Below are 250,393 nucleotides of genomic sequence, written 5' to 3'. Positions count from 1 at the left end.
TTAAGCTTATTTAGTTGCAAAGATATTTTGAAATGCATACATCCTTTCCATGGGCTTTTTGAAGAAGCCGGGAGGTTGTGGAGGTTCTGTTACCAGGAGAAGAGAGAATTGAGTGTATGTGGCCTTTGGGAGAGGGGAGGTAGGTAATTACGATGCCCACGAAAACGTGCTGCAAAATAGGTGAATGTTTATGATGGACAACCAACCTGAGGCACAGGGGCTTAGCACCTGGGCGTTACTAGTGTGTACACACGGATCACCTGTGCACACGACCTGTGCGTCTAGATTGGCTGTTCACGCCGCCCGTGGGCTGTGTGTACAGAGGTAGGAGCAGGCTCACAGAGCAGGGCTGGGGTGTGGCCGGCTTTGTAGCAGGGGATAGAGGCCGAGTCGGCCAGATGCTGGTCCTCCTGCTTCTGCCCCAAGGTGGTGCATGTCACTGCTCCAACACGGCCGAGAGTAAGCCATCTGGTCACCCCCGGGACCAGCCGCCAAGCAGGGGAACCCTCCTGCAGGAGGGCACTCCAGGAGGGGCAACACATATTTCCAACAGCAGCGCAATCTACCGGGAAGATGGCCGCGTCCCTCAGCCACTCCTGGCTTCAATAGGGTGGGTCCTACACACCTGTGGCTCCGCACTGCATTCATGGAAGATGGCAACAGTGTTTTAATGGCAGCATTTCCTGTTGCCATTAATAAGGGGTGGGTGTTTGGCCTAGGAGTTAAAACACTGCTTAGGACACCCGTATGCCGTCCCAATCGGCCTGGGTTTGAGTCCTGACCCTAACAGCCGGTGACAGCCCAAGCGGTTCAGTCTCTACCTCCCGCAGATGTGGGTTGAGTTCCCGGCTCCTGCCCTACCCTCAGCTGTTGTGAGATCTGGGCAGTGACCCAGCAGATAGAAGCTCTCCCTCTCTGCCTATCTCCGTCTCTGCCTCTCAAATAAAATTTCAAAAAGAAAAAGCACAGACAGCAGCCCTCGCCATTTATGCCCCGACAGCAGCACATGGAGTCCGTGCACGAGGGCATTTGCCGTCTTCCTCTCCTACGGAAAACTCCCCATAGCAACTCTAAAACCGACTCAGAACCCCAGTAATGAGAGCCCGCTGCCTGGGCCTCCCTTCCTGTCCCTTCCCCTCTTCCGTCTAGAGACAGGCCAGTCCTCACACAACCCGTGTATGTAGCCTGCGCAGCTCAGCTGTGGCCTCCTTGGGCAAAGCACACTGGTGGTGGAGGTGACGGCAAACCGCACACCTGCTAATGCTCTCCTCTGGAGGCCTCCCCTCCACCACAGCCTGGCCGTGACCCTGCAAAGCAGCCCTCCCGCGGCTCCCACGGCTTGCTGCCTGCCCATGCGGCTCCTGCGGCCTTGGGAGGAGAAACAAGGCGATGCGGTAACGCTGCCATCTCCCTGCAGCCATCGTGGTGGAAACTGCTTCCCCTGCTGCCCAGGGCTTTTGCAGAAACACTGAGGCAAGCTTTCTACACTTACAGCACATTTTAATTACTTTTCTGATCATCAAAATTTTATGGCACCATATTAAACAGAAATCACAGACGAATTATGTGAAAGCTAATAAACATTTTCCTCTTCTTAAAAGATGTATTCATTTATTAGAAAGGGTGACAGAGATGGACAGAAAGGAGAGAAGGGAGAGGGGGAGAGGGGGAGAAGGGGAGAGGGGGAGAGAGGGAGAGAGGGGGAGAGGGGGAGGGGGGAGAGAGGGAGAGGGGGAGAGAGGGAGAGAGGGAGAGGGGGAGGGGGAAGAGAGGGAGAGAGGGGGAAAGGGGGAGAGGGGGAGAGAGGGGGAGAGAGGGAGAGAGGGGAAGAGGGACAGGGGGGAGAGAGGGGGGAGAGGGGGGGAGAGGGACAGGGGGGAGAGAGGGGGGGAGAGGGGGGGAGAGGGACAGGGGGGAGAGAGGGGGGGAGAGGGGGGGAGAGTCTTCCATCTGCTGGTTGATTCCCCAAATTCCGGCAACAGCCAGGGCTGCGCCGAGCTGAAGCCTGGAACCAGGAGCTCCATCTGGGTCTCCCACACTGGGGGCAGGGGCCCAAGGGCTTCGAGCTGCTAGACCCTCGGAGTGAGGATGCTAACACGTCGAGAGGCACACCCCAAAGACTCAGAGTCCAGACCTGCTGATGCAAAAGCAAGAGGATTTATTCGGCATCTGCGCAAGACGGGCCTCCTGAACTCGGGAGTCCAGAGAGCACCCCCAGCACAAACACGGAGCCGTTCTCCGTCCCCGCAGTGTGCCTTTTCCAGAAGGTCACGGAAACGGAATCATAGAGTGTTAACCCTTTGGGAGTAGCTTCTTACACTCAGCATAGGTATCCAGGCAGCAGCTGAAACACGCTTGGGTTGTATCCATTGGTGATACAACATGCACAGTGCATATCCACGGTACAGGTTCCTGTGCCAGCATCTTTCTCATTGCTCCAGCACCAATGACTAGGAATCAGAATGCTAAGTTATATGGCACCGGTGTGCTTACTAGAAACTGCCGAATTGTTTTCCAGACTGGCACCTTTGCACTGCCACTAGCGAGAGGTTCAGCTGCTCCATAGCTTCTCCAGCACTGGCCTTGTCAGTGTGTGTGTGTGTGTGTGTGTGAGCGCTGATCACACACCAGGTGTGGGATGGTTTCTCATGGTCCCCATTTGCAGTTAGCTACTAACTAATATCCTGGGCATCTTTTCCCGTGGTGTGTGTGTGTGTGTGTGTGCGATTCACCTATCTTCTCTGGAGAAGTGTCTGCTCAGATCTGCTGCCCATTCTTTGATTCAGTTGTTTGTTTCCTGGTTACTGAGTTTTCAGAGTTCTTTATATATTATGGCTGTTAAGTCCTTAGCTAGATAGGATACTGGAAAATACTTTTCCCAGTCCATAACTGATATATTCATCCTTCTAACAGTGTATTTTGTAGGTTGAAATATTTTTTGATGACTAACATCTTTCTTTTTAATAGATTATATTTGGTACCATATGTAAAAGCTCTAATACCAAGTCATGAAGATTTTCTCCTGTTTTCTTCCTAGTAATGTTATAGTTTCTCATTGTACATATAGGTCTACAGTCTTTTTTGAGCCAATTTTTTTAGTATTTTTTTAACTTTTATTTAATGAATATAAATTTCCAAAGTACAGCTTATGGGTTACAATGGCTTCCCCCCACCATAACTTCCCTCCCACCCGCAACCCTCCCCTTTCCCGCTCCCTCTCCCCTTCCATTCACATCAAGATTCATTTTCAATTCTCTTAATGTTTTCCAAATTCCTAACAGGGATCACTTTTCAGTTAAAATTTAAACACCTAAGAATAATTGTGTGTTAATTACAGAGTTCAACCAACAGTATTAGAAGAAAAAAAATACTAAAATGGATAAAGTATTACATTGTACATCAACAGTCAGGACAAGAGCTGATCAAGTCATTATTTCTCATAGCGTCCATTTCACTTCAATAGGTTTTCCCTTTGGTGCTCAGTTAGTTGTCGCCGATCAGGGAGAACATATGATATTTGTCCCTTTGGGACTGGCTTACTTCACTCAGCATAATGTTTTCCAAATTCCTCCATCTTGTTGCAAATGACCGGGTTTCATTGTTTTTGACTGCTGTATAGTATTCTATAGAGTACATGTCCCATAGTTTCTTTATCCAGTCTACTGTTGATGGGCATTTGGGTTGGTTCCAGGTCTTAGCTATTGTGAATTGAGCTGCAATAAACATTAATGTGCAGACAGCTTTTTTGTTTGCCAATTTAAATTCCAAGGAGTGGGATGGCTGGGTTGTATGGTAGGGTTATATTCAGGTTTCTGAGGAATCTCCAAACTGACTTCCATAGTGGAAGTCATATTTATTTACTAATTGAAAAGCAGAATTACAGAGAGAGCAGGCCAAACAGAAAAAGATCTTCCACTTACTGGTTCACTCCCCAAACAGCTGCAATGGCTAGGGCTGTGCCAGGCCAAAGCCAGGAGCCCAGAAATGCATCTGGGTCTCCCACGTGGGTGCAGGGGCCCAACTACTTGAGCCATCATACACTGCCTTCCCAAGCACATTAGCAGGGAGCTGGATCAGAAGAGGAGCAGCCAGGTCTTGAACCTGTGTTCCAATAGGGGATGCTGGCGTCAAAAGCTGCAGCTTAGCCCTCTGTGCTACCACATTGGCCCCTGGAACCAAGTTTTGCTCAAGGAGTGAGGTGTGGCTCCAGGTTTTGTTTTTTTTTTTTTTTTTTTTTTTTGCATATGATGTACGGTCACTCCACGATCATTTACTGAAAAGCCTGCTCAGTCTCTAAAGAACTCACTTTGCTTTGCCAAAAATCAATTGACTGCATTTCTATGAGTTGACTTCTGGGCTCTGTTTTATTCCATTGATCTATGACTCAGGGGCAGGGAACTGTGTGGGCTGCACAAGACTGGCAAAATTATTCGGTCTGGCCCTGCCAAGGCAACCACAGGCAGCACTCAAAATTCGATGAATCTATAGCAGGCTAACTTTTAAGCTGATGATTTTGCATGGCCTGTGGATGATGTTATACATACCCGAATGGCCTTTGGCAGAGAAATGCTTCCCCAGTCCTGAGTGTAGTTACCTCTGTTCCCACGTCCCACTATCTTGAGCATCATATCTTTATAGCAACTTTACTTAAAATCAAGTAAAGTGGTGCTGGTGCTGTGGCATAGCAGGTAAAGCTGCCACCTGCAGTGCCAGCATCCCATATGGGCGCTGGTTCGAGTCCCTGCTGCTCCTCTTCCAATCCAGCTCTCTGCTGTGGCCTGAGAAAGCAGTAGAAGATGGTCCAAGTCCTTGGTCCTCTGCACCTACGTGAGAGACCCAGAAGAAGCTCCTGGCTCCTGGCTTCAGCTCAGCACATCTGCAGCCATTGTGGCCATTTGGGGAGTGAAGCAGCAGATGGAAGACCTCTCTCTCTCTCTCTTTCTCTCTCTCTCTCTCTCTCTTCTCTCTCTCTCTCTCTCTCTCTCTGTGTTTAACTCTGACTTTCAAATAAATAAATCTTCAAAAATAATCAAGTAAAGTTTGTAACTTTTTATAAATAGCTTTGTTTTTTCAACCACCTTTTAAAAGTTTATTTATTTATTTGAAAGTCAGAGTTACATATATAGAGTAATCTCCCATCTGCTGGTTCACTCCCTAGATGGCCACAATCAGGGCTAGGCCAAGCCTAAGCCAGAAGCCAGGAGTTTCATCCTGGTCTCCCACAGGCGTGCAGGGGCCCAAACACTTGGGCCATCCTCCACTGCTTTCCCAGGCACATTAGCAGGGAGCTGGATAGGAAGTGGAGCAGTGGGGACTGGAACAGGCACCCATATGGAATGCTGGCCCAGCAGACGGCGGCTTCACCCGCTATGCCACAATGCCAGCCCCTTCACATACATTTTAAAACAATCTTGTCTGTATCTACAAGAAAATCCTTGCTGAGATTTGGGTTAGAATTAGTTTTCAAAATATAACTTGAGTAGATGTTTGTAGAATCTTCTGGATTTCCTCCACAGAGGACCATCTTATCTGTGAACAGAGAAAGTCTTGCTCTCTCATTCTCAGGCTGTGCAGGACTTCCTGTGTGAAATCAAACAGCAGTGCTGCACTAGCCCAGTGTCAGGCTGGAGTGCTGGGAGCAGACGTCTGTGCCTGCTCTGCTGTCCTAGGGGAGAGCCCGGTGTCCTTCCCGGTGGAGGAGGCTCCCCGCTGTCAGTGTTTTGGACTTGCCCTTTAACAAGCCGCGACGTTCTCTTACCTTCTTAGTGTGCATCTGCCGCTTTGGTCACGTTGTTTTTATGCTTTGGTCTGTTAATATTTAATACGGTGGATTACCCTGATGGTTTTTCCGAGGGAGAACAGCCTCGCACTCCCGGGGGGAAACCCCATGTGGTCTTAATGCATTTTTCTATTTATGCTTTGCTCCGACTCCATTTGCTAATATTGTGTTGATGATTTTTATGTGTTCAAGACATTGGTCTTGTCTTTGAAATGCCTTTGATGTTGGTAGTGAGTAAAGCGGCTCTAAGTGAGTTAAGGGCAAGAAGGCAAGCTGAGGGCTGAGTAAGATGCTCTGCAGACCACTCTCCACCCTCCCAGCCCTGGAGACACCAATTCATGTCCCCTTCCCGAGAGCCACAAAAGCCGGCTCAGAGACCACAGTGCCTAGTTTGGGTGTACTGATAAGGAAAAGGGCCACAGCTGTGGCACAGCAGGCTAAGCTGCGGCTTGGGACACCGGCATCCCACGTCACAGTGCCAGTTCAAGTCCTGGCGGCTCTGCTTCTGATCCTGCTTCCTGCCGATGCACACTCTGGATGCAGCAGATGGCAACTCAAGCGCCTGGACCCCTGCTAACCATGTGGGAGACGCAGATGGGTTTCCCGACTCCTGGTGTCAGCCTGGCCCAGCCTTGCATGTCGTGGGCATTTGGGGAGTGAACCAGCAGATGGAAGCTCTTTGTCTCTGTCTGTCTCTCTGCCTTTCAAGTAGATTAAAATAAGCAATCACTAAAAGAAAAGAAAAAAGTCACACTGAAGAAAGCAAGAAAGATAGAGTTGTCTACGTCCTCTCTCCCCATCTCCAAGGAGCATGGTGTGGAAGAGAGGCCGGCCTCCCACCTGGGACAGGAAGGGTGAACTGAATCCCAGTGCCAGGCCCACAGCGAAAGAATTCAGCTAGACTTAGCTGCCAGGCCCACACCTGTGGCCTGAGTATTTGGAGCCGCCGCAGCCAGGTGGTTCTGCCACCCTTCCCACCACCTGCAGAAAGTGGAACTGAGCCTTGTGCAGAGGCCAGGAAAGGGAGTTTAGGACCCCACCTTGGAGCTCGGAGGCCAGCGGGCCACACTAGACCCATCCCTTGATAAAGGCCAAAGGCCCCTCCCCCCAGGCAGGGTCTCACAGCCTGAGTCGCTAGTCTTATCCTGCAGCACGCAGAGACCTGTGCTCAGGGGTGGGACTCATTTTGGTGTATTTCCACTGGCCTCGGGCAGATCTGGACGTCATGGGACCCAGTGACTGTGGGACCCAGGTGTGACAAGCCTACGGCAGGATAGGAGGTGCAGGGGGCTGCCTTTATCACCTTCCTCTAACCTTGGACAGAGAGCAAGAAGCCACAGGACTGTGTAAAGCCCAACACTGGGAAGATCCTAATGGTCTCTGTCCCTAGGAAGTCTCTGGCCTTGCCCCAGCATGACAGCTGCAGCCTGGTAAGATGTGTTGGTGTGTATTGCCAAAAGCACCTCAAGACTGCACAGGGCCTGGCTGCTGTGAGACCCAGATGTGGCCCATCTAGTGCTTGTATAGCTGCAAGGCTCCCTCCATCAGCCCCGCTACAACCCTGGGAAGACAGCAGGGACCACAGGGCTATTTTAGGATCCAGTGTCAGGCTGATGAAACCCAGCACTGAGCATATCCCAACAATTCTGTCCCTACCAAGTGATGGCAGATGCAGACTGACCTGCTTCGGGGCCACAGGGAGTTACGTGGTCCTGGCTGAGCAGTCTTAGACCCCTCTCAGCATCACCTGGGGCTGGAAGATGCGACACTGGGCAGTGGCCACACCTCAGTAGCCGACAGACCACAGCAGGGTGAGTGCTGGTGCTATCCCTGGGCAGCAACCTTGTAGGAATTGAAACATCCAAATGCTCATACGAAGATTTCAAAGTAGATGTTTAAAGACACTCTGTGAAAATCAAGAGAATGCAGAAAGAATGGTGAGAGACAGAAGTAATTAAACTAAATCAAGCAGAAAATCTTCCATTGAAAAGTGCACTAAGTGACATTAAAACTTCAACAGAAGGCATACATAGCAGAAGAGAACAAACAGAAGAATCAGTGAATTTGAAGACAGGCTGGTTGAAAATACACAACTGGAAGAGAAAAAAAAGAAAAGGAATCGAGAGGAATGAAGAAAGCTTATGGGAACTACAGGGTAGTATGAAACGAGCAAATATTCAGGATATTGGGATTCAAGAGGGACTTGAGACTGTGAAAGGGACAGAAGCATATTCAAAGAGATAATGACAGAAGACTCCCCAAACCTAGACAAAGAACCAACTCTCCCAAGTACAGGAAGGTCAAAGGTCACCAATCAGATTCAGCTCAATCAAGTCTACCCCAAGATATAATCAAGCTCTCCAAGGTTAAAGATAAGGGTTCTCAAAGCTGCAAGAGGGAAGATGCTAATAACATATAAAGAGGCTGCAACTCACCAAGCTGTAGAAACTTACAAGTTAGGAAGGAGCAGGACCTTTTATCTCGCTAACCTGCCAGCCAAGAACACTGTACTTGGCAAAGCTTCCTTCAGATATGAGAGACATAAAGACATTCCCAGACCAAGAGAAGCTGAGACAATGTATCACCACTAGAAATGCTAAAGGGAGTCCTCAAACTGAAAAAAAGGCCTTCACTCCAGCGGCTTCCCAGGAAACCACTGCTATTGAAGGGACGGCCTGGAGTGAGTGACAGTGCAGACAGCACCATAAATTTCCTTGTCAAGACACCGCCTATTTTGTATTTTTTTTTTGAAGATTTATTTTATTTATTTGAAAGAGAGCTACAGAGAGAGGTAGAGACAGAGAGAGAGGTCGTCCATCCACTGGTTTACTCCCCAGATGGCCGCAACGGCCAGCACTGCACCAATCCGAAGCCAGGAGCCAGGTGCTTCTTCCTGGTCTCCCGTGTGGGTGCAGGGCCCTAGCACTTGGGCAATCCTCCACTGCCTCTCCAGGCCACAGCAGAGCTGGACTGGAAGAGGAGCAACCAGGACTAGAACCCGGCATCCATATGGGATGCCGGTGCCACAGGCAGAGGATCAACCAAGTGAGCCACAGCGCTGGCCCCTGGCCCATGTATCTTTACTGCTGCCATGGTTTTGTCTCTAACAGAACACAAGCCAGCCAGCTCCGGATGGTTGTGACACAGGGCTTCTGGCCTATCCCTTCGGAGGGTATGACCAGTCCTCCAGGCCACCTCTGAACAGCACGGGGCAGACGGCAGGAGAGGAATAACCCAAGAGTAACCCCTGTCAGTTCTGACCTTCATGCACTTCACCCCACAGGATTACGTTTACTTCTCTTGAGGGGACTACGTTAAGGCAGCTGGGAGACATAAGCCTATCTGTGCGTGAGGGGCAGAAGAAAAAAGAGAATTTCTGTGTGATGGGACAAGAAGCAAGCCTTGGAAGCAAATCAGCGTTTACGAATCAGATGTCTTGCCACTGTTCAATAATGGGGTTGGGTGGATCCCAGCCCTCTCCCTGGGGGCAGCTTAGGGGAACCCCATCTGCCTTCCACTAAGGGTGCTATTATGAAGTTTGGGAAGGGATTCCACACCCAGCAATATTCCAGAATATTCCAGAATGTATGGAGAGGAAAAAGAGGCCCACATCCAGCATCATTAAAATGCCCACTCTGAATGCAGACTGGGCTCTCGCTTGGTTACGGAGAGGCCCACCTGGTCCATCAGGTGTACTCTATTCTGCTAGCCTGCTTACCAGTGGGGGGGGGGGGAAGAGGAGCCAGTGTTGTGGCACAGTGGGTGAAGCTGCCACCTGCGACACTGGCACCCCCTATATGCACTGGTTCAAGTCCCGGCTGCTCCACTTCCCATCCAGCTCCCTGATATGCACCTGGGAATGCAGTGAAGGATGGCCCAAGCGCTTGGGCCCCTGCACCCACATCGTAGCCCAGGGTGAACTCCTGGCACCAGCTCAGACCAGCTGTGGCCACTGAGGCCATTTGGGGAGTGAACCAGCCATTTGGGGAGTGAACCAGTCGAGAGAGGATCGACTCTCTTTCTCTAACTCTGCCTTTAAATTAAATAAATAAGGAGAGGGAGAGAGATGGCAATGAGTAACAAGAAAATACCAGAAGGTAGAAAACTCAGTGATACGAGTAACTACATAGACAAATTCAGAATGCTCTAACAGTATAAACACAGTGTGTAAACTCTCTGTGCCTTTTGTATAAAGACTAAAAAGATGTAATTACTACATTAAAGTATTGAGACAGGCAATATAGATATAGGCAAAATCTAACATCAAACATTGAAAATGTGATGAAGAATAAATGTACGGTTCTTTAGTATTTATCTTTCTTATTTTATCTTCCTTTATCTCTGGTTTTTGTTGTTCCCCTGACCTATCTCTATAACCATTTCAAGATAGCCTGATACAGCCTGTGAGCCTCCTGGTAACCACAAACCACAAAGCAAAAGCCTATAGTACTTACCAAAAATAATCATCAGGGAATCAAAGGACACCACTTACCCACTAAAGAAGATTGTGTGATAGAGAAATAAAGGAACTACAATTAAAAAAACAAGAAAGTATTAAAATGGCAGTTTTAAGATCTTTTCTACCAATAATTACCTTATATGTCAATCAATATGCCTTCAGTGGGCTGTGGTTTTAATGACATTTCTTCTCTTTTTTTTTAAGATTTATTTATTTATTTGAAAGGCGGAATTATATATACAGAGAGAGGGAGAGACAGAGACAGAGAGATCTTCCATCTACTACTGGCTCACTTCCCAGATGGCCACAATGGCCAGGGCTGGGCCAGGTCAAAGCCAAGAGCCAGGAATTTCATCCGGGTCTCCCACGTGGGTGCAGGGGCCCAAGTCCTTGGGCCAATCCCTGCTGCCTTCCCAGGAACATCAGCAAGGAGCTGGATTGGAAGTGGAGTAGCTGGGACATGAACCAGCACCCACACGGATGCCAGCAGTGTAGGTGGCAGCCTAACCTGCTACGCCACAATGCTCTGTGACCCTTCAGCTTTTAAAACCTTGCAGTGGGGCTGGCGCTGTGGTGCAGCAGGTTAAAGCCTTGACCTGCGATGCCGCCATCCCATATGGGTGCTGCTTCGAGTCCCAGCTGCTCCACTCCCAATCCAGCTCTCTGCTATGGCCTGGGAAAGCAGCAGAAGATGGCCCAAGTGCTTGGGCCCCTGCACCCACGTGGGAGACCCGAAGGAGGCTCCTGGCTCCTGGCTTCGGATCAGCTCAACTCCAGCGGTTGCGGCCAGTTGGGGAGTGAACCAGCGAATGGAAGACCTCTCTCTCTCTGCCTCTCCTCTCTCTCTGTGTAACTCTGACTTTCAAATAAATAAATAAATCTTAAAAAAAAAAAAAAGGACTATTGTCTTCCAATTTCTCTTACAAACAACAACAACAACAACAACAAAACCTCTGCAGCGTGAGTTGCATCCGCCACCTCCATGTACCAGGCCATGTGGTCGGCTGGGGGTGGTTCACGCTGCAGCTACTCCTCAAAGACTCTGCCACGCTGTGCTGGGCCAGGTCCACACGTGAGCAGCTTTCGGCTGAGACAACGACTTTATGCAGAGTTGTACAGGACCTTTTCTTCAAACTCCCTCGTTTCTGTCATTTCCCCACACACTCCTGCTGCCAATAGCCTTGTTTTCTGGCTGTCTGGCTAAAAATGTGCAAATCCAGGTCTCATCCCCCTTGCACTGTGGTGCACACTGCTAAAAGAACAGAGCAGAAATAAGTCAACAGTGGTGCCCATGGGCAGGGGAGAGGGGTCTTCCGCACGGGGCTTTAGGTGCCCGTGCGTCTGCTGGCACCTCTGCCACCCTACTGGCTGTGCCACTGCAAGAGGGCAGGTGCAGGACCGGGAGACGGCGCCCTCGTGGGCCTGGGAGGAGGGGTCCTCTCGAGGCTTTGTGCCCACCCCCACGGTACAGATTGGAACAGGCCAGGAGGGATGGGAGGAAGAAAACAAAAACAAAACAAATACAAACCTCAGCGCTGTGTCAGTCCTACCCACAGCTCTAATCCTCTCCAGTCTGCCCACGGTTATTGGCTTTCTGGGGCCCCTGGATGTTTGCTTTCTTCCCAGGTTGTTGGCTGCCAGCACTGAGCTTCTTCCGTCTCAGAAGAGGCTGAACTCCCTTCTTATTGTAAGTGACTCGACAGTTTTCCTCCGTCAGGGAGACGGGACAGTTGGGAAAGCAAGAGGGTGGTCGGACGTACTCCTCATGTTGGAGTTCCTGCTCTGTTTTAGGTCATCAGAGACTGCTGTACCCCCCCCCCCACCTCATTTTTGACTCATATAAAATTACTACCTGCACAACAAGTGTACATCAGAGTCTGAACAAAACAAAACAGTCATTAGGACGTGGGAGACCACGGTAATTAGTTGCGTGTTCTACAAAATGAAACAGCTCTGCGTGTCGCTGCGCCAGGCAAGGAGCAGTCACACAGGGATGGTAGAAGGACGGCCCAGGGACACCAGAACAAAGGCTCCTCCTGAACACAGCTTCCAGCCCCCAGAAAACACGGCAGTTGGCACCCAGTGAGGGAATTCACCAGCAGGCACAGTCATCCGCTATTTATTTTTTAAAAATCAGCTGATCCCCAAAAGGTGACTAAGATTATGCCCCAGAGTCGTCATTTTTAAGCAGAGCTGAACCCCGAGAAGGCACTGTCCCCAGTGAAATGAGGGTGGTCACAACGCGATCGCACAGGCCTGGGAAACACCTGTCAGATACAGCGCAGCTGGGACCACGACGCTGCAGAGGGATGGTGACATCTGACAGACGTCCGGTCTCGTCTGAGGCAGAAGATGGGCGCAGGGAGGGAAGCAGAGGGCGCGGGAGCCCTGTCCACGGAGCCTGTGTGGGGCCCGGTCAGGGTGGGGCAGGGAGGGAAGCAGAGGGCGTGGGAGCCCTGTCCATGGAGCTGGCCCACGTGGGGCCCAGTCAGGGTGGGGCAGGGAGGGAGGTGGAGGACGTGGGAGTCCTGTCCACAGAGCCTGTGTGGGGCCCGGTCAGGGTGGGGCAGGGAGGGAGGCGGAGGGCGTGGGAGTCCTGTCCACAGAGCCTGTGTGGGGCCCGGTCAGGGTGGGGCAGGGAGGGAGGTGGAGGGCGTGGGAGTCTGTCCACGGAGCCGGCCCATGTGGGGCCCGGTCAGGGTGTGGCAGGGCTGGCAGGCGCAGCAGGGCTGCGGGATGACCTGTCAGCATCTTCTCTATCAGAACTGTCTGCTTGCCGTAGGATACATGTGCACATGGGCAGGAAGCCTGCACCTGTGCCACCTGGTGTCACCTCAGGAAAAGCAGCAGCGCCTGTGTCACAGATGGCCACCCCTCCTGCAGCGAGGGAGGCCTGCTGCTGCACAGGCCGCTCTGTGTCGCTGCGCATTTGACGTACCTGCAGTCCTACTCGTAGGGCTGTATCCGTAGGCTGCATCATTCTACCTCCCCGCTCTGGTTTCCAACCTGAGTGAGGCCTGGAGATGAGCAGCAGAGGGAACCAGCTTGTTACAGAGCAGAGACGACCAAACAGAAAGAAACGAGACTGGACCTTTTAGACAAACGGCCACTGAGCCCCAGGACATCACCCTGTCCTGCAGTCTGAAGGGAAGCAGCCATGAGAAGCTGGGGGTGTTGCCTCCTCTCCTCCCCACGCTGGAGTGGAGAAGAGCAAACATGCCAGTGCTTGGGAAGCAAACGTACGTGAGGCATGTATGTACCTCCCCTGAAAGTAACAGACAGGTGCAAAACAATTCTGAGAGAAAACAAAGGCAGAAAATTAATATTCACTTTCACTACGCAGAGCAAACAGGTCTATGTAGAACTGACCCGTTCCAAGACAAGAAAAGATCAAAGGCTGGAAGTCACCAATGAAAAAGTAATTTTTATAATAAAGAAAAGGGCCATAGTGTAAAAGTGGTAAACACAGGACAGTTCCTCCCAGGTGCTGACACCTCCGGGGGAACATGTGCCCTCACGCCATCCTTGGGTCCGCAGAGAACGCACGGGAAGAGAAAGCGGCCGCAATGCAGGGTGAGAATCTCACAGCTGAAGCTGCAGAGAGAGAGAGTCGCTACTAAAAATTCCCAGGCAGAGCCCAAAGAAAGTCAACACGCGGCAACACTTTTCTAAAGAGAATGGAGCCAAAATTGTGCTCAAATGCACAGCAGAAGATTTCTCTCTATAAAAGGAAAGCTAAAATAAGATCGAAAGAGCTCACCACGCTTCAAGGAAAATTAACATGCTCATTAATGAAGCAGTTGAATATCTACGCATAGGAAAACATCACAAAGGGAGCTAAGTCAGACGGCCCTCAGATTTCTTACCAGCAACACGGATGCCAAAGGGCACAAACCAACCTTCATAGCGCCCGAGTGAAACAAGACCCCAGAGCACGCTTCCTCTCATATGCACATGCAGAAGACAGCCATGGTTGGGAGGGCATCTGACCTGGTAACTAAGATGCTGGTTAAGGCTCTCACCCTGTATCCGGGCACCAGGGCTCACAGTCAACGCTGGCTCCTGCCTCCAGCTTCTTTCCCGCTAACACGGACCCTCAGGGGCAGCAGTGATGGCTCAAGTAACTGGGTTTCTGACTCCCAGAGGGAAGACCTGGGCTGAGTTCCCAGCTGCCAGCTTCAGCCGTGGCTTAGTACCAGCTACGGAGGGCCTCTGGGGAGTGAACCACTGGGTGGACGCCCTCCCTCTCTGTCTCTCAAATAAACACAACAAAGAAAGTCATGTTCATATATGCTAGACTTCGGGAGATGCAACAGCTGTGTACAGTTTCTAAAAACCTAACTGAAGATGTGGTCTAGTTCCACGGACACATGGCAATGAAGAACTCACAGGAATGTTTTGAGTGGGAAAAGCTGGAGACGAAGCACCATGTCCAGTCAGGCAGGGAAGAAAAGACACACACATGTGATAAGTATCACACAGCACACAGCTGCAGCATACGTTTGAAGGAAACCTAAATAATGTTATTACAGAAAATTCTAGATAACACCAACCAAAAAGGAGGCCAAGGAGATTGAGGGAAGAGAAGGGTAGCATAGGAGAACCAGGGCCAATTATTTCTTCTGTACCGTTTTCAAAAATTATTTGAAAGGCAGAGTGACAGAGAGAGGGAGAGGGAGAGATCTCTTCCCTTTGCTGGTTCACTCCCCCAAAGCCTGCAACAGCTAGGGATGGGTCAGAAACTGCGTCTTGGTCTCCCGTGTGGTGGCAGGGGCCGAAGTACTTAGCCAGCACCTGCTGCCTCACAGGCACACTGGCAAGAAGCTGGGTTAGAAGCTGAGTAGCTGGGATCAAAAAAGGCACTTCAAGATGGGATGTGGGCATCCTGAGAGGAGGCTCAGCCGCTGCACCACAACGCCCACCCTTTTCTGTAGTACTGGACTGAAAAATAAATATTTAAACATATTATTCCTAATTATAAAGAACTAATTATTTTAGTTATAACAGAACTAATAGGATGATGGGCAAAGCAAAAAGGGAACTAGAGAGAAAAATGAAAAAAAAAACCAAAGATAGGTAAAGGAAGTAAAACACTAAGACGTCAGAAGATCAAATATATTGGTTATGTCAGCTGATATATAAAGGATAAACTCACTTATTATTAAAGAAAGAAGAGGAGGGAGCAAAGAACCCAGCAACTATCTGCTGTCTTCAAGAGACACACTTAAATCATTAAGACTCCTAAAAAAAAAGGACTGCTATGGATAGAGCAGACATATGTAGATCAAGACAGTGGGTCTCAGCCGGCGCCGCGGCTCACTAGGCTAATCCTCTGCCTGCAGCGCTGGCACACCAGGTTCTAGACCCGGTCGGGGCGCCGGATTCTGTCCCGGTTGCTCCTCTTCCAGTCCAGCTCTGCTGTGGCCCGGGAGTGCAGTGGAAGATGGCCCAAGTGCTTGGGCCCTACACCTGCATAGGAGAACAGGAGAAGCACCTGGCTCCTGGCTTTGGATCGGCGCAGTGCACCGGCTGTAATGACCATTTTGGGGGTGAACCAATGGAAAGAAGACCTTTCTCTCTGTCTCTCTCTCTGTCTAGCTCTGCCTGTCAAAAAAAAAAAAAAAGATGGTGGGTCTCATCTTGTTAATATTGGGCAAAGCTGAATTCCAGGCAAGAGGCATTAAATAGAACCAAGTGACTACTGTAGAATGAGGAACAGAATCTATAAGATACACAACAGTCATTAGCTTTTACATGACAGATAACACAGTATCTAAATACATCAAGCAAAAGGAAGTAACAGGTTTAAGATGCTCCTCAATTCTGGACAACCGGAACAAATTTGAAGAGAAATTATATAGAGAATCTGCAAAGTAGACTATGACTAAAATGATACAACAGGACACAGAGGATGTGATTAGTATGACGAATGTGTGAGGATCTAACGCAAGGGTCAACCAAAGAGTAAAGTTTTGGGCTTTGCAGACCATATGGTCTCTGTCGCACTACTCGGTTCAGCGGCTTTTAGGAAAAACCGCCACACACCACACACTGTCAACAAACGGTCACGGCTGTGTTCCAGCTCAACACTATTCACAAAAACAGTGCGCCAGCTTTGGTCCATGCACAGTCTGCTTTTACGTCCAGCCCACCAGTATACAAACGTAGGTGCCTGTGCACGACTTGATAGCTTGAGAACAGAAAACACACCTTTACTCAGGTATTCATGGAACGCTTTTTAAAAGGGAATCTGTTATACAATTTCAAGACAGGAGACTGGGATAGCTATTTTCTGACCACTATGAAACAATGCTTGGCAACAGAAGTAGAGATAACACAAAGTAGAGACAACAAAAATTAGATAGAAAATGACTTGTGTGGCAGAGACTGGAGACTGGCTCGGTCAACAGGACTCCACACATTGGTAGCATTCCTTCCTGTAGACAAGGCCAAAGCCCACATTTCTCCCAGCCCCTGGGAGCTCAGGCTCTGAGCGGGGCTGCCTTTCACCAGGACACACCTGCGGGAGACCAGGAAGCAGAACTCAGCTTTGTAGGGCGAAGACCACATGGCTGGTCAGGCAGGTTTCATGCCGGAGTTTGGTTTCTCTGCAAGACGTCTGTGTGGCCACCATCTCGTGATGATGATGCGGGCAGAGCAGCAACGGGCTCCCTCCTGGCACAGTGCAGCAGGACAGTGGGATGCTTGTCCTGGCCACGCTGCCTGGATTCCCTAGGGCTCTCTGAAATGCTAAAAGATACATACACCCTACAGGGAATCCTTTTCTTCATAAACTAGCAAGAGTCTGTTACCTAAAACTAAAGGCTTGGTCAAAACAACCCAAAAATATCCAAACTGTCTTAACTTTATATCAAGGAAGATATGATTCTTCCTTGATTCTCATGAAAATAAACAACGGCAGGGTCAGTGCCAGAAGTGGTTTGCACCAAACCGTGCAGCTCCACTAAGTGCACCTCCTACGCTGCGTCACTTCTAGTTCAACGAACGGCCTCGATGACTCCTGGGAGAAGAAACGGAGGCTGCGTAGGGCCATCACCACTGTCGCAGGAATCACGAACTACGTGAACAATTTTTCTTTTCTCTTACTATGTTGGGAAAATGATGGCATTTCTGGTTTCCATTTGGGTCCTCCTTTTAGTAAAATGAAACTCAGATTTAAAAACACACACATATGGTGCCCAGTGCTGTGGCAAAGCCAGTTAAGCTGCCACCTGCAGCACTGGCATCCCATATGGGTGCCAGTTCAAGTCCTGGCCGCTCCACTTCCTATCCAGCTCTCTGCTAAGGCACCTGGGGAAGCAATGGGAGATGGTGCAAATCCTTGGGCCCCTGAACCCGTGTGGGAGACCCAGAAAAAGCTCCTAGTTCCTGGCTCTGGCCTGGCCCAGCCCTGGCCGTTGTGGCCATTTGGGGAGTGAACCAGCAGATGGAAGACTCTAACTGCCTTTCAAATAAATAAAATAAATATTTTAAAAAAAGACACATATATGCACACATAGGTGTGCAAACACACACACCAAGACAACCAGTTCAGGGACTGCTATGGTTTAAGGGGCTCATGTTTTGGAAGCGTGGTGCTCAGTGTGGCAGTGCTGGGACTGTGGAACCTCTCAGATGTGTGATAAAGGATGAGGTGATGAGGCCACGGGGGACGCTGCTCTTGGAAAGGATGTCTTGTGCAATTAGTCCTCGTGAGCTGTCACAGAAGAGCGAGCTGGCTCCCGACTCTCTCTGGCTTCCTGTCTTGCTATGATCTTTTCTACATGCTCCTGCCACCTACCCTGAACCGTCAACAGAACCTGAGCCAATGGGATCGCCTCATCTTAGACTTTCAGCCTCCAAAACTGTGACTTACATAAGCCTCTGTGCTTTGTAAGCTATTACAGCAACTGGACTCCAAGATCCCTCTGTCGTCCATCCATCCTTCCTTCCCTCTCTCTCTCCTTTCATGATTCATTCATTTGATAGGCACAGAAACACAAAGAGGAAGGCAAAGACAGACAGACAGACAGACAGTCTTTCATCCACTGGCTCACTTCTCAAATGCCTGCAACAGCCAGTGCTGGGCAAGGCTGAAGCCAGGAGCCTAGAAGTCAACCTGGGTCTCCCACATGGAGGGCATGGGCCCAAGTACTTGAGCCAGGGAGCACACTGGCATAAAGTTTCCACCAGAAGCAGAGCCAGGACTCAAACCCAGGTACTCTGACGTGGGAGGCAGGCATCCCTGCCGAGCCAAACACCTGCCCTGGGGTCCTCTTCCAACCCCAAAGCTGTAAGGTGCATGGCGATTTCAGAGTCAGTAGGGAGCCAGGAGAAAGACACTCTAGAGGTGGTCACACATTTCATATAGAGCATGTATAAAAAAGAGACAGCAAGAAAAGACAGAGGGAGGGTGACATCTGAGTTGTTCACCAAGAGACAGAAGGGGAAGCAGCCTGGGAAGTGGAGAAAAAAGCCGTGGACGCATCTGGTTGCTTGGACGCATTCCTCACTGATTCACAAGGCCATAGGCACACACACAAATCTTGATTCAATAACTCTGGTTATCCAGAGTCAAGCTCACTGTCTGTCACGTTAGGGGAATACGAACACCAGCACTCGCTTCCAAGCCTACGACATGGATATGTTCTTCTGACAACTAGTCACAGGTTCAAGGATAACCTGTTCAAGCTCTAAAATGTAGTCAATGGACAAAGTAAATGCCAACTTTTTAAAAGACTTTATTTATTTGAAAGGCAGAGTTACAGAGCGAGACAGGGAGAAACAGAGAGAGAGAGGGGGAGAGAGAGAGAGAGAGATCTACCTATCTTCCAACTGCTGGATCACTCCCCAGTGGCTGCAATGGCTAGGGCTAGGCCAGCCTGAAACCAGGAGCCAGGAGATTCTTCTAGGTCTATCATGTGGACAGCAGGGGCCCAGACACTTGGGCCATCTTCCACTGCTTTCCCAGGTACATGAACAGGGAACTGGATTAAGAGTGGAGTAGCCAGTTCTTGAATAGGTGCCCATTTGGGATGTCAGTGACGGAGGTGGTGGTCCAACCTGCTGCGCCACAGGACCAGCCCCAATGCCAACTCTTCTAGATGAACTCGTGTATCCACGTTTTAACAAGGGAACTGAGAAGTCAGCCAAGAATCAAAACGTACTGAACCCACTGCAGTACTTCCCTGGCTATCTATATCCTGAAGTACCTCCTGCCTGCCTGCTGTAGAACTGGGCTTTGAGAGGACTTTCATTTACTAAGAAGAGAAGTTTCTTATTTGTACTCAACAGGATTTCTTTCTATGAAAACCCAACAGAAATATAATCTGAAATATTTTAAGAACTGTCATTACCTTGATTACCTTTATTCTCCATAGTATCTAGTCTTATTCCATTCTCCAAGAATTGTAGAAAGTTTTTCCGTGTCATTTTTCATGTCCTTATAGTTCTTTTTTAAAAAAGATTTATTTATTTATTTGAAAGGTAGAGTTAGAGAGAGAGAAAGAGGGGAAGAGACAGAGAGAGTGAGGTCTGCCATTCACTGACCCACTCCCCAAGTGGCTGCACTGGTCACAGCTGGGCTGATTCAAATCCAGGAGCCAAGAACATCTCTGGGTCTCCCAGGTGGGTGGCAGGGGCCCAAGCACTTGGGCCATGTCCTACTGCTTTCCCAGGAGCATGAGCAGGGAGCTGGATTGGAAGTGGAACAGCTAGGAGTTAAACGGGTACCCGTCAGGATGCCAGTGCTGCAGATGGCGGCTCTACCCACTACTCCACAGCACCCTGCCCCTCCACACCACTCTACACAATCATTTCAACATTAAATTAAGTTTGGATTCATCATTTAAAAACCTTAATTGTTCATGGAAATACTAGGAGTTCAAGTTTATATTACGGTAATGAGAAAGCACTTCTTGAATTTCTCATGGAAATGGAACTGTTATCCTTACTCTGGTCACAGACTCCTTTTCAGTGTTAAGGTGTTGTTGAGCCTGTGCACAGATCGTGGAAAATGTCCTGTAATGCAGACAAAGCTGAGCCCGTCTAGGGGTGGAACCAGCGAGGTGTCCTTGTTTCTGGAGGCTGCTTCCCCACTGCATTCATTCGCTGCACACAGCTCCATGGTCAATACCAAGCGCATGGCTCTCAGAGTGAAGGGAACCTGCCATCAGGACAAAGCTGACCGCTTCCGATGGCGGCACCTCCCCCCGAGGCTAGCCAGTGGCCGCGACGCAGCCCAGGACAAAAACTGCCCACCAGGAAAAACTGCGACTGGCTGAACCCATCAGGTCTCCTTCTTAAACGGACAAAGGACAGAGGAAGAACTTGGTAGTGGGGGCAGGAACAGGGACGTGGAAGAGAAGCAAACAGCTCTAAGTCATGGGAAAGCTCGAAGCCGCGGAACAGAGAGAAAACAGCAGCGCCAGTGGCGGCAGAGCAGCAAAAACCAAGACGGAGCGAAGCCGATCCACTGGTGTGGGGGAGAAGACTCAGTAGACGTACGAAACGGAAGCTGGGGCACAGGCAGTGCACACACACTTGGGACCACGCCGCGTGCTGAAAACGAGTCCCAGCTCTCTTCTGCGAGCCCAGGTTACGCCACGGTTTCTGTTTTCCTTTTCAACATATCCGCTGGTGTCTTTCTGTCCTTACAAGCTACTTTTAGAGAATTTAAATAGTTATCTGAGAGGCAGAGACAGAAGGCAGATGGAACGCACTTCCATCTACTGGTTCAGTCCCCAAGTCCCCATGATGACCAGGACTGCGCCAGGCTGAAGGTGGGAACCAGGGATTCAGTCCACGTCTCCCACGTGGTGATGGGGACCCCCGTGCTGGGGTCACCACTACTGCCTTCCAGGGTCTGCATCAGCAGGAGGCTGCAAGTCAGAAGCATTCTTGCAACTGGAAAGATTTAACTAAGTTTGCCATTTCTCACTGAAATACAGATCAATGAATCTATGATCAACTGACATTCTAAAAGAATCATTTTCGTTTCACAAGGCCTTGGCTATGGTTGGGCATTTCTATAACATGTACTACAGCTTTACAGATGGTCAGAAATTGCCTGGACAGAATTAGGTGCCTTGCAGGTTTCCATCTGACACAAAAGTGACTGTTCTTGCAGCATCTACTTCTACAGGATTAATTAACCCACTGCTTATCAGCATTCACTTTGAGAGTTATCAGCCTGGCGCTTACAGAGTAGGAGTTGATTCTGGGTCCGTCAGTTCCTGTTCTGAGTCTATCATGCGTCTGTACCCACACCGAAAAAAATTTCTAGAGAACTGGCTTGTGTCCTAATACCACCGCTCTTGGATGTTGAAGGACTGTACCTAATGCTCAGGTGACGACCCCGAGGTAGTGCTTAGGGGTGTTTCTGTCAGTTCGTTTTCTGATAAGGCTATATACTGACAATTATTTATCACCAAAGGCCACTAGGCAGAGCTGGCGAATGATCTGAGGCACCATACATGCTCTTTATACGGACTCTTTTAAATCTCACAACACCAAATACCACATCGAATGTTTGCCTTTGCCTGATATTCTTTTAAAAAGAAATCTCAAACGTTTGCAGAAATTAAAGGCCCACTGTGAGCTGCAGAAATGGCTTCTGATGAGGAAGAATGGGAAGGCATTTTGGGCAAGAGTCTGCCTGCTTCTCTAACCACCGACCTGCTGACCGCTTCAGATACGCAGCTTTAAGATAAAGTGTCCTCCCTGTCATGGCCGTTCGATCCTCCTGAAAACCCCAAACTGCTCTAAAAGGAGGCGCTATGAAAAAAGAATCCACAGTCCAGATATGATCACCACGAAAATGAACTCAAAATAAATCTCTATAAAATGCAAGTTATGAAATTGCTAGAACGAGGAAAAAATGTAGATGACCTCGGGAGTGGGAATGACTTTTCTGATACAATGTTAAAGGCATAATCCATGAAAGAACTGATAAGCTGGATTTCATTAAAATTAAAAAACTTCTGCTCTGTGAAAGACAGTTACGAGAATGGAAAGGGGGCCGGCGTCATGGCTCACTTGGCTAATCCTCCGCCTGCGGTGCTGGCATCCCATATGGGCGCTGGTTCTAGTCTCGGCTGCTCCTTTTCCAATCCAGCTCTCTGCTGTGGCCTGGGATAGCAGTAGAAGCCACAGCTGGGAAAAAATTTTGGCAAAAGATGTATCTGGTAAAGGGGTGTTATCTGAGATACACAAAGAACACTTCAAGGTCAACAGTAAGAAAACAGGGCAGTGTGTGGCCAGCAGCTAAGACACCCATGGCTTGCGTCAGGGAGCCTGAGTTCATGTCCTAGCTCTAGCTCCTGACTCCAGCTTCCTGTCAATTCAGACTTTGGGAAGTGGCAATGATGGCCCAAGGAGTCAAGTTCCTACCGCATGTGTGAGAGCTGCACTGAGCTCCTGGCTCCCAGCCTGTGTGGGCACCTGAGGAGCGAACCTGTGGCCAGGAAAGCTCTCCCTCTATTTGCGTGTCTCTTTCTGCCTCTCAAAACAAAACATCAATCAAGTAAAAAATGAACCAGAGACCTTACCCTTTTAGCAATTTCTAACAAATTAAGTACAGCCTTACCATCTACCCTATGATCTGGCAATCAGTCTCCTTGCATTTACCCAAAGGAGTTGAAACCTCACCTCTCCGGGGACAGCGCTCTGGCGCAACGGGTTAGTGCCCTGGCGTGAAGTGCTGGCATCCCATATGGGCGCCAGTTCGAGACCCAGCTGCTCCACTTCCCATCCAGCTCTCTGCTATGGCCTGGGAAAGCAGCAGAAGATGGCCCAAGTCCTTGGGCCCCTGCACCCGTGTAGGAGACCCAGAGGAAGCTCCTGGCTCCTGGCTTCGGATTGGCACAGCTCTAGCCATTGCAGCCCATTGGGGAGTGAACCAGAGGATGTAAGACCTCTCTCTCTCTCTCTCTCTGCCTCTCCTCTCTTTGTGTAACTCTGACTTTGAAATAAATAAATAAATCTTAAAAAAAAAAAAGAAACCTTACCTCTCCATAAAATCCCATACATGGATGCTTATTCCAGATTTATTCCTCATTGTCAAAACTTGGAAGCAACCAGGATGTCCTTCAGTAGGTAAATGGATGAACTGTGCTACGTCCAGACAAGGGAATATTATGTGGCACTCAGGAGAAATCTGGGAACACCATTGTGGTATAGTGGGTGAAGCCACAGCCCACAACGTTGGCATCCCATATGGACACCGGTTCATGTCCTGGCTGCTCCACTTTCAATCTAGCTCCCTAGTAATGCGCCTGGGAAAGCAGTGGCAGATGGCCAAGTCCTTGGTCCCTGCACCACGTGGGGGATTAGGAAGAGGCTCCTGGGTCCTGGCTTTGGTCTCGCCCAGTCCTCGCTGCTGCAGACACTTGGGAAATGAAGCAGCAGACGCAAGGTCTCTCTTTTTCTGTCTCTGCTTCTCTGTGTTTCTCCCTCTTTCTAACTCTACCTTTCAAATAAGTGAATACACCTTAAAAACAAAACAAAACAAACAAACAAAAAAACAAAAACAAAAAGGAAGAAGATATGAACTAGCAAGCCATGAAAAGACATGGAGGGACCTCAAATGCCTATTACTAAATAAAAGAAGCCGATGTGAAAAGGCTCCGCATTGTGTAATTCAACCATATGACATTCTGGAAAAGACAAAACCATGGAGACAGTGAAAGGGTCAGTGGTTGTGATGGGAACTGGGGAGAGGAAGGGATGAACAGGTGGGGCACGGAGATTTAGGGCAGGGAAACTACCCTGCAGGACATGCAGCGCTGGGCACAGGTCATCAATAAACCAGCGGGAGGTATACCAGCAAGAGTGAACCCTCGTGTAAGCCAGGGTGATAATGACGTGTCAGCATAGGTTCATCGACTGTTAACCAATGGGCCACTGTGGGGGCAGGACGGCCACGGTGGGGGAGGCTGTGTGTGGGCACAGAGCACCCGGGAACACTCAGTTCTCTTCCCCTTGATTTTTCTGTGAATCTAAAATTGCTCTAAGAAGTAGTCTATTTAAACAAATAATAGTGAGCCCTCTCAGCTCCACGGCAGACCTAGTCGATGAGAGAGGATCCTGAAGGGAGGTCACAAACTCTGTTTTCTTTGGAGACAAGATCACTCACTGAGCATACAGGGTGAGGGAGAGAAAGGAAACGAGAAAGAGGGAAACAGAGTGATGGAGCGATGAGCACAGAAATGAACCTTGACTGACACTTCTGTGTCCAACCTCAGAGATTCAGGTTAGAGCGTGGGACGTTGGAATATGCAATCAGAAGTCTCCATAGGTGGTTCTGACACAGGGAGGACGTTCCTACATCCAGTGGGGAGGCTTCATGGAGGCAGTGCTCTACACAAAGTGAGCTGGGGCTGAAAGGGTAGCAATGGCGCACAGTATCTGTGATGCAGACACAGCGTTCTGAATGCAAACCAACAACATCCCAAGCCAGAAACAGCCAGAGGAAATGCAGGCAGGATTTCTGGGCAAAGGACAAAGAACCAGAGGCAGATTAACCCCTCCAGAGCTCAGCGATTACTTCTCCAAGACGACGGCCCTCGTCTCAGGAAGCCAGCAGGTACCCATCCTCCACCGCAATTTCACGCAAGCAGAGCAGACAGTAAGTTATCTTCAAGGACTGAGTCTCAAAACAGATTAGGTAAGCAAGCTCCAACGTCCCAATTAACAGAGTTACAGCTTCTAAATGCCACAAGACAAAGCACTTATTGACAAAAGGCAAAAAAAAAAAAAAAAAAAAAAAAAAGGAAAGGGCAGATCTTTGGGAATGAAAATTCATCCTTCAATGGATTAAAAAAGAAAAGTAGATTTTTTTTTATTTTTATTTTTGACAGGCAGAGTGGACAGTGAGAGAGACAGAGAGAAAGGTCTTCCTTTTGCCGTTGGTTCACCCTCCAATGGCCACCGCGGCTAGCACGCTGCAGCCGGCGCACTGCGCTGATCCGATGGCAGGAGCCAGGTACTTCTCCTGGTCTCCCATGGGGTGCAGGGCCCAAGGACTTGGGCCATCCTCCACTGCACTCCCTGGCCACAGCAGAGAGCTGGCCTGGAAGAGGGGCAACCAGGACAGAATCCCGGTGTGCCAGTGCCACAAGGTGGAGGATTAGCCTAGTGAGCCGCGGCGCCGGCCAGAAAAGTAGATTTTTAAAGAAGACATTCAGGATCCATCAAATCAGTAATTGTGTCCAAGGAACAGCATCTATAATTTGGGTTAACTATGGCACTTATTACCCCAAACTGGGCACTCAAAAAATTTTTTTTTTCTATTTGAAAGGCAGAGAGACAGAGAGACATGGAGAGGAGTCCCACCTACTAGTTCACTCCCCAACTGCCTACAACAGACAGGCTGATCAGAGTGAAGTCAGGAGCTAGAAACTTGGTCCAGGTCTCCTACGTGAATGGCAGGGACCCTGGCTGCTGCCCAGGGTAGGCATTAGCAGGAAAATGGACTCAGAAGCAGAGCTGGGATGCAAACCCAGGCAATCCAATATGGAGTGAGGGCATCCCAAGTCCCATCTAATGCCCACCACTCAAAACAGGACACTTTATTAAATATTCCACAAGAAGAGGTGTTGACCAAGACTGTTCCTGGCAAACCAGGAATCTCCCTAACTCTAGTACTCTCCTGGAAGTTACAAACCTAACAACAATCCTATCAGCTAATGACAATGCGCCACAGAGGAGCTGGGCTGAATGGCAAAGTCAGAAACCACAGATGGTGTTAATACAAGTTTCTTTTTCTTTCCAGCCCTATCCATGGTGTGAAAGATCACACAACACTTCTATAATTACACAGCACAGTGGTCATGAATATTGATCTCGGAACCTAGTAAAGGTCAACGTTACTTTGCAGAGCACGGTGGGCTAATCAAGTCTTTCCTCTGGAATGCACATCAGCCCCATTTCTCTACCATCACGCCGCCAGGCTGAGATGTGCACATGTTTTTCTTCTTAGGATACGCCAGACTTCTAGATGGGTCTTGAACTCCTAGTGAAATGGTGCCTTGATTAGGGAAAGGTGATGTTTCCACTAGGTCTCTAGCCTGAAAGGATTTTTCCTTTTCTGTTTTAACAAGCAGTTCTTAGGGTCCTTAGCATGGCACGCTCTGTCCTAAGCGCCAGCAAGATGGATCACACAATTATAAACATCTTAGTCTTTTGTATCCACTGAGACAAGTGGTTCACAAACCTGCTGCACATCCCAATTACAAGGACTGCTTAAAAGAAAATCTTATGCTTTGTCACCTAAAAACCTGTATGATCCATGAATGCTCAGAGCAGTTATTCACAACAGCCAAAAATGGAAGCAACTCAAACACACGCCAACTGATGAGTGGGTGAGAAGTGGTAATCCACCAAATGAACTCATTTTCAGAAATGAAGAGGAATGAAGTACGGATGGACCTTGGAGGACGCTGGGCTAAATAAAAGGAGCACACAGAATTCAGGATCTGCCTGGTCTGCAGCTTGGCTCTCTGTGGGTTTGGATGCCCATGGCCAAACATGATCCTACAGACATCGAATGGAAAATCAGTTCTCACTGCAGCTGCCCTGAGCAGTGTGACAAAGTCTTACACTGTCCTGCCCCATGCTCCATGTGGGTCACCCACACCCAGGTGGTCACACAGTTTATGTTCCCTGCCCACGGATGACTAAAGTTAGGTCCTGTCTTGGTTACCAGATCAACTATTGTGGGATCAAAGGGCTTGTGTTCAAGTAACTTTTATTTCCCTTAATTATGGTCCCAAAGTACAGGAGTGAGGCTGACACTCGATATACGTGAAGAACAAGCCATTAAGTGCTTCCTTAAGTGAAAAAGTGAGAGCTCTTGACTTAATAAGAAAAAAAAAAGTATGCTAAGGTTCCAAGATCTGCGGTTAAGTCATTTTTACTCTCTTACTTGCCTAATTTACTAATTAAACCATCACTGGTATGGACACATAGGAAAAAGACAATGTCATAGGAATGCTATGGCATGTGCCTCAGGCACCCACTGAGGGATCTTGCAATGCACCCCCCCCCCCAGGAAAGGGGGGGGCACTGCATGACAAGCTGCGTGATCCCACTCATGGGAAATGTCCACAGCAGGCAGATCCACAGACAGAAAGCAAATTGATGGTTATAGAGGGCACAGGATCTTGGGGAGGAATGCTGATAGATAAGGAGTTTCTACTTTTTTTTTTTTTTTTAAGATTTATTTATTTATTTGAAAGTCAGAGTTACAGAGAGAGAAGGAAAGGCAGAGAGAGAGAGAGGTCTTCTATCCGCAGGTTCACACCCCAGATGGCCGCGATGGCCAGAGCTGTGCCGATCCAAAGCCAGGAGCCAGGAGCTTCTTCCGGGTCTCCCACGTGGGTGCAGGGGCCCAGGGAGTGGGACCACCTTTTACTGCTTTCCAGGCCATAGTAGAGAGCTGGATGGGAAGTGGAGCAGCTGGGTCTCGAACTGGCGCCCATATGGGATGCTGGTGCTTGAGGCCAGGGCGTTAACCCACTGTGCCACAGCGCCACCCCAAGAGTGTCTACTTTTAAAGTTATTTATTTATTTGAAAGGCAAAGAGACAGAGATCTCCCATCTGTTGGTCTACTCTGCAGATACCTGCAACAGCCAGGACTGGGCCAGGCCAAAGCCAGGAGCCTGGAATGCCGTCTGGGTCTCAAGTAGCTGAGCCATCACCTGCGTCTGGGTCTCCATTGCAAGAAGCAGGACTTGGGAGCAGGGCCAGAACTCAAACCCGGGTACTCCGACCGGGGAGGCAGGTGCCTCAGGGCATCCCAACTGCTGTATCGAACGTCCGCCCCCAGAGTTTCTGTTCTAAGGGAATGAGAATGTTCTAAAATTGATGTGCTGACAGTTGTACAACTTTCTGAATTTATGAAAATACACAGAATCGTGCATTCAAAATGGGTAAGCTGTACACTATGTAAATTCTATGTCAATAAACCTGTTAAGAAATACTAGGCTTGGGTCTCATCCCAACCACTATGATTCAATGGGTTTAGGTAATGCCTAAGAATCATATCATTTTAGCACTCGGGGCGTCATGTTGTCTTCCTTATTCTTGTTTCTTAAACTGCTACATTTTTTATTAGGCATTTTTTTTTCCCTGTGACAGCTTTTATCTTTGAACTATACCTCTGTGGCTTAGCAGACTGTCCACTCTTTCAGTGAATACCGAGGCGTGAGCTGGGTGTGGTCAGGGAGCTCTGTTCAGCGCTTTGGAGTGTCTGAGGTGATACCCAAGACTGGCGTGGTAAATCTCCTCTTTTTTTTTTTTTTTACATCAGAGGGGGGTTTGTTCATATCTGTCGGCATAGTCTGGCACTCACCTCCTCTCCACAAAGGAGACCAGTTCCTGGGTGCTAGCCCCAGTGGGTACAGTTTTCATCCACACTGCCACCAGAACCACACAAAGGATCCATGCAGTCATCGGTGTGAACACAGATCCTGCAGCAGTGACCCTCACCAGGGAATCAGGGAACCCGAGCACTGGAGCCGCCCACGGTGACTGCCCAAAGTCCCAGCCTCACCCTGTGCCCTCCCATGTGGCCACAGCGTTTTCACAGTCCCGGCACACTCGGGGCCAAGAACTAGTGATAGGTTGAGTAGCTCAAATGCTTATGTTTCTACATTTTTCTTTTCTAACTTTTTTAAATCATACAATTTACAGACATTTTTCCTCTTTTCAAAATGTTATACTCCTGTGGATTTTAAAATATTCTTATATCACAGTAGCTGTGTTGTTATATAAGAATACTTCAAAAACGGCACAGAATGTGGAAAGGGGTATCTAGCCGAGCAGTTAAGAATTCACGTCTCCCATTGGAATACCTGGGTTCCAATTCCCGCTCTGGCTCCTGACCCTAACTTTCTACAGATGTGGGCCCTGGGAGTGGTGATAGCCAAGTAATTGGGGTATGGAATAAACAGCGCTGCTAAGAGCTGAAGCAGCAAGGAGGAAGGATCAAAGTTGAAACTGGGGGGCTGGTGCTGGGTGCAGCAGGTAAAGCTGCTGCCTACAGTGCTGGCATCCCACATGGGCACCAGTTCATGTCCTGGCTGCTCTACTTCCGATCCAACTCTCTGCTATGGCCTGCGAAAGCAGTAGAAGATGGTCCAAGGCCTTGGGCCCCTGCACACTCATGGGAGACCTGGAGGAGGCTCCTGGCTCCTGGCTTCGGATCAGCGCAGCTCTGGCCGTTGCAGCCAACTGGGCAGTGAACCAGCAGATGGAGGTCCTCTCTCTTTCCCTCTCTGCCCCTCCTTCACTCTGACTTTCAAAAAATTCAATAAATCTTTTCAAAAAAAAAGTTGAATCTGGTTAAAATACATTTAGAAGTTTTTGGAGGACTAGGGGGTTGTTACTTTATAATCACCAGTTCTTATTCTGTAGTTCTATAGCTAAAAATAGGTCACTTGAAGGAATATGTCACATTTCAAAGCCCCTTCCTTTTCTTACTGGCCACCAGTCAGGCCTGCCTCCCTGCAGAAGAGGGAAGGGCTCAGGCCCACCTGTTAATTGAGAGAACCTAGAAAGCCACAGCAGCCCTGTTCTCACCTAATTGTGGAGCTGCAGCCCTGGGTTGGGCGAATCCACTGCACCCTTCCTGCCCGTCTCCATAGCACTCGTGCAGCGTTTACAGCCGGGATTCAGTGTACTTTCCCTCGCCTCCTCTATAATCAGACTGGGAATGAGCCTCACGCAGAAATGCAGGTCAGCGGTGCTGGTCTCCTGCCCTGCTGGGAGCCGGCTTCTGCCTGCAAGCCGCTGGCTGACACTCACCTCATGCTGGATGGAGAACCTACTCCACGCTGTCCTGCCATGGCCAGGCAGCCTCTGGACGCCCTACCTGCTTGAATGGTGACCCTGGCCTCGGCCAAGGTGGAGGCGGTCTGGAATGCCCATGCAGACAGCACCAGTGATCGATGGTCCCTGCGGTTCCCTCCGGTGTGGGTGTGGGTGTGGGTGTGGGTGTGGGTGTGGGTGTGGGTGTGGGTGTGGGCGTGGGCATGGCATGCCTGGATTCATCTCCTTTCCCCCTGACTGCCAGTTAGGTTATCACTCTCTCTCTGAAATCTTGTTAGAAAGAATATAAAACACGTACAGGCATTTAGTCTTGAAACAACTTCATTCTTTTTAAAGAGTACATTCTAACTCTATTTTGAGATCGTTTTGAGGCTTTCACCATGCACTGAAGGGAGATGAAATCAATCAAACTACATCAACCCCCAACCCAAAAAGGCTGCTGCAACAGGAAGCGGCAAATCCCTCTTCATCTGCCTAGGGAAATCTGGGGTTGCCTCTGGGGCCACTGCAGACAATAACCTCGAAGAAGGGATTCAAAATATGCGCCTTGCACGTGGGGCAGATATTTAACTGAGCGGTAATATAAAAGTGTGCGAAATGAGGCAGAGATCCTTGTGCAAGATCCTGATTTAGAAACAACATGAACACATGGGTACGAGGAGCCAGATTGTAAGTGCTGTAAAAATCCCAGGGACACAATTGAGCATGTGTCACCCTAAACTTGCACGCAGGCAGCACTGCTACAAACCAACAAAGCTATGGCAGCATCTGCCATCTCGGGTCACGGAAAGTCCCAGATGAACAAGTTCAGGTCTGTGAACTTCTCTGGTAGGAGCAGAACCTTGGCTCCATAATTAAACCCAAAAGTTGACAGGTATTTGAAAAGATTAAAATTCAGCAGGACATCCCATAATTTATAGCAAACATTCATTAAATATTTTATTATCTGAATGAATGATGATTTCATCCAACAATCTTTCAGTGACTTAAAACTGCGATAGTATTTACTCTTCAAACTTCAGATGGCCCTATTCCTTCTGTGCTCTTGGTTTCTAAAGGCTTGGTAACTATTTCTGTTTCCTACAAAAAAAAATCCCATGTTCCTGGTAAATAAGCTGGTGGCACTATAAAATTCTGTTAGTTCAAGTGGAAAGGTAGATTCCTGCCAGCTTCACCCAGCTGGTAATTATTTGAACCGAAATCAAAAAGAACTAACTTTCTACATCACTCCCCAAAAGTTCATGAATTGCTTTCTGCCACTTTAGGCTTTATTCAGAAGGTTTTGATTTCACGTGAAATTTACTGTCGGTGGAATTTTCGGTCACATAATGGAAGTCTTACTATTCACAAGGCACTATATCTAAAACATCAGGAGCGCGGGAACCTGAGAAAGAAATCTCTTCACAGGAGGCCAGGTTCCAACAGGAATATGCCAGCGTCATACGCTACGCTCACGTGTTGCACAGACGGGCTGCCACTGCAGAGCTATTCCATACACTCGGTCTTTTTAATTCTCCATACTTTGTTCAGTAATGCAGTCTTCAGTTTAACCGGGAAAAGAAGTCTATAGTCCTTCCTCTTCGCACTCGGCTGTCCAGTTTCGCAGATCTTCTGCACTGTGTATTGTCCATACTTTTGTAAAATACTTTAGCCTTTTCCTGGAGGAAAAAGAAGACACAACTTGTTTTAGAACTGAAATTGTTGGGGACAATCCATCGTGTGGAAAGCTACGCGAAGTCTCTGCCCTGGGAACACCAGGCAGGGACTGTGGCTAGGAAGTGGTGGCAGCATCGCCCTTCTGGGAGACTCAGGGGCCTTTGCAGTTGCTGCTACCATTGAGGGACCACGGTTACTGAGACCACTGTCCCCTCTGCTCCTCTAAAATCCCTCTCCCCAGGGAGGGGAGACCCTGACCTCCCCCTTCTAACTCTGCCAGAGGCTGTGTGTGTGTACATCCAAACTTGTGAAGACAAAACACCTCGTGCTGAGTGTCCCCAGGGTGAAAGGTAAAACTGATGAAAGAAACTAAAACGAGCTAATGAAATGGCAAACTGCCAGGTTTAACACAGGCCTGCTTTGCCTGCAGAACTGTCAAGGTCAAGGGTCTGGAGCCGGAGTGTCTGAGGGCTAACGGCTGCCCTGCCCACTGGCTGTGTGGCCCTGGGTCAGCTTCTTTCCCTTGTTGAGCCTCATTTTCAAAGCTAGCACACAGGGATGACAATGTTGTCTAACTCACTGGGACGTCCTAGGGACTGAGTTAATGCATGTAACACAGTAGGAACCGGCACAATGTCTGGACTGTTGCAAATGACTGTATAGATTCATTTCTGTGCACACCAAGTATCCAACAGACATGAACTGTTACAACAAATGGACATGGACCTATACAACACACCCACAGCAAGGCACAAGGCTGGGTTAGATTTCTTCTGTCTGGCAAACATAATTGTGATTAAATGAATTCTAGCAAAAAGGTCAAAAAAAAAAAAAAAAAAAAAAAAAAACAAATACAGCATCCCGCTAAATTACCGGATTCCATTCCAACGCCGCCTTCTGCGGTAACTCGGTCATCAGGGTAATTTCTGAGACCTCAGTATGCTACCCTGCAGTTGGAAGTTAAAACACGAACCGCCTGTGATTTTCTTGCTCTGGCTCTGCAGCAGCAGGGCGGCCTGAAGAACCACCTGTCCCACTTAGTTACCACGTGCACACCTCTCCTTCGCAGTGAGGCTTTATTCTAGTTTCACCGGGAAAAACAGTCATAAGACAACCAAAGACTTAAGTTTACCTCTGGACTCTGCAGCAGACTCTGGGCTGGGCTTTTTTTTTTTTTTTTTTTTTTTTTTTTTTTGACAGGCAGAGTGGACAGTGAGAGAGAGAGACAGAGAGAAAGGTCTTCCTTTGCTGTTGGTTCACCCTCCAATGGCCGCTGCGGCCGGCGCACCGCGCTGATCCGAAGCCAGGAGCCAGGTGCTTCTCCTGGTCTCCCATGGGGTGCAGGGCCCAAGTACTTGGGCCATCCTCCACTGCACTCCCGGGCCACAGCAGAGAGCTGGCCTGGAAGAGGGGCAACCGGGACAGAATCCGGCGCCCCGACTGGGACTAGAACCCGGTGTGCCGGCGCCGCAAGGTGGAGGATTAGCCTATTAAGCCGCGGCGCCGGCCCTGGGCTGGGCTTTTTTAAAGTCTCAGAGAAAACCCCCTCTCTCTGGAAACACCTGCTAAATTGCCTTGTAGCAGAAACAGACTGAAAACGGTGCTGCTCCTCTGCCTGGTATTTGGCACAGGAAACAATCCAGGGTGGGTCTCAGAGGGGGCTCTGTGTCAGCTGCCTTTCCCAGCACCCGGGACCACGCACTGCTGCAAGGTGCGGAGTGCAGGGCACAGCCGTGGGAGAAGGGGAGAAGCAGAAGTTGGTGGCACACGGCATCCGGGTTAGCAGCTACTTCGTGAACTATCACAGGCACCAACGTTTCAGCAGTGAAATCCGGTCAGGACTCCCAGCACTAAATAATATTCTTCGCGTATGAGCCAGGGACCACTGATTGGCAAGATCTTCTAGCTGAGGGGCATCTGTTCACTCAGGGCCACGCGGCTGCTGACCACGCTGTAACCTCCCGCCCTCCAGGGAGGGCAGGGCTGGGCGCAGGTGGAAGGGGAGCTTACGTGGCTTGGCAGCTTCCTGCCTATCAGCTGGCTTTTTCCAGCTTCATTCCCACACTGGCTGGCCACAGGCTGTTCTATGGGAAGCACTCACAGAGCACTCCACGTGACGGGGGAAGTCAGGTTAGGATGACAAACTCGAGACAAACAATCCCCAGAAGTGGCGTGTGGACAGCGACGGATTACGCGGGGCCTGAGCACGGCCCCACTCCTTTGTGGTCTGAGTCCTTCACCTCCGCCTGTGGTCACTGCACATCCAAGGCAGTCTCTGCACAAAATGTCCTCAGTAGTGCTCTGAGTAGTTTTCGTATGATCAAGTGTTTTAAGCGACTAATGTATTTGGGCACACATTAAGAAGTTAACTATTTCTTTACAAAAATGACCGAAGAAACAATTTATCAAGTTACTAAAGATCTGGTGGCCCCAGAAACATACATGTAGGGTGTGCTACACTGGGCGGGGCCGGAGCGTCCTGGCATGAGCGTGGTCAGTGCACTAGGGGCCCACCTGCATCCCTGGGCGGGGCCCGAGCGTCCTGGCATGAGCGTCGTCAGTGCACTAGGGGCACGCCTGCTGCCCTGGGTGGGGCCGGAGCGTCCTGGCATTAGCCTGGTCAGTGCACTAGGGGCCCAGCTGCATCCCTGGGCAGGGCCGGAGCGTCCTGGCATGAGCCTGGTCAGTGCACTAGGGGCACGCCTGCTGCCCTGGGCGGGGCCGGAGCGTCCTGGCGTGAGCATGCTCAGTGCACTAGGGGGCACGCCTGCTGCCCTGGGCGGGGCTGGAGCATCCTGGCATGAGCCTGGTCAGTGCACTAGGGGCACGCCTGCTGCCCTGGGCGGGGCCAGAGCATCCTGGCATTAGCCTGGTCAGTGCACTAGGGGCACGCCTGCTGCCCTGGGTGGGGCCCGAGCGTCCTGGCGTGAGCGTGGTCAGTGCACTAGGGGGCACGCCTGCTGCCCTGGGCGGGGCCCGAGCGTCCTGGCGTGAGCGTGGTCAGTGCACTAGGGGGCACGCCTGCTGCCCTGGGCGGGGCCCGAGCATCCTGGCATTAGCCTGGTCAGTGCACTAGGGGCACGCCTGCTGCCCTGGGTGGGGCCCGAGCGTCCTGGCGTGAGCGTGGTCAGTGCACTAGGGGCACGCCTGCTGCCCTGGGTGGGGCCCGAGCGTCCTGGCATTAGCCTGGTCAGTGCACTAGGGGCACGCCTGCTGCCCTGGGCGGGGCCCGAGCATCCTGGCATTAGCCTGGTCAGTGCACTAGGGGCACGCCTGCTGCCCTGGGCGGGGCCAGAGCATCCTGGCATTAGCCTGGTCAGTGCACTAGGGGCACGCCTGCTGCCCTGGGTGGGGCCCGAGCGTCCTGGCGTGAGCGTGGTCAGTGCACTAGGGGGCACGCCTGCTGCCCTGGGCGGGGCCGGAGCATCCTGGCGTGAGCGTGGTCAGTGCACTAGGGGGCACGCCTGCTGCCCTGGGCGGGGCCCGAGCGTCCTGGCGTGAGCGTGGTCAGTGCACTAGGGGGCACGCCTGCTGCCCTGGGCGGGGCCCGAGTATCCTGGCGTGAGCGTGGTCAGTGCACTAGGGGCACGCCTGCTGCCCTGGGCGGGGCCCGAGCATCCTGGCGTGAACATGGTCAGTGCACTAGGGGCACGCCTGCTGCCCTGGGCGGGGCCCGAGCGTCCTGGCGTGAGCCTGGTCAGTGCACTAGGGGGCACGCCTGCATCCCTGGGCGGGGCTGGAGCGTCCTGGCGTGAGCCTGGTCAGTGCACTAGGGGCCCGCCTGCTGCCCTGGGCCACAGCGCATCTTCCTTGGACAGCTGGAAAGGTGTCGTCACAACCCAGAAGCAGGCGCCCAGCCTGACCTTTTCGCGTTCACCAGCCCTTCCAGCTCCTGTGACTTGCGGGCTGCTTTCCGTAAGACCTCGCCAGGAACGTCTGCCAGCTTGGCCACATTCAGCCCGTAACTCCTGGCGGCAACGCCTTGGGTGATTTGGTAAAGAAACGTGACAAAATCAGGGACTGGTTCCTCTCCACCTAGGAAACAAGAGGAAACGATATCAGGGTTCTCACACACTCTGAGTAACTAAGGGCCAGGCCTACAGAGTGGGTGGCGCTCGGCACAGCGGGGCAACGGGGCGCTAAGCCTTGAAGTGAGGGGGTGGGGGATTTGCTGCACACTGCTAACAGAGAACTGACACAGGGCATAAAGGCCGGGCCTCTCCCCTCAGGCTGAGCTGACTGCAGGCCCACCACAGCACACGCTCTCTGAGGGCTGACTGCACCTTGTATGTGCCACACAGCCCCCTTACCACCCAGCGAGCCTCAGGTGGCCCCAGCATACCTCCTGAATGCCAATCTTAGAACCCGCTTCCTGGGAGAGACAGCCTGCCACACGCGTGCAGACACATGGAACACAAGGATGCGGGGCAAGGCTGCACAGTGTAACCTGTTGTAACCTCTGGATTACGCTGCCTTCATTATGAAATGCAGTATCACCGCACGGTGTTGCAAAAGCGACTGACATACACCGGATTCACAATGACTTTGGCAACTCCAGTACTTAAATGGTAAGAGTTTTTTCATGCATTATTTCATTTGATAAATCTGCATGCTTTTATTCTTCTATCAGCTACAAACGAGAAAGTCAAAGCCTGAACACAGCAGTGAAACAGCACAATGGAATTTTCCTTGCACTTCTGTGGGAATTCAGCAGCAAACGGCTTTCTAAGGGTGGGTGCTGCAAGTGGGAGGAGGCTTCCAACCTCCATTATAGAGCACTAAGAATGCCTCCCGCCTCCAAAGCAAACTGAGGGGGCACACAGAGCAGGTACGTGGGTGAGGAGAGAACAGGGCGCGCATGTGTGTGGGGAATCCGGTCCTGTGGGCCTGGGCCTCCGCTGAGTCCTCAACACTCACCAAGCGGCGGGCCGAGCCCAGCAGCCAGCAAACCTTTCCCGTCCCTGAGACAGGAGCGCCTATCCTTTCACCTGGGCTCCGCTGGGCTCGCCCCTACCCCCTCCAGGCTGCCCCGGACAGCTGAAACCCCACGCTGGTCTCCATCCATCAGTCCAGAGCCTACTTGTTAAGACAACAGTTTGGTTGCCCTCCAAGGGCCCATGTATTGAGGAGTTGATCCCTGAAGTCTCATGTTACTGGTTTTCAATTTTTTTCTTTAACATTTACTACTTATTTGAAAGAGGAATAAAGATCTTGCATCCAATAATTCACTCCCCAAATGGCTGCAACAGCCAGGGCTAGGCCAAGCCAAAGGAAGGAGCCTGGAACTCCATCTGAGACTCCCACCTTGGGTGGCAGGGGCCCAAGTACCTGGACCATGTTCTGCTGCTTTCCCAGGCACATTAGCAGAGAGCTGGATCAGAAGTGGAGCAGCTGGGACTTGAACCAGCACTCATATGGGATGCCAGGGTCAAGGCAGTGGCTTAACGCACTGCCCTACAAAGCTGGCCCCTCATGCTAATGAATTAAAGGTGGTGGCTTGATTTAATTATGGTGTCCAGGAGGAAGACCTCGTAGGAGGGCCTGAGGCCACAGGTTTTTTTTTTTTTTTTTTAAGATTTTATTTATTTATTTGATAGAGTTACAGAGAGAGGTCTTCATTCACGGGTTCATTCACCAAACGGCCACAACAGCTGGAGCTGTGCTGATCCAAAACCAGGATCCAGGAACTTCCTCCAGTCTCACAACACGGGTGCAAGGGCCCAAGGACTTGAACCATCATCCACTGCTTTCCCAGGCCACAGCAGAGAGCTGGATTGGAATAGGAGCAGACAAGACTAGAACCGGTGCCCATATGGGATGTCGGTGCCGCAGGCGGAGGATTAACCTACTGTACCACCGTGCCAGCCCCGAGAGGCAGTTCTTAAGAGAGGGTTGCTTATATAAGCTGCTTGGCCCAACTGTTCTCTCTGCTTCCTGGCTTGCCATGGGATCCTCCTTCTACCCGCATCCCCACCCATCATCCTTATCGGATGAAAGACCAACGGGGCCACCCAGTTTTGGACTGTGACCTTTTAAAACCATGAGCAAAATAAACCTTTTCCTGTATTAGATTTTTTGCCCCCAAATAAACTTATTTTTAACTCCATTTTCCATGGACTTTTTGAAATACCCTCCTAGATGGAGATAGCTGTAACAACACTTTTTATATATAGTCGTAAAACAGAGCTACATTACATAACATGTGACACTGCTCTGAACACCTCGTTAACACATCTCAGTACAAACAGTTGTGAGTCCCTCACCATATGCTGGTTCCCACTCTGTACCAGTTAAGGTAGTCCTCACATCTAAGGTGGCAATGCCAGTCGTCCCTCCCCTGCCCTGGAAGGGTCCTCCCCAGGAGGCCAGTTAAGTCCTGCTGCAAGACCCCTCGCCCTTGTGGTGGGGAAGTGGGTGTGTAAAGGCCAGAATCACGCAGGCGGAGAGAGCCAGCAAGGGGAGACAATGAATAAACAACTCATGTCTGCACGACCTTACCCAATCACTTAGAAGCTAAGATTATTCTAAGTGGGTACTACTGGAAAGTTGACCTGGCACTGCTTGGAGGAAATGAGGGTAATACTTTATGCTTCTGCTCGGTACAGGGAAGCTGAGTACAATTCACTTTACAGCCCCACTTCTCTAGGCAACCACTGCGGGTTCAGTGTCCCTCAAAGGTCTGCTGGGCTGAGCTTGGTTGCCAGGCAGGTGGTACTGGGAAGTGCAGGGGATCTCAAAGAGGTGGGGCCCACGGCTGGTGTGGAAGCTCCCTGACCTCAGGAGGTCAAGTTCTCAGGAGTGTCCTGGCAGTTCTCTCCAGAGGACTGTCACGAGAGCCTGAACCTGGCCCCTCCTCTCTCTCTCTGTCCTGGTTCCAGGCACGACTGAGTGCTTCTGCGTGTGTTCCCACCATCATTATCCACATCTTGAGGTAATGCCACAGAGCCTGGGCTTTGCCATTTGGACTCTGAACCTCCAAAACTGTAAGCTAAATAACCTCTTCTTTCTAAAAGCCAGGGTCAGCTATTTTGTTGCAGCAATGCAAAACTGATTATCATGGCAATTATTAAAAGGATGCATGCTGATCAAATAATTTCGAATCACTTTTTGGATAGATTCATAAAAAATTAGAGGTGGGTTAAGAATAGAGTGACTTGGCCGGCACTGTGGTGTAGAGGGTAAAGCCATCGCCACCTGCAGTGTTGGCACCCCATGTGGGCGCCCGTTCAAGACCCGGCTGCTCCACTTCCGATCAGCATTCTGTTAAGGCCTGGGAAAGCAGTAGAAGATGGCCCAAGTCCTTGGGACCCTAACCCCACATGGGAGACATGGGGGAAGCTCCTGGCTCCTGGCTTCAGATCGGCACAGCTCCAGCTCTTGCAGCCAACTGGGGAGTGAACCAGCGGATGGAAGACCTCTCTCTCTCTCTCTGCCTCTCCTTCTCTCTCCGTGTAACTCTGCCTTTCAAATAAATAAATAAATAAATAAATCTTTTTTTTTTTTTAAAAAGAATAGAGTGACTTATCCAAGATTTTAGACTTTAATGGACTAAAACATGGTTTCCTGACCTCTGACCTATTACTTTATCTACCTGACCGTGGGAAACAGACAAGCAGAGCATACTCTAGACACAGAGTATCCTGGAAGCCACCCAAAACGCTTTCGGGACTTTTGCTGGTGACCTACGTGATGGCTTCTAACTCAGCAGAAGAGGAGTGGGGTCAGGGGTCACGTATGATGAGGGCTTCAACCAGGAACAATCCTGGAAGTGAACGAGTAACAAAGCAAGGCTGCAACATCCTGAATGGAATGCCTTTCAACCCAGGAGTCTAGCCCTGCATGAACCACACATCAAATATGAAGGTGTGACAGAGAATTTTCATTCGTGCAAAGCCTCAAAAATTTTACCAACTCCTTAGTTGATATTCATGGTTGTCTATCTTATAATACTCCTAAGAAAACCCTGGTAGCATAAGGAATTAACTCAAGGGGTGGTGTCTCATGTCCAGCTCCAAAAGCTGGCCTGACTGACCACGAAAGCCACCCTTGCTTCTAAGGATTGGTTTAAGAACGACCATGAGACTGACTCGATTCTGAAAATGAGATGGGTCCATCATTAGATGCTAAAAAGCATCGGAGAAAGTGTTCCCTTGTTCTTAAGAAAGTCACAGGAGCCGGCACTATGGCTCACTAGGCTAATCCTCCACCTGCGGCGCCAGCACCCCAGGTTCTAGTCCCGTTTGGGGCGCTGGATTCTGTCCCGGTTGCTCCTCTTCCAGTCCAGCTCTCTGCTGTGGCCCGGGAAGGCAGTGGAGGATGGCCCAAGTCCTTGGGCCCTGCACCCCATGGGAGACCAGGAGAAGCACCTGGCTCCTGGCTTCAGATCAGCACAGCGCCAGCTGAAGCAGCCATTCGGGGGGTGAACCAACGGAAAGGAAGACCTTTCTCTCTGTCTCTCTCTCTCTTTGTCTAGCTCTGCCTGTCAAAAAAAAAAAAAAAAAAAAAAGAAAATTAAAAAAAGTAAAAAAAGATTTTCTCTGTCTCTGTAATTCTGACTTTCAAATAAATCAATCAATCTTAAAAAAAAAAAAAAAGAAAGAAACAGTCACAGGAGATGCTGGTCCCTTTTCTCCTTTTGGACATCATCCATTCTGCACGTGAAGCCTGAGAGCTGCAGGTATCCTGCCACCACCGCGAAGCAGACCCCAGCCCTGCAGGAAGACACAGTCTGGAGACTTGCAAAGTGAAGAGCTAAGCCCATTGCTCCTTGCATCAACTCCTCGTTTGAGCCAGGGTCTGAGGTTTTACTCGCAATCAAGCGCACAGGAGAGCAAGCCAGAGACTTGCCAGGAAACCTGCAGCGGCAGGCCTCAGGACGGCGACTGGCAGCAGGCGGAAAGAGCAGGCAGCTCAGAGCAGCAGGGGGCCAACGGGTTACGGGAAGAAGGCCCCTAGTGGGAACAAGCTGAAACCAACAGGTTCAATCACACGGAAGAACATTTAAAGTGGCATTTTACAAAGTTGCTGGAGGACAGGGAAGATTCAGCCACAGTCTCAAAAAAAAGGGAGGCAAAATTATAATTCTTATCTTTAGGAAAGCAGCAGAACATGTAAAGAAATGAAATGTGCTTGTCTCCACACTCGGCTCATCAGCAGGAAAGACATCGCAATAGTGAAAGCAATGACATTGCATGAGATAGAAACAAATGTGAGAAACTTTGTCGGGAGGACAGAGGAAGCGAAGGCTAAAAAGACCCCCACCCAGCGCTGGAGAACTGCAGTGACCTGCAAGCGGAAGCACCCGGAGAGAGGAAGTGTCCACACTACTGGGATGCACGACAGAAATGGGGCCAAGAGGTCCCAGTCGCTGCCTTGGGACCAGGATGGGCAGGAGCACGGAGTCAAAGGGCAGAGGCTTTCAGCGTGAGCCTTTTGGCATCATTTAATTTAAAAGTTACGTTCATGGACACAGTTTTAAATCAATAAAATCAAGAGGCAGAACACTTCAAAGAGAGGTTAGCCGCCAGCTCACAGCCCAGCGCTTGGCGCTCCTGGCCGTGCCCTTCCCCGCCAGGGAACGGCGTGTCTGTCCCACGAGGTTTAGCTTACAAGCCTCCTTCTGCCAGTCTGGAAGCAGATTAATGGATACAAAACTGCTTCCATGAGAGGATCTGCAGTGTGTCTGCAAGACTGTGGTGGTGAAAGGCAGAACTTGCCAACGTTAAACCGATCTAGGGCCAATGCTTTGTTTTATCTGGACCAATCGCTAATTTCTTTTTCATGTCGATCCTTATTACTTTTCCAAAATAAAATGTGGATACTCTGGAGTATCTTGGCTAACGGATTTTCCATTGTAGTGCACAACTGTGCAAATCACCACAGGCTTAAGCTTAAAAAAATTACTACCCAACAGGAGCCAAATACGCTGAGGTCCACTGGATTACTTATGGCACTTGAACTTCTCTCTCCTGGCATATGGGTGTTCTTTTGCATGAAATGTTCGTTTCTGTAACACCATTAAGAACCGGGAAAGCCAGGGCAGACACTATAGATCCCCACTGCGGCTCGAGCAGCATGAAGGAGGAGAGAATGGAAGGCAGATGTGGATTCTCTGCTCAGTTTAGCCTCCACTCGAGTGGGGCCTCGGGCAAGCCACTCCACCTGCCCGAGATGCAATTCCCTTGTAACGCTGAGATACAACGTATGTCCAGTGTGGGACACGGCCCTCAGTAGATAATCAAGGTTAAATGGCATGTTGGGGGAGATACTGGGCATTCTAGGACACGATTAGTAACACTCTGCAAAGACTGTCATGATGACTTGTGGAAGGGGTAAGGTGCCACGAGGAGAACTAAGTGTCCCTCACCCCACCCTCTTCTTGTAGGGAAGGGGATCAATGGAAATCCTAGTTGAGCCAAAGTTTAGAGGAAATGTATCTGGACAAATGCTATTTATAACTGAAATGGCAGCTTTCCTTATTAACAAGCAGTAAGTTGATGCTCCTGTAAATCCGTCACTGGTTATGAATGCCACTGCTGCTCTCCTTGTCCCGACTGCAGGGATGTTCATACCTGGGTCCTGTTTGCTTTCATCTTCGGTCACCAAGAAGCCCATGTGGTAATTGCCCACCTGCTGTGAGTAATGTTTCTCCAGTTCACAAACTGGTGGATAATGGGTGACAAACAGGGTTAGAGACTGCACCTAAAGCAATGAGATATACAACAAGTGTTATTTTAAAATTTAATGTGAATGGAAGGGGAGAGGGAGTGGGAAAGGGGAGGGTTGTGGGTGGGAGGGACGGTATGGGGGGGGAAGCCATTGTAACACATGAGTCGTACTTTGGAAATTTATATTCATTAAATAAAAGATAAAAAAAAACAATAAAATTTTATTATAATGAATAATTTCCTTTCTGAAGAAAATCTGAAATTTCAAAAGTTGCAAGCAAAGGACAAAGGACATCATATCCTGTTCATCTAGACACCGAACTGCGAATATTCTGCTGCACTACCCTCTCCTCCTCTTCCCGACTCCATACGTACTTTTCCCTGAGCCACATGAGAACTGTAGACATCATGACACTTCATCCCTACATACTTAAGGTTCTAAGCACAATAACATTCTCCTACATGATCAGAAAAAAATCATCACACTCAAGAAATACACTACTATAGAACATAGCTGATAAATTTCCTTAATTGTCCAAATAGTGTTTCTTTTTCCTCTCCTCCTCTTTTTGTCTGTTATAACATCATCATTTCTGAAATATCAAGGAAGATTGCTCTTCATGCTGTCTTTCAACTTGGATTGGTCACTCCCTGGAGTCAGATTAAACATTACTGCCGGGATCATTCCATCCATGAAAGTCAGGCACCCCTTCCAGCACGTCACACAAGAATGCGCAGGAATCGGCCCTTACTGGAGATGCTAAATTTGTATAGTGTAAATGAGACCCACCAGATTCCATCACTGTGCAGGTCATTTCCGCTTTTTAATTAATAAATAACCTGTGAGACTGCACGAATAAAACCATGGAAATATTATTTTCTCCAATTATCATTCATTTAAAGGTTTCTGCTATCTATTGGTCATCTTTGCCTAAATCAATCATTATTACAATGTACTAAGTGTGGATTTTTTGAAAAAATTCTCTCTTCATTTATTAGTTCTCCCTTCTTCCCACCTACCCTCAGTAACATTAAAATTAATTTTTGTTTTGGTGGTATCTATATGGATTCATGGGTTCTTTAACACACATAATTTTAAGGCATCTGTCATGTATTTGAGAAACCCCTACCTTGGGAAAAGTTAACTCTAATTTTGGTCCAAAACTTAGCAGAAAGGGGTAACAAGAATCAAAGAGTCCCAGTTTTGATTCACCTGCCACCCAACTATATGCTGTCTCTTCATAATAGCCACAAGTGAGCCAACTGAAGCAAGATTTCTCTAAAAGCTGCCTTAAACCTGCTCTGAAGGATCCAGGACCTACTGTGTCCGTGGCTCAGCATCTCTCGGCAGAGCCCAGGGCCTGGGCCAAAGCACTGCTGTACTCGTGGCTGCGGCTCAGTGTACGGCTGCAGTGCCCGATTCCCTCCTTCCTCCTCTTGGACTGCTCTCCCCATGCAGTGAGCACGATGTACCGTGGAAATAAAGACTTCCATCTATAAAACTGAATGGGGAATTTACGGTGTCCAGTCCAGTGCAGAAGATGCTGGGACATCGCCACTCCAGCAGCACATGTAAAAAGGGAAACTGAAAACTCAGCAGCCTTTCTTAGATCTACTAGAAAGTGAGGTCACAGCGAACCACGGCCTCCAAAGTCAGGGTCGGACGGGCAGATGCGAACAAGCTCAGCTTCTGTAGCAGAAGTCAGGAGCAGAAACCTCCCGGGAAACCATGGCCAGGCTAGAAAACTCTGAATTGGAAATGACAAATTGCTGGAGGCTCAGGGGGACAGGTCTGCGAGTTAAAAACTCCAGGAGAACCCAGTCATGGTAGTGGCTGTTGGGGCGGGGAGCACAGTTTTATGTTTTCCCTCCAGGAGTCTGACCTGGTTCTCACAGTCAATACTGGGAAAAATTTCCCTGGGCCTCCAACAGCAGAAGAAAGAAAAGGAACTGCAGGAAATATGCCAGAGCAGTCGGTTTTTAGCAAGATCCACCCGCAGGAGAAACACTTACCAAAGCGGCTGGGGCTTTATCAGAGCCTAACTGACGCTGTGGAAGAGAAAGACCCAACTCCAGCCCTCCTAGTCCTCCTTCATACCCCAGGGGAGAAGGAGGGCCCCTGAGAAGCAGCGTGAACCACACAGCCCCGAGGCACAGGCTCGCCGAGACTAAAAGACACCAAGACTGGAGACACTTCTGCTCCCTAACTCCTGACCACTACCTTACTAAAGGCCATGGACAGCAGTTCCTTTTACCCAATACACCATAGACAGCTACCCTGAAAAAAAATTAAAAGCATATTAAAAAGCAAAAAAAAAAAAAAAAATCACAATCTCAAAGAGACAGCAAACATCAGAACCAGATGTAGATATGGCAGACGTTGGAACTATCAGACTGGGACGTGGAAGCGACCATGACTAATATGCTAAGGGCTCTTCTGGATAAAGTAGATGGCACGCACGAACACATGGGTTACATCAACAGAGAGACGGAAATTCCGAGAGGGCTGAAGAGAAATGCAAGCTCAAAGACACCGTCAGAGAAATGAACACCTTTGATGGGTTTCCTGGTAGACTGTGTGCTGATGGAAGACCTCTCTCTCTGTATCTCTGCCTCTGTCGCTCTGCCTTTCAAATAAATAATAAGATAAATTTAAAAAACCACAAAGATTGTCAGAGTGGACCAAAAATCAAGACTCAACCATATGTTACCTACAAGAAACCCACCTTAAATATAAAGATACTTATATGTTAAAAAATAAATGGAGAGGGGCTGGTGCTGTGGCGTAGCAGGTTAAACTGCTGCCTGCAGCACTGGCTTCCCACATGGATGCTGGTTTGAGTCTTGGCTGCTCCGCTTCCAATCCAGCTCCCTGCTAATACACCCGGGAAAACTGTGGAAGATGGCCCAAGCCCTTGGACCCCTCACCTGTGTGGGAGACCTGGATGAAGCTCCTAGCTCTTGGTTTTAGTCTGGACCAACCCCAGCCAATGAGCCATCTGGGCAGTGAACCAGTGGACAGAGACACCTTTCTGTCTCTTCCTCACTTTCTGCCTTTCAAATAAACAAATATTTTTGTAAAATGGAGTAAGAAACGTCATGTTAGTACTGATTAAAAGAAAGCTGGACTTGCTATACTGATTTTAGATACAGCAGACTTCCGAGCAAAGAATTCTGTCATGGATAAGTAGGGGCATGACGTAATGATAATGAAAAATTCTCTAAGAAGACATAACAATCCTTAACATGTATGTATATAACAGGAGAATGTCAAACTACACGAGGCAAAAGCTGAAAGATCTGCAATAAACAGCAGATGAACGCGCAATTACAGTTGGCAATGTTAATATCCCTCTATGAGAAATGGAGGTGAGCCACTGCCTACAATGTCAGCATTCCACATGGGTGCTGGTTCATGTCCCAGCTGCCCCACTTCTGGGCTAGCTCTGGGTGGCCAAAGTGTTTGAGCCCCTGCCAGCCAATGTGGGAAACCAAGATGAAGCTCCTGGCTCCTGCTTTCAGCCTGGCTCATGGCTGGCTGTTGTGGCCATCTGGAAAGTGAACCAGTGGAGGGAAGACTTCTCTCTCTCTCTCTCTCTGAACCAGTGGAGGGAAGACTTTCTCTCTCTCTCTCTCTCTCTGTCTTTCCCTCTCTCTAGAACTCTTTCAAATAATTAATCTTTTTTTTTTTTTTTAAGAAATGGACAGATCAATCACACAGCAAACTCAGTAGCACATAACTGAACTCAACATCATCATCAACCAACTAGACACACTGACATCTGCAGACTGCATCATCCAACAACTGCCTGACACACGTGCACTTCAAGCTAACATGGAACACCCACCCAGACAGACCACATCCTAAGCCACAGAACACACCTTAACAACTTTAGTAAGAGAATAAAAACCGTATGACGTCTGCCCTCTGACCTCAACGGAAGTAAGCTAGAAATCAATCACAGAAAGATATCTCAGAAACTTCAAAAACATGTGGAGAATAGAAAATATATTTCTAAATAACATATGGGTCCAAAAACTAAATATCAACAGAGATTTAAAAAAAATTTGACTCAAATGACGGATCTTATCAAAATTTGTGAGATACAGCAAAAGCAATGTTTGAAGGAAAATGTGTAGCACTGAAAACATACGATAAAAAAGAAAGGTCTGATTAATCATCTCATCTTCCACATTAGAACTCTAGAAGAGCAAGCTAAGCCCACTTTAAGTGGAAAAACAAAAATATAAAAACAAAAAGATAAATAGATGAAATTAAAGTAAGAAAACTATGCAGAAAATTAATGGAATCAAAAGGAGGTTCTTTGAAAAGGCCAAAAAAATTGAAAAGCCTCCAGCAAGGTAAGAAGAAAGAAGACACAAATGACTAATATCAGAAATGCAAGTAGACAAACCACTACAGATAACATAGCTAACATAAGGATAATAAAGAAATAATGTGGATAACTCTATGCTCACAGATTTGATAACCTAAGTGAAAATTCTCTAAAACGCAAGACCTTAATAGATACAATCTGTCAAAATTCACACAAAGAAAAACAGAAAATCTGAACAGGCCTGTATCTATTAAAGACATCAAATCAGTAATTAAAATCCTTCCCAAACAGAGAGCATCAGACCCAGATGTCTTCCCTGGTGACTGCTATCAAACACTTAATTCTAACAATTGTGTTCAAGCACATTCAGAAGGCAGCAACAGAGGGAACACGTTGGAAATCACTCTGTGACGCCAGCGTTGCTCTATGCCAGACTAGACAAACACATCATGAGAAAACTACAGGACAGTGTCTCTCATGAATACACATGCAAAAACCTCAACAAAATATTAGCAAACAGAATCCAATAGAGAATAATGGACTGCAACCAAGTGGGACTTGGGCCATCTTCCGCTGCCTTCCCAGGCATGTTTTCAGGGAGCTAGATTGGAAGTGGAGCAGCTGGGACGCAAACAGGCACCATGTGGGACGCCAGTATCCCATACAGGTGCCAGTTGAGAGAGATTGAGAGAGAGGTCTTCCACCTGCTGGGTCACTCCCCAAATGACTACAATGGCCAGAGTTGTGCCAATCCAAAGCCAGCAGCCAGGAGCTTCTTCTGGTTCTCCCACACAGGTGAAGCGGCCCAAGGACTCTGGCCATCTTCTACTGCTTTCCCAGGCCACAGCAGAGAGCTGGATTGGAAGTGAAGCAGCCTGGACTTGAACTAGTGTCCATATGGGATGCCGGCACTGTAGGCTGCGGCTTTACCTGCAACACCGCAGCGCCGGCCCCCTGCTCCACTTCTGATTCAGCTCCCTGCTAATGGCCTAGGAAAGTAGCAGGCAACAGCCCAAGTGCTTGGGCCCCTGCCACCCACATGGAGACCTGGAAGAAGCTCCTGTTTCCCGGCTTCAGCCTGGCTCAGTCCTGGCCGTTGCGGTCATTCAGGGAGTGAACCAGTGGATGGAAGATCTCTCTGTCTCTCCCTCTTGCTGTAACTCTGACTTTTAAATCAATCAATCAATCTTTTTTTAAAAAAAGGAGGAGCAGCCCGTCACTGGAACTAGGAGAGGCTGTAGCCTTCAGCAAGCTTTCCAGAGTGTCTTCCACCCCGCGTGCTTCCCAAGCTCGTGTCAACCTAGATGTCTGCCTGCGCTGCAGCGTTCCCAGCAGGGTCCTCAGGAACCACTCTTAGGAGGCCCAGAAGGACCAGCAGCCTCACCCAGCTTAGACCAAAGACCCTTAAGGAGCTGAGCCCTCAGGACTCAAGAAAGACTATCTTCCGAGGAAAAACAAGATGGCGGTCACACTTCAGAAGCAGGACAAAGAGCCAAACACTGAGAGGCACAGAAGTTGTGGCTTTTGGAAAGAAATATGAGTAAGAAAACATGTTTTTTTCTATGGGCTGTTTGAAGAAGACAGGAAAACGTGAAAATGCGAAGACAGAGATGAACAAAAGAGTAAGAAAATGGGGAATAAAACAGAAAAAGAAAACCTGAAGAGACACAGCTAAGGGGCAGGTGCTATGAGGGAGAGACAGAAGGGCAGAGACCAAAATGAACAGAGACTAAAGCACACGGGTGGGCGGTAACGAGACACGGTGACGGGAAGCCCGACACAGCACAGGTTCACACTGAGAGGATCCGAGGAGAGCTGTGCCACAGAGGCGCAAGGAGGTGAGGGCCAAGGTCTCACACTGAGGTCCTTCGGGGTACTGGAGAGAAAACGCATCTCCCAGAGCAGGAGTGCACTGGCTCCTGGTCTGTTCTCCAGGAACTGGGCTGCAGGTGTACGGACCCTGCTCTTGACTGAGATTCTGTCCAGGACAGTAAGACACAGTTCTGGAAGGAAATCTTGCCAAAGAGGCTTATTTTACTTCAGCAAAAGAAAGGCAAACTTGATTTTGGGTTAACGTATCTGAGTTCAGTGTGCAGCATTCTAATGACAAGCGACAAGGTTAGGGTCCACTACAACGAAGGTGACTCCGAGTATCTGAATCTGGGGTCAGGAAAACAACTCGCACAGTGCACACATTCAAGTACTGCATGGAGGTGGAGTGAGTACAGTCGATAATGAAGCATGGCATATTTCTAAATAATTAGGAGAATAAATTCCAAATGTCTCAACACAAAGAACGGTGAGGTTATGGGTCTATTGATCATGGAGCGCACTGTTTACATGTACCAAAACACCATATTGTGCCAATTATCACACCGTATACAATTATGACTGTCAATTAAAAATGATACTAATTTAAAAATTATTTCTTTAAAAGGCAGGCAGGGCAGGGCACTTACATCTCTAATAAAATACTCCAGAGTAGCATAAGCAATGGCGATTCCATCGTGAGTGCTGGTCCCTCTTCCCAGCTCATCCAGGATGACCAAGGACTGCGGTGTTGCTTGGCGGATAATTTCCGCTGTGTCTGTCAGTTCTTCCATAAATGTGCTCCGTCCTTTATATATGTTGTCTGCAGCACCCATTCTACAAATACAATGAAAACACCTTGGTTTTGCTCTCAACTATTTTATTAGCAAGCTAACTATTATTTTATCATCAATAAATATAAAAGATCAGTATCTTTCAAGCCAAAAATATCTGAAATTTTATTAAACCAAAGAAAACATGCTCGAAATAAACAGTAATCAACATCAACCTGTACCTTGTAGGGACATTCTTGGTAAAACAGAAGGTATTAAAGGAAAGTATCAGAGCTGGACTGTTTCTCACCAACAATCCCAACCAAAGTTTTGTCACTCCTGGGACCAAGCAATGCTTCTCTGTATTGCTGTGCTTAAAAGTCCATGAGTTGCTGGCATGGTGGCACAGTGAGTAAAGCCACTGCTTTTGATGCCAACATCCCATATGAGCACTGGCTTGGGTCCTGGCTGTCCACTTCCGATCCACCTTCCTGCTAAGGGCCTGGGAAAAGCAGTGGAAGACAGCCCAAGTGCTTGGGCCCCTGTCACTCACATGGGAAACCTGGAAGAAGTTCCTGGTTCCTAGCTTTGGCCTGGTCCAGCTCCAGCCATTGTGACCAAGTAGGGAGTGAAGATCTCTGTTTGTCTCTTCCCGGCTCCCTCTCTGTTACTCTAACTTCCAAAAAAAAAAAAAAAAAAAAAGTCTGCGAGTACCAAAATACTAGACAGTTAATGTGGTGGTTTTTTTTTTCAGTGTTTCCTTAAGAAGATTCCACACTGACACTGACACTGTGCATTAAAGTACCATGCATAAAATCACTTATTTATAAAAAGCTGTTTACTAGAATTACAATGTTTGTGACCTTGGAGAGCAGCGAATCCAGTTTCCCAAAGTGGATTTCATCAGTCAAGCACAGATGTCAAGACTTGGGCCCAAGACACTGACGGGCGTCTCTGGACTTTCTGGACCACACCACTGGTTTTGTCAGAGAAGGAAGAAACGAGCTCTCACTCCTTCCTTAACTGACTTAGCTGTGGATCCCAACCCTCCTTCCAGAGCTCCCTGTAATAACGTCCTACAGAACACATTCGGGAAGCATCTATTTAGTCAAAAGAACCTGAAAAAAAGAAAAGCAACCAGACAATACTGACTCCAGGTCATGCAGTTCATCGCAAACTCCAGGTTTAGGGTCCATTCACTGGTCACCTGGATGCCAGTAAGCACTTTCTCAGCGAAATGCCATCATCAACTTAGTTTTGCTACACTAGTTCACAAAGTGGGCACCTACATCACACTTGACCTCGGGCACCATAATTTACCTTTCATTCATGGAAAAGTCCTGGTAAAATGCAGCCTCACCCCAGTGTGTTGGCTGGAGCCCTGTGGCGGGGGAGACAGTGTGGGAGGCCCCAGATGGGGGTAGCTTTACACTGTTCTGGCGACCAGGGCATTCAGAAACTAATTAACTGCAAAGTTCTGACTCCAAGTGCTGTCAATTTTTTTTTTTTTTAAGATTTATTTTATCTATTTGAAAGAGTTACAGAGAGAAGTAGAGACAGAGAGAGAGGTCTTCCATCTGCTGGTTCACTTCCCAGATGTCTGCAACAGCTGGAGTTGCGCTGATTCGAAGCCAGAAGCCAGGAGCTTCCTCTGGGTCTCCCACGTGGGTGCAGGGGCCCAAGGACTTGGGCCATCTTCCACTGCTTTCCCAGGCCACAGCAGAGAGCTGAATCGGAAGTGGAGCAGTCAGGACTAGAACCAACGCCCATGTGTGATGCCGGTGCTTCAGGCCAGGGCTTTAACCCACTGTGCCACAGCGCTGGCTCCTGTCAATTTTATCCATTTAAAAATCAATAGGGCTGTCACTGTGGCATAGTGAGTAAAGTTGCTGCCTGTAGTGCTGGCATCCCATATGGGCGCTGGTTCGACTCCCGGCTACTCCACTTCCGATCCAGCATTCTGCTATGGCCTGGGAAAGCACCAGAAGATGGCCCAAGTCCTTGGCCCCTGCACCTGTGTGGGAGACAGGGAAAAAACTCCTGGCTCTTGGCCTTGAATCAGGTTAGTTCTGGCCATTGTGGCCATCAGGGGAGTGGAACAGAGGATGAAAGACCTCTCCCTCTCTCTTTTTCTCTGCCTCTCTGTAACCTTGCCTTTCAAATAAATAAATAAATCTATTTTTTAAAAAATCAATAAACACAAAACACAATTTCTGAAATGTTGCTCATTTAGAAGCATCCTAGCTACTCTAAGTTCAAACACTGCTTTTTTTCATCTCAATGTCCAATGTTTACTTTACTAATATTTTCCTTCCCCTCCCCCCAACCTCAGAGCAAGAAGATTAAACTTTCCTATCTCTAAAACCGTTCTGATCATCAGAATCCTAATGTTGGGCTCTCATTTACCATTTTTTTAAAATGGCTGTGAGGATCAGGGCGGGGCCAGGCCAAAGCCAGGATCCAGGAACCCCATTCTGGTCTCCCATGGGGTGCAGGGCCCAACCACTTGGGCCACCGTCCACTGCTTTCCCTGGTGCATTACAGGGAGCTGGACCTGAAACAGAGCAGCCAGGACTTGAACCATCGTCCCAGTATGGGATACTAGTACTGCAGGTGGGAGCAGCTTAACCAACTGTGTCACGATGCCAGACCCACCATTTTTAGGGGGACTTTATTCTCGACAGGTTGTGATCAAATTAACAAAAAGAAAACTTTGGCTGAGAATAAAACTCCCTGATGAGGGAACTATTTGGGCATCTGCTGGGGGAGAGACATATCCAACTGTGGAGGAAGTTCATAGCAGTGACAGTGATGGCAGTCAGAATAACTAATTCAGGTAGTGTGGCAGCTGGATATACATCAGCACCCAGAATTAAATGAAAACCTCAGAATGGCTGGGGAAAACGCATACGCATAGAGTGAAGGACAGGCAGTGGGAAAACTACAAAACCACCACCACAGAGTAAAGAGATAGAGATAAAAATCACTGAACAGAGCTAAACCAAGCAAAAGCTTACTTGGTATATTTGGATATTTGGTCCCCTTGGAGGGATTAAAACATTACAACCTTTACACAAGAAATGTTGTTCCAAAGAGGAACAAATGAAGAACAAAAAATACTGGAAATTAAAATATAGAAATCATTGTACAGTGAAATTAGCGTCAGATGCAGTGGAGGATCAAGTTTTTATTCTGGAAGACAAATTCAAAACTCTGAGCATGGTAAACAGAAAAGTCAAGGAATGCAAATTACACACAAATAATTTTTTTTTTTTTTGACAGGCAGAGTGGACAGTGAGAGAGAGAGAGAGACAGAGAGAAAGGTCTTCCTTTGCCGTTGGTTCACCCTCCAATGGCCACCGCGGCCGGCGCACCACACTGATCCGATGGCAGGAGCCAGGTGCTTCTCCTGGTCTCCCATGGGGTGCAGGGCCCAAGCACTTGGGCCATCCTCCACTGCACTCCCGGGCCACAGCAGAGAGCTGGCCTGGAAGAGGGGCAACCAGGACAGAATCCGCGCCCCGACCGGGACTAGAACCCGGGGTGCCGGCGCCGCAAGGCGGAGGATTAGCCTAGTGAGCCACGGCGCCGGCCCACACAAATAATTTTACAACACAGAGCCTAGGTCCTGAATGTTACATTTAATGGGAAGCACAGAAGACAAAAATAATGAAGGTAGAGAAATAAATGAAGAAAATACTCCAGAAGTGAAAAAAAGACAGCTTTCAACAGGAAGGTTCTATAAAATGATGATTAAGACTAAGCAGAAAAGACATCCATCTAGGGGCCGGCGGTGTGGTTTATCAGTGAAAGACACTGCCTGCAGTGCTGGCATCCCATGTGGGTGCTGGTTCGAGACCCGGCTGCTCCACCTCTGATCCAGCTCTCTGCTATGGCCTGGGAAAGCAGTGGAAGATGGCCCAAGTCCTTGGGCCCCTGCACCCATGTGGGAGACCTGGAGGAAGCTCAGTTGCAGCCAACTGGGGAGTGAACCAACAGATGGAAGACCTTTCTCTCTCTCTCTTTCTTTCCTTCTCTCTCTGTGTAACTCTGACTTTCAAACAAATAAATGAATAAATCTTTAAAAAAAAGAGACACCCATTTAAATACACTGATGAAATTTTACAGTGACAAGGGTTTTTCTTTTTTTAATCTTAAACAATTCAGAGAGAGAAAGGTCACTGCTGACAAAGGGATGAGACTCAGACCCTGGTGTCACTTTTCTTTCCTTTTTTTTATACGTTTTATTTATTTATTTTAGAGACAGAGTTACAGAGAGAGCTGGTCTTCGTTATATTTTTATTATGGAATTGTTCTGACTCTACTAATACGCCAGTGGTTTTCAAATATCGCCTTAGCTGTTAAGTCCTTTACTCACAGAAATTTTACTAGGAAACTCACTCTGCCAGTGAGATAAAATGAACAACAGCTTGGTCAAGGCCCCATGGACTCTCGGGTCCCTTCTCGCCACCCAGAGGTGCTCTGGGGGAACAGAGCATTAGGAGCCAATGCATTTTCCACTCGAACTCCAATTTCCATAGCATCGGTTGAATGAGCCATGTCCCCGGCAGAATGAAGGAACGCTGGCTCCTCGGGCAGGCGCCGCGGCTGCTGGGGGAGTACGTATCTGTGACTGTTTACTGACAAAAATGCTTCCCTAAGAAATGCGCGGTTCATTCTAGCTCAGCTACTCGGAACAGCTGAGTAGCACCTTATGATATGACTTTATCTTAAGTTTCTATCCTCATTTTCTCTTTGATCCAATGTGTTGGATGCCATTCTCCTCTCTTTTTATTCTGCTATATTATATACATTTCAGTAAATTTCCTAAAATTACTTTTTTAGAGTAAGACAGGATATGAACTAATTAGCAACAAAAAAGTTTATTTATCTCTAGATCAAACTAACAATCTTTTATAAGCCACATTACAGGACAAAGATTCTAAAATTTTTCTTAGGTTAGAATTTTTAAAGATTTAAGGAATTCCACATCTGTAATTATTTTATTCATATTCAAATGCAGTAAACAATGGAAAAGAATTCTTTAGGTTTCATCTTAGAGCTCTTTGCTCTGAGTAGACAGAAGGTCACAGTTATGTGATTAAGAAAAAAATCACTGGTATTTTTAGGAGTGGCGGCTGACTAATCTATCTAATCCCCTTTCTCCTCGCCTATAGCCCTCATATAGGTCAACTGAGCTTAAAAAAGCATCCGTGGAGACAAGAAATTATTACTCTTTTGAGTAACTTTCTAAAATCAAGAATATGCTGACAAAAAATTTGATGAAGAATTTGGTTTCATGAAATCCTGAGATAATACTCTAGATGTCTCTCACTTCTAGCAAGGAAGCTGCTCCTCTGTCCTTCCGAATCACAATCTCTGGGCCTTCTGCATGCAAGAGGCGAGTGTGAGGGAGGAAACTGCCATTAGCAGGGGGGACTTTTTTTTTCTTTTTCTTTTTTTTTTTTTTTTGACAGGCAGAGTGGACAGCGAGAGAGAGAGACAGAGAGAAAGGTCTTCCTTTTGCCATTGGTTCACCCTCCAATGGCCGCCGCGGTTGGCACACTGCGGCCAGCACACCGCGCTGATCCGATGGCAGGAGCCAGGTGCTTCTCCTGGTCTCCCATGGGGTGCAGGGCCCAAGCACTTGGGCCATCCTCCACTGCACTCCCTGGCCACAGCAGAGAGCTGGCCTGGAAGAGGGGCAACCGGGACAGAACCCGGCGCCCCGACCGGGACTAGAACCTGGTGTGCCGGCACCGCAAGGCAGAGGATTAGCCTAGTGAACCGCGGCGTTGGCCGGAATTTTTTCATATTGAGTAATAAACACTTGTAGCTTAAACACTAAAATTATTAAATAAAGGTAAAGATAAGTTACACTAGGATTCTACAATATATTTTGTGTGCCCTTAAAAAAATTTGTGATAATTGGGGCCGGTGCCGTGGCTCACTTTGTTAATCCTCCGCCTGCGGCGCGCTGGCAACCCATATGGGCACCGGTTCTAGTCCCGGTTACTCCTCTTCCAGTCCAGCTCTCTGCTGTGGCCCGGGAGTGGAGTGGAGGATGGCCCAAGTGCTTGGGCCCTGCACCCCATGGGAGACCAGGAGGAAGCACCTGACTCCCGGCTTCGGATCGGCGCAGCGCTGGCCACAGCGGCCATTTGGGGAGTGAAGCAATGGAAGGAAGACCTTTCTCTCTGTCTCTCTGTCTATAACTCTACCTGTCAAATAAAAAAATTTTTTTTGTGATAAAACATATACAAGGGTACTTCAAAAGGCTCATGGAAAATTGGAATTAAAAGAGAAGTTTATGGGGCGGGTATCTGACACAGGAGTTAAGATTCCGCTTGGGATAGCCACACCGCATACTGGTGTGCTTGGATTCAAGCTGCAGCTCCATTTCTGATCCTGCTTCCTGCTAACACGTACCCTAGGAGGCAGCAGAGAAGGGCTCAGGAGGTGGGCCCACCACCCATGTGGGAGGCCTGGACTGAGCTCCTGGCTCCTGGCTAGAACCTTTTCATTGTCCTGCCTATAAACTCTACCCTGTTTTCCACCTCGTGAACTTGCTTATCCTAAAGATCTCATGTAAACAGAATCACAAGAGATTTTTCTCTTCAGTGCTTTACTGTATAGAAGAATTTTAAGTTAGCTTATTTTGCCTTCTTTCTAAAACTGACGATGGTTCCCATTTACTTCACTTACTGTGAACATTTGCAGAATTTGTCTGGTATTAGTCATTTCTGCCTAAGTTTCTTTTTTTTGTATCTTCTGTAAATTTTACAAAAGAAAAATAATCTACTAAATAAATAAGTATTTTAATCTCTGTAAAAAATGGTAGAACAAGAAAAAAAAATTAAAGTCCAAGAAGAAGAAAAGCTACAGAAGAACACCAGCGACTGGGAGATGTTTAGTCACCCATGGCATTTCAAAGGCATAACAAACACTAAGCAGTAAATTGCTTTTACATTTTGTTCAGCAAAAGTACCAACCCAGAAAGGGAATGAAGTCACCATGATTTACTACTAGATGAGAGCCATTCTGAAAAGCCTGGAAGGCCATATGTAGACAACAGCACTGCCCAGGTGGGGGAATTACAGACGATTTAAGGTTTTCTTTTTTGAGCTTTTCTAAAGCAGTTTTAAATTTTGCAGAATGAATCAACACCTGTGTAACCAGAAAAACAGCTTTTTAAAAATAAATGATGCATTTAAAAACAGTTTATAATATATTGTATCATGACAAGGCAGAATGAACAGTAAATACCAGCTTTCTTCTAGCAATGTCAAACATTTTATTAGCATTGATTTAATTACTCCAATAGTCGAGAAAAATGTTTCTTTCTCTAGTATAGTCCTTTTACTAAGTTTCAACCAGAACACACTAAAGTGTTTAAAGTTAATTTATAAAGTTAAAATAACGAACTGCAAATATAACCAATATTTCAGTTTCAATGAAGAGGCTGTTGAGAACTCAGACAGTTACCTCGGAAAATGTTAAACTTGTGTTGGCACACATGCCGCCCTGTTCACAGGAGCTGTCTACAAAGCAGGTACAAGCTACAAGAAGGAACGGGTGTTCGCCTGTCCAAGGGACTCCGCTGTGTCGACGGGGCCACTCCCTGAGGATGTCCCAAGAACAGCAAAGGAGAAAACAGAACCAATCCTCTCACCCAAACTTAGCTATGCATGTGAAAAACACAGATAATTAGGGCTGCAAGGGAAGATAAGATCATGCAGTCAACAGGACTAAAATTAATCAGTTAATTAATAAGATCAATAGCACGTAACCCAAGGTGACCACAGGATGTATACATAATGACCCTAGGCAAAGCACCGTATCTCTGATCCTCGGTCCTTCTTCTTGTTGGGAGTTGACATTGAAACAAGGGATCACAGTCACTTGCAGAGATTCTTTTCATTTAGGTTTTCATTTATTTAAAGATGTATTTAATTGATTTGAAAGACACAGTTACAGAGAGAGGGAGACACAAAGAGAGAGGTCTTCCATCTACTGGTTCATTCCTCAAATGGCCACAATAGCTGGGGCTGGGCCACACTTAAGTCATGAGTCAGGAGCTTCTTCTGGGCTCCCACAGGAGTTCAGAGGCCCAAGCACCTGGGCCATCCTCCACTGCCTTCCCAGGTGCATTAGCAAGGAGCTGGACTGGAAGTGGAGCAGCTGGGACTCAAACCAGCGCCCATACTGGATGTTGGCAATGTAGGTGGCGGCTTAACCCGCTACACCACAATGCTGGCCCCAGAGTTTCTTAAAAACAAAGTTCAAGAGGAAAATAGAAAAAAGAGAGTATGTTAAATCCATAATATAAAAAAAAAAGAATGATAATATCAGGACAGAAATGAATGAAACTAAAAACTGGAAAGCAGAAAAAAAAGTCAACAGGACCAAAGAAAGCTAGTTGTTTGAAAAGATCCATAAAACTGACGAACCTCTAGCAAGGCAGCTGAGAAGAAACGAGAGAAGGCACAAATCGCTAGTGTCAAAAGTTAAAGAGAAGACACCACTACTGATACAGTGGACATTAAAAAGATAGTAAAGGAATATTATGAATAAAGTCATGTCTACAAATATGGTAGAATGAAACAGACCAATTCCTTAAAAGATTCACCTCCCAAAACTCATATAAGAAACAGAAAATTTCAATAGGCCTGTATCTATTATATAAATTGAATTAATAATTAATAACCTTCCCAAACGGAACAAATGGCTTCACTGGTGAATTCTACCAAATTAATTCAGAAGTGAAGTAGAGAGAAAATTTCATATCTGTTTTTATCGGGCCAGAATTCCTCTCATGCCAGGGCAGACAAAGGTAGAGTAAGAGAACAGCAGATCAGCATCTCCCATAAATAGAGATGCAGATATCCTAAACAAACAACTAGCGAACAGAATGCAACAATTTATAAAAAAATTACACGTCACGACCAAGTGGGATTTATCTCAAATATGTAAAGCTGGTTTAGCATCTGGAACATAAATGAAATGAATGTATACTGAAATGAATGTAATCCATCACATTAACAGGTTAAAGAACAAGCACATGATCGTATCAACAGATGCAGAGAACGCACTTGCAAAATCCAACACCCATTCATAATCCAACACCCATTCATAACAACAGGAATAGAGGGGAATGTCTTCTACCTGACCAAGTGTATCTACAGTGAACATGATGAGGGTGAGAGGCTCAAAGCACTCCCAGCAGGATTAGGAACAAGCAAAAGTATCTACTCTTACTACAACCTTTCACCATCACATCAGAAGTTTCAACTAATGCAATAATGTAACATGAGAAAGCAAAGTAATATGGACTGTGGAGAAAGAAAAGAGGGTCCTTATTCTCAAATGACATCGCCATTATGTTGAAAACAAAACAAAACAAAAAACTGACAAAAGAAAAAAAAAACTCCTGGAATAAGTGACCAGAACAAAGATTTAGGAAACAAAATTAACACAGAAAAATCAACTGCTTCCCTATATGCCACAAATGAAGAAGCAGAATTTGGAATTTAAAATGCAATACTATTTACATTAGCAACCCAAGATAAAACAAAAAACCCACTTAGGTATTCCTACAAAATATGTAAAAGATCTATACAAGAAAAACTACAAAAGCTGATGAAAGGCAATTTTAAAAAGGGTCAAATAAATAGGAAGATACTTCATACTCATGGATTCAAAGACTCAATACTGTCAAGATGGCAGTCCTTCCCAAGTTGAGTATACATCCAATGCAATACCAAAAAAAATCCCACCACAGCATCCTGAGGAATCAGCAAACTGATTCTAAAGTCTATATGGAGAGGCGCAAGACCCAGCATATCAACACAACACTGAAGGGAAGAAAGTCGCAGCACTGACGTGTCTGACTTCAAGACTACCATGTGACTGGTGATCAAGATCACGTGCTGTTGGCAGAAGAATACACAGATAAACAGACCAGAATAAAAAGCTCAGAAACAGAAACACATTAGTAGAGTCAACTGATCTTTGACAAAGGGGCCACGACAATGCAATGGAGCAAAGACAGTCTTTTCCGCCATTGATACTGGAACAACTGGTCGTCCACGAGCAGGAAAGAATCCAGATAGATGCTACACACTTCCTAAGAATGAGTTCAAAATGAATCGTGGATCTAAACCTAAAATGCTCGACTATGAAACTCCTAAAACATAGTAGAAGCCCTCAAGCATGGTGACAATTTCACGATCCATGAATGAAAGAGGGAAAAGCTAGACTTTATTAAAGTATTCTGCTTTGCAAGAGACAAGCTGAGGACAATAAGAAGATAGGCCCAGAGATTAAAATATTTTCAAAAGACACTTCTGAAAACTGTTATCCAAATATACAAAAAAAAACCTTAAAACTCAATAATAAGAAAATAAAGAGATTTAAAAATGGACCAGACACCTTAACAGACACCTCAGGAAGCAAGATACAAAGACGGCAAATAAACTTATGAAAACAAGATGTATCATCAGGGAAATGAAAACTGCAACTATAAACACTCTTTATAACCCAGCAATCAGGATCCTTGACATTTACCTAAACGAGTGAAAAACATACATCCACACAAAAACCCTCACACAGCAGCTTCATTTCTGACTGTCAAAGCTTAGAAGCAGGGGCCAGTGTTGTGGTGCTGCAGGTTAAACCACCACATGTCATGGCAGTATCCCATATCCGAGTGTTTGTTCGAGACCCATTGGCTGCACTGCAGATGCAGCTTCCCGTCAATGTGCCTGGGAAGGCAGCAGACGATGACCCAAGTATTTGGGTCCCTGCCATCCATTTGGGAGACCTGCACAGCGATCCTTGCTCTTGGCTGCAGCCAGACCAACCGCTGGCTGTTGTAATCATTCAGGGAGCAAAGCCACAAATGGAAGATCCCACCATTCTCTCCCCTGCCAACCTGGTCTCTCCCTCTTTCTCTGTTGCTCTGCCTTTCAAATAAATAAAACTTCAAAAAAAAAAAAAAAAAAAAAAAAACAACCTTAGGTGCCACTAAGATGTATTTTAGTGGGTGAAGGGATAAACTGTGGTATAACCAGACAATGGAATATAATTAAATGCTAAAAAGAAATGAGATACCAAGCCCCCAAAAGAAGTGGAGGAAACTTAAATTACTAAGTGAAGTAAATGAATTAATGAAGTGAAATGAGTGATTACTAAGTGAAGGAAATCTAAATCCTGCATGATTCCAACTACGCAACAGTCTCAGAAGGCAAAACCACAGAGACGGTAAAAAGATGGGTGGCTGTCAGCAGCTGTGCAGGGAGAGGGAGGGTTGAACAGGTGAAACACAGAGATCTGTAGGGCTATGAAATACTTCTACGACAGAATAGTGGATACACGTCACACATTTGTCTGAACCCTAGAATGTTCAAAAGCAACAGTGAGCCCTTATGAGAACTATGGGCTTTGGGTAATAGTAATGTGTCCATGTAGGATCATCAATTACAACAAACCAACCACTTTAGTGGGGGATGTTGATTAAGAGGGAATAAACAGAGGCAGCGGTATGTGGGAAACCTCTGTACTGTTCTCTTAATTTTGATACGTACCTAAAAGTGCTCTAAAAAAAATTTTTAAAAACTAGAGTTCAAGGGCCATTTCATCAATGCTCACTACAACAACGTCTCTAGGGAAACCACATTTAAGAGATTTGACTGAGACACCAGATGGAAGCAAACTTTCAGATGACTTTGAGGCAGCTGATCAAAGAGCAGGTGTACAATTCATTTCCTATCACAAAGATGAAGAGAACCTGCCATCTCTAGACACAGCGACAGCAGCTAAATGAATCAGCAGCCATCCACAAGGCAACATTTCTGATGCCAACAAACTGTAACTTATTCATGCAGTAAAAGGCCACTTATGTAGTTTTTAGAGATGCTATTTACCACCCATTAGAGGATGTACACCAATTTAAGATGTTTTTCCTTTAGTCTTTGAAGAATGTACTTTGCTTAGAGTACAATATTCCACAGTAGGTGCTTACTAAATATTTTCTGAACCGAACTAAATTGAGCAAACAAATCAGTTACCATCCACACCATCAAAAGCAAACAAACATTCAAAATAATTTAAGAACTTGAATGCCTACTGTCTCCTAAGTCTCTTTTGGAAAAACCTCAGGGTGCCCTGAGCACATGGCGCCTCTGATACTGAATACCAGTTGGGGGCTATTGCGGGCAGCGTGGCTCAGAAACTAAACGGGGACCAGTCACTGTGAACATCCATTTCCACCCAATATTTAGCTGGTATAAATAGAAGTAAATGATGCCAGCAGTAGAGGTCTAGTGGTTTGCTTTCTTCAAACTACTCTCTAACCAGACTTAATAACTGACTGTTTTTTGAAAGCTTAATTATTGAATCTAAAAGCTGAATGAGCTTTAAGTTTACATTCATCAGGATAACAAATGACAAATCTTATCTCAGAGATGCACTCTAGGATGATAACGCATGCATCACAATACAAATATACCAATTAATACTCTGGTTTCTCTTCTGATCATATAAATCTTTCACCTTTTAAATATACCAATTAAAGTCAATTGTATAAGGATACTTCAGTGTTTATGGGAAAAGGATGTTATGAAAAACTACACATGGATTCCAATTTTTTTAATATCAAACCAAACATCTTTTAATTCTGTTTTTCTATAAACTTTAGAAGTATGCTGCTATGTTTGCCGAAACTCTCTTGAAAAAATAAATGTTGGTGGTAGGTATTTATTTTAATGGTTAAAACTCCATGGTGGTGGTGGGGGGTGCCAGTGCTGTAGCACAGTGGGTTAAAGCCCTGGCTTGAAGCACTTGCATCCCATATAGGCACCGGTTCTAGTCCCAGCTGTTCCTCTTCCAATCCAGCTCTCTGCCATGGCCTGGGAAAGCAGTGGAAGATGGCCCAAGTCCTTGGGCCCCTGCACCCACGTGGAAGACCCAGAAGCTGCTGGCTCCCAGCTCCTAGCTCCGGATCGGCGCAGCTCTGGCCGTTGTGGCCATCTGGGGAGTGAACCAGCGGATGGAAGACCTCTCTCTCTGTCTCTACCTCTCTCTGTAACTCTTTCAAATAAATAAAATAAATCTTTAAAACAAACAAACAAAAACTCCAACAAACAAACAAAAACTCCATGGAGGCCAGCATCATGGCATAGCGGTTTAAGACACCACCTGTGATGCCGGCAACTAATATAAGCTCTGGTTCAAGTCCCAGCTGCTCCACTTCCAATCCAGCTCCCTGCTAATGCACGTGAGAAAACAGAGGAGGATGGCCCAAATGCTTGGGTCCCTGCACCCACATGGAAGACTGGGAAGAAGTTTCTGGTTCTTGGTTTCAGCATGGTCCAGCCTAAGCTGCTGTAACCATTTGGGGAATGAAACAACAAGTCTAAGATCTCTTTTTTGTCCCTCCCTCTAACTCTTCAAAAATTATATGTGTGTGTGTGTGTGTGCATGCGCGTGTGTGTGTATGTATGTATCTATATATATAATAAAATAAAAAAACCTCTCCTATCACAGAGTGCAGTGCCCTGGGTTCAAGATCTGACTCTGCTGCTGACTCCAGCTTCCTGCAAATGCAGGTTTTGAGAGGCAGCAGGGACGGCTCAAGTACTTGGGTTTCTGCCATTGCATGGGAAGACCCGACTGAGTTCCCAGCTCCTGCTTTGGTCTGGCCCAGTTCTTGCTGGTCACTGCAGACATGTGGAGAAAGAGCCAGCAACGGGAGCTCTGACTCTATCCATCTGCCTCTCTGCCTCTAAAATAAACAAGCAGGTAAACCTGCTTGAAATCTGCTTGTTACTCAGGGAAAGGTTCCTGTGAGGTTACAATATTCAGAAAAAAGGTTCCTGACCTCCTGTGTATTTACAGCTTTGCATCCACTTAATTACTCTAGCACACTGCAGGCCTTCAGGGACCATTCATGGAAGATACAAATTTAAACAGGGTCGTTTAAATGATTATCTTAGCATACCAAAATAACCAATTTAAAGACAACATTTGGAGTCAAATATTATGCAAATATCTCATTCTGCTGGATTGCAATTTTCTTTCTTCGGGCACAAAAAGGGTTTGAAGTGACTTAGAATAAAAATGTGTTTTTAATAGAAGAATTACAATGAATATGAAGCTAAGACTACAAGCCATATAGTAGATGCTCAAATTTGGGACAGCAAATTAAGTATGAGTTCTTAAAATGCCAATTCTTGGGAATCAAACTAGAAATTCCAATTAAAAAAGATGTGAGATACAGCTTTGAAAACAGCATTTTTAACAAGCAGCTGCCCTAAGAATCATGCTAAAGAAATACTGTGAGAAGAGAAACCACATTGGTTTCCATACCTGAGCCTTGGCTTTAGCTCTTGCTGCCTTGGCAGCCAAGGCAAAAATGAATTAAACAGGAAGCAGAAATTGGCCGATACTGGAACCTGGCAGTTTGTCAGAGAAGAACAATAAATTGCCTCAAATCTTTTTTTTTTTTTTTTTTTTTTTTTTTGTAAATAGGCAAAGACATGGAGAGAAAACTATTCCCGAGCACTGATAAAAAAATAATTTACCAGATGGCACTTGTATGAAGGACACTGAGTAACAGAAATGGCAACACGCTCATGAGCAGTTCTGGGGAATACACAGAAACAGCACCAACGGGTACTTATTTTTCCAGTAGAATTCTAGGCACCAGGACAGAGTTTTACACACTGCTGGTGGGATTCTAAGCTGGTAAAGCCTCCTCAGAGACCATAAAGGCGCATGTACCCCACAATCCAGCAATTCCCCTCTGAGATACAGAAAAATTCAACCAGGCATGCTAGGACAAGTGTGTGACACGAGTGACCAGTACTGCCTGTACCTGCAAAAATGAGGGAAAATGTGTGAACCGTGGTGCGTGCACACGACGGGAGGTCGTAATCAGGGAAAGGAAGACACTAGAAACGTCTGTACTCATAGGAATCTCACAAAGGTAACACTGAGGGGGAAATCACTCGCAGAGAACAGACCCTGCAGCGCCCTGCACAGAAAGTTTAAAGCACACCAAATGATTCTGTGCATTGCTTCAGAAACGCCCATACAGAAAAATGCACGGGATGAACAGCAAAGTCAAGGACAAGCCTTTGCTCTGGATGGCGCGGTGAGCCGTGAGACGGGAGGATCAGGGGTCCAACCGCACTGGTTAGCGGAGTGGTCGGTATGTGGACCACTGTTACACATCTGAATCGTGTGATAGTAAACAAATGGACCGCATGAAGGCACGCTGTCAAGCTATATCCTGGTAGATCCAGGGATACAACTGAACGTGGTCCACACGGTGCTGACAGGGAGACAGGGAGGACAGGGGAAAGGGCCTGCACGGGCTGGGGGAAGTGCTTTCCACCCTGACCATGTTTTAAAATGATCTGTGATACTTTGCCGACACCGCGGCTCACTAGGCTAATCCTCCACCTTGCGGCGCCGGCACACCAGGTTCTAGTCCCGGTCAGGGCACCGGATTCTGTCCCGGTTGCCCCTCTTCCAGGCCAGCTCTCTGCTGTGGCCCGGGAGTGCAGTGGAGGATGGCCCAAGTGCTTGGGCCCTGCACCCCATGGGAGACCAGGAGAAGTACCTGGCTCCTGCCTTCGGGTCAGTGCGGTGCGCCGGCCGTGGCGGCCATTGGAGGGAGAACCAACGGCAAAGGAAGACCTTTCTCTCTGTCTCTCTCTCTCACTGTCCACTCTGCTTGTGTAAAAAAAAAAAAAAAAAAGATCTGTGACACTTTAAAAACATGACTCCCAAACCCACCCCGGGTCAACTCAGAACCTCAAAGTTAGGGTGCAAGCTTCAATACGCTTTAGAAAAGAATGAAAGGCTAATTAAATAAATGCATGCACACACACTCCTCTAGCCCTGTGTGATCTTGCTGACTTGGGATAATTGGTTTTTTCGTCCTGCTTACTGCACTTAACTTGAGCTCTTTGAGGACAGGGAATTACGTTGCTGTACTCAGCTTTGGATCCCCAACATGTAGCAGGAAACTCAGGTACGCTGTTAGAATTTAGTAAAAAATAAAATAAAATAAAATAAATTAGTTGCAGGGGCCAGCCCCGTGGCATAGTGGGTAAAGCCGCTGCCTGCAGTGCTGGCATCCCATATGGGCGCTGGTTTGAGTCCCAGCCACTCCACTTCTGATCCAGCTCTCTGCTTTGGCAGTAGAAGATGGACCAAGTCCTTGGGTCCCTGGATCCATGTGGGGAACCCAGAAGCAGCACCTGACTCCTGGCTTCAGACTGGTGCAGCTCCAGCCACTGTGGCCATCTGGGGAATAAACCAGTGATGAAAGACCTCTCTTTCTCTCTCTGCCTCTACCTCTCTGTAACTCTGCTTTTCAAATAAATAAATAAATCTTTTTTTAAAAAAATGCTTGAAGCACAACAGAGTTTTGACTTTCTTACTGGGTCAATGCCAAAGTCTCCTAATGCTTCTTTAGAACCCACTGTTAACACAGAAATATCCTCCCAGCTGACCCACACACTACATGGTCAGGTCACGTCTCCGATCAGACCCACCGCCTGCAGGTCTCAGGAGCATCAACGTCCCACCCTCTTGGTCATCACTCTTGGTGCCTTTGCCTCCGCCTCCGTGTCTTCATCCATGTGTCTTCACCCATCGTCCACCTGCGTTTCTATCAGCCTAATGAACACGCTCAAGAGCCACCTGAGAATGGCCATCGAACATCCTCGCTTCGTGGAATCCACCTTCCACAGCACAGCCGGGCCAGTCTTCCCAAACCCAAGTAAATCCTGGCTCTAGTCCATCACATCCCGCTCACAAGCAAGGGCCTCCCCCGCCACAGGAAGTCCATTTGTCTAATCTCGACCTCAGGCTCGAGTCATTCAAGAGCCCTGCTCTTGAGTGTCTGTTATATACAAAGCAGAGTTCTAGGTTAAAGGAGGGGGGAAGAGAACTGTGCTAAATAATGAAACGCTTCCTGGGGACAGACAACACAACAGAATAGACATGCACAAAAATAACCGGAACACTGAGATGGTAAGAGCTGAAGGAGGAAGAACACGGGTCTGATGGAAGTTCAGGGCTGAAAGCATCAAGGCTGGCCGCGCTTACGGAAGAGGAGAGAGCTGTGCCGTGGGTGGGATTTAACAGGACACACTAGCGCGAGTGGGGAGTTTACCTCCCGCAGAGGAACTAGAACGGACTGAAACGCACGCATGGGAAGGTACCTAATAGCCTCCCGGACTCCGAGAGGGTTGTCTGGCTGACACACATGCAGGGTTAGGGAGGTGGCAGAAGATAAGAGTAAACAGCTGGAGGCTGATGGTCGGTCTTGGCTGCCATGCTCAGAGCTTTGGGGTCACTCCCTGAACACACTGGGGTGATCACAGCTTGCTCTGAGAGGCACCTCATACATACTTATCCATCTCTTCTCTGCTTGGCAGATGAGTTTTGAAGTCCTGGTGACACAGCAAATGTGCCCAGACCAGTGTGGCTGCAGCGTGTGGTGCCTAGAGTTTCGAAGCACTGCCCAGACTGGGCGCGCCACACGCTTTCGCTGTTCTCAGGAGTCAGAGCCCTAAGCGCCTACACTCTGCAGTCCCTGCATCACACATCAAGTTCAGAAACTCTGCACTTCCTAGGCTGCCTCCTCTTCTACACCCAGACACGGGGCACTTTGGAACAGCTGCCAGATAATGCTCTCCCCTTCCTCTCCAGACCCGCCGTGCAGGCCCCGTCTGCATCACGGACACAGCCCAGGTCCGACTGTTCCCCTCTCTCCTCTGGTCGCCACCTCCTTGGAGTGAGGATACCTTCACTGAGGCTGTGCCCTCTGACCTGGCATCCTCCCCGCTTTCACACTGTCAGCACCTCAGGCACAATCTGGCGCCCTCATTCTCCACTCCGAAAGCCCTGCCACCACCTGGGAGGACTGTGTGCAGGCCCAGCCGGCTTGACCCAGCTCAGTCTCGGATTCCCTCTGGACCATGTCCTCCTCCGCTGTCCCCCAGCCATCAAACACCAGGTCACAGCCGGAACCTCAGCATAACCACAAACTGTCCCACCCCCACAGTTCCCTGTCCGACCTCCTGTCTGCACCCAGCTCCCAGGCAGCTCCCAGCAGGCTTGTTGTCCAGTGCTCTCAGGACTCCCGCTCACCCACCCCTCCACGACTCCCCACAGCCCAGGAAACACACACTTACCATCCTTAAGCCCCCAGCTTTGTCAATCAGCTGGTCACACCCCTGCAGAGTCAGTCAGCTGGGTTTTACCCATGCTGTCATAGAAGCTAATGGAAGGCAGGGTGGGTCCCCCCAAAACTCACGGCCTCAGTGAGCCCCAGGACTGTGCGTCAGTGCTGTTTCTTTGCCAGCACAGTCTCTCCCCCTGCACAATGCTCCTCCCTCCTTAACTCTGCCTCCCTCTACTCTCTAGTGCATGGGAAGGCAGACGCCACCCAGCAGGTCTCCTTCATCCCAGCTCCAGCACAGACGACCAAACAGAGATGTCTTTCCCACTTTGCTTGGGAGTTTTCAAAGGATCTCTGTCCTATCAACTTCCCCTCCCCACCTGGATTATTTTGAGGTCAATCTCAAAGAAAAAATTCGTTAACATGCAAATAGTTTAGCATGTATCACTGAAGGTCAGGATTTTTCTATCAAATTCAAAACATTGCATTCTTTTTTTTTTTTTTTTTTTTGACAGGTAGAGTTATAGACAGTGAGAAAGACAGAGAGAAAGGTCTTCCTTCCATTGGTTCACCCCCCAACATGGCCTCTACGGCCAGCGCGCTGCGCTGATCCGAAGCCAGGAGCCAGGTGTTTCCTCCTGGTCTCCCATGTGGGTGCAGGGCCCAAGCACCTGGGCCATCCTCCACTGCCTTCGCGGGCCACAGCAGAGAGCTGGACTGGAAGAGGAGCAACCGGGACTAGAACCCGGCGCCCCAACCGGGACTAGAACCCAGGGCCCATATGGGATGCCGGCGCTGCAGGCGGAGGATTAGCCAAGTGAGCCACGGCACCGACCCCTGCATTCTTTTATCTTACCTAAAAATTTACAATTATTCATTCGTATCATTAAATAGCCAGTCAGGGTTTGAAAGTTTTAAACTGTTTCCCTAAGGCTTAAAACAAAGCTTTCTGTGTTAGAATCAGCATTGCAGGAAGAGCTGTATGATGGAGTTGGGGACAGAATGAAATAATCAGGCCTCTGTCCTGCAGTTCCCACAGAAACAGAATTAGAGGACAAATTCATTTTGGTGCAAAAGAAAAAAATCTGAAACCCATGCATAGATTTTCCATAACAGCATCTCCATGAGCTTTTTGGAGACCCCTGCGTATACAGTATAGACAGCGTCCACACATTAAGAATACCATAGGCCGGCGCCGCGGCAGACTAGGCTAATCCTCCACCTTGGGGCGCCGGCACACCGGGTTCTAGTCCAGGTCGGGGCGCTGGATTCTGTCCCGGTTGCCCCTCTTCCAGGCCAGCTCTCTGCTGTGGCCAGGGAGTGCAGTGGAGGATGGCCCAAGTGCGTGGGCCCTGCACCCCATGGGAGACCAGGAGAAGCACCTGGCTCCTGCCATCGGATCAGCGCGGTGTACTGGCTGCAATGCACTGGCCGCGGCGGCCATTGGAGGGTGAACCAACAGCAAAGGAAGACCTTTCTCTCTGTCTCTCTCTCTCACTGTCCACTCTGCCTGTCAAAAAAAAAAAAAAAAAAAGAATACCATAGAAATACTGTAAAAGTTGTGGCCATCAAGCCAGCTGTTGTTCTTACTACTGAACACACTGCCTGTGCCAGAAGCGGAATTTCCTGGTCACCTCGGAATCCACTCCCGAACACTCTGTTCCCTGCTTGACTCCGTCATGAGCGGTGGACAACACTAAATTCTTATTTTGCTTCCCTTACAATTGTGGCCACCAAAGACAGCTTTGGCTGGTGAAATAGAAGTGGGACTTTCATAGGAAGTGCTTGCAAAGCCTCTGATTCCCTGAGAAAAATGGGGGACTGTGGCAGTCCTCTCTCCCTTTTGCTCATACAAGTGTGACTGTGATGTCTGGAGCTGACGCGGTCATCCTGCAACCACGGGGAAGGCCAACGGCACTGCACCGCCCCGGACCATCAGAAGCACTCCCACCTCAAGCCGACGGCTACAAGAAAGCAAACTCCTACTTTATTTTCTGGTTCTAGAGAGACTATCTGATATTCTGCTCAATAACCAGATTCTCTTCCACACAAGTCACCTTACATTGTCCAAGATACTTTCTCTCTTTCTTTATAATTTTTCTCTTTATATTAAATTTGTCTTGTTACTCCACCATCATAGCCAAAATAAAATATCTGCTGCACTGTTCTTATAAAATTAATAACAATTTTAAAAATGAAAGGTTCTTTAAATTTCTTAGATTGAGTTAATTTTCAAATATATGGATATAAGAATAACATCTGGTAATCTGGTACCAAAGAAAAGGTAGGTTGCTTCATTGTGTTCACTCAGAAGAAAAACCAATGTCTACATTAATATTAGCGTGTGATACATTCTGATGTGACTCCAGAATCTTACATACTATGAAGCTAGACAATAACTCAGACATCTTACACATAGCTTGGCTATTCACATATAATTACTTTAAAAAAAAAAAAAGAAATACAAACGGTAGTTTAAAAACTCATAACTCTTAAGAAGTCAAATATGAATTCTCCTTAGTGAAACCAGGACATTTCACCAATATTACCAGTACAACACATAATTTAGGATTATTCATTAAGGGTAAGACCCTTATACTAGGAGTAAATAAAAAGGAAACGAATGAAGCTGTCTTGGTCCAGTGCCTTTTTCTGTCTAAGCTCAGGGCCCTGAGAGAGGCAAGGGTGGGGGACCAGCTGCAGATGAGACATGCAGAGCCTAAAGGCAGATTCCGAAGCCCCCACCCCTGGAAGGCACAGCAGCTGTGCTTTAGTCTCTTTAAATTTTGACTTTCCACATAAGATTCCGTTTCAAGTTAGAACTCATTAACTAAAAATAGTTTGAAAACTATCGACAAAATGATCTCCTAAGACTCTTCTAGTATTAATATTCAGACGAAATGAGTTCTTGAAGCGTCTAAGCTCTGAATGTTTTAAGAGCAAATCTATTCATCTTAACATGTACAGAGGGGAAATTCACTTGAGAATGTGGGCTTGACTTATTTTCAAAAATACATTCAAAGGGAACGACTGGCTCTACCTCGTGAAAATGCCATCCACGATCCCAAGCGTGGCTTCCTCGGCAGGAACGTAGGAGCCGATCTGAGCCATGACGGCGATCAGTGCAACCTGTTTGATGTAGGAGCTCTTTCCGCCCATGTTTGGACCAGTGATGATCATCACTCTCTCTGCGTCCCCCTAGAAAATTAAAAAGGAATTTCACTCACTGCACCAGAGGGGTTTTTACGAAAAATCCACGATTTATCCAGCACATGGGAACACATCAGACAAAGCACTGCTTTGTGCCTATTTAAATATGCCACCAGGCTAGTCTGTTATCTGTTGCTGTAATAAAATACCTGAGGTTAGGTAATTTCTAAAGAAAAGAGGCTCATTTGCCTCACAGTTCCTGAGGCCCAAGGGCATGGCAACACTTCTGCTTGTCTCTGGAGAGGGCCTTATGGAGGAGGGTGTCACAGTGGGAGTCGCACATGCAAAGGATGAGACAGGAAGTCAGACACGTGGATGGCCAGAATGGCTTTTTTTTTTTTTTTAAAGATTTTATTTATTTGAAAGACAGAGTTGCAGACAGAGGTAGAGACAGAGATACACAGAGAGAGGTCTTCCACCCGCTGGTTCACTCCCCAGATAGCTGCAATGGGTACAGGGGCCCAAGGACTTGGACCATCCTCCATTGCTTTCCCAGGCCACAGCAGAGAGCTGGATCGGAAGAGGAGCATCCCACCGATGGTGCTAGGCCGGAGCCTTAACCCTCTGTGCCATAGTGCTGGGTCCTGGTCTTGCTCATTCTCAGGGAAACCAGCTCAGCTGGGGACCAGTATTAATTCTTTCCCAAGGCCAGGGATAGCCTTCCACTAGGTCCCACCTCTTAAAGGGAACAGCACCTCTCACAGTGAAATACAGGGGACCAGCCTTCCAACACATGAATCCCTGGAGCACAAGCCAGATCCAAGCCAAAGCAGTCATCAATAACCACCATACAGGGAAAAGGGACCTCTATGTCTTCAATCTGAGCCATGCTACTGCACAAAACAAATACTTAGCAGGGTACACAGATGTTACTGGGTATAAAAATGGGAATAAGAAGTAACCTACACTATATAATTATTATAATTTTCTCACTAAACATCCTTCAATCTGCCTATGTGGATGTTTTCCATATTATTTAAACTTCTATTTGTCCATCCTGAAACTATAGGTGTGATACATCTAACCGCCCCAGGACCTAGAGTGGACTAGTTACAGGTGAACAGACAATACCAAATTCTAGATATGATTGGTTTCATCAACTTTTAATTATTCACTGGCATTTCACGAGAACGTGTGAAGCGGCCTTTTAAAAGAGCTGTAACTCTTACAATGAGTGAACTACTTAGAACCTCCTGTATGGGCGTGGGCTAGTTTCCGGACCGCCTGCCACACAGCCCAGCAGTCAGGTCTCCATGTACAGACCCCTCTGCGGGAACTTGTCCAGCTGCATCCCCTACAGAGGAGTGGAGGAGCGGCTGGCCCGAGGCTCACTCTCTTTCTTTCCCTCTGCCATGCAAATAACTCTTAAAAAAAAAAAAAGCAGCCAATTCATAACTAGGCAATGGGTCTCGAAGAAGAAAAAGCCCTTCTCAAACCAGGACAATCACTCTCTTCGTAGAGGCCAATCAGCTGGTGACCGCAGTGGACACTGAAGAAGAGCACCATGGACAAGGCCACTAGCACTGGGGGAGAGTGACGAGGACTTCGGAGCAAACAAAAGCAAACAAAAAGTGAGGCGGAGCCAGCCACTGATCCCAAACTGAGCAAGAGGTCCTGTGTGAGTCCCTTCCCTCGGCACGTGTGCTTTACGACGGGCCCAGCGAACCTCCATCAGGGAAAGAACTTCGGTGAATTTGCATTCTTGTGGCAGAAAGAGCCCAGCAGAGTAAGCACAGGAAAAGGGGTCTGGTACAAGCAGAATGATGAAACTACCAATAGCAATAAATTAATTACATCAAGATTAAAAATAATAAGCCTATTATAAACAACCAAACACTTGGCATAAATAAACATTTTAAACTTAAGTAGAAATAACAAATAACTCATTCAAAAATGGTAAAAAGAACACAAGAAATATAAAACCTAATAATGCAATAGCTATTAAAGAAATCAAATATGCAGGGCCGGCGCTGTGGCGTCGCAGGTAAAGCCTCCGCCTGCAGTGCCAGCATCCCGTGTGGGAGCCGGATCGAGTCCCGGCTGCTCCACTTCCGATCCAGCTCTCTGCTATGATATGGGAAAGCAGTAGAGGATGGCCCAAGTCTTTGGGCCCCTGCACCCATGTGGGAGACCCGGAAGAAGCTTCTGGCTTTGGATCAGCGCCGCTCCTGCCATTGCAGCCAATTGGGGAGTGAACCAGAGGATGGAAGACCTCTCTCTCTCTCTCTCTCTGCCTCTACTTCTCTCTGTGTAACTCTTTCAAATAAATAAATAAATCTTAAAAAAAAAATCAAATCTGCAATTAAAAGCCTTCTCACAAGAAAAACTCTAAATCTAGATAACATTTTCACTGAATTCTTGTAAACTTCTAAGAACAAAATGGGACCAGAATTAGAAAAATGTTTTCCAAAGACTAGAACAAGAGGGAACTATTCCCAAACCACCTCAGAAGGTTGACATAAAACTGACAGCAAAACCTGACACAAAAGTTAAAGAAAAATTACAGACTAAATTCACCCATTAGGTATGCATGAAAATTCTTTAATGAAGTATTAATAAACCAATCTAGTGGATGGAAGACCTCTCTATGTCTCCTTTCTCTGTAACTCTGCCATTCACATAAATAAATAAATATTTTTTTAAAAAAAGTTTTAGATGGATCACAGGTTTGAAAGGGAAAAACGATTACATCACTAGATAATAATATAGGACTTTGGAGTAAAGAGATCACATATCACAATGAACAACTCTAAAGGAAAAGACTGAAAAACCAAAACACATTATTAAGTGCTATTCATAAAAAGACACCATTAAGAGAATGAAAATCTATAGAACCTAAGATGTAGGTGTTCTTTAAAGAGTTTGGAAAAACAGAATTAAATGGTAAGTTTAAGAGAGGGCATTTGGCCTAACAGTTAATTAAGATGCCTGATCCCACATCGCAGATCCTGGGTTCAGTTCCCGGCTCTGTCCTCAACTCCAGGTTCCTGCCAGTACAGGCCCTGGGGACAACAGGCGGTGGCTGAAGTAGTTAGTTCCTGCCACCCACAAGGCAGACTGAATTGGTCCCTGGGTCTGTTTTGGCCCTGTCCAGCCACAGCCACTGTGGACAGATGGGGAGTGAAGCCAGGATGGGAGCAGTCTGTCTCACAAGTAAATAAATAAACAAAAATAAAAACAAAAGGCTAAAAAATGTCTCTAGGCAAGGCTTTTGATGCTTTTAAAAATGTGTATTTTGGTGTGAATTTTCTGAAGTATGCACTTCACCACATGCATCTCTCAGGAAGTGTCCGAAGGTCCCTACTACACCGTATGGCACATTTCTCAAGGTTCTCTAAAGAAATCTACAAACCAAAGGCAAAGAGAAGATATGCGAATGGTCAATAAGAACATGGCAAGGTGCCCAACTTCAAAAGTTATTAGGAAAATGCAGATCAAACCACGCAGGGTAAACACTGCTGCAAATGTACATAATATCTGGGGTTTAAAAAATACCACGAAACTGTCAATAGCAAGGCTCTGCCAGCCATCAGAGAGCAGCTGGAGTCTTTATACTGCTGCTGGGGCAGCAAATTGTACCCCATTTTGAAAAACTGTGACTAAAGCTAAAAACCGACATCTTCACACAATTCTGCTCCCAGGGTAAAGCTTGGTCAAGAGATTTAAAGATGGCTCGCAGAAGTAATCTCACAATAGTTTCGAATTGTAAGTATCTTAAATGGTTGTTAACAGAAGAGGCAAATCACAATACAGTCACCCAGTGAATACTACGATAATGGAATAAACTACATGTAAAAAATTTGATGACTCTCTTAAAAACAATGTTGAATCAAAGAGGCCAGAATATATACTGTAAGCTTCTGTTTTTATAAAGCTCAAAAGTAGGCAAAATACAATGTATGGTAAGAGACACTGGCGATTACTCTTCTGGAGACCTGGGGTTTGGGGAAGCACTCCGCTGCTCCAGGAAGGAGCTGCCAGAACACGCTCCACCTCCGCTCTTGTGCTCCGTCTCTGCTGCCAGGTGTTGCACACAAATAGGCCTACTTAGACAATCCACGAAGCTACAGAACCTCGGAATCTGCGAATGTTTCTGTATATTATGTTGTAATGAAGGCCAGCCTGAAAGGGAAATGAAGTCTCGCAAATTACCCTTACAAGCAGTACAATTCCAGAGGTTAATTTTGAAATTTATTTGATAGAGCAAAATAATAAGGAAAATCAATGTAATTTTAATAAACACAACCTAACAAGAAACTTTATTATAAAGCTGTAGTGAACGCAAGTGTGGTACTGCTTCAGGAACAGATAAATAGGACATAACAGAAAGACCAGAAACAAAGCTACACATAGCACTTGGTATATGTCAGGGCCAGCAGGGCCAACGCTATGGCGCAGTAAGTTAAGCTTCGGCCTGTGGCACCAGCATCCTATATGGGAGCCGGATGGTGTTCTGGCTGCTTCCTCTTCTGATCCAGCTCTCTGCTGTGGCCTGGGAAAGCAGCAGGAGATGGCCCAAGTGCCTGAGCCCCTGAATCCACATGGCAGACCCGGAAGAAGCTCCTGGCTCCTGGTTTTGGATCGGCCCAGCTCCAGGTATTGCAACCATTTGGGGAGTAAATCAGTGGATAGAAGACCTCTCTCTCTCTGTCTTTAACTCTACCTCTCAAGTAAATAAATAAAATCTTAAAAAAAAAATTTAAAAAACAACTATAAGCCAACAAAACAAAACAAAACTAAAAAATCCAAGAAGAACCAGAGAAGAAGAAATATTCATTCAATGATGGAGGACAATCGGACATGCATTTGAACAAAGTTAGGCCTGAATCTCACAGAGTCTCATCGGTTGAATCTAAATAGATGAAAGAACTAAACAAAAAACTAGAACTTAAATTTTAAAAGAAAATATGGGAGAACGTCATTTTTTTAAAAAAGAGCTTATTTATTTATTTGAAAGACAGAGACGCAGAGAGAGGGAGAGACAGATAAAGGTCTTCCATCCACTGGTTCACTTCCCAAATGGCCACAAAGGCCAGAGCAGGGCCAGCCGAAGCCAGGAGCTTCTTCTGGGTCTCCCATGGGGGAGCAGAGGCCCAAGCACTTAGGGCATCTCCACTGCTTTCCCAGGCCACAAGCAGAGAGCTAGGTTGGAAGAAGAGTAACCGGGCCATGAACTGGTGCCCCTATGGGAGGCTGGCGCTGCAGGTGAGGCTTAGCTTACTACGTCACAGCGCCAGCCCCAAGGGGTAACAGTTAATGACATTTGTCGCTCCCCCTCTTCGTGGAGGAACGACACAGGACCCTGCGCTGTTCTTTCGTCTGCTCGGCCCTCCCCGGGTTTGCTGCTGGTTCTTCCCGGGTTGGCTACTATCCCTTCCACCTCCGTGGAAGGGCAGTTCCCCCTGGCCACATTCCCCACTTCCGCAGGGGAGCGGCACACCGCCGGCCGGCTTTCTCGGGGGCTGCACGGGTTCCCTTAGATGTTCCCCATAGATGTTCCTGGTGCATGCCGTCTCTCTCCTCCTTTATAGTCCTCCTCCGCCAATCCTAACTCGGCTGCCCACACGCCGAGTACGCTGCTCTCCAATCAGGAGCAAGTCCTACAGTTTATTGGTTGAACTGGAGGCAGCTGTGTTCAACCAATAAAACCAGCAGCGTTTTTTAAGGGACCCATAGGTTAATCCAAACATTCACTTGATAAAACAAATTGGCACAGATCTGGCCATTGTGGCCAACTGGGGAGTGAACCAGCAGATGGAAGACATTCTCTCTCTCTCTTTGTCTCTCTCTCTCTGCCTCTCCTTCTCTGTGTAACTCTTTCAAATAAATAAATAAATCTTTAAAAAAAAAAAAACCATGATCAACAGAATGGATGAAAATTTTGCAAACTATGCAACTGATTAAGGATTAATTCCAGAATCTATAAAAAGCTCAAGAAAGTCAACAGAGAAAAGCAAACAAGCCATTTAAGAAATGGGTAAAGGACCTGAACAGACATTTTTCAAGAGAGGAAATTCAAAAGGCCAACAGACATATGAAAAAATGCTCAGGATCACTAGCCATCAGAGAAGCGCAAATCAAAACCACCATAAGGCTTCATCTCACCCCTGTTAAAATGGCTTCCATACAGAAATCAACAAACAACAAATGCTGGCGAGGAAGTGGGGACAAGGGCACCCTAATCCACTGCTGGTGGGAATGTAAACTGGCGCAGTCAGTGTGGAAGACAGTATGGAGATATCTCAGAAAGCTGATACAGACCTACCATATGACCCAGCCATCCACTCTTGGGAATATACCCAAAGAAAATAAATCAGCATATGAAAGTTATCTGTACCCCTATGTTCATTACAGCTCAATTTACAATAGCTAAGATATGCAATCAACCCAGATGTCCATCAACTGAAGATTGGATAAAGAAATTATATACTATGGAATATTACACAGCAGTTAAAAAAAGAAATCCTCTCATTTGCAACAAAATGTAGGCAATTGGAAACCATTACACTTAGTGAAATAAGCCAGTCCCAAAATGACAAATACCATATATTCTCTCCAATCTGTGGTAACTAACAGAGTACCTAAAAGATAATCTACAGGAGTGAAATTCACACTCTGATGCGATGATTTTGAACAATTCTTGTCTTGACTGTTGAAGAACAATGTTTTTCTTTTTTCTTCATACTAATTGTTGAATTCTCTACTTAGTATATAATTAATCTTATGAGTATAAAGTTAACTAAAAATAGATCTTTGTAAAAAAACAAGAATGCGAATGAGAGAAGGAAGAGGAAGAAGGGAGGGAGGTATGGTGGGAAGAATCACTATATTCTTAAATTTGTATAAACAAAATGCATGAAGTTTATATTCCTTAAAAAAAATTTACATGATCAGGGCTGGCACTGTGGCACAGTAGGCTAAGCTTCCACTTGTGGTGCCAGTATCCCATATGGGCGCTGGTTCATGTCCCGGCTGTCCCTCTTCAGATCCAGCTCTCTGCTTATGGCTTGGGCAAGCAGTGGGACATGGCCCAACTGCTTAGGCCCCTGTACCTGCATAGGAGACCTGGAATAAGCTCCTGGCTCCTGATCGGCCCAGCATCGGCCGTTGTAGCCATTTGGGGAGTGAAACAGCAGAGGGAAGACCTTTCTCTCTGTCTCTCCCTCTGTCTGTAACTCTACCTCTCAAATAAATAAATAAATTCTTGAAAAAAAAAATGATCATATACGTGTTACTTACTCATTTTTCCCTGTGTTTACTAGTTTTTGTGAATTCAGGACTTCACGGTTGATTAACACGGTGAGCATTCCTAATACAAAAATCCAAAATCCCAAAAGTTCCCAAATCCCAAACTTTCTGAGCACCAGCAAAGTTTACACTCTGCAGGCAGGTAAAGAGTATCCATCAAAACCCCACAGAGCAGCCTTGATGGTGAGCAGCTGGAAGCCTTGCCTTTGGATCCATCAAGGCACAAGGTGCACATTGTCTTGGAGGTCCTAGGCAGTATAAGCATGATAAAAAAAAAAAAGACACTGGGGACGGTTGCGCTGTGGCGCAGTGGCGCGGTGGGTTAACGCACTGGCCTGAATCACCAGCATCCAATATGGACACTGGTTCGAGACCCGGCTGTTCCACTTCTGATCCAGCTTTCTGCTATGGCCTAGGAAAGCAGTGGAAGATGGCCCAAGTCTTTGGGCCCCTGCATCTGCGTGGGAGACCTGGAAGGAGCTCATGGCTCCTGGCTTCGGATTGGCGCAGTTCCGGCGGTTGCGGCCAATTGGAGAGTGAACCAGTGGTTAGAAGACCTCTCTCTCTCTCTCTCTCTGCCTCTCCTCTCTCTGTGTAACTCTGACTTTCAAATAAATAAAGAAATCTTAAAAAAAAAGACATAAGAACCAGAAAAGATGAATAGAATAGTTCATATGGTCTACAAAGAAAACCAAAAAAGAATACTTTAGACAAAGTATCATAACCAAGCAAAGAGTCTAGCAAGGTGGCTAGATTAAGACCCAGATGCAAAATGAACTGCATTTTTCTGTAGCAGCAACAAAAAATTAGGAAACATAAATATAAAAAAAAAAAAAGACGTGGCCTATATACCAACAAAAAGTACTTGGCAATAAATCTAATAAAATATATTTCAAAACCTTCATAGGGAACAATTTTTAAATTTTATTGAGAGAACTTAAAGAAAACCAATATAAAAATGAACTGCATTCATAAAGGGACACATTCATATGTCATATTTGCATCATAAGCAAACCAACTTCTCCCTGAACTGACCAATAGGGTCAATGCAAGCCCAATAAAATTCTCAATTTCTTTTCCCAAGGGACTGAATAAGGTCACTGTAAAATGAAATGCAACAGCAAATGCTAAAGAAAAGTCAAGATGCTCTACTTTAATAGAGGGGAGAACCTTCCCCATCACATGTAAAAAATTTTATAATGCTAGAGTAATAAGTGAGATATGGGCTTAGGAAAAAGACAAATGACTAGTGAGAAATAATAAAGTCTTAAATAGCCCCATGAAATATGGAAAATTAAATGTGTGACAAATAATTCTGCATACTGATGGAGAAGGAATGGGGTAACTGAAAACTGGTGTAGAACAACTAATTATCCACACAGAAAGACTGAAGTCTTACTTCACACGATATGTAAAAATAAATTTTGGATAGATTGATTAAAGATCTCAATCTGAAAATTAAAACTTTAAAATGTCTATAAGAAAATACAAAAGAATATCTTTATGGCCCCAGGAATTCAAATAATTTCTTAAGCACAGAAACATTTACCCACAAAAGGAGGAGCTGACACATTCCACTTTATTAAAATTAAGACTCTGTGCTCATCAAAGGTCGCCATGTTGAAAGTGAAAAGGCAAAAATAATTTAACACTAGATTCTTTATCCTTTAAAATAAAAAATTATTGGAATATTAGATTCTTTATCATTAAAAGTTCTGGGGTAGGCATTCAACATACTTACTGAACAGAACTATTCTATTTCTAGTGTTTCTGTGTGTTAGGAGAAATTTAGATCCTTCAAAAGACAAAAGTAACATTAAGAGGACTTTACATGTATGAGTAAGTTGATTTCCACCGCCTCTTCTAAAATAGCTGTTGACAGCTATGTTTGTCCTGATCTAAACACCATTTGCAACCTGCTCTTATTGGCTGGACAGCCACGTTACAACTCTCAGAGTCACCAACAGAGACAACAGCTGACTCAGTGCTTGGTTTTGGCTTCTACCAAAACATGAAATGTGATGAAAGCTAAAAAACAAACTCCAAATAAAAAAAAACAAAACTGCCCTCCGTGGAGACCATGGCATATTCCTGTGGGTCTTTCTACCCAAGGTGACAGAAAACAAACACTGCAAAGTGAGTTACTCTGTCTTGACTGCAGTAATGGTGCCCCAAAGACCCCTGCTGTTGAAGCTCAATAAACATCAGAGCTGCCCAATTATTTACACATCACCAAGGTCAACTTAATTACCTCCTTCCCAGATCTTCATGCAATATTGCTGGGGTGGTGGCACCAACTGGGGCTGTTCTTAAAGGGAGCCAGTTTTGCAACACTTACTGAAATTCTCTAAACTCTACAACTCACTGAAGAGAATAAAGTATGATTCTAATGATGATGCCACCTGGGATCAGTAAGTTTTGAAAACAAAAGTTTAATGGCTGTCACCCAGAGCTGGGGGAGGACCACCTCAGCACCCTGGACCCTCCACGAGGTCTCTGTAGACTAGAACCGCAGGTCAAGTATAGGACACTCAGTTAAATTTGAACTTCTGGTAAATGACAATTATTTTAGTATAAAACAAATATTGAATGGAACATTCTTATCCTCAAAAACATTGTTTACCTGAAATTCAAACTTAACTGGGTGCCTTGGCAACTCTACTCCAGAGTGTGACAGAATCCAGTGCCTGGACTGATGGATCTACCAGACCCTGCTCCAGCCTACTGGGCAAGTTCTAGCTGACCCAGGCCCATGAGTGTCACCCCTGCCCCAAGAGACCCCAACCTCCGGGGACCACTACTGGACCCCTTAGGGAAATTGGAGGGCTGGCCCCTGTCCTACTTAGGCTCTTCTCCACCCCTAGGTAGTGCCCCATGGCCCCTGGCCAGAGCAAGCCCAGATATCCAGTGGTGGTGTTGACATGCTCTAGGTACCCACTACTTCCCAAAGCTCCCCAGTGTTTAGAGTTTGCCTCTCTATGAACTTGGGTTCACACAGAGACTGGAGAACCCCCTGGAGAAGCAGAGGAGGGGCAGTAGTGGTAAGAATCATCTCGGACACCAGCTAGCCCTCCTGAGAGCAGAGGGAGGCCACCAGAAGACTGAGGCACCCTTGGAACAGGTTCCATCTCTACCCACCCCTATTTTTAAATCAACTGGAAACCTGCTTTCCATGGATATTAACATAAACTTATTTTAATCTTAATTAACAGATTAACTAAAAATCAAAGTCTGCTTTTATCACACATGCCCAGGCCAGGTGCCAGTCTGAATGTGTATTCATTGTCTTCATCTCCACTTCTCAGGTAAAGAACTGAGATCCGGTCAGAGTACTTAAAATTTAACTGAGAGGCAAGTCCACACGTTGAGCCAACAAGATCTGCTGCTATCTGTCTTGCTCTAACTGAACATGACATTTAGTAAATGATCTCAAGAAAAATTATTTACTCATTAAGACAAGTCAGTAATGCCTGAAAAGGGAAAGTCCAAATTATTTCCAGTTAACTAGATGACTTCTCTACTCTGAAGACAACGAGACGGCCTCTGTTTTCTCTAGTTTTCTGCTATGAACATTTTGAGCTGCCAGTTCCACCTGTACAAAATTCTAGGTATAGGCATTAGGTCATCTGGGATACCTGCATCCTGTATGAGAATACCTGGGTTCAATACGCAACTCCAGCTTTCTGCCAACACAGACCGGGGCAGGCAGTGCGATGACTCAGGTAGTTCCTGCCACCCATGTGGTAGGCCAGGGTTGAGTTCTTTGCTCTAGGCCTAGTTCTAGACGCTGTGGGCATATGGGGAGCTACCCAGTACATGGGGGCTCCCTCTCTGTCTCACTGCCTCTCAAATAAAATTGTAACAAGCACCTGGCCCAGCAGTTAAGTCACTACCCGGGGTGCCTGCACCCCGTATTGAAGAGCCTGGCTGAGCCCCAGCCCACTGCTTCCACTTTAACTCGTGCTAACGTGCATCTTGGGAGGCAGTGGCCTATGGCTCAAGTTCCTGGATCCCTGCCGCTCATGTGGGAGACCTCGATGCAGCTCTGGGCTCCTTGTTTCGGCGTGGCCCAACCCTGGCTCTTGTAGCTATCTGGATAGTGAACCAGCAAATGAAAGATCTTTGTCTCTCTTTCAAATACAATGAAAATAAATAAATGGCTTTTTTAAAAAAAACTGAATTTAAAAAATGGAATTAAGACAAAGTTATTTTAGTGCAAAACACTCTCAAGTCCATGTAGCTTTCTCATAATATTCATTTCCATGACCTTTGTGAGGACCCCACGTATAACTCCCTTTTCCTCTACAGTTCTCAAAATGGCACAGTAAGAAAACGATAAAGAAATCTCACTTATTAAATGTGCTTACCTATCTTTTAGCAAGAATCATGCATATGTGAGGCACCAAACACCAAAGTCTCCCAGATAATAAAGACACAACAGGGGATGGTGTGTGGTATAGTGGTAAAAAGCAGCCACCTGTGACTCCCGGCATCCCATATGGGCGCTGGTTCAAGTCCTGGCTGCTCCACTTCCAACTCAGCTCCCTGCTAATGGCCTGGGAGATAAAAGGCAGCAGAAAATGGCTCCAAGTACTTGGGCCCCTGTTACCCACATTGTGGCCACTTGGGGAGTGAATCGGTAGATGGAAGACTAACTCTCTCTGTCTCCTCTCTTTCTCTCTGCAACTGTGACTTTCAAATAAATAAATAAACCTTTAGAAAAGAAAAACAAAAGACACATCAAATCTATCTGGCAGACCGACTGACTGGTCTGAGTAAACATTCTAACAGTAGTCAGATTCTCAGGCTGGAAGAACTACCTTTCCCCTTACTGAAGTTACTGGACATCCAACAGGGCTGACCCAGACAGTGCCTACACCTGCGCTAGGTACCAGGCACGAGGCCATAGACAGAACAAGCTCTCAAGAAACTAGAGCTATGACAGACGGATGGATGGATGGATGAATGGATGGATGGATGGATGGACAGACAGACGAATGGATGTCAGCAAGCAAGCTCCAGGTGGCACCTCAAGTGAACTGTTGACGAATCTTGTGAGGACTGAAGGACACGCTCCCAAGCTTTACCTGAGTACTGTCAGTGTCTCAACAGGCATCAGTCTCTAAGATCTCAGTGTTTTATCTAAACACTGAAGCCAATTTTGAGACCACATTTAATGCCATTTTCCACGGGGAAGAGAAGATGGAAAAATGAGAGGTAAACCTTGAGGTACTGCCATCAAGTCAGCAGGAACACTCAAGGCCCTGCGCTCATGACCCCACAAGCATCATCTCATTCAGTTCTCAGAGGGGAATTCTCGTAACTCTGTATTCCCATTTCACAGGTGAGGAAACAGAGGCCTGCCCATCAAGACAGCAGGACTGGGATGTCAGTGAAGTGCAGCCTCTGACTGATGTCTCTCAGTGGACCCTGGCTCAACGACAAGAAATCAGTCACTGCTAAATAAGAGAAGAGTTGTGCTAGCTCAGGGGCCTTGAGTCCAGCGCTGGGTGCAGGTGTCTCAGCTGTAAATCAGCCATCAGATCCCTGACGTCAGGAGAGGCACAGTAGGGGAAAAAGCAGCCCACCAAAACTCAGATGCTGTTCCGAGACCTGAGCAACTGCTAACCTTCTGCAGACAGCGCTTTCTTCCCTGACAGGCACGGTTACTGATATCTATCTTGAAAGAATTCTGGAAGAACTATTTTTACAATAGTCACAAAAAGTTTGGCAGTTTCAAAGAAAATTTTTCCCCAAACAATGTCAACCAACAGCAGGCTGCAATGAGAGACTCCAAGCGAAAGCCTCCTCCGGACAAGCTCTCGGGCAAACCTTTGCCCTGTTCTCCCCAAGGCCGAGACAGGCAGAGAGCAAGAAGCACGAGACGACTCAGCACACAGGTCACGTGCTGAGATGCCCAGGGGAGATGCCGACCCACGTGAGAGCTGACCATCACCCAGTCCAACAGCTCGCCACACCGAGGAGGAAGCAGAGGCCCGGCAGGTGAGGGGCCGACTCAAGAGGTGGGAAACACCAGCAGAGCAAGGCTCAAACTCACATCTGCTGTCACCACAACGCACTGAAAGCAGTACGTGATGAGAATCTGTAAAACAGAACACAGCGCTGGAAAAGGAGGAGACCACTCCTGGCCACAGTGACGGTGCTGGCCCCAAGGCGGGAAAGGCATCTTGTTGGATGAGCAGGAGTTTGGTCAACAGAGACGAGGAAGGGACAGGAAGCGAGACAGCAGCAGAGGGGCGAGACTCCCTTTTGAACGCCCCTCGCTAGCTCCCTGTTGCTGAGGCAGGAAGGGTGGGCACCAGAGGAAAGCAGTGACAGAATCCACTGCTTTTTTGCCATTAGGAATTCCCTCGTTTTCATTCTTGGTTTCATGTTCCGATCACCGCATCCACAGCACAACCAGTGAGAATAATCTGACTATGGACTTACTAAGAGTAAGCACAGGCACACATTCTGATACGCATTATTGCTGTTCAGCGTGCTAATTAGGTAGCAACAGTGAAAAGCCAAGGGGTATTTCTATAGGTAGCCTTACTGCTAGCTCAGACACAGCCAAAGCAGGTTTGCCTGGAGAACCTAGGAGCACTGTACGGGAGGAGAGGAGAACCTGGGGAGACTTCCCTCGTCTTTACCAGCTCCAGGCATGCATCCGTGTAACAAGTATGTGAGCGCCTGCTTTGTGGCACACACTCCACTACGGACCAAAGTGCCTCGGGCCCTTCTTGACCTTGGGAGGAGGGACTCTCACCAGGACCCCAGAGTGTGCCCTGCCCCCCCAGAACTCTGGGATGGGGACACCCTTGAGGAGAGGCCCAAGGGTTCAGAGGCTTCCTGGGAACCACTGCTCTCCACCTCTGCCACATTTTCTTCACTCCCAAATTGAGAAGCCATTATCTTTGCTTCTCCTTTCCCCTTGCCAATAACTTGGATATTTGTACTTATATTATGGATAAAAACCTCCACAAACAAACTAAAACCCCAACTTTGAGTTCGGTCTAAAGCTCTCAGCTAGAGGTCAGTGGCTCAGTAGACAAACGGCTGTGGGAGGCTGAAGGCCACAGCACCGTCTGGGAGTTTCTCAAGCACTTGTCTCGGGTGGCTTTGCAAGGCCACAGGGGTGCCAGGTTGCTGACCCCTAGCACTTAGTGATGGGGGGCAGCTACAGCCCCTGGCCAGCCTCCTGTGGCACCCTGTCCCACTCCCCCTATTCCAGTGTGCCACCACACTATCAGCATTTTCCACGTGTGCTGCTACGTGAAAAGGAAGAAGCAGGGCTTCTTAGAACACACTGCTGTTGTGGGAAGTCACTCAGCACTACCCAGGGAGGAGCCCTTGCCAGATCACTTCCCCTTAGGGGCCTTAGATTCCTCTCAAAGATGAAGGGGCTCTTACACTGACTGGGTGGCCCCTCATTTCCCTCCAGTTCTACAGCACAATTATTCTGCCAACAGTGAAATCCCCACACATGTCCTAAAAAGCAAGCCTGTAAAGGAAAAAAAAAAAAAGGCAAAGTTAACAGTGAGCTGTGGAGGGCACAAGGTGGCGTGTGCTGACTCCTCACTGCTGGAGTGAACCTGCCTGGGAGGCTGCTGTGTGCCGGACAACTGTGACCACTGTCAACTCCCTTCAAGCGTGGGGCTGCTGGGGACAGAGGGAGGGCAGGGACAAGTCAGCAGGGCAAGTGCTGAGAAGGAGAAGCACACAGGGAGGTGCTGTGTGGCCTTGATGTGGGAAGGCTGCGGTGCCCAAGATGAGACAGGAAGAACAAGCGGGAGCTGCACAGAGGGCCTTGGGGGTCATCGGGGGTGTGAGGCACAGTGTGGAGACAGGCCACACTCTAGGCAGGGAGAACTCCATCAGCCAAGTCCCAGAGGCACAGCAACTTGGGAACTGTAAGAAGTCCAATGTGGGCCAGTGCAGCAGCTCACTAGGCTCATCCTCCGCCTGCAGCGCCGGCACCCCGGGTTCTAGTCCCGGATGGGGCGCTGGATTCTGTCCTGATTGCTCCTCTTCCAGTCCAGCTCTCTGCTGTGGCCTGGGAGGACAGTGAAGGATGGCCCAAGTCCTTGGGCCCTGCACCTGCATGAGAGACCAAGAGGAAGCACCTGGCTCCTGGCTTCGGATTGGCACAGCGCACCGGCAGCAGCAGCCATGTGGGGGGTGAACCAACGGAAGGGAGACCTTTCTCTCTGTCTCTCTCTCACTGTCTAACTCTGCCTGTCAAAAAACAAACAAACAAACAAACAAACAAACAAAAACAAAGTCCAATGTGGTGGGAAGTAAGGGACCAACTCCACATGGGTGTGGCAGAGCCATGGCCTGCCTGCAGGGGAGGGGCTGGACAGCACTTGGCTCAGGTAGTCAGCTGGGGGGAACAACAGAAGAGGGGGTATATGGAGCATTCTTAAAACTGCAAGAGTGAAAGTGGGCAGAAAGCAGGCTTGTTCAGAAAGAACGTAATCACTTATAAAATACTGAATCCAGAGAAGCCTACCTAAAATTTATATGTATGAAAAACTGTTTCTTAAAATTACATGATTATCAAAAGCAACAAGGCCACTTAACTGAAGAAATTATTTTCCGGGTATATTTTATAATTAACAGCCATTCTATACTTAAAATTGAATTCCGCATAGTAAGATCTTTCTCAACACTATCCCTATATATAAATTTATACCCTGAAAAATAGAATGCACTTCACCATAGCAACAGTTCTACATCAACTCCTACTCAAGTTAGAAAAAGCAAATGTAAAACAAATGAATATTCTGGAATATTCTGAAGTGCCTGCTACAAAAACATCACCCCATTTACTGTGCGAAGATTCAAATATAAGAGCTCAATATTTCTTAAAACCATCCTTGTAATTAGACAGAAGCCTATTTTAATTTCTCAAATTTTGCATCATCAAAACATATTATGTACTTTCGAAAATCAAGAGGGGAAAATAGAATTAAAAAGGATAGGGAAAAATATCAATGTCAAGGATGGCATATGTGGGATCAAGCTGATGGGCATGGGAACAGTAATTGGAAATGATCTTTAAGTCACAAATCAAATATAAAAAAGCTATTGAATATTAATTTAGATTACTTATAATTATGTGAGAAAAGCTATATCCTACCATTCTTACAGGAGCTCTCCCATGGGCGTTCAGTAGTGCACAAACTTCTGAATAGCAATGAACCCGTTTACAGGGCTCAGGTCCTGAATCCCTCACAGTGCACATGCTGAAGTCCCCACCCCTTAGGAGGGCAGTCCTGGGAGGTGGGGTCTTGGGTCGGGACTCGTCATGAAGCCTGGGAGAGCGCCCTCCCTCCAGCCACCCCAGGGGGCCACGGCGAGAAGCTGGAAGCTGGGTCTGCGGCAGATTCCCGTTGTCACTGCTGCCCAGTCTGCGGAACTTGGTTGCAGCAGCCCAGACCGGCTAAGACACAGATCATACAAGGGTACTTCATGGAGGACGGAATTAAAAGATGAAATTTCAGTACAAAAAGTTTTTGAAATTCAAGCACAGCTTTTGCATAATACGAATTTTCCACAAACTTCTCACATGAATTTCAAATTTTCTGCACCAAAATAAATTTACCTTTTAATTCCATTTTCCTCAAATGTTTCGCAGTATCCTTGTATTTTGTAAGAGATGAAAATCAACTTGTCACCCCGCTCCCAGGCAGGCTGGAACACTACTCTGTACTGACTCGGCACTTCTGGGCTGCTTCACTTTGTACTGACTCTCTAATGCTCCCCAGCATCTCAGATCTGTCACACTGTCCTCAGAAAAACTGCCAAACACTCCTCTGTCTATGCTTCTAACCCCTGGCTTAACATTTTCTCCACGCACGTGGCTCACACCTGGCTCAGGGTTACCCCCTGCGGCCCTCTGGTTGGTGGAGCTGAGCTTTCTGTCCCATCTAAGCCGTGCCCTTCAGGGTAGGAAGTCATCCTTGTTCCTTCAGGGCCTGGCCTGCTCAGCCTCCCTGCAGAACCTTCACACGTGCGGGTCAGCAGCTCCATTCTTGGGTTACTGTCATCTTTCATGACAGATCCCGCTGTCCCATCAGATGACTCAGCGTTCACACAAACAACCCTTTCCTAAGCTCCCTCCCCTGATCTCCTCTCCACAGACCTGCCGCTCCCCGCTCCCCACCCTCCAGAGCCACACCTGGGGTCTGGCCAACTCCCAGAATACCACCGCTGCAGACTTACAGCAAGGCTTCTCACCCTCTGACACACTTTCTCTCCCTTCATGATAACCGCCTCCATGTTCATTCTTGAGCCCATCACCAGTCTATTTCACTCCAGGCGGACAACGCATCTCTGACCAAACTCTGCTCAGCTTCTCCAAGTCCTGGTTTCAACTAGGCCACACGTTGGCCTACGGAACTGCAGACCCTGAGCACGAGTGATGCTCTCACTTGCCCCACCAAGAACCATGAACAATCCACTTATTTGAAAGCCAGAGATAGAGAGAGAGAGAGAGAGAGAGAGAGAGAGAGCGAGCTTCCATCCACTGGTTCACTCCCCAGATGGCTGCAATGGACAGGGCTAGATAGGCCCCAGTCAGGAGCGAAGAGCTTTGTCATAGTCGTCCACGTGTGTGCAGGGGCCCAAGCACTTGAGCCATCTTCTGCTCTTTCCCAGGCACATCAGCAGGGAGCTGGATGGATGATGGCATTGTAGGAGGCAACTTAACCCACTATGCCACAACGTCACCGCAGCCCCCCTTTTAGAGCGGTGGATTTAACACAGTGGTTAAGATGCAGGTTGGGAAGTCCACATCCCATACCAGAGTGCTGGGTTCACGCCCCCGTTCAGCCCTGATTTCAGCTTCCTGCTCATGCAAATCCTGTGAGGCAGTGGGTCCTGGTCCCTGCTGCCCAGGTGGGAAACACAGATTGAGTTCTTAGCTCCCAGTTCTGGCCCAGCTATTGTGGGCATTTAAGAAATGAATCAGCAGCAAGGAATCCATTCTCTCTCAATTTGCCTCTCAACTAAAAATAAAACATTAACAATTAAATAAAATAAAATGCCCAGTCACTTCTGCACAGTCCACAGCCGAGTTCCATTCACACTGCTTGTCTGCTTATTGCCACAGTATCACTGATGAAATGCTTCCTCACCACTCTGGTGGCTGCTTTAGTTTTGACGATGTAACTGCATGTAACGTGCCGGCCCTGCCACAGGTTTCATTTCTTCCTCAGCTTCAATCAACACTCTGTGGCTTATGTACTTGATCTTCTAAGGTTTAAAAACTGCAATTTTCCTAATTCAGCATGCAAGTGAAATCAGCCCCTTCCTCATCTCTGAACACTCTTCCTAAATCTTTCCATCTATGAATAATCTTTCACTGGCAATAGCACCACTTTCATAGTTGGTGGTGAACCTAAAACCATGCCCAGGATTAGACTATTTAATCTAATTAGTCTATCTGAATTAAGACATGGCTCATTTTTACTTATAAAAACATCTACTTGGTACTAAGCAGTTCAGAATCACTGTTATCCCTGTCTGCATACTTCTGGCGTAACAAGGTACTTACTGACAGATTCGTACTATTGGGAACGTACTGATCCTGCTCGCCGAGCAACACATCAATCACAGGATGCCTTCCATTTTTTATTATGATTTTCCTTTCTTCTTGTAGAGCTGGTCTGCAAAAGGAAGCAGGCTTTGAGTTATGAGGCACCGAAACAGTCTCTAAGATGGCATGAGAAGTTCTCAGTATCCAATCTGTAAACAGACAGCAAAGCCTTAAACACAGATGTTAACTTGCTATTACGTCTGGAATAAGGCTTTGAACATGAAAGTCCCATTTTAACTATAAAATAGGAACTGGGAAGCCCAGCAGTATTCATCAGAGCGCACTGCAGCCCAGACACCAGCAGTTTCAGGACAGCTCCGCCACGGGGTCCACCTTCACACATCCTCTTCCCATTTTCAATTACAGCCAAAGATCAAGCCAGCATCTTCATCAGCAGAGGTAACGGTTCAGACCATATTACTGCTGTTTAAATGAGCATAATAAAGGAAATCATGTGAAACTGCTGCTAGATTCACTTGTCACACTAATATAAACTATATTATGTGTTGGACTTAGAATGACTGAACATTGTCATGTCCTGTTTAACTGAAGTATCTTTCTATAGTCTTTGGCATCTTTCGTCTTTTTGATATGGAAATTGTATTTGTGCCTTACTGTTCTTATATCTATTTCCACCTATAATTTTAGCTTTATTCCCAAACCCATCTGGGCCCCACTCTCCATCTCCTCCCAAGGGGCTACCACTGAGAAGGGTTCGGTGTACACCCTTCCCAACCTTCCTCCATCTATTTTGTTTAAATGTGCATCCTACTGGCTGTGATTTCTATTTTAAAAAAATGGAAGCACACTATAATTATTTCATTCCTCAACTATTTCCTTTTTAACTCAATAGTTTCTTTTAATCCTCAGTACATGAAAAAAATAGATTTCATCAAAGTACAATGAACTCTTTTAATATCTTAAAGTAATTTTAGTAATAACTTTACAAAAGTGAGAATGAAGGGATATATAAAGAAAGTCAAACTCAGAACAAATTTTAGTAAGAATATAAACAAACCTCAAATTTTTATTCTGTATCTTCCTGGTTTTCAAGGCAAGGATACCTGGAATGGGCAACGTGCTGTGAATATAATTCTCATCCTCTGTCTCGCAGGCACCAGGAACACATTTATTTATAAACAGTAAACTGTAAATCTCAATACATGTCTAATAGGTTTCAGCTCATTATTTCTGTTGTTCTAACACTTGCACTGACAAAAATAAAACAGTTGAAGAAGTTTTTGAAATCTTTTAAAGCTCATAGCTTCCTTAAAGATAACCGTTTTTGCTCCATAATTGCAAACCGTTTTCATTCACAGATGTATAAACACCAGTGAGAATACTAAATCACATGAAGCCTTTTGTTTCTACATCATCTGTTCTCTATCACAATGCTGTCTGTCCACCTACAAAATATATCAAGTACGTTTTCATGAATAAATGTAACCAAAGGCAGAAGAGTTATCATCAGATGTCTTTTAGCACAAGATGGTCCAGGGTCTTGTCACCGAGCACCGAGCAGGAAACGCTTCCTGTGGAATGGCTAGGTGGAGAGGAACGAGACATCTCACTCTGCTCCAGCAAACACAGTCTTCAGGTGTCCCCTGCAAGTCTGAGGCCAGTCCTGCAGGCCCTGTCCTGTGAGCATTCCGTGTCAGGCTCTGCTTACACAGAAACCCCACCACCACCACCCCTAGCAACCACAGCACTGCTACCCTGCTCTCCACCCTCATCATCTCATTAACCTGGCAACGCAAAAATGTCTGCCGTGCACTGTGCTTCCTCGCGGCTGCTATGGGTGAAGAATGAAGAATTCTGTTCAATTGAAGTCGGATGCAGACCACCAGGGTGGCGTCTGCGCTTCTCATGTACACCTCGGGAAAGAGCAGGAACTACTCCGGGCAGTACAGGAAGGGGAAGGAGGACGCGACAGCGACTCTCCCCTGGCTCTCACGCCACCACCCTCCAGCTTGCTTGCCCTTTTAGTCTCTTGTAATACAGTTGGAATAACTGACAACCAATGTTGAAATAATTCCTAGATAATAAAATCAGAAAATGTCTCAAGATAAAGGAGAGATAAGCTCACTGAGGATCTCAAAACGCATTGCACATGTATAAAGGGTCCAATGGACCCACATATAAGTCTTATTCTACTTTTTCAAACAAAGAAAAGGTAATTTTTTTCTTTGCCCTTTGGAAGGCCTTTAAGCAGCTGAAATTAGGCCCACCAGACAGACCTCTATGATACGGTGAACTGACAACGAAGAACATTTCCTGCCAGGTTTTCAGCATCCTGCTAAAGGTGTTGTATAGATGAGTTAGTCACTCCACTGCGGAACATGCAGACTGTCACTTTTCACTATAATAAACAATGCCACAGTGAATGACCCATCCCGTCTCCACGTGTCCAAGCTACAGCAAGCTGCTGAAGTGGAATTTCTAAAAGGTAAGAGCAGCTGTACTGATTTACCTTCTTGGCAGCAGGCTCTGACAGTGGATTTTTCATATGCTCACCTAGAGTTAGAATTACCAAACTTTTTATTTTTCACAACGTGGTGGGTAAATAGTGTTACAGTTCCTTTTAATTAGCACCCATTGATTACTAAGGTTGTACATCTTTTTATCAGATCCTTGGCTATTTATTGGTCTTTTTCATCATAATATCCTATCAATAACCTTTTCAATTCCTAAATACTTAAATTATTCTTAAATATATTTGGCTAATAAAAATTCCAAAAATGGATGCTTACATTTGTCAAAGAAAGTGACTTGAATATCTCCCGAGTGAATCTGAAAGCATCCACTGGGGAGAGAAACACTTAACATTAAAAGGAAAGGATCGCTGGCCGGCGCCGCAGCTCACTTGGCTAATCCTCCGCCTGTGATGCCGACACCCCAGGTTCTAGTCCCTGTTGGGGCGCTGGATTCTGTCCTGGTTGCTCCTCTTCCAGGACAGCTCTCTGCTGTGGCCCAGGAAGGCAGTGGAGGATGGCCCAAGTGCCTGGGCCCTGTACCCACATGAGAGACCAGGAAAAGTATCTGGCTCCTGGCTTCGGATCAGCACCAGCCGTAGCGGCCATTTGGGGGGGGTGAACCAATGGAAAAGGAAGATCTTTCTCTCTGTCTCTCTTTCTCTCACTGTCTAACTCTGCCTGTCAAAAAAAAAAAAAAAAAAAAAAGAGGAAAGGATCATTTTTGGATTTTAGACTATAATCTTAAAGACAGAAGTTTTCTCTATGTGAGTTATGAATTTATTATAAAAAATGAAATATTTGTAAGTGATATTAATTTTTTTCAATTTTATTTATTTGGCAGATAGAGTTATAGACAGAGAGAGAGAGAGAGACAGAGAGAAATGTCTTCCTTCTGTTTGTTCACCCCACAAATGGCTGCTATGGCCAGTGCTGCGTCGATCTGAAGCCAGGAGCCAGGTGCTTCCTCCTGGTCTCCCATGCAGGTGCAGGGGCCCAAGCACTTGGGCCATCCTCCACTGCCTTCCCGGGCCACAGCAGAGAGCTGGACTGGAAGAGGAGCAACCGGTACTAGAACCCGGTGCCCATATGGGATGTTGGCGCCGCAGGTGGAGGATTAACCAAGTGAGCCACAGTGCCGGCCCCAGTGATATTAATTTTAAAATAAAATCCTAGGTGTTCTGCCAAGTGAAATCAATATATCACATTCATGATCAGACAGGAGGACCTTTATAAAGTTAATGTATTATAACGTGCCCAAGTCAATGACAACAAGTGAAGAGTGCTCAAAAAACTTCATAGAAGTGTTACCCACAAAAACTTAAAAATTAAAATATATAACCTTCATCTCTAGACTTACAGTGACATCTGCTTTCATTACACTCAGTAGGACAGTAATTTTCAAATCAAGTTAAAGGTGTATGACAGTCAGCTTTACCAAGAGTCTAAAACACTTCAGTAACTGTAGTATCTTATAATAAAGACATTTAGATTACTGAATAAAGCTATCTCATGTAGAGCACGATAAGGAGGGGAAATAAAAGTATATTACCTGCAGTAATTTCCTTGCTTAGCGACCTTGGTCAGGGAGAAAATGCAGTCAACAGTTGCTAGGTGATGCACCGCCTTACACAGGGAGTCATGATGTCCACTGAACGTCCTACAGACACAGCAGCAACAAGAAAACTGTGAGCAGACTACTTCTCAGACTGCGAGAAGTGATCACTCTACTGGCTAATGCTCACAGAGGCATAAACAAAATAACCAGGCATCACTGGAAGTTAAGAGGGACGCGAGTTACACTGACTGCTTTGCTCTCTATTCTAACCGTGACAGTACTGAGTCGTCTTTTGTTTTTGCTTTTGCTTAGGACGAAACTGCACGAATTTGAAACAGCTTCCATAAAAGGGGTTTGCTAGTATGCTGCATTACACGCTTGCCCTACTGCGACTTCTCGACTGCGACAAAACCAGACGCAGCCACGGCTTCCACGCAGCGTCACACCATGAACCACTGGAGGGCTGGCTTCCCCTGGGGCTTCCCCTTCACAACTTGAAAACAAGCCTGGAGGAACGCTTGCAACAACTCTCCCTCCACCGCACAGTATCCGTGTCTGTCTGACTTCACCACCACGACAACCCTACCCCCAGTGCATAATCTGGACACAGACTGTCAGTGTAACAAATACTTGTGGAAGGCAGGCACAGAACAAAGCACTTTTTCAGTTGCTTGATTAATAATGTATATAAACATCACATTTCAGATTTCTTTTAAAAAAGATAATGGACATTGTCTCAAATTTTTGGGTAACTAAAGCTATAGGAGAGGCAGAGAGAGAGAGAAGTCTTCCATCCACTGGTTCACTTCCCAATTGACCGCAATGGCTGGAGCTGCGTTCATCTGAAGCCAGGAGACAGCGGCTTCTTCCAGGTCTCCCACGCGGGTGCAGGGGCCCAAGGACTTGGGCCATCTTCCACTGCTTTCCCAGGCCACAGCAGAGAGCTGGATGGGAAGTGGAGCAACTAGGACTCGAACTGGCGCCCATATGGGATGCTGGCACTGCAGGTGGAGGCTTTACCCACTAAGCCACAGAGCTGGCCCCCACATCATATTATTTTATGTCATTGTGTGTAACACTGTATGAACTGTGGTCACCTGTTGTGGGGGGGGGGGGCACTGGGATGTTTGAAATGTATATAACTACATTAGAAAAAAGGATCTGAAACTTAATTCTTTATAATGCCCACTTTAAAATATCCTTTAATACACAGAAAATACATAACTGAGCTTAAATCCTTACAGAAACTACTGTGCTTCCAAGAGAAATTAAGAGATTTAATTTTTAAATTTTAAAAATTAAAAAAAAAAAATGGTGGGAAGGGCCTAGTGCTGAGGCATAGCAGGTAATGCCATTGCCTGGTATCTCACATGGGTGCCGGTTTGTGTCCCAGATGCTTCTCTTCCAATCCAGCTCCCTGCTAATGGCCCAAGAAAAGAGAAGATGGCCCAAGTGTCTGGGCCCCTGTACCCAGGCTTTTGCTTCAGCCTCACACAGTGCTGGCTGTGGCAGCCATCTGGGGAGTAAACTAGTAAATGGACGATCTCTGTCTCTCCCTCTGTTTCTGTAACTCTTTCAAAATAAATAAATATTTAAATCTTCAATAAAAGACAAGCTAATCAAGTCCAATAATACATCAGAAAGATCATTCATCAAGACCAGGTGAGATTTATCCCTGGTATCAGGGATGGTTCAACACAAGCAAATCAATAAAAGTGATATATCACATTAACAAACTGAAGAATAAAAACCATATGATTATCTCAACAGATGCAGAGGAAGCATCTGACAAAATACAACACCCTTTCACAATAAAAACCTTAAACAAATTGGGTATAAAAGGAACATACCCCAACACAATCAAGGCAATATATGATCAAATCACAGCCAGCATTGCAAAACACTGAAGAAAGAAACAGAAGACACACACAAAAACAGGAAAAATGTTTCATGTTCATGGACTGGAAGAATTAGTATCATCAAAACGTCCACACTACCCAAAGCAATTTACACATTCAACGTGATCCCAATCAAAATACCAAAGATGTTCTTCTCGTATCTAGGAAAAAAGACCCTAAAATTCATATGGAATCAAAAAAGGTCCTAAATAGCTAAAAAAAAAAGAAAAATGAAATTTTGTCTTTTGCAACAAAACAGATGCAACTCAAGTTCACTACACTTAGTGAAATAAGCCAGTCCCAAAGAGACAAATATGATTTTTTCCCTGATTTGTGGTTATAATATGCAGAGCACAAAAAAATGTAGCACATAGATTTGATTAGTTTATAGCTCTTGTCTATACTCTTCAGGAACAGTGGTTTTTCTACTTTCTACTGGTTGAATTCTTTATTTAGTGTAGAGTTAAATTTGTGATTATACAGTAAATTGAAATTATATCATTGCAAAAATTAAAAGAAAAATAAGAAGGAGGAGGAAAGGTGAGAGTGAGGGTATCATAATGCTCTTAAAATTGTATATACAAAATACATAAAATTTATTGCCTTTATATAAATAAAAATAATTGGGGCTGGCGCTGTGGTGTAGTGGTTAAAGCTGCCGCCTACAGTGCCAGCATCCAATATGGATGCCAGTTCGAGTCCCGGCTGCTCTACTTCTGATCCAGCTCTCTCCTATGATCTGGGAAAGCAGTAGAAGAAGAATCAAGTCCTTGGGCCCCTGGACCCACATGGGAAGACCTGGAGGAAACTCCTGGCTCCTGGCTTCAGATTGGTGCAGCTCCGGCCATTGCAGCCAGTTGGGGAGTGAACCATCAGATGGAAAACCTCTCTCTCTCTCTCTCTCTCTGCCTCTCCTTTTCTCTCTATGTAACTCTGACGTTCAAATAAATAAATAAATAAATATTTTTTTAAAAAATGAGACTGGCTCTGAGTTAAGAAATAAATAAATAAATAAATGAACTCTTCCTGTTGAAAAAGTTATTTTTAAAGATTTATTTATTTTGAAAGTCAGAGTTACAAAGCGAGAGAGAGAGAGAGAATTTGCTGGTTTACTCCTCAGATGGCCACAACAGCCAGCACTGAGCCAGTCCAAAGCCAGAAGCTTCATCTGAGTCTCCCATGTGGGTGGCCAGGGCCTGAACACTTGGGTGATCTTCAGCTGCTTTTCTTAGGCCATTAGCAGGGCACTGGATTGGAAGTGGAGCAGCCAGGACATGAATAGGCACCCATTATGGGATGCTTACATTTCAGGTGAAGGCTTTGCCTGCTATGCCACAACACTGGCCCCTAAAAATGGTATTTTAATGTAGGTGGCAATGTCATAAATTTTTCAAAGACTAGAAAATGAGGACTACAACGGTAACTAAGTTCACAATCAGTAGGTCCAAGAGAAAAGCTAAAGGAAAACCTATCATTTATCAGCCAAAGATCACAGAGAGGAACCTACAGTATTGCTTTAGACTAGCTCTCAAGGTCAGTTTGCATTATCTAAGTTTTCAATGTGTTTCAGAAAGATAAAGCCATTAGCCTAGGGACACACAGTTATTAAACAGCACAGTCCAAATCCAGTCAGGCTCTTTATATCTCCTACCCCACAGGGCAATTTTAAAGACTCCTACTAGCATCTTTATTTTTGTGTGTACAAGAAACAAAATAGAAATAAGTTGCCTATTTTTGCCTAAAATCATAGTGTAGCTTAGATATTCCCTGAAAGGAGATCAAGAAAGAGAAAGAGAAAGAGAAAGAATGGTATACTGAATGCCTCTCTTAAAATCTGTTTCTTGGGCTAAATGTTTGACGCTGTGGTGGAGAGGATGGTTACAACACCCCGTCTGTGTCAGAATGCCTGGACTGGCGTCCAGGCTGCCCGCCTAGCTCCAGCTTCCTGACAGGCACCTTGTGAGGCCAAGGTGATGGCTAAAGTGCTTGAGTTCCTGGCACCCACACCGGTGCCAGTTTCCAGCTCCCAGCTTTGGCCTGGCTGGCCCTGGTGTTGCTTACTTTTGTGCAATGACCCAGAAGATGGAAGACCCCTCTCTTTTCTCTCCTCTACCCCGTCTCTTTACCTCTTAAATAAACAAATAATACTTCTCTGTTGCTGTGCTGGTTCAGCAGTGTTGAGTGTCGGTTACTTGAACCCGTAAGTCTCCAGGTGCCTCCGAGCTTGCCAAGGGTAGCAGACTAAGTCACTACAATGCTCAGTGATTTCCACATGACCACCATCTTTGTTCTAACTGTAATTCTGATTTAATTACAATGAGGGCTTCTATGTAAATGACATTTCCCAGATCCTAGAAACAACACTGGAAGTATCCAGCTCTACTTCTGTGTTAACTATTTGTGAACGGAAGAAACATACTTATAGTATAGATTTTATATTTCTTTGTTTGAGTAGACAGAGCATAATGAATGAATTTTGCATTGAACTTGAGTTCCTAAAACAACCTATACGATCCCACTAACAGAGTCTGGCTCCATGCAAAGCCCCAAACCACAAAGGGATGCGCCCCGGGCCTCCGATGGGCAGTCCTTACTCTTCAGGGCCCACCTGAAGAAATGCCTCCTGGTTCTGATGATGCGATGTGTGGCATGGACCTAACTCTCCAGGGTGACTGTGTGTGACTACGCCTTATCATTCTTGGTCTGGCTTCAGCTGTAGACCTGGCCACCTGTCTGTACTCTCGGACTGCGGCTTATACGGCCCCTGCTATAGTGACTGACCCATCTTGTCTTCCTACCTGGACACTGCCTCTTCTGGCAGGAAGGGGTCACAGAGGATGTTTCTGCCCTGCCCCTCTGGACCTGAGTGCTCAAGCACTCTGACACTAATGAGGGACCTCTTCTCAGATCCGGTTCCAGGCCATTAAGACCCTCACTCGCTACCACGCAGCAGAGTCCGCAGGACTCTCTCTGATGCTCTCAATTTCTAGGAGGGAAATGAGTGACACGCCCCTCAAGGGGGGCTGTTTCAGTAAACAAAACAAAAAAGTTGGGGAGGACTAAATTATTTTGACATGGACAACACCACTCTTTCTTATTTATATCACTGATTGTATAAATGAGACAAACATGAAACAAAAACTATCAGAAACGTCATCAAAACTCTTGGAGAAGCCTTGTTTGACCTGCTTGGTCTTTGCCCATTTGCTACACTTGGCCAGACTTCCAAGAGATTATCCATACTTAGAACAACAGAAAGCTGAAAAAAAAGGCTAATTTAGGTGACAACCTGACAGATCAAGTTTATGTCATAACAACATGAAACTTTATCACTCTGCTCTCAACCAACTTAAGGATGAAGCCGAGGCACCATGATTTAATCTCCAGTCAAAAGGTACTGCTGGGTGCACAGGAAGCAGATAGATACGTGGATCCTAAATCTACTACTATCATTAGAAAAGCTTTCCACGAAATGCTGCTCCATAATATCTGAGATTAATAACAATGGAAAATACCCTTTATTTGCAAATACATTTCTAGAATACTTGAACTGGGATGGGTTTTCAGTACAGCAGTACGGCTTGGAACACCTGTACCCCTCGTTAAAATACCTGGATCTGAGTTCTAGCTCGACTTCTAGTCTGGCCTCCCTGCTAGTGTGCACCCTGGGAGGCAGCAGATGATGGCTCAAGTACGTGGGTCTCTATCACCCAGGTGGGAGAAGAAGAGTGAGTTCTTGGCTCTTGGCTTTGGCCTGGTCCAGCCCCAGTTGTGGTGGGCACAGTGGATGGAAGATCTGTCTGTCACACCCTCTCTCTTTTAAATAAAATAATAAAAAAAAATTGAAATACTGTCTGAGAGATGTTATCATTCCATTTTTAGACAGTCTGCATTTGAGCAGATTATTCAATAATCACAGCCTATCTTCTTGAACACAAAAGAAGAGACACAAGGATTTCTTTCATTGCATCATCAGTGTTGACAGCCTTTATTTCTTTCACCATTTTGATCACAAGTTGTAGCCAGTGCCTCAGTAAGATGGATAACGCGCATGGCTAGCACTCAATCCTCTGATGCCGGGCTCAGTGCGGCTAATCATTTTTTCGGTGACATCAGATTCAAGCCATCTGGCACCTCCACAAACACTGTACAAGGCCATCAGCACTGCTCTCAAGTGGGGCTCTAGCCGCAAGTGCTCTAGTTCAGTTTCAGCCAATGTTGTTTTTAGGGGATAAAAACTTTCATGTCACTTTCTTATTTTGAAATGAATGTATATACATTATGAAAACTTCTGAAATCATGTATCTTCAAAATAAAATTACCAGTGACCTCATCATCCAGAAAAAAATCAGTAAACACTGTGAAGCTACATACAAATGGTCCCCAACTTACAATGTTTGAACTAGAACTTTCCAACTCTACGGTGGTGTGAAAGCAGTACCCGTGCAGTACAAACTGTATTTCGAATTCATTTTTTTCAGCTGGCAATATGTCACATGACAGTCTCCCACAAAGTCCAACTGAAGGCTAATGTTGAGGGTTCTGAGCACATTTTTAAGGTAGCCTAAGCTAAGCTATGATACTTGGGAGGTTATGTAAATTAAATGTATTCTGATTTATGATATTTTCAACTTAAAATGGATTTGTCAGGACACAACTGATTTTGTAACTGATTATGTCCTCATAAACTCATCATAAGTTGAGGGGTATCTGTGTCTGTATGCACATAATTGCATACTTACATATACACATATTCCTCCAGAGGTATGCACACATCCAGTAAGAAATTTTTATTTTAATAGTAAGCATATATATTTAATCTTTAAAAAAATGAGGGTACATATGCTGTATGTTATATGAATATCCATATACAAGATTGCACCATGCTTTAATACTGTTCTACACCATTTTCTCCCCTGAGTAACACGCCATGAGTGTCACGATCGTCAGGGATGGCACATCTAACGTGAGCTCCCTCTTAGCAAGCCCAGCTACAGCACAGGGGAGGTGTGAGAAAAGCAGAGGGCTCCTAGTTCTACTCACAAGGCTGATACAGAGAGAATGCTATGAGGGGAGCCAGGAAGAAGAGACAAATCAGACCAACACAGGAAAGAGAAAACCGACAATCAAGAATTAGCAGATAAAGGGACAAAAAAGAAGAAAGGATCAAGAATAACACCAACATTTTTAGCCTGCGAGAGCCTAAATTTTCTTGAGCCTGGAACACTGACAGACAGAACGTAAAGCATATTAAACCAAAACCCAGGATCCTTCCAGAACGTGGCCCTGGAGATCCAAAAGGTGTGATTTTTTTGCTCCATTTTCACATTCTTGGTGATGCACCAAGGAAAAAGTCAAGAAAATGGAAAGAACCAAAGGCCTGAAAGCCCTTGAATCCAAAACTGAAAGTGAAGCAGATAAGTGAACAAAATTCCTGTCCCTGGATTCAAGAGGATCAGTGTGTGTGTGTGTGTGTGTGTGCACGCGCGCAGGCGTGTGTGTCCCTCTTCTCTGTCATTCTGCCTTCCAAATAAATACAACAAATCTTTACAAAAACAAAAGGAAACCAGACTGAGTCAAGATAGTCTCCACAGACTGAAGGTAAGCCAGCTGGAATCTCTCAACGGTCTGGGTGACACGTCTCCTCTATATAAGACGACGCTGGTGCCTGCTCACTACCTTTTAAAAACTATCAAATAATATTTTGTCTGTTCTCTGCTTTTCACTTGCCAAGTGGGTACGTTATGGAATAAAGCACCTGAAGGACCTCACGGAATTTTTATTGCCTGACAGAGAAATTAACACGTTTCTGTACACACTGACGCCTTGGATTTACTGCGAGCAGGAAGGCAAAGGGAACACACCTGCCTGCCAGACAGCCTGGCTCAACCTGAGCTGCAACCCTTACCGCTGTGGCCGACCAGCTTCATATTTCTGATCTCACGCTACACATTTGTAGATTGGGGGTGATGATAATATTTAACCTCACAGGGCTCATGATAGGAAGACTGAGTTAGCAGCTTACAGCTGGTTCAACGGACCCAAGAGTCAACCTATGCGACCAGCACCGTGGTGCAGCAGGTTAAGCAAGGCCTGCAATGCCAGCATCGCATATCAGAATACCAACTGCTTCTGATCTAGTGCCCTACTAATGCATCTCGGAAAGCAGCAGCAGATGGCCCAAGTCCCTCTGAGAGACACATTTATCACACCTAAGAAAAATGAATATTAATTCATGGATTAATATTAATTAATTAATGGATTCCCGGGCTCCTGGCTTCAGCCCGTACGTCACGTCCCAGGCAGCCACTCTCTGGCCCTTTGCCTGTCTAATAAATAAATATATCTTCAAAAAGAAGAAAAGGAAGGAAGGAAAGAAGGCTGGGAGGGAGGGAGGGGATGAGGGAGAGAGAAAGGAAAAGAAGGGAGTAAGGAGGGAGGGAGGGAGGGAGAGGAAAGAACACAAACTCCAATGTGCACATCTCTTTCCAACTCCAGTCAGCCATGGTGGGAGCACTCAGAGCACAGAAACCAGCGAACTCTGCAACACGGCCGCCCTCCAGAGCACCAGCGGCCAGCCACTTCCCAGCACAGCCCGGAGCACCGTCACTCAGAACACAGAACTATCCAGAAATTCAGAAGAGAGGGATGCGAGGACTCCTTAAGAGAATCCCATGTATAAAAACAGAAATGGTAGCAGACTGTTCTAGATTTCAACAGTTTCAAGAAACGTAACAACCAACTGCAACGTGTGGAAGCTGATTAAATGTTTTCATTTAAAAATTTGCTCGGTGAGACATTAAGGAAATTCACATATATTTTTTAAATTACTATTCATTTTTCTTAGGTGTGATAATGGTGATAATATTATGTAACAGACTGTCCTCATTTTCAGAAGATGTACACTCAAGTATTTAGGGTGAAGTGTTACGATGTCTAAATCTTATTTCCAAATGGTTCAGGAAAAAAAAAATATATGAGATACACAACACAAAACAATGTGGTAAAGTTAACACTTACTAATCTGCGGTGAAGGCTGCACAGATGGTCATGTCAACCTTCCCACAGAATTTTAAATTTTCAGAGCATAAAATCAGAGGGAAAATAATACACAGGATATTTAAAAAAAAAAAAAGAAAGAATTAACAACAGGATATTAAAAAAAAAAAGAAAGAATTAACACAGAATAAAAATAAAACAGAACCCAGACTTGTCCAACTCTGAAAGAGATGTTAGGCCTTCACATGAGAAAGGTAATTTCAAGGTGGAATTTCAAAAAGTGACTCGACTAAACATCACTGGCAACAAAATATTAGTACAGCAACAATAAAATATACAAGGTCTCTCACCAAAGGCCAAGATGAGCTTACATTTCAACAGATGAAAAATAAAAACAGAGCACACAAGTACTCCGCTATCTCACAGTGGGTCACACGAATAACCTCTACTCTTCTTTTGTGATGGAAAGATTTTCCGGTCTATTTCTCACAGCAAAAGTCAGATTCTATTTTTCATTGTGAACTCACTCTAGAAAACCAAGCCACTCAGCACCGCAGTCAAGGGCGAGCTGCTCTCGGAGCTGATTCAGTCGTCTGTAATTTTCTACAATAAAAGGAGAGTGAAAGCGGCTCACAGCTTTTGTGCTAGAAGAGAAGAAAAAACATAAATAGGAAATCAAGGTTACATGAAATCAGTAATGGCGTCACTTCAGAAAAGTAAAGTAGTACTTATTATTCTCTGATGAGCCTTGAAAGTAAACCATTGTAAACAGAGAACATTCTTTAATTACACATCTGAACTCCACTGACTCCAAACAAAACGAGTTTATTCAGGAAGCTTTTAAGATGTTTAAAAAATTATATCCATTTGGCAAAGGCAGAGTTCAGATTTTTTAGTTCATTGGAAAATGCTTTTCTCTTTAAATTCTACTAAATGAAAATGAATCCTCTATAAAAAAAAAAAGATGAAGATCAGAAGCAAATATGGCAACATGGGTAGTGTAACAAAGCTGCGAGGTGGATACCCCAGCGGAGGGCACAGCACTCTGCACATTTTACACTTTGCTGCATGACTGTGGAGTTTCAGCAAGAAGAGAAACAGAAAGCATTAAGAATTACAGCAACGCATTATTTCAGGAGGCAATCCAGTAAAAGACATCTTCAGGATCTAACTGCAGATCCTCCGTGGCCCCAGAGGGGATGAAACACAAAAGTGCTTTAAAAAGCGCGTGGAAGAATGAGATACGTTCATTCTGGCACAAGAAAAGCTGAAACCTACAAGTCGTATCTGCAATACGCACGTTCCATACACCTTCTGAAGACTCCTGTGCCACGTGCCCCTTGTCCAGGTTGAGGAAATCTGCGATCCCTTCATCAAGAAACCACAGAGCTGGTGGGAGACCAGGGTCCCAGACAGAACTGGGGTCAGGGCTTCACTCTCCCCCCTCACCGCTAGCCCTGTGACTCCTGAGCAGGCTGAACTGATCTCTAAATAGCAGCTTTCCTGGTGCATAAAACACAGACGGCCGCGGCCTCTACCTCCTGAGTGCTATCGAGAAGACCAACAGACGGTGCCTGGCAGAGCGCCCTGCAGTCAGTACTCCATCAACGTTAGCAACTGCGTGTGGTGGCATCACTGGTGTCCACTGCTGCTGATGCAACCGTTACGATCACAGGTCTTCAAGAAGACGAGGTCAGGGTGGTCTCTGGTCTTTTCCTTGCTCGCTCACTTTGGTATTACACTGTCACCGTTACCTTCAATTCAGCAGACACTGGATGGGGCACGAGCCTTTTGTCCTCCAAATGTGACCAGTCAGGTTCTAACCTACCCTCTCAAGACCCAAGGGACACACAACAGATCAGAGATCACAATAACCTCCCCCCAGACCATCTTGCTTGTTCATTCAGTTTCCATGAAACTCAGTCTTGCTTGTTGCTTTTAAACTACGTCACAGATACTTCTACACAAAAAGATTTACTACAGCTTTCTTTTCTGGAAAAGCCCACCGAGGAAGACGTTTCAGCTTTTGTTTTAGATAAACTAACATGATATTTTGATACTTTCTCTCCATAAAGCATATTTCCACTCACTAGTTATAGCATAGGACTAAAGTAGATAAAGCGAAGGATGCCTGCAAAGCGAGAAAACAACATCCCCTAAAATAAAAAATATTCAAGTCTCAAGTACAGCTTCTGGTAGCACAGGAAAAAAGGGAGGTATTAGAGCTAAAGAAACCACACTTGTGCCATCATCATCTGTTGCTGTGGCAACAGGTAACAGGCTTCCTTTTTAATTAAAGTAAGACATCAAAAATCATTCACACCTCGTATCAAATTTCCCTTCATCCTTAACAGAGATCTGCCACCAGCTCCAAGTCCCTCTTCCGCTATCTTAGACAGTGTAACAGTTCCATCCAGGTTCGTGAGGGCTTCCTAGTAACCACATCACTAATGAGCACGCCACACAAAGGCCCCCTCAAGGCATGGATGGGTGCCCCTCTAATGCTGCTTCCTCCAGTGAGTCCCCTCTGGGGATGAACGCCCAACCGAGGAAAAGGCAAAGCGTCAATGCCACTTGCTAATTTTCCTTCTAATTAATTTATTTTTATTACTTCATGACACAAGTCGCCAAGGGCAGATCTAAAGAACTGCTGGTGACTAGGTGCCGAGGAGAGCACTAAGACAAGGAGATGCGGAGCTCAGGGAGGCGGAAGGTGGAGTATGAGCTTCCTGAGTGAAGCGCCAGGGAGAGCCCTCATCAGGACGCTCAGCTGCAGGTCTCTGAGCTGTTCTCCCGGGTACACTCTGAATCATAACGGTGATCACAAAACAAGACCACAGAGGCACCAGATACCCTTCCGAAAAACATCTACAAATCAATGATAAAAACAGTAAGTAAAGAAATAAAAACTCATTTGATTAAAAGTTTAACAAGAAAACCAAAAGGAGAAAAATTCATCCTAACTTCAAGAACGCAGCTAGTGTCCGTCCTGGAGCACACAGGTATACAGCTGTCTTATAATAAATGTGCTAAGAAATAAGTTATTTCTCCAACCTACCTTCCAACCTTAATCCAATCAGCTGGTATACAAGATAGAGAAGAATTCTTTATCTCAATCATAAACTGAAATAAATACAGACAGACAGTTAAATAAACAGCTATTACATTTTAAAAGCTTTCTCAAAATTGTGACACAACTGTTAGTAAATATTGCTATGAACATTCAAAATAAATTCAGTATTGTTCTTGGGAGGCTTTATATATGTCAACACAGCCCAACAGTATTAATCAGGACTTCAATACCTGGGATACAGTACAATTTGTGTTGGGCAATAAGTCTGTAATAAAGGATGCAACTTCAGACCTTAATTTTTTTTTTTTTTTAACAGGCAGAGTGGACAGTGAGAGAGAGAGACAGAGAGAAAGGTCTTCCTTTTGCCATTGGTTCACCCTCCAATGGCCACTGCAGCCAGTGCACTGCGGCTGGTGCACTGCGCTGATCCAAAGGCAGGAGCCAGGTGCTTCTCCTGGTCTCCCACGCGGGTGCAGGGCCCAAGCACTTGGGCCATCCTCCACTGCACTCCCGGGCCACAGCAGAGAGCTGGCCTGGAAGAGGGGCAACCGGGACAGAATCCTATGCCCCAACTGGGACTAGAACCCGGTGTGCTGGCGCTGCAGGTGGAGGATTAGCCTAGTGAGCCGTGGTGCCGGCCTCAGTCCTTAATATTTATAATATTGTAGTGTGCATACTATGGGTGGTGTTAGTATCTACTTATTTAAAACTCTAATACCCTAGATAACATTACATTTATAAGTATACAAATTTTTTTAAACACTCAATTATTAGATGTTACATTAGTCTGAGCTCTAGTTCCCTCTCTTCAGAAGAGGATTTTTAGCAACAGTTTTTATCCAGGGAACCTAACTCCTCTGAAACCATCTTCAGGAAGAAACACTGCCTTGCGTAAGCATGAAGAGAGGAACATGTCTTCCCCATGAGCTCTTCTCCAGTCTACCCAGGTGAGCCACAGCTTCGCAGAGCCAACTGTGCTGCGCAAGCGAGCTCCTCCGGCACCGCCGCCCACCAGGAAGCACCAGTTCTGTACAGTCCCTGTCTCAACGTGGTCTCATCGGTGTTCCACTCAAAGTTGTATTTTAAGAAATTTTTAAAAGTTTACCCTGGACAGAATGGAATCCAGCAGTTCTGCGGGGCTATTAGCTTTGAGAAGGCTACAGGAACTTTCCAGTGTTTATCAGTTTTATGACATGCACTTAGCTTTAGGTATTTATTCTTGAGTATCAATCTGGTTCTTAAGTTTATTTTCCATTCATTGAAACAGTGTGGCCTTTACATTAATTATAATAGAAATTAATGGTTAATTTTAAGAATTTTCATCTTTAGCAAAAATTCTGAAAGTAATGATGTCTTGTTGTATAAAAAGGAAACAACAGCTTTAAATCTGCCACATCCAGTTAAATAGTTAAGAGTGAAGAGTTAGAGCCTAAAAAAAATCCCTTTGGCTACAAAAAGTAACTGAAAAAAAAATCCAACAACAACAAAAATCACTGATGGAAAATGTAAGATCACTGTCGACCTACACTAGAAAATTCTGCTATTGCAAAATGTTTTATGTGAAGACACAATGGTCTTTTTATGGAATAATTCTGAGAAAGGGAGGCCAAAGGCAAACAGCAGGGCTCAGGGTCCCACTGACCTCTGACACGCCAGGAGCACACTGACCACCACGCCCAAGGCGTGGAGGGAGGGAGAGGAGGAGCCAGCAAAAACAAGAAGCACCCTGGTAACAGTGTGGACCCCAACCGTCAGTCCACTCTGGAGACACCATGGCTCCCCCACTTACAGAGCAACAGAGGATGGACAACGGAGAGGGCATCATGGCAGCCCACGCACTGCCCGCCTCTCTTCCTGGGCACGTGCTCTGAGTGGCGCCCTCCTGGTCTTGCCAGGGCTCTCGGAGTTGTCACCCAGGGGATTCCTGTCTCTTCTACACTGGCTGTAGGCCACCACAATTTCTCTGTAGCTATTCCCTTTTTCAAATCCTCTAAGTGCGAGCACGTAGGCCTTTTGTTTAAGGATTTTATTGGTAAGAAGGAAACTAACAAACACTGGAAAATAGCACGTATTTGAGACATCTCAGAGAGCTGTCACAGCAGCTCTCCCTGCTCCGCAGTTCTTGACTGCTTCTTTGGTGTCCATGCAAGAAGTCTGCCTTGATTTGTTCTAGAAATCTCTCCTGTTCTTCTCCTAGGCCCAGTTCTGTCCTGGTTAAACATCAGATCTGGCTCGTCAAAACACAGCCCGTGGGGATCACTGGGCTGGCATCACCACTGAAATTCTTCACTCACTCCAGAAACCATTTTCTGTAGTCTCTGTCACTACATTTGTCTCCAAACTCCCTTTTCTTTCCCTCTCTTTCTCTTAAGGATTTTCAAATTTTTTTTTATTTAAAGGATTTAACAGAGAACATTTTCCACATTTTAAATACACTAAACAAATCCAGAGTTGCTACGTGCTTAGGAAAATTTCCTAGAGGCTTTCCCCACTATTTTGCTCATTTTCCCTTAGGAATAATACCAATTGCCAATACTATCCCAGATCTAAGCATTGTCCCATATCACTCCACATTTAATTCAAGATTAAGGGACAGTTATCTAGATGCATAAAATACGCTTACGACTGTCATAGAGGCAGTGAAGGTTCTTTTAAAATCTTGAATAAAATGTTCATCCTATAGAAATTATGCACAAATTTCCTATCAAACACAGTAAAGTTTCTCAAATTCCCACAGCTGGGATGCCCGTATGTTACTAAACTTAGGGAGACAGGACTGCTCAGGCGACACTGGAGGTTGTCCTATCACAATTAAACAGCAAACTTGTCCTCATCTGGTTCTCTATCAGCGGTTAATACTGAACTTCAGGCAGAAGCACCCGTGACAAAACACAGCAGCAGAGTCCTGTGCAAGGCTTATTAAGCGTAGGCTTTCACTACAGTTCTGGTTTTTTTGCGTTTTGGTTTCTGTAGCAGTCACACTACTAACTGCGGGAGGAAGCCCTGAGTCAGCAACACAGGAGGCTGGCCTTGTATCCTCCATCCAGCCAGGGATCAATGACCAACTTCTCCCTCCTGGATTCAGAGCAAATGAATCCTATCAGGTACCAATCACAGTAATCAAGCTCCTCTATAATTTCAACAGATACCATCAGCACACAAACAGACCAATAAAACAACATTTAAATAATTCCTTTTCTATCAAAAGAAGTTACTACACATATTTCCAAGGAACAAATCAGAAAACTTGAAGAAAACAAAGGTATTTACAACTAATCTTCATATATTTAAATTTCAAAACAGCTTTTCTACTCAAGGAGAACTACTAGAAAATGAAAGTAAGTTTGACATTACCTCCTGTCCCGATACTGTCACATACTGTGCGGAAGGATTTTTTAATATTTTTCGGATTTCTTGTAAATGTACTTGGATCTTTTCTGTGACTTCTTGAATTTCATTCTTCCTCTTTTTTATTAAGGGGAAGTCAGAAAGGTCTTTGAATAATTCAGTTTTGTCCCCAATTCTAAAATATGAAAATATATATATTGAAGTATATTCCTTAGGCCAGTTATCAATTATTTTTCATGGCATGATGAAAGATCAAGAAAATGTGGTTCTGATGCCAGCTCTGCCACTAGACATTTATGGGTTCATGTCTGAACTCCCCAGGGTCGACAAATTACTCCAATGTCACTTTCATCTTGCAACTTCATTATTCCCACAATGAAAGCAAGAGATAAAATTAAATATGTGTCATGTGCTTGTTCAGAAAATAAAGACAAATATAAGTACCAGATCGTCTGTCTTTTAGACAGAGCACTCTGTGGGATGCACTGTGAAATGCATCCTTTATAAAGGACAACTCTGCAACTGCAGGCTCCAGACCTCAGGCAGACCACCCCTGAGCTACCTCTTCTGACCATCTACCACCTGGGGAAGCACCACAGCACTCCGAGGTGGGGAAGTGCCTTTGATAGAAAGCTTTCAGAGCTTTCAGACTTCAACCACGTTTCTAATTGTGTAAGTACTCGTGCAACTTCCACTGCCACTCTGGCGAAGATGAAGCCCCCCCAGGCTAACGGGCAAGAGCACTGGGCGGGACTCACCGCTGGAGAGGGAGGGCTGAGTGCCTGGCACTTACTTGGCGGCTTGTTCATTAAGGACCTGCAAGTAACGCTCCGCTGGCCTGAGCAGCTCTGGAATGTCCAAAGCGCACGTCCGCAGCAGGTCTGAGTGAACTTGGGAATTCACAGCAGGTACTAACGCTTGAAATTCTGACTTCAGGTGACACAGAGTTTTGACAATCAAGAAGAACTCTTGGGTAGAACACTGAAAATAGAACCATTTTTAACTAACCAGCATAAGGTAAAGGGAAATGAAGTTTAGTGATCGTTTCAAAGTCAGAATCAGAGTAAGGGAAAATTTATGAACTAGTTATTAGTTGAAATGAAAAATTACTGATACGTTCTGAGGTTAAACACTGTATAATATTTGAAAACTATAAAGAAAATGACTTAAGCCAGAGATAATAAAGCCAATGCTTGTTCATAAATTTTCCTTTAAAAAACATTGTTGAGCATATATGAAAATATAGTAATTTTTGTCAAAAATGTGAAGGATGATTCAAGAAATACCTGCAAGACATGCAAGAAATAAAGAGCAAATTTTCCCCAAATAGAATGGGCTCTTACAGGGCCAGCATTGTGGCACAGTAGGTTAAGTCACCATCTACAACACCAGCAGCCCACATTGGGTGCAGATTTGAGTCCTGGCTGCTCCACTTCCAATCCAGCTCCCTGCTAATGCGCCTGGGAGGGCAATAGAGGACGGCCCAGGTGCTGGGGCCCCTGCACCCATGTGGGAGATGCAGATGGAGTCCCTGGCTCCTGGCTTCAGCCTAGCCCAGCACTGGCAGTTGCAGCTATCCGAGGAGTGAACCAGGAGATGGAAAATCCCTCTCTCTCTCTGTCTCTCCCTCTCTCTGTAACTCTGTCTTTCAAATAAATAAATACAACATTTAAAAAAAAATGGGTTCTTACAAATCAACTTGAAAAAGTTTACTAATCCAAAGAATAATGGTCAAATAAGCAACTCACAGAATGTTCAATAAGGAATAATTAATTTTGTACAGAATTAAAGGTAAGCAAATTAAGACCACAAGACAGCCTTTTTCACTGATGAGGATATTAATGATCAAAAAGTTTAATAATAATCAGGTCATACAAGGCATAAAAAAAGATACTTATCAGTAGTAGCTAGGAAGAATAACTTGGCATATATTCATAAAAAAATTCCATATATCCTTAAACTAAGCAATGCTACCTCAAAAATTTAGCTAAAAATAGCTTTAAAGTAGGGAAAAATATTGTACACATTAATATTTATAGTAGCATTGTTTCTAATATTAAAAAGATAAATAAAAATTCATCATGGGGGTGGGGCGGTGCCGTGGCTCACTTGGTTAATCCTCTGCCTGCAGTGCTGGCATTCCATATGGGTGCGGGGTTCTAGTCTCGGTTGCTCCTCTTCCAGTCAAGCTCTCTGCTGTGGCCTGGGAGGATGTGGAGGATGGCCCAAGTGTTTGGGCCCCTGCACCCACATGGGAGACCAGGAGGAAGCACCTAGCTCCTAGCTTCGGATTGGCGCAGCGACGGGCCCTAGTGGCCATTTGGGGGGTGAACCAACAGAAGGAAGACCTTTCTCTCTGTCTCTCTTTCTGTCTATAACTCTGTCAAATTAAAAAAAAATTCATTATTGGGATCTCATTAGGAAATACAAAATAGCTAAAAAACTATGACATCTGTGTACATACAGAACTCAATAATATCAAACATGAAATATATATAAAGGAACTTCAAAAATCTCATGGACAATTAAGATAAAAGTCTATTTTGGGGGCCGGCGCTGTGGTATAGCGGGTAAAGCCACCGCCTACAGTACTGGCACCTCATATGGGCGCTGGTTCAAGTCCCAGTTGCTCCACTTATAATCCAGCTCTCTGCTGTGGCCTGGGAAAGCAGTAGAAATTGGCCCAGGTCCTTGGGCCCCTGCACCCACTTGGGAGACCTGGAAGAAGTTCCTGGCCCCTGGCTTTGCATTGACACTGCTCCCGCTTCTACAGCCAATTGAGGAGTGAATCAGCAGATGAAAGACCTCCCTCTCTCTCTCTCTCTCTCTCTCTGCCTCTCCTTCTTTCTCTGTGTAACTCTGACTTTAAAATAAATAAATAAATCTTTAAAAAAAAAGTCTATTTTGGGGGTCTGGCGCTGTGGCACAGTGGGTTAAACCTCTGCCTGCAATGCTGGCATTCCATATGGACACCAGTTTAAGTCCCAACTGCTCCCCTTCTGATCCAGCTCCCATCTGATGGTCTGGGTGCTTGGGCCCATGCACTCATGTAGGAAGCCCAGAAGAAACTCCTGGCCCCTGGCTTCGGATCAGCCCAGCTCTGGCCACTGCGACCATTTGGGGAGTGAACTAGAGGATGGAAGACCTCTCTCTCTCTGTCTCTCCCTCTCTGTAACTCTGCCTCTCAAATAAATAAATAAATTTTTTAAAAGTCTATTTTGGTGGGGACCGGCGCCGTGGCACAGTAGCTAATCCTCTGCGTGGTGCCGGCATCCCATATGGGCACCGGTTCTAGTCCTGGTTGCTCCACTTCCGATCCAGCTCTCTGCCATGGCCTGGGAAAGCAGTAGAAGATGGTCCAAGTCCCCTGCACCCTCATGGGAGACCTGGAGGAAGCTCCTGGCTCCTGATGGGAACAGCTCCAACTGTTGCAGCTATTTGGGGAGTGAACCAATGGAAGGGAGACATCTCAAATAAAATAAATAAAAAATCTTTAAAAAAATATTTTGATGCAAAAAAATTTTGAAATCAAGCATAGTGTCTTTACAATATACATTTCCCATGATCTTTTTGAAGACCCCTCATTACACACGGATTTCAACATTTTTTGCAGCAGGACACACAACTGGCAATGGTCTGAGAGGTCACTGGGATGCCTGCATCACATATCAGTATGCTGAGTTTGAGTCCAGCTCTGCTCCCAATTCCAGTTTTCTGCAAGGGAATACCCGGGCAGAAGGAGGCGACAGCTCAAGTGTTTGTGTCCCTGACACCAGTGTCACAGACCTACAACGAATTCCTGGCTTTTAGCTTCCCCAGACCTGCCTCAGCTATCAGTCTCCCAGACTGAACCAGCCTATGGGAGATCTCTCTGTTTTTCCTTCTCCATCTCTATCCATCTGTCGCTGTCTGTCTGCCTTCCAAATAAACAAAGAAGTTTTAATTCTGCACCAATATAAATTTATCTTTTAATTAAAATTTCCCTGACTTTTTGAAGTTTCTGTGTGAAGTATGTTTACAACATATACCAAATATACTTAAACATATTTACACAGTAAAGAATCTTTGTGATTCTTTTTTTTTAAAGATTTATTTATTTGAAAGTCATAGTTACACAGAGAAAGGAGAGGCAGAAAGAGAGAGAGGTCTTCCATTTGCCAGTTCATTCCCCAATGGGCTGCAATGGCCAGAGCTGTGCCAATCCGAAGCCAGAAGCCAGAGGCTTCTTCCAGGACCCCCAAGTGGGTGCAGGGGCCCCCAGGAACTTGGGCCATCTTCTGCTGCTTTCCCAGGCCACAGCAGAGAGCTGGATCGGAAGTGGAGCAGCCCGGACTGGTACTGGTGCCCACATGGGATGCCAGCACTGCAGATGGCGGCTTTACCCGCTATGTCACCACGCTGGCCCTGTGATTCTTTAAATGGAAAGTATTATTTCTAAATAAATAAAATAGAAATAAAACATGTCTGGGTGGACACACTTGCATCTTACCCTGGTTATCTGTGGGTAGTAGGTATGCGGGTGGGGATGGTAGCACGAAGACACTTTTGTTCCTCATTATTTCATGACCTTGTGTACCACTGAAGTTTTCTTTTCTTTTCTTTTTTTAACAGGCAGAGTGGACAGTGAGAGAGAGAGAGACAGAGAGAAAGGTCTTCCTTTTCCGTTGGTTCACTCCCAATGGCCGCTACGGCCGGCGCACCGCGCTGATCCAAAGCCAGGAGCCAGGTGCTTCCCCTGGTCTCCCATGGGGTGCAGGGCCCAAGCACTTGGGCCATCCTCCACTGCACTCCCTGGCCACAGCAGAGAGCTGGCCTGGAAGAGGGACAACCGGGACAGAATCCGGCGCCCTGACCGGGACTAGAACCCGGGGTGCTAGCGCTGCAGGCAGAGGATTAGCCTAGTGAGCTGCAGTGCTGGCCCCACTGAAATTTTTTAACATGAATATGAATAATTTTTATACTGTAGCTCTGGTAAACAGGGTGGGTTGAACACACATATGTATCGGATTCTCTCCTTAGTGAAACTACAGTCAGATTTTTTTTTTTTTTTTAAGGCATAAAACCGCAAGAGTAACTAAGAGAGAAGACAACAGCAGCAGTAATTGATAAATTATTCCTTTTGGTGTGAAAAACTCCCTGGTTAATGTTATGAGTCAAACTATTAAGCTTAAATGATGAAGTCAAAATAATGCCTTGTACTCACACATGTCATACTAGCAGATTTTTCCTTTGGTTAAGTCAAATAAGAAGCTGCTTTTGGTCAAAAGAAGTTAGACACCTCTTTCCTAGAATAGTAAATGTAAATGAACTTCCCATTCTGATGCCAGTCTGGCCTTTGGGGATGAAACAGAACATCCTGTATTACAATCGAAAGACCTCGACATACAAGGGAAATTCACAAAGGTCACAGAAAAATAAAATTCAAAAATAATGCACACTTTCCAAAAGCTCTTTGAAGACCCTTCATATGTTGGTGCATCTGACAAAAGCTGGAAAACTTTACATTTTACAACAGAAAAAGAGGAATAACCCTAATGTGTGCAATCAAAATTTCTGAAGTTTTTGCTCTCCTTTCCTGCTACTCGCGAGATCTCACAAACGCAACGACAGAGCTCTCAGATGATTTTCCCTTAATATCTGGTGTCCTCAAGCTGAGGGACATGATGAGCTTCAACAGATTTCGTTTATATCGCACTTACTTTTTTGTGATAAATGCTACAGAGTCCTCTCTCGATGTCAGGCAGTTTATTTAGATGATTTTCTATCTGACCAAACACACTAGATTCTGAATGGAGAACTTCAGATACAGCATCCAGTCGGGCATTTATGTCCCTGTGAGAGGAGAACGGTAGCAATTATCAGTAATTATGAAAGTTGTTATCAGTAATTATTCAGAATGTACACACTGCCCACTCAGATACCAGGGACTGTGACACAGCCACTGAGAAAAGCACAAGGAGACAGCTTCCTGTCCCTGGTCTTTCCTGCCTCTTACTGTCTGAGTCGAACAGCAGGTCCCAGAAGGAAAGTCTTAGCTGGGTGTTGGCGGAGACTGGCCGCCCGGCGGCCTGTGACTCCCAGTTTCACCTGCAGTTAGGAAGGTCCTCTTCCTGAGTCCTAGTCAATGAAATATGGCTTAGAGACAGGGAAGCCACTTCACACGGGCCCATCACAACCTCCTGTGTGATTCCGCTCATTTACTCTTCCCCTCAGCAAACCAGACGTTCAGCTTATGAGCCACATGTTACCTGAGCTCCAGCCTGGGTCCCTGAGTGGAGCAGAAAACCCTTCACATCCCCATGTCTGCCACCAATACCTACACCGGAAAGAAAAAACCTCCAATACATTTAAACTACTCCGATTAACAACTCATTTGCTACAGCAGCTTGCACTAACTTGGTCAATACAAGAGGTCTACAGTGACCCATAAGAAGGATTGCTGGTAATGAGAGCTGAACTGCTTGGAAGTATTTGACAGAAATGCCATCAGGCACAGTGAGCCTGAGCAAACACTGAGAGTTGTAACAGCCAAGTGCAGAAGATGTGACACCAGGACATCAGGGCTGCAGGACTGTTTCCGTGGCTACACCCCGACAAACAGACCTTGTCAACTTAAAAAGCAAACCTGACTGACCTAATGTACCCTAAATGTGATTTGTTCCGCACTAGGGCTAACGGCCTATTTGATAACAAATACTGAGATAAGTAAACATATCTGGTAGGTAACAGCCAGCCCCTTCTCCCAGTAATTTTTAAAAAATAATGAGTAAATTAGCAAGTGGGTTCAAGAATGGACGGATGTTTTGGGTGAAAGGGTGACATTAAGCACTGATTAAATGTTTGTCTCTCAAAGCTCTGTTGAGAGCACACACACTGCTGTGAAGGGCAAACCCTACATCAGGATCCTGCCTGGGGGGCAGTCGGAATGAGCACCTGACAATCAGTGGTGTGCTTTTCCTTTCACCACTCTTCTAGGGACCCTGTGAGGCCACACCTTTCCACAGCAAGGAGCCACTACACTAACTTCTGGTCTCATCAGTGTTCCATTCTCTCTGGCTCATTCCCTCCTTTGTAGAACAAGCATTTGGTCTAGCATAACACAGCTGAGCAAGACAGAGCCTCACGGACACAGAATGGCTCCTCCTTTTTGGGGAGACAGGGGAGAGGTTCTGGAACCCATCAACTTACCTCCCCGTCTGCTGTGCCACCTGGCCCCAGTCAAAATCACTTCCCACAGTGACATAGTCCCCCAACTCCCTGCACGACTAACTACTTCCTTCTCCATGCCCTTCCCCATGCCGTGGCTTAAAGCAATCTGCCAAACACCCCAATCTGTTCATGCTGACCCCTGTTTTAGCTCATCAATGACTTGCGTTACTCTTAGGTTCAAATCCAGAACCCCTAAGTGACCTGCAAGGGGACCTGGTCTCTGTTTACATTCCAGGTCTCACTGGGGATCTCTGGCTACTGTCTTCCTCCCAGCCCATGGGACCTAGCTTCTTCCAAATCTCAGTCACTCCAAGTTTGGGGACCTCAGGGCTCTTCCATGCACTGAGGGCTCTGGGAAGACTCTTCCTCGCGCTACTGCCCACCCACTCCACTGGGCTTGGCAAACTCCCAGCTACTCCTCCGAAGGGGCCTGCCTGGCTCACTGGGGGTCAGATCTAATCCCTGTGCCACCCTCCCCTCTGTTCTCTTTCCAAAACAGGAATCTCAGTACACGGACGCTTCCACTGTGCTCATGCCTTCACTGTCCTTCATGGCAGTCAGTCCGGTTCTACAGATCACGTATCACGCACATCAAGACGAAGTGAAGAAAAATTAAATTCTCTTTACAGTGGATGTTGTGATAGAATAAGTCAATGTTTTACTTTAACATTTGCCCAAAATGCTATAAAAATACAAAGTTTTCACTTTAATAACTCACTCCTGCATAAATGAAAGATGACACCAACTGGAATACATTAAGTTGATGCCACAGATGGTTTGAGGACAAAGTGATGCCATCTGTCAACATACAAGGCAGCCTACACAGACAGCAACTACCTCAGAAACTAAAGGTTTCCTCCTGAGACAGAGAAAAGGCAAAAAATTAAGTCACATTCATGAAGTCATCCTAGAAGACGTCATTTCAAAGATATAAGACTACTCGTTCCCTAGAGGCTGAAAATGTCGTGCTGAGTCAGTGTGGCATCTGGGAAAACACAAGGAAAGCAGCTCTAGACAAGCCTCGCGTTACCAAAAGAAAAAGCATATTCCACTACACTTGATCTTAACCCGACCTTGATCTTAACCCAGCCTTGATCTTAACCCGACCTTGATCTTAACCCAGCCTTCTATAGGGAGGTAATAGCTCAGAGTTAAGAACTGGGGCCCGTAAGGCAGACAGCCTTGGTGCAAGTCCAGGCTTTGCCACTTCCCAGCTACTGACCCTTGCCCTTGTTTCTCCACACATAAAATAACAGCAAGGAGCCCTATCTCTTAGTGTTACCTTAAGATTTCAAGAAAATAATCCATGTGAAGCACTTGGCACAAGTCATCACGGCTTAACTCTCATCGCTGGTACAAAATGGGTTTACTAGCTACCACGAAGTGCGGCATGGAGGAAGCAGAAACTGCCCGCCCAGAAGAGAAGCCTGGAAAGAGGCAGGTGTAGATACATACATGCAGGCAGGCATTCTGTGCACAGGAAACAAGGAAGGATGGCACAAGGAGAGCTTGTCCCAGGATCTCAAGCTCCAAATCTAACAGGCGGTGACGATTTCAAGTACTATGTGTGTGTGTGTGTGTGTGTGTGTGTTAAGATTTATTTATTTGAAAGTTGGAGTTACACAGAGAGAAGGAGAGGCAGAGGCAGAGAGAGAGGGAGAGAGAGAGAGAGAGAAAGGTCTTCCATCTGTTGGTTCACTCCCCAACTGTCCCCAAAGGCCAGAGCTGTGCTGATCTGAAGCCAGGAGCCAGGAGCCAGGAGCCAGGAGCCAGGAGCTTTTTCCAGGTCTCCTGAGTGGGTGCAGGGACCCAAGGACTTGGGCCATCTTCTACTGCCATCCCAGGCCATAGCAGAGAGCTGGGCTGGAAGTGGAGCAGCCAGGACTCAAACCAGCACCCACATGGGGTGCCAGCACTGCACTTGGCAGCTTTACCCGCTACACCACAGCACCCGTCCCACCAAGTACTATGTAGAGAATGGTTACTAGGTTGTCCTAAGAAAGCATGTTACGGGGCTGGTGCCGTGGCGTAGTAGGTTAAGCCTGCACGTGCAGCACTGGCATCCCATGTGGGCGACGGTTTTTGTCCTAGCTGCTCCACTTCCAATCTAGCTCTTTGCTTATGGCCTGGGAAAGCAGCAGAAAATGGCCCAAGTCCTTGGGCCTCTGCACCCACTTGGGAGACCTGGAAAAAGCTCCCAGCTCCAGCCATCGCGGCCATTTAGGGAATGAATCAGTGGATAAAAGAGCTCTCTCTGTCTCTCCTTCTCTCTCTCTGTAACTCTGCCCTTCAAATAAATAAATAAATTAAAAAAAAATAAAGCAAGCATGTTAAGCATGTTATAAGCTGTTACAGATGACTAATTGGACATGAAGAAAATAAAAGGACACTTTGCACTGGGTACCACAAATTTCTTATCAATGCGGTAGCTATAATCCATTTTTATCTCCCATATGCAGATCAGAATGCAAATGGTAAGGATCTTTTAATTTAAACTCTTAAATTTTAAAAACAAAGGTCTGCAAACTTTAGAATTGTTAATTAGCAGTAGTGCTAAGACCCTGCAAATAAATATAAGAGAAAAACATGTCAGACCACCTGATAATCATTATCTTTGTGCAAGCACCGGGAGAGCTGGTGAGGAGGCAGGCCACAAACAGGAAGCAGCAAGGTCAAGTGGGCGGGGATGAAGGCCTTATACCCAGACGCCCTGCAGTGTGCCACCGTCCATCTACACAACACAGCCAGGCGCATGCACAGAAGGCCCCCGAGTCACTGCACTCCTGACACCAAAACACATAGGCCTTGAGGTCCTGGAAACACAACATCAGCAGGGACCAAGGACCAGACGTGGGTGTCACGGGGGTCCTACACCTTTAGACAGGAACTGGACGATGCAGTCAGTGTCCGCTCTGTGTGACCCGCAGCTACTACCACGGATGCCTGCACACTGCTTCCAGCAGACATGCCACTGGAATGCACACACGAGGTTATTCGGGGAAAAAGGCTGAAATGCAAACTGGTAGTAGGGATGTCTGAGTTTTAAGTTTGTTTTACTGCAAGACTTCCTTTACAGACAGAGGATACAATATGAATAAATTAAATTCGTAAATAACACACACTGGTCATGTGACACAGCCGACTAGCAAGATAACCTTCTTCCAGAAACAGGAGCACAAGCTCTGCCCTAGGACCTGGGCATCCTTCTTGGACTTACCGGCTCCACCTTACACGTGTGTCGTCCATCCATGCACTCAGTGAGGAACTGACTGTAAAAGGTGGCAGCATGAGCGCTGTAACTGTTACCAAGAGACCTTGGAGCCTTTGCCTACAGAATTTGCACTGTAGTGTTCAAAGGCTTTTTTTTTTTTTTTTAACAGTGTGAGAAGCAAATAACCAGGCTATGATCTAGGCACAAAAGGAGCACCTGGGAGGACACCTGTGTCAGGGGAGAGAGGACGCCCCGAGAGCAGCAGACAGACGACAGGAGGAGCAGGCACTGGTCACGTGAGCAGTGCAGGCCACCTGTCCCCAGACTTCTCCAGGAAGCAGTGAGAACCACGGCGCGTGGTATGAACAGGCCTACGAACAGAGGCAGGAAACCTCAGAGAGCAACCCTGAAGCTCTGACCCTGAGTAGAGGACACAGGGAAGCAGAGCACTCAGGGTCCCAAGAGATATTAAGGAGGTGAAATTCACAGGAGTGGGGTTGATTAGACGAGAAGGGAGGAGGGGGAGGGGGAGGGAGTATGCTGGGGAATGAGACACACTAATAACACCCACAAGTATCATGTTCAAAGCTGTACAGAGCGTGAAAGAAAGGCAGTATTTTACTTATAAAACTACATCCTAAAGAGCTATTCTGGATATTTACACTATTACAAATTATAAATCATACAACAAGCCATAAGGGGTTTTTATTACTGAGGTGCTAATGAGGCAACATTTTGTCAACAGAGTACAATTCACCTTCAGAACCTTAAACTGGGTGGTTTCCTGACAGCCACCCTTCATTATCAGCTTAGCTGCACACCCGAGCCTTTGAGAAAAGCAGGAATACGAATTCTGCTTCTGGGAATGGTGGAAATAGGAGTTCCAGGCCACCCCTCCCACCGAGGGCAATTTTAAAAGCTAAATGAAAACATAAAACCTCACTCATAAAAGCAGCATAGACCAGCACTTGGCAATCAGTAACTATACAAAAACAGAGAGAAAGCAGGAAGCCAGAGAAATAACCCAGCAGTCTAACACGGCTGTGCACTGCAGAGGCCACACCAGAAGATCCGCTGGGCAATGCCGGCCTCAGAGGAAGGGGGGACCCGCAGTCCTGCTCAGCATCACCTGGAGGAACTAACGCATCTTAGGCAGGGACCCTGAGTCGAGACGGTCCCAGACTGGTAGTGCCACAAGGAACCTAGCAGAAGCAAACAAAACTCTGGGAGAAGGCATCTGTACCCTAGGCCTCATAATATTCCTAAATATGACCATTACGTAAACCAGAACAAGCAAGCCCAAGCAGATATCAGATCAGTAAGAATCAACAAGGGGTGGGTGTTCAGCCCAGCAATCCAGACACCAGTTAAGCCACCCACTTCCCACATCAGAGTATGTGGGTTCAATATCCAACTCCGGCTCCTTCCTCCAGACTCTGGGAGGCGTCGGTGACGGCTCAAGTGATTGAGTTCCTGCCACCCACAATGAGAAACTCAGACTAACTTCCCAGCCCTCAGCTTTGGCCCAACTCAATCTAGCCCTTGTGGTGTGGCATTCTGGGAAGCAAACCCACGGATGGGAGTTCTGCCTCTCAGTCTGTCTTTTTTGTTTTTGAAAGATTTATTTATGTTGAAAGTCAGAGGTACAGCGAGAGAGGCAGAGGCAGGAGCAGAGAGAGAGATCTTCCACCTACTGGTTCACCCCAGATAGCTACAATAGCCAGTGCTGGGACCAAGGTTGAAGCCAAATGCCAGGAGCTTCTTCTAGGTCTCCCACATGGGTGGCAGGGGCCCAAACACTTGGGCCATCTTCTGCTGCTTTTTCCAGGCCATTAACAGGGAGCTGGATCAGAAACTGAGCAGCTGGCAGACGAACCAGTGACCTTATGGGATGCAGGCACTGGAGGCAGTGGCTTTACCCACGATGCCACAGCACAGCCCCTATTTGTCTGTCTGTCTGTCTCCTCCCCCCTTCTCTCTACCACTCAAATAAATTAAAAAAATAAAAATAAAACAAGAACAGACATACAAGAAGTTCCAGGGCACTAAAAATGGTGTTTAGTTTTATTAATATAAAACAAATGTTAAGTGGAAGGAAATATGTAACATTCTATTACTACATCATTAATTCAGGATAATGCATTAGAAATACAAACACTAACACTCCAAACATATGGGTTTACCAAAGTAAAATGTACTTAGTGCATTAGAAAGTCACACAAAAATGCAATTAAGGACTTGTTTCCTACCGTAACCAATTTTCTATTCCATTTTATTTTGATTATTTATATGACTTTAAAGGCTAATAATTAACTTTGAATACTTAATTCTCCTGAGAACTTTTCTGAAAAGCTAATTTGAATCTTAGAAGTGTTGCTCATTTGCTTTGATTGTGGTCTTGAGCTAGACAGTGACTAGCGTGTATCTTCCTCCCCCACCAGCTGACTGCAGCTTGGCCAAATCAGACGTGAAGCTACCTAAGAACGCCAACTCCTGCTGAGACTGAACTGGGCACACCATGGACACTGCGCACACCTGTCCCACACTCCACAGGAGGCAGCAACGCACAGGACTGTGCAGATCACGGCCCCTTCACAATCACATTTATTTGTTTCTTAAGACAGAAGGTTCCTGGAAGGATACCTACCAAAGTTATAACCTGGACTCTTGAGCTGGATCTGGCCAGGTGGGGCAGGCAGGAAAGGACGGCCAACCCATACATTTAAGTTCATTTTTTAAATGTGGGTGGGTGGGAGGGAGGGAGGGAAGAAAAAGTATAATGGAGTTTGAAACAATAACAACAAAGAAAAAGTTAAAAAACATCTCTGGGGGTCAGTGCTGTGGCATAGTGGGTGAAGCTGCCACCTGTAGTGCCAGCATCCCATATGGGCACCGGTTCAAGTCCCGGCTGCTCCAATTCTGATCCAGCTCTCTGCTATGGCCTGGGAAAGCAGAAGATGCCCCAAGTTCTTGGGCCCCCTGCACCTGCATAGGAATCAGGGATCTCCTGGCTCCTGGCTTCGAATTGGTGCAGCTCTCGCCATTGTGGCCATTTGGGGAGTGAACCAGCAGATGGAAGACGCTCCCCACCCATCGCCCATGCTTGTCTGTAATTCTTTCAAATAAATAAATATATCTTTTTTCTAAAAGGTATGTGTTGGGGGTACAGAGATAAGAAGCAGGACAAAAATCAAGAAGGGTTTACTTCTGACTAGGGCAGGAAGGAAGGAGGACTTTTCAGAGGAAATATCTGAGACAGGGCTAGAGAGATTCACTCTTCTTCTTCTTTTTTATTCTTATTTTTGTTGTTGTTGTTGTATAATAAGTATTTATTTGAAAGGTAAAGAGAAAGAGAGATGGGACCGGTACTGTGGCATAGTGGGTTAAGCTGTCGCCTGCAGTGCCGGCATCCCATATGGGTGCCAATCCGAGTCCTGGCTGCTCCACTTCCCATCCGGCTCCCTGCTAATGTGCCTGGAAAAGCAGCAAAGAATGGCTCAGGTACTTCGGTCCCTGCACCCATGTGGGAGACCTGGATGAAGCTCCTGGCTCCTGGCTTTGGACTGGCCCTACCGTGACTTGCAGCCTTTTTTGGGAGTGAACCAGTAGATGGAAGATCTTTCTCTTTCTGTCTCTACCTCTTGTTCTCTGCCTCTCCCTCTCTGTAACTTTGCATTTCAAATAAGTAAGTCTTTAAAAAAAGAAAGAAAGGCAGATTTTTTATTCACTGGTTCACTCCCCAAATGCCGACACCAGCTGGGGCCAGGTCAAGTGGAAGCCAGAAGCCTGGAAATCAATCCCGGTCCCTGAAGAGAGCAACAGGGACTCAGGCACCGGAGCCGCCACCCGCCGCCTCCCACAGTGCACATCAGCAGGAAGCTGCCACCAGAAGTGGTGTGCAAGAGTCCAAGTGTGTCTGACCCACTGCACCAAACATGCACCCCTCCTAGTTATTCACTGCACTGGGCACTACAGATCCAAATCCAGCCAGAGGCATCAGGAGACAACAAGGGCAGGACACAATCAGAAGAACCATGCTAAAGGAAGTTTAATTTGATTTGAGACACGAGAGAAACCCAGTGAAGCTTAAAGCAGGGCAGTGACATGATCTCATTTTTATTTTGGGAAAAGAAAGGGAGGAGACTTCCACTAAGAGAGGGTCCACGTGAGTACAGATGGCAGCACAGACGGGGCCGGGGCAGTGAGCAAGCACAGACTCCAGGTGAGTTTCGGAGAAAGAAGCAGAAGGACTGACTCCGTATAAGACTGGCTCTGGGGGCCGGTGCTGTGTCGTAGCGGGTTAAAGCCCTGGCCTGAAGTGCCAGCATCCCGTATGGGCACCGGTTCAAGTCCTGGCTGCTCCACTTCCGATCCAGCTCCCTGCTGCCACGCATGGGAAAGTAGCAGAGGACAGCCCAAGCCCCTGCACCCATGTGAGAGACCCGGAGGAAGCGCCCAGCTTCCAATCAGCTCAGCTCCGGCCATTGTGGCCATCTGGGGGAGAACTAGCGGATAGAAGACCTCTCTCTCTCTCTTCTCTCTCTGTAACTCTTTCAAATAAAATAAAATAAATCTTTAAAAAAAAAAAAGAAGAAGAAGAAGAAGAGTGGGTCTGGCTGTCCAAGGAAGTGTCCAATTACTCCCACGTTTCCTGCCTAAGCCACTCCCAGGGCAGGATGGTCGTGGTAGTGCCTGAGATGGAACAGTCTGGAGGAGAGAGTGGGTGGAATATGGCAACACTGAGACGTCTGTGTGGGTGCACTTAGCTGAATGCAGAAGGGAGGACCAGAGACACACACCTGGGAACCGCTGAGCTCACTTTCGTATTCACAGTCATGGTGACAGATATGATCACAGGAGTAGGAGACGGTGAAAGAAGAGGAAGTGAGGGCAGGAGTAAGGAGCAGCGCTAACATCCGCAGGACACACAGAGGATGGACAGCGAGCACAGGAGACTGGGACGAGCAGCCAGCAGACCAGGAGACAGACCAGTAGGCCTGAGTCCCCATCTCAGGAAGAGCCGAATGCGCAAAGGCCCAGAAACACATGACGTCGTGGCAGGCTGTGAGAAGGCTAAGCAGCAGGGGCCCCGTAACCAGATACACATTTCAAACCTAATCATGTGAGAACAGGGGCGACAGGAGAAAGGCTAGGCCAGCGGCTCGGAGGTGCAGGGCGTCCTCCATCAACTGCAAGCCTTCAGCTAGATGCCTTTCGAGAAAGAGTGACTGTACGACACAGCAAGGTGGCAGGACACGACTCCTGCCAGGGATCCAAGGTGTTCACTGTTGATCCCAGAGATTCACTCACTAAAAGTGGGGGGACTGGTTTCTCAGATTCTGCTTTAGCGTTAACGGTCCACTGCTTCACGTGTGTGCACACTCCCGTTCGTGCACCGCACACACTGCTGCACTGACGAGAAATCACTGTCTCTGCAGGGTGGTCCGTTCGCAGTGTCTCTGCACACTCCTGGGGCGGGTGCTGTGGTGCTCAGGTTGAGCCACAGTTTGGGACACCCACATCCCATACAGGAGTGCTGGTCTGACCCCTGGCTACTCCACACTTCCAGTTCAGATTCCTGCTAAGAAGCCTGAGGGCACACGACGGCCCAAGTACTTGAGTTCCTGCCGCTCACACGGAAACCCAGATGGGATTCCTGGCTTCTGGCTTCCACCTGACCTAGTCCCAGCTGTTGCAGGAATCTGGGAGTAAACCAGTGGGTGGAAGATCTCATTCTCCCTGTTTCTTCTCCTCTGTCACTCTGCTTTTCAAACAAGAAGACTTTTTTTCAATTGAACACTTTCTGAAACAGAGACGCCCTAGCAGCCCCAGGGTGCACAGGAGGAGCACAGGCACTGGCAAGAGTCTGCACGTGTTGGAAGTGAGAGGAGACCACAGCAGCAAGCACTGGGGAGCCCCGATGCTCAAGGCATAGGTCAAAACCCACAGTTCCTTCTTAATTTTTTAAGAATACATTACCAAATCTTTAATACTTCTCAGATAACCAAATCTTCCTTGGAAATTGCTCATTTTGTCTAACAGATTATCTTAGAGATTCTGCTCATACATTCCATTGATGAGCCTAGCACACTGATTCATTTCAATTTTCCTTCTATCAACATTTATACACAGAAGTTGCATTTTTTTTTTTTTACAATACTGGTGAAAATATTTAGGGCACATATGTAAAAGGCTGACAAGAATATGTTAACTCAAAGAGATAGAAAAAAATACAAAAATAAAACTTAAAAAAATCAAAATAATTTCATCTTAAAAGGTCTCGAGGAAGGGCTGGTGTTGTAGCACAGGAGGTGAAGCTACTGCCTGTGATGCTGTCATCCCATGTGAACGCTGGTTCAAGTCCCAGCCGCTTCACTTCCAATCCAGATCCCTGCTAATGGCTAGGAAAGCAGAACATGATCCAAGTACCTGGGCTCCCCTGCCGCTCACATGGGACCCCCAGATGAAGCTCCCGGCTTCAGCCTGGCCCAGCCCTAGGAGTTGTAGCCATATGGGGAGTGAACCAGTAGATGGAAGGTTCTCTCTCTCTTTCTCTCTCTCTCTCTCTGTAACTCTGTCTTTTAAATAAATAAGTAAATCTAAAAAAGTCTCAGAGAGCTGGTATTTAGCCTTGTGGATAAGACATCTACATCCCGCATCAGAAAATCCGGGTTCTACTTCATGTTCTGGCTCTTGATTCCAGCTTCCTGCCAACGGCAGCCATGATGGGCCAAGTAAGTGAGTTCCGCCACCCTATGGGGAGACCTGGATTGAGTTCCTGGCTCCCAGCTTAAGACCCAGTCCAGTGCCACGACTGTGGGTATCTGGGAAGCGAACCAGCAGATAGAAGCTCTGTCTCTTCCTCTTAAATAAATTAATAAAAATAAAAGTAAAAGGCCTTAGGACTAAGGACTTGTCACTGGAGCTCATTTACGAGAAGCCCAAGAACTGCCTACTTACAAAAGCCACTGCGGCATCAACAGAGGGCAAGCTTGTCTCAACAACCTGAGTGAACTCTGACACTGTCCTTAAGTAGGAAGTGAAAGCCATTCATAATTTCTGAAAGTCACCAGTAAAATTCTACACCAAAGAGGCCACTGTCTAGACTAAAAGGTCACGCGAGGTAGAAAAATCCTCTGAAACTTGAACACTTGTCCTAGATTTATGAACTCTGGGTCGTGCTGGGAGCCAGAACAGTATAAAAATATAAAGAGGCTCTCAGAGGATGTCAGAGACTTCACAGATGGCTCACTAACAACGGGATCATGCAGAACTGTGAGAGGCCTGCCTTATCTTGTCAGTCCCTGGTCTCTCTGTGGAAGAAAACCAGCCCCTAATCTAACACGTGGCTGTCATCAACAGACAGAATATCAGCCCGGATGAACCACAGATGTGATGAACAGCAAACAGCACACAGCCGAGCACTGACCAATCGCTGAATATTCTCTCCAGGGATGTGTTTGGAACACCACAAGTGCCATTAGGATTTAACTGGAATTGTTTTGAAGTGGATTAGGAAGATAACAGTTTTAAAACCATGACCCAAGATAAGAAGGGCAAAGAAAAAGTGCCGTGTGTTTGTTTTGGCTGATGTATGGGGGCAGTGTCAAGTTCCTGTTTCAAAGCCTCTGCGGTCCATGCCTGACATATCCGTTCTCCACCTCTCTGGGAAGGCAGCATCCCACGGGAGGCATGTGTCAAGCCCTAAAGAGCAGGCAGCATGGTCTACTGCATTTATCTCCAATTAATCCTGGTTACATAAAAGAAAGTTTAACAACAGAAACAGAAAGCTCAACTGACGAGCAAGCATCTGCTGGTGCATCTCTCCTGCTGGACGCTGCGGTGGATGTCTGGGCAGGCACCCTCGGTCAGCCAGAACACTGCGCCTCTACGCTGCTATCCACAGCAGGCCACCACGTCTGCACGTGCTCTGCGGGGTTTCCTTGCTTCACAGGACTATAACTAGCAGAGGTACTTCCACTTCCAGGACTTCCTCTTTACCCTGACAATTTCCCATGTCTTCAGGTCTTCAGGAATCTGAAATGGGCCAGCGTTGTGGCATAGCGAGTTACGCCTCTGCCTGCAACATTGCTTCCCATAGGGGAACCGGTTTTTTGAGACCCGACTGCTCCACTTCCGATCCAGCTCCCTGCTAATGTGCCTAGGAAAGCAGCGGAAGATGGCCCAAGTGTTCAGACTCCTGCACCCGTGTGGGACACCCAGAGGAAGCTCCTGGCTTTAGCATGGCTCAGTCCCAGGGGTTGTAGCCATCTCAGGAGTGAACCAGAAGACAGAAGATCTCTCTGTCTCTCCCTCTGTCTTTCTGTAACTCTGCCTTTCAAATAAGTAAAAAATCAATCTAAAAGAAAACTAATAATATCGTTAAAATACTAATAATATTATAAAATAATATTGTCAAAATAAAGAAAAAAGAATTTGAAGTGGTCTGGCAACACTGTCTCAAAACGGTCTCAGAGCTCATTACCACCAAAGACAACATCTGCTACGCCGTGTGGATGACAGCGACTGTTTGCATGCCGCTGAGTTGACTGTGAGGTTTAACAGAGATCATTCATACAGCCCTAGCACAGCACCTGTGTGAGTCGCAGGGCTCTAAGTGGCTGGCAGCATTTCTGTCTTGCTTCATTCCTGACTGCAGTCCTTCGATGAAGCATCTTACCATTCCTAAGGCGGGGACGTGGAGCCTTAGTGGGTGGACTCAGGCGACAGGGCCCACAGCCCCTCACCTCTCTGCCTCGGTCACGGGGTCAGGGGGATTCTGTTCAGGACAAAGTTTTAAACCTGGACTTTCCCTCTTCCAGCTGCGAAACACTGAGCAGAAGGCAGAAGCTCTCGGAACCCCTTCCTCACACCAGGGACCCCTCTCAAAGAGCAACGCTGAGCGGTACACACTCGTCCACAGTAAGAGCTCAGTAAACGGCAGCATTTACCCAGCAAATATATATATATATATATTTTTTTTTTTTTTTTTTTTTTTTTTTGACAGGCAGAGTGGATAGTGAGAGAGAGAGACAGAGAGAAAGGTCTTCCTTTTGCTGTGGGTTCACCCTCCAATGGCCGCCACGGCTGGCGCGCTGCAGCCGGCGCACCGCACTGATCTGAAGGAAGGAGCCAGGTGCTTCTCCTGGTCTCCCATGGGGTGCAGGGCCCAAGCACTTGGGCCATCCTCCACTGCACTCCCTGGCCACAGCAGAGAGCTGGCTTGGAAGAGGGGCAACCGGGACAGAATCCAGCTGCCTGACCGGGACTAGAACCCGGTGTACCGGCACCGCTAGGTGGAGGATTAGCCTAGTGAGCCGTGGCGCCGGCCTACTCAGCAAATATTAACTAGGCTCCTGCCAAGGGCCCGGCCCTGTTCTAAGTCAGAATCACCCAACCTACCTGCCTGTCTGAAGTATCTGGGGAACACTCCCCAGAATTCCAACTCCCCAGCCACATTTTTCAGACAAATTTTTTTTTTTAAGATTTGTTCATTTATTAGAAAGACAGAGTTTACAGAGAGAGAGGCACACAGACTGATCTTCCATCCGCTGGTTTACTCCCCCAATGGTTACAACAGCCAGAGCTGTGCTGATCCGAAGCCAGGAGCCAGGAGCTCCTTCCCAGTCTCCCGTGTGGGTGCAGGGCCCAAGCGCTTGGCCATCTTCTGCTGCTTTCCCAGGAGCATGAGTAGGGGACTGGATAAGAAGCAGAGCATCCAGGACTCAATCTATATGGGATGCTGGCATTGCAGGTGGTGGCTCTACCTGATACACCATTTTAAAGTGGGGAACATTTGCCACGACCCCAGCCCAGCCACATTTAAACGATCACCTTTGGGGACTGAATACACGCATACATCCTTGGTGAAGCTTCCCAGATAATCCCGATGAGCGGACACACTTGGATACGCTGTGCTTTACTCACCAGACTCGAGGCCCTCCCTGAAGGAGCCCTGGGTCTGCCCATGCTCCTGTCCCCTCCTAAAACAGAAGCCCAGCTCTGATTATCACAATCCCCAGCTCAAGATCACTGAGTTAACTCCCCCAGCTGCCAACCTCTGTCTCACAGGCAAAGCCACAGACGGCACCAACCATCTCTGCGGCCTGGGTTTTCTCTACTGCCCTCTGCTACTGAGAGCCCAAACTACCTGGACAACTCACTGTCCCCGGTAACACCACGTCTCCCGATCTGCAAGCAGGCTCACCCCTGGGGATGAGGTAAAACCCTCACAACATTAGATAATCTACTGCCAGTTACAAGATAAAATGCTCCCTACTTTAAAATGGTGTCCTTATAAAGCAGGGAAACTGTGGCTTTAAAAAGACAAGCATACCTTTAATTTCATAATTATAGTTTCAGATTAAACACAAAAAAGGATCATTTTACCTCAATTTAAGGAGTGGCTGGGTCACCCACTTCTTTAACTTCCGTCTTCCAAATGAAGTTTTCGTGTGGTCTAAGACCCAGAATAAGCTCCCTTTCGTTTTCATATCAGTCTAAGAAACACAAGAAAACGATTTTTATTAACTAGACAAATTTGTGCCAAATAATTAGTTGGTAACCTGCCCAGTTATTTTTATATACCCTGCTATCAAAGTCACACACACTTAGCATAATGTATGGCTCCCAAGAGGCGTTCATTTAATGATGTTCATGATATATACACGTTTATATATATCCAAATGATAAACTATTGATGCTTTATATAGAAAAGGGATAGTCTGTAGTTTCTAATTAAGAATAAATTCTTTAGAAGCCTCCTTTGAAATTTATGCTTGTTTCCAGCATCCTATAAATATAATTGCATATTTCCCTATCATGGGAATTACAGTACAGTGAAGACAATCTAAATTTCCTGCAGCAATCCAGCATTTTCCACTGTCCCAGGGTTATCATTTATTTATTATTTTTTATTAAAATTTTTTTTTTATTTATTTGAAAGAGTCACAGAGACGCAGAAGCAGAGAGAGAAAGGTCTTCTATCTGCTGGTTCACTCCCCAGATGGCTACAAAGATTGAAGCTGTACCGATCCGAAGCCAGGAGCTTCTTCCAGGTCTCCCACATGGGTGCAGAGGCCTAAGAACTTGGGCCATCCTCTACTGCTTTTCCAGGCCATAGCAGAGAACTGGATTGGAAGTGGAGCAGCTGGGACTTGAACCAGTGCCCATATGGGACGTTGGCACTGCAGACAGCAGCTTTAATTGCTATGCCACAGTGTCAGCTCCCAGAGTTACCATTTTAAAGACAATGTGACACACTCAGGACTTCAATGAACAAATAAAAGACACTAAAATTAGAGGTGAACCCACACTGCAACCTAGGATGGACCCTGCAGGCCTCAGCAGTTGTATTTTAGTCTGATTACATCTCCAGTAAAGTTTTCCATCTCTGTTCTGCCACTTAGAAATTAAACCCCAACACTGGCACTGTGGCGTAAGTGGGTAAAGCCGGCACCTCTAGTGCCAGCATTCCATATGGGCACCCAGCTGCTCCACTTCCGATCCAGCTCTCTGCTATGACCTGGGAAAGCAGTAGAAGATGGCCCAAGTCCTTGGGCCCCTCCACCCACATGGGAGACCCAGAAGAAGTTCCTGGCTTTGGATCGGCCCAGCTCCGGCTGCTGTAGTCTGCTGGGGAGTGAACCAGCAGATGGAAGACCTCTCTCTCTGCTTCTCCTTCTCTGTTTAACTTTCAAATAAGTCAATCGTAAAAAAAAAAAAAAAAAAAAAAAAAATTTAAACCTAATAATAAGATTCATGATTAACCAGAGATGAGAATCAACTTTCACCAAGGTTGCATTGCATTACAAAGTCTTAAAACTTATTTGGAACCTAAAACTGCTGTTTCCACCTGAGTCAGGTGATTCATTTTTTCTGTTTCCTCTGTAACCAGCTACTTACAGAGGACCCCCGTGAACATGGCAGTCCAATCGTCAAAGGCATGGCCCAAGTTTGGGAGAAAAGACTCATTATAAGGACACAATGCCAGGGCTGGCACTGTGGTGAAGCAGGTAGGGCTGACCCCTGCAGTGCTGGCATCCCAAATGAGCACCGGTTCGAGTCTCGACTGCTCCGCTTCTGATCCAGCTCTCTGCTGTGGCCTGGGAAAGCAGCGGAGGATGGCCCAAGTCCTTGGGCCCCTGCACCCGCAAGGGAGACCAGGAAGTAGCTCCTGGCTCCTGGCTTCTGATTGGCCCAGCTCCAGGCGCTGTGGCCACTTGGGGAGTGAACCAGTGGAGGGAATCTCTCTCTCTCTCTCTATGCCTCTGTCTCTCTGTAACTCTGCCTTTCAAATAAGTGAATAAATTTTTCAAAAAAAAAAAAAAAAAAGACACAATGCCAGCTGGCAGTCATCCACTAGAAAAACGTGACAGGAGCTCCCAGGCCTACGTTCAATGCAGAGCACACAAAGAAGGCAGGACACTGCAAAGGCCGTATGAGGGTGTCCAGGAAGGCGGAGCAGACCAAGTGGTGGTCCAGCTCTGCGATGGCACCACACGTCCGCATTCACGAGCCAGGGGGCCTGTCTGGAGGAAAGGGTCCTGTGAAGAGGACAGTGGCCGGGAATCAGTCTCCAATCAGCTGATACCACTGGAGGGGCTGGCTTAGACCAGAGAGGGGCAGTGGGAGACGTGAGTCCTACAACCCTGTAGCTCTACTGACGCCCTACCCCTGCGCATCACTCCCTTCCCCTGCCCTGGGGAAGGGCAGGCCAGAGTTGAGCTTCCATTCTGCAATTCTCAGCTTCCATTTCTACAAAGGCCCACGCCCTGGTCATGGGAGGGATTTTAAAGGGCGCTTTGATGACAGATGACTTTTGACTTCAGAACTGACTCTTCTGTAGCAGGATTTGACCAGGGCACAGAGGGCTGCAACAAGGAGAGCTTGGAATACGGGGGCTGTGTGACAGCCTCCTCTTCAGCCCAGAACTGTCCTCTCACCCCACAATCTCTTTCCTGTCCTGGGGACGTCCGCAGACACGGTAAGAAGACGACTGGCCGGACAGAAACTCGGCTTCTAGTTGACAGACTGGCAGCGTAAGAATGTTACTGAACAAAACAAGCCTGGCTTGGATACACTTGCAGAGAGTGGAAGAGGGAGAAACCGAGAGAAAATCAGTGGTTAATAACATGCGGAACCGGAGCCGGCACCGTGGCACAGTAGGTTAATCCTCCACCTGCAGCACCGGCATCCCATATGGGCACCGGTTCGAGTCCCAGCTGCCCCTCTTCCCATACAACTCTCTGCTTTGACCTGGGAAAGCAGTGGAAGATGGCCCACGTCCTTCAGCTCCTGCACCCGCATGGGAGATCCGGAAGAAACTCCTGGCTCCCGGCTTCAGATCAGCACAGCTCCGGCCATTGCGGCCATCTGAGGAGTGAACCAACAGAAGGAAGACCTTTCTCTCTGTCTCTCCCTCTCACTCTCTGTAACTCTACCTCTCAAGTAAATAAATAAAATCTTTAAAAATAAATAAATAATATATGGAACCAGGAGTCAGGAGAATAAATTCAGTATTTAATTCACAGCAGTAACAGATATTTCTGAACAGCTTCCAATCTTTTGATTCAGATCATTCCAATCTCCATTACCTAATCAAATGATTTAGAATTGCTTCTTTATTTCTATAATTTTTAACAGTTTTATAATTTCTTTTTCCAAGTGCCAATTTAATAAATGAAAATGAACTTTTAATGTCTCCATGATTTTCCTAATTCATTAATAAAGGGAAAGTAAACAATGATTTAAATTTGTGAAGTGAAATACTATGCATCTCATGGTCAAACTGAGTACCACAGTAACTTGTTTCAAATGCTGGCTAACAAAATGAGACTGCCAACATTTCAAGAAAAAGTTAAAGAGATCTAGAAAAAAAAACATGCAGACAAAAAGAATTCACATTAATTTTCAAGGAAGATGCCTTTCTAAAGAAACATTTGATGCAGAAATGACAACACAGAAACTGCTGCTAATTTCATACTGGTTAATTCTTTAAAAGGACGGATCTGTAGCTCCTCCCAAAACCACAAAGAAGAATCTGGTAATTTGACTTTCCACAAAGTAAGTACTGAGGTCACCACGCAGTGAGCAGGTGACAGGCAAAGGCCACTCTGTCATTTCCACCTGCAGGCTCAAGAGCAGGTGCTGGACGGCAAACTCCTTCCCCAATCCACCTTGAACCCACAAGCCCTCGCCTGACCTGATTCTGCAGGATTTCCAAATTCCTTAACGTCGTCCCGTTAATTGTCATAAATTCCACTTCACTTGACAGCTGTTTAAAATTCCTGTGGAAGAAAGAAACACAATGAGCTAAGATATATAAAGAAATAAAAAAACAAATTTAGGGACTAGGAACACTCCTGTGAAATCCTGACAAACATTAGCATTTTTATAGGAAAGCAAACCAAGAGGAACAAAATTGACAACTCATGGAGAGACTGTCTTCCATCAAGACTGATGCCTTTGGACAGACTGATGTGAGGGGACAGGCGCTGCAGACACAAACTCCAGGACAAGGAGAGGAAGCATGAAAGCGACCCTGCGCTGTGTGTTACATCTCCAGGAATAGAACCAAGCATTATCCCTCTCCACGGGCAGAGCTGATGTCGTAGCTTCAGGAAAAGTGTGCAATTAGCTCGAAAATCATGTCGAGATCCTGCAAACTGTCCTCCTCATTCTTTAGCACGAGCTCATCTTGATAAACATGGTAAGAGCTTTTACTCAACATCTTGGTATGTACAACGAATGCTATGCACTCTGTAATTAACAATACACGTTAAGGTGGCCAATGTTTGGTGAGCACAAAACTAAAAAAGCAGCAAGAGTTATTTCCTTAAGCTCGAAGAATTCATATTCCCTTATGTCCCTGTAACTATCGAAAACTAGATTGACAGTTACGCAGATATGAGAATGAAGATGAAATACTAATCAATGTATGGATGATTCCAATTCATGTCGGGAGGTATTCACCAATGGATTACAATGCAAAATGTATGGATGATTCCGATTCATGTCGGGAGGTATTCACCAATGGATTACAATGCAAAATGTATGGATGATTCCGATTCATGTCGGGAGGTATTCATCAATGGATTACGATGCAGGAATGCGATTTCCTTGACCACTCAGTCCCTAGATGCTTCTGTCAACAGTTAGCAGACTTGATGGGTTACTTTTTAAGGCCAGAAAAATAATGGCAGGTCATTAAACTATTTGGAAGAAAATATAAGTGATTTCATTATCAAATTGACTGTGTTTCTCAATGCTGTAGTGGGATTTAAGTAAAATTCCATTTCCCAAGCCCTCACCCAGGAATCTACAAAGCTGCCGATCAGAGCCTGAAGAGGCAGTGCCCACAGAGATGCCTCCGGCTCCTAGGGACCGCCACCCCCAACCCCGACTAAGGCCCTGAGCCCTGGAGAGGAAGAATAACCTGTGTGAAGGAGAAATGTTGCCTAGCAACCAAATGCTGCCCTTTGGCCATGCAATTTATCTGTGACAAGTTCGATCCAGCTCCTAAGAGATAAGAACCGTTAACGACTTTTGGAGAGAACCAACTCCAAAACAGACGGATGGCAGGTATGTGCAGGCTTTTCTCTTCCTTTTGCTGCAATTCCATTTTATGTGTCTTAATTGACGGCAATTTATGTTGTGCACATACCCTCTCTGCCGGAGAAGCTCCCTGAAGGCAAGGGTTACTTATGTCTCACTCATCTTGTCAACCTGCAGGCCTAGCAGAAACTACGTGCTCAAAACAACTGCCGTCTCTCCACAGGAAGTCAGGCTGGTTGGTTGGCTTTTTTCCCCTTTTGTGTCATAAAGCCTCAGAAATGTCTGTGAAATGCCCAGAGACGGCTATTAAACATAAAAATTATGTTCAGGAAGAAACAACTCAGCAGTGATCAACTGCGTGGCTGACAAACGCTCACACAAACTCAAAAATCTAAGTTGGAGGGCTGACGGCTGGACTCTGAGCTGTACCAACCAGTCACCTACGTGCTTGGATAGGAGTCCCCAGCCGACCGGTTCTGGCCAGGTTTACTAGTGCATTCTGTGGATGACGGGTCAACGTGCAAGCGCCCTCATCAGACACAGGAGGATACTTAGCTGGTGGCCTCAGTCTGCTGAGGCTTTCACAGAACACACGAGGCTGGTAAGTGACAGCAGAGGTTGCTCTCTCACTGCTGCAGGCCCAGAAGCCCAAGGCCAAGGCACCAGCAGACAGCGTCTGGTGGGCACCTGCTCCTTAGAAATGGCATCCTCTCTGTGTCCACACAGGACTGCTGCTGCCCTCTTACCCCAACCACCCTGAAAGATCCCCACCTCCCAGTACCACCACACAGACGACTTCAGCATTCGACTGTGAGGGGACCCGGCCCCTCAGCCCGCAGCAGCTGGCCTGAGACAAAGACTGAGTGAGGAACCAGAATCCAGCAGCCTTCCACAAGGCAATTCCGTTTGCTGCCTTTATCTCTCATCAACACCAGAGGCGCAAAAAACAATTTGTCTCTGGTGAAATCAGTGGCGTTCAGTGGCTAGACCATCCAGAAATACTGCTCGGACGCCTCCCATGAGCAGGCTATCACCAGAAGGCCAGACCCTCCACAGGGATGGGGCCTTGGGCTGAGGGTTCTGAAAGCATTCCCTTTCCACCAATTATCTGAGAGTTCCGTCCTCTGGCTCCACTGACGCACGAACTCCTGCTCCGGCTGCACCGTCACTAACGCCTGAAGTGACCTGCTGGAGCAAGGTACCGCCACAACACCGCAGAGATGGAACTGGACCGCACAGAGCTAGAGAGGCGTTTGCACGACTGTTCCGGTGCACGCTTGCTAAAAACTATCCATGCCTCTGGCACAGGCTGGTGTGGAATAACAAACTACCTGCATCGAAAGGCTAGAGGAGGTCCCTAGTCCCAACTATATTAGAAAAAAAAAAAAAAAAGGCCCGAACAGCCAAATTGGCTTCAGTTAGCTCCTAACACCGGATCACAGAGAAAAGGTATAGGTTCTGTGAATTAACAGCATTCAAGTGCTGTATGTACAGTTTTTCGTTTGGATGGTTAGTTACACATTTTTTTTCTTTCTACCCTTACTGAACAATTAATCTAAATTTCAAATTAGGTACACTGAAAAGGAGTATCTTTTAAACAGACATCTGCAACAATTTTAACGAAAGAGATCAACCCCTGGTCAGTCCTGAATGAGGCCGATTCCCATGCAAGAGTAGTTATCAAGCAACTCTAAGAACTCATTGTGCATTTTGATTTCCCAAATATTTGGAACTGGACTCTCTCCTCCAAACACAAAAGAATCAACTTTGGTGAGAGCCTTTTTTCCATTAGGAATCACAAACATACTCTTTTGAACGAAGGGTTCTATTCGCCAGTATTCTCAGGTAATCAACAGCATATGACCATGGACCTGAAATACTCAGACAACCCTGAATTATTCATCCTTGCGGAAGAAGCCAAATGTTATGTGCTTTGAAATGAAACTTGTAAACAGTTCCTGGCTAGAATTCATGCTGTGTGAACCTGGGAAGAAATCTTCTAAGTAACCTGGCAAAATACTTCATTAATATTTCAGACACCATGAAATACGGAGGTTGCATTTCTTCTAGTTTTATAACAGGGAGGAAAGCTTCCCCGCCAGAAGCCTGCCAAGGAAATGTAAGACTCAAAATTATTCCCACCCTACTTTTAAAAATGATATAAACCAGTCCTTCTGATTAGATCAAGGCAGTAAAAAGTGCAGACTTTATATGAAAGATCAGTCCATTACAGAAATCCTATTTAAATATTAATTAAAAATGGAAATGCATACAAAAATATTTATCATGTCACATATGAAATACCTGACTGAAAACAGCTCTCTAGGGGCTGACACTGTGGCACAGCAAGTAAAGCTGCGACCTGCAATGCTGGCATCCAATAGGGGTACCAGTTCGTGTCCCAGCTGCTCCACTTCTGATCCAACTCCGGGCAAGTGGCCTAGGAAAAGCAGCAGAAGATGGCCCAAGTGCTTGGGCCCCTGCACACAAGAGAGAGACGCAAATAAAGCTCCTGGCTCCTGGCTTTGGATCAGCCCAGTTCTGGCCGTTGCAGCCATCTGAGGAGCGAACCAGGGGATGGAAGAGCTCTTTGTCCCTCTCTGTAACTGTGCCTTTCAAGTTTATTTTCAAACAAGTAAATCTTTAAAAAAAATAAAGAAAACATTTCAGCTACAATAAAACATGTCGATCAATGTAACGAGAGCCATCGATCAGAAATCCACTGTGCCGCTTTCCCAGCCCTTACCACTCGCGCTCGTGTGCACAGAAGAAACCCCTCCTGTGGATCTGCCATCCTCCCAACACACTTCTCTGCAATGCCCCTGAGGACGGACAGGCTGCTACGCAGCATGTAACTCCGTTCCTCATGCTCCTAACGCCACGGAACGCTAGGTGCCATGTGCCCCTCAGCAACGTGACTTTGGCTCAGTACACTGGTCACGAGATGTCTCAGATGGATCACGTAGCTCTCTAGTTCGCACACTTTCACTGCTGCGTAACATTTCATGGCATGAATGTGACACAAGTAACCCACTCCCCTAGGACAGGCATTCACACTGCTTCTAAACAGAACACAACAGTTTCCAGAGAGGCGCTACCCAGTTCTAGTATAAACACCACACAGGAGAACACAAACCAAAGATTCCCAAGTAACCTGCCTTTCTTCCATGCTCCCAGGCAACCCTCAACCAGCAGTCTCTCTCTGTTAGCAATCCGTAATCTGTTTTCCTGAGACAGCTCCCATGTAGCTCCCCTGTGCAGAATGGGAAGCAGCTACTCATCAAGACCATGTAACACAGGCTGACCCTCTCCTAAGACATGGGGCTGGTAAAGACAGAATGCAGAAAGTCTGGAAAATTATCCACTATTGTCCATTCCACTGGTTATTAGACTAATATTTTCCTGAAATGCCAACTGTCAGTTTTTACACTTCCAAAATATACAATTTTAATCTTTCCTGTAAAGAGCTGTCCATTGTGGGCTGGTGTTGTGGTATGGCGGGTTAAACCGCCCTCTGTGACACTGGCAGCCCATACAGGTGCTGGTGTGTGTCCCAGCTGCTCCAGCCCCAACCCGGCCTCCCTGGTAATGTGCCCGGGAAAGCAGCAGAAAAAGGGATCCAGTGCTTGGCACCCTGAACCCACGTGGGAGACATGGATGGAGCTGCTGGCTCCTGGCTTCAGCCCTGGCCATTGTGGCCATTTTGGAAGTGAACCAGCAGACGGAAGACCGACTGGTCTCTCTCTATTTCGCTCTCTTTGCCTTTCAAAGAAATAAATTAAAAAAAAAAAAAAAGTTGTCTGTGAGTAGCTGACTGGACCCTTTATCTCCAACTCTTGAATCCAGAAATAAAAACTGAATCCAAGAACAAGAAAGGCAATGAAATTTTATGAATATTTTTTAACAGTACTTGCTAATTCAGTGAGTATAAGGCACAGTTTTGTGGTCTGAACCACATCATATAAAATAACTATCACAAAAAACTTGAGAGAATTCTATCAATATTTTTCATCAATTAATATTTCTGATATTTCTGATAGCAACAATATCAAACATCCTTATAACCTAACAAATAATCTATCACTAACAAGGAAACTTCTCTAATACTTACCAAATTCAATTTCAAAGTATTTTCTTTTTTTGACAGGCAGAGTGGATAGTGAGAAAGAGAAACAGAGAGAAAGGTCTTCCTTTGCCGTTGGTTCACCCTCCAATGGCCACCGCGGTCGGCACGCTTCAGCCAGCGCACCACGCTGATCCGAAGGCAGGAGCCAGGTGCTTCTCCTGGTCTCCCATGTGGGTGCAGGGCCCAAGCACTTGGGCCATCCTCCACTGCCTTCCCGGGCCACAGCAGAGAGCTGGCCTGGAAGAGGGGCAACCGGGACAGAATCCGACGCCCTGACCGGGACTAGAACCCGGTGTGCCGGCGCCGCTAGGTGGAGGATTAGCCTAGTGAGCCGCGGCGCCGGCCTTTCGAAGTATTTTCAATATAACTCCCCCACCCCTCGCATCGTTTTGTTTGTCTTTGAGAAATTACTTACTCGGGTTTGGAAAGCATCTTTTCCAAGTTAAATTCTTTGAGGTATCTTATTACAGCAGCCAAAGAGCAGACCACAGGCTTCTCCAGGTTAAGGATGCCAGAAAGACTTTGAGAGCCTGAAAAACAGAATATATACCCTTATCACCATTATTACCATTATTAGAAACAAGTTAATTTAGGGGCCAGTGTTTATGGCATAGTGGGTTAAGCCCTGACTTCTGATACTGGCATCCCATATTGGAGTGCCAGTTTCAGACCTGGCTGTTCCACTTCGGATCCAGCTCCCAGCTAGTGCACCTGAGAAGGCAACAGATGACGGCCCATGTACTTAAGACCCTGCCACCCACATGAGACACCTGTATGGAGCTACTGCTCCTGGTTTTGACGTGGTACAGCTCTGGCTGCAAGTATTGCAGCCATCTGAAGACTGAACCAGAAGATGGCAGGTCCCTTTCTCTCTGTGTCTCTCCCTCTCTTTACGTCATTCTGCCTTTCAAATAAGTAAATTAATCTTAAAAAAATTTATAGTAAATTCATTTATGGGGTTGGCACTGTGGTGTAGCAGGCAAAGCTGCTGTCTGCAGTGCCAGCATCTCATATGGGCGCTAGTTTGAGTCCTGGCTGCTCCACTTCCAATCTGGCTCTCTGCTATGGCCTGAGAAAGCAGTGGAAGATGTCCCAAGTGCTTGGGCCCCTGGACCCGCATGGGAGACCTGGAAGAAGCTCCTGGCTTTGGACTGGCACAGCTCCAGCCATTGTTGCCAACTGGGGAGTGAACCAGTGGTTGGAAGACCTCTCTCTCTCTCGCCCTCTGCCTCTCACCTCCTCTTTTCTCCTGAGCTCCCTCCCTGTGTTCTCACCAGGGCGTCCCTCCCACTGAAAGATACTCCATACTTACTGCTGCCCCTCCTGAAATTCTGCTCCTCTCCAAGTCTGGTTGGCTCTCCCCTCACCTCCCTCACTCTGCGGAAATGCTTCTTCAACTGCATTTCGTCAGTGAGGCCCCTTCAGCATCCTGTTTAAAAGCCTTACTTTCCTCACCTTCTGACACACTGTTTAACTGTACATCTACTACCACTAGCATGTAAATTCCCGAAGAGCAGGGATTTTTGTCAGTTTTATTCCTCAGTACATGCCCAACACTTGGCATATAATAAGCGATCAATAAGAATCAATATAAAGAATGAACCCAAGCTCTACCACACACACATACAGAACAACATGTGCTCACGTGTCAGCGTCTGGGTTTGTACAGGAAAAATCCTGCAGGCCGCCTGACGTCATCGGCACCCATCACACACGAGGGCAGCTAGCGCAGGGGCAGGCGTGAGGCCGGGAGCCTGACTTATTCTCTAATTACAACTGCTTGTTTCATTTGTTTTACAGTGAGCATTTATTATTTTACTTAGAAGTATTATAAAAGGCCTACCATCAGTCAGTAATACAAAGTATCTTATTAATTTTAATTACAGCTGTTGCTAACACCAGGGTGGAAATGAAGAACTAAGAACACACTTTTCTCCTTTCCACTGAGCATCTGATTTTCTTTTACCTTTCTCGGTTGTTCCCCTGGAAACCTGATGAAACGCTGTGCTGTGCTGTTAGGAAGTAGCACTGTCTATGGGAAAAAATGGCCTGAAATCATCAAATTACATCTTCCCTGGGAGGAACCACTAGGACCTGATTCCAGAGCTCCGGCTTCCGGAGTGCAGTGGCTCTGTGACTTGGCGCATCTGCAGACCGCAGCAAGCACGTCCCCGGTCTACAGGACCTGGGCTCCACCCTCACACAGGGGCGGTCACCTGAGCAGGGCAGCTCAGCTCCCAGGAGTTCTCAGGACCCTGCAAAGGCTGCGGTGAGGACACAGCCACTAACAGGAACACAGGACCTGCTGGAACCTCTGCTTTCTGTCCCACGTCTTTTAGGTGAACCTGATCCAATAAAGGATTATGGCAGTCTTGGGATTCAGTCCTGAGTTTAGCTGGGTGGTATTGCAGACCGGCTCCAGAAGTGGGTACTCTCAGCCTCTTGATTCAATCTGGCCAAGGCATCATGACAGCAAAAACCATACATAAGACACTGATGCCCGGGGGGAGAAAAATGACTGAACACTCAGCTGTATGTGACAAGGATAAATTTTCTCGGTATGGGGTCTGATGAGAACTGCAAGGAGACCCAGTTTACACTAACAGGAAAATGTCTATTCACCATCCGTGAAATGGACCTCAACATAAGCTGGGTGGGCAGGAATGCGGGGTACAGATGAAATCGAATGCTGATGCTGACCCGAGGACAAGGGATTTAAACAAATAATGGTCCCCTAACATAGCCCCTGCCACTAGCATTCTGGAATTTTAATTCTGGCAACCAACCTTTCAAAATGCCAGCCTTCATCAGAATATGTACTCAAATATCCTACAAAACTACACAAAGGGCATCTGGCCCAGCAGCTCCCATCTTGTAAAGCAGCAGTGCCTGGGTTCAGCTTCCGACTCCAGCTCCCCATTCCAGCTTCCTGCTAATATGCACCCGATGGTGCCGGTAATCGGGTTCCTGCCACCTACACAGACCCGGCCTGAGTTTCCAGTTCCTGGATTCGATGCGGCTCAGTCTCAGCGGTGCAGGCATTTCAGGAGTAAAGCAGAAGATGGGAGATCTCTAGCCATCTGCCTCTCAACAATACATCAAAACAAAGCCCCGCAAAGGGACTGATGGACCAGCTCAACTTTAGAGAGAAACTAAAAGGAAAGCTGGTCATGAACTCCTTACACACCAATGAGTCTGTCTGAACCACCAAAAGACTAAAAGGCCAGAGTGAAAAGGGAGACGCTGCAGTATGTTCTGATGAGCTCGTTCTCCTGCTGCTCACTGGCCAGCTCTCGTCACCCAGTCGCTGCTAAGTGATGGTCACAGATACACCGTTATCCAACCCTCAGATCAGTTCAGCCTGAGCACAAGTGGCTAACACACAGAATATTTACCTGGGGGAACAGCGCAGGAGCACAGCGAGCGCAGGCACCATCGCGGGCGCCGGCATCCCATATGGGCACCAGTTCATGTTCCAGCTGCTCTACTTCTAATCCACCTCCCTGCTAACGGGCTGGGAAGAACAGCAGAGGATGGCCTGGGGGGCCTGGGCCTCTGCCACCCATGTGGGAGACCCGCATGCAGCTCCTGGCTCCTGGAGCTGGCCTGGCTCAGCCCTGACCTGCAGAGATTTGGGGAATGAACCAGGGGATGCAGGATCTCTCTCACTCGCTCTCCCTGTCTGTGTCTGTCTCTGTAACTCTGACCTTCAAGTGAGCAGAGAAATCTTTAAAAAGAAAAAAGAAAGCAACATTTACCTTGGGTTTCATCCTTTGCATAAAACTCGGTAACCATCTGGAACGCGTGGCTGTACTCAAAGTGAACATCCTCCATCCTTTCCACGCGCATTCTGTCATCCCGCACACTGGAGAGCAAAACACAGACTTCAAACACTCAGGTAACTGTCCACTGCCAGGAACCGCTGCTTTTAGGCTTTGGTCTGACCCAAACCAAAATCATACAATAAACTCTCCTCATTATCTTCCAAGCTGAAGGAAAAAACTGGGAGGATGCGTTCTCAGTGTTCCTGCCCCATTTCATCAGGCCCTGATTACCACTCCTGGTCTGCTGGCAGCTCCTGCGAGCCCTCTGACTGGTCATTGTCTAAGAGAAGGACTCAGGACGTCAGCACCCACTGCATCAACAAGTACGACAGGGGAGAGTGGAACCACACACTGACTTGACGATCTGCTGAAACCTGAGAGCCACAGAACAAGCTCACAGCGCGTCTTCCTCTGGGGGACATCTTGGTCTGGCCGGCTTTTTCCCAAGTCCAGTTGTATCCCAGCTGTTCATCATCCCACACCCTGTGAATCGTAACTGCCTCTGAAAGGCACATCACAGGGCGCATGAGGGGTTAAACAGAGCCCACCTCACCCGAGCTGGCCAAGGCACCCCGTTTCCCACTTTCTGCTTTGCTGCACTGCCCCGTCTCCCTCCTCTTCACTCTGCATCACCTCACTGCCATGGCCGTCATTGCCCACAAGCACCTGGAAGGTGAGTCCTTCCCTATGTTTCCATCGCACATGATCACACACAAGCATACGTCACACATGGCAGGTTTTCACAAAGTTGTGGCACAGCAGAGTAAGCTGCCATTTGCAACGCCAGCATTCCATGCATGTGCGGGTTCACATCCTGGCTGCTCCCCTCCCATCCAGATCTGTGCTAATGTGCCTGGGAAAGCAGAAGGCGGCTCAAGTGCTTGGAGCCCGGCACCAAAGTGCGAGACCCAGATGGAGTTTGGGCTCCTGGCTTCAGCCTGGTCCAGCCTTGGCCATTGTAGCAATCTGGGGAGTGAACCAGTGGATGGAACAGCTCTCTCTCTTTCCCTCTTACGCGCACACACACACACACACACACACATTCCCTCTCTGTATCTGTAACTCTGCCTTTCAAATAAACAAAGCTTTAACAAAAAGTTCATGGAAAATGCCTACTTTGAAGAACCCATATACAGACTTCAAAGTTTTTTGCACCAAAACAAACTTATCTTTTAGCTCTACTTTTCCATTAATTTCCTGAAGTACCCTCATGCAAAACATATATGGTCATGTCACTGTATTTATGGGATGACTTTTCACTTTTCTGCATTTTGTTTTTTTCACCAAGTGATAATTCTCAGAAGCCCTTCCATATAAGGTGACCTAGCAATAACTCAATTTTTAATGACTGAAAAATCCTTAGTAGGAGGGCACTTGTTTTATATTTTATTATCTTTAATATACATGTTATTTAATGCTTTTAATTTTACTTGACTGGCACTTCAGTACACCTGTCCTTATACAACTTGATTTTGTACTGTTTTATTTCTAAGATTCGTATGTGAAGACAGATGAAATCTTCAAAGATTTATTTATTTATAAAAAGAGAGAGACAGAGAGAGAAATCTTCTATCTACTGGTTCACCAGCTAAATGGCCACAATAGCCAGGGCTGGGCCAGGGCAAAGCCAGGAGCCAGAAATTCCATTTGGTTTCCCCCATGGATGACAGGGACCCAAGCACTTGGGCCATCATCTACCGCCTTTCCAAGGACACCAGCAGGAAGCAGGATCACAGGTCTAACAGCCAAGACTCAAAATGGTACTCCAATATAGGATGAATAGAAGTATAAGAGGTGGGGGCCCAGCATTGTGGTGTAGTGGGTTAAGCCTCCACCTCTGGTGCCAGCATCCCATATGGGTGCCGATTCAAGTCCCAGCTGCTCCATTTCCGATCTAGCTCTCTGCTATGGCTTGGGAAAACAGAAAATGGCTCAAGTCCTTGGGCACCTCCACCTGCATGGAAGACCCGGAAAAAGCTCCTGGCTCCTGGCTTCAGATCAGCCCAGCTCTGGCCATTGTGGCCATCTGGGGAGTGAACCAGGGGATAGAAGACTTTTCTCTCTCTCTCTTTCTCTCTCTCTCTGCCTCTCTTTCTCTCTCTGTGTAACTGTGACTTTCAAATAAATAAATACATCTTAAAAAAAAAAAACAGAGAGGTTCGTGTACATGGATAACTCCTCAGTAAATGTGTAAACAAAGCTTTCCTTCACAGTAGTATTAAACTGTGATGTGTCTAAGAGTGAGCACAGCAAGATACATAAAACATGCATGGAAAGAATTTCAAGCAATTATTGTTGGATATAAAAGATAGTAAACAGTGGGATACGTCAGTTTGTTAAGATCTCATTTTAACAGTGGGATATCTCAACTTGTTATGATATCCTTTGCTCTCTAAATTAATTAATTACATATCTGATCAAAACTTCAATGAAGCACCAATGAAATGGGATCAGATGAACCTAAAATTTGTCAAGAACATCAGCCGGCACCGCGGCTCACTAGGCTAATCCTCCACCTGTGGCGCGGGCACACCGGGTTCTAGTCCCGGTCAGGGCGCAGGATTCTGTCCTGGTTGCCCCCCTTCCAGGCCAGCTCTCTGTTGTGGCCAGGGAGTGCAGTGGAGGATGGCCCAAGTGCTTGGGCCCTGCACCCCATGGGAGACCAGGAGAAGCACCTGGCTCCTGCCATCGGATCAGCGTGGTGCGCCAGCCATGGCGGCCATTGGAGGGTGAACCAACGGCAAAGGAAGACCTTTCTCTCTGTCTCTCTCACTGTCCACTCTGCCTGTCAAAAAAATAAAATAAAATAAAAAATAAAATAAAAATTTGTCAAGAACATCAAAGGTCTGGGAGGAACCAAGGTATCTTAAAGAGCAAGGCAGGGCTTTGCCTCTCAGATACTGATACCGAGCCATGGGAATGGAGATCCTGTGGGGCTCACGTGGAGATGGACAAGAATTCAGCGGAGCAGAACTTGACAGCCAAGGAGAGGCCTCACGTGGACAGCAGTGTGATGCACAGTTATGGTAGCACTGTGAATCAGTGGAGAAGGATGAAATGTTCTATAAATGAAGGTTATTAATCCTTTATTAATGGTCGGATGGAAAATCAAACTGTATTTCTAACTTCACTCACACACAAAAATATATGCAATTTAAGTTTGAACAAGTGGAATACTTAGCAGCAGTAAAAATTTAAAAAATCCCTCTGGGCCTGGCATTGTGGCACAGTGAGTTAAATAACCATTTACGATTCCTTTTTTTTTTTTTTTTTCACCCGCTATGCCACAGTGCCGGCCCCCCTGCCTGGCTTTACAGGTAGCAATTATACTAAACACTCCCTTAAGCCACTTTCTTGGATTGTCAAAGTATGCACTGATATCATTCTACAAAACAAAAAATACTGAGGGCTGGTGCTGTGGTGCAAGCTAAGCCTCCATCTGTGGCGCCGGCATCCCATATGGGCACCAGTTCCTGTCCCAGCTGTTCTTCTGATCCAGCTCTCTGCTACGGCCTGGGAAGGCAGTGGAAGATGGCTCACGTGTCTAGGCTCCTGCACCTGCAAGGGAGACCTCCAAGAAGCTCTTGGCTCCTGGCTCCTGCCTCCTGGATTCAAAGTCAGGAGATAGCAGCCTCCTCCAGGTCAGCCATGAGGGTGCAGGGGCCCAAGTGCTTGGGCCATCCTCCATTGCTTTCCAAGGCCATAGTAGAGAGCTGGATCAGAAGTAGAGCAGCCGGGACTCGAACTGGCGTCCACGTGGGATGCAGGCACTGCAGGTGGCAGCCTTACCCGCTGTGCTGGCCCCTCTCCTCCTGTCTTTATCTGAAACAGAAACACTAAGGTGGAGCCCAGCAACCGGGGATTCTGAAGTGCGCTCAAGTTACAGAACCCCCGCTCAACCCTGGGACCCGGGTGGTGATGTGACAGAACCAGCAGACAGTGGGCAGAGCCTGACAGCTGCTTGCACGCTTCTCTTACGTATTCCGATACGAGTGCGTCTACTGTTCTGCGGACACAGGAGGGATTTGTAAAACCAGCCGTACTATGAGTGCCTGAGTGAAGAGGATTTAGAAGGATTCCAGATTTTCTGCTTCGGCTCACAATGCAGGACCTTTCGTTGGTCTCTGCACAACGCTGAGAAGGACCCGAAATAATCCCCAGCACCAGCTCAAGAAAGCGGCCTTTCGATTTCGTCCTTCTTTACTGTACAGAGAGTCTGTGCTCTAGCGTGCAAGTGCAACTGCCATGCCTTGCACAAAATCAACAGCAAAGTCTAATTACCTGTCCTGCCCAACAGCCAGGTTACAATTCTGAAACACTTTGGGCTTAAAAAGTGAGATTATTCTCATTCGCTTGTCCTTCACAAAAACAAACGAATAAAACACGCATGTAATTTTCACAAGCATGCGGCACACGTAAATCAGGCTCCAACTCTTGGTGTGCACCTGAGACAGCAGACAACAGAAAAGACACCAAGGATATAGACAGACACAGACAGACACACGACGGCAACACTTCACCACAAAGACCTTATCCACCCTCCTCAACAGCATAAAGAGGAAGAAAGGAATGCACCATTTTATAAATTCAGTAAGGATTTATAATTTTTACAATAAAATGTTACTTCCTCATTTTTTTTCATATTCATAATAGTTTTTCAGTATCCTCAAATTCTGCCACAAAAACACAGAGAAATAAAGAGCTAAACTAAAACACACAGACAATAGGTACAATACTACTGTATCTTAAGATACCCCTAAGAGCATCCAAAGAGAAGTAGGCATGGTTAAATAACAGACAAGCATACAACACATGTGCTATCCGTGTTTGTGGGGAAGACGCCAATATAAACAACAGGGTATTCAACACCCAGCACAGCCCCGCCACAAAGTAGCCACGTGCTCCCTAAAAAGTGTGGCAGAAGTTAGCGGCACCAGGTGTGGGGCTGTATACAAGACTAATAGTGAGAACACAGAGTAAGGTTTGAAGGGGTGTACAAACTCTACACCCTACAAACTCAAAAAGGCCACACAGCACTCTACAAGACAAAATTTCACGCTACGGAGAAAGTCTTGCAAATAGAACCCAGAGTGAGTAGGACAGGAATAACAGAGTGAAAGTAAACAAACAAATAAGGAACAGAGAACAGAGCCCAGGGAAAGTGAGCTACCAGGGGTCCAAATACTGGACAACATGCAGCAAAGTGGGCAAATCAAAAAATCATTACAAAGAAAGACATCAAACTAACATGTCTATACACACTGACAGCCGATGTATATGGAATTCTAGAAAAGATAAAACTGATTTTAAAAAAAGAAAAACTAATACTTTCCTGGGACCAGATGTGAGGGGAGGGCATCAGACTGAAAAGGGACATGAAGAAGTTTACTGGGGTCAAAGAACTGTCCCACACCATGACTGTGCGCTGGTTACACAATCACATCGAACCGCCACATTCCAAACTCAGCGGATTCAGAACGTGTGAACTGAACTGTTTCATAAGTAACACTTTCAATTTTTTAAAAGCACTTTTAGAGTTGTTAAGTTAAAAAACTATTCTTGAACCAATGCTTCTCTACCAGAAGTTCAGGAAAATCATATAAAGTATCCGGAATAAATATATAGAACTAGGGGCCGGCGCCGTGGCGCAGTAGGTTAATCCTCCGCCTGCAGTGCCGGCATCCCATATGGGCGCTGGTTCTAGTCCCGGCCGCTCCTCTTTCTAGTCCAGCTCACTGTTGTGGCCTGGGAAGGCAGTAAAAGATGGCCCAAGTGCTTGGGCCCCTGCACCCTCATGGGAAACCAGAAAGAAGCACCTAGCTCCTGGTTAATAAAATAAATTTGAATCGGTGCAGCTCCGGCCATTGTGGCCATTGGGGAGTGAACCAATGGACGGAAGACCTTTCTCTCTTTCTCTCCCTCTTACTGTCTGTAACTCTACCTCTCAAATAAATTAATTAATTAAAAAAAAGAAATATAAAGAAATTTTTTATATTAAGATAAGCAGAGTTCTTAAGACACACAAATAGGCCAGCATGGAACAGGTTAAGCCACCACTTGCCAATTTGCATCCCAGCTGCTCCACTTCTGATCCAGCTCCCTGCTAAAGTGCCTGGGAAAGCAGTAGAAGATGGCCCAAGTCCTTAGGCCCCTGCACCCATGTGGGAGACCTGAAGAAGCTCTTGGTTTCGGATCGGATCGCCACAGCTCTGACCGTTACAGCCATTTGGGGAGTCAATCAGCAGATAGAAGACCTCTCTCTCTCTCTCTCTAACTCTGTCTTTCAAATAAATAAAATAAATCTTGAGAGAGAGAATTCTTTCTTTAAAAAAAAAGTAGTATGCAACACAAGAATTTCATTGATGAGAAATTCTTTTCTTTTTTAAAGTTTCCTTATTTTCATCTTACTGAAAAGGCAGAGTAACAAAGAGAGAAAGAGAGAACAGAGACAGAGGTATCTCACTTACTAGCCAGGGCTGGGAGCCCAGGACTCCATCTGGGTTTCCCACATGCATTTGGGCCATCATCCTCTGCTTCCCAGGATGCACTAGGAGGAAGGTGGTTCAGAAGCAGAGGTGCCAGGCCTCGAACCAGCACTCCAAGAAGGGATATAGGCGTCCCAAGTGGCAACTTAATCTGCTGCACCACAACAGCCTTCCCTCACATGACATTCAAAACCAGGAAAAAAGGTTATATATAGAAAAACCTTTTCAAGGAGGACAATCACAGAAAGGGGGTACGTGGAAGCAGCCTCTGGGTTATCCGTATGTTCTGTTTCTGATTAGGTGCTTTTTTAAAAAAAAAAAAAAAAACAAAAAAAAAAGATTTATTTTATTTGAAAGGCAGACAGAGAGGGAGGGAGGGAGGGAGGGAGGGAGAGGGAGAGGGAGAGAGAGAGAGAGAGGCCTTCCATCCACTGGTTCACTCCCTAAATGGCCACAAAGACCAGAGCTGAGCTGATCTGAAGCCAGGAGCCAGGAGCTTCTCCTGGGTCTCCCATGTTGGTGCTGGGACCCAACAACTTGGGCCATCTTCCACTGTTTTCCCAGGCCATAGCAGAGAGCTGGATCCAAAGAGGAGCAGCTGGGATATGAACTGGGGCCCATATAGGATGTTGGTGCCACAGGGGGAGACTTATCCCACTACGCCACAGTGTCGGCCCCTCAAATAAATTTAATTAAAAAAAAAAAAAAAAAAAAAAAAAAAGAGCTCAGTGAGCCCCTTCTCAGTCACCCTGTGTAAAATGGCATTCCTCACTAGAATCCCCGATGACACGAACTTCTGTCAGTTTCACTCCTGCTGTCCCCACGTCTGGAACAGGGCCTAGAAGAGAAGGTACTGATCTCTACGGTTGTGCTGAATGGACAAACGAGTGAACGAATACAGGCCCAGATTTACTGCTCTCTCTCCTTTTAAGCATTAGCAGACTGAACTTTGAGACATTAAGTACAAGGTCCAAAGTCATAAAGAGGTAAGATTCACAGACATCCAAACCCAAAACACCTGGCTCTGAAGGCTTTAAGCCTGGGCAGGCACGAGCTGACTCGAAGGAACTAAGAGGGAGGGTTTTCTCCCGTCTGCAGTGCTGAAGTGGGATTTTACGTCTACCTAATCCACTGGGGACAGAGTATCAGGTTTACTGCTGCAAAGCTCTTACCAATTTTTATCTTGCTGTCGATTCCCTTTATAGCTGGATTTTTGAAGCCTGCAGCAAAGTTACCATTTAGCAACCCGAAAAGCAATGAATGACCTTACATGAGCTCTAGGATGTTTTCAAACAAGTTTATAGGAGTGTATACAAGAGGCAGCTGCTTACTCAATTACAGTTCTAATTAAGGTTTTGTTTGATGAGCAGATAAGGATTGAGATGCATTAAATTTGATAAAAACGGACTTGTCTGTTATCCTTGAGGCTTTCCCAGAGCATTACAAGAATGTCAGCTTCATGGTTCTGCAACTTGTATGTTAAACATGCTCACGTAAACATGCTTTGTAAAAACTGGTAAAGTTACTACATAAAATCTCTATCTTTTTGCAGATTTCTTAATTTAAGAGTTATGGTAAATTCAAATCATTTTACCCTTGAAACAAAATCTTTTCACATGTGACTTGTCTGTTGTTGCCAAATATACTGCTTTTGAAAAATTCAATGGTGATAAAACTTTGTCTCAACAAGCATTCAGCCCATACTAAGACAGGGGACTTCAGATCCAATTTTATTTTTTAATGTCAACCTGGACATAAAATTGGTGATTCTGGTGTCAAACGACAGGCCAGCTACAGAGGATGTGAACTGACCATCACCCGTGGACTAACAAACGCTAGCTTACCAATTCTCTACCTGTGCTGACTTTAGAACCTAATTTGTATAGACCCCTGTTAGAGGCTGGCCACCTGCTGGGGACTCGCACAGGTCTCCTCGGCTGCGCTTACTCATGGTAGTAACAGTCCTGACTCACTCCCAAGCTTCCTGGCTCTGTCATTAGAATGAAGTGGATACTGACTGAGACACACAATAGAGCACAGCTACAATGAAATTCATCAATTTTATCGATGTCCACAGCAGGGAACGCTCACCATTTTCTCAGACGAAGGGCATTATGTGAAATTAAGAGTATAAAATAACCATTGGAAAGCCGGCGCCGTGGCTCAATAGGCTAATCCTCCACCTTGCGGCGCCGGCACACCGGGTTCTAGTCCCGGTTGGGGCGCCGGATTCTGTCCCGGTTGCCCCTCTTCCAGGCCAGCTCTCTGCTATGGCCAGGGAGTGCAGTGGAGGATGGCCCAGGTGCTTGGGCCCTGCACCCCATGGGAGACCAGGAAAAAGCACCTGGCTCCTGGCTCCTGCCAGGATCAGCGCGGTGCGCCGGCTGCAGCGGCGGCCATTGGAGGGTGAACCAGCGGCAAAGGAAGACCTTTCTCTCTCTGTCTCTCTCTCTCACTGTCCACTCTGCCTGTCAAAAAAAAAAAAAAAAAAAAAAAAAAAAAAAATAACCATTGGAACAAAAGTGTCAGAATAATTCCATAAAAACAGCAAGGAAGACAGACTACTTAGTGAAAGAGTCTTTAAAAGACTTAAAACAGAAAATACAAAGTAACATGATTAAGCTAATATCAACGACATCTGATGTATCAACAAATGAAATGAGCTAAACTCACCTATGAAAAGAAAATTAACCTCAGACTGGATTAGGAAAAAAAAAACCCTCCACATTATAAATTGGAGTACAAATCAAATTCAGAAAGGTTAAAAGGAAAAGGATGGCTGAAAAAACCGCCTGGATGTACATGCTAGACAGGTGTAAATATCAAGAAAACGCTGGAACAGATTTTTTTTATTATTATTATTTGACAGGTAGAGTTACAGACAGTGAGAGAGAGAGACAGAGAGAAAGATCTCCTTCCATGGGTTCCCTCCCCAAATGGCCGCCATGGCCGGCACTGTGCTGATCCAAAGCCAAGAGCCAGGTGCTTCCTCCTGGTCTCCCATGGGGTACAGGGCCCAAGCACTTGGGCCATCCTCCACTGCACTCCCGAGCCACAGCAGAGAGCTGGCCTGGAAGAGGAGCAACTGGGACCAGAACCTGGCGTCCACATGGGATGCCGGCGCCGCAGGCGGATGATTAACCAAGTAAGCCACAGCATCGGCCCCTGCTGGAACAGATTTTATTATCAGGAAAGACAGACATGAGATCAAAGTGTTGAATGAGACAATGAAGCAAAATGCAATGAATGGTCTGGGTGCAGGACGGAAGCATACTCTCTCAACCTGAACCTTTCTATAACACTTCTAAGGTTCTGAACTGAGTACATAACTTACTCAAAAACTAAAACCATTTATCTAAAAAAGAGAAAACCCTAACACACACACACACTCTCTCCCTTGCTCTCGCTCTCTCTGCCTTTCAAATAAATAAAGAAGTCTTTTGAGAGAGAGAGAGAGAGGAAAATAGAAGAGTGGATTCAGGGTTATGCAGAAGCTCCCTGGACTTCAACTTGGAGACAGCGCGGACAGAGCACGGAGCCACCCTGCCATCTTAGAGACCTAGAAGAAGATGAGAAACAAGAGCCAAGCCCTCAAGGCAGCCTGACCCCACTCAACCTTCCTTCAAGCTTAGCGTTTAGATGAGCTGACAAACCCACTTTCAATGGAAACACTTTTAAGTAAGAACTCGTGTTTTCAAAAGGGAAAGGAGTCTTTGGCTGTGTAGAGAGGAACAGACACAGCACACAGGCGCGTGTTAGGCAGATGGCGGCCCCCACTGAGTCCACAGGGTCAACACCGAGCAAAGCTGGTGGCAAGCCCCAGTGTGATGCTGGCTGGCTGAGTCTGCTTCAGACCAGCCCAAGGGGGAGACAAAGGAGTTGTCAGGGATCCTGCAGACCAGGAGGGGCTCTCCTCACACGGCAGAGGTGAAATGACCCTTCCCAAGTTTCCACAGGAGACCAAACATTAAATGTGGATTTAGGGCTAGGCTGCCTCTGAGGGTCAGAGGCCTGAGACACATGAGGACCAAGCCTCAGAGGACAGGCCTCTGGGTAGACACGGAAGACTGAGAACTTCCCCACGGGGGAACTCCACAGGGCCCCTCCAGGCCGCATGCACAGGGACTGGGTTGGTTAGAAGGCCAGGAGAGGCACTGGGACAGGGGTTAAGACATTGCTTGGGACAGCTGCACCCCATACCAGAGTGACTGGTCTGAGTTCCGGCTCTGCTTCCAACGCAGCTTCACTGCCACAATGTGGGAGACCCAGATGGAGTTTCAGGCTTCCAGACTTGGCCCGGCCCAGCCTTTGCTTTTAAATGGAAGATCTCTGTCTGTCTATTTCTGTCTCTATCTCTCTGCCATTCAAAGAAATTTTTAAAAAATTTAAATCAAGGGCCCAGTGCTGTAGCTCGATAGATTAAGCTGCCGCCTGCAGTGCTGGCATCCCATATGGGCACTATTCGGGGTCCCGGCTGCTTCACTTCTGATCCAGCTCCCTGATAATTCACCTGGGAAAGCACTGGAAGATGGCCCAAGTCTCTGCCCCAGCCACCCACATGGGAGGCACTGAAGAAACTCCTGGCTCCTGCCTTCGCCATGGCCCAGCCCCAGTCATTGCAGCCATCTTGGGAGTAAACCAGTGGATGGAAGGTGTCTCTCTGTCTCTCCTTCTATGTAACTAACTCTGCTTTTCAAATAAATAAATCAATCTAAATCTTTTTTTAAATTTTTTTTTAAATTTATACCAAAAGGCAGAAGAGATGATTATAAGTCAGAAGTCTGTACTGGACACACTCACGCCTTCCTAAGTTCTCTAGTTCTTTCCCTTCTCTGGGCTTCACTTGCCCTTCACACAGCTTGTATTTTTGTTCACCTGTTCTCTTTACCTTCTTTTTTATTTTATTTGTTTAACTACTTTTACCTTCTTTTCAAAAGGCAAAGTTCCATCAAAAAGCGTCTAATCTGTGCTGGCAAACATGACGGGAAAACACCTGTATCTGCAGTGAGGTCAGCGCGCTCAGAGGACCAGGAGTGGGAGGGGAAGGGTGGACCTGAGGGGCGGGAACACGGCAGGGAGGAGCCCGCATAGCGCCCACCGTCCAGACCTCCCACACCTCCTCCTCGGTCCTGGACACCCTCCCTAAGGATGCAGGTCCCCTGGTCACTATTTTATTTTTCCATCCTCTCGCCACTACGATCTTTGCACCACCTGCCTGCACGTTCATTGCCCCCAGCCCTGGGTACCTGCTCCTGTTTAGGGGGGACCAAGCCACACCCCCTCTAAGCCACTTGCCCAGAATAAGCCATGCTAGGGGTGCAGGGCTTTCTGCTGGATATGATAGCTGTGGCTGTAAACTGACATTCTAGAAACAAAACTGGTTCTTGGAAGGAAGAATACCTGCTTTTGTCAGAAATTTTACTGTCAGAGAGGGAAATGCAAACTTTAACACACAATGGGAGGGAAAGAAATTTCACAAGATACTGACCAACATGATGTCAGTTGTAGCATAAAACATCACTTTTTTAAGTTGAGAGCAGAAATGAGGCGAGAGGCCGCAGTTTCCCCGTGTGTTCCCTGAGGGGTTGCCTCACACGGTGCTGGAGCCATGAAGTGCACCCAGTCCCAGCTGTGCCACTTCAGAGTCATCTGACCCAGGACAATGCTTACCCTCTCCGCCTCCCCTGCCCCTTCCACAAGTCTGTCTTAAAATGGTAGTCGCTTTGGGGATGGTGTCGTGCGGTGGTGGGTTAAGTAGCTTCCTATAATGTGGGCATCCCATATGACTGCCAGTTACAGTCCCAGATGCTCCACTTTCAATCCAGCTTCCCGCTAACGACCGTGGGGAATCAGTGGAAGATGGCCCAAGTGCTTGGGGCCCTGCCACCGACGTGAGACACGGAGGAACTCCCAGGCTCCTGGCTTTAGCCTGACCCCGTCCTAGCTGTTGTGGCCACTTAGGGAGTGAACCAGCTGAAGGAAGCTATCTCTCTCCCTTTCTCCTTCTCTCTCTCTGCCCTCCTAACTCCCTCCTGTGATTTCTCTTTTTCTCCTTTAAATAAATAAATAAATAAATCTTTTTAAAAAATCGTGGCTTTCTCACAATACTGTCTGTGAAGATTAAGGCATTCCATTTAAATATAAAATCTTAAAAACAATGTCTAATACACAGCATCAGCTACTGTGATTAATATTACTGTGGCTCTTTAAGATGGGGATGGGCTTCAGAACAGCTGTGGCTCCCCACGGCAGCAGAGGTGGTGCCGGCAAGATGGGTGGCTCCCCATGGCAGCAGAGGTGGTGCCGGCAAGATGGGTGGCTCCCCATGGCAGCAGAGGTGATGCCGGTAACAAGGGTCGCTCCCCACAGCAACCACATGTGTTCTCTGACAGCAGCTTTTCCACGCCAGAGAATGAAGAAGAAAGATGGATAAAGCTGCCTGCAAGTGACTCCAGAAACTAAGGTCCCTCCCAAATACCACTTATCCTACTACTTGTTTGTTTAAGATTTATTTTATTATTTATTTGAAAGGCAGAATTTACAGAGAGAGAGAGAGAGATCTTTCATCCACAGGTTTACTCCCCAAAAGACCACGAATGCCAGCGCTGGGCCAGGCCAAAGCCAGGAGCCTGGAACTCCATCCAGGTCTGCCATGTGGTTGACAAGGACCTGACTTGTTAGGTCATCATCCATTGCTTTCCCAGATACACTAGCAAGGAGCTCTCAAATGGATGCCAGTGTTACAGGTGGTACCTTAATCCACGGTAGCAGAACGCCAGCCCCACCTCACCCACTTCTGATGTTTGAAATGCCTGGGAACAGGCGCCAAGCATTTTGATTTCACAAGTACACGCAGAAGTTAGTTGGCCGTCATCTAAAAGCACTCATCAAATAAGAGGAAACGAATACTCTAGAAAAGTTCCTGCACACTAACACTGTCTTTAAAGTTAAAAAGCTAACAGAACGTAATTAAAGTTGCTGGACTCTAAAACAGATGACTCAAGAAGGTACCAACTGCGCAATACGTATGTGCTTTGCTGAACGTTCTACAGACTGCGTTAGCTCAGCTACACATGCACCAAGCACTCGGGCATCCATTCTGCGTTCACCTGGCTCTATTACAGTGAAGCCACAGGGCGTCTCTGGTGCTCCCATCCCAACACGCATTTCTGAAATGCAGCAAATAACTTCTGACACAAACAACAAGACCAAATAAATCTTTTTAAAATGACATTCTAGAAAGTCAATGTCTAAAATATCCATTATAGGGACATAGAAATCAAAGTCAAACTCAGAACAAAGCCTTTTGGCACCAACAAAATTCAATAAAGGCAAAAAATATTTTCTAAAAATGGTGCAGAAACAGCTGGTAATTATATGATGGAAAATGAAACTGAACTCCTATGTCATATCCTCATACCACAAAATTAAATCAAAATATATAACAGAGCTAAAAGTAAAAGTTAAAACCATAGAGCTTCCAGAAGAAATATCTTCATGACCCTGGAGTAGGCTAGACTGCTCAGAATACAAAAAGCACTAACCACAGAAAAAGAAATTGATAAGTCTGACTTCATAAAAAGTAAAACCTTGTGTTCTTCCAAAGCAATCAATTTAATAAACAAGCCTCAGAATGGGAGAAAATATTCACGACCCATGTATCTGACAAAGGATTTTATTCAGAATGTATAAAGAATTCTGGTAACACAAGCCATCCAAGTCTTAAAATGGGCAATAGAAGATACACAAGTAAAACCTATCAACATATGAAACTATCACTGATCATCAAGAAAAAACAAATCAAAACCAAAACGGATCCTTCTGCCCATGGACACTGGCAAGGACGCATCATCAAAGTCTCTCTTCCCAGGGCCATCACGTCTCCTCTTAAATCTGCAGAAGCTCACGACCGGCGCTGTAGTGTAGCGGGTGAAGCCGCTGCCTGACTGCTGGCATCCTATGTGGGCACCAGTTCGTGTCCCAGCTGCTCCACTTCCTGTCCAGCTCTCTGCTGTGGCCTGGGAAAGCAGGAGAAGATGGCCCGAGTCCTTGGGCTCCAGCACATTGGGCACAGCCTTGAATCTCCATTACAACATGGCGCCTGCAGGTGTTCGAGGGGCACGTCTGCGGCTGCTGCAATTAAGCTACTTAAGATCAGACCACCGGCAGGGACAGGTCCGCTTTAGTTCTGGACACGTGGACAGTGCGTGATCCCTACACTTTGCTTAAGGTGCCCGTGTGCGTGGCCCACCCACGCCTGCATGACCTTTTCACTGACTGGCTCCCCTACTGCGCATGCCTTTTGTAAGCTTTACAAGCCTACATACTTCTTCAATAAAGCGATTCCTGCTTCGACAGAACTCACGGGTGCTAGTGGTGTGTTCATCACCTGTCGACCTGACCTCTCCCGTTCACCTTGCTGGCGAGTGTCTGCACTGGTCCCTGCTGGTCAGGGGCCAGTCTCGGGCTTGAGACCCCAACACCTGCACCCGCATGGGAGACCCAGAAGAAGCTCCTGGCTCCTGGCTTCGTATCGGCACAGCTCTGGCCATTGCAGCCAACTGGGGAGTGAACCAATGAATGGAAGACCTCTCTCCCTCTCTCTCTCTCTCTCTGCATCTCCTCTGTGTGACTCTGACTTTCAAATAAATAAATAAATGTTTTTAAAGAAATAAATCTGAGGAAGCTCTCCATGGGAAGGCTGGGCTTTGAAACCGTCAGTGAGAGCCTGAGGAGCAATGGGAACGCTCGCAGACTGTGGTGATGAGAGACCCAAACACCACGTGCTCCAGGGGCTTTGGGTTTGTCACCTGCACCGCCGTGGAGAACATGAATGCAGCCATGAACACAAGGCCACAAAAGGTGGATGCAAGAGCTGTGGAACCAGAGAGGGCAGCCTCACGAAAAGAACCTCAAAGAGGTGGTGACCATCTAACTGTGAAGATCTCTGCTGGCGGCATTAAAGAAGACGGTGACGAACATCACCTCAGAGATGGTTTTGTAACAGGGTGGGAAAATCCGAGTGACTGAGATCATGACTGACCCCTGATGACCATGACTCTGAGGACAAGACCGTCACGCAGAAATACCACACCGTGAGTGGTCACGAGTGAGAAGTCAGGAAGATCCTGTCGAAGCCAGAGACGGCCAGAGCTTCCTCCACGCCAAGAGGCTGGAGTGGTTCTGGAAACTTCGCTGGGGGTCGTGGGTCATGACAACTTTGGTTGTGGAGGAAACTTCAGTGGCTGCGGTGGCTTTGGTGACAGCCAAGGTGGTGGTGGATACAGTGGCAGTGGGGATGGTTACAATGGATTTGGTAATGATGGAAGCAATGTTGGAGGTGGTTGAAGCCACAATAATTTGGCAATTCAACAATCAAGCTTCACATTTTGGGTCCACAAAGGGAGCAAACTCTGGATGCAGAAGCTCTGTCCCCTGTGGTGGCATGCACTACTTTGCCAAACCATGAAATCAAGGTTCCTACTAGATGGTAGGAACAGGAGCTGAGGCAGTGGCAAAGGTCTTAATGACTGTCAGGAAACAAAGCTTAGAAGGAGAGGAGGGCAGAGAAGGGGCAGGAAAGCTACAGTCACAGCAGACTTGTGAACTGGGCCAAGCGCAGTGGTGGCAGGGCCTCGCTGCTACAAAGATGACATGTTTTTATACAACACTCACGTGTATTGGCAGAAAAATTTGAGGATTATATTTATAGCTGGTTATTTTACTTTCTGTTTTGTGGAAAGTAAAAAGCATTCCAACAAAAAGGTTTTAAAGTAATTTTTTTGGCTGGTGCCGTGGCTCAATAGGCTAATCCTCTGCCTTGCGGCGCTGGCACACCGGGTTCTAGTCCCGGTCGGGGCGCCGGATTCTGTCCTGGTTGCCCCTCTTCCAGGCCAGCTCTCTGCTGTGGCCCGGGAGTGCAGTGGAGGATGGCCCAAGTGCTTGGGCCCTGCACCCCATGGGAGACCAGGAGAAGTACCTGGCTCCTGCCATCGGATCAGCACAGTGCACCAGCCACGGCGGCCATTGGAGGGTGAACTAACGGCAAAGGAAGACCTTTCTCTCTGTCTCTCTCTCTCACTGTCCACTCTGCCTGTCAAAAAAATAAATAAATAAAAAATTTAAAAATTTTTTTCTTTTTTTGTACCTGTGCTGTTGATTGCTAAATATTGTAATAGGTGCCAGCGCTATGGCCTAGCAAGTAAAGCCACCGCCTGCAGTGCCGGCATCCCATATGGGTGCCAGTTCTAGTCCTGGCTGCTCCACTTCCGATCCAGCTCTCTGCTATGGCCTGAGAAAGCAGTGGAAGATGGCCCAATTGCTTGGGCCCCTGCACCCGTGTGGGAGACCCGTAAGAAGCTCTTGGCTCCTGGCTCTGGATTGGCCCAGCTCCAGCCATTGTGGCCAACTGGGGAGTGAACCAGTGGATGGAAGACTTTCCTCTCTCTCTCTGCCTCTGTCTCTCTGTAACTCTGCCTTTCAAATAAATAAATAAAAATCTTTAAATAATAAAAAAACTAAATAAATAAATGTTATAATAGTATGATCATGATGCTGAATAAAAATGTATCTTTTTATCTTTTTAAAACATTACAGACTAACGCACACTCACTACATTGGTTAACTCTACAAAGACAGACACCACCAAGAGTTGACACACTGCTGGCAGGACAGTGAAACTGTGGAACACTAGGGAAAGTGGTTAGCTGTTTCTCATACAGTTAAATGTACACTTACCCACATAACCCAAAGACTCCACTCCCAAGTATTCGCTCAAAATAAAATTATGTTCCCACAAAAAGATAGTGCAAGAATGTTCTTAGCAGCTTTACTAGAAATAGCCAAAAGCAGAAACAATCCTAGCGCTTGGCAACTGGCTGGCTAAACAGGTTTTGGTATATTCATACAACGCACATACCACTGGACAAGCAATGGCATGACCACACTCATGACACCATGCCGAGTTAAAGGAGCTAGACATGAAAGAATACACACCAAGAAGATTCCATTTACGTGGAACCCAGCCACTGTCCTCCAGCGACAGAGGTGAGAGCAGCCACCGCTTGGTGTGGGAGGTGGAGAAAGGGAGAAATGACAGCAAGAGGCACAGCGACGTTGGGGGAAGGTGGAAGCGTTCTGCTTCTTACCCAGAGTGCAGTTGTACTGATGAGTCTACTTGCCAAAACGGACTCACTCTACCATTAAAATGTATAAGCTTAATAAACCTTTAATAAATGCATAAACTTTACTGTACATAAATTATAATTAATTCAAGTTGACTACAAACAGTTTTTTATACTTGTCATGTATCATTTATAGCTAAGGATTTTCTATTAAAAACCTAAAAAAAAATTTCTGTTTAAGTATATATTTCAAATACTTTTGTGTAATAGAATTCTAATTGAGTATGTATTCGACAACAGGCAATGATGAGAAGTCTGTGTCATTCTGAAGAGAAATACTGAACCTCAAAAATGTATTCCAAAGGCTGGCGCTGTGGCACAGCAGGTTAAAGCTCTGGCCTGTAGCACCAGCATCCCATATGGGTGCCGGTTCAAGTCCCGGCTGCACCACTTCTGATCCAGCTCTCTGCTAACGCCTGGGAAGGCAATAGAAGAGGGCCCAAGTGTTTGGGCCCCTGGCTTTGGATCAGCTCAGCTCTGGCCATTGTGGCAATTTGGGGAGTGAACCAGCGGATGGAAGACCTCTTTCTCTCTCTCTAGGTCTACCTCTTTCTGTAATTCTTTCAAAAAAATAAAATACATCTTTTAAAAAAAAGTATTCCATATAGACATGCTCTGGATGTGGAGACAGTGGAAATGTCACCCCCTAGTTATATCTGTACATGTGACAGAATCATTCTGTACGTGATTATACCTGTACACGTGACAGACTCAGTCTGTACGTGATTATACCTGTACACGTGACAGACTCAGTCTGTACGTGATTATACCTGTACACGTGACAGACTCAGTCTGTACGTGATTATACCTGTACACGTGACAGACTCAGTCTGTACGTGATTATACCTGTACACGTGACAGACTCAGTCTGTACGTGATTATACCTGTACACGTGACAGACTCAGTCTGTACGTGATTATACCTGTACACGTGACAGACTCAGTCTGTACGTGATTATACCTGTACACGTGACAGACTCAGTCTGTACGTGATTATACCTGTACACGTGACAGACTCAGTCTGTACGTGATTATACCTGTACACGTGACAGACTCAGTCTGTACGTGATTATACCTGTACACGTGACAGAATCATTCTGTACGTGATTATACCTGTACACGTGACAGACTCAGTCTGTACGTGATTATACCTGTACACGTGACAGACTCATTCTGTACGTGATTATACCTGTACACGTGACAGACTCATTCTGTACGTGATTATACCTGTACACGTGACAGACTCATTCTGTACGTGATTATACCTGTACACGTGACAGACTCATTCTGTACGTGATTATACCTGTACACGTGACAGACTCAGTCTGTACGTGATTATACCTGTACACGTGACAGACTCAGCCTGTACGTGATTATACCTGTACACGTGACAGACTCAGCCTGTACGTGATTATACCTGTACACGTGACAGACTCAGCCTGTACGTGATTATACCTGTACACGTGACAGACTCAGCCTGTACGTGATTATACCTGTACACGTGACAGACTCAGCCTGTACGTGATTATACCTGTACACGTGACAGACTCAGCCTGTACGTGATTATACCTGTACACGTGACAGACTCAGTCTGTACGTGATTATACCTGTACACGTGACAGACTCAGTCTGTACGTGATTATACCTGTACACGTGACAGACTCAGTCTGTACGTGATTATACCTGTACACGTGACAGACTCAGTCTGTACGTGATTATACCTGTACACGTGACAGAATCAGTCTGTACGTGATTATACCTGTACACGTGACAGACTCAGTCTGTACGTGATTATACCTGTACACGTGACAGAATCAGTCTGTACGTGATTATACCTGTACACGTGACAGACTCAGTCTGTACGTGATTATACCTGTACACGTGACAGAATCATTCTGTACGTGATTATACCTGTACACGTGACAGACTCAGTCTGTACGTGATTATACCTGTACACGTGACAGAATCATTCTGTACGTGATTATACCTGTACACGTGACAGAATCATTCTGTACGTGATTATACCTGTACACGTGACAGAATCATTCTGTACGTGACTATATCTGTACACGTGACAGACTCATTCTGTACGTGACTATACCTGTACACGTGACAGACTCATTCTGTACGTGATCATATCTGTACACGTGACAGACTCATTCTGTACGTGATCATATCTGCACATGTGACAGAATCATTCTGTATGTGATTATATCTGTACATGTGATAGAATCATTCTAACATGGTAAATTCAAAAAAAAAAAAAAAGTTCCCTGTGCTTCAAAAATGACTTTTTCCAATAGCAAAACCACAAAGTCATTACCTGACCTCAAATCTGCCTTGGGGAATAGGGAAGAGTTCTTCTCGAAGGCTTACATAATCCCGACCTCACAATACACTCAGATCAATGAAAATCCATCGCAAATATTTTTTAATGCATGATTAAAAGCACTTTCTTAACAAAAGACAAAACATCAAGACTATTTCACTCGGATTAGACGCTTTGAGTCCATAAGCTCAAGCCTGCTTCAGACAGCCTAAAATAATCTTTCTCTACTCGTGTTTTTCCTCTATAAATACTAATACTGATATTATCCTGGGAAATAGCTGCTTTTAAAACAATCGTCTCTGAGATTCATAGAAAAATGAATTTTAAAACTTTATATAAAAAAGCATCACCAAATGGTGTTTCAAGTCCAGTCAATATGCCTGTTACTTACAATGAACATAGGGATAAATGCATGGAGGAGGGGGGAGGTCCCTGCCCTACCTTATGAGTTGGATTGTGCCCCCACAAAATCCATACTGCAAGTCCTAGCACCCGCCTTTCACAGGGCCTTTCCAAAGGCAATCAAGTGAAAGTAAAGTCAACAAATCCACTAGTGCTGCTGTCCTGACACAAAGGGGAAATGTGGACACAGAGACAGACATAGAAGGAAACCAGGTGGAGAGACATGAGAAGAAAAGGCCATCTGTAAGCCAAACAGAGAGGCCTGGAACATTCCAGATCCTTCCTTCCCAGCCCTGAAAAGGAGCCGTTCCCACTGATAGCTTGATGTTGGGCTCCCAACCTCCCACCTGTGAGATGGTAACATTCTCTGTGACAGCAGACATGGCAAATCTACACACCCGGCCAGGTGTCCACGTCTACTGCGAGGCAATATAACAGACAACACAGAGAGACGGCTGCAGCATTGTGCGCCAATCCCTGGAGTGTAAATGTTCCCTCCCTGGCTGATCTCGCGCTACCACTACTGTAACACAAAATTCCTCAAAGCTTAACAATCCACTCTCATAAGCCGCTACAAATCAGCTCCACCACTAACCACTGACGCCTCCGTGATTAGTATCCACCATGATTCCAAGTGCAGTCAAGGTTAGTGCAATGAAGCTAGAAAGGGCAAGGCCTCATCAAACGACAGAACTGTCAGCATACGGTCTATTTTAAGAGAGAAATGTGGCAAAAATGCATCGCACAATGTGAGAAAAGCCGAAGGACGGCACAAAAAACAAATGCGAAGGCGTGACAGTGGCTAACATTTACCAAGCAGTCACTGTTCCAGCCACTGCTCCGTACCCCAGTTCGTGCAGATTCATTCACTCTTCACAGCGCCCTGTGGAACAGTTATGCTCATCACACACCTCTTTTTGAGTGAGGTAAGTGAGCCCCAGAGACGTGAAGACTCACAACTAACAGGAGAGGAAATCAACACCCAATCACAGTCGGCTGTATCCGCCTCCCCCACCACTCTGCACCTGACCACCATCTGGGCGGCCTCTCGCTCACCGTACCTGCCGTGGTCAGAGCATGACCATGGTTATCGGACCATGATACCCCATGATTACTCAGGGGTAGCAGAGCTCAGGGAAAGGAAAAGTGACGGGTTGGACAAAGTCTGGCCTCCCTCAGGTGTTGTTAACCTACACAAGCAAGGGGGTCACAAACCAAGCTCTTAGAAATCGGGCCATTTTAACCTTTTGGCAGACATATTGTCTGAAGGCATCAAATCAAATTAAAACTCGTGAATACCTCAAAGTCTGAAAATGAAAATGAAAATCTTTGTGGAAAACCAAATCCCTGCCTCCTTAACTACCTGGTTTCTAAACCCTGATACTGACGTAGAAGGACCAGCTCAGCGGGCCTAAGGCACCTGTGACCTCTCAGGAGCACAGCACGGCCTGGAGCCCCTGACAACAAAAGCAGGACAATCGTGCCCATTCCCCAAGCCACACCAAGCACCTGGACGATGAGGCTGCCTTCACAGCACCAACAGCACAGGCTGCACCAAGCAGAGGCCGCTAAGGGTTCTACTTCTGAGGTTAGAAGCACTTCACATCACCATGGCCCCAGGGGACTGGGGGAGGTGACAACTGAATCCCACCATTGTTTGTTTTTTGTTTTTTGGCTTTTTTTTTTTTTTTTTTTTTTTTGCCAGGCAGAGTTAGACAGTGAAAGAGAGACAGAGAGAAAGGTCTTCCTTTGCCGTTGGTTCACTCCCCAAATGGCCAGTATGGACAGCGTACTGCGCCGATCCGAAAGCAGGAGCCAGGTGCTTCTCCTGGTCTCCCATGCGGGTGCAGGGCCCAAGCACTTGGGCCATCCTCCACTGCACTCCTGGGCCACAGCAGAGAGCTGGCCTGGAAGAGGGGCAACTGGGACAGAATCCGGCACTCCAACTGGGACTAGAACCCGGTGTGCTGGCACCGCTAGGCAGAGGATTAGCCTAGCGAGCCGCGGCGCCGGCCCCCATCATTGTTTTCAGCATTTGTCCAGTGCTCACCTCTGGCACTGACTTAAAACAATCACTCTTCACATCTGTGGCTGCCGAGCGCCGAGCGCTGTGACAGGCAGGACGCTGACAGAAGAGCTATTCTGGAGTACTGATGGCAGCAGTGAATACACACACATCCCTCAGCAGAGACCCCCGCAGTGTGGGACAGAGGCGAAGATGCACGCCGGACGCTGCTCTCTCAACAGAGGCACGCACTTCCATGTGCGCAGGACCCTAGGGTTAACTCCCTTTCCTCTGCAGCCCCGGGAAAGTGACAGAATGAGACACGGGCCAAGGGACTGTCTCTCGACAGGAATAAGACAGTGAGAGGGAAGGAGAGGGGAGGAAGACACAAAAGCCGACCCACAGCCAGGCCATTCCGACTGCCCTCTGGAAGGCAGAGCAGGGATTGTTTCTATGTGGGTGAGCAGCCTATTGTCTTCATCAACTTAACTGCTCACAAGTGAACTTTTGATCGCTGGGGGTTGACAGTTCAGAGTTACATAAAAGGCGGTAACGTATACTTACCTAGAAGGTAATTCCTACACAAACGACACCCTGACTTCGTAACCAGAAACTGCTCAGACTCAGAAAGGCGGCCATCACTGCATCGAGTCCTCTCCCACAGCACACTACGGCTGGCAAGCAGCAGCAGGTCTGTTTAAACAGAGCTGAGCACCTGCCAGCCAGCTAGGAAGACGAGGCAGAGCAGCCACGGCCTGGCCTAACTCCAGTGAGCAGCTGTCAAGCGAAGCCACAAACCACAGTGAGAAACACTTCTCACATCTGACAGTGCCTTACGTTCCCACTGCTACTGTAACTAAACACCACAAATTCTGTGACTTCACACAACACACATTCAAGACTGCACTGCTCTCGCCGGGCTCCAACAAGGCACTGGCAGGGCCCTGCTCCCTCCTGAAGGCTCCTGGGGAGATGGCTTCCTGGTCTCCGCAGCTGGCACTCGTACCCTTGCGTCCCCTTCCTCTGTGCGCACAGCTGAGAGCGCGGGTGCAACACTCACATTACTCTGACCTCCTCCCTCGCCTCCTCTCACACTTAAAGGACTCCAGCACTGGCTGACCCCTGGATAAGGCAGAGAGGTCCCTGTCCTAAGGTCAGCTGGTGAGCAGCTGTAACTGCCCTCTGCCTAGGAACCTAACATGGCCACAGGTTCCAGGGTGGAGAAGTGGCCGTGCCCCTGCTGCCTCACAGACACAGACCGACCACTGGGCTGTTCTCCCGCCTCTGTCGACGCCTCTCCTATGAAACAGACTCTACCACGGTAATCACCTCCCAGGGCTCCTACGGAAACTGCCTGTGTTAATGACAGCACTGGTCACAGAACGCACTGGAAACAGGATGAACGATGTCATTACGGGAATCTTCAAACAGTTCAAGGAGAAACACATAGTATACAAGTGTTCACGGATTTTAAATTGTTACCTTTTAATTCCATTTTCCACCAGGTTTGTGAAACACCCTCACCGCCATATTTTACAAATTATTTTACCTTTATTTAAACTTTTTTGTCGTTGCAGCTTCCCGAAATCTGCATAATATCATCACCTACTCATCAGCCCAGGGCTTGCATAAAGCTGCCCACCATTCTATAAACTGCACCGTCACATACGGTGGCACCTACCCACAGCAGCTACTAGGCACATGGAGTATGGCTATTCAGAACTGAGATGTGTTGACAGCATAAAATACACACTGGAATCTGAAAACTTATTACATAAAAAAGATGATGAATTAGTATATAGAGAGGAATTTAAAGAATACGTTTTAAAAAAGCGTGTAGAAGAATTACATGTTAAAATGATAAGGGAACATGCTGAACTGAATAATTATTACCATTAATTCCATCTGTTCCTCGTTATCTGTTTGATGTGACAACTGAAGATTGTGAGGTTACACGTGTGGCTCTCACTGTGGCTCACATTATAGTTCTGCTGAGCAGTGCTGCCCTGGACAGAACTATTCTCTCCCTGGGCACTCTCGGTGCCCAGTCTGCTCCCCTCTCCCTGCTTGATGTCGTCTACTTTGCAATGCAGCTACCTTTACAGTACTGGCTCTCGGCACAGGCTCGGAGCCCTGACTATGCACTGAGACTCACAGCAGTTTTACAGTAAATAAAGAGAAATGTCACTCAGCTACACTATTTGGCTTATTATGGACGTAACAGGAAAGCCCAGAAGTCCGTTTAACCTTTCGAAGCAATTTTTCCTTGGGTTAAAGACAGGATTAGGATACACAGCGAGTGGGAAAAGACAATGACAATGCTCACCTTGTTGTATTTAATGCACTCAGATATCCTCCACTCTGTACTATTCTACTCCGTATTCGTCGAGTGGTAACTGATCCACTAGCAGCCAGTGACAAGACCCTCTTCACAAAGCCCTGTGACACCTGCCACTCCCCTGCTCCTGACGCTCCCACCAGGCAGGCACCACCCCACCCACCCTGCAGCCCTCCTGCGGCTGCCCTCCCCTGCAGGCTGTAGTGCAGTGCCACCCCCACCCATGATGAGCTCAGGGCCCAGGCCCACCCCAGGAGGTCCTCAGCCCAGCACAGGCACTGAGGGAAGGGCCCTGGGACCAGGTCATAGGGCATCCCGGACGGCTGTGCTCCCAACAAACCCAGGGAAATGCTATCAAGCTCAGTACTGCGCATATTAATATGTGGTGTACACACGCATGAGAAGTCAAATACCAGACAGGCATTTTCTCTCAAAGAAGGCGGGCAGGGAGAGGAAGGGAGGAAGGAAAACGCACACTGGGTGCCCAGACTTGAATTGCTCTGGGGATAAAGACCTGGGCTAAAGGCTAAGAAGGACTCAAAAAACATGATGGCAGCGGCAAGAAACTTCTGGCCTGAAAACAAAAGATAAGAGAATAATCCCTGAGTCACCAGGGAAAATAAATTAGTAAGAAATCTCCCTCCAGCGGGGAGGTCTGGCAGGAAGGAGTCACTACGAAGACTAATAGACAAGTCTACATGCAGACAGGCTCCGAGATAAGCAAGGGCTCTCAAGCAGGCTGGCCTGAGCGCCTGACCTGAGGGGCACAGGCCCTGAGCACTTCTTGGGAAGGAAGACTGGTTCAGTCGAGGGGTTTTGTGTCATCGCCACACTGTAAGGTCACACCATAAGGAGAGCAGGCCTAGGGTCCCGCTGGGTGTTCTGACTACTCAGTGTGGACAGCGGCTGTTGACAACTCAAGCCCCTGGCCCTCCTGGAATGAGGACGGCTGGCCTCTCCTCCAAGGGCTACTGGAACAGGACCCGTGTGCCGGAGCTGCCCTCTCCTTCACCTGCCTCCTCCTTCCTTCAGCCACACCTTGCAGTTCACACTGCCCTCTGCCTTCAGCTGAAGCAACAGGCCACGTTCATACTTTGTGTAGGATTTCCTAAGACGATGCCAACAATAAATGATTTTAAAGAACGATACCTATGGCTGGTGCTGTGGCGCAGCAGGTTAAGCCACCATCACCTGTGATGCAGGCATCCCACATGGACGCCAGTTTGAGCCCCACTGCTCCACTTCCCATCCAGCTCCCTGCTAATGCACCTGGGAAGGCAGCAGAAGATGGTCCAAGTGCTTGGGTCTCTGCTTCCCATATGGGAGACCCAGATGGAATTCTAGGCTCCCGGCTTTGTTCTGGCCCACCCCATGCCATTGCAGCCATTTGAGGAGTGAACCAGTGGATGGAAAATCTCTCTGTCTCTCCCTCTCTGTATAACTCTGCCTTTCAAATAAATAAAAAGTACTTTAAAAGTACTGCTCTTGAGCGATGACTCATTACTGAAACCATTTTTGCAAACCACAGTGGGCAAGGGAGATACATTGCAAATATTAAAATTTAAAACACAGATCTGTAGGAAGAAACACATGAAACAAAACACTTTCATTAGGAGACTTTATATATCAAATCCTCAGCCCCAGAACAGGTGTATTTACAAAACTCAAACAGTTAGTGAAACGAAGGCTGCACACCTCCTTCCACTGCCTCCCAGCTGTCCGTCCCGGCAGCGCGGCGCAGCCTGGGAGTGCGGAGGGCAGTCAGCAAGATCTTCTTTCGAGGTGCCCTCCTCCTGCCCGCTGCTCTCAGCGCACCTCCTGCACGGACTCACCATTCATTCTTCTGCAGGAAGTGCCTTCCTGAGACCCGCTCAATGGGATGCACACAGACTCCATTCAACAGCACGGCAAACACTGCCGCAGAGCCACGTCACCTATCAGCCCACCACGCTGAAACTGAGTTTTCACACAGACGAGTGCAGCACAGCCAGTGAATGTGCTACCTGGATACACAAAAGTATCGCCACCTTCCACCAGGGAAAGAATTAATGTCGCTTTCAAAGGAGATCAACACGAATGGATTCTAGCACTGACAGCACGTCCGCTGTAAAGAGAGGCACGCTCTCTCCTGCTGTGGACGAGACCGATTTCTGCCGCTGGATTCACTACCATCTCTACCGCCACAGCCAATTTCCTGATTCTAGATTTCTCTAAACAGCTCAGAGATTATTATCTGAAATGGCAAAGGACTCTCTCTTCTACTCCAGAAATGAGGAAGAAGGGAGATACAGGTTAAAAAAATAAAATAAAACAAAACAAGATTTCCTACGACCACCAGAAGAGAGAGAACGGTTTCCAGTGCCATAGAAGAGGCCAGGGCCTAGACTTCTTCAACACTAATCGTCATAGTAGTTACTAAACTCTCTCAGATAACAACCGTGAAGACTCTCATTAATATCTGCTGTCAGAAATACTCATGGAAATGTCAGAAGTTTTAGCTAATTTAAAGTGAGATTTTAAAAAATTTTAAAGAATAAAATTACTGTTACAAAAGTAAAAGGAAATGAATACGTTCTTCCCCAGATAAGTGAGATTCTTCTTGTATCTACTCCCTGTCGGCATATACTGACCATCACACACATTTCAGGATGGACTGCCAGCTACTACAGCCCTTCCAAGTTGGAAAAACCCAAATCATTTCTCTCAATAAAAACAAACAAGAAGTACTCATTACTCTCCATTCAAACCTCCCTTATTTAGTCAAGCATTTATCAAGCGTGTGTTAACAGGGCTGTACTGTGAGCTTCCGGGACACGACGGAACCATCCGGTCTCCAGTCTATCATCTCAGCCTTTCTCACAGGAAACTCTGTACGACAGGGCTCTCTCCGCACTGGTTCTCCTCAGGTCTCTTTCACTTGACACACCCTTTCTCTCCAAACCCACCCCAGCCCTGCCACAGACTGCCACGCTCACCCTGGCAAAGAAGCTCAACCCAGTCAGTCTCTGCTCCCTGAGAACACCGCACATCTCTGTCTGCCAGGACGCTGTCTTCCCGGTCTCATTACCACTGTTTGTTCCCACAGCACTCCCCTTCTAGACTGCAGCCTCCCGGGAGGAAGACTTCTTAATCAGTTTGGTATCCTCACCACCTGGGAACAAACCTGACATACGCTGATTAAGCGTTTTTAAGGATAAATGAATGAATGAATATAAATGATAATGTGCAACTCAAAGAATGTATCAATCTACTGGAAATATTTATAAATGCAGAGGGTGTTGGGTTTTTGGGGGGAAGAAGGGAATAAAAGAATATTCAATTGGAATTTACTGCTAGCTATCTATATCACTAAAATAAACTCGAGGGCTGGGCATTGGTGCAGTGGTTAAAAGTCACCACATGGGGCACCTACATCCCACACTGGATGCATGGTGGAGTCCCAGCCTCTCTGCTTCCCATCCAGCTCCCTGCTAACGTGCACCCTGTGAGGCAGCAGGTGATGGTGCAGCCATATGGGAGAGCCGGCTTGAGTTCCAGGATCCTGCTGCAGCATGGCCCACCCCAGGCTGCAGATACTAGCAACAAGGCATCTCGGGAGTGAACCAGTGCAGATTCATTCTCTCTCTCTCTCTCTCTCTCTATATATATATATATATATAAATATTAAATATTTTTTAATTTAATGAAATCAAACTTGAAGGAATAAAAAATACCTTCACAAGACAGGTGAGTGACTATGAACAATGGAGAGTAGCCATATTCAAAAACGTAAATGTCCTTTCTGGACCTTGAATTCATCATTTATGTTTCTCTAGGTTGGACTTCTTTTTTATATATAGAAAGCTTTTATTTAATAAATATACATTTCCCCAGTACAACTTTTGGATTATAGTTCTTCCCCCGATTCCCAGCCTCCCACCCCAACACCCATCCCACCTCCTACTCCCTCTCCCATCCTATTAAGATTCATTTTCAATTATCTTTACATACTGAAGAGCAACTCTACACTAAGTACAGATTTCAACAGTTTGCACCCACACAGACACATGAAGTATAAAGTACTGTTTGAAGACTAGTTTTACTGTTAATTTTCATAGTACATTAAGGACAGAGGTTCTACATGGGGAGCAAGTGCACAGTGACTCCTGTTGTTGATTTAACAACTGACTCTCTTATTTATGATGTCAGTAATCACCTGAGGCTCTTGTCATGAGCTGCCAAGGCTATGGAAGCCTTTTTTTTTTTTTTTTTTTTTTTTTTGACAGGCAGAGTGGACAGTGAGAGAGAGAGAGACAGAGAGAAAGGTCTTCCTTCTGTTGGTTCACCCCACAATTGCCGCTGCGGCTGGCACACCACGCTGATCCGAAGCCAGGAGCCAGGTGCCGCACTTGGGCCATCCTCCACTGCACTCCTGGGCCACAGCAGAGAGCTGGACTGTTAGAGGAGCAACCGGGACAGAATCCGGCACCCCAACCAGGACTAGAACCTGGTGTGCCGGTGCCGCAGGTGGAGGATTAGCCTTTTGAGCCGCGGCACTGGCTTGGGAAGCCTCTTGAGTCCACAAACTCCGACATCATTTAGACAGGGCCAAAATCAAAGTGGAAGTTCTCTCCTCCCTTCAGAGAAAGGTACCTCCTTCTCTGATGGCCCATTTTTTCCATCGGGATCTCACTCACAGAGATCTTTCATTTAGGTCATTTTTTGCCACAGTGTCTTGGCTTTCCATGTCTGAAATGCTCTCATAGGCTTTTTAGCCAGATCCAAATGACTTAAGTGCTGATTCTGAGGCCAGAGTGCTGTTTAGGGCATTTGTCATTCTCTGTCTGCTGTGTGGCCTGCTTTCTATGTTGGATCGTTCTCTTCTTTTTAAGTCTATCATTATTAGCAGACACTTGGTCTTATTTATGTGATCCTTAGACAATTAATCCTACCTTTATGATCAGTTATGAACTTAAAATGATCACTTTAACTAGTAAGATGGCATTGGTACCTCCCAACTTAATGGGATTTGGAGTCCCATGGCAAGTTTTTAGCTTTATCCTTAGGGGTAAGTCCGTGGGAACGTGTGCCAAACTGTACACCTCCTCCCTCTCTTATTCCCACTCTTATTTTTAACAGGGATCAATTTTCAATTGGATTTAAACACCTAAGAATAATTCTGTGTTAAGTAAAGAGTTCAACCAACTGTATTAAGTAGGAAAAGAAAATACTAAAAAGAATGAAACAGTAAGCTGTTCCTCAACAGTCAGGACAAGGGCTGATCAAGTCATTGCTTCTCAAAGTGTCAGTTTCACTTCTACAGGTTTCCTTTTAGGTGCTCAGATAATTGTCACAGATCAGGGAGAACATATGGTATCTGTCCCTTTGGGACTGGCTTAGTTCACTCAGCATGATGTTTTTCAGATTCACCCATTTTATTGCCAATGACCGGATTTCATTTTTTTTTTTTTAACATTGTGTAGTATTTTTCCAGAGTACATATCCCATAATTTCTTTATCCAGTCTTCTGTTGATGGGCATTTAGGTTGATTCCATGTCTTAGCTATTGTGAATTAAGCTGCAATAAACATTTAGGTGCAGACAGCTCTTTTAGTTGCCAATTTAATTTCCCTTGGGTAAATTCCGAGGAGAGGGAGGGCTGGGTCATACGGTAGGGCTATATTCAGATTTTTGAGGTATCTCCAAATTATCTTCCATAGTGGCTTTACCAGTTTGCATTCCCACCAACAGTGGATTAGTGTGCCTTTTTCCCCACATCCTTGCCAGCTTCTGTTATTTGTTGATTTCTGTATGAAAATCATTCTAACCCAGATGAGGTAAAACCTCACTGTGGTTTTGATTTGCATTTCCCTGATGGCTAATGATCCTGAACATTTTTTCACGTCTGTTGGCCATTTGGATTTCCTGTTTTGAAAAATGTCTGTAAATGGCACTAGGAAAACTGGATTTCTACATGCAGAAGTATGAAGCAAGACCCCTACCTAACACCTTACATAAAAATCCACTCAACATGGAATAAAGATCTAAATCTACGACCTGACACCAAATTATCAGAGAACATCAGAGAAACCCTGCAAGATATTGGCACAGGGGCCAGCACTGTGGTGCAGTGGGTTAACGCCCTAGCCTGAAGCGCAGGCATCCCATGTGGGCGCCAGTTTGAGTCCCAGCTATTCCACTTCCGATCCAGCTCTCTGCTGTGGCCTGGGAAAACAGTAGAGGATGGCCCAAGTCCTTGGGCTCCTGCACCCGCATGGGAGACCTGGAGGAAGCTCCTGGATCCTGGCTTCAGATCGGTGCAGCTCGGGCCGTTGCGGCCATCTGGGGAGTGAACCAGCAGGTGGAAGACCTCTCTCTCTCTCTCTCTGCCTCTTCTCCCTGTGTAACTCTGACTTTCAAATAAATAAATAAATCTTAAAAAAAAAAAAAAAAAAAGATACTGGCACAGGCAAAGAGTTCTTGGAAAAGACCTCAGAGGCACAGGCGGCCAAAGCCAAAATTAACAACAATTTCTCATCAAACTGAGAAGCTTCTGTACTGCAAAAATAACAGTCAGGAAAGTGAAGAGGCAACCGACAGAATGGGAGAAGTTATTTGCAAATTATGCAACTGATAAAGGACTAATAACCAGAATCTACACAGAGATCAAGAAACTCCACAACAACAACAAAAAAACCCACTTAAGAGATGGGCCAACGACTTAAATGGACTTTTCTTCACTCAAACATGGTCCCACTTATTTAGCTCAAACATACAGAATCTAAGTGACAAGAAGCAGATCAACATATCACGCAGCTGCTACACAGCACCCAGCACGTTTCCCTGACCTCAGCACTGCCCCCTGCCCCCTTCAGTAAGCACTGCATGCCGCTACTACCGCCTCAGTTCTTGTTACAGCAACTCACATTTCAACTCAAATGTCAGCTTCAGAATCTTCTTAAGCCAACAAAATCTATGAAGTCACAGGTTTGCTTCACTAACCACACTATTTAATACAACTTAAGTAAATATTTAACTACAAACATTTAAAAAATGTTTATCACAGTTCCATCAGGTAAGTCAACCGGGTGCAGCTTGGCTCTACCCGCAGTGGTCGATGCCCCATGTAACCTAACGGGCACCTTGTCGGCCTCAGGGCCATTCCTCTTTCAACCTAAGGACGTGTACACTATCTATGCCTTACATGAGCGCTCATAATGCACCTGCAATTGAATTCCTTAAAGTACTTTTCAGTTTAAACTTTATATATTTTGTAATTAGTATCTGGAAGGCAGAGACCCAGAAAGAGAGAGACAGACAGAAGACAGACAGACAGACAGATGGAGACCTATCAATTGGTTCACTCACCCAGAGGCCTGCGATAGCCAGCAATGGGACAAGTGGGAGCCAGGATCCCAAAACTGCACTGGGGTCTCCCACCCGAATGGCAGGACTCTAAGACTTGAGCTATCACCTCCTGCCTCCTAGGATTTGCATTTGAAAGAAGCTAGATCAGAAGCAAAGGAGCCAGCACTTGAAGCAGGCACTCTAGAGGATGTAGGTATCCCAAGTGTGCACTAAAGCACTGTGCCAAATACCTACCTTCTTACCTTTATTACTTAATTTTTGTGCCTAATAAGCAAGAAAGGAGAAACCCCTTAAGACCCAATCGTTGTGACAGCATAGCGAAGGAGGGCTGGCAAATCTTGACTTATTTTTTGAGTATTCAGATTGTTAATTCACCAATAGAAGACAAGGTTTTTCCCCACTGGCTGTGCTTTTAAAAATATTTGGATGTACTTAAACTTTAAGTGACACTAAGAAAATAAAAACTAATTTTAAATTATAAAAAATTTGAAGAGTTTTTTTCTCTTAATTTGATTCACCCATGCACAAAATTCAATTTACTGCAGTAAAGATTTGTCCATCTGCATTATCAATATACTCACAGCACTGATTTTTCTGATTAGATTAAAACAGTAGCAAGGAAGCCAAGTTTATGCAGACACATGATGAGCAATCTCTAATACGCTCTTGCCCAGAAGGGCTTCTGTTCAAGGGAAGGACACACACGTGCCCTTCCCTGCTCCACCCACAGGCACTCCCTGCACACGTGCCCTTCCCTGCTCCACCCACAGGCACTCCCTGCACACGTGCCCTTCCCTGCTCCACCCACAGTCACTCCCTGCACACGTGCCCTTCCCTGCTCCACCCACAGGCACTCCCTGCACACGTGCCCTTCCCTGCTCCACCCACAGGCACTCCCTGCACACGTGCCCTTCCCTGCTCCACCCGCTCGCTCAGGCACTCCCTGCACACTGCATGCAGGCACAGAGGCCGGCTCTGAAAGGCAGACAGAAAGCACACGTGTCAGGGACGTGGGGTTCTGGGGAGCGGCAAGGTGGGTTGTTCCCTGGACTTCCCTTTTGCCATATAAAAGAAGACTTCAAAAAGTTCATGGGGAAACAGAATCCAAAGGTAAGCTCACTTTCCTGCAAAAAATTTTTGAAGTCTATGCATCGTTTTTCATAATAGGCATTTCCCATGAACTTTTTGAAGAGTCTCAAATAACCCAAGCTTGGAGTTAAATAAAGAAGCTGACAACCTAGAAAGGCCAACAGGCATGAAACAAAAACAAGAAACAAAGAAGCTTGCTCTGCAGATAACCACCCATAGCCTGCAACAAAGAACACTTTTAAACAAGCTGTTCCACAACAGCCAAGGCTACGGGTAAAGCGGTGGCTCCACCCGATTCATGCCAGCGAAGTGCTAGTGGGGACAAGCCTGGATACCCCCCTCTCATCAGAATGAAATGAGGAGCCCCAAGGGCCCTGCTGGGCTGTGTCAGAGAAGGCCGGGTTGGAAGCTGAGTCTTTCATCCCTGCTGGCCAGTAAGGGGACTTCAATCCACCAATGTCCGTGCAGCCCAGAGGGGAAGCTGGCACTCCCACCCACCCTCAGGGGGCAGGTGTCCCGGCCTGCTAACACTGAGGCAGCACACCCCAACCCTGCTGAACACAAGATCCAGGTTTCCACAACATGGTAAGACAAAGCACCCATCGCAGTAAAGCATCGTTCACCCTACTAAGAAACAGAAAGATCTCGAACTGAACGAAAAAAAAGAAAATCAACAGGTGCCTACACCAAACTGACACCAATGTTAGAATTATCTGACAAAGCTTTCAAAACAGCCATGAAAAAAATTCTTGAAGAGCCATTACATTAAGTGCTAGAAACACACGAAAAAGTAGGAAGCCAAGGCAAGGGAAAACTCTCTGCGAACAAACAGAAGACAGAAAACAAGAAAACAAAGCTTTCAGAATTGAAAAACAGAATACCGGAAATAGAAAGCTGAGTGAATGGGCTCAGCAGCCAAACGGAGGCACAGAGGAGCCAGGACAACAGGAAATACCCAAACTGCACAACAGAGAGAGTAGGAGCAGGAACGGTGACAACAGAGCCTCGGGACTGGCAGGATTAGAACAACGTCTAATATTCCTGCTAGCGGAGTCTTTCAAGGAAGGACGAAAGGAGGCAGGCTGGAAAAAAAATAAAGACAGAAAAATGTACAAATCTGCCAATGGACCTAAACCTACAGGTTCAAGAGGCTGGGCAAAATCCAAACAGAACAGCCACAATTCACGGCAAGACATGCCATCATTACTAAAAACCAAAGACCAGAATCTTCAAAGCAACAAGACTGAAACCACACATTAGCTATTTGGGGAAGACAGTATGAGTGGGGGCAGATTCCTCATCAGAAACCATGAAGACCACATTCTGAAGTGAGCAATGAAGAGAACTTTGCAGGGGCTGGCACCATGACGCAGTGGGTAAAGCCGCCACCTGCAGTGCTGGCATCCCATAGGGGCACTGCTTGCAGTCCTGGCTGCTCCACCTCTGATCCAGCTCCCTAATGTGCTGGGAAAACAGTGGAAAATGGCGCAAGTCCCTGGGCCCCTGCCCCGGTCATTACAGCCACTCAGGGACTGAACCAGGGAAGGGAACACCTCTCTGCCTCTCCTCTCTCTCTCTCTGTAACTCTGCCTTTCAGATAAATAAATAACTCACAGGAAGGAAAGAAGGGAGGAAGGGAGGAAGGAAGAAAGGAAGGAAAGAAGGGAGGAAGGAAGGAAGGGAGGAAGGGAGGAAGGGAGGAAGGGAGGAAGGGAGGAAGGAAGGGTGAAAAATTGTGCACCCAGCATCACATACCTAGCACAAACACCTTCTACAAAATGCAGAAGAAATCAAGACATTCTCAGATGAAAGTAAACTAAAGCATTGTGAAACAGGCAGGTTGGGCCACCACCTGCAACATCAGCATCCCGTATGGGCACTAATTCTTTTCCCAGATGCTGCATTTCCCATCCTGCTTCCTGCTAGTGCACCTGGGAAAGCAGCAGAGGATGGCCCAAGTCCTTGGACCCCTGCACTCACGTGGGAGACTCGGAGGAGGCTGCTGGCTCAGCCCCAGCTGTTGCAGCCATTTGGGGAGTGAACCAGCAAGCAGATGGGAGTTATCTCTCTCTGTCCCTCCCTTTCTCTCTGTAACTCTTTCAAATAATTATATTTTTTAAAAGAATTGTGAAATCTCTGTATATCCCTAAACAAATTTTTTTTAAAAGATTTACTTATTTATTTGAGATGCAGAGTTAAAGACAGAAAGAGGAGGAGAGATATAGAGAGAGGGGCTACATCTGCTGGTTTACTCTCCAAATGGCCACTACGGCTGGAGTTAGACCAATCCAAAGCCAGGAGCCGGGAGCTTCTTCTGGGTCTCCCACGTAGATACAGGGGCCCAAGGACTTGCACTACCCTCCACCATTTTCTCAGGCCACTAGCAGGGAGGTAGATCAGAAAAGGAGTAGCCAAGATTCAAACCAGCACCCATATGGGATGCCAGCACCTCAGGTGGAGTTTAACCTACTAGGTCACAGAGCCTGCCTCCTAAAATAAATGTATTAAAAAAAAAAAAAAAAAAAAAAAAGGAAGGAAGGTAGGAAGGCAGAAAGAAAGGAAAAGAAAGGAAGGAAGAAAAGTAAGAGAATATTTGAATCTTTCACAAGTAAATCTACTCTCAAAGAATGGATAAAAGACGTTCTCTAAATAAAAGCAATAATACCATGAACAGAGTGTCACAGGGCAGACAGCTGCTTAAAGCCTCAAAAAAGAAAGACGTTGTTGCTGTCACACCCAAACACTACTCACTTTTACAAACTGGTCTTATAGTTAATGACCTTGCTGAATTCTTGTCACTTCTAATAACTGGTCACTTTCCCAAGATATTCTATGTAGGCAACATACGACCTGCAAATCATGGCATCTTAAAAATTTTTAATGCACTATCTTTAAATTCTTATTACTTTTCAGTTGTGCTATTTAAAAATGAGCATCTGATTAGGTTTATGTAACAAGAATTTACATATGAAAATCTACACAAATAACTTACAAATTATTTTTTTTTCTTTTGACTTATTGTCTATATATTTCAGCTTTAGATATTCAAACTAAAACATTTAATATAATTTTTTTTTATTTTTTTTAACTTTTATTTAATGAATATAAATTTCCAAAGTACGATTTATGGATTACAATGGCTTCCCCCCCATACCGTCCCTCCCACCCACAGCCCTCCCCTTTCCCACTCCCTCTCCCCTTCCATTCACATCAAGATTCATTTTCGATTATCTTAATATACAGAAGATCAGCTTAGTATACATTAAGTAAGGATTTCAACAGTTTGCTCCCACACAGAAACATAAAGTGAGGAATAATAGATGATTTTTTTTAAATGATGATGAAATCAGATCAGACCTATTGTCATGTTTAATCCCAGTGAGAGTCAAGTTGGGAGTTGATAATTTTTTTTTTTTTTACAGAGGATCAGTTTAGTATGCATTAAGTAAAGATTTCAACAGTTTGCACCCCCATAGAAACACAAAGTGAAATATATTGTTTGAGTACTCGTTATAGCATTAAATCTCAATGCACAGCACATTAAGGACAGAGATCCTACATGAGGAGTAAGTGCACAGTGACTCCTGTTGTTGACTTTACCAATTGACACTCCTGTCTATGGCATCAGTAATCTCCCTATGCTCCAGTCATGAGTTCCCAAGGCTATGGAAGCCCTCTGAGTTCTCCAATTCTTATCTTGTTTAGACAAGGTCATAGTCAAAGTGGAGGTTCTCTCCTCCCTTCAGAGAAAGGTACCTCCTTCTTTGAAGACCTGTTCTTTCCACTGAGATCTCACTCACAGAGATCTTTTGCCAGAGTGTCTTGGCTTTCCATGCCTGAAATACTCTCATGGGCTTTTCAGCCAGATCCAAATGCCTTTAGGGCTGATTCTGAGGCCAGAGTGCTCTTTAGGACATCTGCCATTCTATGAGTCTGCTGAGTATCTCACTTCCCATGTTGGATCACTCTCCCCTTTATTTATTCTATCGGTTAGTGTTAGCAGGTACTAGACTTGTTTATGTGCTCCCTTTGACTCTTAGTCCTTTCATTATGATCAATTGTGAACTGAAATTGATCACTTGGAATAGTGAGATGGCATTGGTACATGCCACCTTGATGGGATTGAATTGGAGTCCCCTGGTATGTTTCTAACTCTACCATTTGGGGCAAGTTAGCTTGAGCATGTCCCAAATTATATATCTCTTCCCTCTCTTATTCCTACTCTTATGTTTAACAGGGATCACATTTCAGTTAAATTTCAACACTTAAGAATAACTGTGTATTAATTACAGAATTAAACCAGTCATATTAAGTAGAACAGACAAAAAAACTACTAAGAGGGATAATGTATTAAGTTGTTCATTAACAGTCAGGGCTATGCTGATCAAGTCACCGTTTCCCATAGTGTCCATTTCACTTCAACAGGTTTCCTTTTTGGTGTTCAGTCAGTTGTCACCAATCAGGGAGAACATATGGTATTTGTCCCTTTGGGACTGGCTTATTTCACTCAGCATGATGTGTTCCAGATTCCTCCATTTTGTTGCAACTGACTGGATTTCGTTGTTTCTTACTGCGGTATAGTATTCTAAAGAGTACATATCCCATAATTTCTTTATCCAGTCTACCGTTGATGGGCATTTAGGTTGGTTCCAGGTCTTAGCTATTGTGAATTGAGCTGCAATAAACATTAGGGTGCAGACCGCTTTTTTGTTTGCCAATTTAAATTCCTTTGGGTAAATTCCAAGGAGTGGGATATTTAATTAATATAGTGCATTAGGAATTTAATTCCCTTCTTGGACAATTACAAATATGATAGGGATAGGAAAAAGGATTAGAAGTCATATACATAGGGGCTGGTGTTGTGGCACAGCTGGTTAAGCTGCTTCTTGCAATGCCGGCATCCCATACTGGAGCCCAAGTTCAAGTCCCAGCTGCTCCACCTCCGATCCATCTTACTGTTAAGGTGCCTAGGAAAGCAGCAGATAGTCCAAGTGCCTGGGCTGCTGCTACTCATGTAGGGCATTCCTGGCTCCTGACTTCAGCATGCTGCTGTGACCTTTTGGAGAGTGAACCAGCAGATGGAAGATCTCTGTCACTATGCCTTTTGAATAAATAAATACATAAATCTTTTTTGAAATAGACATGCATACAGGCAGACTGATTAGATGTACCAAGATAAAACTGAAAAACACATTTCATAAAATACCCCTCCTATACATGTGTGCTCTAATGTCTTCTTTTTTTTCAATGTTAGACATGAACTACCAAGTTGATTTTCAGTTTGAAAAATACTGCCCTACACTGGATTCTGTCCTGGTTGCCCTTCTTCCAGCCCAGCTCTCTGCTGTGGCCAGGGAGTGCAGTGGAGGATGGCCCAGGTGCTTGGGCCCTGCACCCCATGGGAGACCAGGAGAAGCACCTGGCTCCTGCCTTCAGATAGGCACAGCGCGCCAGCCGCGCCGGCCATTGGAGGGTGAACCAACGGCAAAGGAAGACCTTTCTCTCTGTCTCTCTCTCTCACTGTCCACTCTGCCTGTAAAAAAAAAAAAAAAAAAAAAAAAAAAAAAGAAAGAAAGAAAGAAAGAAAAATACTGCCCTAGATCAACAGAATTACCAGCTTTCAAAATGAAAGCAGTTATGTGCTACAGTTTCTGCATTCCTGTCCAGAGTTAAGATCACATTAAAAATAGGGCACTTTTACTGTCACAGCCTGATGAAGAAACAAACAAGCAGTCTTGAAAGTGAAGTGGTGCATTGACACAATGAGGGCAAACGGCTCAGGTTGTCTACGGTTCAGAGAGGAAAAGGCGGAACAGCATTTGAGACTCTATAGCACCTCATAGCAAGAGTGCCGACCCAAAGTCAGCCCTCTCTGAGGGAGGAGAGTGCTGATGACAGGGGATCTGTGCGTGTGCTGGGGCAGAGGTACAAGGGAAATCTCTGGCTTTTCTGTCAGTGTTGCTGTGACCCCAAAACTGGTCTATAAAACATCAAAGTCTACGGCAGGCGTTCTGACACAGAGCCGCCATATAGGCTGTCCACTTCCCTCATCAGAGTGCTGGCTCAAGTCCCCGCTACTGTGCTGTGGACCCAGCTTCCAGCCAATGCATCCTGGAAGGCAGCAGATGATGGTCAAGTGCTTGGGGCCCACTTGGGAGACACGGCTGGAGTTCCAGGTTCCTGGCCGCAGCCTGGCCAGCCCTGGCTATTGTGGGCATTTGGGGAGTGAACCAGCAGATGCTAGACAGACAGACCTTTCTCTGTATTTATCTCTCTTTCTCTCTCTCCCTCACCAACCTCCATCTCTGCCTTTGAAATAAAAAAATAAAAGTCTGTAAGGAAAGAGACTCTGGGTGGCCGGCGCCGCGGCTCGCTAGGCTAATCCTCCACCTTGCGGCGCCGGCACACTGGGTTCTAGTCCCTGTCGGGGCGCCAGATTCTGTCCTGGTTGCCCCTCTTCCAGGCCAGCTCTCTGCTGTGGCCAGGGAGTGCAGTGGAGGATGGCCCAAGTGCTTGGGCCCTGCACCCCATGGGGGACCAGGAGAAGCACCTGGCTCCTGCCGTTAGATCAGCGCGGTGCGCCGGCCACGACGGCCATTGGAGGGTGAACCAATGGCAAAGGAAGACCTTTCTCTCTGTCTCTCTCTCTCACTGTCCACTCTGCCTGTCAAAAAAAAAGAAAAAGAAAAAAGAAAAAGAAAAAGAAAAAAAGAAAGAGAATCTGGGAGCGGGGAGGAGGTGAGGGTACAGCCACTCAAATTGGGAGGAGGAGTTTGTTTTCTGCAGAAGACATGGCCCTTCAATCATTCCTCCAAGCAGCTTCGCTGACGTCAGTCCTATACATTTAATACTTTAATCTCAAATACTTTAATCTCAAATTGTTTTGACTTTATTGCTGTGAAAAAAGAATCCGCCCAAGGCACCGTTTTCGGTTTATAAATATTTAAGCCACCTTATAACAAAAATAGTTTAAATCAAATTGTGTGGGGAGACTAGCAAAAGTATTTCTCCTTTAAAAAACACATTTCACTTATACAGCAAACACATGTTACTGCTAATTGTTAAAATTACAAGGTAACAAATGTAACCAAAAAAATTCTAGCACAAAATAATAAATACTGGTAAAAGGAGGGAGTAGACCTTGCAGGAGAAAGATCCAAATAGAATAAAAACCCTCTCACTCGGGCCCAGCAGCCTCCACAAAACGCCCTGGGCTTCCTCTCTTATCCCAGCAGGAGGGTCAGTCAGCAAACAGCCACCGAGCAGCACTCAACTCCTGCGTGGAGTGGGCCCCAGGCCACTCTCCACGCCCACACCTCAGTCCACTGGACCTGCAACTCCCTGGCCCACCCTGCCTGCCCATCTCCTGAACCTCTCACTCTCCTTGGCCCAAGCTTCCCTCCAAACGCAGGGGCTTTAACGGTCATAAGTTTGTTTGCTACCAGAGTGTCTGGTCCAACACTCAGCATCTACTTGGCTCTTACTGCCCAAGAATCACAGTGAAATGGCTCTGTATAAGCACCCGGAACTGAGCTCATTAAACTTCGTCATTACAAATCAAAACACTGCAACCACTAAATTCATACTATCGAGTACTGGTCACATAATAGCATTTTATATTGTTAACCAAGTTAATGAATAAAGCTTCCCTGTTTTTTTTCTCTCATCCTTCAAAAAGACTCGCAGTTTCTTAACTATGCCAAATTCAAATCACACTGAAAGAAGTTAGGTTTTCGCCGGCATCCCACATGGGCGTCAGCTCAAATTCCAGCTGCTCCACTTCTGATCCAGCTCTCTGCTGTGCCCTGGGAAAGCAGCAGAGGATGGCCCAAGTCCTTGGGCCCCTGCATCCGCGTGGGAGATTGGGAAGAAGCTCCTGGCTCCTGGCTTCAGACTGGCACAGCTCCAGGTATTGTGGCCATTTGAGGAGTGAACCAGCAGATGGAAGACCTCTCTCTCTCTCTCTGCCTCTTCTCCTCTCTCTCTGTAACTCTGACTTTCAAATAAATAAGTAAATCTTAAAAAAAAAAAAACTTAAAAATCAAAATACAACAATAAGTGGTAAGCAATCTCTAATATATAAATCAACCTAACCAAAGAAGATAAAACTGAAATACTGCTATGATAATTTCAAGTATCTGTCACCGTAAGTGACATTCAGGTGGTGTTAATCTCCAGTATACAGACTCATGTTGGACAATGGTTTGGGTTAACTCAGATGATCTAAGGCCTTCTGTGGACAAAGGACACAGCAGTGAAAGTCAACAGCCGGGGCTATCTCGTCCTCCCCCATCAGGATTTCGGGGTTTTCCCCAGGTCTGCAACCTGCACATCAATCCCGAGTGGATGCTGCCAATCCTGGCTCTCACCGCAAAGGTCGGAATGCTAGTCCCTGTGATACCGCACAATGTTCCTCCCCCAGTCTTTCGTGATGCTATCGCTGGTGAGGGCTAGTTTTTAACCAAGCACTCTTCTGAGTGTCACGCCGTTGCAGTAAAGTCTAACAGAGTCAACAGTGTAAAAAATCACCTAGCATCATCAATCAGGCAACGTCAACAACCAGCTCCCCACCCCGTCTTCTCCGGTTCTCCCCTGGCTCCTTATCCCTGCCTTTCTGGCTATTCTTCCCATCCCAGGGACGGCGTTCTCCACGTTCCTTGATTTCATTTTCTTCTCTGTATATTATTTTTGCCTTAGAGACATTTTATTTTTTTATTCAATGGTCCCATGTAGGAGGTGGACTCGCCTCTGCTCTTCCACCACACCAGCCCTTCACCCAGAAGCCTCACCGTCCTGCTCCTGGAGGCCACTCACACCCCTCTGCCGGACTCCCCGGTTCTCCACCCTTTCCCAGTTCTCAACAAGAAACTTGCCCTCAGTCAGAAAGTTCTCTTGTTGTCATCACACTCCTCTAACACTTCCCGCCTGTTTGACTCAGAGCTCACACCATTTCTACACACGCAAACACACACACGCGTGCATGCAAACATACCTCCCCACACACACGCCACTACCACCTGCAAGGGTCCCCATCCATGCCCTCCTGCCCCCGCAGCCTCCCTGGGCTATGCAGGTGCGCAGGAAGGGCTCATTTCCAGGAACACAAAACTGAGCACGGCTTGCTATGTTCATCCAACTTGTCTAGAAAACCAGTTGAGACCTGGTCAACATCAATAATATTATTTATAGACTTCCTCTCAACAGTTCTATAAACATTAATTAAATCATTAATCTAAAGCAATTTCAACTGCAGTTAATGCAGTATCCAACATTTTGGCTTACTACCATCTTTCACTAATACTTGTTCTAAATTACAGCATGATATAAATAAGTCTGTATGCTGAGATATAAAAACAAATGTGAAGGTTTTAGCAGTCTTTTTAAATTCTAACTCAGAGAATATAAAATCCTTGGGAGACCTCTTGTGGTTGAAGTTAAGAATATAAAAAAATACTAACATTTTAAGATGGATATTCTACCATTCCAAGACATTCGCCTCTTCTCACAGGGTATGAATAGTAGGTCTTCAATATTAATAAAATATCAACCAATAACTAACAAAAATGCTGTTTTTACCTGCAGGTATGTTACTAAAGAAAAAAAGGGGGTCCGAGTCTAAGACATAAGAAATTACTTATCAGCAAAGATAAGACCAAAAACAAAACCAGACTACTTTTGTACTTGAAAATTCAACACTGTGTTGTTTTCCAGTGGTAAAGATGAAACAGAATTCTGCAAAGTTATGTTCTTCACACCTAATTAAAAGCATTCTCCATGCCCCTTGGAAGCTGCTGTATTGTTTCTTTAAGTCTGTCTAGTAGTTACAGCTGAGGTTGATAAAGGCTAACTCCATAGATGTTAAAAAGGAAGCACTAATATTTAAAAGTAAGGTAGGATCTCATCTCATGCAGTAAAGCAAAATAAAAAGTGAATTTAAAATTGTGTTAAGGGGCTAGCACTGTGGCATAACAGGTAAAGCTACTGACTATGACACAAGCATCCCATATGGGTTCAAATCCCAGCTGCTCCACTTCTAATCAAGCTCCTTTCTAAAGCACCTGGGAAAGCAGCAGAGGATGGCCCAAGAACTTGGGCCCCTGCACCCACATGGGAGACCCGAAGGAAGCTCCTGGCTTCTGATGGGCCCGCTTCCAACCGTTGTGGCCATTGGAGAGTAAACCAGCAGATGGAAGATCTCTCTCTCTCTATCTCTGTAACTCTGCCTTTCAAATAAATAAATTTTTTAAAGATTACGTGCTAAAAATGCGAAAGAAAAATAAATCAACTAAAGTAAAATTCAGATGATGTGCTTTCAGAACAGAGAAAGGTCTTTTTTAAGTCTACAAAGAATGGAATGCCACCAGAAGCATTCAGGACTTAAATGGTCTAGTCTACTAAAAACATGTTAAAATTTTTTTTCTTTTTAAATTTTACAGAAGAGACCCCAAGGGCCAAAACCAACAAAGGCCACACACACAGAAACAGAATAAGAAGGCCCAATATACTTCTGATACAAGTTCCAGAAGAAAAAGGAGTGAGGCAACATTAACAGAAATACTAGTAGGCAGGAATGATAAAAATGACTTCCACTCCTAAGGGCTTGCGGTGCCAGGCTCTGCCCCAAGCAGGTGGCTCACTGTTAACTTACTTATTTCTCACAGTGATCCTGGAAGGCAAGCACTCTTACCAGCCCTTTGTCAAAAAACAGACACCAAAGGACAGCGCAGCGGGGCAGTTTACTCAGTCACTAAGTGAAGACCCGGCTCTGCCCTCAAGCCCCCGTCCCCGGCGTCTACACTGAGTGACCAAGTCTTCCCAACCTCTACTACCCCACTCTGACCACAGACACACGCTAGCCACAGATGCTCCACCAAGAGGCAGACTAACCCCAGACTCTGCACTCCAATATGCAAACAACACGAAAATTAACAGAAAATACGAAAGGAAAACTTGCAGACTGAGAAGTTACAAGTGCTCAGTAAACACAGGAAAAATCACATACCTGCTAAGCTAACCACAGAAACAGAAATCAAAACAAAAGCACTCATTAAATTCCAGAAACTTCACATGACACCCGAATCATCTTTGATATACACAAATTTAGGACCCTGAATCTCTTCTGATAAATAAACAATGTGTCCTGCCAGACAAAAGTTCAGTTTTCACAATGTCTAGCCTTACAAATATTTTGATATTTTAATGAATTCTGCCTCTATTATTTTATAAAAATAACTGGGAAATAGAAAAATTAACATGTTTACATAACTGACAAACTTCAGTCTCCATCTAAATTAATCAAATACACTCAACTATGAAGAAAAATTAACAAAAACTGATGATTTGAAACACTAAAAACAGTTTTAGAAGTTTTACATTAAAAATATTTTAGAGACTTCTATTAAATTGTCTAGCCTTCTAAAGACAGTATCCTTTGCTAGTCTGTGGTTTGACTTTTAATTATTCAAGTTTGAACACAATGTCAGAAAAGGATTAAGAACAAACTAAGGGGAGTTGATAGAGAATTCATCATCTATGAGACCAACAGACATGATTTATGTGATCATGTCCGATGTTGGCAAAGGTCTAAAGAACCTTCCTGTACCACACCGATGAAGGTATAAATTGATAAAAGCCATCCTAACAAGCAACCAAGAGCCTCATATCCGCTGACTCAGGAATTCTACTCTCAGGAATTTATAAAAGGAAGTATTCAGAAATGCACACAACTATTTCCATGCATGGATATTCACCATGGCAATATTTAAAAATACTGAACAAAATGAACACAACATAACAAAAGGGGAATGGAACAAAGTATGATCCATTTACATGGCTGCATGTTTTGTTTCCCAGAGTACCTACTGACCTACTAGGATAAGTAGATGAAATCATGCTCACTACCACGTGCTTTAAGATAAATTATCAAGGGAGAGAAGAGAATGCATGTACAAAACGAGACTCAAGGCCAGTGCTGTGGTGTAGCAGGTAAAGCTACCACCTGTAGTGCCGGCATTCCATATGGGCTCTGGTTCAAGTCCCGCATGCTCCACTTCCGAACCAGCTCTCTGCTGTGGCCTGGGAAAGCAGTGGAAGATGGCCAAAGTCCTTGGGCCCCTGCACCCACATGGGAGACCCTGAAAAGGCTCCTGGCTCCTGGCTTCAGATCAGCTCAGCTTCTGCTGTTGCATCCTTTTGAAGGGTGAACGAGTGGATGGAAGATCTCTCTCTCTCTCTCTCTCTCTCTGCCTCTCCTTCTCTCTCTGTGTAACTCTGATTTTCAAATAAATACATAAATATTTTTAAATACATGAGACCGTCTCTGAGTTGAGAAATGTTGAAACTGATAGACGGATTCACACGAGTTCATTATACTATTCTGTATAATTTGGCGTATGCCTGAAATTTTACAAAATAAAGGAAAAAGTGTAAGGGATTGTTAAGTAATCAAAAGGATACAGAAGGTATTTAGCAACATGATTTCCCATTTATGAAGAAGAAATGACAATACGCATGAAAGCAGCACCAAATATTTTTAACTGGGGTTATCTGGGTTATGGGGTGTGACGTACCATTTTTATCTTTCCTAACTCCCAAATTCTAAATGAACATACATGAGTATTTTTTTTGGGGGGGGGGGGGGGGGGACAGGCAGAGTTAGTGAGAGAGAGGAGACAGAGAGAAAGGTCTTCCTTTTTCCGTTGGTTCACTCCCCAGATGGCCGCTACAGCCGGCGCACGGCGCTGATCTGATGGCAGGAGCCAGGTGCTTTTCCTGGTCTCCCATGCGGGTGCAGGGCCCAAGCACTTGGGCCATCCTCCACTGCACTCCCGGGCCACAGCAGAGAGCTGGCCTGGAAGAGGGGCAACCGGGACAGAATCCGGTGCCACGACCGGGACTAGAACCCGGTGTGCCGGCATCGCAGGCAGAGGATTACATACACGAGTATTATAACTAGAAAAACAAATTATGAAAGCTACTTTGAAAGAAGTTAAATCCCAATAAAACTGAACATTCTTGACTCTAAAGACAAAGAAAGATAAGCAACTTCACTCAGCAGGGCAGCTGATTTTTGTAACTGACTATAAGTGACAACAAAGGAAAATTCTCATGGGCTTCCACACTGGGTCTGAAGGACAAACTGCTCAAGATAAACACAGTTCTCTTCATCCGAACCCCAAGCACCTTCCCAGTCTCTTTCCCACACATACTCTTCCAGTTGGAAGTGGAGCACCTTCCCTCCCGGGCCCTGGCATCACGCCTGCGCGTCTTGTTAGTCCTGCAGGACTGTCCACCCTGCCAGACACACTTCAGACCTTCCTCTCCCGCTGTGCGCCACAGGGCGCAGCACGCTGCTTCCTAAACATGTCCCTTGATCTCAAAGCTAGTAAATAAGTACTGGGCTCCACGCTGCGTTGTAACTTGCATCACACATAAGCACTCTCAAACTTTGCATACAAATTGTCTAAGAAATGAACTCTTAAGTTATCTCCAGAAACTGAGACGAGTTACCAAAGAATATCAGGAACCCCTGTACAAGACGGACTTCTGGGACAGACATTTGGCACAGCAGTTAAGACACTGCTTGATCCAAAAGCTGCACTTTGGAAATTTATATTTATTAAATAAAAGTTAAAAAACAACAACAAAAAATTTATATAAAGGCAAAAAAAAGGCATTGCCTGGGTTGCCCACATCCCGTATCAGTCTCTGGTTTCGAGTCCTGGCTCTGCTTCCAATCCAGTTCCCGCTAATGCATACCCTAGGAGGCAGCAGGTGATGGTTCAAATACGAGGGTCCCTGCCACCACGTAAGAGATCCAGGCTCCTGGCTTCCACCTGGTCCAGCCCTGGCTACTATAGGCATTTGGGGATTGAACCAGAGGATGGAAAATACCTCTTTCTCTGTCTCCTTCAAAAGCAAAAAAGAAAAAGAAAAAAAAAAAAAAAAAAAGACTGACTTCTGAAGTTTTACCTAAAGGCGACTCTAGGAGTAATTTTGCTTTTGCTTTTCTTTATAAAAATGTCCACCACAACTCATGAAGTACTATTTTATAAGTAAAATGTATTTTTTAGCAATCTTACTAAATATGGATTGGGAATTCCATGGCAGTTTCACGCCTGGCACTGCCTCCCAGCCAGCTCCACCCACCTGACCGCTGTAGCTCTGTGAATGAGCCTCTCGGTTTGCTCAGACAGGTGTGAGGGCAGCAGCAGCTCCACTGGCTGCAGGGCTGAGATCCGCGTCTCCAGCTCTGAACGGGAAGCGGAGTCCTGGAAGCTGTCGTACACGACCTCGCCGGTGGCAGGCTGCACTCCCTGTGAACAAACAGAAACGTGAGATCACAGAAAACGTGACTTTCCGGCGACAGCTAAGACACAGCGTAGACAGGGAGCGAGGGAAGCGGAAGCTCCCACGAGGGTGCACTCCATCTCCAAAGTGTCTGAAGACCTGTCTATCTTCCAGAGTCACAGAGACCTGAAGTCCACTCAACAGGAGCTCAGACAGACGTCCCCCGTACAAGTCTTGGATCTGATGCACCTGTCAGAGTGATGGTGACAAGTCACCAAACCCCACTGCGTCTTATTTCTTCCTCCGTAAATGGGAACAAACCAGCCTGCTTCCCTCAAAGCATTCGTAGAAGGAACAATCAGAAAAGACATGTAAATGTTTTGTAAACTACAGAGCACTGTTCAAAGAGTTATCATCACTAACCGTAATAAGGGATTCGGGGCTAATCACAGTAGTAAATCAGCACTAAATTATATAAAACTAGTACACAAAAAGTATAAATTTTACCAAAAATATACTAATATATAACAGATTTGACTGAATCCCTGGTACACAAGCTATCCAGTGAAAGAATCATGGAAACTTAAAGCCATCCACTTTCACCACAAACAACAGCCAAGACAAACATCATGGTCTGGAAGAGGTGAAAACTTAAAAAGTTACTTAGCCAAGGTCCCATCACAATAAAGTGTGGGCTGCAAGACTCAAACCAGAGAACCTGACTGCCCAGCCACACTCATCCACCCCTGGTGCTGATGAAACCAAGGGCTGGTGACAGACCACAGGAGCTAAAAAGAGGAAAAAAGTACAAGAATGTCTACTGACGAGTGACGAGTCAATCTGAAAGCAGCCAGACGTCATCTAGGAAAGCAGAAAATATCCATACCCTGCAACACAGCAATTCTGCTCCCCACCCCTCTCCCCAAGCACAAGCTCTTGGGAAACTTGGGCATACGTACGATGGAAGACATGCACAAAATTCTCTGTACAACCAAAAACTAGGAAGAGCCCACCTGTCCATCGACAAAGGAGTGAATGACCTGTAGATCACCCCCTGAAATAGGCCCCAGCAATGGCAGAGCTATAGCCCCGCATGTAAATAAATCTCACACACAAAACAGTGAACAAAAGAAACAAGACCCGGAAGACATACGCTTCTATTTCTACACACAGTTCCAGGCAGTAAAGCAATGCAGAACTAAGACAGGAGAAGACATATTAGCATTAAAGTCTGAATTACCATCCCCTCTGGAGGGAAGGGACACAAGAGCCCATGGGCTGTAGGCAGTGTCACAGTTCTGATCTGTGACTGTCTCCTGTTACCCTGCAATTGTTCTGTTTTATGCATTTTCCCACTTGAATATTTTATTCTTTTTGAAAATTCTTCATCTATAGCTCAGGGAACTTCCTTAATTCTAGCCCAGAAGCCCTCCCTAGTGCCCCAGTGCTGGACATCGGTACAACAGATCCATATATGAGGCTAAGTTTATGTCCCAATCTACAAACCAAGCATTTTCAAAAGCTAGTCAAAGAAGTTCAGGTAACAAAGTTATCAGCCTGACAACTCTTTTGCTTTATCTAACCAGAGAAATGGTCTATAGTCACGCCTGCAACCTCTATTCCTCTGTGTGGTGTGTGGTGTGTGGTGTGTGGTGTGTGACATGTAGAGAACCATGATGCCCAGACTGAAGGCACAGCGGCCAGCTCCAGCAGGAGGACAACAGCAAGGCCCGAAATCGCGGACTGACTGCCAGCACCCACAGGATGACGCCCAGCCGTGACGTGGGGAACGTGTGACACTCCTCACGGCAGGGAACACCCACGGAGGACGGTGTTGAGGTACAGGACGAAGAGCACCACTTCAGCTACCCTGAGCAAATTCAAACGCCCTGGTTCAGTAAACACGGATGCAGGGGCCTGGACCCAGGATGCAGGATGTACCCGCCCAGAAAGGGCTGCTCGTGTCACGGAAGGATCCAGAGACACCTGAGGAGCAAGCCACCAGCGTTAACTGCTTACATCCTAGTTCACCCACTTCTCTGACCCTTGGCAGTAGGCCACACCAAGTAGGAAGTGTACACTCAATGCTGTGCTTGATTCTGAGTTCCGGGAAAATGCAAATTTGCATGTTACTCAAGTTAAAGCTTAAACAACCTTACTATTTATAGATAGATCCTATTGTCTGTGGCTAGATAAAGCATGCTTCTTGGGTATAAAAACTGATTTAGAGCCAACCAACACCCACAGGGACGCTAACTCCCTGAGAGAAGGGCTCACTGGGTAAACAGATGTCAAGTTACATAGTCAGGATAACAAGCACGTGGGAGACATCTGAGTTGTAAGAATCCTGAATATTGTCACTGACTGTACACGTTAGAAACAGCAAAGAAAGTGAGTTATTACTGAGGCAAAGAGCCCTCCCACTTCTGCTTAGCACACAGCAGAACAAAGGAGCCTAACAGTTTAGAAAGGCCCTCAAAGGTTGGAGATTTTGAGAACTGACAAGTTTACTCACTAGTTGTCAGAAGGAAAGATCAAAAAGTTGTCATCTACAAATTATACTTATCTGGAAGATTTAATATAAATATCCTAGGGGTCAGCATTGTGGCACAGTAGGTTAAGCCTCTGCCCATGACGCCAGCATCCCATATAGGCACTGGTTCAAGCCCCAGCTGTTGTACTTCTGATCCAGCTCCCTGCTAATGCGCCTGGGAAAGCAGTAGAAGACGGCCCAGGTGCTTGGGTCCTTGCACCTAGATGGAGTTCCAGGCTCCTGGCTTTGGCCTGACTCAGTCTCAGGCACTGTGGTCATTTAAGGAGTAAACTAATGGATGGAAGATCTCACAGTCTGTCAGTCCCTCTCTCTGTAACTCTGCCTTTCAAATAAGTAAGTAAATAAACCTTTTTTAAAGAAAAGAATATAAATATTCTTAAGATTAATTAATGTGGTGTTTGTGACATACTACCATTTCCTTCTACGTCCCATCCTCTAAATCTTCATAGGACACTCACAGAATCATCCATGTTTCATTTCATACCTCTGGAGCAAGCGTGGAAAACCCTTGGCTACCTACGCACTGGCTGGCTTAGTGTTTTATTCTGCTACCCATACCCAGTCCACGTGCATGTCTGCCATTGTTTACCTTCAACCCCAAAATCCTAGGGCACATGGACGGAAGCTGGCATCTCTCCAAAGCAGTGTGCCAAGTGCCACATGAGGGAACCCTACCTAGTGACTTAGCCTATCATGTCATCAGGAAAACATGTTTCTAATGCGATTCCTTTTTTTTTTAAAGACTCCACCATTTTACTAACATCCCCCCCTTTTGATTTTTACAAGCAAGTTATATGGGATTACATTAGCGCCAAAGTCCAGGAGAGGCAGAGGGACGAAGATCTGTCTTCAGAGCCACTTCCTGCTGACATGGGTGACTAATACAACTCCTTTAAGGCACACTTCATTAGACATCCTCATTCTAAATCTCACACGATCACCCATATGTGGAGGTACCCTGAACACATACCACTCACTCTTCACCTACAAAGTACTTACCACAACGCCAATGAAAATGCTTCCTTTCTTCTTGTCCTTAGCCTTTTCTTTATTTTCACAGATACACAGAAGATAGTTGGAAGAAGCATCAGTCATTATCTCATCGACATTCATAGCACCATCCAGTTTGATTAGAGGATTCACATGTAATAGTGATTAAAGAAACTAAACAGTAAGTTTCTATTGTAACACATTACCTGTTTTCTCCTTTAAAATAATGATGCATAGGGTAGGGATTTGAAACAGCTACCCCACCACTTGGGATACCTGCATCCCATACTGGAGTGCCTGGGTTCAAGTCCTGGCTCTAGACAGCAGTAATGGCTCAAGTACTGGGTCCCTGCCACTCTGTGGGAGACATGGATTAAAATCCTGGCTCCTGACTTTGGCCTTTCCCACCCCCATCTATCGTGGGCATTTGGGGAGTGAACCAATGGATGATCTCTTTTTCTCTCTCTGTCTCTGACTCTCTGCCTTTTAAATAAAAACAAGAAAAAACTTAAAGCAGTTACATCAATAAACAAACTAAGAGTTTATTCTCCCAGGTACTTCTGCTCTTTGCAAAAATCTTCAATATGGCATTCCTCCTCAGTCCTCAGACTGCAGTCACAGGCCGTCTCATCCCAAAGAAGGGAGGGTCACGAGGACAGGTAACCACATTTTCTTCTCACTTCCAAGGGCTACCAGAACACGACAGACTCTCTGGAGGCCCAAATGTTAACCCACTCCTTCACCCGGCTGCTGCCAACACCTACATCCTTAGCAATCTCATTCCCAAGTCAAAGCAGACACAAAAATAGTGTAAATTACTTTCCCTGGGTCTGAAAGTGCTCAGAAACAGTGAGGGAATTTTTAAAAAGAATGAAAATCAGTAACGTGTACAAATACATGCCTGTGTGGCCAGGTCTGTACACATGTGTGTCTGTGTGTACAAAATGAGTCTAATGACCAAATTCACAGGGATGAAAGCTGATTTTGGACACAGTCCAGGCACATCCAATCTAGGTACCAGGAAATAAGAGCTACGAACAGCCGCAGAGGAGAGGCAGGGATCGGTACTATTTTACCATTAAGCTCCATAAAGGAGACTCAAGCTTAGGCAAAAGAGAAAATAAAGTCGCCCAGTTCTCACAGCCTAGCTGGCTTAGAATAACACAGGGCTGTCCATAGCTCAGAGTGTTAGGAGTGAGGGCTGTTGCTTGTTTATGGTATGAATGGAACAAAACAGTCCTGAGGATGTGGGTGGAAGCTAAGCAAATGTCTACAAACAAGGAGATCCGTCATAAACTGAAACAGAGGGCTAGTGATGTGGCGTAGCACAGAGCCGCTGCCTGCGAAGCTGGCTTCCTGTACGGGCACCAGTTGGTGTGCCGGCTGCTCCACTTCTGATCCAGCTCCCTGCTAATGATCTGGGAAAAGAAGTGGAGGGCGGCCCAAGTCTTTTCCGCACCCCCTCCCTCCCCCTCCCCCACCCCGGCATGCACATGGGAGATCCTGATGAAGCTTCTAGCTTCTGGCTTTGACCTGGCCCAGAGTCGGCCATTGCAGCTACCTGGGAAGTGAACCAGTGGATGATGTCTGTCTGTCTCTCTCTCTGTAACTATGCCTTTCAAATAAATGGGTAAATCTTTAAAAAATTTTTTTTTCTTTTTTAGTGTAACAGATCTGATTCCATCCCACAGCAGTAAACTTTTTTTTTTTTTGGACAGGCAGAGTTATAGATAGGGAGAGAGAGACAGAGAGAAAGATCTTCCTTCTGTTGGTTCACTCCCCTAATGGCCACTACAGCCTGCACTGCGCTGATCCAAAGCCAGGAGCCAGGTGCCAGGTCTCCCATGCAGGTGCAGGGACCCAAGCACTTGGACCATCCTCCACTGCCCTCCCGGGCCACAGCAGAGAGCTGGACTGGAAGAGGAGCAACCGGGACTAGAACCCAGGGTGCCGGTGCTCCAGGCAGAGGATTAGCCAAGTGAGCCATGGCGCTGGCCCCACAGTTAACATTTTTAAATGTATCTTTCTCTCTCTCTCTTTCTCTCTCTCATACACACACTACACACACACAACTGTTGGGTTTTAAAGATTAAAAGAACTTTAAGACTCAGCTTACGAAGTTGTTTTTTTCAAGTAACACATGAATTGATGAACAACTCTAAGTTTGGGGCCAATCGCTACGCACAAAGAATATTCTTCCAAAGTGAGAAAGCTTCACCTACAACCCATTTTCAAAAGTAAGAACATGCTTACAACGTTAGAATTAATGCACTGGGGGCCAGCGCTGTGGCACCATGGGTTAAGCTGCCGCCTATAACGCTGGCATCCCATATAAGCAAAGGTTCAGGTTCCAGCTGCTCCCCTTCTGATCCAGCTCCCTACTTATGAATCTAGGAAAGCAGTGGAAGACGGCCAAATGCCTGGGCCCCTGCAAACCATGTGGGAGACCAGGATGGAGTTCCAGGCTCCTGGCTTCAGCCTGACCCAGCCCCAGTCACTGCAGACATTTGGGGAGAGAACCAGGAGCTGGTTCTTTCCTTCAGAAAATCTATCCCCCCTCCCTTTCTGTAGCTCTGACTTCCAAATAAAAAAAAAAAAAAATACATCTCTAAAAAATTATTTAGAACAATTTATAAAGAATTAATGAACTGAGCCTACTATTATATTTTATAAGCATTTAAATGTATCTTAATTTTGACTTGCTTTCTTTTCACAAGTTGAAACAAATAAGTTATTTTTTAGCCACGTACTAGGAAGCCCCTGAGGAACCTACGGGCCCTAAGCATCTAACCACTGCACACAGTCTAGAGACAATATAATTTCAAATCAGTTGCTAACCTGACATCATTTTTTATTAGGCACACTTTCCTCCTGCTCTTAAAGATGATGAGGTGTCCTTTTACCACGACACCGGGAAAAAGCTTCTTTCCAGCTACTCCCAACCCCTCCCTTTTGGGAGCACCCAGTCAAGGGTCAAAGTGGCCACCCGACTCATCTCATCAAGAGGGTACACGCTCAAAAAACAATTTCAAAAACTGTGATCCCAAAGCCCTTAAAACATTTAAAAGAAAAATGCTTTTCAAAAAGGATATCTTCTCCAATGAGTGTGGATTTGGTATAAAGAGCAGTCAGTTTTCGGGAAAACAGTGAGCTTTTGTTGTCCCCAACGGCCTTTAGTGCTGCAGTTTCAGTCTGCTTCACAACTCCCACCTTCAACAAAATCAGAAATGTTAAACATCAAATACCATGAATGATTATTTCTGAAAACTCATTCCGAAACAATTACGATAATAAATTAGCCCAGATGAGGAGTTTAAGTAATGAGCACCACAAAGAGCTAACAAGTGTGGATACATCACTAAGACACCCTCCAGCACATATAATCCATCTTAAATACCTAGAAGCATGGTACACACTCACGAAGACAGAGCCTAACAGTTACGCTGCGCTGTCATTTCTCCAAAATATCAACTTCTAAAACCAAAACACATTTTCATTCCCAGCAAGAGGAGCCCAATGCCCTCTTCCCACAAGGTAAAGCCACGGCTGACCTTGTATCCTTTGGCCACGAGACGGCGCACGTGGACAAACAGCCTGTGGGTAGGGATGCTGGCTGTCAGGAAGTTGTGATCCAAGTGGCAATAAATGTTGAGCTCCCGAGCTGCAATCTAAAAACATGTAAAAAGAGAACATCAGCAACTTTCTATTGCAAGAGTCCCTGTGTGGTCTGCTACTTTGGGACTTGTGTACCTAACAGTGTGGGGCACTCCAGTGGAGAAGCTAACGGCTGAATCTACTTTGGCCCTGACTCAAGGCCAAGTCTGTATCTTTTTTTTTTTTTTTTTTTTTTTTTTTGACAGGCAGAGTGGACAGTGAGAGAGAGAGACAGAGAGAAAGGTCTTCCTTTGCCGTTGGTTCACCCTCCAATGGCCGCCGCGGCCGGCACACCGCGCTGATCCGATGGCAGGAGCCAGGAGCCAGGTGCTTCTCCTGGTCTCCCATGTGGGTGCAGGGCCCAAGCACTTGGGCCATCCTCCACTGCACTCCCTGGCCACAGCAGAGAGCTGGCCTGGAAGAGGAGCAACCAGGACAGAATCCAGTGCCCCGACCGGGACTAGAACCCGGTGTGCCGGTGCCGCTAGGCGGAGGATTAGTCTAGTGAGCCACGGCGCTGGCCCAAGTCTGTATCTATAAATGACTCAGAAAAACATGCCAGGTCTTCTTCTGTGTCCTTGGAGCTACACAAACTTTCAAGTGCTGAGTTTTGTCTACACAAAAACTATTCCACCCAACAAGCCTGAAACTAACAGAATAAGAACTTGCAGCATGGTGAGGGCAAATTCTGACCATCAGAAGATAGCACAGAGCATATACGAACGGAAAACTCAACTTAGACAGGGGCAATTTTGAAGAGAGGAGGAAAGAAGCCGTAGTCAGATTAGCTGATACATGAGGCATGGAAATGCAGAACGAGCACCTGATTCCCTGCGTTCTTCTAGAAAGCACCAAAGCGTAGATACTGCCCAGCAGAGCCGTGGAACTACCACTGCTCTGCCCCACCCCATCTCTGAACTGCATTAGTCCATCACTGAAGGGCAAGAACCTCTGCTTTCACTGTGGTCAGGCCTAAATTTACCACTTAACCTGACAGTTTCATCCCCTGAGCCTTCACCTACATATCTGTCCTGTCCTTAGGAAACATGCTGACACTTTCAGCCTCAACTTCCCTAACAGAACCGTACAGTGCACTGACTTAGAGCACCCCTTTCCTGCCACACAGGAGACCTGAGGGACCTGGGAGAACAGCTGGCCACGTCTTCACCTGCCCCCATGGGCCAGCGGACATGCTACCTCAGCACTGTACGACCCAGGCAGGCCTACCACTGTGCGTCATCACCGTCACCCACGGCTTCCACAAACGGCATCCCCAGCAACACTTCTCCTTGGATGGCTCACTAAACGCTCAAATTCACCTGAAACCTTCTTGACAGGCCAACATCAATCCTCAGAATTAAATACAAACCCAATGAGACTCAAAGATGACTGACACGCCAGCTGTTGGGCGCTGGCAGAGTTAACATGCCCCTCCACTGGGACTCAATTTTGTTCCTGGCTATGAATATTCATAAATTAAGAGTAAACAGGAGGCTGGCGCCGCGGCTCACTAGGCTAATCCTCCACCTGCAGCGCTGGCACCAGGGTTCTAGTCCCGGTTGGGGTGCCAGGTTCTGTCCCGGTTGCTCCTCTTCCAGGCCAGCTCTCTGCTGTAGCCCGGGAGTGCAGTGGAGGATGGCCCAGATCCCTGGGCCCTGGACCCGCATGGGAGACCAGGAGAAGCACCTGGCTCCTGGCTTCTCGTAGCGGCCATTTAGGGGATGAACCAATGGAAGGAAGGCCTCTCTCTGTCTCTCTCTCTCTCTAACTCTGCCTGACAAAAAAAAAAAAAAAAAAGTAAACAGGAAAACTTCCAAACATCTCCAAGTTTTTCCTCTTGCTGTCTCCCTTTGAAAACATACTTACATGACTGTGGTTCAGTCAAAACTGATACATCCAGTAAGCTTTTTGACTGATAAAAAGTACTGGGGCTACCAGTGCTATAAAGCAGCGGGCAAAGTCGCCGCCTGCAGTGCCAGCATCCTATATGGACACCAGTTCAATTCCCGGCTGCTCCACTTCTGATCCAGCTCTCTGCTATGGTTTGGGAAAGCAGGGGAAGATGGCCCAAGTGCTTATTATGTCCCTGCACCCACGTGGGAACCCAGAAGAAGCTCCTGGCTGTTGGCTTCGGATCAGCCCAGCTCCAACCATTGATTTTGGGAGTGAACCAGCATATGGAAGACCTCTCTCTCTCTCTCTCTATGCCTCTGCCACTCTGTAACCCTGCCTTTCAAATAAATAAACCTTTTAAATAAATAAAAAATAAAAACCAAAGTATAGAAAGGTGTATCTTTAGCCCTTACAACCTAAAAAAAAAAAAAAAAAAAAAAAAAAAAAAAAGTACCGGGCTAGCACCACGGTGAACAAGCACAAAGACTTCAACAGGAAGCCCCCTTCTACCCCACAAACCCAGCGCCCACCAAGTCTGCTTTCGTCTTAGCTTTAATAAGAAGGGGCAGCATTTTTGAAGGGTGATTGGTAAAACTAGCTTTGTTCTTAGAGTCAGAAAAGGAAACAAGCATACAGGAAAATACAAGAAGTCGGACCAGAAAGACAAGAAGCAGTGTGCGAAAAACAGCTCACCTCTGCATCCTCCCCGAAGAACCTGTACTTATAGCCGCACTCCACGCACAGAACCGCGTCCTGGTGCTGCCGCTTCACCTCCAGGAACTGCAGCTCCAGCGGGGTGTAGACGCTCTTGGACCGCTTGTTCAGGGGCTTAGACTCACACGCTTGCTGTCCATCTTCGTGGCTCGCTTGTGATGATCCAAAAGAACTGAGATCAGAAAGTGTCTTGTCCTGGCAACCAGTACACAGCAATTTGGAATCTCCAGGAATTAAAGAGAAAAGCACCCTCAGCTAACTGGCATGAACAGTCACGTGTGGGAACCACCGCCCTGAGTACTTCCACAGAAACATGCACAGGACTTCAGAATCTGGCACTCTGGGTGACGGGGCATCCCTCAGGGCTGGTGCTGTCGCACGGCAGGTTAAGCCCCTGTGACACTGGCACGCCCACATCACAGCACCGGTTGGAATCCCAGCTGCTGAGCTTCCGCTCCAGCTCCCTGCTAATGTGCCTGGGAAAGCAGTGAACAGTCCAAGTCTAAGTCCACGCGCTTGGCACCTGCCCACCGTGTCAGAGACCAGGATGCAGTGCTGGGCTCCTGGACCACGGCAGCCCCTGGAGAATGAAACAGCGTATGGACAAACTCTCTTTCTCTGTCTCTCCGTCTGTCTCCCCCCACCTCTCTCTATCAACCTTCCTTTCAAGTAAGTACATCTTCAAAATAAAGAAACGTTTGAATCCACTTTTAAAAGGCCACCTGTCTACACAGCAGCGACGCACCTTCTGACGGGCCTGAGAGCCGGAATCCTCAGAAGCGGCGGCATTCCTGGCACGCAGGAGATCGAGGTCATCATAATCGGTGCACTTCGGCAGGACCGCACACCCCCCCCGAAGGCGTTCTGTCTGGACTCGAGTCTGAGGCGGCGCGGAATCGCAGCAGAATTTCCTCAGTTTCTCCAGAGACTTCAAAACGAGCCCCGAACTCAGGCACTGCTTCGGTTCTGCAGGGACACAATCAGCAGGAAAACATGCTACCAGCACTTGGGCCTCCCCATGTCCACTCACACCCGGCACAGAGCTTTCTAAAGACGGAGACCCCCACTGGAGCGACGGAACCGGAAATGAGCACCGGGCTCAGGGCGAGGGCAGCACCGGGAAGCACACACCTGCCTTCGCCGCCTGCTGAAGCCCCATTACAAAGTGCAGGAGGCCTCAGCCTCTTTTGTTTTTAAATACGAGCCCCAAAACACTGACAGGAGAGCTTCCAACTGCAAATGAAATGTGGGAAACCAGAGGAAAAACAGAGGGGCAAGAACCAGCTCAGCACAGCTGCAAGCTAAACCCTCCGTCAGTAATTAAGATGACCAAAAACCAATTCTAATTACAACACAAAATGCTAAAAGACTCAAAAAGACCCAAAAAGAATTAGCGCACCAGTAGTCTTGGAAACAGAGCAAAGGGAGGTTCCAGAACAGACTGGACCGGTTCCAAGCAAACTGGTCCCCACGGCTCTACCACAGTCCAAACGCAAAGGCGATGGCCCTTCCTCCCCCTCCACAGGAGGCTGGAGGTGGTGTCCCTGGAAGGGCACAGCTCTGGGAGTATTAACCCAGAAGGAAGCTAGGAACGCAGCCTTCCTGTGTGCTAAGACCCTAGCCTCCGCAGGCGGCAGGCGGCCAGCGCTCTGCCCTGGGGAGATTCGCAGGGGGAGATATCACCCGCCCAGTGGAAGACCTGAAGACCTGACATCAGGGTTCCGGCAGGAAGCCAAAGAGCCACACTCGCACTCACCTGCCGCCTGCCTTCCTTCCACCTGCAGAACTGCGCTCACTCTACAAGACCACCGCAGAGCTCTCTCCCTCGAAACCCTTTAATTCTCCCAGCTTAAAATCTTTTCTTTCTCTGTCTTCTTTAGTTGTTTTTTTTTTAATTGATTTTCATTTTATTTGGAAGTCAGAGAGACACAGAGATCTTCCATCAGCTGGTTAACCAGGGCTAGGCCAGGCCAAAGCCAGGAGTCAGGGACTCCATGCAGATCTCCCATGTGGGTGGCAGACACCCAGGCACTTGAGCCATCACCTGCTGCCTCCCAGGGTGGGCGTCAGTAGGAGGACAGAATCAAGAGTGGAGCTAGGACTCAACCCCAGGACATCCACTATGGAAGGCAGGAGTCCCAGGCAACCTCTCAACAGTTACACCAATGCCCGACACAGGCACCTCAACCAGATCTTCCCTGGAAGCCGAATGCCCAGGCCATCCTCGGGCTTGTTAAATAACGAAACAGAACTTCCAGAGATGAAATACACGCTATCTGAAAGGAACATCTCACAGAATGCGATTTACGGCACGTCACACCAGGGAAGACAACATCACTGAACTGGAAACAGAGCCAGGAGACTCCAAAGCAAATGAGAAGAGCTTCAGGGGCTTGACAGACAGTATCAAGTAGTCTAATGTCCCTATGACAAACTCTCAGAAAAGGAAGGGGACAAAAAATTAGAGAAAATAAAATAATGGCCAAAAATAGTTTCCAAATTGTATGAGAAGCGTAAAGTCACAGGCACAGCAGGAGTTCATTGGAAGAAAATGAAAGAGAAAGATATGAAGAAAGGAAGGAAGGAAAACTAGAAAAGAAAAAAATTGTAAAAAACTAGACAAAGGCCCATCAAAATCAAATGTGCAAAAACCAGCAACAAACAGAAAATCTTACAAAGTAGTCACAGGAAAAAACACATATTAGGGAAATCCACTCTCCATAATTTAAAAAACAAAACAAGCAACCCATTATAGGTCCCTTTCCAGCTGTCAGGAGCTCTTTCTCTCAATAAACTTCCTTTGCTTTACTCATTAAAAAATTGATAAATAAGAAACAATCTTGATGTCACACAGGCTGACAGCTAAGAATCTTTGAAGGAATACTGTGGCTCCCTTATAAATATATGAATCTTCCAATATGTACTCTATCTTATTTACTGTGACTTCTCTTATTCTAAAAATGTATTTTTGAATCTTTTTTTTTTTTTTTTTTTTTTTGAGAGAGAGGTTGAGTTACAGACAGAGAGGGGGAGAGAGAGAGAGAGAGAGAGGTCTTCCATCCACTGGTTCACCCTTCAAATGGCTGCAACAGCAGAAGCTAAGGTGATCCGAAGCCAGGAGCCAGGAGCTTCTTCCAGGTCTCCCACGTGGGTGCAGGGGCTCAAACACTCGGGCCATCCTCCACTGCTTTCCCAGGCCATAGCAGAGCGCTGGATTGGAAGAGGAGCAGCCGGGACTCGAACCAACATCTATATGGGATACTGGAGCCGTAGGCAGAGGCTTAGCCTCCTACACCACAGTGTCGGCCCTTAAATTTCTCCTATGTATATTTCACCTTGTGAATATCATTCCCTTGGTTTTCAAAATACAATTTCAAGTTTATATAAATTTGCTTGTGAATATGTAAGTTTCCTTCTTTTGTGATGCTGAGTGTGAGAAAGAATTTGCCAGCTGAGGAGTCAAGAACTGAGGTGATCTACACAGGGACTATTGCCCAGAAACAAAAAGGAACAAACGCGCTTCAGTCAGAATGACAGAGCAGAAGGCGGAGATGGGGAGCGACTATGTGATGGGGACAGAGGCTCACACTGCAACATGCCAAGAGTTCAGAACTGGACGGTGCTAACGACAGCACAGTAACATAAACGTGCTAACACCACTGGACGGTGCACTGATAAACAGCTATGATGGCAAATGTTGTCAGGTGCAGTTTACCACAAAAAAAAAAAAAAACTGAAAAAGTTTTAAAAAAGGAACAAAGTACTAACGCATGCCAAGTACTAACGCATGCCACAACAGACACGGAAGACCACATACTGTGTGCTTTCAAATAACACGCCCAGAACAGGCAAACCTACAGAGACAGATGGTAGCTTGCGGCTGCTGAGGGCTGGGGTTGGCCTAGGGGAGAATTCGGGTGGCTGATGGTGGGCACCGTTTCCTTTTGGGGTGGTGAACATGCTGGAAACTGACTGTGGCGGTCGCTACACAGCCCCGGAGAGACACTGCCAGCTGCTGCACCGTACAGTATCAGAACTCGATCCTAATATCAGTGGTGTTTAAAACAACAGAAAAAGCAAGGTGCAGCTGGGCTCAGCCGCTAGCCAGTGGAACCTCCTCTCCGCTCTCCCAGGGCCCCATGGGACAAGCGGCCTTCAGAGCACGTCACAGCATTTGCCTGATCTCAACAAGTTTCACTCTCCACTGTCTGTGTGGCCCTGGGGAAGCTGCTCAGCTGTGATAACCCCCGTTCTGTCACCCACCTCTGGCTCCACAAAGCGCTCTCGGGAAGCATAAACGAAGTGCTAAAAGCCCCTGGCCTTTTTAAAATAGTGGGTGCTCACTCACGGCCTGTGGAATCCACGGGAAAAACTCAACAGGTCAGGGCTGGGCAGAGTAATGAAGCAAAGAGAGGCGGCACCGCCAGCAGGTGGCAACTCCTGGTGTCACGCAGCCCTTCCCGGCTTCCTCAGCGAGGGGAGGACCAGGGGATCACCAGCTCTAATTTCCTGCTCAGTCACACAAGGGCTTCGAGAGTCTGCGGGGAACCTGCGTGAAAAGCTAACGCAGGCCGGCGCGGTGGCACTCCCTTCCACGGAGGGGCGGGCGCTGACCATCTCCAGTGCACACGCGTCTCCTCTCAGTCAGGACTTGTTTTTCCTTTCTCATTCTCATCACCTAATTTCCGAGGGACAATGAAAGAAGATGGATCTCTCCTCCGTGTATCACGGGCTCTCTGGAGCCAAGTCTGCCCCACCACTACCCCCACACCACCTCCAAGGCCCCAGGAGCTCGGGAAGCCATTTTCATCAGTGCTGTTCTGCACCAAACGGCAGCTCTATGCAAAAAAGACAGACGGGTCTGCATTTCCTGATACTGAAAACTGTTCAAAATGTTCCGATGGTGGAAAAAAGAGTAACGAATTAGTACATCAAATGCGATCGGTACAATGCAATGATTAACAAACCGGTTTAGCTCTGTGTACCCATACACATATGTGTAACAAACAGAAAAATCTGGAAGACCACGCAGTACCCTAAACAATCAGTGGTGGCTTCAGGGAGAAGGAGGGATGTGAAGTCTGTCACTGTCTACCTTCCAAATTTCCATATTTGAAATGGTTAAGCAAGTTTACTTTTGAAATCACAATGAAAGTAGCTGGAGGCAATAAAAAAGAGAACTCTAGTTCTCCCAGCCCCTAACCCTGGCTCCAGGCCACCGACACACGGCAGGGCCCTCTGCTCAGACACAACACGGGAGTTTCTGCACAAAGAAGAAAGGCACCACTTTTCAGTGCCCTCCCTGCGCTCCGTCCGCCCGAGTGAGGCCTGGAGAAGGAACCATCACCGACTCACCTGGGTGGCCGGCAGAGCCGGAGCCACTTCCTCCTTCCTGTTCCCCCACAGGCCGCGCTTTCTTGCTCACAGGCCCCTCGGGCTCCTGCGATCTCTTTTTGCTGGAAGCTTCCGCGGCCTGCATCGGGGACAGAGGAAAAGGATGCGTCATCCTATCTGCCCGGGGGGGCAGCAATCCTCGCCCCCCACCCTCGGGGCCATCGCCCAGTCTGAGCTGAGCAGGCCTGCGGTCCGACTGCTGTCCCGGTCAGTGAAGACCAGGGGGAGGCTGCGGCCCCCAGCCAGATCCACTGAAACCAAGGCCAGGGGCTTGCTGCCTCCACCAGCCTGCGTCCCCGCCAGCCCTAGACGGGAATCTCTCTGCCCGCATCCCTGAGACACAGCCCCTCTCACACAGAACCTGTCTGCCTCGCCAGGGAAAGTCAGAGGGGCAGGGCAGGGCAGGGGCCGGGGGCAGCACTCCTCGCTCTCCACCCTCACCCTCGGGGCCATCGCCCAGTCTGAGCTGAGCAGGCCTGCGGCCCGACTCTGCCCGCATCCCTGAGACACAGCCCCTCTCACACAGAACCTGTCTGCCTCGCCAGGGAAAGTCAGAGGGGCAGGGCAGAGGCCGGCGCCACTTCGGAACTCAGTGCAATCTAATTGCTCCCGCTTTAAACGGCTTCGGGGGACCACCCGGGAGTTTGAGCATTTGTGAGCCGGAAACCCGCCAAAAGCTCACTGAATCCAGAAATCTTTCAGCCGATGCTGGGTGCAAAGGAAAACCTTGGTGCATTCATTAAAAACGGTAAATCATCGTCAAAAAAACGTTGGTTTTGTTTTTTGTTTTTGACAGGCAGAGTGGACAGTGAGACAGAGAGAGAGAGAAAGGTCTTCCTTTGCCGTTGGTTCACCCTCCAATGGCTGCTACGGCCGGTGCACCGCGCTGATCCGAAGCCAGGAGCCAGGTGCTTCTCCTGGTCTCCCATGGGGTGCAGGGCCCAAGCACTTGGGCCATCCTCTACTGCACTCCCTGGCCACAGCAGAGAGCTGGCCTGGAAGAGGGGCAACCGGGACTAGAACCCGGACCCCTGGCCTCAAGCCTGTGACCTCCGAGGGCGAGCTACAGCACCCGGCGCACCGGCGAAGCCCCGCCCGCCGCCACCTCCCCGGCCCGCCCCTTCCCGCGCCGCACACAAGCCCCGCCCCCGTCGCCTCCCGGCCCCGCCCCCCATGGCCCCGCCCCGACCTGCTCCAAACTGCCCGCGCGCGGCGGCCGCCGAGGCGGGGACGTGGACGCCGGGGGCGCTGCGGAGGCGGGGCTCGCCTTTTCGGCTGCGTCAGTGGCGGGCGGCGTGGGCTTCCGGCTCTCCTTGGCCTGAAAGAATCGGCTCAGCACCGCTTGCCGGGCCGGCGCAGGGCCGGAAGCGGCAAGGCCGCCTGAGGCGCGCTTCCCGCGAGGCATCGCAAGCATGGGCGCTGCGGCGCGGCGCCGGGGCCGGGCGCGGGCGCGGGCGCGGGCGCGAGCGCGCGGCCACCCTCTTGACGTGCGCGGGCGCGAGCACGCCGCGACGCCGCGGTGCGCCGGGGCGGGGGCGGGGCCTCGTGTGCACCAATGAGCGTGAGGGGGCGTGGCGACCGCGTTTCGCGCCAAGCTGGGGTCGGCCCCCGGGTGTGGGCTCAGCGAGTGGAGCTGTCGGCTGCCGCCGCCATGGTTCGTCCGCTCAACTGCATCGTCGCTGTGTCGCAGAACATGGGCATCGGCAAGAACGGGGACCTGCCGTGGCCCCCGCTCAGGTACCGGCCGGCCGGGATCGAGGCTGGCGCAGGGCTCTCGTCCTGGCCGCGGGGCGGGGGGCAGCGGCCGACTCGGCTGACCGCAGGGGCCGGGCCTGCGCGCCCTGGAGCTGCAGTGCTGACCGGCCGCCCGCGGAGCCCTGGCCCAGGCCGGGGCCCTCGCCCTGGGGCACCTGCGCACACAAGTACACACACGTGCGTGGAACTGGAGGCGGGTGCACGTACACACACGCGCGCGCACGGGCGGATGACGTCCTGAGTAACGCTGCGTTTCTCCAACTCGCAGGAACGAATTCAGGTATTTCCAGAGAATGACCACAACGTCGTCAGTGGAAGGTAACGTGGGGTGGCCGAGGGACCGCGCTCCCTCGTGCCGCCGTGCAGTCACGGGATGTCGGGCTTCGCTACAGGGTTCCTCGCACGCTCGTGTTTTGCTTCCTTCTGGACGCTTTGCCAGCTCACGTGTACTGAGCTGGGCAGTGGCTTCGATGAACGTTCGGCCCCAGTGATGCCCAGAGGAGGCTGCTGGGAGGAAAGATAACGTAAAAGCGTTAGCAGTTACATGATAGGCGATTTTGGAGATCTGGGATAGCTGGGAGAAAGACGGCGTCCATCCGCAGGGTCACTTCCTGAGTGGCCGCAGCAGCCCAGTCTGGGCCAGGCCGAAGCCAGGAGCCGGGGACTCCGTCTGGGTTTCCCACTTGGGTGCAGGGGCGCACGCAGTGGGGCCGTGTTCTGCTGCCTTCCCAGGCACGCAGCAGGAAGCTGGGTCGGGAGCAGAGCTGCGGGGCTCTGACTGGCGTTCCGGTGTGGGGTGCCAGCGTTGTGAGCAGCCGCCGACACCACGGTGCCACAGCGCTGGACTCTGCGCTGCAGAGCTGATCCACGAAGGCATCGGGGTGAAGTCCCCAGTTTTCAGCTACAGAGTCAGGGGATGTGGAGAAACAAGCAAGAGAGTGCATGACTGTAACCACGATGACTTTGAGGACCAGTGCTCCCTGCTGATGGCCTGGGAAAGCAGCAGAGGATGGCCCAACTCCCTGGGTCCCTCCCACCCATGAAGGAGACCCAGATGAAGCTCTGGGCTCCTGGCTTTGGCCCGGCTCAGCCCTGGCTGTTGGGGCCACTTGGGAGTAAACCGGTGCATGGAAGATCTCCGATCTGCCTCTCTCTCTCTCTTCCTTTTCCGTTGGTTCACCCTCCAATGGCTGCTACGGCCGGTGCACCGCGCTGATCCGAAGCCAGGAGCCAGATGCTTCTCCTGGTCTCAGTGTAAGAGTGGAGTGATACCGTATTAGAAACCCGAGAAAGGTATTTATGTTCACAGAGGGAGGAGCGGCAGAGTATACCGGGCACCAGGAAGGTGGGAAGGGGCAGACGGCCTCGCTTCACCAGGACAGAGTCAAGGCCCTGCACTTGGCACTCAGGTCGCTGGCAGAGATAAGATGGCAGGAGCCCAAAGCAAAGGGTTGGCCCAGACCCCACGACAATCTTAGGAAAAGCCCTAGTATTTACCGAACCTTTGATCCACATAGCTTGTTCTGTTTTAGTCAGTGTTATTTATTTATTTGTATTTACTTGAAAGGCAGAGAGAGAAATCTTTAATCCGCTGATTCACTCCCCAAATGACCCCAAGAGCTGCTTCTGGGCCAGGGTGAAACCAGGGGTTTGGGATTCCGACCAGACCTCCCACGTGGATGGCGGGGACCCAAGCACTTGGGTACACATTAACAGCAAGCTGGGTGAACAGCAGAGCCGAGGCTGGACCCCAGGAACCCAGGATAGGACGCAGCTGGCCCAAGTGGTGTCGCAACCCCTGCACCAGATGCCTGCCCCTGACCCAGAGACCTGGGTCTCCAGCAAGTAACAAAACCAAAAGTGGATTTTCTGTGTGTATAGAATTTTCATAGAAGTGTTATACTTGGAAGAGAATAGAGGCACAGATGAACACGTCTTAAGGTAATTAAGAATATTAAACAGCTGTTTTTAAAGTATGGGTTAGGGGTAGACTTTAAAAAAAAAAAAAAGTATTATTATGTTGAAAGATTTCCGGGAGTGCAGTGGAGGATGGCCCAAGTGCTTGGGCCCTGCACCCGCATGGGAGACCAGGAGGAAGCACCTGGCTCCTGGCTTCAGATCGGTGCAGCGCACTGGCTGTAGCGGCCACTTGGGGGGTGAACCAATGGAAGGAAGACCTTTCTCTGTCTCTCACGGTCTGCTCTGCCTGTCCAAAAAAAAAAAGAGAGGAAGAGACAGAGTGATCTTCCATCTTCTGATGGATTTCCCAGTGGCCACAATGGACAGTGCTGGGCCAGGCAGAAGCCAGGAGCTTCATTCAGGTCTCCCACATGGGTGCAGGGGCCCAAACATGAGTCCCACCCTCCACTGCTTCTCGCAGGCCTTTAGTAGGGGGCTGGACCGGAAGCAGAGCAAGCGGGACAGGAATGGGCACCCGTATTGGCATGCCTGGGTTTGATACCGGCTCTACGCCTGACTCCAGATTCCTGCTAATGCAGACCCTGGAAGGCAGCAGTGAAGGCTCGGGTTACTGGGTTCCTGTCACGCACGCACCAAAACGAGTGAGCTGGCTTCGGCCCTGCCAAGGATCGTTGCAGACGTTAGTGAACCAGCAGATGCATAGGAGCTTACTGTCCGTATGTGTCTCATCTGCTCTCTCCCTGTCTCTGCCTCACAAATAGAAAAGGAGTATGGATCAGTGTAAATCTGCTAAGCACACAGATATGAGTAATTATGATTTCGTGGTTATAACGGACTTGATGCTGGGTATGGTTCCGAGTCTTTAATCCCCACATCAACCCTAGGCATGGTGACAATTGTTACCTCCATTTTATAGATGAGGAAAATGCAAGGGATTAATGTGAAAGATTTGTATGCTGTGTGACAAGATCCACTCAACATGGACACTCTTGTTGCGGTTGATTAAAGGTAGATACTGCATATAAATTGCATAAAGCCAAAAGAAAAAATGGTGACTCTGTTTAAGTGATGAGTGTAGAAATGTGAATTTTGGTAAAGCTGCTTAAGTTTTCATTTTTTTAAGGATTTTATTTATTTCTTTGAGAGGTAGAGTTACAGACAGTGAGAGGGAGAGAGAGAGAGAGGTCTTCCTTCCGTTGGTTCACTCCCCAGATGGCTGCAACGGCCGGAGCTGCGCCAATCTGAAGCTAGGAGCCAGGAGTTAATTCCCAGTCTCCCATGCAGGTGCAGGTGCCCAAGCACTTGGGCCATCCTCTACTGCTTTCCCAGGCGATAGCAGAGGGCTGGATTGGAAGAGGAGCAGCCAGAAGTAGAACCAGCATCCATATGGGATGCTGGTGCTGCAGGTGGAGGACTAACCTGCTGCACTGCGGAGCCAGCCCCTAAGTTTTAATATTTTTTAAAGAAACCCACTTGGGGCCCGTGCTGTGGCTCAGTGGGTTGACACCTTGGCCGGAAGCGCCAACATCCCATACGGGTGCCGGTTGTAGTCCCGGCTGCTCCACTTCCAATCCAGCTCTCTGCTATGGCCTGGGAAAGCAGTAGAAGATGGCCCAAGTCCTTGAGCCCCTGCACCCACGTGGAGACCTGGAAGAGGCTCCTGGCTTCGGATCAGCACAGCTCCAACCATTGCAGCCAACTGGGGAGTGAACCAGCAGATGGAAGACCTCTCTCTCTCTCTGCCTCTCTTCTCTCTGTGTAACTCTGACTTTCAAATGAATAAATAAATCTTTAAAAAAAAATACACTATAGTTAATAAAACATTTCTTGGAAAAAAAAAAAACCACTAGATGTCACTGTGACAGTCTTATCAATTTATAATATATGAAGATACATGAATATTCCCAAAATGTGCTTCTCTCTGTGTGTGATTTGATAGGTAAACAGAACCTGGTGATTATGGGGAGGAAGACCTGGTTCTCCATTCCAGAGAAGAATCGGCCTTTAAAGGACAGAATCAACATAGTTCTCAGTAGAGAACTCAAGTAAGTCCCGTAAACTCCCGAGAAAATCAGACAGTGACAGCGCGACACCGCGAGCTACTTACTGTCACAAAGGTGATCTCAAGAAATGAGCAAGCTGTCACTCACACCTCCTGACAGTGTACTGTGCTGTGTGATTTATTGATTTCATCACCTTAAAAAGCTGCACTGACCATGAAGCTCACTGTGGTAACAAGTTTGCAAGTTTCCAACATCAGTTGTACCTCGTAACCAATAAGTTTTCTGATTTCCTAGAAATCAAACTACATTTGGGACTTGCCAGGATTATAGGGCTCAGCTCCTTTCTGGACTCCTCCCCAAATGCAGTAAGATTTCAGGTTTAGGATAGGCTGCAACTTGCCATAATCACATGCTTTATTATTCCTGGTTAACCACAGCACCAAAACAGTAGGTTGTACCAATGTCCGAAGGTGGAACATCTCAAAGCAGCGAAGTGGTTCGGGGTGAGGGAGTGTTTTCTGTGGGCCTCTGCGGAGTAGGTAGTTCCGGGTACTCAGAATGTCCCAGGGCAGCGGGCGTGGGGTGGGGGAAAGGATCCCGGTGAGACTGTCCCTGCCCGTGGACATCCGGGTCCCCTACTCCATGTGTGACAGATCCCGGTTTCTATTTTATTTGCTTTTATTTGCTTTATTTTCCTGATCTCTGCGGGCAGGGAGGATCAGGGGACCTGAGTTAGAAGAAGGGAAAGTTTGGGAGGGGCTTAGTAATCATTCTTCCTTAAACTGGTCATGGAGTCACCAGAAAGACAGCAGCGTTTCAGGGCACCACGTGCCTGAGAATGGTGGACGGAATATTCCTTCCCTGGGTAGGCAGGACAGCATCAGAGGGCGCTGTAGCAGAGTTGGCTTACACAGTGGGCGCAGGAAGTGGAAATCTGCAGGAGGGGCAGGCCTGAGCTCTCCGGCAGGGGCCGAGGTTCTGCAGGAGACGTTTCTTTTTCACAGAGGCTTCAGCTCTGCTCTGCAGGCCTTTGAATGCATTGAATGCAGCCCAGTCGGGCGGCAGCAGGTGGTTAGACAGGAGCACACGGACCAAGCACCTGGGCGGTGGCACCCAGCTGGTAACCAGGTAACTGGAGACAATTGCCTGGCCAACTTCACACACCGCGGCAGGGGAAGGCATCACTCAACCCTCGGCTTCTCAGATGTCCTCCCCAGTCCCTCCCGACATGGCGCAGAGCCGAGCAGGGAGCTGGAAGCGCCAGAACAGTGCCCTGGCTGCCTGCGGCAGACGGGGCGGGGGTTGGCATGCTCCCGCCATCTCCATCCTGCTGTCTCCGTGTTCATGCTGCTGTCCGCCTGGTTGCTAGGGTGTTCTCATTATCTCTTTCCTTGGTAGACCCCAGATTCAAAGACTATATTGCCCTTCCCAGGGACTTTTTAATAACATTCTTGACTACTACTCAAGTTTATTTATGGCTAGCTTGGGCCAACCAAACATAAAGAAATCTCAGTAGGGAACTGTTCATTGAACCAGCGTTTCTGCTCAAATGAGGAGTTTAATTTCATCCTGATGCACCCTCTGTGGCATGCGTGATTGGGTTGGGTTGCATCTTATGTATTGATGCATAATACTTGTTAGTGGATTTCGCTTTTCTCTTAAGTGTCAGAAAACATGAAGTCTTTCTTATCAAGCGTTTCAGGTTTAGTGATAGTAGTTAAGAGGAAATTGGGGTCGTTGTTGTTTTGTTTTGTCATTCCTCCTGCTTCCCTGCTTGGTGTTCACAAACACCAAGCACCTGCTGTGTGCCAGCCCTTACTGGCCTGGACAGGACTGGGACTGACAGGTCCGTATGGAGCTCCCTTGAGCTACAAGCTCCCCTCTCCCAATGTGAAAAGAAACTGAACCCTGGAGGTAACCCCAAAATTTGCTGGCAAACACTAGTTATGTGGGGCAGACATTTCCTTAATGAGCAATGTTTAAAAGAACTGAGGTGAGGAGGAGAGCAGGGGCCGCTGTGGGGGCAGGGTTTCGCTTGGCAGAAATGTCCTGGGAAGGGGTGTGGTGACGGGTGCACAGATCGGTGAATAGCGGACAATCACCAGTCTCAGCACTTGAAAGGGGGATTTTTTCTCAAGAGCAGCTTTGGAAAGTCCTTGGAACCAGAAACTAAAGAGGTTTCACTGCAGTGCTGTAACCTTGACACCATCTTTACAAAACCCAGAATTGTCTCAATCCATGAAAGTTACGTCAATTTCATGGTATAATTTTTTATTACCCTATCATAGTCTCCCCTGTGTGTTTCAGCATAGCACACACTGACTGGCCTGGCTACTTTATCAGTTTTTATTTATCTATTCAAAAAGCAGAATGCCCAAGGGACAGAAGAGATAGGGAGAAGGATTCTCCCTTCTGCTGGTCCAGTCCCCAAGTGGCTGCAAGTGCAGGCTGGGCCCAAGCCAAAGCCAGAAGCCGGGAACCCCCTCTGGGCCTCCCATGTGGACAGCAGGAACCCAAGGGCTTGGGCCATCCTCCACTGCCTTCCAGGCACATTAGCGGGGAGCTAGGTGGGAAGATGTCTAAGCGACATCTTAATCCACTCAGCCCCAATCTACCCTTTACTCGGCTTCTGTTACCTGCGCTGGCACCTGTTAACTATGGCTTTGGGCAAGTTACAGGTAAGCTCTGATGAACCTCAGCTTCCGTATCTCTTAGCTGAGACTAATAATGACGGCTTCTTGGGGGGATTGTGAGGTTTCACTGCCCTTTTATATGCCAAGTTCCTGGCATAGCAAAGGTAGACTACAGCTGCCAGCTCCCGTGCTGCCCTTCAACGCGGCTCCCTTATAGCTTATAGCAAATACAGGTCACAGCAAACAGGCCGTTTGCACGGTGCCACCACTGTGCTCTCCCCTCGGTCTTGCACAGAAGCCCCCCCTTAAGCACTTTTTTCCGACCCTGGCCTTTGCTCCGTTGTCCTGTCTGGCATTTTAAGCCTCACCACAGATCACTTTTCTTGCCTCGTCACCGTCCTCCGAGCCTCCCTGTGCCAAACACGTCCTGTAACCCTCGCCGTCAGCTGTGGCACAGAGAGGTCCGTCAGTTCTGTGCTGTGCGCCTATCTTGTGTGATACGCAGCGCAGGCCCCCTGCCAAGTCGCTTCCCTCCCCGGCCCCGGGCCCTGGGGTGCAGCCCCTCTCTCTGGCCACTGCCCAGGAACCTCTCTGCCTGCCATCGAGGTCTTTTTTGGGTGCAGACACTGTTTTTGTTTCTCTGTTCTCATCATCCTTCTTCCTTGCAAAGCTGAGGTTGGGATCTTCACAGAATGGCCGGTCCCTGGATGATTCCTGAAAATTTCTGTACATATCTAGTGGCTTCATAGTATTCCTTTATGAAGATCGATAATACTTGAGCCTGTTTGTAATAGTTAGAAACCATGTGTTTATAGACTGAGTGTGAAAGATAAGTTCATCCTGTGCTTCAGGTCTAGTTCAGATACTATTGTAGCCTTTGGTTTTTGTTGTTTTTTTTTTGTTTTTTTTTTTTTTAAGTGTTTTCCCAACAATCTGCAGGGAAGTGGGGCTGGAAGTCCTCCTGCCGTGGCTGTTGTCTTTCCCGTCAGACCAGGGGAACAGGATAATGCTCACGTGTGCTGTGGGGCAGCCAGACGAGCCAGAAGACAGGTCAGAGGGCTCTGACTGACCTAGGCCCCAACATCCTGATGTGCTAGGGCCCATGGCCTGCAGCAGCTGCGGCCCCCAACATCATAGCTCGAGGGTCACCTCCCAGTCCTCCATTTCCTAGCCAAGTAATCACTGGGGTTATCTACCCCCTCAGCCTCAAAGTCCTCACTTCTGCAGGGAACAGTTGTCCCTACTGACTGCTGATCAGATTACGTTATCCTAGTGGAGTGGCTGCTGCACACACCGGGTCGGAAGCCTCGCACGAACCCTCCTTGGGGATTGAGACTCAGAAACACAGTGTGCAGCATGGCCGCGCCCCTGGGCTGCCGTGGCCCGGCCCCACGAGCAGGTCCAGAGGACAGCGATTGGAGGTAGCCGGGAAGAAGTCGCAGTGTCGAGCGCTTGCTGTCTGTTCTTAGCTGAGTTCCTTTCCAGATCTGTGCTGTGAACGGGCTGATGAATTCAGACTTGGCTCCACTTTCGCTTTTGCTTTTTTACCCATCTAGGAGTCTACCATCTCTTCCGAAATTTATTTCTAAATTGCTAAATAGCAGCATTTTTTTTCTTACTTGAAAGGCAGAGACAGAGAGGCACACAGAGATCTCCCACCTGCTGGTTCCCTTCTCAGTTGCCTGCAGCAGCCAGGACTGGACTAGGCAAAGCCAGGAACCAGGAGCTCAGTCTGGGTCTCCTACGTGAGTGACAGGAATTCAGATCCTTGAGCCGTCACCTGCTGCCTTCCAGGGTGCAGGAACAGGCCTGGGACTCAGGTGTGCTGATAAGGGGTATCGGCGTCCCAAGCAGCATCGTGACAGTGCACCACACCGGCCCTAAATAACTGTGTTTTGCAGACATATTTCTTCCTTAATCTGTTCTTTGTTTTATTTTTCTGCACTCACTACAGTAGGGCAAGGAAGTAGCTTTCCCCTGCTGGCCTGTCGAGTCATCTCCAAGCCATCGTTCCACGGTCTCCACAAAATTAATTCCCCCTTTGACGCCTACACCAACCATTTGTATCACCTTCCTAATCCTAGCGCTGTTGCCCGCCATCTTCTGGGACACTGCTTTCAGTTTCCCTCGTTGTCAGCTCTGAAATCGCTGTTTGCCATTCAGCTCTGTCTCCTGTCGTGAGCGCTGACCTCAGCACCCTCAGTTGCTAACACCGCCGTGGCCCCCTCTCCAGCACAGTAGTCTGTGTGCTAACCGGCCTGTCTTGCCCAGCTCCAGGGACTTGTTTCTCCAAGTTCAAGTCCCTTCCCAAACAGCGTCATCTAGCGCAGTCCTGCCACTGCCCTGTCTCCTCTGGGGACGCCTCGGCCTCGGTGCCCTTCCAGCCTGACACAAAGTCTGTTCTTGGCCGCATCCTAACTCCTGTAGGGCTGTCAGAGTGAGGCAGACCGTGTGTCTGCAGGAGTGGACAGTCCCGAGTGCCTGATTCATCCTTACTCCCTTTGACAGGGACTTGTGATTTTCTTTCGTATCTAATCGTGAAAGCCAAGTGCAGCACCTTGCCTCCTTTCTGAAGGGCACTGCAGTTCCTCCACCCCACCCCAGCCCCCCTGAAAAGCAAACATTTAGGGAGGCTGGTGGAGATTAGGCTAGACAGCACAAGCACGTAACGTAATAAGCTTTTTGTCTTCGGGATTTTTAATGTGTAACTAATAGAGTCTCATGCTTACATACCTCATCCAGTTCTGTGTTCTTCGAGACATGAAGACCCTGCCCCAGCTAACCGCATACTAGCGTTCTGAATATCTTTCCAACATTGTATCCTGTCACTTTTCAAACATGCAGAAGCAATTTTACGGTAAACAGCTGTGTACCCACACATGGATTCTATCAGGAAACTTCACTGTAGGTGCTTTATTACACATCCATCCAACGTCTTACTTACCCATTTCAAAATAACTTGCTGACATTACTGTATTTTTCCCTAAATACATCAAAATATCGTTAACTAGAATTCAGTGTTTCTTCGTCGCTTTTTTCTTTGGGGAACAGTACAGCCCACAGTGAGATGCAGAAGTCTTGAATGTGCGTCTGCTAATTGTTGACAGCTGCGTCCCCTCTTGTAACCCATCACCCCCAGGGTGCTCCCTCGACACAGCCTCTCGATTTTTCCCCAACATAGCTATTGGGAGATGTCACCCATGGTTTTGTTTTGGGTTCGTTGTAAACCGTCAATGTACAGATGCCTGGCCGTGCTGACGTGCAGTGCTGCTTGTCGCGAGGATCCGTGTGTGTGATTATTTCACAGTCACCTCTCCTTTTCAGAGTATTTGACTGGAATGGGTGCCTTTTACAAGAACTACAAATGATTCTCTTTTTCAACTCAGGGAACCGCCACAAGGAGCACATTTCCTCGCTAAGAGTCTGGCTGATGCCTTAAAACTTATTGAGGAACCAGAATTGGCAGATAAAGTGGACATGGTCTGGATAGTGGGAGGCAGCTCTGTGTATAAGGTAAGTTGAGTGACCTGTAAATGTGAAAACTGTCCTACCGCACCATCTGTCAGCTCCCCTGAGAGAAGAGGCCAGCCCAGGCCTAGCCCACTGTCCGGCCCTTGGGACATAACATGAGTGCATGGGGCAAAAGTTACATGATTTCATAGCTTAAGGGGAAATAATATTTAAAAATGAAAATATTTCTTAATACCAAAGATTTCCACCTTTAAAAATAGAAGTTTCTGACTCTTATAAAACCCTAAAGAAAGGTGAGCTTGGAGCTACTGTTGTGGCCGATCAGGTAAAGCTGCCGCCTACAACCCGGCCTCCCAGTCAGGTGCTCTTCCACGTCCCGGCTGCTCCACCTCCCATCCAGCTCTCCGCTGTCGCCTGGGAAAGCAGTGGAAGATGGCCCAAGTCCTTGGGCCCCTGCACCCACATGGGAGACCCGGAAGAAGCTCCTGGCTCCTGGCTTCGGATCAGGCCAGCTCCAGCCGTTGCGGCCAATTCAGGGGTGAACCAATGAATGGAAGACCTCTCTCTCTCTCTCTGCCTCTCCTTCTCTGTGTAACTCTTTCAAATAAATAAATTAACTTTTTAAAAAAAGAGAGCATTTGTGTGTCTTTTGACCTCCGTGAAAGAAACTGATTCCTGTTGTTTGATTTCTCAGGAAGCCATGAATCGGCCAGGCCATCTCAGACTGTTTGTGACAAGGATCATGCAGGAATTTGAAAGTGACACGTTTTTTCCAGAAATCGATTTGGAGAAATACAAACTGCTCCCAGAGTAAGTATGATGCCATTAATAATTCTGGAGCACTGTGAGATTTCGTTGGTATTGGAAAGAACACAGCTTTCCAGATGAATGCCGGGCAGCGATGTGTTTTGTGGACAGGCACGGTAGGTGTTTCAGAACTCTGTTGACTTGGAAATGTTCACGTTTTAAGGATCTTCCTGAAATCGCGAAGAGTAGGCATTAGCCCACTCTTGGAGAGTCAGGGGCTGGCTCAGGCACTGGGGAAGCAGTGGGTGGTGCTGTCCCTTCCCCCTGAGAGACCTGGAGGGGGGCGGGCAGGCACAGCCAGAGACTGACAGACACAGACACAGCCAGAGGTGCAGTGTGGGGAACGCACGGGTAGTCCCAGAAGTTCTTGCTGAACACGCAGGTTTACACTGAGATTAAATGGCCAAAAGCCAGGGACCACAGCTCGCTAGGGTGGAGGCCTGCGGCACAAACAGGCTTATTTCTCTGAGCCCAGAGACCCCTGTAAGCCTCGGGAACAAGTGGAGGTCGGCAGGGGCAGAGCAAGCACAGGTTTGGAAGGCCCTGAAAAGTGACAGTGGTCTCGGTGCCTTGCAGGAGTGGACCAGAGTGGGGCAGGATGAAGCGGGGAGGCCGGTCAGTGGCACCTTCTTTGTGTACATCATGGTGCTGCTGTGGCTTGATGTGTCTGTTTTCTTTATTTTGTAGCAAAACCAGTAGTCTGCAGTCAATAAGTAAGTAACCAATACCTGCTGACTGCTCAGCAATGCCTTATCCACAAGAGACCAAACAGTTTTCCTGGATTATCCCTGCCTACGACGAGTACAGAGAACAGACAGGGGCACGAAACAAACCACTGTCCGTGGGCAGCAGTCACTGGGTATCAGCATGGAGCTGAGACGTGTCGGGCCCAGGCAGTGTTCTTGGCAGAGGTGGAGACTCACTGTAGAGAGCCAGGGTCGCACAGTGGGAGCACCCTGGGTGCAGCCCACAGGATGCGAGGCAGAAGCCAAGATGGATGTGGCCTGGAGATCTCCTGGGGACCAGTAGTCAGCAGCCCTCCGTGGAGACCCCAGGTTTTGAACAGGAAGCTGGTGCACGGGGATTCTAGTAAAGGGGTTGCAGTGTGCTGTGCCCTGGAGAGCTAGCGTGGAGAGATGCCCGACAGCAAGGCAGGAACCCAGAGCCTGCCACCGTGCAGGGCCCGTCACTTCAGCCCACTACGGCCCAAGGCTGCGTTTCATTTGTCTTGTGCTCATTCCAGAAATGTAATTCCAAGCGTAAGACCTGGCGGACGCATCTTAAGACAGATCAGGTTAGCTGGTGACAAGCGTGGAGAGAGATACAGAGAAACTGCTAACAGCGGCTCGGATTTGGGGGAAGAGCTAGGAATCGGAACGGAGGAGAAAGGCCCCTTTTTGCTCTCTAACTGCCATCTAGTTTACGGTTTTTTCTAACCACTTCCCCACCTGAGTGTATGTGTAGGATTTTACTCAGCCCAACCGCAGCTCGGCACAGACCTGGTGCCTTCTGTCTGGGCGTCCAGGGAGCTGCGGGCCTGACGGGTGCACTGATCACATGTATCTTCCTTCTCCAGGTACCCAGGCGTCCTTTCTGATGTCCAGGAGGAGAAAGGCATCAAGTACAAATTTGAAGTTTATGAAAAGAACGATTAATACAAAGGCGTTTGCTGGCTTATCTCCAGTCCTACCCCTCCCTCTGAAAGTTACAGATTTGGACATTGGGAAACAGACTGTTGTTGTTGACTTTAGGCCCGGGGAGCATTGCTTCTAAATCGTGTGTCTTCATCCCCCACTTAGGGGACTGGACCATTCCTTGCCCCACCTGCCTCAGCGCCTCCCCCACACACCTGCCTAGGGCAAGCGAGCCCAGAGCGGGAGTCTCCCGGGAGCCTAGTTGACACCAGGGATCACAGACGTGGCACCCAGACAGATTGGCCCAGTGGGCAGAAACGCGTTATAAAGAGAAGAACTGCAGCTGAGATTTTACCAGAAAAGCAGATCGGAATAGGAGCTGGGATTACTCTGGGCACCTTGTCCGTCTGAGCGGAGTTCTGCTCACTCGGGGAGTCAGTACTGAGAACCATGTGGGTCCCACGGGCGTGGCAAGGAAGCCACCGCGCCTTTTTGCTGGGTGAGAGAAGGAAAGGGCTGAGGCCTTAGGATGGCTGTTTCTGATGTTTGGGGAGACGCAGGGATAGAACCAGAACAGGCTGCTCTCTCCAAGAAAGTAACCCAGTTACAAGCCCGGGAGCCAGCATTAAGAATGCAGAGAGAATGAAATGAGAATGGCTGTTCCAGAAACCAAAACTAGTAAATTAGTAACCACACTTCCCGAACCTGAAAAGTGAAAATTAAAACTTGTTTTACCTATCACATTAGCAAAAATGTAGGTCATTAGATAGGTAAAGAAATCTCGTGTTCTGTGGCCAGTGTTTGGTGCAGTGGGGGAAGCCACTACTTGGCATTCCGGATCCGAGTGCCAGCTCGAGTCCGGCTGCTCCACTTCCGATCCAGCTCCCTGCTGATGTGCCTGGGAAGGCAGCAGAGGATGGCCCAGGGGCTTGAGACCCTGCCACCCACACGGGAGACCCGGATGGAGTTCCTGGATCTTGGCTTCAGCCATGTGGGGAGTGAGCCAGTACATGGGACATCTCTCGCTCTCTGTCTGCTTCTCCTTCTGTCTCTGTTGCTCTACCTTTCAAATAAATTTATAATTTTTAAAAGAAATCCCATTTTGTGCCTTGAAAATTGACACAACCTTTAGAGTATGAGAAAGCAATGTCAGTCTGATTTCAGAATATTCTGGGCTCACTTCTGGAAGTGAATCCTGAACAAAGGATGGCTCTAAGAATATTTGTTACAGTACTCTCTTTAACTTGGAAATACCCAAATGTCAATCAGTAAAGACACGACTGTAAATAAAAACATGTCTATAGAATGTAATATCCTGCAGCAGTTAGAAGAATGAGGCACTAACAGAAATGCCAAAGGCTGCTAAACAAATTACGTATAATAGCCCAAACTTTTAAATAATGTGTGTAGGCAAAAAGTATGCTGCAGACTGTTCACAGCTCAGAGTTGCCAGGGTTATTTGTTGTATTAGCTATGTGCAACCTGATTGGGTTTCTTTGAACCATTATGTGTTAATTTTTATGAAAAACTATTCAAGACAATATACTGAATCCTTAGGTTCAGCAATAAAATAAGGATGCAGGGCCAGCACTGTGGCTTAGCGAGTAAAGCCACCACCTGCAGTGCCAGCATCCCATATGGGTGCCGGTTCGAGTCCTGGCTGCTCCACTTCCCATCCAGCTCTCTGCTGTGGCCTGGGAAAGCAGTAGAAGATGACCCAAGTCCTTGAGCCCCTGCACCCATGTGGGAGACCTGGAAGAAACTCCTGGCTTAGGATCAGCACAGCTCTGGCTGGTGCAGCCAACTGGGAAGTGAAGCAGCGGATGGAAGATCACTCTGCCTCTCATTCTCTGTGTAACTCCAACTTTCAATAAATAAGTAAATCTTAAAAAAAAAAAAAAAAAAAAAAAAGGACGCAGCGCATCCGGGTGAAAAGGAGTTTCCTGAAGTCTCCTGTGAGGGAGAACACCGTGCAGGAGAGCAGGAGTCACCCCCACGCAGATCTGCGAACCACCAGGAGGCAGTGCTGTCGCCGCGACAAGAACGTGGAAACTGCAGAACCACGAGGTCAGGAAGAGAACGAAGCCGACAGAAGGGCAGGGTCGAGTGGCCGAGCGGCACAGGCAGGGCTGTGCAGTGCTAGGAGAAGACTGGCAGGCGCCACGGGGGTGTGGGGAAGTGAGGCAGAGGGAGCGGGAAAGCTGGGACAGGCTCCCGTTGGGCAGCAAGCTCAAACCCGCCGAGCAGCCCGGGACACGGAGGGGAGACAGCACAGTATTAGGTCTCCCCAGGTCCCTGGTGACGTAAGGCCCGGGTCTCCCCAGGTCTCCCCAGGTCCCTGGTGGCGCAAGGCCCGGGTCTCCCCAGGTCACTGGTGACGTAAGGCCCGGGTCTCCCCAGGTCCCTGGCGGCGCAAGGCCCGGTCTCCCCAGGTCCCTGGTGACGTAAGGCCCGGGTCTCCCCAGGTCCCTGGCGGCGCAAGGCCCGGGTCTCCCCAGGTCCCTGGTGACGTAAGGCCCGGGTCTCCCCAGGTCACTGGCGGCATAAGGCCCAGGTCTCCCCAGGTCCCTGGTGATGCAAGGCCCGGGTCTCCCCAGGTCCCTGGCGGCGCAAGGCCCGGGTCTCCCCAGGTCCCTGGTGACGTAACGCCCGGGTCTCCCCAGGTCACTGGTGACATAACGCCCTGCCCCTGGTGTAGGCTGAACACACGCCACCCGCCAGAGCCCAGGGGTGTGCAGCGCGAAGCCGTGAGTGCACAGAACAGCAAACACCACCCGAGTCATTACCTACGTTTATGTATGTGAGATGTCCGAGCTTCTCAAGCAGTCAAAACTGTAAAGCCACACTTGGTTTACTTGGGATATTTTATAATTTTTAAAAAATACGGAAATCAACCAATTCAGAATTCAAGTTGAAAGATGATGGCAGCTTGGACACAGTGGTAGTTGGGCATAGTGAGAATCTGCAACAAATCCTAGGCAGAACCTTACTCACAACTGACAAATCCATTCTCAGCCACGTGACCAGTCAAGAGTGAAGTAGAACAGTGACGTTTTCAGCCACCCAGAGACAGGTTACTGCCATGGGCCCTTTTTGGAAAGCTACTGGAGGAAATGCCCCAGGAAAATGAGGAAGCAAACAAACCCAAAACGGATGACCTGGGACCCAGGAAGTGGGCTTCAAGACACGCAGTGTTCCAGCTCTGTAGTTGGCTTGGAAAACAGCAAAGTAGGAATGGAGGTTGACAGGTTGATCGAAGACGAAGCGCATGCTAAAAACCAGGGTGGGGTGGGCTTACGCGATTCTGGGGAGGTCAGGAGTCTAAGGAAGGAACAGCTTAACCTTTAAACGGCGAGTATGTCCTACATCTCCGTACACAGTCACAATGATGTGACGGCCGCCTAGCCTTGACACCTGATTATTCTAGGACAAATATGGAGGAAAAGGGAGGACAGTGGTAGTGTAGGAGCTAAATTCTCACCTGCCCTCACAACGCTGGAAATCACTATATAATGATTAGAAACATTAAGTCCAGGCCGGCGCCGCGGCTCAACAGGCGGTGCCGGCATACCAGGTTCTAGTCCCGGTTGGGGAGCCGGATTCTGTCCCGGTTGCCCCTCTTCCAGGCCAGCTCTCTGCTGTGGCCAGGGAGTGCAGTGGAGGATGGCCCAGGTGCTTGGGCCCTGCACCCCATGGGAGACCAGGAGAAGCACCTGGCTCCTGCCATCGGATCAGCGTGGTGTGCCGGCCGCAGCAGCCATTGGAGGGTGAACCAACGGCAAAGGAAGACCTTTCTCTCTGTCTCTCTCTCACACTGTCCACTCTGTCTGTAAAAAAAAAAGAAAAAAGAAAAAAGAAAAAGAAAAAAAGAAAAGAAAAAATTAAGTCCAGAAACGACAAGATCTTCAAGGGAGAAACAGCAGAAACCGGTGGCGTCCCGAGGCACTGCTGTTTTGGGAGGTGGGGAGGGCACTGCTGGGACGGGTGTTTTATAAGCTTTAAGGAACTGAAATTACAGGTTTTCATGCACGCATCCACCTGGGAACTGGGGCAGGAAATGAACTTGGGATGAAGGTAACTGGTGGCGGCGACACTCAGAGCCAACGCGCCCGCCCCGGAGAGCACCGCCGAGGCTGGGGGCAGAGCCGGTGCAGGCGTTTTCACCGTGAGACCTCTGGACCCGCCTGATTTTAGTTGATCGTGTTCATGTACATCTTTAACAAGAACAGTTCCTTCTGAAGACAAAGTTGTACTCATGCGCAAGTGCTGGGCTCCTGTTTGTCTATTCTCCCCACATAAAATTTCAAACTCTGGGCCCGGTGTGTGCAGCAATTTAAGCCACCACTTGTGACGCCAGCATCCCTACACAGCATCGAGTCCGGGCTGCTCGGCTTCCAACCCTGCTTCCTCTAATGCACCTGGGAAGGCAGCAGGTGATGGGCCAAGTACGCAGGCCCCGCACCCGCCTGGGAGACCTGGCTGCAATTCCTGGGTCCTGTTTCACCCTGGCCTAGTCCCAGCCCTTTGGGAATCAGTCACTCAAATCAATCACTCTCTCTCCCCTCTCCCATCCCCCTGTGAGTGTGTGTGTGTCTCCCATAACTGTGCCTTTCAAATAAATAAATCTTTAAAAACAAACAAACCTGAGGGGAGGCGTTTGGCGCAGCAGTTAATACAGAGGTTGGGACCCCACACTGGAGTGCCTGGTTCCGTTCTCAGCTCCTCCTCTGGTCCAGCTCCCTGCAGGGCAGGCTCTGGGAGGCAGCGGTGATAGCTCAAGTGCTTGGGGACCTGCCCCCCACCTGGGAGACCGGAACGGAGTTCCTGGCTTCTGCCAGGTCCAGCCGCGGTTGTTGGGGGCATTTGGGAAATGAACCAGTGAGTGACAGGGCTCTTCCGCTCTACCTTTCAAAGAAAAAATAATTTTTTTAACAAAAGAAGGTTGCCTAAATCATCTTAAAAAAATTCCAACTCTGATGGTAACATATCCCATGATGAACTTACAAATACAGAAAGGAATACGTAGTTGGCCTAGAGTCAGCGAGAAGCCAAGGAGCAGCTAGCCAGTCAGCAGGCCTCCTGCCCGTGGAGCCGGACACAGTCGTGTTTCCCGCTAGCACAGAAGTGTAAGTGACGCATCTTGCAGATACCCAGGTCAGCACGTTTCGCCCGTTTCAGTGTGAAGCAGTACCCGCTTCCTTACAATGTCCCGGCTGCACCCGCGTCACGAGTGGGCCAGAATCTGCCTACAGGTGACCAACTCGGTGAGTCTGAGCCCTGGTGGAGGGCACCATGGCACCGTGTGTCCTATCTCCAGGGCGTGCAAGTGAAACAAAACACAGGAAAGAAGTACATCGGGGGCCAGCGCTGCAGCGCAGCGGGTTAACGCCCTGGCCTGAAGCGCAGGCATCCCATACGGGTGCTGGTTCAAGTTCCGGCTGCTCCACTTCTGATCAAATCCAACTCTCTGCTGTGGCCTGGGAAAGGGTTGAGAGATGGCTCAAGTCCTTGGGCCCCTGCACCCGTGTGGGAGACTGGGAAGAAGCTCCTGGCTCCTGGCTTTGGATTGGTGCAGCTCCGGCTGTTGAGGCCAATTGGGGAGAGAACCATCGGATGGAGGACCTCTCTCTGTCTCTCTCTCTCCCTCTCCCTCTCTCTCTCTGCCTCTCTTCTCTCTGTGTAACTCTGACTTTCTAATAAATAAATAAATCTTAAAAAAAAAATACATCGTGTTAAGTCAACGTGTTTAAAATCGAGAGGGTAGTGTTAGAGATGAGATGTATGCATTGCTCACCTATTTTAAAAACTAAAGACTTTCCTTATACGTAACAGTAACTCAAACACCTGCCAAGCAAGCCCAATAACAGATGTCTCTTAGAATACTTTTTTTTTTTAATATTTTTTTTTTGACAGGCAGAGTGGACAGTGAGAGAGAGAGAGACAGAGAGAAAGGTCTTCCTTTGCCATTGATTCACCCTCCAGTGGCCGCCGTGGCCGGCGCGCTGCAGCCGGCGCACCACGCTGATCGGAAGCCAGGAGCCAGGTACTTCTCCTGGTCTCCCATGGGGTGCAGGGCCCAAGCACCTGGGCCATCCTCCACTGCACTCCCTGGCCACAGCAGAGAGCTGGCCTGGAAGAGGGGCAACCGGGACAGAATCCGGTGCCCCGACTGGGACTAGAACCCGGTGTGCCGGCGCCGCAAGGCGGAGGATTAGCCTAGTGAGCCGCGGTGCTGGCCTTAGAATACTTTCTATATAGTTAAATAAATAAAAAATCATAAAGTAAATGACCTAATTAACATGACAAGGAGGGAAAAGTTGGCTGGGCAGATGCTGAAGAGAAATCAACTTTGAAAGATGAAACCTGTGGTTAAGGAGTCACAGTTTGGGGGGGAGGGGTGCAAATTAGGTGAGCCCACTTAGCACAGACTCAGAGCGGTGAGAGGGACTGCTGCTCCTGGAGGGCTAGAGATGGCCAAGAGGGAGACAAGCTCGACCCTGGAGAGGTGGCGCTGCTCCCGGGCACGGACAACTGCAGCCAGTCCTGACGAGCCGCTCCTGAACTTGCTGTTCCCAGGGGCCGGCGTGGGTACCGGGCAGGGTTTTTCAGTGTATTTATTTTGCATTATTTGGAAGGCAGAGGGACAGAGAGCTCTTCCATGCCCTGGTTCACTCCCCAAATGTCCACAGCCGCAGTCCAGGAGCCCAGAACTCACAGGAGGTTCGCTAGCAGGAAGCTGGGTTTGGAAGCAGAGTAGCCAGGATTCGAACCCAGCACTCTGATCTGGGATGCCAGTGTCCCAGGCAGCCACTTAACGGCTGCCCCGAACGCCCAGCCCAGAAGGCTTCTTAATCAGTACATTGGCATTTCTGTTAAACTTCTTCCTTGTGGCAACAAACAAGGACACAGCACACAGGTGTGTGGCATTGCAAGCGACTGGGCTCAGTAAGCAAAGCGAATGTGAAGCAAGAGCTATTGGAAGATGGACTAGAGGGGGTCTCTCCTTTGTGCAGGAGCCACAGGGCGCAGACAAGACAAACCCGGGGGTAAAAGTGAGTCTGCAAGGCGGAGACTTGGCACAGCGCCCCCTGCGGAAATCAGCTGGGAGCGGAATCCTGAGTGAGACGGCCCCTTTGCCGGCCCTGCTCATGGTCCCCCTCAAAGACCCAAAGGCTTGGCTTGGTGACATAGGGCGGAGGCCTCCAGGGCCTGGCACTGCCCACAGCCTCTGTACTGCTGTCCTCTGTATACTGACAGGTGGATTCACGAAGCTTGAGCCAGCACTTGACCATGAGCTATTTCAAGCACACGGAGAAGTTGAAGGACTGTGCCGTGAGCTCTGAGGAAGCGTGGCCCTCCGTAACCCACGCGTCTGGCCCTCAGCGCCCACCCCCGGGCACAGAGGACACCCCGTTTAGGCTGAGCGTCACCTGTGCCTGAACTCCGTGGGAGCAGAATCACGTGGGATGTGTGCGTCTGCTCGGGCTTCCTGGGGAGAATTCATGGGAGTCTCACCCGTGCTGCACTTAGCACCAAGCGGTATTCGAAGCTAACCTGGGGCGCGTTATAACATTTCTGGGGACAAACAGCGCTTCACGCACCAGGCAGCTCCAGACCGGACGCACTTCGGGGCCCTGCAGAGGCCAGGCGCTGGGGGCAAGGCCACGGAGCCGACTGCCTGCTTGCTAACACCCACTTGCCGCGTTTGTTCCGCCCTCAAAGGCCTCGCCAGCTCCCTCACCGCAAGGCGCCTGGCCGAGCGTCAGGCACCTGGCCCTTTAATGCAAGAACTGGCACGAGGTCAGCCTGCCTCTGCAGATCAGGCAGGGGCCGCCCCCCGGCTTAGCCGGCTCGCACGGCTGCTGTCTGTCGCGTTTCAGCTGCAGCCTTCTGATGGGTGGCCGTGCTCTGCTGATGGCCACGTGGACGCCTCTAAGCTGGGGTTCAGGCCTGGCCTTGAGGGGCCCAGCGAGGGGACGAAGAGGGGATGAAGGCAGGCCTAGGTCCCAGGCATACGGTGGGGCCACAGGGACACCTCAGCTCTGGATTCCAAAACCCAGGGACAGGGGAGGTGTCACCAGGCCGCTCCGGCGCCAAGCGCCGAGGGCCAGCTCCGTGTCTGTGCGCCTCTCCAGTGGTTCTCCCGCAGCCACGCCCGCCCAGGCTGTTTTGTCTCACTGGTTCGGCTGCAGTGGGCCTCCGTCTCTCATCTCCCCCGCCACAGCTACCGGAAACAGCCACCGAGACCATCGTTCTGCTCCCAGCACCGCCGGGCCTCCCACACCCCACCGTGGCCTCGAGGGCCCTTCACAGACGGCACGGCCAGCCTCTCCTGACCGCCAGCCCTGCCTGCTGCCCGGAGACCACGCCGTCCCCTCACGTAAGCGTCCCCGGCACACCCAGGCTCCGCCACTCTCCGGCCTTCCCCAGGCTCCTCTCTGCACACATCCTGCAGTCTGCACCCACCTGTGGGCTGCCGCCCTGGTGCAGCGGCTGAGCCTCCACCTGCAGCGCCAGCATCCCGTATCGGGGCAGTGGTTCGAGTCCCGGCTGCTCCACTTCCCATCCAGCTCCCTGCTAATGAGCCTAGGAAGACAACAGAAACCGGCCCAAGTCCCTTTCCCCCTGCCACCCACGGGGGAGACCGGAGGAGTCCCTGGTCATGTGGAAAGTGAAGCAGTAGAAGGAAGATTTCTCTCTCCCTCCTCTCTCCCTCCCTCCCTCTCTCCCTTCAAATAAATAAATAAATCTTCCTTACAATGCAAAAAGGAAACAACACACCAAGTTGTTCCTCAAAGCCCTGCTTAAATCCCACACTGTCCGTCCCCAAACCCTCTCTGCTCACTGTCCTTGAGCCACCCAGCATCGCCCGCCTGTGCCACAGCCCTTAAGTACTGCCCTGTCACTCAGGAGCGTTTTCAGCCGCCAGTTCAGGAAATCCCAGTTCACAGCCACTGAAGCAGACTGGGATTGTCCTGACGCTGGCCCTCGTGGGTTTCCCCTCAAGACCGTGATGGCTGCCACTGCTCCAGCAGTCAAGTGCGTGCTCACGGTGAGGAGAGAAAGCAAACACATGACACTCTTGTGTCCAGAGAGCAACACTTGCTCCAAATCCCCCTTCTCCCAGCAGAGGGGCCCGGGGGCCAGAACAGAGTGTCGGGGCTGCCCCATTCTAAGAACCAGTGAAGGAAGACCAAAGAAAGCACTGGATAAGTCCAGGACGGCACAGAGGATCATTTCTGGTGGGGGTTAAGGGCAGGAGTGAGGCTAAAGCGGCTACAGACAGAGGGTCCCTGCACCCTGAGGCCGTGGCAATGGGTTCACGTACTAAGCCAGACAATGGTCAGAGTGAACCCGGGCTTTCTCAGACGGACTTGTGACAGACTCAGAGCTGCGGACCAGCGTGTGCGACCCTGGCTGCACCCCAGGACCCCTGAGGGGGTCTGACCTAACAGAGGCACCGCAGAGCCTCTGAGTGCCGGCTTCAAACCAGCCTCCGCGACCACCACCGGGACAGACGCAGGAGGCGAGGAGGAGAGGGCGGGCCCCGGCACGGCAGTGCCCCCGCCTGTCGCCTGCCAGACGGCAGCACCTCAGGGCACAGGCTGCACACAGCCACCTGTGTTTGCCTCCAGTGTCCGGGTCTCAGAGACACCGTGGGTCAGGCAGAAAGACCCGGATGGACGAAATGGCGCTTTGCACACCATCTGCCACACCTCAGAATCGGCACAGTGTTGGTTCTCCAGAAGAATGAACAAGTTTGCCACAACCAATTTACAAGTTAATTCTCTGGGGACAAAGGTCACCAACAGGAAACAACTAATACCCGGCTCTTTTAAACTGATTTATTATCAATGGAAAAAAGAGAGAGAGGGAGGCCACCCATTCACTGGCTGTCTCCCCAACGGCCTGGGAAGGCCAGAGCTGGGCCCGGCTGAAGTCAGGAGCTGGGAATCCAGGTCTCCATGGGGGGGGGGGGGGGCAGGGACCGAAGGACTTGAGCCATCACTTGCTGCCTCCCAGGGTGTGCATTAGCAGGGAGCTGGGGTCTGGAGCAGAGCTAGGACTTGAACTTGGGCACTGCAATGAGACATGAGTGTCCCAAGCTGCGCCCAGTGCCCCGCCCAGCAGCTCTTTTAATGACGAGCTCATGTGTTGGTTCCACTTGATGAGCACTGAAGAGCACACGACCCTTTATCAGTGGGTCCCAGTGGCTGTGTGTCCAAGTGTAGACAAAGCATCTACCGAGGAAATGACTCGCTTCCACGGGGCCCTCACTCCCCTCTGTCCTGCACGCCTTCTTCCCACATGACCACGGGCTGCACTCTCTCTGACGTCTCTCTGATGTATGAAGGCTCAAAACATGCTAACATAGTGCTTGAGGAAAATCCTGTGGATAAACTAGGACTGAAAAGTCATCGTTAGGGGCCTGCATTGTGGCACAGTGTGTTAAGCCACCACCTGCAATGCCAGCATCCCACATGGGCACCAGTTCAAGTCCCGGCTGCTCCACTTCCAATCCGGCTCCCTGCTACTGCGCCTGGGAAAGCAGCAGAAGATGGGGCAAGCTCTTGGGCCCTGCATCCACACGGGAGCTCCTGATGGAATTCTTGGCTTGTGGCTTAGGCCTGACCCAGCCCCGGCCACTGGGGTGATTTGAGGAGTGAATCAGCAGGTGAAAGATCTCTGTCTCTCCCACTCTTTCTGTAACTCTGCCTTTCAAATAAATAAATCTTTTTTTAAAGTCATATGAATTTCTATCACCTATTCAACCTCATGATAATAAATTCTATGTGGCGTCCACTTTTGGAGTTGATGTGTCATTTCACCGTATCAGCCACAATGTTATAAATTAATTTCCCCTGCGTTTCTTAAAAGTGCAGAGTAACACTTGTCACCTGAGGGGCTGGCTCAGCCCTCACTGGCTGCCTCAGCGGGTACACCCCAGATCTGAACAGGCTGGCAGAACTCAGGTTTCTCTCCCGTTCGCAGGAATTCCACCTCGGTTCCCGTCAGCAGGTAGCTCCAGGTCCGCGACCCAGGCCCTTCCACCGTGTGGCTGTCTCCTGCCATCACAGGATAGTTTCAAGGTGACTCCAGGAGAGAAACACACCTGGAAGACCACACGTGGGAGGTGTGCTGGGGCCGACGGGCTGGGAAGCAGAGCTCGCCGCCTCCGCCCACATTCCACTGGCCAAACTCTGCCCTGTAACCTCCAACAGCAAGGAGGCCGGGAACGCAGGGTAGCCGGGGACCAGGTCTGGGCAGCCGTGAGCCAGGCCCTGCCACACCACGAAGAGGAACAGACAACGTGCCTGCTGCGTCCTTCCATGTTCCAACGTTCGGGCTCTGTTCTCGGGTCGGGAGATCCGGTGGATGTGGCTTGGAGTTAATGCCAGCTGTTCTCAGGCCTGCTTGGAAACAAGCTCCGAGTTTTAGGAAAGGGACTCTCCCACGAGCAGAGACCCAACGGCGAATCCTCTCTCGTGAACAACGGGAGGAGGTGTGCCGAATTTCATCACAGCGCCTTCGTTGTATCTGTGCCTCGGCCGTGGACTTGAGCTCCCTGTTACCCCGTGTTCTCATGGTGGATGTCACGTGTGGTGAACAGTATTCTTCCGTTGTGGCCTGTACGAGGGGTCTTCAACAAGTCCGTGGAAAATGCGTATTCCCTTTTCACTCTCTGTGCCCCTTGAACTCCCGGAAGTCCCACTTGGCAGCCTGCCCTCCACGCTGACCCCTGGCAGGTCTTGGCTCCGGCGGGTGGGAGAGAGGGACGTGGGGCCCGTGTGGACTCAGCTGGCCCTCTCAGCACAGGCTCGCCCCGGGCAGTCTCACCCTCCAACATGTCCCTCCCTTCCTGGCCCGGCAGCGAGCAGTGGCTGTGTGGCTGACACTGCGCAGAGTGCACGCTCCCAGACAGCATCCCACCCAGACCGAAGCGCTCTGGATTTCCACTGGCAACGTCAGCCACACCCTGCTGCAAGCCCGTGTTGTATCCACCAGATTTTCCCATGGAAATGGGACAATGGGATCCATACCTCCAGGGATTTACTTTAAGGAGCCGGCTCACGCGACTCCCAGGGTTGGCGGGCTGAGTGCTGCAGGCTGAAAATCCAGCCCCGAGTCGGTGTTGCCATCTTCAGGCAGAATTTCTTCTTGCAGAAAATCCTCTGTCTTTGCTTGAAAGGCCTTTGATGGGTGAAGCCCGTGTGTCCGGCAGAGGGGCCTTGACTTATGGCGACCGACCGCAGACGCTAAGCAAGTCCACAGAATTCCTGCACAGCAGCTCCAGGACTCGGGCTGGGCTGAGTCGCCGAGTTAACGGAGCAGACGCCATCACGGTTATCGGCAGAACTGGAAATGGGCTTGTATTGGGCATCCCTTGGACTCACTCACAAGGCTGGATAGGTCACTGTCCCACCCAGAAAAGAGAGATCAGATGGACAGGATCCGCAGGACGCCAGACAGACTGACAGCCACACAGCAGGTGTATGTGTCAGGGGGAAGGAGTGATTTATGCTTGGCTCCTACTTGTCCCCTGCTTCTCCACAGCTCAGCAGTTTTTCCAGCTTAGATCAAAACTGAAAAGTGGGCCGGCGCTGTGGCTCACTTGGCTAATCCTCCGCCTGTTGCACTGGCACCCCGGGTTCTAGTCCCGGTTGCTCCTCTTCCAGTCCAGCTCTCTGCTGTGGCCCGGGAGTGCAGTGGAGGATGGCCCAGGTGCTTGGGCCCTGCACCCATGTGGGAGGCCAGGAGGAAGCACCTGGCTCCTGGCTTCGGATCGGCGCAGCGCCGGCCGTGGCAGCCATTTGGGAAGTGAAGCAACGGAAGGAAGACTTTTCTCTCTGTCTCTCTCTCTCACTAACTCTGCCTGGAAAAAAAAAAAAAACTGAAAAGTGGCCTCTAACTGTTAAGCACCCCATGATCCTGAAATCCCAGCTCCAGTATTTGCAGCTTTAAAAAGCCTTTCTCTGGGGTGTTGTGGCACATCAGGCCCCACTGGGTTCTCCTCTGGGATTGATCCCACTCTGCCTCTGATCCGGCTTCCTGCTAACTCGCACCCTGGGAGGCAGCAGGAGACGGCTCAAGTCCTTGGGACCCCACCATGCACGCTGCAGGACTGAGTCAGGGCTCATAGCATCTCTCTGGAATACCAAACCTGAAAACACTCAAGCTGGCCGCGGGCTCTGCAAGCTGGAGCAGCCCCGCTCACTGAACGAGGCCTGCCCCCTTCTCGCAGTGCGGCAGGCTGGCGGTGATGTGTGGGAACGCTGGGCGTAACTCGGGCTCTTTTCAGTCCATCTCAAGAGGGACCCCCAGGTCGGCCCCAGGAAGTGCAGGCATTTTTCAGAGAAGCGAGAGGGCAAGCAGACCCTGCCCCCAACCCCAGGCAGGGAAGCGTGGAGCGGGCGGGGTGACAGCCAGGGCTCCGAGGGAGCCAGCCCCTTCCCCGGCTGGTCCTGACATCGAGTGCTGATGGCACCAGGACACTGGCTCACTGACACCTGCACAGCCGCTCAAGGCTCCGTGCAGGGTCCCGAGGCCACAGGCAACCGCGGCCATTGCCTCGGCCACGTGTGACCGCCAGCCGGACCAGCGGGATGCAGGTGCGGGGGCACGGAGGACACAGATGCGCCCTCAGAGCCGGCCTGGGCCTCGTGGGCCCTCCTCTTGGTCTGCCTTACATTGGGATGGATTTGGTTTTGCCTGGCTCCACTCATTACACAACTGCGACTTTCCTCCTTGACATTAAAATGCATGGAACACGCACCAGTTTTTGCACGGCCCTGTGCGAAAATCCGCCCAAAGCAATGCCCCTCGGCCTGAAATAGGGGAAAGAGCCCTGGACTCCTGGACAGATGGCCAAGGTGCACCTTGGCAAGCTCACCAGAACCTTTGATGACAAGCTACACACTCTGGAATCACTCACGCACAGGATGGCCCACAGGGAGCTGACCGGAAAGACACAAACCCGAACCCGACCACGAAGGCCTGTGGGAACCGGGGAGCCCCCGGGGGTCAGCTGCTTCGGGGTTTTGTCTGAAGGCCCAGTGGGACTCCAGCCCGCGCCCACCAAAGGCTGCAGTTTGGGAATCCCACTGCAGACTCCTTGTTCCCTGTGTCTTCCTGCAGATGCACAGTGACGGCTGTTCCAGCCAGCCTCTGAAAGTCGGGCCTTACACCACAGCCCAAAGTGATGCTGGCGGGACATAGGTTCTCCTATGACTGATCAGCCACAGGCCCAGAAGCCGTGGGAAGCCTGCCCCAACCTGCGGGAGGCGCGTGGGGTCTCAGACGCTCAGGCAAATTCTATCCGCTTCCCAGGGCTTGCTTCTTTACCTAGAAATGACGGTGGCACCTGTCCCAGCCCCCAGAGCTACCACTCATGCGAGCTCCAGGCAAAGAAATGACCACAAGCAGCCGGGAAGCTGGAGAGGTCCCCGTGGATTCTGAAAAATGGACGCATTCCGGGGCGGCCGAAGCCCTGGTGAAGGGGACGCGCAGCCAAACGGAGCTGTGAGATTCCTTGAAGCTGACTCACGCAGCAGGGCCTCGCACACTGCCGGGCCCCAGTGGGCAGCCATGAAAGGCACAGAGTAGTGGGCTGACCTCTGTGGGCCACCTGATTCATCACAGGTGTGCTTTTTACAAGGAGCACCCTGGGGGACAGGGCCAGGCTGGAGCCAGGAAGGGTGAGTCAGGGAGGGGAGGACCTGCAAGGCCACGAGCCAGGGAGGGGAGAGGAGGCGCGTGTCTCCGGAGGATTCCAGAACCTGGTGATCACTGTGGCTGTGGGGAAGAGGAATGAGATGACAGGATCCTGGCCTGAGAGGCAAGGGAGGAGAGGGTGCTGAACCCCAGAGGGAGCCCGAGGAGGAAGTGGGCAGGGAGGTGAGGACTCCCCTCTGGACGGGGTCGTTAGCAGGTGTCCGTCTGCAGGAGGCCAGGTTGCAGGGCTCTGGTGGGGCAGTCAGATGGTGGAGGCCAGGGTGGAAGCACCTCTGACTGGATCTTGTGGCAGGGATGAGGAGCTGGGGCCAGGGGAGGAAGGCCTGTAGTGAGGGGATGAAAACCAACCAGACTGAAGACTCACTGCGCGCTCCCATCCCGCAAGGCAGCAGCGTGCTGGGCTCAGGGGCAAGCACCTCATTACTCCCCGACAAATACGGGCAGTGCTCTCCTGAGAGCGACCAGGCCCGGGTTAAGGACCAGCTCTAGGTGCCAGGTTTCAGGGCTGTGTGCACACGGGTGACCTCTGAAAGGGGGCTAACAGACTGGCTGGGGCTCCACGAGGCTCTGGTTCTCCCAATGGATACCAGAAACTGCCTGCGCAAGGCAAAGTTTGTCCAGAGAGGGTTTAAGACAGGGGCTTGTGCTTCCGGGTGAGATACAAGGAAACAGGCAACGGCTAGAGATGTGCAGGAGAGAGAGGCAGCCCTGCAGACAGCCCCAGAGGGCTCTAGAGCCCAGAAGAAGGGGCTGGGCTTGGACAGGGAGAGGCAAGGAGGAACGGTCAGGGGGCACCGCTTCCCGGCAGGTGCAGAGGGGGAAGCCCCATGTGCAGGACGGGAGGGCGGCCTTGAGCACGGGCAGCTGCGTGCCGTGGGGCTGGTGGGGCCCGGGAGAGGCAGGGGGCAGGCCAGCCCACACGCAGAGCCAGGGATGTGGGTGCTTGGCAGGGCAGCTGCGAGGGTGACACTACGTTCTGTGTTCCAGAGGAGAGAACCTGAGGAACCCGGGCCATTTCTCCTGTGAAAAGCCCAGAATATTCCAGGGAGATGCCATGAGGACACGCAATGCCTGGGGGCTGGGCGAGGCTTCCATCTCCGCCGTGTATAAAAGTGCTGGGCACCAGAGAAGAAACGGACCAAAGCTGACAGTAAGACGGGAGCGGACGGGAGCAGATACCATAACGAGTGGTGGGGACGGCCCTCTGGTTAGAGCGAGCTGCCCTGCACCCCCAAAGCCAAGGGGAATGCCGAGGAACGCGGCACCGTGAAACCAGAAAGCTGGACGCCACACCCGGGGGGCCCTTCTGAGGCAAAACGGAGCACACGGCAAAGCCTACGCACTGCTTTGCCACAAAGTTTAATCCGAACCGAATCAGGCCTCCAGATGTAACTCCAGTTTACAGGAAGCACAGGGGACAAAGACACGAGCCAAACGGCACCATCATGAAAATCGGAACGTGTCATTGTGAAAATCGGAACCTAACTGAGTGCCATCCACTGGACAGGATGCAACCGCCTGTCCCCAGTGGGAGGGGTGGTTCCCCATTACAGCCACACCTGGGACACTTCAACCACACGTAGCAGTAGCGGCACTTCCCGGATGTGACAGACCCAGAACGCACGCTCTGCGGTTCCATTTATGTCAAGTTCATAAACAGAACGAACGCATGGTGGGAGGAGCCAGGGCAGGGCTGACACTCAGCCCACGGGGACAAGCAGGGAGCAGGGCTGCTCCACAGAGAAGTCGGAGCTGTACACGGAGGACCTGCGTGCATTTCCTCCCTCTCTCTTTCTTTTTATTAAAGATTTATTTGTTTGAAAGGCAGAGCTACAGAGGGAAGGCAGAGAGACAGAGAGAATCTTCCACCTGCTGGTTCACTCCTGAAATGGCTGCAATAGCCAGGCCTGGCCAGGCCAAGGCCAGGAGCCAGGCAGGGGCTTCTTCCGGGTCTCCCATGTGGGTGCAGGGGCCCAAAGACTTGGGCCATCTTTCCCAGGCGCATTACCAGAGCGCTGGGTTGGAGGTGGAGCAGCCGGGTCTCAATCCAGCGCCCACATGGGATGCCAGCACAGCAGACAACTTGCTGTGCCACAGCTCCGGCCCTGTGTTTCTTCCTTGTAAGTTTTTAACTGTGTTGTAACACACATAGTGAAGTGCATCAAAGTATACAGTGAGATGGGCTACTGCGTTTATACTGATCACCACCAAGATGAAGATATGCAACTATTAAGCACCCGAGTCCAGGCACCCTTCCCAGTCTGCATCAACCCAACCACACACACACACACATATGGCCACACATGTACGCACATGCACGCACACACACATACATCACACATACACCCCACCCCCCACATACATACACACATGCGTGCACACACACATACACACATCACACATACACCCCCAACCCACACACACATACACACATCACACATATACCCCCCACGCATACACACATACACACATGCATGCACACACAGATCACACATACACCCCCACCCCACATACACATGCATGCACACACACATCACACATACATCCCCATCTCACAAACATACACACAAGCATGCACACACACACACATCACACATACACCCCCATCCCACACACACATACACACATCACACATACACATCACACATACACCCCCACCCCACATACACATGCATGCACACACACATCACACATACATCCTCATCCCACCCCACATACACATGCATGCACACACACATACACACATACACCCCCACCCCCCCACACATACACACAAGCATGCACACACACACATACACACATCACACATACACCCCACCCCCCACACACATACACACATGTGTGCACACACACATAACACATCACACATACACCCCCCACCCCACACACACACACAATCACACATACACCCCCAACCCACACACACATACACACATCACACATACACCCCCATCCCACACACAAGCATGCACACACACACATCACACATACACCCCCATCTCACACACACATACACACAAGCATGCACACACACATACACACATCACACATACACCCCCATGCATACACACATACACACATGCATGCACACATATACACACATCACACATACACCCCCACCCCCCACACACATGCATGCACACACACATCACACATACACCCCCATCCCACACACATACACATGCATGCACACACACATACACACATCACACATACACCCCACACACATACGTGCACACACACATACACACATCACATACACCCCACCCCCACACACTCACACACACGTTCAAACATGCATGCACACACATGCACACGCACATCGCACGTGCATGCATGTGCCCCACACGCATGCTCGCTCACACGTGCTCACACACATCCTGCACTTACTTCCAGCACGTTTGATTAGTTCTTCCTGCTGAAGGTCATCAGACTGCTGCGTCTGCCGTTTTTGGTGTCTGACAGTGCCTGCTCAGCATAATAATGCCTGTGATATTTATCCTTACTGCTCAAGTGTCAGTCTTTTTCTAAGGTTTATTTGAAAGGCAGAGGGACAGAGAAAGGGAGAAAAGTCCTCCCCAAAGGCCTGCAACAGCCACGGCCGGGCCAGACAGAGAACAGGAGCGACGGGCTCCATCTGGGTCTCCCAGGTGGGGGCGGCGGCCCAAGCTCTTGAGCCACCGCCCGCTGCCTCCCAGGACACATTAGCAGGAAGCCGGACCAGAAGCGGAGAGAGGCTGGACTTGAACCAGGCGCTCTGATACGGCATTCAGGTGTCCCAAGCAGCAGCTTAACCAGTGCGCTGCACTGCCTGCCTCTACAGGTTTGCTTTGTTTTTTAACTGCTGTTATCTCGTCCTTGACATGGATGAACACAGCATGCGGAGTTGATCTCGTCTCTGGCTGCTGGACGTGAGGGCTGTGTCCAGTTGTGAGCGCAGGATGGTTCCTGTGTGTTTTGGTGGACACAGGTCCTCATCTCTCTGTGTTTGTAGAAGCCTGGAGTGGACGTGCTGAGTCCTGAGCCAGCACTTGTTTAGTTCCGGCACTTCCTGCCAAAAGGTTTCCCAAAGTGGTTGTGCCAGCTCCACTCCTACCAGCAACCCAGGACGGGTCTGGTATCTCATAACCAAACTTGGAATTTTTAAAATGTTGCCATTGTGGGTATGTATTTCCGAGTAGCTTAAATCTGTCTCCCATGACTAATGATACTGGGCATATTTTGTGACAGTCAGCCGTTTGGCTATGTTTTGTGTGAAGTGTCTGTTAAGTCTTTGCCTGCTTTTTGATGTGGGTGCCACTGTCTCAGGGAGCATTGGGAGTTCTGTATTTACTCTGGATGACTGGGGACCTTGTCAGGAGGGCAATGCAGCTACCGTCTCAGGCTGGGACTTTGTTTATACTTCCTTATGTCCTCTGATAAACAGGTAACATTTATTTTAATGGCATCGGATTTATCAAGGTTTTTAAATAGCTCATGCATTTTTATTTCCTGTTTTAGAAATATATGCTGGGGCCGGCGTTGTGGCATAGCGGGTAAAGCCGCCACCTGCAGTGCCGGCATCCCATATGGGTGCCGGTTCGAGTCCTGGCTGCTCCACTTCCTAATCAGCTCTCTGCTATGGCCTGGAAAAGCAGTGGAAGATGGCTCAAGTCCTTGGGCCCCTGCACCCGTGTGGGAGAATCGAAAGAAGCTCCTGGCTTCGGATTGACGCAGCTCCGGCCATTGCAGCCATCTGGGAAGGGAATCAGCAGATGGAAGACCTCTCTCTCTCTCTCTCTCTCTCTCTCTCTCTGCCTCTCCTTCTCTCTCTGTGTAACTCTGACTTTCAAGTAAATAAATAAATCTTTAAAAAAAAAATATCTGCTTCCAGCACTGGCATTCTGGGTGTCAATGGGGTTAAGCCATTGCCTGCAACACTGGCATCCCATATGGATGCTGGATTGAGTCCCAGTTGCTCCACTTCCTATCCAACTCCCTGCTAATGCACCTGGGAAAGCAGTGGAGGATGGCACAAGTGCTTGGATCCCTGCACCCATGTGGGAGACCTGCATGAAGCTCCTGGTTCCTGGCTTCGGCATGGCCCAGCCGTGGCCATCTGGCCATTGGGGGAGTGAACCAGTGGATGGAAGACCTTTCTCTCTCTCTGTAGCTCTGCCCTTCAAATAAATAATAATTCTTAAAAAGTCTGCTTTCCTAAAGTCAAGATTTTTCTTATATTTTCTTTCAGATTTTTAAAAAAGATTTATTTATTTGAAAGTCAGAGTTACACAGAGAAACAGAGGCAGAGAGAAAGAGAGGTCTTCCATCCGCTGGTTCACTCCCCAATTAGCCACATCGGCTTGAGCTGCGCCAATACGAAGACAGAAGCCAGGGGCTTCTTCCAGGTCTCCCACGTGGGTGCAGGGGCCCAAGGACTTGGGCCATTTTCCACTGCTTTTTCAAGCCACAGCAGAGAGCTGGATCAGAAGTAGAGCATCTGGGACTTGAACTGGCGCCCTTATGGGATGCTGGCACTGCAGGCAGCAGTTTTACCCACTACGCCTAAGTGCTGGCCCCCAAAATTTTGTCTTCTCTGTTTTACTTTACACGTCTAGGCCCATGATCCACCTAAATTAATTTTGTGTATGATGTGAAACAGGGGTCAAGTCTTTTCTCCCGTATAAGTATTCCATCGCTGCAGGGCCACCTGCTGACAAGCCACCTTCCCCCTACACAATGAGGGGTGCTTCCGCCGTGGGTCAGCAGCTGAGCACGTGGGGTGTGTGTCTGGACTCCACTGTCTAGTGTCTTCCCAGGACACTGTTGTGATTATTCAAGTTCATGACGAATCTTCAAATGTCACAGTCGAAGTCTCCAGGCTGCTCTTTCAACCCGTCTGCCTGTCTCAGTTCTCGGCAGTGCCGCGAGCTTGGCAGTCACTTTCTCAATTTCCACACAAACAACTGCTGCGGCTTTGATTAGAATGACATTGAACTAGAGATTGATTTCCAAGGTATCTCCATTAATTTAGCTCTCCTTTATTCTCTCTTACCAATGTTTTATAATTTTCAATGATGAAGAGAGGTCTCATACCTTTTTATTATTTTTTATTTGTGCAAATTTGGAGCTTTCACATAGCATTATAATTTAGATTTCTCTTTTTAAGATTTATTTTTTTGGTGCTGGCACTGTGGCATGGTAGGTTAAGCCTTCGCCTACAGCACCAGTGTACCATATGGGCGCTAGTTTGAGTCTCATCTGCTCTGCTTCCAATCCAGCTCCTTGCTAATGTGCCTAGGAGAGCTTGGGCCCCTGCACCCACATGGGAAATCTGGAAGAAGCTCCTGATTCCTGGCTTTGGATCGGCCCAGCTCCAGCCACTGTAGCCATTTGAGGAGTGAACCACTGGATAGAAGACCTCGCTCTTTGCCTCTCCCTCTCTCTGTAACTCTGCCTTTCAAATAAATCTTTTTAAAAAAAGGTTTAATTTTTATTGATTTGAATGTCAGAGTTACGGACAGGAAGGGAGAGACAGGTTCACTTCCCAGTGGCCACAACAGCTGGAGCTGAGCTGATCCAAAGCCAGGAGCTTCCTCCAGGTCTCCCACGTGGGTGCAGGAGCCCAAGCTCTTGGCCATCTTCCACTCTTTCCCAGGCCACAGCAGAGAGCTGGACGGGAAGAGGAGCAGCCGGGTCTGGAATGAGCACCCACAAGGGCTGCTGCTGTCACAGGTGGAGCTTAACCTGCTACATCACAGTGCCGGCTCCTATAATTTCTCTTCCTTAAATTTCAGTTTCATGTTTGTTGCTAGCATATAGAAATGAGTTTTGCATAATGACCTGGTATCAAGAGACCCTACTAAATTGACTTATTCTAAGACTTCTAATTTTTTTTGTTAATATGTATTTATTTGAGACAGAAGGACAGAGAGGGAGAGACAGACAGATCTTCCATCTGCTGATTCACTCCCCCAAGTGGCTGCAGGGCTGGGCCGGGAGCCTGGAACCCCACCAGGTCTCCCATACAGGTGGTAGGGACCCAAGCACTCGGGTGCCTTCCCAGGCCACAAGCAGGGAGCCGGATCAGAAGCAGAACAGGCAGGTCACCAGCACGCTGATACGGAACGCCAGTGTCACAAGCAGAGGCTTATCCAGGGGGCGCCACAGTGCTGGTCCTCTTCCAATAGTTTACAGACACTTGAGTTTCCTTTGTACACAAACGTATCATCTGTTGACAGGTTTGTTTTTCTTCAGTATTTAAAGCTACTGTTTCTTCTTCTTGATTATTAAGTTACAACTCCCGGTGCTTTTTGTGGTATGATATACTTCAACATTTTGTTTTAATTTAGTGGAAAATTGAGCTACACTGAGAGACTAAAATGACACTACCAAATGTAATGCATGACCCTTCATTGGATTTTGTTTTTAGAAAAATTTTATGGCCCTGTGGCGGAGCAGGTAAAGTTGCTGCCTAGGACACGGGCTCCCATATGGGCACTGGCTCGAGTCCCGGTTGATCCACTTTTGATGCAGCTCCCTGCTAATGCGCCTGGGAAGACAGCAGAAGATGGCCCAAGTGCTTGGGCCCCTGCATTCACGCGGAAGACCTGGCACCTGGATTTGGACTGAACCAACTCCAGCCATTGTAGCCATTTGGGGACTGCACCATTGGGCGGAAGATCTCTGTCTCTCTCTCCATATAACTCTGCCTTTCAAATAAATAAATTTTTAAAATAAATAAAAAATTATAAAATGCTTACTTTTATAATTTGAGAAATCTGACCATGACTTCAATATTAAATGAATAAAATTATTGTGATTTTAAAAAAATATTTATTTGCTCGAAAGTCAGAGTTACACAGAGAGAGAAGGAGAGGCAAAGAGAAAGAGAGAGGTTTTCCATCCGCTGGTTCACTCCCCAATTGGCCTTATCAGCCCAAGTCACGCCTATCCGAAGCCAGGAGCCAGGAGCTTCTTCCAGGTCTCCCATGCGGGTGCAGGGGCCCAAGGACTTGGGCCATCTTCTACTGCTTTCCCAGGCCATAGCAGAGAGCTGGATTGGAAGAGGAGCAGCCAGGACTAGAACCGGTGCCCATATGGGATGCCAGCACTGCAGGCAACAGCTTTATCCACTACGCCACAGCGCTAGCCCCATGAATTTTCTTAAAAACTCTTAGATTACAGTGTGTCATCACGTAAAAAGGAGCTGTTCTTGGGAGATGAATGTCTAAATAGAGAAATGATAGGACAAGTATTTTTAAGTAGTTCTGCAAAAACGTATGGTGTGTACAGAGACAAGGACAGAGTCCCTGAGAGACAAAGCAAATGTGTGAAGTGTTCACCACTCTGGACTTCGGTGGGAAAGTGTGGCGCAGGCTTGCAGAGCCTCACCCCCGTGCTTGCTCCCCGCCGGGTGGGTGCTGGCCGTGGGCACAGGCCCTGGAGCGAGGGCAGAGCCCGTGACTGCCTCCCAGGCAATGAGACGGCAGCTGCGGCAGGATGCACATGCGCGCCTCGGCTCGGGCTCTGTCCAGCGCGGTCTGCCTTTCCCTTCTTAGCGCCGAGGAAGCAGCTGGCCACGGCCACACGGCGAATCCCACAAGACAGGCACCTCAGTGGCCTCTGGGGGCTGAGGGCAGCTTGCTGCTGATGGCCGGCACGCAGCCGAAGCCCTTCATTGCACAGGTGCGAGGAAGTGGGAGGGCTGAGGGGTGCACCTTTCCCACCGAGGGTGCAGATGAGGACACAGCCCTGGCTGTGGCTCCCTGTGCCGCGTGATGAGAGGCACCTGCCTCAGCTGAGCCAGGCCCGGGATGCGGACCCACAGAAACTAGGAGGAGATACGTATGTGTTGCTTTCAGCTGCTGAGTTGGAGGCAACCTTCTTGTAGGGCAATGGAAAGGTAATGCAAGACCATGATGATTAATTTCATGCCAACCTGAGTGGGTAACAGGTGGGCCCGATGCTGGAGTTTCTAGGAGAGAGTTTTTGGATGAGACTAATATTTAAATCAGCAAACCGGGGACAGCCTGGGCCTCCGCCGAGGGCTGAGACTCCTTCATGCTGGTGGCCTTCAGAGTGGACTCACGGTGAGAACTGCCATGTCGCTCCCCTGGGTCTCCACCCTGCAGGCTCACCCTGTAGGTCCTGGCACTTGCCAGGCGCCCTACTCACAGGAGCTGATCCAAATCCGCCCATCGATCCACTGAGCCTACTGATTCCATTTCCCCGGGGAACCTCGACTCGCGCGCAAGGATTGACACGATGCCGTTGCTGTCGTCTTTAAAGCTTCCTGTACGTTTGGAAATACTGCCAGCCAACACGGGGGACAGGTTCTGGAGTGAGCCTGCATCAGGACAGGGCCCGGAAGGCTCCGGAGGCGGTGGGCCGCCGTCCTCGCTCGCTCACTCCCCGCCTCCACTTTACGTAACGTGGGGCTTGGACACACACACACTAGACTGCAGTTAACCATAAGTACTGACTCTGCCTCCTTTTGTGCAGGTTTGATCTCTGTAAACATCGCTCTGAGGAAGTCTGGCCTTAACCTTTCTGTCAATGTTTCAGGATTTTTTTCCATGGCCGCTCGGTGAGATAAATGTCAGTCTACACGCAGGCTCTTCTGCAAAGCCCAGCCTCACGGAGGAGCCTCACCCAGCGGCGTGCAAGCCAGCGGCGTGCACCTGGCTGGCTGCAGAGGTCTCAGGCAGCTCTTCCAGCCCCGCCAGAACACAGAGCTGCTCCTGAGCCCTCGTGCAGTGAACTCAACAAGCCCAGCTCCGTCTCCAGGGCCGCCAGCCCTCGGAGGAGACCACGGAGGAGCAGGTGGACCCAGCATTGACAGAACCGCTCTTCTCTTCCGGAAGCCTTCGTAATCGTTCATGGCCAAATCGCTTTTTGCCCCAGCTGCTGTCTGTGGTGTGATGAGATGACTTCCGCCACAGGCAAAGCACACGGGACAGCCAGAGAGAGGCCAGCGGCGCAGAGGGCTGCGGACGTGTTTGGGAAAACCGCAGGCACCTGTGGCCACTGACACGGTCTTTCCCGGCTGCCGCAGCCAGGTGCGGCGGGTCCTCCACGTGGGCTGCACGTTAGCATCACCTGGGAGCCTGGAGCTCCCGTCTCTCGGCTCCACACCGCGCACGGTCGCTCTGAGGTGTGGCCTGAGCATCAGGACCACCACAAGTCCCTGGTGATCCCAACGTGCACCTAAGGGCTAAGAATTACGGCAGTAGAGGCTGGCGATGCGGTACAGCCTGTCTGGAGGCCCTGCCCCCCACATCAAAGACCTGATGGAGCTCCAGGCTCCTGGCTCTGGCCTGGCCCAGCCCTGGCCGATGCAACCACTGGAGTAGTGAACCAGAGGATGGAAGATTCATATTCTCTCTCTCTCTCTCTCTCTCTCTCTCTCTCTCCCCTAATCTTTCCAACAAATAAGCAGTCTAAAAAATATAATTACTGCAGTAGAAGCCTAACACCAGAGTCGGACGTATTGTGTCAATGAATAAAAGCACTTTTAACGTTTGCACACCAACGTGAACAGCTTAGTGAGAACCAGCTCTGGAAGTACGAAGTGCGGGCTCGTGCTGAACCGGAACGCACAGACCCAGAAGGCAGAGAGGTCAAAGGTGAGAAGGACTCAGGATGTTTCCAGACGAGGTGAAGCTCCAACGAGAGCGGAGCCGAGACCGCGAGCGCTGCCTTCGCGTCTCTCGGGGCAGCTGAAGGAAGCTCCCTTCCGGCACCGGGGAGAGACTGGGGGGCTTGCACGGCAAGTAACGGGTCCCCACCGCAGTCAGGCCTTGTCATGCTGACCCGCCCACCAGGTTAGTACGAGCAAACACCTGCCCGGTGCTGTGATAAGCATCTGTGGTCCTCTTTAGCCATCAACAGCCTCTTTCTCTTGCCTCTGCTCAGGCGGCGCTGGTGGAGCCAAGGCCTTGGCCAGCTCTAAAGGGAGGCACATTGGTCCCCCTACCCGGTGCCGACCCACGGGAACCCGGAGTCTCCTTGCACGGTGCCTGCCTAGGAATGGGCGGATGACTGCAGCTGAGCCAATCCTTTGCCAAAAAAGATGACATTCTGCGGTTTTTGCTCAAGATTCTGAAGAGTGTTCCTTCTAGATTTCAAGTTGTGAGTGCAATGCAGGAAAGATAAAACCAGGAGTTACTAAAAGAGGAAAATACTGGGGCCGGCGCTGTGGCGCAGTGGGTTAACGTCCTGGCCTGAAGCACCAGCATCCCATATGGGCACTGGTTCAAGACCCGGCTGCTCCACTTCCAATCCAGCTCTCTGCTATGGCCTGGGAAAGCAGTAGAAGATGGCCAAGTCCTTGGGCCCCTGCACCCGCATGGGAGACCTGGAGGAAGCTCCTGGCTCCTGGCTTGGGCTCCCGGCTCCAGCCCAGCTCCGGCCGTTGAGGCCAACTGGGGAGTGAACCATTGAATGGAAGACCTCTCTCTCTGCCTCTCCTCTCTCTGTGTAACTCTGACTTTCAAATAAATAAATAATTTCTTTTTTTTTAAAAAAAGGAAAAAATTTCAGAACAATCCTACTAAGAGCCATCGAGAAATTAAAGATGTGTCTGTGAAACAAGAGGATGATGCTACAAAGAACATCAGACACCCGGGACAGAGCCCTGGGAAATTAACAGCTACAAACCTCACTACGCACTCAAAAGACAAATTCGAGGGAATCTTAACATGAGTAGAATTAAAAAAAAAAAAAAAGAGGTGTACCGCACTGTAGCACAGTGGGTTAAGCCACTGTCGGCAGTTCCAGCATCCCATATGACACTGGTTCAAGTCCCACCTGCTGCACTTCTGACCCAGCTCCCTGCTTATGCACCTGGGAAAGCAGTAGATGGCCCAAGTGCTTGGGCCCCTGCACCCACATGGGAGACCCAGAAGAAGCTCCTGGCTCCTGGCTCTGGCCTGGTCCCAGTCCTGGCCACGGTGGCCATTTGGGGAGTGAACCAGTGGATGGAAAATCTTTCTCTCCCTTTCTGTAACTCTTTCAAATAAATAAGCAAATCTTTTTAAGAAGGCAAAAGAGTATTAGGAGAGAGATCCTGTCACTCCTATATAGTATATATGATTAATCCAAGAGGATCAACATGCTAAATTAGAGAGCCAGAAGACTGACACAGAGAAAATGGAACCATATAAATTATTTAAGAAATATGCAAGGTAGAAATCCTAGAATTGCAAAACAGGAGTGCTTAAGTAAACGGCCCTACCACATGAAGTACATCAAAACTAAATTCCAGGGGCTGGTGTTGTGGCGCAGTGGGCCAAGCTGCTACCTGTGATGGGGGCATCCCCTCTGGGTGCCGGTGCAAGACCCGGCTGCTCCACTTCCAAAGACACCACCACTGTTTCTGAAGATAAACTATTTCGATCAAAATCCAAGCACAGTGGTGAAAAGGGTCTTGCTTGGGTTCTGAATGCAACAGGAAACAACACTCTGCCCTCCTAACACATACGATGCTTCAGCAACGAAAAGCCAGGAAATCACAGGGATGTCCCAAGAGCTCGATCTTTCTTTTTTTTTTTTCTTTTTTTTTTTTTTTTTTTTTTGACAGGCAGAGTGGACAGTGAGAGAGAGAGACAGAGAGAGAAAGGTCTTCCTTTGCCGTTGGTTCACCCTCCAATGGCTGCCGCTGCAGCCGGTGCACCGCGCTGATCCGATGGCAGGAGCCAGGATCCAGGTGCTTTTCCTGGTCTCCCATGGGGTGCAGGGCCCAAGCACTTGGGCCATCCTCCACTGCACTCCCTGGCCATAGCAGAGAGCTGGCCTGGAAGAGGGGCAACCGGGACAGAATCCGGCGCCCCAACCGGGACTAGAACCTGGTGTGCCGGCGCCACAAGGTGGAGGATTAGCCTATTGAGCCACGGCGCCGGCCGAGCTCGATCTTTTAAGAGTGTCTAAAGCGGCTTCTCTCACAAATACGGGCATCAAGACGCCCTGGTTTAAGGGGTCCTGGACAGGAAGGGGGGTGACAGAGAGAGGGAGACCAGCCTCCCTGGTGACTCCGCCCAGCGATGTTGGCGGCCGAGCATCCTCGCCCGCTGTGCGGCTGTCACAGGAGACCAGAGACCGGGAAACTTGTCGCAAACAGAAATCTGTTGCCACCCTTGCACATGGCAGAAGGCGGAAGGGCAAGCTCACCAAGTGCTGTGTGAAGCCTCTTCTAAGAGGGCTGAATCCCGTCAGTGAGGAAGGGGGCCTCGGGGCGCCCCTCTTAATCCCGTCACATGGGCAGCCCCCTAATGTGGGGAGGGCACAATCAAACCACAGCACTGAGCGCCGGCGTGTAATCCTGGAGCAGCACACAGGACTAGCCCATTTCTCAAAGTGACGACCTAAAAACCCCAAGTCCCCGCCAAGCAAATGAGCACAAAGCTGTCCCAGTGCAGCCATCGTGTTTCTAAACATCTCAAGGGCAGCATCTGGTCTGGCAGCCGAGCAGTCAGGATGCCCAAGTCCCTTATCAGAGTCCCTGGGTTTGACCCCAGCGTCTCGCTAATGCAGATCTTGGGAGGCAGCACGGATGGCTGGAGGTTTGGGTCCCAGCCACTCCTGGGGGACACTTGGGTTACGCTCCCCCGTCCTGGCTCCAGCCCGGCTCAGCTCCAGCCACTGAAGGCATCTGGGGAGTGAACCAGCAGGTGGGAGTTCCATCTGTCTGCCTCTCTAATAGGACGTATCTATTTATTGTGAAAGTCAGAGTTTACAGAGAGAGGGACAGAGAGAGAGAGAGAGAGAGCGCACTTCTGTCTGCTGGTTCATGCCCACACGACAGAAATGGCTGAGCACGAGCCAGGCTGAAGCCAGGAGCTTGATCCGGGTCTCCCACATGGGTAGCAGGGGCCCAAGCAGCTGGGCCATCTTCCCTGCTTGTCCCAGGCAATTGACAGGAATCTACATTGGAAGTAGAGCAGCCAGGACTCAAACCAGCACACATATGGGAAGTCTGCAATGCAGGCAGTGCACTGACCTGCTATGCCACAATGCTGGCCCCTCAAATAAAATTTCTTTAAAGATGTACTTATTTATTTGAAAGTTAGAGCAATAGAGAGATGGGGAGAGACAGGGAGAGAGAGACATAGAGGGAGAGAGAGAGGTGGGGAAGAGTGGCTCTTCCATTTGTTGGTTCACTTTCCTGGCTAGGCCAAGCTGAAGCCAGGAGCCAGACACTCCCTCCGGGTCTCCCACACGGGTGGCGGTGGCCCAGGCACTTAGGCCATCTTCCACTGCTTCCCAGGCACCTTGGCAGGAAGCTAGACTGGAAGCAGAGCAGCCAAGTCTCAGACTGGCACTCCTGATATGGGATGCCCGTGTGGCAAGCAGCTTAACCTGCTGCGCCATGATGCCAGCCTCCCAAATAACATTGTTTCTTAAAGATTTAGACTCAGCCGGCTGTTGGCGGTGAGGGACTTTCCAGCCAAGAACCACAGCCCAGTCCGTGGGTAACCTCGCGGAGAAGGCCCCGGCACTGTGAATGCTGCTCTCACTAGAAGCCTCAATTGGCCACATTCCGGCTCCACGGTAAGGTTGAGCTGGTTCCTCCGACCCCTGCGGGGATCCCTAGGGCGCCTCAAAGCCTGAACAAAATAATCAGCAGTGCTCAGACTGGCAGCTTCAAACAGCTCAGCGTGAAGGAAGCAGTGCTGAATGGTTTGGGGCTCCCGAGGAGTGGATGCGGTCTTATATGTATCAGAGAGATCACAGGCAGGCATGGCATCGTTGGCCGTCATGCTTAAGGCCAATCTTCAACATCTGAGTATGTTTGACTTAGTATTTGAGTGGTTTTGGACCACGTGTGTGGAGAGCGCTATCTGAATAAAACATGTCAAAAATAAAAAAAATTAAGATTTGTTTATTTGAAAGGCAGAGTTACAGAGGGCAGAGGCAGAGGCAGAGAGAGAGATGAGAGAGAGAGAGAGAGGAGAGAGCAGAGAGGAGAGAGAGGAGAGAGAGGAGAGAGAGGGGAGAGAGGGGAGAGAGAGAGGGGAGAGAGAGGGGGGAGAGAGAGAGGGGAGAGAGAGAGGACTTCCATCCACTGGTTCACTCCCCAGATTGCAGTGGTGCTGATCCACAGCCAGGAGCTTCTTCGGGGTCTCCCATGTGGGTGCAGGGACCCAAGCACTTGGGCTATTGCTTTCCAGGCCATAGCAGAGAGCTGGATCGGAACTGGAGCAGCCAGGACTCGAACCAGCGCCCACGCGGGAAGCCAGCACGGCAGGCAGCAGATTTACCTGCCACGCCACAGTGCCAGCCCCCTCCCAAGAAAATTTCTAACAACTTTTTAATCTATAAAGTGGTCAATTAGAGCAATCACATAATTAAGTTTTGATAGTATGTTTCTTTTGATGATTCTCAATTCACTCAAAATTTTTCATCTTATTGGTCTTTTTTTTGGCAGTTAAAAATTAAATTCCTTTCCTTGAAAATAATTGGCTCCTAGTGCAAAATGGTGACTTCAATGCATTTCCTTGACGCCCAGGACGTGTTCCCAAGTGATTTGATGAAGACCAAAGTGTTCCTTTGAACATGAGGAAGATGAAACGCTGGGGATGCTCACGCTCTGTGCAGCTGAATTGCACAGCACTTGAGTGACAGCACGTAATTACAGATCAGGCGGGACACGGGACAGAATGTCCCCGGCCCCACCTCCTCACATTTACCTGGGAACAGAGCCCTTCGGAGAGATGGCAGCTGAATTACAGATCGAAAGAAATATTAATTCCGGCAGAACCACGTTTCCCCAGCCTGAGCTATCAGATTGGAAAGAACTGTTACTAAAATTAAATCCCGATCGACCATGATGGGCTTGGAGCTGAGCGCCTCGTGTGTCGTGTAGCTGAAATTTGTGCTTTGCGGTTTTGTGTGGCAGACATCTCTGTGCAGAGCTCAAGGCTCTCTTGCTAACTCGAGTTGCCCTGG

The 250,393-nt window shown here is 47.8% G+C and overlaps 2 protein-coding genes across 3 annotated transcripts; one reads left to right on the top strand and one right to left on the bottom strand.

Annotated features, from left to right (window-relative positions):
* Window positions 1–30,982: 30,982 nt before the first annotated feature.
* Window positions 30,983–206,924, bottom strand: MSH3 (mutS homolog 3). Its single transcript, XM_070056340.1, has 24 exons — window positions 206,700–206,924; window positions 205,472–205,589; window positions 200,862–201,082; window positions 200,096–200,311; window positions 197,407–197,523; window positions 196,948–197,065; window positions 193,865–194,010; window positions 190,171–190,337; window positions 142,780–142,886; window positions 139,437–139,551; window positions 133,544–133,628; window positions 129,730–129,839; window positions 114,620–114,752; window positions 109,714–109,901; window positions 108,927–109,095; window positions 105,558–105,622; window positions 103,027–103,143; window positions 93,597–93,704; window positions 89,532–89,643; window positions 70,551–70,708; window positions 49,189–49,375; window positions 42,297–42,426; window positions 35,589–35,760; window positions 30,983–31,727 (listed from the first exon to the last, which is right to left on the bottom strand). The coding sequence occupies exons 1-24, from the start codon at window positions 206,922–206,924 to the stop codon at window positions 31,634–31,636; spliced, it is 3,378 nt and encodes a 1,125-aa protein (XP_069912441.1). The 3' UTR covers window positions 30,983–31,633.
* Window positions 206,925–207,065: 141 nt separating this feature from the next.
* Window positions 207,066–220,828, top strand: DHFR (dihydrofolate reductase). Of its 2 annotated transcripts, none has more exons than XM_051854075.2 (6): window positions 207,066–207,247; window positions 207,534–207,583; window positions 211,125–211,230; window positions 217,208–217,334; window positions 217,987–218,102; window positions 219,676–220,828. In XM_051854075.2, the coding sequence occupies exons 1-6, from the start codon at window positions 207,066–207,068 to the stop codon at window positions 219,752–219,754; spliced, it is 660 nt and encodes a 219-aa protein (XP_051710035.2). In that variant the 3' UTR covers window positions 219,755–220,828. The 2 variants fall into 2 exon arrangements, with proteins under 2 accessions (XP_051710035.2, XP_069912442.1); XM_070056341.1 differs by having other exon boundaries at window positions 207,131–207,247; window positions 207,534–207,545.
* The last annotated feature ends 29,565 nt before the right edge of the window (window positions 220,829–250,393 follow it).

This window comes from Oryctolagus cuniculus, chromosome 14 (genome assembly GCF_964237555.1).
Source record: "Oryctolagus cuniculus chromosome 14, mOryCun1.1, whole genome shotgun sequence".
Taxonomy (NCBI): Eukaryota; Metazoa; Chordata; class Mammalia; order Lagomorpha; family Leporidae; genus Oryctolagus; species Oryctolagus cuniculus.
The sequence above is the reverse complement of the archived record's forward strand: the minus strand, read 5'-3'. Positions and strand labels throughout refer to the sequence as shown.

Coding starts and splice junctions, on each gene's coding strand:
- MSH3 (XM_070056340.1), bottom strand. CDS start 206,924: ATGCTTGCGATGCCTCGCGGGAAGCGCGCCTCAGGCGGCCTTGCCGCT. Junction 194,011..196,947: donor ATCCACACTCATTGGAGAAG/ATATCCTTTTTG, acceptor AATCACTATTAC/ATGTGAATCCTCTAATCAAA. Junction 49,376..70,550: donor GTGGATGGCATTTTCACGAG/GTAGAGCCAGTC, acceptor TTGTATTTGTAG/AATGGGTGCTGCAGACAACA.
- DHFR (XM_051854075.2), top strand. CDS start 207,066: ATGAGCGTGAGGGGGCGTGGCGACCGCGTTTCGCGCCAAGCTGGGGTC. Junction 207,248..207,533: donor CTGCCGTGGCCCCCGCTCAG/GTACCGGCCGGC, acceptor TCCAACTCGCAG/GAACGAATTCAGGTATTTCC. Junction 207,584..211,124: donor CACAACGTCGTCAGTGGAAG/GTAACGTGGGGT, acceptor GTGATTTGATAG/GTAAACAGAACCTGGTGATT.